This window comes from Mirounga angustirostris, unplaced genomic scaffold (genome assembly GCF_029215605.1).
Source record: "Mirounga angustirostris isolate CCGP_5_RB_7025 unplaced genomic scaffold, mMirAng1.0.hap1 SCAF_10, whole genome shotgun sequence".
NCBI classification, from domain to species: Eukaryota; Metazoa; Chordata; class Mammalia; order Carnivora; family Phocidae; genus Mirounga; species Mirounga angustirostris.
Window position 1 is genome coordinate 72,247,090 of NW_026991718.1, and position 231,066 is coordinate 72,478,155.

The 231,066-nt window shown below is 43.9% G+C and overlaps 1 protein-coding gene, 2 long non-coding RNA genes, 1 other non-coding gene and 1 pseudogene across 15 annotated transcripts; 4 read left to right on the plus strand and 1 right to left on the minus strand.

Annotated features, from left to right (window-relative positions):
* The first annotated feature begins 7,552 nt into the window (after positions 1–7,552).
* LOC123850516 (uncharacterized) lies at positions 7,553–58,106 on the plus strand. 5 transcript variants are annotated; one of them, XR_010405711.1, is made up of 6 exons: positions 33,823–35,829; positions 37,235–37,330; positions 42,787–42,917; positions 43,153–43,231; positions 53,032–53,206; positions 55,664–58,106. It is a non-coding gene; the product is annotated as an uncharacterized LOC123850516 (long non-coding RNA). The 5 variants fall into 5 exon arrangements; XR_010405710.1 differs by lacking the exons at positions 33,823–35,829; positions 53,032–53,206; positions 55,664–58,106 and adding exons at positions 7,553–7,767; positions 48,852–51,112; XR_010405709.1 differs by lacking the exons at positions 33,823–35,829; positions 53,032–53,206; positions 55,664–58,106 and adding exons at positions 29,749–33,810; positions 48,852–51,112.
* Positions 51,911–52,017, plus strand: LOC123852171 (U6 spliceosomal RNA). Its single transcript, XR_006792793.1, has one exon. It is a non-coding gene; the product is annotated as a U6 spliceosomal RNA (small nuclear RNA).
* Positions 58,107–66,879: 8,773 nt separating the features above from the next.
* On the minus strand, positions 66,880–168,147 carry SOCS5 (suppressor of cytokine signaling 5). Of its 8 annotated transcripts, XM_045885058.2 has the most exons (4): positions 167,677–167,910; positions 160,880–160,967; positions 159,705–159,781; positions 102,690–113,748 (listed from the first exon to the last, which is right to left on the minus strand). In XM_045885058.2, exon 4 carries the CDS (start codon positions 113,734–113,736, stop codon positions 112,126–112,128), a length of 1,611 nt encoding a protein of 536 aa, XP_045741014.1. In that variant the 5' UTR covers positions 113,737–113,748; positions 159,705–159,781; positions 160,880–160,967; positions 167,677–167,910; the 3' UTR covers positions 102,690–112,125. The 8 variants fall into 8 exon arrangements, 6 of the variants coding, with proteins under 6 accessions (XP_045741014.1, XP_064428594.1, XP_045741015.1 ...); XR_010405707.1 differs by lacking the exons at positions 102,690–113,748; positions 159,705–159,781; positions 160,880–160,967 and adding exons at positions 66,880–70,469; positions 93,991–94,063 and having other exon boundaries at positions 167,677–167,922; XR_010405706.1 differs by lacking the exons at positions 102,690–113,748; positions 159,705–159,781; positions 160,880–160,967 and adding exons at positions 66,880–70,469; positions 93,987–94,063 and having other exon boundaries at positions 167,677–167,922.
* On the plus strand, positions 73,625–74,213 carry LOC123852028 (guanine nucleotide-binding protein G(I)/G(S)/G(O) subunit gamma-10-like; annotated as a pseudogene).
* LOC123851348 (uncharacterized) lies at positions 168,109–220,978 on the plus strand. Its single transcript, XR_006792551.2, has 4 exons — positions 168,109–168,237; positions 181,026–181,080; positions 197,018–197,064; positions 217,567–220,978. It is a non-coding gene; the product is annotated as an uncharacterized LOC123851348 (long non-coding RNA).
* Positions 220,979–231,066: the final 10,088 nt, after the last annotated feature.

Below are 231,066 nucleotides of genomic sequence, written 5' to 3' on the forward strand. Positions count from 1 at the left end.
GCTTGTGTTCCCTCTCTCACTGTGTCTCTCTCTGTCAAATAAAGAAAATCTTAAAAAAAAAAAAAAAAAAGAACAATCTATGTTACCCAATCTGACCAACCCAGAGAAAACAAAAAAAACTGAGAAAAAAAAAAATTGCATGTACTTCAGGGACCTGTGGGATAACAAAAGACCTTATGTTCTTCCTGTCATCAGCCCCAGAAGAAGAGGAAAGAGGTTGGAGCTGAAGATGTACTCAGAGAAATAATGGCTGAAAACTTTGTAGATTTGACAAAAGACAAGGATCTAGAGATGTATGAGCTAAGCAAAGCCCAAAGAGAACAAGCTCAAAGAAATCTACTGAGACTCATCATTAGTCAAACTTCTGAAAACTAAAGACAAAGAAAAAAAATCTCAAAAGCAACGAGAGAGAAACAACAGCTTACCTATAAGGGAAAACAGCTTGAATGATGGCATATTTCCCATCAGAACCCATGGGAGCCAGAAAGAAGAGGCACAATAATTTTCAAGTACCAAAGGAAAGAACTCTCCATCCAGTATTCTAGATCTTGTGAAAATATCCTATAAGAATGAAGGGGAAATCAAGATAATTCTCAAAGGAGAACAAAGAGCATTGGTCACCAGCAGACCTGCCCTAATAGAATGGTTAAGGAAGTTTTTTAAACAGAAAGGACACAGTAAAAGAAGGAAATTTAGAACATCGGGGAGGAAGAAAGATCATGGAAAACAAAAAATATGGATCCATACAATAGACTTTCCTTGTCTCAAATTTTGTAAATTCTGCTTAATAGTCAAAGCAAAAATTACAACACAGTCTAATGTGGTTCGAAATGTATGTGGAGGAGATATTTAAGACAATTATATTGCAAATGGAGGAGGGTAGAATAATAGAAAAGCAAGTTTTCTTTTTTTTCACTCTACTAGCAAAATTTTCTTTTTTAATTTTATTTTATTATGTTATGTTAGTCACCATACAATACATCATTAGTTTTTGATGTGGTGGTCCACGATCCATTGTTCTATTCTTCACCTGAACTAGTAAACTGTAAAATGGAACAGCCACCCTGGAAAACAGTTTGGCAGCTTCTTAAAAAAAGAAGCATGTAACTACCATGTGACTCAGCAGTTGCATTCCTGGGCATTTATGTTTGCACAAAACCCTGCACACCGAGGTTCATGGCAGCTTTATTTATAATAGCTGAAAATCAGAGACAACCCATATATCCTTCGACAGGTGAACAGTCCCGCCCAGGTAGCCAAAGGAACAAACCATTGATAATGGGCAACCACCCGGAAGACTCTGCAGAGAATTATGCCAAGTGAGGATTCCTGAAGTGACAAAAATCACAGGAACGGATTAAGGAGGGAGTGGGAGCAGGCGAGAAGTGGGCATGGCTATAACAAGGCAACATGAGGAGTCCTTGTGGTGAAATGATCTGTATCTTGACTAAATCAGTGCTGATATCCTGGTTAGGATATTGTGTTATGGTTTGAGAAGATGCTACCATTGGGGGGTGGGAACTGGGTCAAGGGTGCACAGGATCTCTCTTACTTTTTACAACTGCACGTGAATTATCTACAGTTATCTCAAGATAAAGCTTCAAGAAATCGTATTGAAAGACACGGTCTTCCCACCACCACAGTGGCCATTTTGAACTTGGGACCCCTGGGACAGTGTCGGAACAGGCCTGTTTTGCTTAGTGTCTGAGCCCCGAGGCTATGTTGGCAGTGCTCACGATTATATAGTCTTCTTTCGGGAGCTTTCAGAGAATTTGCTCTGCTCGGCCAGAGTTGAAAGGAAACAGTGCACTGGGCATTCTCTGTCCATGACTTTCTAATTGCCTTCCCACTGGGTGGCTGGGGAAGGACAAGCAGGCATGCCTGCCAAGGCTAAAAGGCCCTGCCCCCCAGAGAGGGGAGAGAAAGTGTGAAGAGGTCCTTGTGTCCCGGTAGCTGGCCTTAGTGGAGGCTGGACTAAAGCAGGCTGAGCGCCCTTGTCCCTGGCTGTGGCTACAGCCAAAGGCAGGAGAGTGAGGGGAGGTGTGGCCATAGTTGTGAATCTGAGAGAAGCGATCCAACAGGTGTCCAAATTGAGATTTAGGGGAGTAGCCTTGAACTTCATGGATGTTAGAGAATCAGAATGCAGGAAATAGGGAGGGCTTCTCTATGAGACAGGCTTTGGTGTCTATAGCCAAGTTCTGTGGGCTCTGTGGGGCAGGAGATGGGAATAAGGTGACCATATCTGAAGGGACAAGAGTGCTAAGCAACACCTGGGGAAGGCGGTATAAATGCCCGACTGCAGGCCCCACCCCAGATCAGCTGAGTCAGAACCTGCTCTTTATTATTATTTTTTTATTTTTTAAAAGATTTTATTTATTTGACAGAGACACAGCGAGAGAGGAAACACAAGCAGGGGGGCGTGGGAGAGGGAGAAGCAGGCTTCCTGTGGAGCAGGGAACCTGATGGGCTCGATCCCAGGACCCTGGGATCATGACCTGAGCTGAAGGCAGACGCTTAACGACTGAGCCACCCAGGCGCCCCAGAACCTGCTCTTTAATAGAACCCCGGTGAACTACGTGCTTATTCAAATTGGACAAGCACTGCTCTGGAAAGAAGGTTCCAGACTCCTATTGCCAAGAGGCCTGAGCTGCCCAGTTCCTGCTGCTCTGAGAAGGGTAGCTTTACTCTTTTTGGGATTCCAGTAGCCTCCCGTTGAATTGCCTTTTTCTAAGTCTGGCCAACTTGGTTTCTATGTCGTTTATAACCAAGAAAATCTTACTAATGCATAGGGGCAACCCTGGGAGGACACCCATCCCCTTGCCCACCCCCACCCAAATCATCAGCCAGTTTGCCTCACCAACTGAATTCTGTCAACATAGGGTCAGTCCTCTATGTTTGTAGATGCTTTGAGTCTTGTTAAATGAAAATCCTCCTGAAATGAAAATGTTTTCCGTCACTTATCTTTTAGTATCAAGGGTTTTCTCAGATTCTTTTCAAAGGGACCGTTTGCTGGGTTGAACATAGAAGTCATAGAAACCCTCCCATGTTTACACTTCCGCAAAGCCTGTCTCTGTTTCCCCAGATAGGGTGAGTATTGAAATTTCTCTGTGGGGCCCCTTTTAGTAAAATGCAAAGAAGACATCCATCCCTTCTCCTCTGAGAAGCTCTTTCTGGCTAGTCCAGCTCATGGTCACCTGTCCCTTCTCTAAGCCTCAACTGCAGTGGTCCTTGACCTTTTGTGTGTCATGGGCTCCTTTACAGAATAATGTTTTCATATGCATAAGATAAAAACCAAAACCTTTTCTAAAAAGTTTATATTTTAATCATCTGTCCCTCATCACGACAAGTGACCGCCTTAATCCCCATCACCTATTTCACCCATCCCCTCCCCCACCTCCCTTCTGGTAACCCTCGCTTTGTTCTCTATAGTTAAGAGTCTGTTTCTTGGTTTCTCTTTCTCTCTTTCTCTTTTCCCTTTGCTCGTTTGTTTTGTTTCTTAAATTCCACATGAGTGAAATCATACGGTATTTGTCTTTCTTTGACTTATTTCTTACTCTAGCTCCATCCATGTTGTTGCAAATGGCAAGATTTCATTCTTTTTTATGGCTGAGTAATATTCCATTGCATAATATATACCACATCTTTTTTATCCCTTCCTCTATCAGTGGGCACTTGGGCTGCTTCCAAAATGTGACTATCGTATATAATGCTGCTATAAACATCAGGGTTCATGTATCCCTTTGAATTAGTGTTTTCATGTTCTTTGGGTAAATACCCAATAGTGGGATTGCTGGATCACGGGTAGTTGTATTTTTTAGCTTTTTGAGGAACCTCCATACTGTTTTCCACAGTGGCTGCACCGGTTTGCATTTCCATCAACAGTGCAAGAGGGTCCCTTCTTCTCCACACCCTTGCCAACACTTGTTCCTTGTGTTGTCGATTTTAGCCATTCTAACAGGTGTGAGGTGATATCTCATTGTAGTTTTGACATTTCCCTGTGATGAGTAATGGTGAACAAACATCTTTTCATGTGTCTGTTGGCCATCTGGATGTCTTCTTTGGAAAAATGTCTGTTCGTGTCCTCTGCCCATTTTTAATTGTATTTGTTTTTTGAGTGTTGAGTTTTATAAGTTCTTCATATATTTTGGATACTAACCCTTTATCGGATATAGCATTTGCAAATACCTTATCCCATTCTGTAGGTTGCCTTTTAGTTTTATTGATGGTTTCTTTTGCTGTGTAAAAGCTTTTTAATGTAGTCCCAATAGTTTTTTGTTTTGGGTTTTGTTGTTGTTGTTGTTATTGTTTTGTTGTTTTTTGCTTGACATACCTAGAAAAAAGTTGCTATGGCCAATGTCAGAGAAATTACTGCCTGTGTTCTTTTCTAGGATTTTTATGGTTTCAGGTCTCACATTTAGGTCTTCATCCATTTTGAATTTATGTTTGTGTATGGTGTAAGAAAGTGGTCCCGTTTCATTCTTTTGCATGTAGCTGTCCAGTTTTCCCAACACTAGATGTTGAAGAGACAGGTCTTTTTCTCATTGGATAGTCTTTCCTGCTTTCTCAAAAATGAATTGGCCATGTAATAGGGGGTGTATTTTTGGGTTTTCTCTTCTGTTCCATTGATCTATGTGTCTATTTTTGTGCCAGTACCATACTGTCTTGGTGACTACAGCTTTGTAATATAACTTGAAGCTCAGAGTTGTGATGCCTCCAGCTTTGCTTTTCTTTTTCAAGATTGCTTTGGCTATTTGGGGTCTTTTGTCATTCCATACAAATCTTTAAGATTATTCTAGTTCTGTGAAAAATGCTGGTGGTATTTTGATAGGGATTGCAATAACGTGTAGGTTGCTTTGCATAGTACAAACATTTGAACAGTGTTTGTTCTTCCAATCCATGAACATGGAATGTCTTTCCATTTCTTTGTGTCATCTTCAATTTCTTTCATCAGTGAAAAAGCAAGGCATTTTGAAGAAGCCAGTTATGTTGAAATACAAATACCAAAATATTTTAAAAGGTGAGTGATTTAGTAATTATATGCTTTTTAATTAAGATCCAGCAGCAGATCTAATAATCACCATAATTTCAAAGTAGTGATGAATAAATAATTTGAGATATCTGCAACAATTGTACTGTGATAGGAAAATATTTTATAATTTCTATGAGTAATGAAGTCACAGTTTCTGCTAATAACCCTCACGGTTTGTTGCTTGACTCATAATCAAAGAAAATGCTAAATTTCAGTTCAAGGTTCATGAAAATAAAGCTGTAATTTTTTCCCACTCAAGTTCATGGGTCCCCTGACGTGTATCGAGGAAGGGTCAGTGGACCTGAGGTTAAGAGTCCTTGCCCTAGGGAAACGTGGTCAGTAATATGCAATAAATTCATTATAACCACTGAAGTAAGAAGTGTTTTTTTTTTTTAAAGATTTTATTTATTTATTTGAGAGAGAGAGAATGAGAGACAGAGAGCATGAGAAGGAGGAAGGTCAGAGGGAGAAGCAGACTCCCCGCCGAGCAGGGAGCCCGATGAGGGACTCGATCCCGGGACTCCAGGATCATGACCTGAGCCGAAGGCAATCGCTCAACCAACTGAGCCACCCAGGCACCCGTAAGAAGTGTTTTTAAAAACACAAGCCAAATAGATGTATATGAAGTGAGATTCCAGTCCCCTGTCCTCCACCAGAGTCTGCTCCTCTTCTGTAGGATATTGTTTGGGCGGTGGACCAGACTCTATCTTCTCTTGTCCCCTGGACTACCAGCCCCACACCAGTGCACGGCAGGGGCTGAGCCCAGAAGGAACATCCGATCAGCATTTGTTGACTCTGTCTGTGATGACTCTTTGAATGCCAATTTTTGAAGATTCTGAGATTTTTATTATCCTGTTGAACCCCTCAGGTTTCTTAATACAAAATTTGTCATTTGCACATATACCACTAGATGGCAGCAGCGTTCCACAGACCGTCTTTTCCCTGCTCTTAGTATCCCATCCAGGGGCTGTTTTTTTTTTAAAGACTCAGTGTGGTTTCAGTCCTGGAAAAATTCAAGCTCACTCCCCTTCCTGCTTCCCGCCACCCCCATGGATTTCCCAGACAGGATTTATCACCGTATTATTTTGTTCCCCCAGTAAGGAGGCTGTGGAAGAGTATGGGTAGTTATGCAGACCGTTCAAGGTCACGTACAAAAAGTGATCTGACTGGTCTGCATGGGAAATTTGATCCCTCCCAGCATTTACAGAGCACCTACTATGTGTCAGACCTAATACTACGCTTCATTTACATGGATACACTGTCCCTGTCACAGGTGCGTGACCACATACTAAGAATGGAGGGAAAGAGCAGCTGGGTCTTTGGGGGAATGGAAAGGTTTAGGAACAGAGAAGCATTGCTGGTGTGAGCAGTAATGTTCTCACTGAGCTGTTCACTCCACCTGGAACATTTAAGTTACAACAGACTGATCGCAGTGAAGCTAAAATTTCTATGCGGATGAAACCCAAAGGCAACACACAAACATGAAATCAGAAGTTGGGGTGCAATTGAAGAATGACGGTCTATAGGAAATGTTCTTTACACAAACTGCTCTATCGTATTGCTGTTAAATAATTTTCAAAATGTAAACACTAAGGAACATATAATTAACGATGCTAGTAAGAAGTAGACCTTAAGCTAGCCCTTAAAGTATTGCCCATGCTCTTAGTAGACCAATCAGGTTTGGTGAGACCTTCGAGTAGGTGGTGTTTGGGTTGCTGAAATTGGCGGGGACACACAGGGCTTCTGTGTGGAGTCAACCACTGTGCTCTAAGGTAGAACACAACAGCCTTTTAATCATCAAATTCAAGAGGCAGGCTGGCTGCCAGCAGAGTGGCAGAGCCGAATCACAGGATCTCTTTAATCGGATGGCACCTTCCCTCCCTTCCATGGGATCCTTCACCTGGGCAGAAAGATGGGCTGGTTCCTCTTCAAATCTCCCTGTATCCAATGGCCACCAGAACACCCCCACAGAACGCTCACATACAACAATGACAAAAACACACGTGCGCGCACACTATAAACAAGAGCAAAACCGTTCAAAAGAAGTGAGAGCTTGAAAAGAGTAAAACCGGCGTAGACTGAACTACTTCGGGGAAAGGCATGATTAAGCTGGCCCCAAACCCTGGAAAAGATGCCCGGGAGGAGAAGGGGCCGTGGTGGCGCTGCGGACCCAGTAAACTCTGAACCGGCCGAGGCAGTGGGTGCCTACACCTTGGTGAAGCAGCGAGGCTTTTCCAACCTCTGTCCCCCCGTGCTTTCTTCTCCTAATACAAATGCCTTCCGAAGGATGCCCGCCTGGTTGCAGCTGAGCCAAGGAGCACAGGGATTTCCCCACACTCTCATTAGGATGGCTCTCCAGGGAGGCAAGGCTGCCCAAGGTGGTAGCAGCAGGGGGGTGGGGGTGGAGAGGCATGGGGGCTGATAAGACAACTGGGTTTGGAAAACGGTGGATTGCAAGAACCAAACCCCAAGGGAGGGGTGGGGGGGGAGCTCTGTCAGTGCCTTGCACCCTGGAGTTTACATCCTCACATTAATCCTAAAGGTTTGATTCCAGCAAACCCTCCAGATGTTACCAAAGCTCCGGAAATCCACCTGCCTGTTTCTCTTCAAAAAGTCTGAGAAAGCTGAAACCCCAACAGAAGTTGCTTTTAAAAATGTTACCCATCCTTTTGCAGCATAAGCACCAAAGAGAAATCAAATTGGTTTATTTATTGTCAAGCCTTGAGGAACAGACTAAGGTAGGAGCGCTCTACAGTTCGGTTCAGTGTTTTTTTTTTTTTTTTTTTTTTTTGAGAGAGAGAGAGAGTGCCCAACATGGTGCTTGATCTCATGACTCTGAGATCACGACCTGAGCCGAAATCAAGAGTCGGACACTTAACTGACCGAGTCACCTAGTCGCCCCTCGGTGAACATTTTTTAGCATCTTCGAGGAGCTGGAATTGTGAATGGAGTCAGGTCTGAGTCGCAGACCTGGCGTTTCTGTTGCTGGCGGGATTCTTAGGAGTTATGTGACCTTCTCAGATACTCAGTGACCTCCTCTGTAAAGTGGGAAAAATCTGGTGCCTATTTCATAGTACTGTTGTGAAGATTAAATGTAACATGCTTGGTGCAGAGCCTGGGGCGTTTACTGATAACTGATCAATAAATTGAGGATAATGATATGCTGCTAGGCATGTATTCATTCAACCAAGCCTGATGGATCGCAGAGGACAAAAATAAAGAGTGAGACCTGACCTCACTGTCAAAGAACAAACTATTGAATGAACTGTTGTGAAGTGGAATGTGTGTGTGAATGTACGTATACCGCGTAGATCATATTTCATTGATTCTAAAATGTACTTTTTTGGGGCGCCTGGGTGGCTCAGTTGGTTAAGCGTCTGCCTTTGGCTCAGGTCATGATCCCGGGGTCCTGGTATTGAGCCCTGAGTTGGGCTCCCTGCTCAGTGGGGAGTCTACTTCTCCCTCTCCCTCTGCCTCTTCCCACCGCTTGTGCCCTCTTGCTCTCTCTCTCAAATAAATAAAATCTTTTTAAAATGTACTTTTTCATATTTTAAAATAATTTGGCATCACTTTTTCTTTCTTGGTGGTAAATGAAATAATGGTGTGGCTTGCAATCAGTGGAATCTTAGATTTGGTGAAAACAGATAATCATAAAGACACAGCCATGAGCTCACCACCATGATTCAGCCCCTGCACGGACACCCAGGCCAGAATCCTAGTCCAGGTCACAGGGGATGCTGTTGTCTCTCTCCTCAGATATGTGGGCTCCCACTGCCTTTGGGAGACAGGCGTGGGGGGGCCTTTGGGGTGACTGGACTGATCACCTTGGCAGCTGAGGGCTGGGCAGTCTCCAAACTCCAGGGCACATACAGGTCCGTGTTTAGAATGCAGGTTTCCAGGCCCTGCCCCAGAGGGTCTGGTTGGGTGGGTGTGGGAGTGGAGCCCCAGCTGACTCAGCCAGCCCTCGTTCCTCCCTAGTGCCGGAGAATTCTCTGCTTATGGGCAGCGTGTCCGTCGCGGGTGCAGGAAATGATCCTTACCTGAAACTGGGAAAGTGGAGTTAGCTTCCGGATGCGATTGGTCAAGTAGTGTGCTGAAGCTGGCTAATCCTGGCTCGTGTGAAAGTAATCATGGTGTCATGGTGGCAGAGCCATGGTGGCATGGATGACCTACACCACGGTCATCGGCAAGCCCTACCAGCCAAGGCGTCTTTTTTTTCCTTCAGAGTCAGTTTACCAGCACACCAGTGGGACTTCTCCTTAGCTGGGTGGCCTCAGGGTGACCTTGAGGAAGGACATCACTGAAAATCATTCTGAGCCTCTGTCTTCCCATCTAAAAGGGGACAATAATATTTCTCACCGCGCAGCGCTGCAGTGGAACAATGAGTCTCCATGAGAAAGCATCTAGCCCAGTGCTATGCTCTATCAATTTGCAGTTTATTCTTTTGCTCCGGAAGTGTCCTATAATGTTTTCTTCTGGGGAACTTGCCAGGAAGAGAATGAAACGAATGTTCTTTGTGATACAATTCAAGTCTCCATGTGGATAATTAGCACTGAACAGTAAGGATAATAATAAATAACTATAGAACCCTCTACAGTTTAACAAACTGTATTTAATGTGGCATAACGTCCCAAGGCAGACACTGCTATCCCCATTTTTCAGATGGGGAAACCAAGACTCAGAGAAGCTAAGTGTCATGTGACTTATAAGTGAGGCAGGAACCACAACTTTCTACGTCCTCCCCCTCCCCTCTTGTCATCACAGCGGAGCCTGTGTGAAGAGCTCTGGGTGGGTGGGTAAGATTGAAACAACCCCAAGCTCCACAAGTTTCCTGCCCAAATCTTAAAGTTTAGTTGGAAAACTTAAACACCCTCAAGGGAATCGCTTGGGAGTGATGACCAAGCAAAGTCACAGAAGGTGCCATCGGCAGATGGTGTCGTGAATTCACTTACACAAACACATGGAAGGCAATGCTCGGCTCCAAGCCCTCAAACTAGCAAAACCGCCCAGATGTTCCCCCTGACTGTGTTTCTTGACTGCATTATGATTCCTCTACCATCCTTCCTGTGTGTGCAGGGGAAGCAGAGCTCAGGGCTGAGGTGGCATTTCTTTCTTTCTTTCCCCTGGCTGCAGTGAGGCTTGTGGTTTTCTCCAAGACAAACACTAAATTCTTGAAAGCTGAGACCGTCCACCCTGGGTGTGAATGCGGATGGTGATTTAGTCTTTGGTTTCTCCCAAGTATGAACTTTATTGCTCATGCTGCTTATTGACTTACGAGCTGATTAAAAGGAAGGAAAAAAACCTCTCCCAACTAAAGACATGCACCAGACTTTTCCAAAGTTTAAATAAAGTTGAAATTCAGCAGCAGGTTGGCTGCAGTTGAGAGAAGGGGGTTTGAGCCAAATTCAGCCTTCGAATTAAGAAAGTGTTAAAAAGTCCAGCCTCGCAGCTCCAAGGAGTACAATATCTTCCCTTAAAAAAAGGAAAAAGTTAGCTTCCAAAGTTGATTCCCTCAGTCTTGGGTTTTGCTGAAAAGATAGAAGCAATTATTCAAATAATTCAGGAATCTAGAGGGAGCAGAGGAGACCTGTCTACTGGTTTCTGGAGATGGTGCAGCATGATGGTCATGATCAGCTGTCCTGATCACATCATCCACCGGCCACCTGGGCACACAGCCCTCTGGGTCTCCAACATCTCTCAGTGCGGGGGGGGGGCGGGGGGTCGGCTTTTCACATGGAGAGCTGGGGCTGACTCTTGCACAGATGGTCTAGCCAGCACAGGGTTTTGACTCTCCTTCCCCTCCGCTGCCCCTCTCTTCTCCTTCCCCTCCCACTCCCCTCCCCTCCCCTTCTCTTCCCTTCCCACAATGTGTAAGCCATCAGAAGGGTTGTGCTTCTACCATTCATCATTCCCACCATTTCCTGATTTTTATACCCATTTCACACACCCATAGAATAGAAGCCTGTTAAGGACTCTTGCAGCTTTAAAGATTCTGTGACTAACAAATTTGGGATTCATTCACATTTTGAAATACTAAAATAATTTGGCTGAAAAATATTCACTGATATGTGAAAATATTCACAATGTAATGCTAAGTATATTAATAATATGCTGAGACCAGAAAGTCATGTACTAAAATGGGAACCATGGAAATCTCTGGGCTTTGAGATGGTGGGTGATTTGTGTTTTTTCTTTCTGCATCAAGTGGCATCATAATTATTAGTTTCTCTCTGACACCCTGGTGAGCTGTAAGCTCTCGGAGTGCAGGGTCTGTATCTAATGTGTTTCTTGATGTATCTACAGTGCCAGGTATGCAGAAAGCACCGGATAAATATTCATTGAATGAATTACTGAATGCGTTTCTGGGCTGTATGAGTTGTTGTCCAATGAGCGTATATTACTTTTTTTTTTTTTAAAGATTTTATTTATTTAGAGAGAGAGCATGAGTGGGAGGAGCGGCAGAAGGAGAGGGAGAGAGAGAATCTTAAGCAGGGCTCATTGTCACTACCCTGACTTTTATCATTATTGAAGGGTAGGGAAAGCAACAAATGTTAATGTAAAAAAAATAAGTTGTACTCTGATGAAAATTCATATCCTTAAAACAAACATCAACAACCCACAGAAATTTGAATATTGAGTAAGTAGCCAAATGTTGAATAGGGCTTATGCTGTTTTGTCATTTTAGGAGACATTGTGGGGCACCTGGGTGGCTCAGTCGGTTAAGCGTCTGCCTTCAGCTCAGGTCATGATCTCAGGGTCCTGGGACCGAGCCCCGTGTCTCCCTGCTCAGTGGGAAGCCTGCTTCTCCCTCTCCCTCGGCCTGCTGCTCTGCCTACTTGTGCTCTCTTGCTCTCTGTCAAATAAATAAAATCTTTAGAAGGAGACATTGTCAGTTCCAGGGACACCCAGCCATGGGGAGTCTCTCCGAGCACGGAATCTTCCCTGAGAGTCAGTGTGGAATACCAGACACACCTGAGAACCCTGAGCCACCTCAGGGCTTGAGCTGACCCAGGCAGAGGGGAGGAGAGACATCTAAATTGGGTGAGAGTTTGGGGTTTTGATAGTCAATTGAACTAGACCTTTTTATTACGGAATATGGGATTATTTATTAATACTCAAGAGTAGATAGAAAGCTGTGGAATCTGCCTGTGATTTTGTTGGAAGAACGGGATTTGCTAGAGGCTCTTCTGAGCCTCTGCTCACACCCTCCTGAGGTAGTTCGTCAAATGAATGGATTCCACTTGTTAAGTGGTAAGTACTGCTGTGTCCTTGACGGAGCCTTGTTGACTCCTATGTCCCGGCTTCCTCGTAGCCCCCTGCCCGTGCAGCCCTGGTGCTCGTTCTATGCCTGAGGTGGCCAGCAAATGTTTGTAAGGAGAATGACAGGGGATCTTTGGACAGCTGGGTCTGTGGCACTATCGACATGTGGGGAAGGGCAGAGGAACAAGAAAGCAGACCAAGAGGCTGCCTGCGTGTGTGACAACAGCATAGAAGGGCACTGGTTGTGTGCATCAGTGGGAGCCCCCAAACGGAGCCAGCTGCAAGGTACCCTATCCTGCACACCTCCTCCCAGGGATCTGTTGCCCATGGGGTGGAAGGTCAACACTATGGCTTCGTGTAAATGAGCCTGGGCAGAAACTGTGTTCTATTTCTGGTTCCCCCACCAACTTGCTGTTGCTGAAAGCTTGCCATTGGATTCATTGATTGGCAGGGCAGGGCAAAGTCAATTTGGCTCTCAACCTTGGCTGTACATCAGAATCACCTAGAGGGTTTTTAAAGCTCCCAGCGCCCAGGCTCCACCCAGACCAATTACATCAGAACCTCTGGGGGTGGCCCCGGGCAGCCGGACCTTTTAAAACAGGCCCCCCACCCCCTCCTTTCCTCACCAAAAGCCAAGGCTGGGAGCCAGAGATGTACCTGAACTCTGGCCCTTCCTGCTTCCTGCCCTGGCCTAATCCTGGCTGACCCCTAAGAGCTCCCCCAGAACACTGTCCTGAGGCTTAATGAGCTGGTGAGAGGCTCAGGGTGATCCCCCGCCTCTGCGAGGCTGCCTCTGGATGTAACCATGGTCACCAGCCGCTCAGGCTGAGATTTACGAGGCAACAATTTCTCTTTTCATAAAAATGTCCTATGTTCCTGTCATGAAGGGTAATGGAGGCTTTTAGCTTCTGTGTCACAGTCATGTCCCATCTCCTAGTGCTCCTGGTGGCATCGCCCACGGGGAATTAAGTCATAGTCTCCGGCAGGGAGGAACGGAGGCTGCGAAGTGGCCCCCCAGGCCCAGTGAGTCAGCGGGGAGCCGGGTCCCTGGAGAACTGCTCCTCCCAACCCCTGGCCCTGCTTCCCCAGACTGTACCCAGCGGGCCGGCCTCGAAGCAGAAGTTCGGAACGGCTTCTGCCTCCTCATCTGCAAAACGAGGCGACTGCATTCACTTCTTGGGGGTCACGGAATTTGAAAACCTGGTGACCGCCCTTCCCCCGCGGGCCCCACACGCTCGCACAAACTCAATCTTACCTGCGGCGGGAGCCAAGCAGACCCCGGGAGCTGAATTCCACACGGCTGTGAGCTGGGGCCGAGGCTGACACGCTGGGGGCCCGTGGGCCCATCCCCTTTACCTGCCAGGACGCCCTGTTCTCTCGGAGCGCCCAGTCCCGCCCGAGGGCTGCTGTCGTCTTAGGTCCACGAAGCTGCCCTTGCTCACAGCTACTCCATGCTCCATGAATGTGGATTCTGGATTTCTCGGTCCGGGCCCGGGGGGCGTGGGGTGGGGGTGGGGCTGCTGTAGAGCCCGTGTCTCCAGATGCTCCTCCCACAATTCTACTCTGTCCCTGGCCCAGGTCTGCCTCATCAAGGTGGGCAACAGAGACAGGGTTCAGGTTTCAATCTCATCACGTGCTGAGGGCATTTCGTGAGTACTCTTTGTATATTTGTGTGGTGAAATCTGATCTGGGTGAAATATTGTATTATTTTTGTTTTAATTTACATGTGTTCCAGTTCTAACCCCCCCCACTCTGTTTTGTTTTCCTTCTAATCTCAACCCAGAGCCATACATAATTTTGACTAGCATGTGATGAGCTTTACAGTTTACGAAGCACCCTCACATATAAGAGCTAATGCAGTCCTCCCATCCAGAAGATGGGGTTTGCTTATTGTTCGCACTTCCGGGATATGGGAAGTGGGGCTAACGACATTAAATGACCTGCCTGAGATGCAAGTGGGTTGCAATACAGATCTAATGTCCCAACCTGTGCTGTTCTGGTCACCAAAATACCTTTCCTCCTGACTTTTTTTTTTCAAGATTTATTTATTTATTTGGCGGGAGGGGGCAGAGGGGGAGGAGAGAATCCCTGAGCAGACTCCCTGCTGAGTGCAGAGCCCAACACGGGGCTTGATCCCAGGACCCCGAGATCATGACCTGAGCCGAAATCAAGAGTCGGCCACTTAACCGAGTCACCCAGGTGCCCCCCTCCTGACTTCTTTTTTTTTTATTCTTATGTTAATCCCCATACATTACATCATTAGTTTTAGATGAAGTGTTCCATGATTCACTGTTTGTGCATAACACCCAGTGCTCCATGCAGAATGTGCCCACCTCAATACCCACCACCAGGCTAACCCATCCTCCCACCCCCCTCCCCTCTAGAACCCTCAGTTTGTTTTTCAGAGTCCATCGCCCCCTCCTGACTTCTAGTATGGCTTTGCAAACCTACACATTTTAAATTCTTCTCTCACTTAATATTATTTCAGGAATATGGTTACCTATTTTTACACTGTCATCCTGGTTATCTTTTGAATAGCTGCATAATATAACATTTTACCATTAATTTACTCATCAGCCTCGGGTCATTGCTCACTTAGGCCATTCTGGTTTGCTATATTAGAAGCAATGCTGCTGCAATCTTTTGGGGTTAGAGCTATTTTCTTCCTCTGAATTATTTTCTTAGAGCAAATTCTCAAGAATGGGATTAAGGACTACATGAGTATGAACATCTTTGTGATTTTTTTTTTTAAAAGATTTTATTTATTTGCGAGAGAGAGAATGAGAGACAGAGAGCATGAGAGGGAGGAGGGTCAGAGGGAGAAGCAGACTCCCTGCCGAGCAGGGAGCCCAATGCGGGACTCGATCCCAGGACTCCAGGATCATGACCTGAGCCGAAGGCAGTCGCTTAACCAACTGAGCCACCCAGGCGCCCCATCTTTGTGATCTTGATTCACCTTGGTATTATTGACCTCCAAAGGAACCAAACATATTTACTCATTATCCATCATTATATGCATTCATTGATTTGTTGAGCCATCCATCCATCCATTCATCCCTCCATCCATCCATCCATCCATCTGTCCAACCATCCATCCATCCATCCATCCATCCATCCATCCATCCATCCATCCATCCATCCAGTATGTCCTCTATAAGTCTTAAATACATTGCGTGAGTCCCAGAAAGAGTATGTTCTGGTATATGTGTGTGGATGTGGGTATAGTGGGGAAGGTCCCTATTTCTACCCTTTTCTTAGACCAGCCCTTGCTGCTGCTTTCCTGGCTCCCCCTGAGCAACATGTTCCCAGGCCCTGGCCCCCACTTGCTGCCCTCAACTGACTCCCTCGTTGATGCTGGCACTCTTGGCTCCCTCAGCTTCCCTTTGCTTATTTTGGGAGGCCTGGCCATTTAGCTGCAGTCGCTGGAGTCATTTGGGTCCAGCTGTTTCCCCAGGGCCTGGCTGGTTGAGGGTCTGTGCCAGAGACAGCTGGCCTGAGTTGGTGGAGGTTAGGTCTCTAGGGGAGAGAAAGGCCAGCAGTAGCTCTGGGTTGTCCTCAAAGGCCAGTGTCCTCTTTTGGGAGACTTGACTGTGGGTGAGCGTGGCCCCAGCTTCCCCTTGGAAGGTCACAAGATGCTCCTGAGATGCTGTGCTCCCTCTCACCAACAGCCTGTGGCCCACCAACCCCAGGTTATCACAGCGTGTAAGCGTGTGAGTGTGCATGCATGCATATGTGTGTGTGTGTGTGTTTGGGGACATTGGTGGGGACTCTTCTTCAAGAGAATCTTGACAATGAATTTTGTTTTAATTAAAAAAAATCATCTGTTTCTTTATTAAATGAGTAAAATGTTGCTGTAGTAGAAAGTACAGATAAGCAATAAAAAAACATCCCTGATTCCACCATCTTGCAGTGCTAACATAGGGTGTATCCCCTTTGGAGGGGACTTGACCAGGGCAAGGATGGGATGAGGCTGGAAGGTCTGGGTCAGGGCCACATTGTTCTGTGTCTCCAGGAGCCATAAGGAGGGAGGTCATGGGCCTTGTCCTCAGACCTAGGGTCAGAGCCTGACTCTGGCCACTTCTGGCTATACGATCTTAGCCAAGTCACCCAACTTCTCTGAACTTTCACTTGCTCTTCTGTCAGATGGGAACAGTAGTGTCTACTTTGTGGGATTAAATGAGAATGATCATGTCTCATGCCTGGCATATGGTAGAAGCTGTCGGATAGGTGTCAGGCCCTCTCCAGTGAGTTTGGATTTTCTCCTGTGAAGCTATATTTTAAGCAGGGAAGGGAAGAATTTCTTTCTTTCTTTCTTTCTTTCTTTCTTTCTTTCTTTCTTTCTTTCTTTCTTTCTTTCTTTTCTTTCTTTCTTTTAAAGATTTTATTTATTTTAGAATGAGAGAGAGAGAGTGCATGCACAAGCAGGGGGAGTGGCAGAGGGAGAGAGAGAATCTTAAGCAGACTCCCCACTGAGCAAGGAGGCTGGCATGGGGCTCAATCTCATGACCCTGAGATCATGACCTGAGCTGAAATCAAGAGTCAGACACTCAACTGACTGAGCCACCCAGGAGCCCCAGGAAGAATTTATTTCTTATGACTGATTGCTGTGAAGCCATATTTTAAGCAGGGAAGGGAAAAATTGATTTCTTATGGCTGATTGACTCTTTGAAAACCATTTGCAGAATCATGGGAGTGGTAAGGTGTGAGGGAATATCACTCTTAAAGACTGCTGGAGAGGGGGCGTTTCATTGGTACAACCTTTTCTTGGAGAGCAGTTGGGTGTTATGCAACAGAAAACTTTAAAAACCCTAATGCCTGGGGCGCCTGGGTGGCTCAGTTGGTTAAGCGACTGCCTTCGGCTCAGGTCATGATCCTGGAGTCCCTGGGTGGAGTCCCGCATCGGGCTCCCTGCTCGGCAGGGAGTCTGCTTCTCCCTCTGGCCCTCCCCCGTCTCATGTGCTCTCTCTCATTCTCTCTGTCTCAAATAAATAAATAAAATCTTTTAAAAAATAAAAAAATAAAAACCCTAATGCCTACCCTTTAGTGCAACAATGCTGTTGTAAATAACTTATCTGGTGTAGATTATCAGTCAGGATGCATGTACAAGGGTACTCATTCATAGTGTTATTTCCAATGTAAAAATGGCAGATAAGCTAAATGTCCAACATGCATCTAACCCTGACACATCCTTAGGGTGGGAACACTACCAACAATAAATGAAGTTTTAGATCTAAGCTTATTAGCACGAAAAAATGTTTGCAGTATATTGTTGAATGAAAATAACAGGTTACAAAAGAGTGGATCTACAGTTCAATTTCATATTTGTAAAAGTGTGTAGGTACCCACATGTGTGTAGAAAATGATGCGAGAGATTTCTAAGACCCTCATCCTCGGTTTAAGACACCAATGATTCCTGGGGCACCGGGGGTGGCTCAGTTGGTTAAGCGTCTGACTTGATTTGGCTCAGGTCATGATCTCAGTCGTGAGATCAAGCCCCGTGTTGGGTTCTGCACTGGGTGTAGAGTCTGCTTAAGATTCTCTCTCCCTCTCCCTCTGACCCTCTGTGCTCTCTCTCAAAAAAATAAAAAAAAGACACCATTGATTCCTTAAATGGAGCTCCCTGAAGCCAGCCCCAAGGGACGTTAGTTACTGATGGCCAAACACCCCAGGACCAATTCAGAAACAAGCCCATCAACTTGCAGGGTTCTTGTTCTTCAGAACGCTTCCCGGATCAGAAAACAGACACTTCCCTGCCTCAGTTTCCCCAGGGTAGGGTGGGAGCAGGCATATGAAGGAGACCGGCTGCTCTCAACCCTATAAGCCGAGGAGAATTCAGGCTTCCTAGAGGCAGAAGACACCAAGGTTAAACCCCGCTCTTTTCACTCACTTGTGGGAACTGAGAGAGTCAAGGTCAACCCTGGCCTTGGGACACCCCTGTTATGTGCGACGCAGTAAGCTAGGTGTGCAGAGATAAATGAGCCACTGTTCTTGCCCATAAGGAGTGCAGTTGGGGTGGGGAGAACAAAACCACCCATTGGAAGAGAAGGGGTGTCTCAGAGTAGGAAGGGAGTGCCCTGCTTGGGGGACTCGGGAAAGGCCTCGCTGAGGAGGTGACCCTGAGCTGGCCTTGTAGGGTGAGGACAGGTGCGGGTAGGCGCCAGGCATCGGCCTGGGGAAGTGGCCTGTGTGGGGCAGAGGCACCGAAGGGCTGTGTGTCTCAGAAAGCCACCCCTCCTCTTGGCTGCTCGGGGCACCTGGTTCCTCCTCTCCAGCAGCCGCTTTCTCCGCTTTCCAGCCTATAGGGTGGGGAACACAGCCACTCACTGCCCCAGCTAGGCTTCTGGTAAGGGAGACAACAGGACCGAAGCTGGAATCTCTGTCTGCATTCCCACTTCCCGAGTCCTGGGTCCACTCCTGGCTTTGGGCATTGCGTCGGGGGGCAGGAGCTGGGGGCACCTGTTTGGACAAAGTCGACCCATGCTGGGCAGAGGGCAGTTCCCAGAAGGAGGGTGGGTGCAGTGTTGAGGGGACAGGGCCCACATGCCCCCTGTACCACTAAGGGGTGGTTCCAGAGGCTGATGCCTGTACAGCCCACGGCCCTGCGAGCGTTAAGACACAATCTTGTGATTGAAGGACATTCTTAGCCCAGATGTGTTGGGAAATTGCAATTTTCCAGGTACGTGCTGCCCTGCATGCACTCAGGGGGGTCGAGGCGCACGCGTCCACACAGGCACGCACACACGGAACCTCACAGACCCAGAGCAAGAGGAGAAAAGTCAGCTTCTGCAGTCTGACTGCTTCCTCCCAGGATCATCAGCGCACACAATGCACCGTGACTCATTGCCTGTGACTCACAGCGCTGTGGGGCCTAAGGTCCTGCCGGCAAAGGGCAAACGGCTCATTATTTGTCCTTTATGTTCTCTGAGATGGAGGGTCCCCCAAGCCTGGCCTGCACCCCCGTCCCGAGTGAGCCCGGTGGGGAGCAGCTCATGATTTTAGGAGGCAGAGGAGCACCCTAGGGAAGCTCACCTGGCCTGTGCTGTGGGGGTGACGGTGGGGTGTTACTTTATGAAACGATTTACAGAAGATGTATTTCAACACAGCATTCCCCACTGGGCATTCAGAACAGGGTATGATTTCCCAAAACCCAATTTCCTGGCACCCTTTCAGGAATCCGCTGGTTGTGCAAAGTGAAGTTGGTGTGTTGGGGGTGGGGTGGGGAGGAATATCTCTGTGGGGGGTGGGGGGTGGAGGGACAGAAATTTCCAGTTGAAAGGAAGGGCCAGAGAGGGTCCTGGTCTGTTTGGGGCCACATCCTACCACCATCTTGGGCACAGTAGCATTGCTGGCCCCTGCCAGCCCCCTTTCCCCTCTGCCGCACCCTCACCTTCCTCTTCACCTGGCCCCGGCTCTTGGCCGGAGACTGCGGGAGAAGCTGCCCTGGCCTTGCTGGCAGCCTGAGTCTCTCCAGCTGTGTCCGAGAGCCTGGCTCCAGGCGATCAGACTCCTTCCCCACCATCAGTGTCTATCCCACATTCACTGTGGGCCCTGTGATGTTCAAGGGTGATGGGGACATGCCACAGGCTGGCTGTTTAGCCAGGAGCCAAGAGTCCCAGGTAGAGTGCCTCGGGAAGGAGGGCTTTAAATTCTTATCCTGGGCTGGAGGTGCAGGGGAAGGCGGCCATCAGGGGCCAAGCTTCCCTTTAGGAAAGTCGTTGCTGCATCCTAGAGCAGGCTGGCACGGTTCTGGGCAGCCAGATACCCACGTGTGAGGGCAGTTGTCACGTGTGGTTCTGGGAGAAGGTGTGGCCGGGTATTTTGCTCCATCTGGGCCTGAGTCCAGCCCTGTGGGCACACGGAGCTGAGCTGTGGCCAGAGAGAGAAGGAGCTTGGCAGTTGCTTGATGAAGTGGGGGTGGCTACGGGGGTAGGGCCGCAGTGGCTAATTGTGCAAACTGAGCCTGTGGCCCTTTTAGGAGAGTGAGGATCTGCTCTTGAGCCCTTCTCTCTGAGGGTTTAAGTTACTGAAACAAATCAGGGTATACCAGGTAGTCCTGGGACTGAGACCCAGCGGCATGGAAGGAGTAAGATATCTCTGACATAAGAGTCGTTGTAAGGATAAAAGGAGACAAAAGTAGTGGGCTTGCCAGGTTGATCAAGAGGGACGAGCGTGCTCTCGACTGATGTCTATGTAATGAAAGAACTTCAGAACCAGGAGATCAAGTCCAGCCTGGCATGAACCCCATGGCCTACAGCAACTCTGGAGAAGGTCCCCTATGTACCTTGAGGACCCACGGCCCAGCCAGCAGATTTAAGGATCAAAAGTTTTTATAATTTGAATGAAAACTATAAGGAACCATGCACTTATTCTGTATCTCAAGCTGGTCAAGTGGTTGTTCATCCCACGTACCAACGAAGATGGGCTAGATTATGCTACGGTAGCAAACAGCTCTAAAAGTCTTAGTGGTTTAAAACAACAAATAAACAACAAAGTTTATTTTTTGCTCACAACAACGTCATCATAGGTCTGTAGGGGCTCAGTCTACTATGAGTCAGGGACTCGGGCTGCCATTATTGGGAACTTTGACAGTTGTCATGGAAAAGCACATATCGACTTTAAAACTGTTTTGCTGGAAGTGACACCTGTCATTTCCACTCACATGGCAAGTCACACAACTCCACCTGGATTCAGGTGGCTGGGGATGTATACCCTTTCCAAGTGTCCAGGAGGAGAAAGAGCCAGAGCATTTGAGAACAGCCCCAGTGACTTCCACACACAACCAGAGGGCATGGCTTGCAGCAGGTTTCTGGTACAGATTCCATTTGTCCAGGAATTCTGAGAAGGGGCGGGGGGGCAACACCATGGCAGGAATCAGGGAAGTCTTCCTGAGGAGGTGGGATCTGAGGTTAGCTTTGAAGGACAGCCTATCTTCAGACCTACTGATCTAGACAAGAGGAGGAGGAGATCAGAGGGAGCAGCCCAAAACAGCAGATTTGGAAGGAGACCCCGTCTGCTGGCCAAAGGGGTCCTGTACTCACATCTCCTTCCGACCCTGGTCTCTCCAAGCTTTAGGACCTCATGGGGAGGAGGAACAAAAGAAAAAGCTGGGCTGGGGTCAAGCAGAGATGAAAATTCTGGTAGCTGCTGACCAGAGGAGGAGAGGAGACAGGGCAGAGTCCCCTCTCGTCTTGTGCTTAGCTGCAGGCCCGGCACCTGGCACTGTGTAAGCCCTGCCACGGCCATGCTCATCTCTGGGCATGGAGGAGGTGCCTGTTCAGAGGGAGGGGGTCTGGCCAGATTTGTGGCTGCGCTATCTGTCCCTCCGTGACTCCTCCAGCCGATGGGCCCCAGAGCCCCACAGTCAGGTCATCCCTCGAACCAAATAAAGGGCCTTATTTGAGAGAAGGAGACAGAGGGGGAGATGAGTCCTAGGTTGCCCCGCCCACCAGTCAGCCAGAAAAAGCAGTGGCTGAGGGGCTCTTGTGTAATTCTGTAGGGAGCAGCTGAGGCATCTGGAGAAGGGAAGACAGGGCCTTGCTGGGAGATGTTCCAGCCTGGAGGAAGTGTGGTCCTTACCTTTGATGTAGCCACAGGCAATGCCTTCGGGGCATCTCTTGTCTGAAATGGGGGAAGTTCCATCCTCCTTCCCATCCTTCATAGCAGCTAAGTAACTTTGGCAACGGGAACCCTAGGTGGGCAGAGAAGTCTGGGACTTCATTTGACTCCCAAGTGGGGCCACTCACAAGAGAAGCCTTCAACCTGGCCTATCTCTAACTGCCAGGTTGTTGCAAGGAATAAATGAGCCTTTAATGAAAAAGTGCTAAATCACATGAACAACATTAATTATAGATAATTTAAAAACCAGGGCCTACCTACAGCTTTCTTGGCTTGATGTCAAGACCCCAGGAGTGGTCTAAAGACTGGACTTCACCCTCCCCAAGGCATGGTCAACCAGGGCCAATACCCTGGGAGTAGGTAGTCTCCTGCAGGCCAGCTTCTGGGGAGTGAGGAATAAAGGAAAGGTAGCAGACCCCTGTGCTGAGGAAGGGTGGGCAGGGTGCAGATGGACGGGAGCCCCAGGAATTGGGAAAGAGGTATAGGGCACAGCGCCTCCTGGGGCAAAGCTGATAGAAGAGACTCAGAACTGTGTCCTGGGGTGGGAAGCAAGAGAACACAATTAGGATACTGGTGGTAGAAACGCTATATGTTGACTGCTGAGGACCATGGCAGGAGACTGAACTTGCAGCGGACAGGGACAGCAGAGGGGGAAAAATGGAGAACATGGCAGCCCGAGCAGAAGGCTGGCCTCCTTAGCCTCAGACCAGGGGTGCCCCCGTCCCTGTGCCCAGAGGCAGGCTCGCAATTCTCTGAGGGGCTTCAGGTGTGGTGATGGCAAAGGTAGGGCTGGGGCAGGAGAGGGGTTGGCCTGGGGGACAGAGACCAGGCTCTAGGGATTGGGCAGTGGACCAGCCACAAGGGCGAGGCTTTGGCACTCCCCACCCCCACCCCTGTAACTGCACATTTACAGCAAAGAGCTATTTGACTCTTCCTCAGAGTGGTACCTATGCCCACAAAACTGTCCTCTACCTTATCTCATCCAGTCAGTATCAGACACACACTGGGCCGTGAGTAGGGGAGGCTGGCTTTGCATCTACAGGGAAGGGGGATGGTCTTCACCCCTGCACAGACCCTCTGGTGGGCCAAAGGGCAGGACTGCCTAGACTTCATAAGGAAGCCTAATGCACCCAATGATAATGATAGCTACTCACTATTAGCTAGCACTCGACTCTGCTCCGGGGACTCTGCAGCTGGAAGTCTTCACCACAGCCCTGCCGTTAGTACCCCCATTACCCAGATGGGAAGACAGGCACGGACAAGTGGTGGTATTTCCCGGAGGTCACAGAGCAGGAGGGGGCAGCTGGATTCCCAGCCTGACGGTCCAGCTCTCTCAGGCCTGGCTCCAGCCCCAGCAGGAACTTATCTTCTAGAGCTTTTCCCTTGTAGCAACAAGTCCTTAACTTTGCCTTTGTGCCTTTGCATAGTCTATTCCCCCTCTGCCTACAGGTGTTTGTTTGTTTGTTTGTTTGCGTGTTGGTTTGCCTGTTGAACTCCTATTCATCCTTCAAAACCCAGTGTAGAGCCATCTCCTCTGTGAAACTTTCCCTGATCTCCTTGACCCAGGAAAATGTTTTCTTCCCTGACCTGCTCTCTTACCCTTATCTCAGTGAGGTTTTCTTGTCTGTCTCCCCTATTAGACTAAGAATTCCTGGAGGGAAGTTCCTTGAGCTCAGTGATGCTTAGCACAGAGCCAGGCACATGGCATGGCCCAGAAAATGTTTAGTGAGTTGAATTTAATTCAGAGGCAGAAGGAGACTGAGCTCCCATTAGAAAGGCACAGGCCTTTCCTCAGGAAGGTCTGACTTGCTGAGGGAGAAAGGTTGCCCTTTCTTACTGTGGGAGCTTGTAGGACACCCAAACATAAATCGAGGTAGGAATACACATCAAGTATTAATGTGGCACCAGCTGGTTCCAAAGTGGAATTCTAGAACCTTGAAGTTGAGAGGGGCCCTGAGATCTAATATTCTTGTTTACATGCAGGGAAACTGAGGCCCAAGAAGTACACGCACCTCCCCCTCAACACATCCAGGTAGTGAATGACTCAGGTGGGACAAGAAGACAGGTCCCTGCAATCCCAGTTTGGGGACTGTGCCACTTGAAAAGGAAGCCAGGCCCTCTGAGGAGTGGTCCGGGGCTCGGCCTCTGTCCGTCACCTCCGGGTGCTCATCTGTGCAAGGCGAACACAGCCTCTGCCGCCAGGGGGGTCAAGGTGAGTATCCTGCAGCACTGGGCCCGCAGTAGATCTTCACAGAGGCGAGGCCCCCTCATGCTCTGCACGGGGAAGGTGCCAGCACCTAGACCGTGCAGGTCAGAATAAGGAAGTTTCTCGGAGGCGAGGAGCCAGTTTATATAACAGGAACTGCGGTTTCCTGAGAACACTGTTCCCTGAGGCCTCCCCTCCTCTCTCCAGAGTGCCGTCCACCCCCACGCCCCCTCCACGTAGGCACCCATTACTGCAGGTCTAGTCTCTGCTCCCAATTCTCCGTCCCCAGCCACAACCTCCCTCCTGGGACCCATTCCCACTGGCCAACTGGACCTTGACCTTGGCTATCACATCCTTACCCCAAAGACCAAAGGTCTGAAGTCATGCTGTGCTCTTCTGTGTGTCCCCCAGGTGGTTTGTCAGAGCGGCCTTGTTGTTGGGAGAGCTGGTGTTCTAGGGCAGGAGAAGGTCTGATCTAAGTCCAGGTGCCTGTTAGCTCCACGGGGCCCAAGACACACTCTCCCTCTCCGCCTCTCCACTGCAGCAGCTCCCCCCTCCCCTGCCCCATCCTCTGTCCTCCAGCCTCCAGTTCTCTTGGCCTTGTCTCCCTACGGAGCTAAATGCCATTGGGGTTGGGGGTCACGTGTCAGGACGTGCATGGGCTTTCTAGCTGCAAACTCCCGAGGGCCAAAGACACAGCCTTTTTATCTCCAGAGGTTCAAGGACACAGCGGACCCTCCCTTTTCTTTCTTTTCTTTTTTCTTTTAGCAGTATAGCTCCCACCACCCACTCTAGATGGCATGGCGAGATGGAGATGGCCTTGGTGTTAGATCAGAGGACCTGGAAGTACTCAAATCATTCCCAACCTCCTGGCCACTCACAGAAAAAAGGTGAAGGGAAGTAATAGGATACTTTGTTGCTGGCTGGAGCTTTGGCCCTGGACTCAGGCAGCAAGACCAAATGACCTTTTTCCTTAGGGAGTCAGGCCCCAGAGCCTTGGACCCAAGGGCCCTTTCCCCCTAAAGCCACAGCCGAGTCTCAGATGAGCAGAGGCCAGCCCAGAAGGAGTGGGGGCCCCGGCGGGGGGGCCTTCCAGGAACAAAGGCAGGCTCACCTTATCTGAATGGAGCAGGTGGGGCTGAGGGAAGAAGAGGGTGCGAGAAAGAGCTGTCTGGGGCTACTTGGAACAAGTGGGGTGAGGGCACACACAGAGAAACACTTCTTTGAAGGGGGAGCTATCCATGGGCCTGTCCTCTTTGGTCTGAGCCCCAGGCTCAACACCGCTCTGGCTTGGCCTGCAAGGGGTCTGGCCCTAGGGCACGAGGTCTTTTAAATAGGCACAGTGACCCCAACCCACTAGCACATTGGCCCAAATGACATCCTTGAATTGGCCTAAGAGGGCAGTGGGAAGGGACAGAGAGAACTTTTTCCCTCCCCAGGGCCAAGGGCCACATCTGTACATCCCCTCTGCCCTAACATGCCTGCCAGGCTTTTTTCTTTTTTCTTTTTCTTTCTTTCTTTCATTTTTGTTTTCATTTTTGTTTTTTTTTTTTTGCTTGTTTTTTTGTTGTTGTTGTTTTGTTTGTCTGGCAGACTGCTTCCATGAAGGCCCTGGAGGCTATTTTCTTTTTACCAAGTTGTTTAGGCTCATTCTGGAGAATCAGGTGGCAGATGGGGGAGGTCTAGAGGGTTCTGCTGTGCCTGCCTTCTTAGAGGAGGTCCAGGATGCCCAGTGACCTCTGGAACTGTGGCATTGTATCCTAATTGAGTGATGTTCTTTCCCCACATCTCAGATTTCTCCAATCTCTCCAAATTCACCCTCCCCCCCACCCCTGGAAATATATATGTGTATTACTCAGATAAAATGGAGTTGCGAAGCAGTTGGTGTCATGGAAAAGTGGCGGCTCTGGGCTGCAGTCTCTGTTTTCTCACTTCCTGGCTACGAGAGCTTGGACAAGCTCCTAGCTCCTTAGGCCTGGGTTTGCTCATTTGCAAGACAGGGGCGTTGTCTTCCCTGGTGGTTGTGAGAATCACTGTGATGCCGTGTGGGGACAACCTGGGTTGTGCCCAGCAGCATGAGATGGTCAGTGAGAGGTAACAGTTACTCTAGATTAGAAAAGAAACGCAAATAATAGTAATAATAACAACTGACAGGGAGAGAACACTAACTATATGTCAGACACTAAACCAAGGGTTTACATTTAATCCTACTCAATCCAAGAAGAGCTCTGTAAGGTAGGGACTGTCATTAGCCCCATTTTACAGAAGGAACCCGGGACACAGAGAGGCAAGTCACTTGTTCAAGAAGTAGAGTCAGGATTCAAACCCAGAGACCCTGACTCCAGAGTGGCTATTTTAGGAAGGGGAGGCAAAAAGGGGGCACAAGTGAAGCAGGGGTACGAATCACACATGGCGCAGAGGTTTGTCTGATCTTAGAGATGGGAACCCTCTGAAGCATTTGGTGAAGATCTCATTGGGGAGCTAGTGTCCCCCACCCCACCCCCACCCCCGCTTGGCTGCCTGAGCCATCCCATGTGGACGCTGGGTAGGGAGAGGAGCCTCTCCTATCTTTCAGAGTCTCTGTTGAAAGAGATGATTCAGCTTCTCAGCCAACTCTGATGCGTCCCAGGCAGCCCAGACCCAGCCAGTTGCGGGCGGGGGTGGCAGGCGGGGAGTGGTGGGCAGGGCCTCGTATCTCAGAATGCGGGGGTTCCAGAGGAGCTGGGATGGCAGCATTGCTGACTTGCAAAAGATATCTGTTGGCATGCGGACAGAGTGAAGGAAAGCTTGTAATTGTCGCCATAAATTAAATGCGGACGGAGGAAAAACCATCAGACTTTTTGCAGTTATTTTGTACAGAAGAGGTGGAAAAACACAGCTGTGGTGTGAGAGCTGGGCTGGCGGGATGTTGGCAGAGGTGGGACTTGCGGGTTCGCCACGGAGTAGGGGGGGTCCCCTGCCCCAGAAAGCTATTGCAATGGCCCTCACTTTCAGGATGACAAAATAGCCCGTTCCCAGAGAAGGAGGGCCCTTCCTCTTGGGGGCTGTCCTGGCGGATACCTGAACAAGCCCAGTGTATCTTTAGCACTCTTGCTTGCCTCTTTATGGGTTTTGAGTTCGGGCTCTGCGACTTAGAGCCCTGTGCCCTTTGGCAAGCCACTTAAAAGTAAAGGACTGTAAGCATCTGGTGCCTGCCATATGTCAGCTCCTGGGGTTGGCCTTCTCAGCTGGAGTGTAGCTTCTTCCTCACCAATACACTTGATTTAATTCAAGCATCCACTCCCTGCCCCCCTCCACCCCCACCCCCACCCCCACCCCCCAGCCTCCTGCTTCAGCCCAGGTTGGGCCCATCCTTAGCTTCAGAAGGTGGGTCCTGATTGGCTCCAGCCAGTCATGGTGGTCCCATTCCTTTTGTTTGTGATGGGCTTAGGCATGGCTATGTAACCCCATCCTGGCCAATGAGATATAAGGGGAAGTCCACTGGGGGTGCTCCAGGGGGAGGTTTCTCATCTCTTACTCCTAGGAGGAGATGGTCTCTTACACTTCTGGATACTGTGTCCACGGCCACCGTGAGCATCTAGCTCCCAGAGGCTGGCAACAGTGATGAGGATAACAGAGCAGAGAGGTGGAAGGAACTGGGGCCTCGAGCTGCTATGTTAACCATTGCTGGGGCCAGCCTACCTTGTGTTGTTGTTGTCTAAGCCATTTTGAGTTGGGTTTTCTGTTAATGGCAGTTACGTTTTCCTACCACTTCTTGCTTCACCGAAAAATGGGTAGGTTCTAGAAGTATGTTCTTTTCCCCAAGTCAGAGGGTCCAGAGCTGGGTTGCTTGGTCCCAGTGGTGTCATTCTCTTTTAGCTTTTCGGATAACAAGGCACCCCCTCAGATGCAAACACATCCCTAAGATGGGTTCAAATAACAAACACTTTGACCCTCCAACATTCAGGCCATTTTGCTGGATAGGGCTCATCACGGCAGGTGTGTTCTCTCAGGCAGACAGAAAATGATCTTCGCCTCACTGCTTATATTATGGGTGCCTTGCATCAGTATGTGCTATTAATTGGAATGAGATATTTTTACATGCAATGTGGTGAATTATTAAGCACCCACTGTCTAGTTTTGCCTCCGAATGTCTTGTGCTCCCTGAATGTATGCAAGTCGGGGACTAGAAACTCCATGATGCCTGCTGGAGATCTCTGGCTTTCTAATGAGGGATCCTGGAGGATCTATTCCATCTGGGAGTTTCCCACCTCAGCTCTTTGCCTGGGGGAGGAGCTTATTAATGTGGGACCGTCCGTTCTGTCAAGAGAGAAAGAGTAAAGGCCTACATCCCTCCCTCTCCCTCCACCCCCACCACACACACCTCCAAGCCAGACGGCTGGGACCACTGAGATGCTGGTCCCTTTTTTGAGATGCTAGGGGACCAGGCAGTGGTCAGGGAGGAGTCCATTTCTGCTGGAGCAGACTCCTAACCTGTGTCCCATATTTGACTAATGCACCCTAACCAAGTAGGCCTCCGCTTAATATCCTGGGAGTCAAGTGCTCAAGTCAAACAACCCCAGGGAGGACAAGGGAGATTGGACATGGACTGTCCCTGCTCTTACTCACAGTTAACCCCTGCTTTGGGGCTCTGTAAGGCCCAGGTGGAATCTGTGAGTGGATCCTCGGGGGAGGGCAGGGCGCAGGAGTCCTGAGCCCAGCTAAGTCCCAGTGAGGTCAGGACGATCTGGTCTCTCCAGGGACAACCTCATCAGTCTGGGGACAGAGGTGGACCTCAGCCAAGAGAAGGCAGGGAGCACCTTCAGACTTCATGTGCTCCGTCCTATTGTCCTCACGGGGGCTTCTCTTTGCTCATGGGAATGGAGCTTGTTCTCTTGGAGGCAGGGAGTGCTTTCCCTGCTCCCTTCAGTTAGGGGGAAACTGAGACCAGTGACTCCTAACACAGCCTTAGACTCTCCCTAGGGTCAAATCCCGGCTGTGCCATTACTGTTTGACTGTGCTGGGTTTGTGACCACTGTGTCCTGCTGTCCTCATCCACATGGTGGGGAGAAGCACAGCATCCCTCTCACGGAGTGGTCGGCCATGTTACGAGAGTCGGCGCGTGGAGAGCACTCTGAGCAGGCACGTGGTAGGTGTCTGAAAGATATGAGCCGCTATCCTGACCTTGAGTCATCCGGTAAGTGAGGCATCCAGCTGGGTTCTCTGCCAGAGTTCTTCGTTATCTGATTGCAATCCCCCCGTTTGTCAGACGTGCTCGTATGCCACAGTTCTGAAAATGGTCCCGATTCTCATTCAGCCTGCACGTTGGCCCTGTGAGCGAGGTGGTCCTGGGTTACTGGTTCCATCTGATCAATCACCAGAAGGTAAGGAGCTCCGAGGAGCGGAGCGGACACATGTGTCGGCATGTGTAAGGGGGACAGGTAGGGTTCCAGAGCCCCTCCATCTAGGCCAGCCAGAGGTCTCCACGAGGAGTCACAATGAAGACAATCAGCATCTCCTAATCTAGAAAACCAAGGATTAGAGGACCTGCGGCTGAGACAGAAAAGGGCCAGCTGGGAGGGCCGGCTAGGTGGCGATCCTGGTGCTCTGGCTTGAGCACTCCGGTCGTGGAGGGGGGAAGGGCTGAGGTGGGCAGCTAGTGGCCTGTCCTGTCTCACCCAGTTGGGAGGCCACTCATGGAGCTGACGGACCTCAGGTAGGACCCTGGGCAAAGCCAAGAATGGTAGCTCCCCAGGGCTTTGGGGCAGAAATGAGAGGTTGAGGGGCACTCAGGGCAGCTCCCCTAAATGTTTTTGCTCCTCTCTGAGCTGTGTTCTGAGTGTGTCCCATGTGGAGATGGAGTCCAGGGCTGAGGGAATGATCTGTCATATGCAAGTAGGGGGCTGATGTGCACAAGAGACCTGGATACCTCACTTCTGGTGGCATTTAAAATATTTTAAGGAGGGGAGCACCTGAGTGGCTCAGTTGGTTTAAGTGTCCAATTCTTGATCTCAGCTCAGGTCTTGATCTGAGGGTCATGAGTTCAAGCCCTGTGTTGGGCTTCACACAGAGTGTGGAGCCTACCTAAAATAAAAAATATTTCAAGGGGGCTGCCTTCCCTTATCCACCACACTTCTGCCCCTGTGGCCTCCCTCCCACTCTCCTATAGCTGTTCCCCAAGCTAGATTAAGCTGTTTCTTCTGAGAAGTCTGCCTCTGGATTGTCTCTTTTTAGTCTGAAAACAACCTGACCATATCAATAAAGAAAAGTTAAAAAAAAAGATCAGCCACATAACTGCCAAACATTGTTACTTTTCCTATTTTTTCCAATCTTGGCCCAAGTGCTGGCCTGTTTTCACCGCCCCCCCCCCCCATCCTGTGTCCTACTTGTAAACCTGGCATCAGAAGCCTCAGTTGCCCATTCTTATGATACATTAAATTGGCTCAATGCCCCTTCCAGGTATGTGGGTTCCCTTTGTCTGTCCATCTGCCCCTCCAGGTCTACTCTCCACTGTCCCCAGCCTGCTTTGGCCCTGGGGGAGGGGCACACCCCTGGTATCTCTTAGTGTATTTAAATTTCAGTTCCCTCTTTACTTAATAACCTCTGTAAAGGCCCTGTCCCCCAGTACAGTCACATTCTGAGGTACTGGGCGTTAGGGCTCGAACACGGTTTGGGGGAGTCACAATTCAGCCCATAATGTCATTCCCCCTGCTCCCTCCCTATGGGCTCACTGGGGGCCTGGCTGCGTCCTCCACAGAAGGTCACAGCTCTTGTCAGTCTTGTCAGACAGCCCCCAGCTGGTTCTCTCCGGTCCCCCCTCAGGCCTAGTGCAGCTAACAGTGTGGGGCTGTTCCCAGCCCTTGGGGTGTCTACACACACGCCCTGCCCGCACCTTTGTAAATGGTCCTTTTATTCCACTCTCTCCCATTATCCTTGGTGAGCATGCCATCTGTTCCCTGCTGGGCCTTTGCTGGTTATGCCAGGGATGGTGGCAGACCCAACAGGGCTCCCAGCAGCTCTGAGGATTCCTGGGGGCGCCGCCCAGCTTCAGCTCGCCTGTTCCGTCTTTCCTTGGTGTTGGGATATGCTGCCTTGGTCACGTATTAGAGACAAGAGGGGAGAGAGGGAGATGACCTCATGTGGCAATAGAGCAAATGCCTTACAGAGAATGTTACACCCCCCCGAAGACTCCCTGCCCTGAGGAATCCTCATGGCCCTTCCTTCACACAGATATGCATTGAATGTCTGAATGTTCCACTTGGCAGCTCCTCTCTTTCCTCCAACTGCCAGCCCCAACTCTCAAATTACTGTTATTTCTTTTGCATTATCCAATTCAGTGGGCCCCCCTCCACACTTTCAACCCATCCAGGCCGTTCCCTCGGGGCTCCACATTTCACACCCAAGGACACCGCCTGGTATTGGGCCAACTATAGATGCTCCCTGAAGACTCTGCCACCATTTGTAAACTAACAATGTCCTCTTCTGCATTACAGCCTCTTTCCACTTAATACTATAGCAGGACAATCTTTCCATGTGTTATGCACACTCATGCTGTCCCAAAGAGGCGGCGTGCCTCCATTTACCTGACTGATCCCCTGTGGTTGGATAGTTATGGCATCTATACGTCGTTAAACAAATCCGTAGACCCAGTTCCTTCCTTCTTCGTTCTCCCAGTCGCAGGGATGTGGAAGTGGTCTCTGATCATGTTTTCATCACCTTGCCACACAGAAAGCCTTGACTTCCCCTGAGTTATCTTGAGCTGGTGGTGGTTGGTGGTTCTCAGGACCGCCACCGAGAGGGACTCATGAAGACCAGAAAAGTTGGAGACCTTGGAGCTCATCTGAAAGGGAACATTTGGCAAGCCTGTTGAATGGAGAGCCCATGTTGAAGGAATTATGGCATGAAGAGCTTTGCCACCAAACATTTTAATAGCTGCTACTGGTTCTACAGACCTGTGTAATGAGCCAATGAGAACAGTTGCTTTTTATGATGAGCCTAACAACTGCAGAATTTCCCAAAGTCTAGGCCATGGAACGCTGGTCACACGGCATCCTCTGAGAAGAGAAGAATGTTGAGTGGTTAAGAAGGTTTGGAAAGCACTCTCTCCACTTCTAATGCATTTAGTAAAGTCTCAGAATCAGGCAATAATAAAAAACATTCATCTTTAAAACCCATTATTTCCCAAAGTTATTAGACATCTTTTTTTTTTTTTTTTTTTTTACATAACACCATTTAACATCTCACAAAACTTGAGGTTCATGGAAGAGACTTCAGGAAACATTGCCCAAAGAAACATTACCTGCAAGGCTCTTCTGAATAAAGAGAAAAGGTAGAATGATCAAAGATGGTCAGCTTTATAATCCTGTGAAGATTGCTGATACAGACATGGCAGCTAAAGGGAGTGCGGGATGAGGACATCCTTTGGTCAGGCTAACCAGTGGCAGGCCTGGGGTATGTTGAGTGGCCCTGGAAGAAGGTATGAGTTAGGTCAAGGAAGGTTCGGGGACAGTCTGGAGTCCTAGGGAGCATCATCACAAACATAAGAAGTTAGGGATATTTGGGACATATTGTGAATCTTTTGAAGAAAAATCAACACAGAAAAATCCTACTCTTGTCCTAAACCGTTCTTAACTACTCTTTTGAAGACTGGGTTCTGAGCTGGGGGATGGGGGCTCTGTTCTTAGACTTCCCAGCAACCTGGCGTGGTCCTGTTTGGGCAACATAGGGACAGCTAGAGGGCAGGTACTTGGGCTCAAACCCATCTTCCCATCCTCTTTAGAAGACTGCCTGTGAAGTGGGGTGGGTCCTAACTGCCATTATAGTGCCATTTAGTCTTGCCTGAGGGGTTTTCCTAGGGTCTTGAGAAGCCATCAACTGTGACCTTACCTTCCCCCCACTTCCATGCCCTAAGGCAGTCCAGCCTCCACCCCCCCACCCCAAGATCAGCTTGGAGTCCAGGAGGGAGAGAGACTGCTGGGAGTGCAGGCCCAGGAGCCACTGAGTTCTCCACAAACCCTGGCCTGGAGCTGCAGCAAGAGAGGGGTTGTCTGCTTGCCAAGAGGGACAAAACTGCCCCAGAGAGATGGAGAGAAAAGGGAGAGGAGGAGGTGAGATCTGCAACACAAAGAGAAAGGGTCCAAAAGGTCATTCGTTGTGTGGCTGGTCTGGGCGCCCCCTTCTGTGTTTCCAGCCAGAGGACAGGCTTTTAGGTTACCTGGTGGGCTCCTCATCCGAGAGGCTGACTGTGTGCATTTGGGGTTCCTTGCAAAGCTGTCCACGAGGGTGCTGGGGGTCACGGGGATATGCAGCTGTCTCCGGTTCCTGCTCCCCAGTGAGGGACCAGATAGCAGTGGCCCCAAAGCAGAGGGTTGCCAAGACCACGTGCCTTATGGGGAGGGGCAGGGACAGGAGTGCAGTACCTTCAGAGCTGATGGTGGGACTGAAAGAAACTCATAAGAATAATAATATCGACGGCAAAAATGAGCACAATACCGACAATGAGGGCAATAGCAACAACAGAGATGATAATAGTTCATGCCTTATTCATGTAACTAGTATTCACTGAGTCCCTCCTAGATGCCAGCCCCAGCCAGGCACCCAGAATGGACTTAAGTAGACAAGGTCCCGGCCCTCATGGCATTTCCAGTCCAACGTGGAATCAAGCTGAGCTTCCCAGTACCTCGTCCCACCGAGATCACGGCAGCGTTTGAGAGCTTCCCAGGTACGAAGCATCGCACTCTTTACCTGTCTCACCTCTTGTAGTCCTCGCAACAAATCTACGTGGCTAGTGCTTGTATCAGCCCATTTTACAGATGAAGAAAAGGAGGCTCAGAAAGGTGAGGTGCCATGCCTTTGGACATGCAGTATGAACCTGAACTCGGCCAGGGAGGGACCCAGACTGATCAACCACCTTTCTTGCTCTTGGAGGGGAGGCTGAGTCTGACACAAAGGTGAGGAGGGCACATTATACCTGTGGAGGTGAGGCGGATGATGGTACGGCAGGGCCACGCGTCAAGCGGCCGCATGCAGAATGCCAGGCACTGGGCCTCTGTGGCTGAGGCTGATGGGATAAATGTGACCAGGGTGCTTTCGGTCCCGTTGCCCCAGCTGGGGGCTGAGGACCTGCTCTCTGCACCTGCAAAGGTGCAGGTCAGCGGATACCCACTGAGCGGTGAGATGACAAGGGGATTTCCTGGCAGGAACATATGCATTCCCTGGGAGATATGAAGACTTTGTGTATCTTGTGGGTCAGGGGATGTTTGGGTGTGAGCTTGAGTCTGGATGTAGGCATGGGCGGGGCATGTAGGCGGGTGGGGGCAGGCTGGTGGGGCAGGGTCCGTGTGCATCAGGGAGAGGGAGGAAAAGGCTGGGGGAAGGTCGGGTGTGACTCTTGGTGCCAGCATGAGGCCCGTGAGTTCCCCTGTGGCTGAGGGTGCCATGGGTGGTGGCAGAGGGGCGCCGGGGCAGGCCTGTGTTGGGATGGGAGAGAGGCTTGGTGTGGGGGCATCTGAGCTTCCCCGGGGGCTGCCTGTAGGAGAGTCTTCCGCCCTGTCCTCTGACAGGCCCACCCGTCAGCTCTTCGGAGCTGCCAATCTTCCCTTCAGGGAGTTGCTGTCTTTTGGGCTTTTTGCAACCCGAGTGAGAGGGGGAAATTCTCAGGCTCCCTGGAGAATCATATCTGATTGAACCCGGAATTCAAGGAAATGGCTAACAAGCCTGTGAGAATCAGGAAGGCATCAACGACTGGAATTATCCGCCTGTTGTAAAATGGCACCAGACCCTCCAACCAGCAGGGTCTCCTCCTTGGCTACACGTTGGAATCACGTGGGAAACCTAAAAAAATACTGATCTGTGGGCCCCAGAGGTTCTGATTTAGTCGGTCTGGGGTGTGACCTGGGCGTCAGGATTTTAAAGCTCCCCAGAGGATTCCAGCCTGTGACCAGAGCTGGGGACCACTGCCCTGCAGCATTCGGAGGCTCTTCAGTCAGCAGGGACACTGAAGCCACGGGCCCCCCCAAATCCAAGTCCTGTCTGGACACCCAGGGGCTGGCTCTCCCTAGGGTGATTGTAGCACTAGATTTCTTGAAATGCCCTGAGGTCCTGAGAGGAGACGTCCGATTCTCGGTGGAACCTCCTGAGGCCTGACACCAAGAGGGCTGTCTCCTCAGCGCTTGTCTCTTTCTGTCCCTTGTAACTATTCTTTCCTGCCCTGAGGCAGGATCCCCACCCCAATCTGCCTCAAAAACCAAATTTCCTTTTGACAACCATTAAAGATAAAATTTAAAAAATCATCTAAGAAGACATGTGTAACCCACTGGAAATTTCAGGGCAGTGAGTCATTGTGCTCCTGGGCCCCTCAGATTCTTATGTAAGGTTGAGTCACTTTTTGTGAAGTCCATGCATAGCAGAAAAAAATGGGAAGCCTCTCAAGATATGTGTGTGTGTGTGTGTGTGTGTGTGAGAGAGAGAGAGAGAGAGAGAGAGAGAGAGAGAGAAACAGAGAGAAGCAAGAGAGAGAGAAAGTGAGCCAGAGAGCAAAAGAGTCTTGTCATTTGTAGCTTTCAGACACTGGTGGTAACTCTGAATTAACATCAGAGATTCCTCATCCCCTATACTGGTTTCCATTCCCTATACTTCATTTTCCCTCCAAATTTTACCCCTTCATAGAAGTGAAGGTGTGCAGATCCCATCGTCCAGCCACTCGGGCTCAGGCACGGCTGTCCCTGGATCCCCAGGACAGGTAGAGTGGTGTGGGTGGGATGCCTCTGTTCTGCTCATCCTGGGGGAGGGGGGCGGGGGCTACACCCCTACTATGTGCAGGCCCCAGAGACTGAGAGGTGGATAAGACATGTCTGGGCCCAGTTCTGGGTCTGGGTCCTGTATTTCTGGATTTCTCAGAAAAACACAGAGGGTGTGGAGCAAGATCCAGGAGAAAAAAGAATTGCAGCCATTTTAGGGAACAAAATGAGGGAACCCATTCCCTGCGGAATAAGGTTGCTCTTTGAGAGTTTGACCATAAAACTGATACACAGACACAGAGCAGACAGAAGCAAAGTCAAAAAGAGGGAGAATGGGCCCAGGCTGGCAAAACTGATTTGGGTGTTAAAGGTAAAGATGCCTGTCTGAAGGGGCCAGGTCTGCCATGGGGGTGTCGAAAAGAGCCAGGCCCCAGAACATGGACATACCCAACTCCCACTGCCTCACAGAGGGAGAGGGAGTCTGGCTACATCCTCCCAGGGATGGGCATGCCTGCTGGGGGTGGGGGTGGGGGTGGGGGTGGGGTGCTCACACTGGTGCTGCTGGAGATTTCCAGTCTATGCCCAGTAAGGACTGGCCCTGGTTTTGCATCCAGGCTCCCCAGGACTGGCTCTCCAAGAAGTGTGCCCCGGGAAAGGGGTGGCATTACATCTAGAGGCCAGAGAGTGACCAGGTAGTGATCCTCTTCCTTGTGAATGAACAAATCCCCCTTCGGGGTTGGCAGAACAGTCCTGTGAGCTTGCCCCACGTCACTCCTTCCCTCCATCACCAAGAGACACAGATGAAAGATCACCAGGAGAGCCCCTGGAGGTGGCCAAGTCAACAGCAAACGGAACCCGCTGGCCTCCCCAGGAGGGTCCCCAGTGCCTCACCCCTTTCTCTTCCTCCTGAGCTGCGCTGTTCAGTGAGGTAGTCACTAGCCTCCTGTGGCTGTAATTTTCTAGGGGCGCCCGGCTGGCTCAGTCAGTGGAGCGTGCGACTCTTGGTCTCAGGGTGGTGAGTTCGAGCCCCATGTTGGGTGTAGAGATGACTTGAAAATAAAATCTTTTAAAAAAATAATTTTCTAGGGGCGCCTGGGTGGCTCAGTCGTTAAGCTTCTGCCTTCGGCTCAGGTCATGATCCCAGGATCCTGGGATCGAGCCCCGCATCGGGCTCCCTGCTCGGCAGGAGGCCTGCTTCTCCTTCTCCCACTCCCCCTGCTTGTGTTCCCTCTCTCGCTGTATCTCTCTGTCAAATAAATAAAAAATCTTTAAAAAAAAAATAATAATTTTCTACATTGATTACATGTAGAAATATTTTAGATATATTGGATTAAAGAAAGTGTTATTAAAGAATTAAAGTGTAATTAAAGAATTAAGATTCATCTCTCTGGTTTCTTTTTACCGTAGCTCCTACCTCAAGCACCTCCAAAATGAAAATAAAAGGACAAAGACAACAGAAGAACAGACAACAGCCACAGAATCTTGGAAGCCAAAATCGGATGGGTGAGGGGTCATGGACTTCAGTGATCAGATAAAGTTGAATTCAACATTGGTGTCCTGGGTCAAGTAGTGTCCCCCTAAAATTCACATCCACCTAGAACCTCACAGGGTGACCTTATTTGGAAATAGGGTTTTGCAGATGTAATTAGTTATGTTGAAATAGGGAGGGCCCTCAGTCCAGTCAGGCCACACGAAGATACAGAGACACACAGAAAGAAGCCCCTGCTGGCTGCAGGCAGTACGGGAGGCCGGGGGGGGGGGGGGGGGGGCGGGGGGCGGGGGGCCGGGTCTCAGGGTTACCCAAACTACTCATTGGCTCCCAAGGATGGGGGCAGGGGAACGGAAGGTGGGGGGAGAAGCCACCTGGCTTAGACAGCCCGGACTCATGTTTTCCTTGGCTGGAGCTGGGATTCCTCTTAAGGTTCCTGCCCCCAGAGAGCAGCGTGGCTGGACTGGGTAGTGGCCAGATGCCCTGTTTCATTCTGTTTGTCCAGGCTGAGAGAGGGACCAAAGATCATCCATGGAATGTGTGAGGGATGAAGAGCTAGCGGGGGCTGTGGGATTTGTCTTTAGAGGCGGGAGTTCAAGGGGCTGGGATTCAAAGAGGGTCTGACCCAGAACCCTGAAACAGCCCACACTTTTGGGGGGCTTCTTGAGTCGCAGGGAAGCAGGCTGGACTGTTCTGGTTATTCCTAAGGTTTCCAAGGGATCCCAGAGGTGACCTTGAAACCACTGTCTGGAGCCTCTGTTAGAAGAGACTCCCTCCTCTGCACACTGTAATACCTAGTATTATTAGTATTATTTTTGTTATTGTTGAATGACTTTCCTAGAAACACTCAGACCAGTCAAGAGCTCAGGTCATCCGATTTTTACCGTGCAGGCCACCTGCACCTAACCAAACCCCTCCGTGTATTTTTTTTTTTTTAAAGATTTTATTTATTTGACAGAGAGACAGAGAGAGCAGGAACACAAGCAGGGGGAGTGGGAGAGGGAGAAGCAGGCTTCCCGCCGAGCAGGGAGCCCGATGTGGGGCTCGATCCCAGGACCCTGGGATCATGACCTGAGCTGAAGGCAGACGCTTAACGACTGAGCCACCCAGACGCCGCAGCCCCTCCAAGCCCAACGCCTGGTTGTCCTTTCTGCCTCTGAGATGCCATCCCTGGGGCACTGGTCACAGCTCAAATAGGAGCAGCAATACAGCATATCATTCTTTCTGCAGATATTTACCGAGTGCCCTCAGGCCACATGTCCGACGCTTGCAAGCACTGGGTGACTGGGCCAATCTCTGGGCCACTCTGCAGGAGTTCGCTGGGCGTGCAGGCAGTGCCTAAGCTCAGGCTGCTCAGGGGAGCACGGATTCTGACCAGTGAATCACTGGCCAGGCCAAGGACCCTGACTCGGCACAGTATCAAAGTGAGGGTGAGCTCCGGCGGGGGTCTGGGTGCCTCTGGCTCTCTCAACAGGGAGCCTGCTTCCCTCCCTGGGCCCGACTCCAGCTCTCAGGCCTCTCCTGCCACCTGCTTCTTATCTCTATTGCCAGTGTTTCGAAAACGTCCTCCTGAGTAGCCAGGGCTGTGAGCTGCTGAGAGCAGGGAGAGATTTGCTGCAGGGTGATGGGGGTCCCCTGGGGCCTGGTTTCAGCGCTCAGAGCTTGTCAGAGCTGGTCGGGGGGCGGGGGGTGCCCGCCAGAGGCCGGCCACTCCTGCCAGACACCCGCTCCCTGACCCCAGCAGCCCACCCCTCCCTCACCTTGGGAAGGTTGAGATTTGTGGTTTTGATAGATGGGGGAGGGAATGAGATGGTTTCTCTAGACCCCAACTTCCCCCACCCCCCCACCAGCACTTTTTAAACAGGAAATCCAGGGACACCCACTCTGTTTTTCTTGGTTTGCACAAGACCAGAAGACCGAGCCCGTGTGCTTAGGAAGAAGCCCTTCCAGCAGCCATGTGCAGATGGCAGGCCTGCTGGGACAGGGGGACAGCAAGGCCGGCGGGGCAGCCCACCTCTGGGCCTTGCCCTTTCATGCTGGCGGTGCAGGCTTCCAGGACTCAGTATCCTGGGGTGACAGAGCCCCCAACCTGTCTCCCTTCGGATTATAAGGACTCCAATCACTAGTGCTTCTAGTCTCTTGACCATTTTCCAGTTCCCATGAGGACCGAAAAGAAGAATTGGACATTAGTTCCAGCGATGGGGATGTGGATAAACTGAGGGAGGGGGGCGTCTTGAGATTGGGGGCCCCCAGACTGCTGATAGAGCTGCCCCTGGCAGGTTATTCACAGACCTACCCCTGCCCATGGGCTTTGGTGTACACCTAGTGGATGTACAACCAGGAGACAGATGTTTTCTCCAGATCTTTCCAGCCTTACGGCTTTTATAATTAGACCTGGAAAAACATCTTTTCCTTTCTTCGTTTCTTTGAAAAAGCAAGATTGGCTTAAACACAAAGTGATCATCGGGGCCTTTTGAAAGTAGAAAAACTAAAGAGATGACCTTTTGAGAATAATGCTTCATTTCCTCGTTCTGCCTCCCCATCTCTCCCCCATGGCTCCTACCCCCGCCTCAGTGAAGAAAATGCCCCTGCTGTGGCTTTGACTCTAGAGGAGATGGAAGACCAGATAACAGCCCCGTGTTTCAAAGCCATTTTCCCCAAGGGCCCAACTGTTTGCAAAGCCTCTGAAAAAACCTTGGCCAACCTCCTGGCCCAGCTGCTGGCCTTGAAACTGAGGCTGCTTGGCCTGTCCAGGAAGCCCGTAAATCCCCAAGTCGGCAAGAAACTGCACTCTGGAGCTTGCCTCTTTGCTCAGATGCCTGGCTGCAGGCCCTGGACTATCCTCGGCCAGTCTAGAAGCTGGTGTAAATAAGCACATTTATCTGAGGTAGACCTCATTTTTCTGAGGAATTGTATCCCCTCAGGGGCATCAGCAATCAGAAAGTTCATTGTTCCCTTTGGGAGCCATAGCTCTTTCCCACCTGACAGTTGATATTTAATTGATGGCTGTTGTCCTTCATAGGGTTTTTAGCACATCACATGGTATTAGTAAAATTCCAGCTAAGTAACTCCTTTGCTTCTGAGGCAGAGAGTGGTGGCTCTCTTAATACCTATTTAACCTGTTATAAGCTCCTAAAGGGAGAGTTGCACATATAACATAGGTCAAAGTTCGAAAGCCTTGCATTCCCGGAGGCCTGAACCAAGCACAGCTTGCAGATGGTGGTGCCTGGGAGCTGAGGCAAGCTGTGAGGGGAGCCGTACTCAAGCTAAATAGCTCATGAAGTAAGTCTTCAGGCACTAGGCATGGCAGTGGGCCCCAGCTGAAAGCAGGGGAGTCCTAGATACAGCCCAGGCTGTCCTCGAAGCTCAAGAGCCTCAGGAGGGAGGCTGGCTGCCAGCCAGACTGGCTGCCACAGGCCTATCTTCTACCCATCCTGGCTCCTCAATGGCTACCTGGCCTCAGGCCAGTCCCTGCATCTTCGTGCCTCAGTTTCCCCATCTGTGGTAGGGGATGGTGCTGCTGAAGGAGAGGATGGGGACGCAAAGACTGTGGGAAATGCTTAGTACAAGGAAGGAGCCGAGTGAGGAGGGGTGGCTGCTGTGGGGCCCACCGGCCACATCTTGCCAGCTCAGTTCCATCTTGGGCCCGGGAGCCAGCAGGCTTTATAACCGCAAGCGATCTTGAGATGGCTCTTGAACCATAGTGCTCAACAGGCGGGCAGCCCTGGTCCCCTCATGGGCACACAGCCGAGTCTCTGCTGGCTGGGAGCATTCTGCCTCCTGGGCTCGTCTTGGGAGCTCTTGGTGGGCTGACAGTGCCCCGAGAGATCCTGACCAGCCCTCTCCCCCTCTCCCCAGTCCTTCCTGCTTGGGTGTTTGGGATTAACATGCATCCCTTGAACTTGTTCATTTTTCTACCCAGATGGAAACTTGGCCAGCGACCAGGCCTGGATGTGCTCGCGGTATGGCTGGGCTCAGGCCAAGCCCACAGTAATTATAATCACATGTGAGGCGCCCGCTGGCTCGCTGGGCGCGGGGGGCCGGGGGAGAGTCTGGCTGCCAGTGGGGAGGGCCTGGGCTGAGCGCTGGGCTCCGGGCTCCCGGCTCTGGGCAACTGTGCAGACAGCGGGACCTTGGGCTCCTGCCCTCACCTCTCTGACCCTCAGTTTCCTTGATTAAATGAAGGGATTGGCTTACAGGCTGTGGGAGGGCCCTCTGTATGCTCTGGAAGTCCCAGAGAGCATCAGACGTGGACCGGCTCTCATGTGGACCGACCCCCTGTGGTCTTCCCAGCCCTGGCCTGGCCTTCCACATACACAGAGTGGGACCTGAGCCTGCCCTGCTTCATCCATCTAGATGCTTTCTCGCAAGACACAGCGCCAGGGCGTATCGAGACTGTCGTTATCACAGGGGTAGGGGGAGGTGTAGGATACCAGGGTGGGATTGGGGGTGCTTAGGAAGAGTCTGGAAGGAGGGGCAGAAGAGTGTCCACGACAGCCTTCCCAGCTGCCCTGTGGCACTAGGGCGAACGCGATCCCATGTGCATTAGCCCAGGGGCGGGAGCTGCCCCTCCGCTTGATTCCATCTCTTTTCCAGTGTGACATTATTCTGAGCATGGAGGCAGCAGCCCAAAGAGTTTTTACCCAGTGGATTGTTGTGGCTTTTCCCATTCACTTTGGAATCTCAGAAGGCCGGAGGATGAGGAGCTGTTGAAGAGCTGTGAACAGGGGTTCGCTGGCTAACGGGTGTGGCCGCGGGCAGGGGTCACCTTCTCCAGCACACGGTCTGTGTAGAGGTGACGGAGAGGAGAGTTTCTGCAACTTCGCAGAACCCTTGCGGGTTTTTCTCCCTCTCCCTGCTTTCCACCTGTGCGTGTCTCCCCCCACTTCTTCCTTGGTCTCTCATGTCCTCCTCCACAGCTTTTCTCATTCCTTTTTGTTCTTCCTTCCTCCTTTCTAGTCAGAGGAGCCGAATGCTGTGGTGGAAAGAGAATGGTCTAGGGGTCAGGCAGCTTTGACCTCTGAGCCTCAGGCTTCTAGTCTACAAAATGCGAGGGCAGGCAGGGTTAATGATAACCTAACCACGGCATTGTTGTTAAGATTAAGTAGGATAGAGGCGCCTGGGTGGCTCACTCCATTATGCGTCTGCCTTCTGCTGGAGTCGTGATCCCAGGATCCTGGGATCAAGCCCCATGTCGGGCTCCTTTCTCAGCGGGAAGCTGCGTCTCCCTCTGCCGCTCCCCCCCGCTTGTGTGCTCTCTTTCTCAAATAAATAAATAAAATCAAAAAATTGATTAAGTAGGATAATATATACAAAACTTTAGGCAGGACAGAGAAAAATCGATAAAAGGCAGCATTATTTATCGAAAATATCAACTGAAATTCATCTTAAAAGATTAGTTATACTTAACATCTGTTCCCATCCTTAATAAAAATCAGGTAATTCAAACTTTTTTCTTCCTTGCTCTTAGAAAACAGAATGACCATATTCAGATGGATGGCTCTTTACTGCCTGTGGCTTCTGGTTTTCCTGCCCGAATGAACTTGGAACCAGGCTGCCAGGGGCCCCCCGTGCACCCCCAGAGGCCAAGGCCGTACAGAGGTAGGCGGGGTGCCGCGGTCCGGCCAGGCTGGACGACCAGTGCTCCTCGGGTTATCCTTCCTGTCTGCTCAGCAGAGCGGCCGCCCCATTTCCTCGGCTGCACTTGGTGGGAACAAGGGTTCAGAAGCCACCATGTCCTGGGAAGAAGGGAGGGGGCACGGGAACTGAAAAGTAGAAGAGACGTTTTACCACGTGTTGAGACGTGAATAAAGGCAAAATATTTGTCTCTGCCTAGGGCACCGCGTGGAGTACCGGACACATAGGAAGAGGACAGGGTTGGATTCGGTGAGCAGAGACCCCTGTGGGGGGCGCTGGTAAGTCATTCCTCCCTCTGCCTTCTGCCTCTTTGTCGCAGTGAGGGACTAAACACCAAGGTCCCTTCTGGTCCTAACCTCCCATGACTCTCTGATCTGTGTGAGCTGAAGTCTGGTGTGCTTGGCATGAAGGATGGGACTCTTCAGGCCTCCTCTCCGTCCCTGGATCCTTCCCCCAGCCTGTGAAAGGCCACTCAGGTCTCTGTTCCCTCAGACACGGCTGACCAAGCACGACACTTCCCAGGATCCTATGACCCTCTGGTGAACTACTGTTCCACCTTGCTCCCTCCTTTTACTCCCGAGGCCAATCGGAAGCGTGTGGGTGTTAATGTAGGGGTAGTACGCTGGGGTGCAGGCCTGCTTGCCTTGCACCTCTCAGGCCTTGGAGGGAAAGAGCAGAGGGTCTACACACTGGTAGGGGAAGGAGGTCCGCCCTGTACGATTGCACGGTCTTCTCAGGGAAATGGTCTTACTCCAGGTTCTGCTCCTACGTGGCTGGGTTTTGAGCAATGAGCCTCTTTTCATTCCCTAGAGCTGCTGTAACGACTGACCACAATTTGGTGACCTAAAATAACAGAACTTTATTCTCTCACGGTTTGGGAGGCTAGAATTTAAGGTATTGTCAGGGCCACACTCAGGTGAAATCAAGGTGTTTTCGGGGCCACACGCCCTCCAGAGGCTCCGGGGGGAGAGTCGTTCCTCATGCCCTCTAGCTGCTGGTGGCTCCCAGTGTTCCTTGGCTTGTGGCTGCATAATTCCAATCTCTGCCTCCATCTTCACATGGCTTTCCTCTGTGTCTGTCTTCTCCTCCATATGTTTCTCGTAAGGATGCTTGTTATTGGATTTAGTGCCCACCTGAATAATTCAGGATGATTTCATTTCAAGATCCTCAGTCACATCTGCAGAGTCCCTTCCTCCATAGAAGTTCCCATTCACAGGTTCCAAGATCAGGACATGGACGTATCTTTGCCGGGGAGGGGGGGCATATGCCACCCACTAGAGTGCTCCCTCCCTGCCCCCCTCCCCACCTCTCTAGGTTACTGGATGAGCTGTGGGCATCTGAGCTCCAGACACAGGCCCAGCTCCAGTCCACAGGCTGGCCTGCCACCCACCATGGGGTGGACTGAAGATACAAGCTGGCCAGTGGTAGGGCTACTTTCTGGAATTGGGAAACGGGGAGCGGGACCCAGCTAACAGCAGGGCCAGAAGGGGAAAGGGTGCTGGGGGCGATGCCCAGGGTGAGCAGAGATTGCGAGGGAGCTGCTCCTGGAGGCCGACAGGAGTAAAGCAACCCACAGAGAGGAAAATGGAGCAGGCACAGAGGGGAAAGAGGTGCCACGAGGGAGACCTCGCAGCTCACTAGAGACAGGGAAGGAACTCCTACTTCCGGAGACTGCCTTGGCTCCTGGCAGCTCTTCAGACACAGGGCGAGGTCATATGTACTGTGAGAAAAAAGAAGAACCCGTTCCCCGAGGCTCTGGAGAACCTTTTTTGGGGGGCCCCGAGAGCCTGCATGAGCAAAGAAAGACATTCCTTGTTCTCTGGGTGGAGCCTGAGGTCACCTCTGAAGACTCTTCGTGCAGATGTTATGACTAATCCCTCCCATGTGCCTTAGCAATGTCGCTTTATTGCTCTTCCCATCAAGAGGTGAAGTTGTCTCTCCTCCCGTGAATCCAAGCTTGGCAATGTGACTTATTTTGGCCAATGGGACTTTAGCAAATGTCAGCAGAGGCTTGAAACTCACTTGTGCCTGAGGATTGCCCTCTCTTTGGCCACGGTGGGAAGGCAGAGTCCATGATGTGGGTGGGCCTGAGCTGGCTGCTGAAGAGGCCACATGGAGAGCAGAGGTCTGTCAGCCTTAAGCTTGCCGACTGCTGGACACGTGAGCGAGAACATGCTGGACCACCCAGCCCTAATCAAAGCATCAGGTGACTACGGCGGCATGCATGACCCCAGGCAAGACCAGTGGAAGAACTGGCAACTGAGCCCAGCCAAACTGCTGACCTACAAACCATGAGCCGTGACCGTGCTTCTATTGTGAGCCAGTAGGTTTTGGGGGTGGTTTGCTACTGTACCTGATACAGTCCCCACGTAGGCGGGCCTCCAACCCCCCCAGATTTAGAGTCAGGCCCTGGAAGGAGACTCTGGTGGCTCTCAGGGGTGTGTGGCAGAAACCGTGATTCCCCCAGGAGCCATCCTCCCCCTTTTTCTTTTTAGGAATGGAACTTTTTAGTAACGGCACAAGTCCAACCAACTAGAGACTCTATTTTGCAGCGAAGTACGATGACATTTTTACTGATGGAATGGAATGAAAGGGATGCGTGCAACTTCTGTGTTACTTCTTTAAAAGGAATTTGCTTGCCCTACACTTCCTCCATCCCCCCTTCCTGCAAGCTGGAATGCAGAGCTGGGGCCAGGAGGGTGGACAACTGTGGGAGGGAGGCAGGACCTCGTAAGATGTTGCCTCACACAGCTGAGTGTGACAGGGCTGACCCCCACAAAAGGGGGGCTGCTGTGAAGGCAAGCGCTGGGCAGACAGGAGTGTGTCCACCAGGCTCCCAGCTCTCTCCCAACCCCTTTCTCTTGTTCCTCTGCCTCCTCAGCATGTTCCCTCCAGCTCCTAGAGCAGGAACAGAGAAAAAAGGGGGAGAGCAGAGGAAGCAGCATGTGCAAAGGTCCAGAGGGGAAAGAGGTCCTGCTACATTTGGTGCACAGAGAGCAGCTTGGAATGGTGGGGGGAGGGGAGGAAGGATGTGGGTGGGGGGGCAGGAAGATGTGAGGCTGAGACCATGTCCTGAAAGGGGTTGGTCGGTGGGGAGTCCCCAGCTGGCTGTCACTTAAGTAGAGGACTCTGGCTACTGTGTAGAGCACCGAAACATTGAAAGGGGACCAGTTGGAGGCAGGGAGGCCAGTTAGGAGGCTGTAGAAGCCTTCCAAGCAACAGATGGAGGAGAAAGGTGGTGCAGAGGAACAAGACAAGTACATTCAGAAATATTTAGGAGGAAAAACCGACTGGATTTGTAGATAAGTCTGTTGTGGGGGATATGGAAGAGGGAAGATTCCAGGCTGCCTTGTGGGGGTGCAGATGCTATCCACTAGGACAAGGGACACAGGCAGAGAAGTGGTGTGGGGAAGGTGAAGCCGGCTGGCTTCTGTCTTGGACATGCTGGGTTGGAGGTGCCATTGGGACATTCAGATTATTGATGCTTTTTGCATAGACCACTTCTGGAGTCTCTTAATTGGTTGCTCTCCATTCTCCCCCCCACCCCACCTTTTTAAATGAAATTAAATCCAACCAGATTAATGTCTCAGATGATAACACTGCCCTGATCACAACCTTCAGTGCTTTCCTGCTTTCTCGACGTCAGTTAGAGCTCTTTATCCTGGCATCTGAGGTCCGATGCCCACCCTCCTCCTCCCACATAGGCCACAGCTCCTCTTCCTGGGCCTCTGTTCTGGCCACACGGAACCACTAAATTTCCCCATTTATAGTCTGCTGCCTTCATACCTTGGGTCAGCCTGGAGTGCCCCCTTCTCATGGATACATGTACAAAATTTCACTCATCCATCAGTCAAGCTCATATGTTACTTCCTCCATTAGTTGGTCCTTGATTCCCTCTACAGAAAGATAATCCCCCCTTCTGAATTTCCACAGTATTTTCTCAGTCATATTCTATATGCATTATATATGTAAGATAAGACAGTGATTGATAGGCCTGGTACCAAAGGGTGTAGGGACACGGGTTATTTTGGTTGGTTTATGAGGCATCTGTTCTCCTGCCTCTGCACCAGCACCTCAGTTTTCTTCTAGGAGCCACCCTTTCCCCCGCTCTCGGTCCTTGAGCTCTGGACAGGGCTGACCCCCAACCCAGTCATGAGTCAGGGCTAAGTCAGGACTCATCAACCCAGTAGGAATCCAGGCAGGACTTCTGGGGGAAAAGGGCAGAGGGAACCTTGGAAGGGAGAGTCAGGGCTGGGGAGGAAAAGCCCACTGTCCATGGGGTGTTGAACTGGAAGATGAGATTCTGGGGCCATCAGCAGCCATTTGCCTTCACAAAGGGAGCACTCCCTCAAGAAAGGAGCTAACCAGAGCAAGACTGGTCCGAGACGGAAATTCCTGATGATGCTGTTTGCACACCTGGATTAAGCCACCCTTGTCCATTTTTAGTTACTTTAGCCAACAAATTCCTTTTTATGCTTGAGCCAGTTTAAATTAGGTTCCTATTACTGGCAGACAAAGATGGTTTAACTAATACAGGAGGCTCAAACAACCTGTTGAGTGAATGAATGAATGCATGCATGCATGAACGGGTATGACCAAAAGTGTCTCCCCTCCGCTTCCACCATGTGAGGATTCAGCAAGAATATACCGGCTATGAACCAGGAAGAGGGATCTCAGGAGAAAGCAACCATGTTGGCACCTTGATCTTCAACTTCTAGCCTCCAGAACTGTAAGAACTGATGCTTTTATAAGCACCCGGTCTGTAGTATCTTGTTAGAGCAGTCCCAATGGACAACGACAGAGCAGGAAGCTATATGTACATGTTTGAAGTTCAAAGGGAAAAGTCCATCAGTATTTGCACACTAGATCTTCCTTCTAAATCCAGGATTCTGGGAGACAATTGAGACTCCTAGACAGACGAAAAGGTGTTCCAGGATAAAGAGGACTATGAATGAATCATGGAAAACACAGTGGAAATGAGCAAGGTCCCCAAGGAGGAGATGGTGTACAACAGAATGAGTTGATACATGTGTACAGCATGAAATGATCACCACGTGTTATGAAGCCATGTAAGCAGGAAGAGATATTTATCTTGAACTCACGATACCTACTTAATAAGAGAAAATGGAGCAGAACCCCACACAAGCACAGCTAAGGATTCTGAGAGGAGTCAGGCTGTCTCCTGAAGGAATTCCTATTCTGAAATAACCTGTATGGTTATCTTTACGAAGGACAAAGAGACTCACCAAGGATGTTTTGTATACCAACTCCTCATTGTAGGGATGAGAAAACAATGTGCTGTTCCCTTCTACCTCCCAGCTAACTAAAATTCTTCTGATCTGGTTCTTCCCACCATTTTCAGCCACCTGTGTGGCTGAGTAACTAGACCAGTAGGTGATGGAGTCGGTCCAACCTGGGTTTGAATTCTGACTCTGTCACATGGGTCTACTGGCCATACCACCCTGAACGCGCCCGATCTTGTCTGACTCTGTCACGTGGGAGCCTTCAAGCTTTTGTTTCTCAGTTTCCTCATCTGTGAAATGGTAAAAACAGTTCTACTTTCTTTAGATGGCTGGTATGAGGATACAGTGAGAATTAGTAGGGGAAGGGTCAAGCCCTTGGAAAATGCTCAATAAACGGTGTCCACTAAAAAAAAAAAGTGTCTCCCCTCCTACTGCAGGAATGCTCCTTGTGGAGTCAAATCTCATAGTGTTATTTGGGTGGATTTCTTCAAGGAGTGATCCATTAAAACACAGAGTCTATTCATAATCTATAGGTGCCTCCCTGTATGAGGCAGAGAAAGCTTTAGAAGGAGAAGAAGCCAGGCATATTTCTGGCCTCGAGGAGACAGACATGCATGCTTTCTGAAATGTATTTGTTTGTCCTCTCTCCTCCCAGCTGCTCCAGGAAGGCGGCAACATTGTCCTGTTCATAGCTGTATTGAACATCTTTTCATGTGCTCCTTGGCCATTTGCAGATCTTCTTTGGAGAAATGTCTGTTTTGCTCTTTTGCTCATTTGCTCATTTTTATATTGGGTTATCTTTTTATTGAATTATAAGTGTTCTTTATATACTCTGGATCCAGGTCCCTGAGCAGATAGATGATTTGCAAATATTTTATTCCATTCAGTGGGTCATCTTTTTACCTTCTTGAGAGTATCATTTGCAGTACAAATATTTTAAATTTTAGCATATTAAAGAAACTGCTTTATTGAGGGATAATTTGTGTACCATAAATTTCACCCATTTGAAATGCTGCATTCAATGATTTTTTAATACGTGTACAGAGTTGTGCATCACCATAACCATCATCATACTCTAGTGTTAGGACATTTCCATCACCCCCTCCAAAGAACTGTTGTGGCCATTTGCAGTCCACTCCTGTTACACTGTCCACCCCAGCCGGCCCCTCTGGATGTGCCTGTTTGGGACGCGTCGTATAGATGGAATCCTACAACACGGAGTCTTTCACTCCTGACTTGTTTCACTTAGCGTAATGTATTTGAGGTTTATCTGTGTTCTAGCATGCGTCAGTAGTTTGTTTCTTTTTAATTGCTGGTTAGTATTCCATTGTGTATCTGTTCACTAGTTGATGACATTTGAGTAATTTCTAGTTTGGTGCTATTATGAACAGAGCCGCTCTGATTCAGCGCCATTGTCTCAGTAGCTCGGGCTGCTATAAGGAAACACTATAGTCCGGGTGGCTTAAACAACAGTTATTGCTCACAGTTCTGGAGGCTGGAAGTCCAAGATCCAGGTGGTGGCCCATTCAGTTCCTCTTCCTGGCTGGTAGATAGCTGCCTTTTCTCTCCCTTCTCACCGGGCAGGAAGAGAGATTTGGTTTCCCTCTATTTATGGAGACACTAATCCCATCATGGAGGCCCCACCATCATGACCTCATCTAAACCCGATTGCCTCCAGAAGGCGCCACCTCCAAATACCATCACATTGGGAGGTAGGGTTTCAACATGTGGATTCCGGGGGGACACAAGCATTCAGTCTGTACTAGTAATTACTGATATAATTGGATTTACATTTACCTTTTTGATAGGTCTCATGTCTGTTTTGTTCCTGTTTCTCCTTTCCTGACTCCTTTTGTATTAAGTAGCTACCATTTTAATTTCTTTGTTGGTTTTTCAACTGTGTTTGTTATTTTCGTAGTGGTTGTTCTAGGGATGACAATAGGCCTCTTAACTCATCACAAGGTAAGAGGATATTTGACATTTTATGTGACAGTTTGTTAGCTTGAATTAGTCAATAATTTAATATTTAATAAATATTTCATATTTACATTCAATTTATATTAATGTAAATTATTAGTTATTAACTTCATAACTATTTCATAGATAATTATTTCTTTAGCATTTAGGCATTTGGTATGTGGTCTCTGTCTGTACCCTCACCCCAGGGTCTGACCGTGTTGGGGACAGATGTGCCTTTCTCCTATTTGCATGGGTGTATTTTTTCACATAGCTATATTCATAGTACGAATTATATATTATGAATACTCCAAATATTTATCCTGGTTTTTATTTTATTTATATATTTATTTTTACCAGCTTTTTAAACTTAACATTTTGTTGTAGGCATTTTATTCGCCATAAGTCTCTGTGAACTTCTTTTATAAAAGCTGCGTTGGATTTCCTTGAGTGGGTGGGGCAAAGTTCAGTCAGCCATTTTCAATTTTAAGCTTGTTTCCTAATGTTGCAGTGGGCATCTTTGTGCACGTCACGCTTTCCCCATTTTAGAATCTTCGGCAAAAATCCCCAGTGGTAAGATTACTCTGTTGAAGAGAAGAAATATTTTTGTAGTTCTCGGTACCTATCAACATAGGATTGTCCTCAAGAATGATGGGGTGTAATTGTGATCACACTCATGTGCCAGCTGGGTGTCAACAGAAATGTTTTGTTTTTTCTATTTGATGTTGCCTTTCTCTGGTGATTAGCTAGGCTGGACATTTTTCTGTAAATCTGTTTACTGGTTATAATTTGTTTTATGTAAGTGCCTTCTTCATGCCCCTGCCCATCTATCTATAAGGCTCTTTGTTGGTTTTTAAACTTTCAGTTTTTATGAGCTCTTTATGTAATATACCCTCCTCACACCTGTTTAGGAAGGAGGCAGAGTATAAATACATAAATACATAAAACCAGATAGTTTTATCTCCCTTATTTGCTGCCAATATTTCTCCCCACTTGTCCCTTTTCAGTCATTTTTTTAATGCAGAAAATTTATACTTTTCTGTAGTCAGACCCGCTAATCGCTCCTTTGTGATTTTTATCAGTGATTTCCAAGTTTAATAAAAGACATTCTTCCTCTAGAGATCTGATGAATGTTTAAGTCTCTTCTAGTTTTCCTAGGTTATTAAAAAGTATGGAACTCTTTAATCCCTATAAAATTTCTCTGTGAAGACTCCCTCTGGTCTGAGGAAGGGGATGATTTCAAAGTATAAATTTCTCAAATTCAGCAGTTTCCTTCCCTGGTTTCTTTGCCTGTGACGGTACCTAGGGCTGAGCCTGACCACGTCCTGCAGGCTGTCTGTCCATCTATCTGTCTGGACAGAGGGGATAACAGAATGAGAACTTGCCTCTTGAGCTACACCCACATCCAAGGGGCAGCACAGCGTAGTGGAAGAACGTAACTTGGAACTGAGTTTGGCCCCTGGGTGTGGACTCTCAGCCTCTGATTCTCCCTCTGCGAAATGGGGCCAAGAGTGCCTGACAGACAGGGCTGTTGTGAGGATGATAGGAGACGAAAGACAGAAAGTTGTAGAACACCGCTTGGCCTCTCATGGATCTCTCAGGGCCCTGCCTTTGCACTGACTTGACTCCTGGGACCCACCTCATGACCAAAGGTGTCCCCGAGCCTCCCACCCCACAGAGTGTGGGCAGGCCTACCAGAGCAGTTAAGAGTATTTACTTTTTTAGGTGCGAAAACTGAGGGTTAGAAAGTTTAAATGGCTGCTCGCTTTGGCAGCACGCAGACTATAATTGGACCCATACAGAGAAAGTTAGCATGGCCCCTGTGCAAAGAGGACATGCCAATTCGTGAAGTATTCCATTTTTTTTTTTTTAAAAAAGCAGTTTAAACGTCCGAGCAGCAGATGCTCTTGATTGCTCTGACACATGGCATCCTCCAGCCCCACTTTGCCTCATCGAGCCTCAGCTCCTCAGCTTCCTCAATGGGAAATGGAGCTAATTGTCCTCATCGGTCTCCACCGCTGAGGGGTTATTGAATGATCAAATGAAAGGCTCTAAAAAAGGCCACGGAAAAATCCAGAGGCAAGGTAGCGTCCCCATGGGCGGCTCAAGTCCACTCCTCCCTCAGCCTGGACACAGACGAGGCCTTGTGTTAGGTCTGCGAGGCTCCCTGCCTCCCCGCCCCTGCTCCCCAGGAGAACCACGCAGAGACTCTGTGAAGGCCCCTTGTGCCCGCTGCTCGCTGGGCAAGAGGCCCAGGGCTTGGCGGAAGCCCCAGGAGGCAGAGCCTGGAGGTGAGCCGCACTCAGACCCCGCTGTGTTCAGCTTGGAGTGGCTTGTGAAGTGTCAGAGAGCCAGGGTGAGGAGGAACATGGGGTCACCCAGGCCTCCCCCATTTCACAGATGTGGAAACTCAGGCTCAGAGGGGCAGCCAGTTAGTGGTCATGTCAGAACTTGGGCCGGGGGGGATCTTGGCTCCCGAGTCCAGTGCACGTTCCCCTTGGCCTCTGCTGCTGCAGTGGCCTCCTTGGGAAGGGCTCCTCTGGCCCTTCTGGAAAATTCTTTGCAATTTGATGGCATTTGAACAAAACTGCATGATGCTGGAGGATCAGAGCGCTTTGACAAGCATAGCAAAGCGCTAAGAACAAGATGCATCCACAGTTAGGAGGGAGTTTCCTGGGAATAGAATTTTCCAGAAAGGGAAAGAAGCCTTTTGAGCCGGAGCTTGGATTTATTGAAGCAGTTGGAAGAATGTGGGGGCAGTGGCTGGAGGCAGGCAAAGGTAGTGCGGGCATTTCACTCCACCACCCCACCCTGGCATTTTGGCATTTAAAAATAAAGTTGTTTTCTCTTTTAGCACTTTTTTTTTTTTTTTTAAACAGAAGCCAGACTGCTCCCATTGAAGTTTGAGAGGCTAGCAATGGTCCTGAACCCTGGCTGCACATTAGAATCCCTGGGTGCTTTCAAAATCCCAATGCCCAGATCAAACCCCAAAGCAAGCATGCGGGAGTCTCTTGGGGGAGGACCCAGGCCTCAGTCGTGCTTAAAGCTGCTCAGGTAATTCTAATGAGCCATCAAGGTTGCTCAGAGGACCACCAGTCCCTGCATTACTTTGCCATCTGGTTTGTGACTCTAAATACATAAACACGTGGGGCAAAGGTGTAATTCTGTTCACCACGCATTTTTTTTTTTTTTAAGATTTTATTTATTTGACAGAGAGAGACAGCGAGAGAGGGAACACAAGCAGGGGGAGTGGGAGAGGGAGAAGCAGGCTCCCCGCTGAGCAGGGAGCCCAATGCGGGGCTCGATCTCAGGACACTTGGGATCATAACCTGAGCCGAAGGCAGACGCTTAACTGACTAAGCCACCCAGGCGCCCTCACCATGCACACTTTTTCGGGCCTTCTTAGGAACACCACCAGGAGAAATTTCACTCCTCTTCCCCCATCCCACCCAGCCCCCCAGTTCAATCTTACTGTTGGGGCCCTGCCCCAGGCCCACCTCCTCTAAGAGGCGGTCCCAAATCAGGATTCTTCTTCTACTGAGTTATACTGTGCCTCTGACTTGACTAGGAGCCCATGACCAACATGTGCATCTTCCCTGTGGCTTTACCCGATGTGGGTTGTCGTTTCTGTTTTCAGCCATGTGCATATTCTCTGCCCAACCAGATGGTAAACCCTCTGAGGGCAAGACCCCCATCCTTTCCATTCCCAGAGGCCTGGGGCTGCCCAGGAGCCTTCAGTTAAGACTTGTTGTCCAGGAGCTGAATGAAGTCATTGGATCCACTTGGGTTATACTCCACACATTTAATTCTGACAATGACTCTGGGAAATTGGGACTGTATTATTATTACTTTGTATCTCCATTTTATGATGAAAATAAAGCTCAGCTCAAAAGTTTGTGTAAGGTCACACAGATCAAGGAAGTGGCAATACGCCAGGCCTGTCGGGCTTCCTTCTGCACCACACAACTATCTGCTAACAGTAGACGTGTCCCCAGAGCAGGCAGGACCTTGTTGGGGGCCAAGCCAGGAGGCCTCTTTCTCTTGGAGACCTCTCTCTGACCGGGCAGTCGGGGAGGCTGTCTGGGAAGAGCTGTTTGGTCTCCAGCTCCTCAGGTCTGAGGAGGTGGTGAAACAGGGTGGAAGTTTCTGCTGAGAGCTTAAGATGATAGGTATCAGTTCCCAGAGTCACTGGAAACAAATGGCCAATTTTATAAGGAAACAATTTTAAGCTTGTTTTACAAATCTTACAGCCCTTTTTTGGGGTGGAGGGTCAGTTTGTTGGAGAATCTGGGGAAAGGGTTTATTTATTGAAGGCCAGATTCCTCCTCTGTGAGGAAGAGGTATGGAAGGTACCTGCCTCTCACATCAAGCTCAAGTGGGGGCTTCATCGGAGCTTCTCAGGGAGATGAGGATGGGATCCCGGCACTATGCACTATGGGGTGATGGACTGGTGCTTGACTCCCACTTGAGAAACCCAAAGGGCTAGAGATGGTTGGCCCGCTGCCCAGTGGATGAACCAAAGGAGAGTTTGCCCTGCTGAGATCAGTCTGATGTTCCTGAATCTTCTGCGAGAAAGGACGCATGGATGTATCCCACGGAACAGAGTAGAAAGGGTCTGTTGTGGGTTGAGTCCTGAGCCCAGGACCCAGAAGTGATGGCTGGTGCCCCTGAATCAGGGACAGAGCCACAGGGAAATGCAGCCCCAAGGTGGGCACAGGGGGCAAGGAATGGACTCTGGGGGCTTGCCCTGCCTCTGGGCCTCTGTCCTCTCGCCTAACTGTGGAGCCCGGCAGCAAGGGTGGTTCTGCACCTGGGGAAGCCTTTCTTGATCCCATCAGCCCTCCTGGGGACTCTGTGCACAGCAGTCCCCTCTCTAGCACTGCATCGTCACTGCTTACGGACCATCCCTCTTCCGGGAGAGTGCACGTGTTCTGTCTGCACAGCTCAGCGGGGTACAGTTTTCTGGGTTCACACAACACGGGGCTCAGCAAACTTTTTCTTCAAAGGCCACATAATGCTTTCAACTTTGCCGAGCCACACAGCCCCTGCTGTAGCAATCCAACTCTGCCGTCCCGGTGCGAAAGCAGCCACAGAGCCGACATGGACGAGTGGGTGTCCTTGTGTCCAGTAACCTCTATGTGCAGAAACAGACCGCTGGCCAGGGTGAAATCACACATGAGCAAAAGTGAAGCCTCATGGCTGTCCTATGGGAACACGTGTGTATCTTCAGAACGAGCGTTAAGGCAGAACAGTCTGAACGATGGGGCTGTAAGGAGGGGTGAGCGGACTGGGGCCTGTAAAGTCCTTACTGAGCCGTTGATGGGCCCATGGTCAATAGATGGTAGCGATTGTGTTGAGCTGTGGTAGAGGCTGTTGTTGGGATCGCAATGGATTCGGCAGGTCATGTACTTAGAACAGGGCTTGAAAGTTAGTTTTGAGTAAGATTTGATGAAAATGGTAGCAGCCTAAGGCATACTTTTATTTTAATTTTTACTTTATTATTTTTTTAAGATTTCATTTATTTGTCAGAGAGCGAGCACAAGCAGGGGGAGCGGCAGACAAAGGGAGAAGCAGACTCCTCGCTGAGCAGGGAGCCCGATGCGGGGCTTGATCGCAGGACCCCGGGATCATGACCTGAGCCGAAGGCAGACGCTTAACGACTGAGCCACCCAGGCCCCCCTAAAACATACTTTAAAGAAATTGTGGTAAAATACACATAAAATAAAATTTACCATTTTAATCATTTTCAAGTGTACAATCCAGGAGCATTTAATACATCCACACTGTGCAGCCATCCGCATTGTCTAGTGCTGGAACATTTTCATCACCCCGGAAGGAAGCCGCATGCACACTGAGCAGTCGTTCCCCCATTCCTCTCTCCTCCAGGCTCTGGAAGACATACATTGTTTTTTTTTCTTTTTTCCTTCACGTCTTCACAGCCCTGAGACCCAGCTGTGCTTACAGCCAAGGATCTTAGGATCACTGCTTCTCAGGTGACAGTCCCACATCGGAGTCACCAGGTACATGAGCATAAACTCGGCTGTAGCTCTTTGGTAGGAGTTTTGTGCGTTCTTGGGTATTTTATTTGTGGAGTTTAACTGCCATCCAAAGTGCCTTCAAGGATGCTAGGATTCAACAGAGAGATGAAAACGTTGTTGAGGAGGAAGAAAGATACGAAACAGAGCAGCAGGGCATAAATTTGATATTAATGAAGCAAATATTCATCAGAGGAATAACCACAGTCTGTGCTCCCTCCAAAACAACAACCACGTGCTTTATGGGAGAGGAAAGGAAGCTACCAATGGTTAAAGCTGGGCTATATTTTATTACTGAGATCTGTCTAGAAGATGGACTGTCACATAGGAAGCAAGGCAACTGGAGCCCGGAGAAATTGTGAAATCCCTTAGGGTAGATAATAAACAATTTCAAAGTAATGAGAGGTTGGTGTGACTGGTTCATGTGTCACATGGGACTGTTATTAAGACATCATGTCTCAGTTTCATGGCAGTATTTTTCTTGATGGTACATAAAAAACAGTGTATCTTACAATTGATGGCATCTTAAAATGATCATACAGTATTATTACCATCACGTTGTATGGTTATTTCCATTTGCTTGTTTCCCCCACTAGACTGTCAGTGTTTGGAAGACAAGTTTATCTTGCTCACTGCTGAATCCTCAAGGCCTTGCCCAGTGTCTAGCGTGTAGCAGGAACCAACAAATGTTGTGGAATGAACAAAACTCATTTGGGAGCTGTAGCTAAAATTAATTAGTATTAGCACCCAGCTTTAAGGGTGCTGTGAAAACTAAGTGAAAACCAGCTTAAAAAATCCTGACTTGTCCTGCGCTTGACACAAAGTAAGTGCTCCATAAGCACTTACTTGACGGGGGTTTTGGTACCAGGCAGGACTGTGTTTGGCGAAAGTGTACAACATCCCAAACAATAGTGGCCTAAACAGGATGGAAACTGATTACTGCCTCAGATAAGCCAAGTGTGGAAGTTAAGGGCCCAGGGATGGTGGCGCAGCAACAGGACCATCAGTTTCTCAAGTTACTTTGGTCGTGATGTGGTGCCATCCTGACATGTGGTATCCACCTTTAAGGTCTAAGATGGCTGCTCGAGCTCCAGACATCGTGTTCACATTCCAGCTGGCAGGAAGTAGGAAAGGAGGTCAGAAAAATGAATATGAATACTTCCCCAGAGTAATAAATGCCACTCTGCTTATACTCGGTCGGCTACAACTTGGCTACATCTAACCACATAGAGCCTGGGCAGCCAAGTACCCCACTAAAATCCAGGGGTTCCATTCCTGAGGAAGAAGGGGAGAATGAATGTTGAGGGACAAATAGCAGGCTCTGCCACAGCTGTGAAGCTCCGTGGTGTTGCTTCTGCATGCAACACGGTAAGTAGGCTTGTTCCCTCCTAGTGCTGGAAGGCTTTCCAGTAGCAGAAGGGCACGAGCTGGGCTGTGAACGACCGGCAGGATTTAAAGGAGCAGAAAAGAGGGGTAAGGGCATTTCTAGCAGGAGAATGGCCACACAAGAGCTCAAAGGCAAGAAGGCACAAGGTGTCCCTGTGGGTTAGTAGGGTATCCTTGGCCAAGCAGGGGCCGTGTGTCAGGAGACAGCTAGCTGGTTCACAGCCCCGGAGTAGGGGGCCAGTGCTGTGCTGAGTGTAACAAGCCCCAGAGCCTTGGTGTCCTCTGTAAAACAGACAGAGACCATCCTGTTGTGAGGATTCAATGAAATGCGGTAGGAGGAAGCCCTTTGTAAACTGTAAGCTCCTATACCCTTTAGATGTTCAAAATCAATAGTCATTGGGGCACCTGGGTGGCTCAGTCGTTAAGCATCTGTCTTTGGCTCAGGTCATGATCCCGGGGTCCTGGGATCGAGCCCCGCATCAGGCTCCTTGCACAGCAGAGAGCCTCCTTCTCCCTCTGCCTGCCGCTCCTCCTGCTTGTGCTCTCTCTCTCTCTCTGACAAATAAATAAATAAATCTTAAAACCCAAACCAACAGCCACTGTCATGATGATATAGGTTCAGCCTTGGAATGCAGGAGGAATTTGCACCCACAGCCCCCTCCCCGGGCAGCTCCCCACTCGCAGTGCCCCTGTGCAGGCGTGAGACGTGAGTGGGGAGTGGAGGGCACGCAGGCAGCTGGGTGAACAGGATCCTTTAGTGGGGCAGAGAGGGGCACATAGGGGCTCCTGGAATGTAAGACAGCGAGCGGGAGAATGCAGGGAGAGTCGGCCTGGACTGTCCTCACGCCTGTTGCCCTACTCTCCCCCCTCAAGGAGCCCAATGGATCAGTGTCCTGTGCTAGCCAGGGGTCCAGTCTGGGTCCCCTGGGCCCACGCAGGCTCCTGGGTTGGGGGCCAGCACTCAGGCGGGCCAGCCGTGGGGGCAGGTAGCCTCCTTCCCATCCCTGTGGGACCCCCTGTGGCAGAAGCCAGAGGTGACCAAAGCTGAAGGTGAGGGTGGAGAGTGCCACGTGGGGCCGGCCTTGGTCCAGCTTGGGCCTGGAGGTCTGACCAGGCCGCTGCCTCTCCACAGAGGGGCCACCGGGATGGAAGAGTGGCTTCGTCAGCTAGGGCTGCCATCACAGAATCCCCTAGACTGGGTGGCTTGAACAACAGACACTGATCCCTCAGAGCTCTGGAGGTGGGGAAGTCTAAGATCTAGATGCTGGCTGATTCGTTCTTGGTGAGAGCCTCCTCCTGGCTTGCAGGTGGCCATCTTCTTGCTGTGTCCTCACATGGCAAAGAGAGAGAGAGCTCTCGTCTCTCCCTCTTCTGACAAGAACACTAATCCTATTATGGGGGGCCCACCTTCATGACCTCACCTGAACCCAATAACTTCCCAAAGGCCCCACCTCCAAATCCTGTTGCATGGGGGGTTAGGGCTTCAGTGTAAGAAGGAATACAAACCTATGTGAAGGAACACAAACACTGGATCCATAATAAATACCTAACCGCTGTCGGAAACCTGCCCTGGGCCTTGTGGGGTCCTGCTCTGCCCCCATGCTTGGCCGTGTCTCTGGGGCACGCATCCCAGCTGCCTTGTTTCTGTCTGGCCTGATGGAGGAGTCAGGTGGGAGCTCGGGAGCCGCTTCCTCCTGCTGATGTGCAGGGAGGGCACAGATGTCCTGGACGCAGGGGGGCCATAGCAGGGAGGTGGGCAGGCCTGCAGCCACATTCCGAGGCCACCAGGGTTTCATTACCCTGATGAAAACGAAACTCTGCCTTTTCTTTCTTTCCTTTTTTTTTTCCCTTCATGAGATTTCTGCAAAGTAGGTTACAAAGCCCGTAGTGATGAGTGCAGAGGGCAGGACTGGAGGGGAAGGAGAGTCGGAGAACTGCCAGGGAGAAGCACCAACCAGGTCAGAGACAGAGGGGAGAGAGGAGGAGGGGACGATGCGAAGACACGGAGATGGGGACCTGCAAAGGAAGACACAGGACGAGAGGGAGCCAGAGCGAGAGAGAAGTCAGAGGACTAAGTGGCCAAGGTCCTGAGAGATGCATGGGAGATGGGGTGTGTTAGAAGATACAGAGGAGCCGAGTGACAGGGGGGCTGATTGGATGGGTCCAGTGCAGCCAGGCCTGTAGGCTGGGGGTGGGAATGGTGACCTCCAGGGGCCCCTCTTAGTCCCAGGGCCCACTGGACAGCAGCAGGCTGTGGAGGTGCTAGGAGGGAGAGGAAATCAAACTCCAGCGCTGAAGGGGGAGGTGAAGAGAGAAGAACATCACACATTCAGGTCATTAGCTGCGAGTTGTCTTCCCTTCTGGAGAGTGTGGTCTTCCCGAACCAGATGGTTGTGAATCATGCCCAACCCCAAAGCACAGCAAGACCTTTCCCTGACAGCAAATCCCAGAAAGCTAGGGCCCTGTCTGATCCCGGCAGGAAGTGAGGAGGCAGCTTTCCTAGAAAAGAATTCCATGGACCTCTCCCAGCACCCATGGGGGAGCTCCAGACCCTAGGAGTTTGGTTCAAGACCCAAGACCAGGCTCGGCCCGAGTGGCCAGCAGGGCAGGGGACAGACAGCCTGTGTGTGTGTGTGTGTGTGTGTGTGTGTGTGTGTGTGTTGGGTACGAAGAGCTGGCTGTCAGGGATCTCAGAGACCAGGGCAGGAAAACCCACCTAGGGACAGGGTGTGGCAGGAGAGGAGGCAACAGAGCACGCTCAGGCCTGGGGGGCAGCAGAAGGGCAGGACCTGCCTCATTCCCTCTGCCCAGGGCTCCCCGCAGTGTCCAGACAAAGACCCTTGGCAGGGGCTCTGAGTTGTCATGAGGAACAATGTAGAAGCAATTGGCAGCACCTCCCCCAGAAAGAATCCCTTAGGAAGGGTGAAGACAGCAGTGTCGTTCTTCAAAAACGGCGCTGAGAGAGACTCCAGCTGCAAAAGGCATTCAAGATTGGCTGGTCCCCCGCCTCAGGACATGGAAGGGGGCAGGAGCTTGCCCAAGGCCGCCCAGCCAGACCATCGTGTTTGCGTGTCTGCTTGTTATTAAAGTATAGTTGACGTGCAAGGTTATATTAGCTTCGGGTGTCCAACATCGTGACTACTCACGGTCACCATGCAATATAACATTACTGTTGACTACATTCCCTATGTTGTACTTTTCATCTCATGACTTATTTTATAACTGGAAGTTTGTCTTTTTTTAAAGCCGGCTGCATGCCCAACGTGGGGCTTGAACTCAGGACTCTGAGATCAAGAGTCGCATGCTCTACCAACTGAGCCAGCCAGGCGCCCCTGGAAGTTTGTACTTCTTAATCCCCTTCACCTCCTTCACCTATTCCCTACCCCCATCCTCTTGGGCAACCACCAGTTTGTTCTCTGTATTTAGGAGTCTGTTTCTGGTTCTTTCGTTTGTTTTGTTTTTTGGATTCCACATATAAGTGAGATCATATGGTATCTGTCTTTCTCTCTCCGACTTACTTCACTGAGCATAATACCCTCTAGGTCCATCCATATTGTCATGAATGGCAAAATTTCATTTTTTAATGGCTAGCATTTGATTGTATACATATACCATGTTATTATTATTATTATTATTTGAGAGATTGAGACAGAGAAGGTGGAGAGGGGCAGAGGGAGACAGAGAGAGAGAATCTTAAGCAGACTCCATGCCCAGCATGAAGCCCAACTCGGGGCTCCATCTCACAACCCTGAGATCATGACCTGAGCCGAAACCAAGAGTCAGGTGCTTAATCGACTGAGCCACCCAGGCGCCCCATACCACATTTTCTTTAGCCATCTTTTGATGTTCTGTTCACAACCCCTCCAGTGTCCTACGTCTAACTTGCCTGCATCATTCAGGTCTTATCTCAGTGAAGCTAACAACAGCCCTGCTTTGTAGGTAGGATTATTCCCATTTTACCAGTAGGGAAACTGAGGTCCTGTGGGTGAGTTGCCACAAGGCCTGTCCCAGGCTAGAACTGAGAGGGGCCTGGGCCCCCAGCTCAGGGCTGTCCTCCTCTGCTGTGACAAGGCAGCTCATCTTCCGCAAGGGGGGGGGGGGCGGGGAGGATGGCCTGCGCCACACTGACCATTAGGCCACCCTCCCCACCTTCCCACGCAAGCAAGCGCATCCTGTTTTGGCAGAGAAGGTGGTCCCCTGAGTGGAGCGCTCATTCTGTGGCCCTGACTAGACTGGTCCATCCCAGTCTAAGGGACTGGTTTGTTTGGTGAAGCCTTCTGTTCCTGGGGCTCCTCTTTTAAATCTATGCCCCCTTCCTGGTCCTCAGTTCCTCAGTGTGGGTATGTGTGTCAGCCACTGTGCTAGGTCGGAGGCTTTGGGGCAGCGACAGCACCATGACACATGGTTTGATGTGGGATGGGAATATTTTAAATCTGAGTTATCCTTCGGAGCCGGGAACATGTGGTTTCCAGAAGTCCGAGGGCACTGGTTCCCTGAAGAGGGGGAAGGGAAGTGAGGGGAAAGTGTCCAAAGGGCAGGAGGGCTGTGGGGGGAACCGACTGACCTCGCACAACTCCAACCTGCCAAGTGTGGGCCTGGGAAGGAGGCTGTCTGCGGACAAGCGTGGGTCGGTCCCTCTAGACCCTGGAAGCAGCCCCACCCCCACCCCCTTGGGACCCCTGCTCCCAGCACATTTCCTGCATAATCAGCAGCATGTTTCTGTGTTTTCCCAGTCTCCCTGGTGCCGCTCCTTCCACCCCACCAGCGTGAGCCAGTGTGCCAAATGCTTCCCCTCTGTCTGTCACATTTCCCTGGTCCCCCATGCCCTAGGCAGGGGAGGCCAGGGACACAGGACAGACAGCAGGGCTCTAAACTCATCAACCAATGTGCCTGTCTGGGTTTGGTGCAGCGGATGGGGTCGCCTCCTGCCCGCGACCAGCTGGGTCAGGCCGGGGCCAGGGAGCCACACCCGCCCCCGCTCGAGGGGGAGAGGGCCCCCCAGTGGAGTGGCCTGGCGGGGGGCAGCGAGCCACCAGAGGAGGAGAGAGGCAGCATGGATGGCTGCCCTCTCCTGTGACGCAGCCTCTTTAGTTTGCTCGGAAGAGACGGATGGAGATGCCCTCAGTCCTGAGGTGTGGGAAGGCGGGAGGGCCTCTGCTTCCAGCAGCTCCGGGACTGGGTTGGAGAGCCACTTTCCCGGGAAGCCTCGTGAGACTCAGCAGCCTTCAGGACCCTCTTCCCCCAAAGCTATGTGATTGGCCCGCTAGCCACCATCCTGTATCGAGTCCCGGGATTGGGTCCCCGGATTGGGGGACTCTCTGGGCGAGCCATCAGAGCAGAGGCCAGCCTCCCTCCCACCAGCCTGGGCTGCGGGCCCCATCCCTGGTCCAGTCTGTGCAGCAGGTGGAGGAAAGGGCTTTGCTGAACTTCGTGTGGAAGGAACTATTTGTGGCCATTATCCTCCAGGGGGCTGTGGGAGAGGCAAGTACCTAGAGCTACCTGGAGGGACCCCCCCCAGTCATTAGTTCCTTCATGTACTCCTGAGAGTGCCTACTCGGTGCCAGGCTGGGGATATAGGATCCCCACCCACATGGTGCTTTTTTTTTTTTTTTTAAGATTTTTATTTATTTGAGAGAGAGCATGAGCAGGGAGGAAGGGCAGAGGCAGAAGCAGGCTCCCCGCTGAGCAGGGAGCCGGATTCAGGCGATCCCAGGACCCTGGGATCATGACCTGAGCCGAAGGCAGACGCTCAACGACTGAGCCACCCAGGCGCCCCCACATGGCGCTTTTGGAGGCAGGTGGGGAAGCACAGAAGTAAGCCATGATCACAGTCCAATGTGACGCATACACTGATAGGGGAGGTTAGGGTGTCTGGGAACCTCACTCAGATTTGGGGGTCAAGGAAGTTCTTCATGGAACATGGACACCTAAGCTGATGCCTGAAGATATTAAAGTGAGTGGCGGGGGTGGGAGGTGGGGATAGGGATGAGCTTTCCAGGTTGAGGGCACAGTGGGGGCAAAGGTGAGAGGAATTATAGTATTTTCCAGAAGCGACTCCCAGAGCAGGGGGTGGAGGAGGAGGGGGCTGTAGAGATAAGCAGAGGCCACTCACAAAGGACCTTGCCTGTCTTAAGTTTTTATACCTTTCTTGAATCTTCAGCCAGAATTTTTCTCAGCCTCCAACTCCAGCAGGAAACCCAGTGGGAAATAAGGACTTCCTGCCCTCCCAGAGAAGAAAACCCCGGTAGGGCGCCTGGGTGGCTCAGATGGTTAGGCGTCTGCCTTCGGCTCAGGTCATGATCCCAGGGTCCTGGGATCGAGTCCCGTATCGGGCTCCCTGCTCCTTGGGAGCCTGCTTCTCTCTCTCTCTGTCTCTCATGAATAAATAAATAAAATCTTTAAAAAAAAAAAAAAGAAAAGAAAACCCCGGTAATTTCTGCCTAGCCCCAGAATGGCAAAAGTTGACTCATGCTTAGGGTAGCATAGATGATGGGAGTTTTCACTTAAAAACAGTGCTTATTGCTTTTCTATTTATAAAGGTAATGCGTGCTCGATGTAGAAAAGTATAAAGATCACATATAATCCCTTCATAGGAGATCATCAACATTTTGCATTTTTCCTTCCAGTCTATTTTTTTTTTAAACATGTAGCTTTTTTTGTTACATAGTTGAGGTAAAACTAAATATGAATTTCCTTATCTGCTTCATACCCTTGATAAGACAGAAGTATGTTCCCTTGTTAAAAAATGCTTCATTTGTAAGAGCGCATCAGGTGGTGTCTCTCCCGTTTCTCAGCGGACCCCAGGCCTCAGCATCTTTGAGAAAAGTGGTGCCCGAGCCGGCCGATCATTACTAGCACCTGGGGTCCCTGGGGACCAGCCAGGCTTCGCGCATCAGAATCCAGCGCGTGAGGCTGGAGAATCTGCGCGTTCAGCAAGCCCTCCAGGTGCCCTGCGGCCACTCCGGCGCTGCGCGTAAACCCTCTGCACTACAGAGCTCCTAGGAACTCACCGAGTTGAGAGGTCTCATTTTAAATCAGACACAATTAGGTCTACCTTGTGGAATTGTCAGGAAAAAAACATACCGCTCTTGGAGCTCGGGCTCTGGCAGATGGTACGTGCTCAAAAATATGGTAGCGGCTGTTACGCTGTTCCCCAGTAGACGGACACTGTGTCTACACCCGCCGGAGGTGTGTGGCCACAGGTGACCTGGGAAGGCCTGCGGGTGGCGGAGGTGGGGAGGATTCTAAACACCTGGTGCGGGGCTGTCAGGACGCCGCCTCCCATCCAGGCCAGGAGGAGGTGAGGCTACAGGAAGGAAACGAGGGCAGCTGTCCTTTATGGGGTGTCCGCTCCACGGGCAGTGTGGCTGTCGCCTGTGCAAACAGCCACTGGTCGCTGATGAGAGAAGCCCAGAGCTGGAGAATAAACATGCATTTTTATGGCAATTTGATGTTGCTACAATATCCAAGTGTGCGATCATCTGTTCTAGTAATTCCTTTGTGCTGTATATTACAAAAGCATTGGTCTGTGGCCGATTGAATGTTTACAAAATTGGTCTGGTCTCGAGACCGATATATGGTATCCTCTTTATTCCTCAAACAGCCTCCGCAGGGTCTTGAATTAGGGGGTCCTTTCTCCTCCCTGTGTCCCCTGCAGCGAGCCAAACGCAGCCCAGCGTTTGCCAGCTGAGCTTCAGCTGTTCCCGATCTCCTGTCCCACCCCAGCCACAAGGCAGGGCCAAGACTCCTGAAGAAGACCCCACAGAGAGTCTGGGGGTTCCCCAGTGTCCGCAGGAGATGGGGGCATTCCCTTAGGGTGGGCTGACACAGGGGGTTGCCATGTTCCCAGGGCGTCACAGGAAGGAAATTGCCCAGATAAGCATTTGCCCTTCATTTGCCATCGTGGGAGCTTTCCCTCCAATCCACCCCAGTCCCGCTGCTGTAGCCACTGTCCTGAGCTTGCCTTCAGCTAATTGCCAAGCCCCCGCTGCATGCTGAGATGGGGACTTTGCTCTGGGGATACCAAATGAAGATATTTTTGGTAAGCACTTACTCTGATGAACTCATTTAATTTTCACAACAACCACATGGGAGAGGTCCTATTTTTACCTTCATTACACAGGAGAATCTCAAGTAGGTTAAGGGACAGGCTTAAAATCACACAGCTAATAAGCGGCAGGTTTGGGGGTTGCGTCAAGGCTGCCCTTGTCTTGGCCCTGGGCTCTTCAGTTTGATGCCGTGGACCTGCCCTGGGGAGGGGGGCTTGCCGTCTAGTGGGGTCTGTGAGACCCCTGAAGAATCCTAGCAGTCAGACAGTCCTGACTTATGGCCAAGGGAGGGAGGGATGGTGGGGTGGAGGCCATGGGGGACTTTGGCGAGGGAAACAGCCATTCTTAAGGCCCTGCTCCTCAACTCCCTCGTGCTCCCCTGGGAGCACAATCATATCCTGTGTCCTTGCCCCCTCCCTCCCCAGACATGATCTCACTCCTTCTCACCCCTAGAGGCCCCAGAAAAGAGACTATTGTTTCCTCCCACACACGAGAACTTGGAGACCCACAAGGCCCCTCTCCCCTTTAGGGCAGCCCCAGTTCCCTGCAGTGCAGGGATGGGCGGCTCTCAGTACCCCCGTGCTCCTCAGCCCCTCCCCAATTTCTCCCATAAGCTCTTTGCCTTCAAGCCGTATCTTTTGTACTTTCTTGCTTTTGAGAAGGATATGCAGGAGGAATCCCAGGGGAAGAGCCCCGCCGGGAGGCTTTCTGCCTTCCCTCCCTGGTAACCTCCGCTCTGTGGAGAGGCGAGGGGCAGAGTGGGACCACAGCAGCTGGTGTCAGGAGGTCCAAGCTAGTGTCTGGCTGCCTTAATCTCCCAGCGGCCAGTTACTTCCACTCTCAGCATCCTCACCCTAGAAAATCAGGGTGCTTGGGAGGATTAAATGGGAAAGCGCTGTGGGAGCTCGCTGCCAGCTCTTGGGCTTCCCCTCCAGCTCTCGGCTTACTCCCATCTTGCCCACCCTTCAAATCTCGCCTCAAGCCCCCCACCTCCAGGAAGACCTCCCTAAGTACGCCAGTCTGGCCCGAGTCGTTGGCCTGAAGGGGTCATCATCCATACTTGGTGATCTACTGCGTGTTCCTGCAGCTCTAGAAAGACACGTGAACGGCAGGACCACGTGTTGGAATCCGCCATGCTGCCCGCCCCGACTCCGGCACAGAGCCAGACCCAGCGCAAGCTCGAGCTTGCTCTACTGCAGAACTTCTGTGTCTTAGGACTTCTCATCTTCCGACTGTTTTTACCAGGGTGGCCAGATTTGAGGTTCTCTTAACCCCGTGTGGGCAGTGGGGGGCGGTTCTGGGGAGAGATTTTTGTTATCCTCCCTATCCTGGTAAGGGCAGTGAGGCCAAAAAAGCCCAAGAGCCAGCCGAGGTCACAGGATTGGGTGGTTGATTGCAGAGTCAGGGTTCAAACCCGAGTTCTGATGCTTCCTATACCCCCTAGGCACCAGTTGCTCGGGGCCTGAATCAAGCCAAACCAGGCACCAGAAGTATATTTGCAGCTCATATGACCTCTGGAGTGGGCTTTTGCTTTTTCTTTGCTTCCCCCCGCTCCCTCCTTCTGGCATTCCTCCCAGAAGTCGACCCTCAGCCCCCCCAGAGAGCCAGCCCAGGCCGGGGCAAGGCCTAGAGCGGGAGGAGCCCTAGACCGCCCTGACACTGCACGCGGATCTTCGCTCTCGCAGCACCAACAACCCGGGTTCTGAAGAGCCCCGGAGGCCAGGAGAGGGTTTTAAATAGCCAGTGACAAGCCCATTTGTGAGGCCTGGTTTAAATTAGTTGTCAGTGTCTGATTGAATCAGGTTTAATTGTTGGTTGGTGCTGAAGTGATGAACGAGGTGTGGCTTTAAATAGGAACGTGCGTTTCAGCCTCGCCCTGGGCAGGAACTGTGAGCGCAGATCTGCTCTCCTCTTCAGCTCAGTGCACTGAGCTGGGCTGGCCTGGGCTGCTTCCCCTGTTCGCCAGGGGTTTATTATTCCAGCAGAGAAACCCAAAAAGAGCCTGACGGGGGCTCTGGGAGACAAAGTCTTGATGATTCGATCAAACAACCCATCAGTCACTTTTCTCACGGCCCTTTGACTGGGCCTGCTTATTTCCATCTGTACCTTGCAGCTGTCCCCAGACCTGTCTTCCCAGAGTCGCAGAGGGAGAGGGGGGCTCTGTGCCTGGGAGCCGGGAGCCTGCATTCAGGCCTCCCTCTGCCCTTCTGAGCTCTTGGAGCCTGCTTCCTCATCTATAACCTAAGATGAAGCTTGCCCCAGCCACCTCCTGCTAGGAGTTGTTGTGGGATCAAGGGGCTCCTGTGGAAAAGGAGCCCTGAAAACTGTCATCTGTGCTGGTGCTGCTGGGGAATCCGAGCCCCTGCGCCCCGTCTGGCCCTGGGCTGCCAAGCTTGGGGTGGGGTGGTCAGATGCGGATATGTAGGTGGGGAGAGGGAACCTCAGTTTGCCCCTGTGGCCCAAGGGCTCTTCCCACCCATGGGGCACCACCGACTCAGTGCCTTGGTGACTTTTCTCACGGTTGCTGGGCCTTTCCAGTTCTTTGGACCAACGTAGGAGTCCCCATGCACCCCACCCCCTTGCCTGGGGCCGGCCTGGCATCCTCACCTGGCTGGACCTTTCACCCTAAGCCTCCCCTAATTTCCACCTGAGCCGAGTGTAGCAGTTACAAGAGAGGGCAAGAGAAGCCTCATAGGGCCAGGGTCCCGGCGGCCAGGACCCTTGGGAGGGCACCCATACCAGACCCACAGCCACGCCAGTCCGAGGGCAAGAACAGGGATGATCGAGGGTCATCGGGGCCATCTTCCCATCTCTGAAGAACAGGTATGGCCCAGGGTGGAGATCTGGATTTCCTCCCTCTGCCTGGAGTCAGACTGAGGATTTCTGGGGCCTGTGGGAGAAAGTGACAGGGAAGCAGTTTCTAACTCAACCCGGGAAAGCCTAGAGACGAGGCTTTCACAGGGAACACCAGCGGAGCTCAGACAATGCCTGGACGAAACTTCTATCGAGAGTGCTGCGGAAGGGACGCCTCCCGGGCTGGGACAGGCCCAGCGGCACCAGAGTGGCAAGGCCACAACCTGCTTCCACAGCTTGGCCCAACTGCCTCGTGGCCCCCCTGAGCCTCAGGCCCTGGGTTTGTGAAACAGGGAAGTGAGGCCTTCCTTAGCGAGGGTGGTGTGAGGATTTGGAAGTAGAAGCCCCCTGCTTGGCCCCGGGCTGGCTGGTAGGTACCACAGCACCTGGGCCTTGGACTGACGTCCTTTTCTGGAGGCGGACTCTGGAGGGGGCAGGGAGAAAGCTCGGACCTCGTTTCCTTCCGGAGCCACACGTTACAGCTGTAACTGTGCTGGGGATGTGCTGGGAGGCCAGCAGGCACTGACAGGGCCTGGGCCACATTCCCTAGGTCCTCTTCCCACAGAGGCGCCCAGGGGGGTGGACTCGGGCCCTCTTCGCGGTGCCAAAATAAACTTGCCGTGTTTCCAGCAACACAAGAGGCCTCAGCAAAGCAGCTTTTGCCAAACCCTATAAGGACGCCAGGGAAGGGAGGGGAGCCTGGAATGAGAGATGTCCCCTCCCCCACCCACCTCCCTAGCTTTCTCTTGACTCCCAGAAAACTCCATGCAGGCAAGCCCTAAAGCAAATACTGGTGGGCACTGTGGGAATCTGGGCTTTTAGGGGAAAAAGAAGGGACTGGAACTCCCATTTGTTGAATGTTTGCCATGTGCTACTTACTTTGCTTATAAAGATAGTCATGTTCATGGGCTGGGGGTACAGACAGACCTGGGTTCAAATTCTGACGCTGTCGTTTTGCTAACTGTGTGGTTCAGGCAAGGAAACAGCTTCTCTGGGCTTGTCTCTTCCTAGGTAAAATGGAGCTCATGACGTTACACTTCAGAGCGTCGTGCTGAAGATTCACTTTTTTTTTTTTAAGATTTTATTTATTTATTTGAGAGAGAGAGAATGAGAGAGAGCACATGAGAGGGGGGAGGGTCAGAGGGAGAAGCAGGCTCCCCGCCGAGCAGGGAGCCCGATGCGGGACTCGATCCCGGGACTCCAGGATCATGACCTGAGCCGAAGGCAGTCGCTTAACCAACTGAGCCACCCAGGAGCCCTGAAGATTCACTTTTAGTTAGCACCATGCACGGCACATAAAATGCACTCAATATGTTAGTTGTCATTACTATTAGATAGTTGCTGTTAGTAATTATAATAGCATTATTATTATTAATAGTATTATTTTCAAACTTCATGACAATGCCGAGAGGTAAGTGCTGTATGTAACTATTCCAAGTGTGGAAACTGAGGCTTAAGAGGGATCGAGGCCCTCTTTCAGGGCCTGACAGATAATGAGTGGTGAGCTCAGGAGTCGAGCTCGGGTCTGCCTGGTTCCAAGGCCCACATTTGTCACACCTGCATCGGAGATGGGGGCTGACTGGGTTTCCTGATACAGGTTACTCGGAGGCTTGGACGCTGGAAAGGAATAAGACCAAAGCCTGCCGGGCATCACTGTCATGGGCCAACTGCTCCCTGGACCTCATAGGCTCGGCCACCATTCAGCCGGGCCTGGCTGACCACCAAAGCCCAGGGTTACCCTTGCCGGGCTGCAGGGCTCCTCTGTCCTCGGAGCGTCCATCCAAAGCGAGTGTCTGCACAGTTGGAGTCCAGGCTGCACAGCCGGCTTCCCATTCCTGCACGGACAGCTTGTTGGGGCTGAGCCAAAGCAGCCTAGGATTTTCATTTTGGCTCTGTTGCTCACTAGCTGGGTGACGCTGGGCTTGTTCCTTGCTCCCTCTGAGCTTCGGTTTTCTCATCTGCAATGCTATTGCAACGGTACCAGGCTCTGGGTCCCTATGAGAATTACACGAGCCAATGAACATGACAGGAAGTGTCTGGAAGGTGTTTAACCCCCACCCCCCAACCTCCTGCCTTTCCCTGTGTCTTGAGACAGGTGCTCCCTGGGACTGTAGGGCCCCAGGCCAGGACCTATTTTTCCTCCTTAGATATGGACTCTCTGCATGTCATCCTTAATGAAAAACGAATAACTCATGTGTTCATTTCATTAAATGCTGCCCCCACAAAAGTGTGGGCTTGTGCAATTCTCCAAAGACTGTCAACTGGAAGATATCTCAGAATTCCTCATAAATCAAAAGGTTTCATTTTGCTGCCAAGACAGTCAATTTTCTCTGCCTTGAGTCAGGCCGAGGGGCGGTGCTGGGCTGGGATCCGAGGCAAGAGACCTGCCTGCTGGTCTGGCCTCTGCCGATGATCAATGCAGGATGGGAGCAAATCGCTTCTTGTCTCTGAGGCCTCAGTTTCCTCCTCTGAAAAATGGGTGGTGTGTGTGTTGGAGCAGCCTGCTAGAGGGTCTTCTATCTCCTCCTCCAGTTCTAAAATGCCGGGAACTTGATCTTTTCCTTCTCCCTCTGCTTCCCTCTACCCTCCCAGACTCCACCTCTCCAGCGCCCTTCCTGCCCTCCTCCCCTCACCCTGTCCTGTCTACCTCTCCTGTCAATCAGACCAGATCAGCCCAGAGCAGGCACTGGAGGAAAAACGTCTATGCATTCCTGGCAGACGACAATCTTCTAATGCCCTTATTGCAAAAGCAGCCCTTCTTTGGGGTGAAAAGAAGGGCAGCCAAAATCTGCATTCGTTTCTATTATGGGGTCCAGAAAGGGGGGGCATTCACTCTTGGAGCTAAGGGTGGATACATTTAGAAGTAAGAGATGGCCCCTGCTCTGGTTTTGGGAAGGAGTCCTGGGCCAGCCCCAGGGGGCTTTGTGGTTGCCTGGTGGAGCAGGTTCCAGGCCACCCAGAGGGGTCCGTGGCCTGCAGGGGAGTGGGGCGGAGAGTACACAGGGCAAAGGGCCCCAAGGGAATTCAGCCTCCTAAGAACTGCAGTCTGAGCTGGTCTCTTGGGGAGGAGAGAGGAGAAGAGCGAACGTGTTTGGGTTTCTTCACCACTGGGTCCATCTGACTGACAGAGGGAGATAGAAACAGAGGACTAGAAAGATTGACCGGTGAAGGGGTTGGGAGGGAGAGGAAGAGCCAGAGAGAGGGGGAAGGGACAACAGAGAAGCAAAGAAGGGAAAGAGGAAGAGAGAAAAGAGAGAAGGGAAGGGGGGGAGGAAAGCAGGCAAGAAGGAAGGAAAGAGAACGAGAAAGGAAAATGTTCCCCAAACCGTGTCATCTGAGTGCTCACCTTCTAAGATTGAGGGTGCGGAGCAGGCATGTGGAGGAACCAGCCCCTTTCGGGGGCAACTTTCCCACCATCCCCGTCCTGGGGCCCTGCTGTGCCCATCCCTTCATGACCTCACCTGCAAAGGCCAGTTGTGAGCTTCCTCAGTGCACCTCTCTGGGAGTCCTATTTACCCCAAACACAAAGTGAGCAATTGCCCCCGAGCCCTGCAAGGAAGTAGAAGGCCCTGTGTGGCTGGCAAGTCCTAGCAGCATAATTAGATGGGCACATAAATGAGGATTCAAAATACAGCACGCACTGTCCCACTCACTAAATACACTTTTGTCTGTTTTTACCATGCTAGCACATTTGCACGTAAAAACCCACTCTATTCCCCATGTTTGGCTTTAAAAATCTCTCCACTCGTTCTGAAAATAAAATCCCCTCAAAGACCTGCAAGTATTAGGAGCCCTATCTGCCCTTTCAAGGACTTTTAACTGGGTATCTACAGTGTGCCGGGCACTCTGCTCTTATGGGGTCAACCATAAAAACTCAGGCCTTGCCCTCAAGGGGCACACTTCCTGTTGGGTAAACACACATAAATAATTTATTAGAATATATCATTATTAGTGGAATAATAAGAATGTTGGCAATTGTTAGCTAGGAAAAACAAAACAAGACAAATCAGCTGTGCCAGGCGACTGTTACAGGTCATCTGTAATGTGGGCCCCCGGCTTCCGGCAGGAGGTGTCCTGTTCTCTGGCCCCCACCCGGAGATAGATGACTTGTTTGGCTAGAGCGCACTGATTCAGAACTGGCCTCTACTTTTCAAAAGAAAATATTCTTTTTTAAATGCATAAAACTTATTAAGAGTTTAAAGAGTACCTGTAAAGCAAATATCTACGTAACCACCCATGAGATCAAGAAATAGACTAGAACATCTCCAGTACCTGTGAAGTGCTCCCCCACTCCACACCTCTCCCGATCAAATCTCCCTCCCTTTTCCACAGAGGTGACATGATCCTGACTTTTCTGGTCATCGTTACCTTCTTTCCTTTATGGTTTTACCCTCTGTGTACGCACCCTGAAAATATTAGGGTTAAATGTAGGAGACAAAGTGGTTGGGTGATAGCAATTTCATACAGTTTAAGCTAGTTGTATAGTTGATCTTTAGGCTTGGGAAGTAAGTACTTACTGTATGCATTCTTTTTTTTTAATTGAGATATAATTGACTTTGTGTAGCCCGCTGTGCTGCCCTCTTCTAGGATGCAATCATAATAAATCCTTTCATTTTATTTGCCTCTCCAAGTGCAATGTCCGTGCATGTTGGAGTGATCAGTAAAGACCCCACAAGGGTCTTACTCCTTTTAACACATTTCCCCACCACTCTTTTTTTTTTTTAAATTCATTGGTTTTTTTTTTAATGACTCATTCTTAAACTTTTCATTTTATTTTATTTATTTTCTAAGATTTTATTTATTTATTTGACAAAGAGAGAGCACAAGCAGGGGGAGCGGCAGGCAGAGGGAGAGGGAGAAGCAGGCTCCCTGCTGAGCAAGGAGCCCAACCCAGGGCTCGATCCCAGGACCCTGGGATCATGACCTGAGCTGGAGGCCGACGCTTAACCAACTGAGCCACCCAGGCGCCCCCCACCACTTTTTTTTTCCAGCATCATTTTTTTAAAGTCTGTTTCTTTTTCCCCACTGTAATCCAACTTCTATTATATATCAAGTATCCCTATACACGTGGATCTGTTCATGGGCTCTCTATTCTGTTTCACTGATCTATTTCTCTATGCCTGTGATCATGACACACTGTCTGAATTACTATGACTTTACGGTAAGTCATAATCCCTGGTAGGACAGTTCTGTCACTTTGTTTTTCTTCTTATTGCACTCTCATATGAATTTTACAATAAGCTTAACAAATCCTACATGCAATAATGTGTTGGGATTTTGATTAGAATGCAGTGAATCCACATATAAATTTGTGGAAAAGGACATCTTTACAGTGTGACTCATCCCTTCATGAATATAGTATACCTCTGAGTTTCTTAGAGCATCTTTTAATGTCTCTCAATAAAGTTTAATAATTTTTTATAGAAGTCTAGCAAACAGGCCCTTGGAGCCCCATGCTGCAGCCAAGTCTTCTGGGGCCAACGTGAATGCCCTGCAGCGCCTGATGGAGCCGCTCCAACTGGAGGCCGGAGTGGAGAGATTCAAGGTCTTGCAGGAAGCTGCAGAGCTTCAACAGTACTGTATGCAGAATGCCTGCTGGTAGGTGTTCTGGCTGGAAGCAACACCTTCCAGGGGCCCAGATCCTGTGCTTTATCCTAAAGGCTGGGAAGAAATTCGCTGAGGAATGCTTTTAAGCTTAAAGTGATGAATGACTGCCTCCAAGTCTCAAGAAAACACTTCTCCAGCCAAATGAGTTAGATATTTCCTGTGGCCTGGTCCTATGGCCGAAATTCTACAGAAATTGATGAGTTTCCTATTCAGATAAGGAAACTGGGTGAAGGAGGAGACTTTAAATAATAATGGCCCGATTCTTTTGGTAAAGTGCTTTTATATTTAAGACCAACAAAAATGTTGCCACCAAATACATACACCTCTTTCATAAGCAAATTACTAGTGTTTCTAGACCTGGAATATTATGTCTGTTTTATTAACTGGACACTTGCATTTTGGGAAGAGAAACATTTTTGTTAAAAACTTGAGTATTTCGGGGCACCTGGGTGGTGCAGTCCATTAAGTGTCTGACTTGATTTTGGCTCAGGTCATGATCTCATTGTCCTGGGATCCGGTTCTAAGTCAGGCTCTCTGTTCAGCAGGGAGTCTGCTTATCCCTCTCCCTCTGCTCCTACCCCCACTTGTGCTCTCTCTCTCTCAAATAAATAAATAAATCTTTATTTAAAAAAATTGAGTATTTCATTAATTTGTTGTTCCTAAGATTTTTATCCCATAACAAAACTTGTTCTTTTCTTGTGAATTTAACAGTTTCTAAATGAAAACAAGCAAGTATAAAATTGGGGGAAGAATAGGCTTTATTAATCAAATGATGTTCTGATTTTTCTAAATGAGAAGATTGTTTTATTTGTAACACTAAGCATGGGAGCTGTTTCTTAGTAAACTTGTTTGGAAAGATTCCTGTTGTGTTGTGTATTAGATTGCCCCATCCTGTGTATGAAGATGATTTGGTTTTTGTCTTCTTAAGTTCCTCTACTTTATAGATGTGGTTGTACTTAAAAAAACAAAAAACAAACTACATTATTTCATGTCTTTAAAAAAGATGTTTAAATTTGGTCTTCAGAACACTGTAAATGATTAAAAACAAAATAATGGAAAATACTACAACCTAAATGAATTCTTAATGTCACAAGTATTTTACTTTGATGATGTGCCTTTGATTTAATTTGGGACACTTTTAAAAGGATACTTTATTTGTGTTTGTAATAATCTTTGATGAGTTTGGAAATAAAATTTCTGCTTAATTCATCATTTTCTAAAAAAAAAAGTAACATTTTGTTAGACTCATTCATAAATATCTCATTTTGTTGTGAATGTAAATGATTACTTTTTAAAATTTCATTTTCTCTTGTTTATTGTCCATATGTTGAAAAAAACTCATTTTAGGTATGTTAATTTTATACCCAGCCATCTTGCAAAACTCTCTTACTCGTCTAATAATATTAGTAGACCCTTGGATCATGATCCACATAATTATGATAATAATTTGACAATAAAACATTATTATGATGTTATTAGTACAAATTTAAGTTTTGTTTGTCCTTTTTTCAATCTTAGCTCTTACATTGTTTGTTTGTTTGTTTTCCTTTATTGAAATGGGTAGGACTTTCAGTACAATGTTGATAGAAGTGGTGACAGTGACCATCCTTGTCTTGTTCTCCATCTCAGTGGAGGCAGTGGTTGGACAAGATGATCTCTTTAAAATGTTGTTTTGGTTTTTTTTTAAGATTTTACTTATTTGTTTGATGGAGAGAGAGAGAGAGAGGAGGAACACAAGCAGGGGGAGTGGGAGAGGGAGAAGCAGGCTTCCCGCTGAGCAGGGAGCCCAATATGGGGCTCGATCCCAGGACTCTGGGATCATGATCTGAGCTGAAGGCAGATGCTTAACCAACTGAGCCACCCGGGTGCCCCAAGATGATCTCTTGAGTGCCTTCCAACCCAAAGATCTTGATTTTCCTCATGATCACGTTCTTTCTGGATAAGGCAACTACTCAGCCTTCTGGAGTCTTTCTCCTGGTCCAGAGTAAGAGTCATGATTTGTATCCAGACCTTTAACAGTTGCATATGTCCAGCCTGAATCTAGAAGATCCTAGAGTTTGATCTCTTATTCTTCAACATGTCATACTTATTGAAGTCATTTCCTCCCAAAAGTCAGTTCCTCCCCAAACTCTCAACCATTTCTGGCACATTTTGAATCATGATTACTATTAAAAAAAAAAAAAAAGCTGTTACGGATGAGAGGTTGGCTGTGTGTTCTTCCTTTTTTAAAACTCAACCTGTTCTCCTTCAAGGAGGGAGAGGAGGATAGTGACTTTGCTCCCCAGTCTAAACCCCGCCTGAAAGACCAGTCATGCTGTGCTGTGCTGTCTTCTCTGGGATGTCTGAGCTGCATCCAGTGGTGAGAACACCAGGTACAACACTACTGGACTCACCTGATTAGCCCTCTTTCACCAGAAATGCCTCATATTCTACTTTTACAAAGGTGATAAAACAAATAGCTATTGGAAGAAGGTTTGCAAAATAAACATTGAGGCTCGTGTTCAGTATGTTGTTCTATCTTCCTTGTACAGGAAGGAGGCACAGAATATAGTAGACCTTTAAACAATGTGGGGGTTAGGGGTGCCAATCCCCCATGCAGTCAAAAATTCAAAAACAACTTTTGACGACTCAAAACTTAACTACCAATAGCTTACTATTGACTGTTAGCCTTACTGGTAACACAAACAGTCAATTAACACATATTTTGTATGCTATATGTAATATGCACTGCATTTTTACAATAAAGTAAGCTAGAGAAAAGAAAATGTTATTAAGAAAATCATAAGATGGGGTACCTGGGTGGCTCAGTCAGTTAGGTGCCTGCCTTTGGCTCGGGTCATGATCCCAGGTCCCTGCTCAGTGGGGAGTCTGCTTCTCCCTCTGCCTCTCCCCTCACTCCTGCTCACTCTCTCTCTCAAATAAGTAAATAAAATAAAATAAAATCATAAGAGAAAATACATTTACAGTACCATATTATAAAAAGTCCACATATAAGTGGACCCATGCAGTTCAACCCCTGTTGTTCAAGGGTCAACTGTGCATTTCTTTTGAAATTTAATATCAGGATAGTTGGTTTCTCCTCTTGAACTGTTAGGTTTCTGCAATGGGGTTAACACTTTTAGATGAGTTTTCATATCCTGGAAATCTTGTTGTTCTGCGGTTTCTTGTCCACTGAAGCAATGTTTGGGGCACAAGGTAAGAGGGAGGCATATAAAATACCAGCTCAACTCATTCAGATGAGATTTTTGTCCGCATCTATAGCAAGATTCTTGGATGGAATGTAGTCATCATTAAGAGAAAGGTTTTTCTAAATTCCTTTAACTCTCATCTAAGAGTTGGGTCTGCCTGACTAGTTCTGAGAAAATGAAGCAGGAACACCTGCTCCTTCTATTCTGATAGACTGTGAGAAGGACAAGAGGCTAGAGAGAGAACAGGTAGATCAGGCACCAAGGTTTTTCTCTGCTGCTACCATTCTTGCCCCCACCACCTTCCCCACACACAACCTGGCACTCGGGGAGTTTCTGAAGCATCCAGAAAAGTATGAAGGAGACAGTTAGTGTCAGGGCCAGGGGTGCCCTGATCCATGCATGTGGGGGAAGACCACAAGTCCAGGAGAAGCAGCCCCGTGATGGCATGGAAGTACAGCAGGAAGTACAGGTAGGGAAGCCTGAGACAGCACCAGGTGCCGAGAGAGAGCCAGCAGAGTGGCAGGGGACAGGCCTGGCCACTCGGGCCCTGGACCATGGGTTCCAGTGTTGCATCCTGGCATAGCACCCCAGAGAGCCAGATGGGGTCCATCCCACTGTGGTGGTCGTCAGTGCACGGAGCAGGCTAGTCCAGCTTCTTGTGGAGGAGAGCAGTGAGGAGCCACAGGGACTCAAGGACCCTCTCCCGGCTGCCACGAGGATCTGGTCAGAACCATTGGCCACACTGGGTTCAGGAAGCAGAGAAAGCCATCTCCCAAAGGTTGAGATTCACCCGAGTCATCCAAGTTACTTAAAAAAGATCAGTTTAGTTACTGAGTCAGATTGGAAGTTTACCAATTTAGACAAAATTTAGTTTCTACCTCCCTACCCCCAGCCCTGGGCCAGATCCCTAGTGGAACTGATAAGAAAGTGTGGATTAGTTCTAAAGAAAATAAGAAAACTACATTTTCCCCCTTACGATCACATTGTAAAGTGAGCACGTGTCTCACTACACATCTTTTTTATGAAACTGAGAATTATTTATCTTCTCGTGGTCTCTTTTTGGTTTTAGAGCTGAGTTGCACGTTATGCTCAAAGACGGCAAATATTCTCAATTAGGCTTGGCAAGAGCACAAGTTTGGAGTCAGGCAGTCTGGAGTTTGTGGCCCAGGGCTGCATAACTTTTCAGGGTCCTCGGCACTTTTACATTTGTGGGCCCCTTCCTCCATTAAAAAAGTAAAAACTGATGCTGGTATAAAGAATACATTGATATTACATATTCAAACATTTTCTTCGAGCCAGGCTTTCTTCTTCTTCTTCTTCTGATTCTAAAACATTTTCATGGGCTCCTGAAAGTATCATGGACTCCGGGTGCCATGCCTGTCACACCTGCACTTGCCCTGGGCATGCCTCTTTGTTCTTGTCTTTCTTATCTGTAAAATGGGGTTGCTGGATTACATGATGGAATGCACGCAAGACCTTGGTGCATGGTGGTAACACTGATTTCTTTTCTTCATTTCCCTGGACTTGATGTTCTATTTTAGTGATCTTGCTGCATATGTGGTTTGCATTGTGAGTCACCTTCAAATTCTCTTTGGAAGTAGAGGGGGTATAACTTACAAATAAAAATTCCTTTTTACTTCCTCAGCACTTAGCACAATGCCTTGCTTTATATCCTCAATCCTTGTTTATTGACGATGCCAGTAAATGGCTCTCTCCCTTCCCAGCCTCCACCCACCACCCTGTCCCACTCAGGCCCTGACATAATCCAAAAGCAACCTTCCTCCCTTTCTTTTTCCTCTTCTTTCTCTCTCTCTCAAAATTCTCCTTTCCTCGGTGGCCTGCGCTCAGCGGGCCATGAGAGTGAGGAAGGCTCCACTGAACTGGCTGATCTCCTCACAGCCCTGCTCTGTCAACGAGGAAGCCGTGGCACAGAAAGTAAGGAACTCACTCAACGGATGCTGGGACGAGGGTTTGAACCCTGGCTTCTCTGTCCGTGACATGGCGTGATGGGTGAAGCCTCCACGATTCACAGTTTTTACAGAGGACTACTTGGGGAGGTAACCCGAAAAACGCCTTTCCAGTGGTGGGGGAGGTGTCTGTAGACGCTTTGCGGGGATTTCTTCACGCTGCTCAGATCAAACGTCTAAGTCCCCTCAGGTGTGTGCTGGGCTCTATCACATCACCCGCGCCCTGCCATTCATCAAGCTGAAAGTCTGTGCTGAAACCCCCTTCCTGAATGTTAGAGGCCGGGGATGCCGGAAGTAAGGGGGAACAATAAGGAGCCATGGAGATCAAGCTGGGGACTTGAAACGTGGTGTCCATCAAGAGGACTGAACACATTTCCTTCAGAAGCTAGACATTTGAGTGCTTTTCCTCTCCCGGCATGGAGACTTTAAGATGGTATCAGTGCATCCAGTGAGCGAGCGGGCGGGAGGCCTTAGAACAAGCAGCACCTGGCATGAATGTTGGCCCAACAGAACCCAACGCGCCGCCACACATTGAGCACCTACTGTGCTGCGTGCTGGGGAGAGACACGTGAATAAAACGTCTTCCCGCTGATTCGAGAGAAGACAAGGCAAAATTTGCCCCATGACAGGATAAAATCTGTAATTAAAAAAAAGCGAGGCGTGTGAAAGTTTATTTATGTCTTATTACACAAGCTCCCCCATTCTCTGCCTCCACCCCCACCCCCAATCTGTCACATTCAGGGATCTAGGGCTCCGAGCATTAGAATGAATTAAATAGATTCAGTGGCATGATGGAGCTGGGAGGCGGAGAAAAGAAGGTGGAAGAATGAGATGTGAAGGGACAAGTTAAAAAAAGAGCGGATATTGGAAGTCAATACACAGATCTCCCAGAGAAGAGACTGGGGGTCAGACAGACACCTGGAATGATCCAGTTGGAACATCATGTTCTTAATAATGGTGACAAAGTCTCACATTTCCTGAATGCATCCACACTGCCAGGCACCCTTCTAAGCCTTTTACACATATTAGCACACGTCGTCTTCCCAATTACTTTGGGAGGTAGCTTCTATCGCAAACCCCATATTACTGATGAGAAGCCGGAGAGGGCCAGTGACTTGAGTGAGTCATGCCACCAAGAGGCGGCCTCCCACCTGAGCCTGCACCGCATCCAGGGCCTCTGCACAGGTTCCTGTGGGACTGTGGGACAGGTGAGGTCTGGGAGGGCTGTGTGTTAGTGCCCCGGCCCAGAAGGGTTTAGAGCAGAAAGTGGGGAGTGGGACCGCACCCTGGCTCACCGCTGCTGACCCTGTGGCCTTGGGCGAGCTCCTCGCCCTTTTCGTGTCTCCGGTTCCTGGTACATTAAATGAAGATCAGTGATGATGTGGTGGTGGCACACTTCATAGGGTGGTTGAGATGGTTGAGTGAGATTCCGCACAAAAGGAGTTTAGCACAGTGCCTGGCCCGAGTGCTCGGTGAATAGCAGGCGTCCCCGAGACTACACTTCACTTCCTAGGAGAGCTCCCACCATCCCATTGGGCTTTGTGGACCCGCTGCGGACTCCTGGTCACTCAGCACCAGTATCCAGAGGCCAGCCTTCCTCACTCACACAGCTCTGCCACAACTCACAGTGGGACCACAGAGAGACAAAGGACTGATGATGAGCAGCCCTGCCCGTGGAGCCTGGCCCCAAACCCATGGCCATGTTGGGAAATGGGGATGACTGCACCTCAGACATGGATGGCCTGTGACAGGCCACGGGGATGCTGGAGGACACTGGCTGGTTCCTACCTCTGAGGCTTTCCCACAAGAACCAATTAGTGGACCAGGCAGGATTTCCCCAGTGCCCCACAAGTCCTGAACTCAGAGAGCAGGTGTGAACAGAGCAGAGAGGGAGAAGGCCACGGGGCAGCACAAAGTGACGTGTGTGTGTGTGACATAGAGAGAGAGAGAAAGAGAGAGAGAGAGATACGACTTGGCTACGCTTTGGCCGATGTCCACGCTTTTGACCAGCATGTATAATTTTCTTTCTTCTTTTTGTAAGGGGCAACACTGTGGCCATAGGTGAGGCACAGGCAAGCAGGAGGGCCTCCTTCCCGGGGCTGCTCTGGGTTGGGCTGACACTGCAGTTTGACCGTGCAGGGCTCACGCTGCGGTATGACCAATAAACGGGCCAATAAAAAGAAGCCCTTCAGAGATGTGCTCATGCAGATGATTCTATCCCACCTGTCAATGAGGGAGGCCTGGCAACCATCTGTTAGATTCTTTATCCCCACCCCTCCCCTTTCATTTTTAACCACAGATTTTCACAGTTTGCATTACTTATTTAAATCTGTTATTTAAAAAAACATGTATTGCTAAGTAAGGTGATGGCAGGTTTTGTCCATTGAAGCCTGTTCTTTCCATTCTCTGTGGCCGGCTGTGGCCCCATGGGAGACCCTCATGTGCAAGCCTGCCTGTCCTCTGACCAGGCTGGATTTAAGATTCGGGATTTAGGACACGGTGCTCTGTACTTGAGTTGGGGGAGGGGCACGCAGAGCCAGAATTACAGCCTTGGGGCTTTGTGCTGACTCTCCTGGTCCCTTACTGTGAAATTTAATGGGACACGACCTTAAGACTAACAATGAGCCCTGGGTTTCTTGATCCCTACCATAGGGGTTGTGGATCGCTACTTTAACCCAGGGATGACACTGCATGTTTAAATTCAATGCTCTCCAAGTCATGCGGCACAGCCAGGCCATGATTCAGTTATTCAGCACCGACTGCATACCAGACACTGGGTGCCAGGCATCAGCGCTATCTTGGGGTGAGAGACGAAGTCCCTATTTTCATGGAACTGACACTTCAGTGGGGGAGAGACAGACCAGAAAACCCAGTAAGGACAACTGGGGTCAGTGCTGTAAAAGAAACAAATGGGACCAAATAGAGAAAGAAGAGTGAGAAGGACCTCTGGGCAAGGAGAGCCCCTAGTGATGTGGGAGCTGGGACCCAGAGGATGGGAGGCAGGAACAGTCCTGCTCACAGAGGGAAAGTGGGCCCAGAGTCACCAAGGTACAAAAAGCCTGACATATTTGAAGGGCAGGAGAATAATCTGGCCCTGGGGCTCCTTCCCACGCCCTAAACTCAAGACGTTGGATCTCCTCCCGGCCATCTCTGTCTTCGGAGCTCCTCAGGAGTGGGAAGGACCAGACGCTGTGCTTCTGTCATTCCCGCAGAGCACCTTGGGGGGCCTGGCCTCCCTGCTTACCCTGTGGGTCCAGGCACTGCTGTGCCTGCACCTAGCCAGAGGCCCAGAGGAGATCTGAAACCTCTTCTCCCCAACACGGGCTTGTATCCTGCCCTGCTCCACCCCGCCCCACCGCAGCCACCAGCTGGAGGGCCCTACCCTCTTCTTGAGTCTCCAATCCCTCCCCTACAGCCTCATCACCCTGCTTCGCTTTTGCTGTGGCCACAGAACACCATTCAATGCTCCTGTCCAAACCTTCAGCCTTCTGCGCACTGCCAGGAGGACGCTACTACCCATGGGCCTTTCCTCCTGGAGACATCTGATCGTTTCTTCAAGGTCTCTTCAAATGCCACTCCCTTCCACCCCACCCCCACCCCCAGATGCCTTTCTCCCTCCTCCCCCTATGTTCTTGGTGCTTCACTATAACACTTGCCCATTCCTAATACCTGATGCGGAGGAGATTATCAATAAAGGTCTGTTGAATGAATACCTCATGAGGCCCTTAGAATAATAACCTCCCTCATTTATTCAGCATTTACCAAAGCTCTTTCAAAACTGTCCCATTCTCTGCTCACAACACTCTATAAGAGCAGGTGATGACCCACAGCACAGGTAGGGAAGTGGAGAAAAGTTATCTGACTAACTCTAGATCACACACAAATTGGTGGCAGGGCTGGGACCCAGGCCTGATGTCCTTACCCCTAGTCCAGAGCTCTTCAGCAGCCTCAGAGCACCCAAAGCCTGGAGCCAGAGAAACCGAAAATTTCTCATGACAAACATTGAAATACTGGTTGAATGTACACAGTGCAGCCCAGTTATGATACAAACTTTTTAAAAAGTGCATCTTAAGATATGAGCTAATACAGCCTCTCAAGCATTCATGCAAGAAGCATTTATTGAGCACCTATTGTATACTGGGCTCTGTACTCTGGGAGACACCAAGGAATTACAAGTCTCTCCTTCATAGCATTTACAATTGTTCAGGGGAAAGGACCCAGAGTGACACAACAAATTGAGGATGGGAGTCAGTATAAGGTGATACACAATCAGATAAGTACAGAATCTCTGGATAACATCAGGTTATTCCAGAAAGGCCCTTGGAGAAGGCTCTAGGAGGTCATTCCCATGAGAGGTGAGGAGTGAGAGTGGAGAGGAAGAGTGGAATGAAGAGCAGGGACAGAAAGGCACAGTGGAAATAAGGGCAGCCCAGGGACTGGCTGGAACGAGGAGCTTCATGGGGACACCTGTGGGAGTGTTGCTTCTGGGAACCAGAAGAGAATCTTGAGATGATTTTCCTGGATGTCCTTTCCACGAGCATTTCTCTGCTTCAGTTGCCAGAAGCAGTTTTAAGGAAAACTAACTCAATCTCTACACAGAATAGATGCCTTGTTCCAGGGGATTCTAAGAGGGCAGTATCTATCTTCTAATTCTACTTAGCTCAGCTCAGCTCAACTCTACTCAACTCAGCTCTACTCAATTCAACTCAGCTCAACTCAACTCAGCTCAACTCACCTCAACTCCACTTAACTCAGCTCCACTCAATTCAGCTCAGCTCAACTCAACTCAGCTCAGCTCAGCTCCACTCAACTCAGCTCCACTTAATTCAGCTCAACCCAGCTCAGCTCCACTCAATTCAGCTCAACTCAGCTCAGCTCCACTCAACTCAGCCCAACTCAGCTCCACTCAGCTCAGTTCAGCTCAACTCAGGTCAACTCAGCTCAGCTTAGCTCAGCTCAATTCCACTCAACTCAGCTCCACTCAGTTCAGCTCAGCTTAGCCCAGCTCAGTTTAACCTCTCTCTTCACATTACTTGCCAGTCATAGGTCAGCACTTTCTATCTTCAGCTGCCACAGACAAAACTGGTAATGTAGGTAAGACACACAAATAGAGAAAATTTCTTTCTCTTTTCTGTCCCAACCTCAATCATGACACATCATGCCCTTTTACCCCTCCCTTCTCCCCTCCCAAGCTCTCCTAATAAGAAGCAAGAGCCCAGCTCCTTTGGTAAATGTGGGCCCTGGGGGTGGCTGGCAGTGCCCAGCCATTATGGAAAGCCCCTGGAGGACACAGTCCAGCTAAGAGTGTGACTCCTCTTCTCCCCTTGCAAATGGAGCCCATGGTGAAATGGGCAGGAGGACAGAAAGTCATTGGCTTATAGTGACCCCACCTGACCTGAGGTCCAGCACATTGAGGTTGTGCTGGAACCCTAGTGAGGCTCCAGAGTGTCCCTAGGTTGGCTTTAAATGTTATAAGAAGGTTCCTGCTTTCCCATGCAACATGTGAGTTGCATGGGAAAGCAGTTTTGGTGGGGTACTTCTCTATTCCTTCACTCAGAGCCAGGCATCAGGGCTGGTTGGGCAGTAGGCAGGGCTCTACATCCTTTCATTTTGTTCTTGAGCAGCGCTAATGCATTTTAACAACTCTTTAACCTCAAAGACCTGTGGGTCGCTGTGGAGCAGATCACATGCATCTCTAGCTGAGCCCACTGGCCTTATCAAAATGTCCTTGAGCTGTTGTTGTTCATGCCCTATAGAGGCCATCAAGTGAAAAGTCAGATAGTCCCACATTGCTCCTCATGGGTCAACACAGGAGACAGTCACTGATGAAAACATCTATTGTATTCCAACAGATTTCTTGGGGAAAGTTGCCTTGTTTTTTTCATAACTTCTCTCAAGGTTTGATATCCCTTGATCAGCTCTAACCTGAATTTAATCTCCTTCTACAATATAAGCCAGTTCTTTTGGTCTGATCCTCAGAGACTGCCCATTGAGGAAGAAACTCCAGGCTCTGCACCATTATACTGGGAGCGGGATGGCCAGGAAAAAGAAACAAAAGAAGAGGGGAAATTCCTACAGCCATTTCAAAACAAGAGGAATTGTGGTAGATGCTACAGTAACTGATCACTACTGTTTATTGAGCACTCCCTCTGTGTAGGCACCTTTTATGGACTTTACAACCATCCCATTTGAGCATCACATGGAGGCTTCATTAGCTATCCTACAAATGAGGAAACTAGAGCCTCAGAGATGAAATCACTTGCCTGATGTCATAGTAGTCGAGGGCAAAGCTTGTATCTAAGTAAAGGCTTATGATTTCAACCTTATAATATTCATGAATTAAAGAAAACATTTGTGGAGTATCTACTACATGCCGGGCACTGTTGTAGGCATTGAGAACATGGACAAATACAAATACAGACAAATATCTCTGCCTCACCCATTTCAGAGACATTCACAGAATCACAGCTGCAATGGAGATATAACTAATTGGTACAGATGAGTGAGAGAGGCCCAAAGACACTGAGGGGCATGCTCTTGGTCACTTAGGATGTCTAAAGGAAGAACCAGGTGTCCTGACTCTTGCCCTCTCCTTGCTATTTCCCCCATCTTTGGAAGTGAACTTTTACCAGACACTCATAAGGCCTTTGATTTCTTGGATTCCTTGCCTGGGAAGTCCTCCTCCATGCTTTGGAGGGCTTTCCCTTGCCCAGGACCTCTAGGCTTAAGGCCTGGGGACCCTGGTGGGTCAGCCTCTGGTGTGCAGAGCTGTCCAGGTGCCTGCTGCTTGCAGAGGGCTATGCTCCTTGTCCTAGACCTTCATCTTTTGGAAGTACATAAATGCATGGCATTAATTTTTTTTAATGCATGGTATTTATGAGTTTTTTTCCCCCCGGGGCCATACCATATTCTGAAATGTGAACATGGCAAGCAGGATGGATACATTTTTAGATCAGTAAGTACAACCAGATGTGTGGATGGGGCTGAAGAAACACAGCAAACTTTTGTGAGGTATGCAGGGCCCTTAGATGTGGCCTGTTTCTCTCGTCTCGTCTCTGGGGAAATGAGTTCATGACTGGCAAAAAATGCACAGGTCTGAGTGCTCTCCAAATGAGTACCAGCTTCATGTACATACCCCTGGCCAGGCAGGGGGCCTGGTCCTGCATTCGTCCACCTAGCTCTCCGTTATAGCAGATAATAGCCAGGTGCCTGACACAGTTCTCTCTCATCTCAATCCAACGCACACAACCATGAAACTGATGAGGAAAATGCAGGTCAGTCTGGCTCAGTAACTTGGCCAGAGTCACATAGGTAGGCAGCAGGCAGGGCTGAGATTCACAGCAGGATGACTGGACTCCAAAGTCCATTTTCCTCAGACCACCACATCATCTCTCTAGACCAGTCTCTCGCCCCCAGGAGTGCACTGGCGAGGGGTGGGAGACCTGCAGGGCTCCAGCAAGCTGGGGAGGCTCCATCCCAGGTAACAGACAATGGGAAATCCAACAGTGCCTGGCAGTGTTGGGGCAGGCAGTGATAAGGACACAGGGGTTAAAAAGAAGTCAGCCCTGAGGAATTCAAAACCAACAGTGAGGCAAGACACAGGTGCATCTGTATGTTGTGAATGGCACATTTCAATACACAACCACGCTTCACTCTGCTTTTGGGGGAAGCACTTAAAGTGAGTGCTTTAAGAGTTCCGAACTGTGACCTAGAGTAATGTAGGAAGCATTCCAGGTGGAGGGATTTAAGCCACATCTTGAAGGACAGGAGGAATTTGGGAGAGGGAGAAGGGTGTGAAAAGTGTAAGAGGCTGAGAGTGTGTAAAAAGGCATCAGCACAGAAGGGGATTAAAGCAGTAGGACTGGGGAGATGAGAAATTAGATGTATTAGGCACTGATTGTGTGCCACGAACTGTGCTGGGGGGCTTATATGTATTAGCTCATTTATTTAAGTCAATTATATTTAGTTTTAATTTACGTGTAAGAAAATGCATACATTTTAAGTGTACAGCATAGCCTCAGTGACCTGTGCAATAATATCAAACAGGTTTGTGTCCATGAAATTGGAATTCCAGAAAGAAGAGAGGAGGAAACAGAAAAAAAAAAAATGTTTGAAGAAATTATGGCCATATTTTCCCTCCAAATTTGATGAGAACTATAAATGTACAAATCCAAATGTGTTATACAATATGATTGAATTTCTGAAAAACAGTGACAAAGAGAACATCTTTAAAGCACCCAGAGAAAACAGACACATTTTGTACAAAGGAACAGAGAAAATTAAGCACAGACTTATTATTAGAAACTATGCACTCCAGAAGACAGTGGAATGCATCTTAAAGCGTTGAAAGAAAAAAAAATGTCAACCCAGAATTTTAAATCTAGCAAAAATATAATTCAAAAATGAAGGTGAAATGATGACTTTTTCAGACAGATGAAAAGATGAGGGCATTTGTTGCCAGTAGGCCTGAACTTAAAAAATATTACAGTTCTTCAGGCAGTAGGAAAATGGTGCCAAATGGAAACTTGGATCAACACAAAGGACTGGAGAGACCAGGAAATGGTAAATATGTGGATAAAAATAAAAGATCTTTTTTTCCCCTCATTTAAAATTTTTGCAAAAAAAATAATGATTTAAAGCAAAAGAATGTACTCTGGTGTTAATAACACATGCAGCAGTAAAATGTATGACAACAATAGTACAAAGAACAGAGGGAAAATGCAAGTATGTGAGGTTGGGAGGTTCTGATATTATACGTGAAGTAGTATAATATTATTTGAAGGTAGGTTGTGATACATTTATTTTAAGCCCTAGAGAAACTACTAAAAAAATAAAACAAAGTGATACAGTTAGCAAGTCAATAATGGAGATAAAGTGGAATACTAAAAATTGCACAATAATGCAAAAGAAGAAAAAAGAATAAAAAGGGAACAAAGAACAGATGGGACAAATAGAAAATAAGTAGCAAGATGGCAGATATAAACCTGATTATCAATACTTACATTAAATGTAAATGATCTAAACTTTCTCTTGATGAGCAGATAGGTTTCAGAAACAGACTCCCTCCCCTTGAGGTGGCTCAGGAAAGGGGGTTTAGTGCAAGGATCTATGCAGAAGGGATGGTGACCACTAGAACGGGAGGCTTGACTCAACTGGCTCTTGTGGGAGCTGGGACCTGAGACGGGCAATCTATCCCGAGCTAAGGCCATACTCCATTTTTTCCAGGAACTAGGGCCTCTAGCTGTTGTGGTTGCCTGAGTGTCTGCTCCCCTGGCTCTTTCAGGCCCTCAGCCCACATGTGACCATCATGGTAAGCACGCGCTTCTCTCCCCTTTCTGCACCACAACCTTCTGCTTTGGTTCCCATTTCCAAATGTCAGTGGCCTCTCAGTTTCCCATACTTACAATCCTGAAATCTTAGAATGGCCCGGATCATCTTTTTAATCAGGCCACAGCTCAGGAGAGGTAACCTCAGGTCAGAAGCCCATGCTGGTAGGTAACTGTACCTGAAATGGGAGGAGGGGCAAATTCTCATGGGAGTGGGCTACTGGATAGTGAATAAGATCGGCCTTATATTATAGAATTCACAGAAAAAAGTTTCCATGTGGCAATAGCCAGACTCAGACCTTGAAGGCCTGAACAAGGAGCTAAAAGAACCTCAGTTCCCATTGTCCTCCTTGCCCTCTTGGAGAACTGGGCATAACAGCAAAGCATCCATAACTGACTCTCTTATTCAAGATCCTCCTTCATGTCTGATTCCAGCAGAGGAGTCTTATAATTTGCTTGGTTAAATCCTCACCTTCCTGGGGGGAGGGGACAGAAGTTTAGAGTGAAATGCTGGTCAAGACAGGTTGCAATTCCCTGCAGGTGTTGGACATGACAAACTGGCAGGTGTTCGAGTAGAAAGAACATTGAGCAACCTCCCCACCCCCAATGAGGAGGGCCCAGGCCACCTCCGGGACTCTGAGTTCTCCCATCCATAGGGCAGGCCCTGCTCCCCTGGGGGCTGAGCAGCAGGGCCAGGCCCAGAGGGATCTGGAGTCAGTGGAGTTGGGGCAGGGCCCCTGCTTCCAGCACCACAGACAGCCCTGCCAGGATGGCTTGGAGCTGCTCCCTGGCCTGGGACCACCCCTGGGAAGCAACAGGCTATAAGCTCTGAGGAGGGCGTCAGAACTGCTGGAAAGGTCACAGAATTCTGCCAGAGCCGAAGCTGACATGGCCCCAGAGCAGCCCACCAAACCTGGGGTCGGGAGAGCAGGAAGCCCAGCCCTGCTCAACACAGCCTCCAAGTGACCACACTTTCTTATTCCTGCTTTCATCATATTAACACAGGAATAACAAGTGTTTTCAACATCCTAAATCACATATTTGGAAGCTGTAGCAGGCTAGAAAAACACAAAACCTACAGAGTTGGCCACTTGGTCCGAGCTTTAAGATGTTCAAATTGCCTTGGGACCTGTCGCACTCGATCCTGAACTCTGCCCCACGTCACCAGGTTGTCCTGTCTCAGCAAGGCCAGACACTGTGGTTGTCCTTGCTAAGACACCAGGCAAGTTCCAGTGTTCTATCCAAATGTCGCCATCCCCAGAACCACTTGCAAGAACTTGGACTTGGAAATAAGCTTGGTAAAGAGAGCTTGACAGTAGAAATCTGGCCAGCTGTAGTGGGGGGCCGTGGAATCAGGGTGGGCAGGACTGCCTCGGGCCTCAGATGGCTGCATCTAGGTGCTTGATCGCTGCACCCCGGGGGGACAGCACTGTCCACTGTTGAAATAGTTCAGACTGGCCCCAGCTGAGGGGCCACGCGCATGGGGTCCGGCAGACCTCCCCGATTCCAGCATGCCGTAGGAATGCTGAGCGAAGCCACATGCCAGCCTCTGGGGGAGCTCCCCACCCACTCTGGTAGGGTGCTGCCTCCTACAGTTGGGTCACCTTGGGCACATGAGCCAGCATCTCAGAAATGGGAATACGACCCCCCCCGCCCTTGCCTTGCTCACTGCACCAGACTATTAGATCAATGCAAAACGGAAGAGCTGTGCAAATAGCCAGGCACTGAAAAAATGTAATGGTAGCACCTACTGGAAAGATATTTAACCTGGAGGCCATATTTTATTACCCACAGCATTTGCCTGCAAAAAAGTCTAGCAGGATCTCCTTTCTCCTTTTGTTGTACTAGATACCAAATGAGATGCCTTCCCCCTCACTTTGTGGAAACTGCCTCCCACCAACTCATTTGGTAACAGCAATCAGCCCTGGTAGCTACTCTGTGCAATAACTCACGGTTGTGGTTATGGTTATGGTTAATTGTTTCAGGGGTGGGCTAACCGCCTAGAAATTTAGAGTATGAACTTAGCAAGAGAGCAGTTGGACTGTCTCTAGGTGGCTGGACGGGTAACATAAACTCAAGAGCTGGAGAGTGGCAAGAGGGGCCAACGTTTTCTACCCCGTCCTGGACCCGACCCTGGGGCACAGAGCCCACGCAGGCTCTGCCAAGGGGGTCCTCCAAACTCGCTCCAATGGCCTCGTCCACTCCTTCCTTTTCTTCTCCCTAGCAGTGGTTTCAGTTTTCCTTGAGCAGTTTTGGTTAGATTTATTCCTAGGTACCTGATGCTTTTTAAAATTCTATTGTAAGTGGCATTTAGTTTTAACAGATAGACGTTGGCCGTTTGGGAAGCTAGCAGTCTTGTCTCTGACTTCTGAGGCCAACTTGGGCCCCCAGAGGAAGCGGGCTCTCAGGCCGCCTAGCTACTCTTTCTGCTTCATTCCTTTCTGGTGATTTGAGTTTCATTCTGATATCATTTCCTTCTGTCTGGGAAAAAAAACAAAACACAAACAAAACAAAAAAAACCCAACTGCCTTTAGTATTTCTTTGTGCTGGTGTCAAAATCTCTTAGTTTTCTTTCATCGAAAATGTCCTTAATGTTGCCTACATTCATGAGGGATATTTTGGCCCACTATAAATGTTTGGGCTGATAGATTTCCTTTTAGCTCTTCAGAACTCTTGTTCTCTCTCCTGGCCTTCATAGTTTCTAATGAGAAGTCAGCTCCTTATTGAAGTGTTGTTCCCTGTACGTAAAATGTTGTTCTTTTCTTGCTACCTCTGCAAGGTTTGTCCTTTATGTTTGGCTTCCGATAGTTTGACCCTAATATGCTTTAGCACAGCCTGCTTGATGTTCTCTGAATACTTTGAAGCTATAAATTTATGCTTTCATCAAATTTGGGAAATTTCCAGTCATTAGTTCTTCAAGTATTTTTTTTCTGTCCTATTTTCTCTCTCCTTTCCTTTTGGAATTTCAACGACACGTATTTTAGGCTGATATTATCTGAGAGATCTCTGAGGCTCCATTTATGTTGTCAATCTTTAAAAAAAAACCAAAACTCTGTTTCCTATTGGATAATTTCTATTGATCTATCTTCAGGTTCTCTTACTTTTCTCTCTGTCTCCATTCTGCTGTTAAATTTATCCAGTAGATTTTTCTATCCAGTAGATCGAGGAGTATCTATTTTTGTTTCTATTTACCTGCTGAAATTTCCTGTCTTGATTCATTGTGAGCATATTTTCTTTTACTTCTTTGAGGATAGTTACAATGATAACTGCTTTAAAGTTCTTGTCTGCTAATTCCACATCCAGTTCAGCTCAGGGTTTTTTGTTTTTTGTTTTTTTGCTATTAATATTCTTTTCTCTTGAGAATGTGTTCCATATTCTTAGTTCTTGGTACATTGGGTACTTTTAGATTCCTGGACATTATCAAGGGTAAAGTATAGAGACTCTGGATTCTGGATTATGTTATTTTATCCTGATGAGTCTTTTTTCTTTAAAAATTTTTTTTCCTTCCTTTCTTCTTTTTCTCTTTTAAAGCGGACACGTATCTTTGTTGGACTCCAGCTGCAACCGACTCTTTCCTGGCCAGCACTTCTGAGATCAGTTGAGCTCCTCTGTCCTCTGCAGGGCTGCTTGGCTTTGCTCCACACATGTGTGATGCAGGGGTCGGTAGAGAGGGAGGCAGGCAGAATCTGGGGATCCTCCCCCAGCATGTGTGCTTCCCCAGGCTTCCACATCCCGGAAAGACAGCACTTCGTCTACCAGCACCCCATATGCCATGCTGAGGGACCCCAGCACCCCCAGCGCCCCATGCCAGTCGACGGCCAGGAAGCTGTGGAAATGGACCCTCTTTCCACACAACTCCCCTCCCACAGGCATGGCCTCCTCACCACGATCTGCCTGCTTCTGATCACTCACCAGTGCCTTCAGATAGTTGTCTTTTACTTTAGTTTGGAGTCGTTTGTATTCTGTTCAGAGTTTTCAGTTACCATCTGCAAGGGCGGGGGGTGGTCTGGTAGAGTCTTTCTCAGGCAATACCAGAAGTGCAAATTCTTGAGTTTAAGTTTCAGCTTCACCAATTTCTAGCTCTGTGACCTCAGACTAGCTTCTTTCACTTCCCCAAGCCTCAGTGTGCACATCCGTAAACTGGGGATAATAAGAGCACTCACCCTAGAGGGTTGTGTTGAGGGTAAGAAGAGGTAACATGTATGTCTGGCTCTTGCCGGACTCCCCATGCTGCTGCATGGGGGGGCATCAGCTTCAGTCTTCCCATCCAACTAGACACTCATCTAATGAGCAGCGCCTATGTGCCCAACACAAGAGATGGAGGCGACAGTGAAGACCTTGTTGTCAAGGAGCTCATACCCTAGCTGAAACCCAGCAGGCAGAGCAGAGTGGCACAGGGCCTCGGGAAGCACAGATGCTAAATGCTGAGGAGAGGGGGTGGCGGTGGCTCACACATGAGTACATGGTCTTCCTCAAGAGCTGCGCCAAGCTCGTTTTTCTGCTTCAGCAGGCAATTTCACCAGGATGTTTTCAATAACAGGCGCTTGCGGTATGAATTTAACAATTTCCTAGGCTGGCAGCGAATACATTTGTGCCTGATGAGCTTCTCAGACACATTTTCCCACACCTCTTGTGTTTCCCAGTCCTAGTGGAAGGCTTCCCCTTGGGCCCGCCCTGCAGCCCCCCTGGACAATTCAGACATCAATCATACCTGTGAAACCTGCAGGTGAGGGAAACTCTACCAACTTCAGCTCATACCAGCACTCGACCCCGCCTTCCCAGGGTTTCCTTCTACCTTTTAGTGTCCTATATGGATACCCTTGGACATGCTTTAGCTGGGCAAAGAGCTGAGATCATCCCTTTTTTATCCTCTGGGAGTCATACTTAGCCAGGTCTATAAGCAGGAGGCCCCCTGATTTGGTCCGTTCAGGCTGCTATAACAACATACCACAGACTGGGTGACTGACAAACAGTAGACATTATTGCTCACTATCTGAGCTGGAAGTCAGATCAGGGTGATAGCATGGTTGGGTGAGGGCCATCTTCTGGGTTGCAGACTTCTGGTTGTATCCCCACATGACGGAAGATGCTAGGAGGCTCTCTGGAGGCTCTTTTATAAGGCACTACTCCTGTGTCTGAGGATTCCACTCTCATGACTTGAGCACCTCCTAAAGGCCCCACCTCCGAATACCATCACTTTTGCCTGTTAGATTTCAACATAGGAATTTGGGGGGTGGGGTACCGACATTTAGACTGCCCCCTCCCCACATGCTGTGACTTGCGGGCATTGAGAGACCCATTTTTCCCTCCTCCATGTCTCTTCTCACTCTCTTGAAATTGCTGCTAATGGGTTAGAAAGGAAAGGCAGAGTATTGCCAGTTAGTAGGGCTCTATTCCTTATTTCAGTGAGGTCGTACTACTTACTTACAGATGCTGAGCGTTGTGGTTGGCATGATTTGTCTGGAAAGCACTCTTTGGACTTCTCCCATTTGTTGGGGATGCTTTGACCAGAAGGAAAGACATCAAAGTAAGTAAACAAAATAGGACATAACCAGTTCTTTTAGTAGAGTTGGAGCATGTGCATGGGGGTGGGGCAGGGAATCCATTTATTCAACTTCCTACATGCTGACTATATGTCAGGCACTGAGACAGGGCTGGTGACACAAAGGTGAACTAGATACAGTTCCTACTCTTCAGGAACTCACAATTGGCGGAAGTGTCCAGAATGAAAAATCAATAGGCTCTAATGCGCAAATCTGTTACGATGGAGGAATAGCCAGAAGACAAAGGGAACCCGGAGTGGGTGGTGGGTGTCAGAGAAAACAACAGAGGGGGTAATGGGGCCTGGGGCTGAGCAGTGCTTTGCCAGGCAGATGGGGCTGAGTGGACAGAGGGAAGGGCAGGAAAAGGACAAAGAACAGTAGGCGAGGAGGCAGGGCTGAGGGAGTGAGTGGGTGTTCAGGGTTGTGAGAATCCCAGAGTGGTTGGCGCGCTGAGCACATTGTGGGGGAGAGTGGCCAGAGGGGGGTGGGAAGGTGGTCAGTGGTCAGACCACAGAGGCTGTGGTGGGTCAGCTTAAGGGATCTGGATTGCATTTCGTGGTCCTGGGGAGTCAGTGGAGCAGTGGCCTGTGGAAGTGATACCCAGGAGCTGAGGTGAGAGAGCGGGCTGGGGGAAAGGCAGGCCTGAGTAACCAGGCCAGGGCAAGGACAGGAGAGGCGGGAAGAATGTTGGCCGTGGCCTCTGCCTGCCTCACAGTCAAGCCCAGGGTTGTCCCCCAACCTGAGGCTCCATGAAATGTAATGCTTATTTCTCAGGATGAATTTTAGGGGTGTTACATTTGCTTGTTGTTTTACACAAAAAGCCTTGCCTAAAATAAAACACAAAAATCACCATTTTGATCTACTTATCAGGACCCAAAATAACCTATGTAGCAAAACAGCACAGGCTTAGGGACCCTCTCGTCCAACTCCTGATTTGATGGAGGGTCTTTCAGAAAAGTCTTGACCTGGCCTGAGTTCCCTGCAAACAGATCCAGCACAATCTGACCAGCTCATCTGCCCATCTGTCTGATGAGAAAGTGGCTTTCAACCTTCCACATAGCATAGTTTTGAAGTTTCGAATGGAATACATTCCATTCTTGCCAAGAACTACTCATATTTATGATGAACACTACTGAGGCCAAAACAATGATGCTGGGTGCAGGGATCTGAAGCTGAGTATCTGTCCTGTGGGTCCCGTTTTAAGCAAGCAGCATCCAATCTCCTGATCAGGTTTGGAGAGCCTGGTGTTAACATTCACAGTTGTGACACTGCAAGTGGCCGCTAATGTCCACAGTGATCAGTAAGTTAGCTGATTGCATCTGTTTATGTCTTACCCTGCTATTCTGAACAAATGATGTGTATTGAGGATTTTAATACCCCAAAGTTGGGCAAAAATGACATTGGGATGAATGAGAAAAATAAAACACTTTGCCATTATAAAATTTTTTTTGGCAACAAAGATCTGTATTAGAGGAAAAAATAGCTGTATTTAGAATAAATAAGCCAACAGGTTGAAAACACAATTTGCTGATTATTGGTGGGCAGTGTACTATTGAATGGAGGAAAGTAATTAATAAATATTATATGTATCCATAAGCATATAGCCATATACATAAACACACACACACACACACACACGCACATATAGGTATTCAGCTCCGGATGAGAGAATGTCACAGGTTAGATTTCCCAGAATCAGATACTGAGGCAGGACTTGGGGTGCAAGTTACTCTTAGGAATCCACACTTGTGATGGGAAGAGGGAGAAAGGATGGGACAAAGGGAGAAGCTGCAGGGCAGTGAGGTCTTGGCCAATCAGCAGGGAGCTCTGAAGCAAATACCGTCCCCCAGAGTCGTCTAAAATTGCTCTGCCTCTTTTTTTTTAAAGTAGAGTCGTCTAAAATTGCTCTGCCTTTTTTTTTTTTTTAAAGTAAACTCTACACCCAACGTGGGGCTTGAACTCGCAACCCTGAGATCAAAAGTTGCATGCTCCACCAACTGAGCCAGCCAGATGTCCCAGTTTTTTTTTTTTTTTTTTTGGTTTACTTAAAGAAATAATTTAAAAAAATTAAAATAGCTGCCTGTGCCTTTACATTCCTGCCTTTCTGTTACCGATTGGAAGGGCATGGCCTCGACATGGCGGCTCCTTGCTGCTGAGGCTGACCCTGAAGGAGCTGGCCCCGGGAAGCCGACTACTGCCCACGCTGCCCCTAGATGGGCAGCAGGTTCCTTCTGGGATCTAGCTGGTGCATCTCGTCTACCACAGACCATGGTACCCTTATATTCTTGGTCATTGCATTTCGACTATCTTTTTTGGCTGTTACTCACTCTGGAGTTTCCTTCCCACCTCCCTGTGCTGCCTCCCCCATTTCTCTCAGTTCCCTTTCTATCCTCCTTGCTCAACTAAAGGCAGTTTGAGGGTAGGAAGGTGAAGAAGAAATTCCAGCCCTTTCCCTCCACCTCTCCACTGCTGGATGTGGCTGTGTGCAAATATTTATAGTCCCACTGACCTCCAATCCCTCAGGCTTGGCTTCAGCTTCCAGCTTCAGTGCCTTTGTCCAAATCACGAATCCCCTGAAATAGGCCCTCCACCCAGCCTCTATTTATCACCTTTTTTGCAAAACCCCAAATCCCTATTCTCACTGCTCATAACCTACATTTGGCGCAACACGTATACATTTTTGTAAATCCTTTGTTTTATATACAAGCCTTTGCAAAAATTAATAATTGAGGAATAGGGATATGTACATTTTTTATTCCCTGAAGTGCCTAGATAGTATTGGGTGCTTGGTATGTACTCACATATTTTGTATTGAACCAAAGGAAATTTCCTTTAAAAGGTCGGTTCAATATGTAAAGCGGTTAAATTCCAGCCACATACAGACATTTCTGGCTGCTACTGTTTCCTATCTGAAGGAAAATTAGTCCTTGTGGAGGGATCTAGAGGAGCGAAATGTGGGAATTTAAGTTCATTCACGTTCCAATCAGCAAAGCAGCTATTTCTAGCTACTGAATGGGCTCCTGGAGTCATACTGCAAAGGTGGAAGGAGTCACTGGATCCAAGTTAGAATCCACCACTCTTGAAGTGTTAACCTCGGGAGCCACCAGTCATTTCATTCAAAGCATCAGCAACTCCTGTGATCCAATTTTAGGCTCTACAGGTGCATCAAACAAGGGAAAAGTAGCACACTCCCCACCCCTCTACCCCACTTGGCATATTTAAGATAATTTAAACTCATTCAAAACAGTTGGCTCCCTAGAGTGTAGTGTGGGAGCTCCTGGGGGCTCGAAGACCTTTTCAGGGGGTCTGTGGGGTCTAAACTATTTCATAATAATATTAGGACATTATTTGCTTTTTATTTCTTCTTTCTCTCATGAGTATATAGTGGAGTTTTCCAGAGGACATGTGGTGTATAATGACATTGCTCTGGCAAGTAATGGAATGTGTGTTTTGTGTTTTCTAGAACTTTCTAAGGTGGTAGGTTGAGGGTATAAATATGCGTATTTTCAGACATTAACCCAGCTTGTTTGCAGTACTTGGACTATGTTCTCACTATCTTTCCTTATACCTGCTATAATTTCGACAACCTCATTATTGTCCAATGCATTGTTTTGAAATCCCAAAGTTTTCCTTGCATCTCTTTGGAAACTCAGCAAGAAATGAGTATACTTTATTGTTATTTTTTGCAGTAATTTTAATTTTTTTTCAGAAAATTTTCAAATTTAAAAAATGGTATCTAAAATGTTTCTTTAGATTTCCTTATTCGAAAATAAAAAAAATCAGAGGTTATTTTTATTATCTGTACGGGTGGATCAGTGGCTTGAGAACAAAGAGACAAGAAGACTCACTCTTTCAATCCAGCCCTGCGGCATCTATGTCCAAAGTAAGAAAATGAAGAAAATAGAACTGAAGAATATCCATAATTATTTGAAAAGGCTATTAAATTCCTCCTCTCCTTTTCCAACTACATATCTACATGGGGCCAGATTTTCTTCATATGTTTTAACCAAAGCAACATATTGCAACAGATTGAATGCAGAGGCAGATAAGAGTAGCTGGCTGTCTTCTATTAAGCCAGATATTGAAGAGGCTTTAAAAAAATTACAACAATGCAGCTCATTTCACTAAATTTTTACAAAACATTTATATTTCAAAAAAAATGTTACTTATGTTGATGTATGATGGGTTTATTATTTTCAAAATAACAAATATATGGGCGCCTGGGTGGCTCAGTCTTTAAGTGTCTGTCTTTGGTTTGGGTCACGATCCTCGGGTCCTGGGATCTAGCCCCGCATCAGGCTCCCTGCTCGGCGGGAAGCCTGCTTCTCCCTCTCCCACTCCTCCTGCTTGTGTTCCTGCTCTCGCTGTCTCCCTGTCAAATAAATAAATAAAATCTTAAAAAAAAATACATTTTAATTTGTCTTAATTTCTAAAATAGTAAGTATTGATAAATCAACAAATAAAAGATTTGGGGGGGTCATCAATACTTTTATAGAGTATGATAGAGTCTTGAGACCAAAACGTTTAGGAGCTATTGCCCTAAACTGACAGGAACCTAGGATTTTAGGGAAATGGGCTCAAGTGACCTGAGGCATGCATCAGTTAGAGGAGGGAGGTGGTTCTTCTAATTAATTCCAGAAAGAGAAAAGAGAACATAGCATAGATAAAAGCCACAGAATTGCTATACCTGAATGTCTGACGGTGCCTAGAGCAGAGCTTTTATAAGGGCTGGGATATGTCTTTTCTTGAAGAAGTCATTTTTTGGACAAAGAGACCTCCTAAGTAGAGAGATATTCTTTTTCCAAGGTTTTTGTTTTTAGTCACTTAATATATTTAACCAAAAAATTCAAGTTAAGTGTATCTTGGGTCACTCAATGTTATCCTTTTTCCTTCAATCACAGAATAAAATTATCAGGACTAAACACTATATAAAGTTTTTTACCTGAAAGAACTGGAATCACCCAAGAGATGGGGACTATTCTCTCTTCAGAATTTTTCTGGTTTGATTGTATAAAAAAATGTGGTATTAGCTTTCTTGTACTCAAAGAAGAATCCAATGATTTAAGGTGGAATTGAGCTTCAATTCTTAGAATTCCAGTCCAAGTAGCTTGTTTTGGAATACCTCCATTCACCTTGACCTTCCTTCCCGTGCTGACAGGCTTGGGAGAAGTATGTCCCCCTGCTCTGAAGAGCATACACACTGCTTCCCAGGCCAGGATGCAAGCACAAGATGGACACTGGAAGTCAAAATACCACTTTCCTTGGCTTGATCTGAATTATGGTGTTCAGAGACATTCCTCAAAAGTGTAATATAGTTTCCAGAACATTCCATTAGAAACTGCTCCAGTGTGGGTCCCAAGGACAAGATTCTAAACATCTTGCCTTAAGAGAATGAAAGTACTACTCTGGATGGCCACACCCAGGAACATGCAGGAGTGACAGCTATGCAGTCCTTCACTTATGTCCCACTGTCTCTGGTCTCTTTTTTTAGGAAAAACTTTGGTAATGAGGTAGAAGCACTTCCCTCTTTTCATGGCTACACTACAGGTCATATGAGCCCCACTTCTCAACAAATGGCGGGCACTTCAACTTCAAAACAAAACTAGCGTCTTCTAAACCTCTAGCATTTCTAGAATCAGAAGATGTGAATGCAGTCTTTTTATGGTTTTTTGTTTAAGATTTACTTGTTCATTTGAGAGGGGGGCGGTGGGGGGAGGGGCAAGGGGAGAGAGTCTCAAGCAGATTCCGTGCTAAATGCAGAGTCCAACACGGGGCTCCATCTCAAGACCCTGAAATCACGACTTGAGCCAAAACCAAGAGTCAGATGCTTAACGAACTGAGCCACCCAAGTGCCCTAGTCTCTTTATCGTTTAAAGGGGGCATATAATCAGCAGAATGATGCAATAAGGCCTAAAAAGTTTGAGTCTCAATTTCAAAGTTAACAAAATCAGAGACTTTTTACTATAAGGCAGTCAGCTAATTAAGTCTTAAGGTTAGAATAAAGCACAATGACTTTTTATTAATGTTTTTGACATAAGGCAAGGTAAAACTAGAAGTTACACAATGCCATCTTGTTTTTCAATTCTTTCAAATTGAAGAGAACAAAATTTTAGGGCAAAAGACCATGTTTTATACTTTTAAAATATATGCACAATAGATACTTAAATTATTTTTGAAAATTAATTCATTCTTTCAACAAATATTTACTGAGTGTCTACCATGAGCCAAGTAGTGAGCTGGGCACTAGGCATACAGCTGGGAAACATAATGGTAAGGTGTTTGCCCTCAAGAAGGCCATAGTAACAGCTAGCAATGATTCCATGTGTAAAATGTGGAGGTGCCAAACTAATTAGACAAAAGGAGACACTAGGGAATTTTTCCAGAAATCTCAATCATGAAAGGAGCCACATTCATTTTCAAAGTCCCAGGCAGCAAGGGATAACAATGTGGATTTCCCACAGGATGACACAGTTGTGATCATTTGTGTTGGTGGTACAAGATGGCTGCAATACGTCTTAGGGCACACTGGAGTCATTCCCCATGCCGTGTGTGTGTGTGTGTGTGTGTCCCCGGGTCCTATAGTCACAGCCAAGATTATAACATGGAATGGTGCATTTGGAGAAAAAGAATTAATGAAACTTTTCTATGTGTACTGCCACATTTCTACCAGGATGTAAAAACATGAACTAAATTTATAATAACTATACTTCTATTAAATCCAAGGATAATTCTTTTGCTTTGTGGAAGACTGGAACATCTTATGAGCACTGAAATAAAATCTGAACAGAATTATTGTTGGCTTTATTCTATCTGCTTCCCAGTAATTTTCCATGCAAGAAGTTTTATAGATTTTCTTCCCTGTGAAGATTTAGAGATCACGTTTCAACATTTTGACTGTGTCCTTCAATAAAACCCCACATTAAACCAACAGTATATAGGAGAACTACGGGCTGAATTTACATTTTATCCAGCCTTCAGCAGAAAAAAGACCAATTTGGTAAGGTGCTCTAGGTTTCAGCTCTGTATTTCTACTAATGGAATAATAATGATGGATGTAAGGATAAAGAGAACAATCACAACATTTATTGAGCACTTACTCCATGGCAGGCACTATGCTGTGACTTCTCAAGGACCATTCAACATAGTATTTCTACACCACGAGAAGGTAGGTGGATAAGGTAGATGAAGAAGCCAAGCCTGAGAAGTCAAGAAGCTTACCTATTTAGTAGTAGGTAGTTGAGCTGAAGCACAACCCAAAAAATCTGACAACAGCTACACAGCTCTGAAATAAATGTGAATTCTTTAGAAGAAAAATGCTATCTAAAGAACTTCTTTCAAGAAGGCCACAGTGTTTTGTTCATGACAAGAAGCAGCAAAGGCCAAGAGAAACTGACTTGACCAAGATGACACACTCCTGAACCTGAACGCTGGTCTTTCCAATCCCACCAACTGCCAACTCCCTAAAATCTCATCAAATCTCATACAAGGTTTCAAGGGCACTGTTTTCCTTCTTCTTTATTTGAGAGAGAGCGAGCGAGAGCATGCACAAGCAGGAGGAGGGGCAGAGGGAGAAGCAGACTCCCGGCTGAGCAGGGAGCCCGATGCGGGGCTCGATTCCAGGACCCCAGGATCATGACCTGAGCCGAAGGCAGATGCTTAACCAACTGAGCCACCCAGGCGCCCTCTACCTTTTTTTTTTTTTTTAATGACTTTTAGCACCATGTAACCAGGGTCTGTATTTTCACATAGTTACCTCCGACTCCATGATTGTTGCCTTCGTATTTCCAGCGTTCATCTGTCCTGGGTCTTACTCATGGGTTTCCCCATTCATCACAGCAAGGCCATCGGATTATTTTCTTGTCTCTTTTTTAAAGCTACCTGGATGGACAGCTTTGTGCCCAAACCATGAGAGAACACAGTCTCTGCATTTCTTCCATTCAAACATGAACTTCTGAGTCCCCTTGAATCTCTTCACTCAGTTCATAAGGACTGAAGGACTAGTGATCCTGCATCAGTCCACTAGAGGTTTGGTTCAGTGAACTGAGACTATAACCACAATCCACTTGAAAACACCACACCATACTTGGAATGTTTCTCCATTTCCAAAGCAGCATTCTTTTGTGGCTTCACTGGAGTTCTAAATAGCTTTAAGGTGTTAGTATAAAAGCACTTCTTTTTTGTACTTATTTTATGTATACACCTTTTTTGTATTGGAACTCACTAGAAGCTACCCAAAAAACTGAAAGAAAAAAAAACATGCATGCTTAAAAAAATCTCAGCATATGCAGGAGGAAGATGATTTGGACACTAAGTATGAAAACAAAATTAGGGAAACAAATGAAGGGGGGGACTAGAGATGTGTCTATTTGATTTTATCACTCACAGGGCCCTGTATTCTGAATATTCAGGCACAAAACACAATCTACATTTTTTGTATCTATACTATTTGTATTATACTCAGAAACAACTTTTTAAAGTTTCAGATTTGGTGTATTTCCAATTTTCTCCTTTAATGAAAGATCTTCCTCCGCCTTCCTTTAAATATTTAGTTGTACTTTTAGCATGACTACAGTGGTGCACTGCGTTTTTTTTTTTTTTTTTAGATTTTATTTATTTGACAGAGAGAGACACAGCGAGAGAGGGAACACAAGCAGGGGGATAGGGAGAGGGAGAAGCAGATTCCCTGCTGAGCGGGGAGCCCGATGCGGGACTCGATCCCAGGACCCTGGGATCATGACCTGAGCCGAAGGCAGACGCTTAACGACTGAGCCACCCAGGTGCCCCTGCACTGCATCTTAAAGGGCAAGCTTTTCAAGAGGAACTATCTTAGAGTCACCTGTTTTTGCTACACAACTATGGCATACTTAAAAAGACGATCCAAGTGCATTGGGAAAGACACCCAACCTACTACTAGGAAAGTATTTTGATTTAAACACATACACACAGTTTTAGTTACACATGAGATAAGGAGATGATAAATGAAGGAACAGTCAGTGGTATAATATTAATGGATGATGGGAAAGCTCAGTTATCCGATTCCTATTACACTTTGCCTTTTCTGAAAAAGGCAGAATAAATGCTGGCAAGAAGGCATTCATGGTCCAAATGGGTGAAGAGATTCTAGAAAAAACACAGCTGCTATAAATATGTTCAAATAGCCTGGCCTAGGTTAATTTTTTTCCCAGAGAACTAAGAGTCTCCAAATAAGGTCTCTGAAGGCTGAGGCATCAGAGGTGCTGAGGAAAACGGAAGGTGCGCTGGAAGACCAGAGAAAGGAGATTCCCGTCTTTAAAAAAGGGGAAACAGGTGGTTCCACAAACTGCAGACCAATGAACTTGACATAATCCTGGGCAACATTCTGGGATGGATTACTAAATGTAGGGCCCATGAGAACTTAGAAAGGAAAGTGGTAATCTCCAGGAACCTGCACGGGCTCACCAAGAACAATTCATGTCAGATTAACCTTACCTTCTCTCATATTACAAAATAACTTAAAAGATTATATAAACTGGTTGAGCAGTCTAGACTTTAGAAGGACATGTAATAAGGTTTTCGTGATATTTCGGTCAGTAAAGTGGAGAAATAAATACAAGTGGACTGTTAATTCATTCACTCATTTAACAAATATTTTCTACTCTGTGTTAAGCACTCTGCTAGGCACTGAGGATGGAACAGCAAACAAAACAGACATGGTCTCTCTTCTCAGAATTTCTCAAGAGGGAGAGTCAAAACCCCAAAACTCAAAATATATTCAAGTTTTTGTAATAAAGACTATGAAGGAAACAAAGGCAGGGCAGAGATAGAGAACAATATGAGGGAAGTCTTTAAATGGCATGATCAGGTCTCTCTGAGGAGGTGACATTTAAGGTTAGGTGTAAAGAATAAAAAGAATCTATCTTGCTATGTGGAAGAATGGGGAGATGAGAATTTCAGGAGGGAGCAACATGCGCAAAGGCCCTGAGGTAGGAAAGAGACTGGAGTGTTTGAGCCATCGAAAGGCCAGTGTGACAGGAAAGCAGTGAGTAAGGGCAAAGTAGTGCTAGAAAAAGTTGGAGAAACAGGCAGGGGTAACGAACTGGAGATAGGAATAAGGAGACTCTCGTGGCCTCTTCTTTCAACACTTTCACCAATGGTTTAGAATCTATTTTTATCAGTTGTTGGAAATCTACTGTCCTCTTGAGATGTCAATAAAAAAATGAGTGTTGGAAGAAACATCAATTTGACTGACCAGATTAGTATCCAAAAAGTATAGCAGCTAAGGGCTTCAGTTCTGGCCTCAGACCTGTGTTTCAATCTAGCTCTGACATTCACTCTCTCTGTGACCTTGGACAAGCTACTTAACCCCTCTAGGTCAGGTATCAAAGACACGTAGAGGATTAGACACAGGCAGCTCAGGTAAATCTATGTCCTACAGAATAATCGATCTGCTGCACCAGGTTATATATGGTTTGCTGGGCCTGGAAGCTATTCTGGCAGCTTGCCCTCCAGTATTCAGCACATCACCCAGCCTCTGACATAAGTGTTTATAGATCAAACGTGGACCCTTATATTTGTTTTGCTCATGTCACCAATTAACGATACTGCCTCTCAGACTCTCTGACTGTTGGAAGGATGAGAATTTAGCATAGCCAAATTTTAGAAATCAACTGGCCTTCTAATCTTATCATCATCCAGGAAGAGACTGCTATTAAGTTAAGACAATATTTGAAAGATAGGATTTGCAAATTTATATCATCCACAATGTTGGAATTACTATACCAAAATATTTCTCTATTCCTGCAATGTCGTTAGAATTCAATACTGTCTCATATGACCTCACTGATATGAGGAATTCTTAATCTCAGGAAACAAACTGAGGGTTGCTGGAGTTGGGGGGGTGGTGGGAGGGATGGGGTGGCTGGGTGATAGACATTGGGGAGGGTATGTGCTATGGTGAGCGCTGTGAATTGTGCAAGACTGTTGAATATACAGATCTGTACCTCTGAAACAAATAATGCAATGTATGTTAAGAAAAGAAAAAAAGAAGAAGATAGCAGGAGGGGAAGAATGAAGGGGGGGAAATCGGAAGGGGAGACGAACCATGAGAGACGATGGACTCTGAAAAACAAACTGAGGTTCTAGAGGGGAGGGGGGTGGGAGGATGGGTTAGCCTGGTGATGGGTATTAAAGAGGGCATGTTCTGCATGGAGCACTGGGTGTTATGCACAAACAATGAATCATGGAACACTTCATCTAAAACTAATGATGTAATGTATGGGGATTAACATAACAATAAAAAAATTAAAAAAAAATTCAATACTGTCTCAATTGCACCCAAGGGCACCTACAAAATATTTACAGAATTAGATAACAAAGTTTTAAATAATTATTACTGTTCAATTTGAAAAGTATCTTAAGGGGTTTAAGAAAAGCCCTATAAATTTCAAATAATTCATCCTAAAAATAGGAGCAATGAAAGGTAGGATTAAGTGCCTAATTGTATGTATTTTAAAACAGATGAGAAAAGATTAAACCATTTAGAGTAATGATAAATTTACCTGAAGTTAAAAAAATTCCCTAAAATCTTGGGTTTACAGTTAGAAAGGGATGCTTAGTAAACACCTAGAGAAAGAAATGTCGGGTGGTAATATTATACATTCCTACGAAATAAACATCCAGTGCAGCTTTCACTTACTAAAATTAACGAAAAAACCTACATCAGTCACGATAGCGTGTGGGGGGTTAAATTCACTAACTCCCTCTTCAATCTCACCTTGCCATCCTTTTAGCATTTTTGTCAGATAATTTTTTTGATGTTCCTTTAGATTTTAATTTCCCCATTTTCTCTATGAAAGTGCATCTAGGAGTGATGAAGTTTTCCTTATTTGATCAAATATTTATTCATCTTTTGCATTAAAAATGTGCCTTTCAAAAATATACTCTCCATATTTTGCTTAATTTAAAAACAGATAGGATGCAGATTATATTAAATGGGAGATACTAGCTTGGCTTCCATATGATTCGCTTGAATTTGGAGAAACTATGACAAATTTAACTCAAAATCTCCTAGGCAAGCAAATTGCTTGCCTTTCTTTACCCCAAAATATGCTTTTTTTTTTTTCCTCTTGCAACTGCTCTCAGATGCACTCCTCAGTTTAATTCCAGTGCTAGCAATCTGATCGAGGCAAATTTCACAGGGCTTCCTGCCTCCAATCTCTCCCGGTTATAATCCATTTTACAGCTGCTGGCATAATTTCTAATACTGTCTTGCTTAAGAACCTAGATAGATTCAGACATTCAAATGTCACAAACAACAGATCCTTCTACCTCAGTACTGCCCCTCATCAGTTGCTAGTGACCACTACAATTTCCACACCTGGCCTCTCCATCCCCCCGCCCTGGGGTTAAGTCCAATTACCAGACATTCTTGTGATCAAACAGACCTGACACCAAATCACCCTGCCTCCACTTGGGTCATTTCTCTGTTTTTCCTTATCAAGTATGTAAGCAGGTTTTGTCTAATTTTTTGCTTGGTCTATTTCCAATATATTCTCATCATTACACATTTCTGTGTCTGTTTGTGTACCCTCCTAGTTTAGAAGTTCCATGAGGCAAGGGATCTCCTACTGAAATTTTATTTTAAGAAACCACCAGTGACTGGGCCTTTGCGCTGTCGGTTACTCTAACCACTGAATGATCTGCCTCAAGAGTTGAAGGCACGTAAGAAGCCTAGGTCCCTGCTGAATCAGGTAAGGAGTAGAATCTGGAGCACATCTGTATACCCTCTCAAAGTAATTTGAGGCCTACAACTCTCTTCCTTTTTCTTTATGTTAGCATCTATCTGTATCTATATCTTATAAACTTTCGACCTTCCGCTGTAAAAACTCATGAAAAAATAATGGAAGGGAACATAATAAATGTTAACAGCAGTCACCTCTTGGAAGATTACAAAAATGGAAGTTAGGAGCGGCAGGGTTGGGGTTGGTGATGGGAAATGATAAAGAAAATGATAATATGGACTGTTTCTTAAATTTTGGGGGGCACTGATTTCTTTATAATCTTCAGTACTTCCTCAACATTCCATAACGAACTTGCACTTCTCACATAAAAATCTACACTAAGAAAGATACACAAGCTAATTTGACATGGGAAGCATGACAATCAAATTTGGCATGGATAAAATTTTAAAATTGAGTGCAAGATTTATGATTTCAGTATTTAAAAACTTTTTGAAAGGCAAAATCCTCTACCTCTACCAAATCCTTTAGATTTTCAAAAATATCTAATGATACAGAATCATGAATTGACAAACTAAGATAAATGTTGCCATAACTCTCTCCCCCAAAAGAAATACTTAATCCCATGTAAAATTCCTAGCTGTTGCCATCCTGTCTCTGGTTTGAAATACTATCCATATAGTGACTCCCTCCGCCCCCGCCCCGCCCACACCAATTCTACATTCATATATCCAACCGCCTGCTCAATGTCTCTGTTGGGGTAATTAACAGGAATCTCAAAACTCAACATATCCAAGGCAGAATTCAATTTACACCCTCCAATTCGCTCCTCTACTGGTTTTCTGAAATCTCAACTAATGGCATCACCACCTTTGCTCAAAAATCGGTCATTGTTTCTTTCGTCCCATCTAATCCATCACCAAATTATCAGCTTCACCACCAATAAAGGTCTCCTGAATCTGACTTCTCCCTACAACTACCACCCCAGTCCAGGCTCTCACCATCTCTCACCTAGATGACTGCAATAGTCTCCCTTATTTTATCCCACTATAGCCTGTTTTCTATCTACTAGGCAAATAGAAAGCAGACCATGTCACTCCCTTGCTTAAAACTGTCCAAGGGCTTACCGTCACATTCAGAATAAAATCTAAATTCCTTTCTATGGGCTCACAGTCCTTGCCACTCTACCTTATCACCTGCCATTCCCCACCACTCACGGGACTCCAGTCTTACTGTGTTCTCTCTCGTCTTATAAGCTCATTCCTACTTTGAGACTTTTAGTTTTCTTGTTCGTCAAAATGCTCTTTTCTTTGATCTTGGTGATCTTCTTCTCATCCTTTAAGGTCATTGTTCCCCAATGCCCTATAACTTTGTCTTGTACCCCAATGTATAACCTAAGATGGTGACCGGCACATGGGTCTTCAATAAATCTTTGTGAATGAGTGGTTGAATCTAAATATTCATTCAAGCTTCCTGGGCATGAAAACAGCTGTTCTGAATGATCGATACTTTTTACAATGGCAACTCCTCCACTCCACCCTCCTCAAAAAAACCCCAACAACCAAGTACCTCCCACAAAAACTCCAACCCCAAATCTTCTTAGAACATACCACATTTTAAAAGTCTGTGTTCTGTATCAACTGTTGCAAAATTATGAAAAAAAGCCTGAGCCTGAGCCTCATAGCTACGTGGTGTTTATGTATACACACACTAAACATTACTGTCCCCTTTGGAGGCTTTTCACCTTGAAGTCAGCCCTTTGTGTGCCTGTGCTGGGCTACAGAGTAAGTGGAGGAACTGGTGTGAGTTTCCCTGTGTTAACACACTCCCAGAGATGGCCCTAGAGTGCTGACTCACTCTCAGCCTTTGTGCCTCTACCAAAAAGCAGCTTTATAGCTTTCTTTGCTACAAAAATAAAGGATTAGTCCACTAAGACCAATCTCAGCAAACCTGACCAAACTAGTGTTTAGTGCCAGCTAGCAATGGAAACTTGAGATAAAAATGAATAGCAACCAGATCAAAACGTCAAGTAAAAAGGCTTATAAACTCTGAATTTTGTCAAAGTGAAGCACAGAATTCAAGTTTTTCAATTTTTATGGCTCAAGCCATTATAAATCTTACATAAACCTTCCAATGGACCATAAGAACAGAGAGCAGTTTGTGGAGTATGATTATTTGGGCTCAATTTTTGTTGAGAAGAAATATACATTTAACAATGTCTCTTAATAACTATATTTAAACCAAGCTGTTTCTTCCTCAAAAATTTTTTACTGTGTTTTAGCCAGAAAATACTGATGCATGCCTTCTTGTTGTAAGGTGACTGTATTACAAATAAGACTGTATTGGCAAAACTAAACTTTAGGTGTGGATAACCAAATTTGAATGGTACAAGGATAGTATATATATATAGAATAAGGCCTCTAAATGATTTTAAATCAGATGGCAATATTGTTTAAAGTAATATGAACATCATAAATGTATAAATATATGTGTATATATATGTGTGTGCATGTGTGTATGTAGATATACACAGATAGAGAAAGAGAGAGAATGAATGAATGAATGAATGAATGCAAGAAAGAATGAGAATGGATAGGAATCAGACCAACCTTTCCTTGGGTTAATTACTTTACTATGAAGATGTGTCCAAACTTCTAAAGAATTTCCTGGTTTGTATTAAAATGCACTTCAAAAAGACCATGAAAACAAATATTTAGTTGACAGGCTACAATGGGATTCAGAAAAAGACACAGTGAATATAGACTAAGGTGCAATTTCATGCTGGTGATTTTTTCTTTTTTAAAACATAAGCCACTAATTTTTTAAGAAAAAAATTTTAAACCAAAGGTTGCATATTAATATTACACACAAACTGAAACATGTGACTTTTAGCACAGTGTATACATGCTTACATAAAACTCAAATATTTACACATTTAAAACAATTTCCATTTAACATATGAAAGTTCTGAAATACATAAAAGCATTAATATTTTCTATAAAACTACAATTAGAACATCAATTTGCTACAAGCATATAAAACATCAAGTGCTTTCTTGGAGTTTCAAGTTTCCTCTTTAAAACAAGATCTTGCTTGCATATATAATCTTTCTCCAATAATCAGTAAGAACTTTTTTTTCCCAAGAGATTATTTTCCAGATACATTATCAAGAAAACGGACCCAACAATTACGCAATATAATTACGTCATAACAACTTAATTGCACATAATGCTTTAAAGTAGGTTTGGATGACGTTCTCGAACACTTTGGTATATGTTCTTCAGGGACTTCTATTAGAAATAACAGGAATTATAAGTCCCCTCAATCCCCATTTTGCTTTAAAAATGGACAAGTCTTTGGTTAAAGTTCTACATTTTGGGCATTTATGATTAATAAAAATGGTCCCCAAACCAATAAATGGTGCTGATGTATTATCAGTTCACAAGACTTCATTTAACTTGTTTCTGATGAAGTGGAAGGCTAAAGATATTCATTTATTATAACATGTCATTGATAGTTTCAATTTTCCATTTACAAGCAGAGAAATCAATAGGTTAGTCAATATTTCTCTGTTCGTTTCGTGTTATAATCCAAACTGTACAGTAATTTGCAGTAACTAGAGATACTGTTCCACGGTATATGTGATTACAATTGGAAAGATGAGTAGCATTAAATTTAGAGTTAGCTTACCGAGAGTAAGTCAATATTAGACTGTACAGTAATTCTGCATTAACTATAGTAGGTTGTCAGGTAATGCTCACTGAAAAACCCCATACCGTTCCATTTACAAGAGAAATTGTTGCAAATGTATAAAACAGCAGATATACAAGGAGAACACCAAACATACTTTATTAGCACAAAAAAGCAGCCATAACAAGGCACAGCAAGCAGAAACGTACATTAGCAGTCAAAGGGTTAGTGTTGCATACAAATATAGCTTTTCTTTTTTGTAGCCTTGGCAACAGCCATCAGGATGTAAAAGAACTTTCTGTAGCAGCAGGTAAGGAGACCAAGGAGCACTCACCAGTGGTACAGAGCACATTAACAAAAAGACACAAGAATGGATTTGACTAGTGCAAAATGTCTAGGACAGAACTGTAAATTCAGCTCAATACTAAGAAGCAAACACTAGGACTTGGTATTACTTCCAAAATAGCTCACTCAAGTAGTATTGCATACTATTCTAAGTGACAAAAAGGTGCTAAGTAAAGTTATTTACAGATACAACGGTTGTACAGTACCTTTTAAATCTGCAATTAGGGTTTCAGATTTTCCATTAGAAATTAACTGCACTGAAATTCTATAAATTGTATTTAAGCGATTCAGCTATGAGCGTTTACAACAAAGAGCTAAACAGTGCCATCCAAATTGTTCACTGCAGTTTAACAATCATCTCAACATCAGCATACCACTGCTGTTATCACTGGACTTGTCTGGGCATCTTCTAGTCTCACTTTCTTCATGGTTCACAAACGCATCATGGGCACAGGAAAAGATCCAACTTTAACTAATCAACGAGTAGACCGCACGTACTAACTTAAGAAGTCACACACAGGACTACATTGCAGCTCTTCCCAATGTGTTTTAAGTTAAAGCACTCATTCAAAAAAATTAATACCTAAGGCCTTGAAATAAAATTCTACCACCAACTTTGTAAGCCTGAACTTTTAAGAGCAACTATTTAGAAAACCTGGTTGGCTTAACAGTACCTTCTGCAGAAGAGACAAGAGACTGACTATAAACTATATCAACACTTAAGTGAACTGCACTCTGCCCTTGTGGCCAGAAAATTGCATTTTTCTTTTTTCTCCAAGGAAGGCAGTCTTTATTTTTTGGACTTCCAAAGCTTGATTTTTAGTAACTACAAACAGCGCTACTTTTGGAAGGTTATAGAAAAATTCTTAGAAAAAATAACAATTTCAAACATTAGTCACACTGTTGAAATACTCATCTAATATTAATAATTTGTTCTTCAGTAAGAAATAGAATTCTTCATAGCAAATGCCCCCGAGTTGCTTCACTCAGTTACAATAGTCATTACAAACCAAACCGTTCGCTCAATTGACAAAATGCCTTTGTAGCCTTTGTAGCCTTACCGAACACCTGTAGCTCTGTCCTCTGTTGTCTCAATAGGCACCATGTTTATCTGAGGAAGTAACAGCAGATCGCATCTGACAGATACTGACACTAAGCCTACATACTGCACTGAAAAACACCTAACACTGATACGTGTGCTTGCTATAGGTGTACTGTCTGATGCACATAAAAGCAGATCTAGTTAATGCCCGTTGGGGGCGGGAGAGTTTACTTTGCCTTGACTGGTTCTCGTTCTAACCAGCGAACTCTAACTTTTTGCTTATAATGATACTCTTTCAAAAAATCCTGCAACATTGATGGTAAAGGGAGCCCATCAATTCCGTCATATGTAGTGCATCTACAGATTACTGCACGGCAGATATACTGCAGGCTAAAAGGGAAAGTCCTGTTTAGTGATATAGTAAGCAATGGTTCAAAAAACATGCAAGAACTGGGATCTTTATAATGTTCCAAAAGTCCTGTTACAGTGGAGGAGTGAAATACACATGGGTCGTGGGCGTCAAAACTAAAGTTGTGATTCCACTGTTCAATTCGGGCATGCAGGGATCTGTTGTAGCGACGGAAGCTCACGGAGAAGAGGTAGTCCTCTTGTGCAGAGTCCCTGAGCAAGAATGTGCCTTCGGGTTTCCCTTCGAGGAGGGCTTCTGCTTCGTAACGGTCCATCACTCCCCAGTAACAGGGATTCCCCGTAATCTGAAGCAAGTCGGGCACAAGGCAGTGTATGTAATCAATCTGCGTATGGACCTTCCAAGCTCCCTGTCTGCTAACGTGGGCGTGGCTGTCTCCAGACACCTGACGTTGCTTCTGCCTACGTGACTGCAGACACAAGGTGGTAGTGTCCTCTTCTGAGTCACAATTAGCTTGCGGAACTGCAGCACTGTCCCCACTCACTTCAGTCATTCCAGGAGCTAACTTTGGTCCCAGTTTGTATAACGGATTAACCTGTGCGGTGGCTTCAAATGTATGTATTTGTGCATTGGGAGGAGGGTCAACCCCCTCTTCAATGCTGAGCCGCCTTCTCTCGCGAAGCCTGTCTTCCTCATCTTCCGTAGAAACCAAGGATGGATCACACGTATCGAAAAACGTTGAGTGTGGGCTCACCGGGGCCGTATGCTGTTTAATCAAATGCCATTTTTGGGCTAAATCTGAGCCAGCAGGAAAAGGGCATTTCTCAAGCATTAATTCAGAAAGGTGTATTTTCCTTTTATTAGAAAAGAGGGGTTTTGACTGCTTGCTGTAAGTTCTCGTGGGAAAACACAAGCCCACAGTGTCCCGCAACCTCTGCCTCAGAGAGCGGCTTCCCACCGCCCTGCTGGACACACTGTCCGTGTCGTGCGCGGAGCTTACACCACACCGCCTCTCTCTCCTCTGAAGTCCGCTTCGAGTTCTACCAAACTTTTTATCAGTATCCAATGAACTCTGTGTCTTGGTAGAACAGGAATGTTTTTTCTTCCCACCCCACGGTGCGTGCCGAGAGTAGGAATCTCTTCTTGCAAGTCTCGCTCCTGGGGTGACACATGAATCATTATCCTTGTCAATGCTTATTTCAACAATCGGAGGAATTTCAGCGGCGCAGTTTTGGTTTCTCCTTGAAGGATTCTTGGAAGGGCTTAATCCCAGTTGTAAGGCAACATTTTCTCTTAAGGGACTGCTTTGTTGCTGAGGAGCCAAGTCTCCTATACTGATGTTTCTCTCTTTCACAGACAAACATCTGCTGGAGTTCATGTCCACATTTTCACTACGGCTCCCTCCCTCGTGACCGAAGAGATTCTGACACCTGTATTTGAAGTTATTCCACATCTTCCCCACTTTATCCATTGATCATAAGATCTAAAGACAAAATAGGAAGAGGAGAAACTGAAGTTAAGGTGGTGTGTGTAAACAAAACAGGCAGTACCCCCCGCATTGGAAATTTCGGTGACGCTGGTCACAGTCTTAAGGTCCCCGGCCCTCTGGCCTCTCGCAGCACTCAGGGCATCATTAGTCAGGCCAGTCCTCACTCCCCATTTCCTTTCAGATGGAATACTCAGATCTCATGGGAAGGGAAACAAACCCTCTCAATTAAACTCTGGGTTCTTTTCCCCACGCATCAACCTACTTTCATTATGACACTGATTTCTGTCTCCTTACGACAAATAATTCAGGCACCGCCTCAAGTGTTACCAAGGGAAAATACGTTCTGTATTGCTGAAACGTATCTGTATTCTACTGCTCCAAAGTTGAAATCAGGACATTTGTGTGAAACATTAAAATTAGTTCAAAAATCTTTGAGTAGTGATCTTCCCGATTTCACTTACTAACTGCTATATTCCACTCATCTGGAAATCTAAAGCTTACAGATCAATCACTTGGGAAAACGCAGTATCTTTCCTCCCTACTCTTCAATGTACTGAATTTTTTTCTGTGATTTTAAAGAAGCAGTTTGAGTAGAAAGGCAAATAGGAGGAAAGAAAGAAAATATTTAGATTTAAATGGGTGAGTATTGAAATAAAGCAAGTCAAATGCATTTTCTGGTTTCCCAGTGCACAGAAAAGTTATGTTTACACCACACTGCAGTCTACTCAGTGTGCAACAATGTACATACCTTATTAAAAAATGCTTTATTGCTAAAAAATGCTAACCAGTTTTCAGTTAAGTTGTAATCACCGATCACAGATCACCATAACAAATATAATAATAATAATAATAATGAAAAAGCTTGAAATATTGCAAGAATTACCAAAATGGGGCACAGAGACATGAAGTGGGCAAACGCTGTGGGAAAAACAGCACCAACAGACATGCTCAACAGAGGGCTGCCTTAGACCTTCAAACTAAAATACACAGTATCTGCGAGGCGCAATGAAGGAACGTGAGATAAAACGACGTAAGCCTGTCGTCTCAAAGTACAAGGCTCGTAACAAACAGTAGCACTGCTGGCCACTCCTTTCCATCTTTGATTCTAATCCCAGGGAATCAAGGAAAGTAAGTCCATTATCCCAGCAATTCCCAGTCTCCTGTCATGTGACCTATTTTTATTTTGTAGGAAGTTGTAGCTGCTTCTCTTTATCCTTAGCCTGAGCCTTTTTTACATTCACTGTGTCCTTTCCATGTCCTTCTCACTGCCCCTGGCCCTCCCTCCTGAAAGTCCTTTTGTTAACAGTAGACCTCTATTCATCTTCTGATTGTATAGATTTTTTCTTTTTCTTTCTTTTTTTCTTTTCTTTTTAAAAAGATTTTACTTATTTATTCGTCAGAGAGAGAGAGAGCACAAGCAGGGGGAGCACCAGGCAGAGGGAGAAACAGACTCCCCACAAAGTGCAGAGGCCGACTCGGGACTCGATCCCAGGACCCTGGGATCATGACCTGAGCTGAAGGCAGATGCTTAACCAACTGAGCCACCCAGGTGTCCCATGATTGTATAGATTTTCTTTTCAATATCGCATTTCTTTTCCTTTTCTACTGTCTGGAAGATTTTTTTGGTATCACTTCACAACACTTCTACTGCAGTTAGAATGTTTCCTATCACAGCTTTAATTTCTAAGACTGTTTTCTTATTCTCTGAATGTTCTTTTTAATAACATCCTATTCTAGTTTCTTGGATGAATATCACATTTCTCAGAGGATACAAATTTTTCAAATGTTTTCTTCTGTTTTTTTTTTTTTTAACATTTTAAATATTTTTATCTGTTTCTTCCTCTTTTCTCCTTAAATCTTTAGGGTTTGTTTTTTTTTTTTAATTTTATAGGCTTTCCACAAGGGTCTGATGAGCCCCAGCTGTCCATTACAGTTGATGTGGCCACTACCATGCTGATCAGAAGCTCTGTGTGCATGGTGGTGCAGGAAAGTCAAGATCTGTTAAGTCTCGTGCCTGGTGGTGGTTGTTGTTGTTTTAAGATTTTATTTATTCATCTCTTTCTCTCTCTCTCAAATAAATAAATCTTAAAAAAAAAAAGGGGGGGGGTGCCTGGGTGGCTCCGTTGGTTAAGTGGCTCGGGTCATGATCCCAGGATCCTGGGATCAAGCCCCACGTCAGGCTCTCTGCTCAGTGGGGAGTCTGCTTCTCCCTCTCACTCGCCCTCTATCTTTCTCCTTCTCTCTCTCTCTCAAATAAATACGTCTTTTAAAAAAAAGATTTTGTTATTTATTCATGAGAGACGGAGAGAGACAGAGAGAGAGGCAGAGGGAGAAGCAGGCTCCCCGCTGAGCAAGGAGCCTGATGTGGGACTCGATCCCAGGATCCTGGGATTATGACCGGAGCCGAAGGCAGATGCTTAACGACTGAGCCAATCAGGCACCCCTCTCCTGGCTGTTTATCCCAGAGAGAAATGTTCCAATTTCCTCTCTGGGGCAGACAGCTGACTGCCATGTTCTGAGAACAGGGCAAGGGGAATGGTAGGGTTTTAACCACAACATTTCAGGCTTTTGCTTAGTCTCTATTTTTTAAAAGGTGTCCTTATTTTCAAAAGATACCCCACCTCAAGCTCTGACTGACCGTCTTAGAAAATTTCTCCAAACTCTAACCTATAGTTTTATCCAAGGTAAAAGAGCAACAGTTTCATGAGCATACAGACTTTCAACCATTCCAGTGTTCAGCTTTATATTTCACCCTTACCTTCTGAACTAACTGGTTGCTCTAATTTCTGAGCCGGCAGTATAAACTGCTTTGCTTCTTTTTAACATCCTCATTTGCAGGCATTTAGATAATTTTCTCCATTCTGTTAATTTCTAGCTACTGCTTCTACCAAAAACTTGTTAACCAATCAGGCTTACTTCTTGTGGGTTTATGCCTTATACTTTTTATATTCCTTTAATTTGAGTGGGGTTCCGGGAATGAGTAGTTAAAATGCCAATGTTCAATCTGACATACTTAACTGGAAAGTCCCCTTTTCAGTGTTAAAGAGAGTGAATAGTACACCACACAGAAAACCCCCTGCCCAGATGAGTGATTCTTTCCAAATGGAAAAATAGCAATTTTCTGCCCCCCCCCCTAGGGTGAGGGATCCACACAATAAACACTGGCTACATAATATAATCACCTGGAGAGCTTTTGAAACTACATGATACACAGGCCCCCTCCCTCCCAAGAGATTGTGATTTCATTGGTCTGGAGATGGGCCTGGACACTGCTGTTTTTTTTGTTTTTGTTTTTTTTAATAAGCTCTCTCTGGGTGATTCTTCAGTAGAGAAGAAAAACCACTGAGGAGGATACTCCAGCCACGGGCTCCAATGGTAGCTCTGAAAGAGATAAGTAAAAAGGACACTGCTCTGGGGCAGTTGGCAGGGTGTGAGAGGTTCTAAATAAAACTACCTACCACAATCTCCTCACTGTTTCTCTTGGTTTTATTTTTGCCATGTAGACAAGAGGCCTGCAGAGTCTTAGGAAAGACTGTTTACAGCAGTGCCTCTTCAACCATCCAGAATGAAGAGGCAGGTTCTTTTTTTAATTTTGCAGACCGATTCTTTTGTAAGATAAGAATAAATTATTAGGAAAAATGAAATGTAAAAAAAGACCTATGAAATACAAGTGCCAATTTTCTTATTAGGCAGAATAGACATAAAAGAACTATCAAATAGCTATAAAATATTTTAAATGCTTACTTTTAATTCCTATACCTAATTTGTCAGAGACCGGTAACAAACTACAAGTTCATGGCCCTTATTCTGACTAGCTCTCATCTGGAGCATGCTCTCGAATACATGTGGTCGCTGAGCCCCTGAAATGTGGCCTGTGCCACAGACTGAAATGACTAATAGTTTGTATATAATTAGCTAAATATATTATTAAAATTAATTTCATCTGCTTTTTGCTTTATAGCTTATCCTGTTTTTTGTTGAAAAACAATGGTTCAAATTGTATTTCTATTGGACAGTACTGATTTAGAGCAGGGGTCAGCAAACCACAGCCCAAGTGGACAAACCTGGCTTATGGCCTGTTTCGGTAGGGACCCTAGCTAAGAATGGTTTTTACATTTTTAAAGCGATAAAAAAACCAAAAACAAGCAACCCACAAAGAACATTCGACAGAGACCACATATAGCATGCAAAGCCTAAAATATTTTCTATCTGGCCTCTTACAGAGCAAGTTTGCTGACGCTGGTCTAGAGTATGTAAGTTTATAAACCATACCGCTGTAGACACCAGAAGGGCAATATTCAAGAAGTCCAAAAATCTCTCTTCTTCACGTTTATAAGATAAATTCTATAGCAATCTACAGATGTTTCTTTGACAAGCAAATTATACCTGAAAGATGACTGTCCATTTGAGAGAGCAACCCAACTTAAAACCACTTATCTTCCTTAGACAGTTCTGCGGAAGTTGTATGAACAAGTGGGACCTGCAGAAAACACGCGTATGTGCCAGGTTACAGAAGGCAGTTTCTAACTCTGAGCCTGTGGTTCAGTTTCATAGAGCATGAAATTTCATATATTCTCCATTCCTCATCTGGAGACTGTTGTGAGATTGCATCGTGATAAAATATTCTAATTTAAAGAAAGACTATTATGCTTCCACATCCCTTGGGGATAGAAAGTGGACTTTTCTTGACATGGGGAATGCTGTGCGGGCAGCTATAATACTGCAAAGAAGAAAACGCTGATAGTTATTCACAGAAGAGTCCACGTAAGAAGAATCAGGAAGGCCCTTCAACTATCTTAATATTTACAATGTTAGTTTTGAGGTTCTTTGGTTTGTTATTAAATTTTTGGAAATGTATTTAGCTGTAACTTTTAGAGACCTAACTTATAAGTCTATTACTTTAGGGTTTTATATGAAGTCACACAGGACTAAAAAAGTGTTAAATTTCAAATGTAGATTCTAGAATACCAATGTATCATCCATTACAAGCTTTCACATTCTACACCTGCATAGCCATCCTTAAAACTATCCAAAACAAATTTCTAAAAAGTCATTCCTTCCTCCAAGGACTATCATAATTTATAACTGGTTTTATAACTGTTATAAGTTGAAGAGTTTTTGTTGAAAAATGATACCTAACAGGATAAGCTATAAATCAAAATTATGGAAAATTAGAGGTCAAATTCCATTACTACAAAAATTTACATATATAAAAAAAAGGACTATAGGCAATGGCCCTCTTCATGCCAAGTAGTATCTGTTACAAAATTTCCACAAAACGAAATAATTTAAACAGTTCCTGGGGTTCATTTCAATGGAACTTAATCCATACTTTATTAGAAATAAATTAAATTCAACAAGTTTGAAGACTACATGGCCTGCCACAGTGGTAAAGAGGAGGACTATAACCCAACCCACACCGCTCCTCTCCTGCTGAGTCCATCTAGACTACTTAGTCATGGTAATACCTGCCCAGTGAAAAGTCTTTCAGTCACAGAGACACATGAACTGATTAAAGTATTTCTGTGCCAACTTCAGGTATGAGAGGCAGTTTAGGAGATACAAGTTTTGATTGATATTTTGGTGGCACTTTCAATAATTTTTAGAAAGAGATAATACAATGTTTTAATATTAAAAGTGAACCAGAAATCCAGGAATGCATGGCTGTCATAGCTATAGTCCCTTAAAGAATCTGAGAACTGTTTGGGCTTTTTAAAATGTTACTTTATTTTATTTTACTTATTTTATTTTTTAAAAAATTTTTTATTGTTATGTTAATCACCATACATTACATCATTAGTTTTTGATGTAGTGTTCCATGATTCATTGTTTGTGCATAACACCCAGTGCTCCATGCAGAACGTGCCCTCCCCAATACCCATCACCAGGCTAACCCATCCTCCCACCCCCCTCCCCTCTAGAACCCTCAGTTTGTGTTTCAGAGTCCAACGTCTCTCATGGTTCGTCTCCCCCTCCGATTTATTTATTTCATTTGTTTGTTTGTTTGGGAGGGGGAAGAGAGGGAGAGAGAAAGGAGGGGAGGGGCAGAGGGAGAGAGAGAATCTCAAGAAGGCTCCACACGCAGCACAGAGCCCGACACGGAGCTTGATCTTACGATCCTGAGATCATGACCTGAGCTGAATCAAGAATCGGACACTTAATTGACTGAGCCACCCAAGTGTCCCCAAAATGTTATTTTATAACTGTTATTTATACACTCTATTGTGACATGGTCTATATTATCTAACTGGATGCCTATTTATCTTTTACACTGCTATTTAATATTATGTTCAACTGTATAAAATTACTGTCTTGTGGGTAATGGTCATATAATTCAAACTCATATAGTTTATACCTATAATAATAAAAATAAAAAATAAAATAAGAGAGAAAAAAAGGGAAGGTACCACTGTTGAATTAGGTATAAGAAAATAGTAAAAAAAAAAAAAATTAGAAAAAATATTGCAAGGAATAATATAAGGAATTGTAAAGTCAGAATGCATCATGAGTCTGAATTTTTGTTCTACTTAAAAAACCCAAACTGGAAATCTTAGAGGATATATTGTGGGTATGGTTTCTACAAGGAAATCAATATGGAACTGCAACTAGTGAACCTACTCTCAAAGAAAAGATCTTGGCTCCTTAATAAAAAATCTGACAAATGAACATGTAGTCTTATTCTTAGAGTAAAATATTTAAGGTATATATACCTTTTTATATATCCCTTCTTGCTTTATTAGACTTTGTAGCCTACTGGTCTTAATTTTAATCAGATAAGAGGTCTTCCTCAATAACCATTTAATTAAAATTTATAATAGTGCCAGCAGGGTGTAGTACAAAGTCCTAAAAGTACAGAGATATGACCTAGTTTAAGGGATGGTGAGCAAAGATGACCTCTCTCTGAGGAGGTGATAATTTCAAAATTCTGTCCTGAAGGATGAATTAGGACTGTGTTCTACAGGCAGAGGGAACAGCATTTGCAAATGTCCCAAAGCAGGAGTGAGCATGGCCTGAATAATGGCTAAATGCGCAGAGACTAGCAAGTGAATGGAAGAGTACACAGGTGAGGCTGAAGAGGTAAGCTCTGGAATCCGTGATCAGAGAACAAGACAGAATGTTAATGCTGCACTGAAAACTACTGCAGCGTATACATAAGAGCTCGACTGGATAGTGAAAGTAAAGATGGATATGGAATGTTAAGAAGTCAAATCTATAGGATTAATGATTGACTGGAAATTGGGGAATGAAGAAGAGACAGTCAAAAAAAACCCTGCAGGGGCGCCTGAGTGGCTCAGTTGGTTAAGCAACTGCCTTCGGCTCAGGTCATGATCCTGGAGTCCCGGGATCGAGCCCCGCGTCGGGCTCCCTGCTCGGCGGGGAGTCTGCTTCTCCCTCTCCCTCTGCCTGGCTCTCTGCCTACTTGTGCTCTCTATCTGTCAAATAAATAAATAAAATCTTTAAAAACAAAACAAAAACAAAAACCCTGCCAAGTCTCTGGCTTGGGGAAATGGGAGGATGAAGATGCTATTTCAGAGACAGGAAACACAACAGACAGAGCAGTTTGGCAAGTGAGGGGTTGGACAGAGTAATTATTTCAAGTTAGGAAATGTTGCAGTTGAGACTGTCATTGAGATATCTAAGTGAAGCCTCACTGGTCCATTAATGTAGATTCATATAATGTATTACTGTATAGCAGGCATGATCAACTACAGCTGTTTGCATCTACATGTGAATCTCAAAAACAAAATGCTTAGAGAAAGAAACAATAGAGATGATACCTACATTATGAATCAATTTACCTTTTTTTAAAAAAAGGATTTTATTTATTTGAGAGAAAGAGCATGAGCGGGGGAGAGGCAGAGGAGGAGAGAGAGAGAGAGAAAGAGAGAGAGGGAGAGAGACAAGCAGACCCTCTCACTGAGCAGGAAGCCCCATGCGGGGCTCGATCCCATGACCCAGAGATCATGACCTACGCTGAAGTCAGATGCTTAACTGACTGAGCCACACCCAGGCGCCCCTGAATCAAGTTACCTTTTAATCAGGCAAACCACTGTATTTAGGCATATATGGATATATAATAAAAATGTAAAAACCGAGGAAATGGCTCCCTATTGAAGGGAAGGATACAGAATTAGGAAGAGGAACTCAGGAAGCTTCTAAAACACTGAGCGGGGCGGTGCACCTGGCTGGCTCAGTAGGTAGAGCATATAACCTTGATCTCAGGGTCATGAGTTTAAAACCCTGTGTTGGGCATGGAGCCTACTTAAAAAAATAAAAGAATAAATAAAAATAAAAAAATAAAACACTGGTAATTTTCTGTTTCTTAGCCTGGGTGATGAGTACATGGTTTTACTTATTAACTATTCTTCAGAATGCATTTACATTTTATTCATTCTTTCCTGTGCATGATACATTGCATAATAAGAAAAATTTAAATTATGCAGGCCACATTTTGACCACAGTGGGAATTAATAACCAAATATTAAACAAAACAACCACTAGGAAAATATAAAGTTCGTAACTCTTAAGTAAAAGAGGGATCCAAAACTGAAAAGTATAGGCCATTTAGAAAACAGCATATTCATTTTTGGGGATTTTTTTTCTTCATGTCAATTTGATGATATCAAAATGCTCTTATTTTTAATTTAGCAATTGCGTATTCTAGACTAGATGGTTACCTGAAAGCAGGCAAAGTTAAAACAACAACAACAACACAAAAACCCAACAGCAGAACAAAATTTTAAACAGATTTCTCCAATGTAGTACAGGGGTCAGCAATCTTTTTCTGAAAAGGGCCATATAACAAGTAAGTGTTTTAGGCTTTCCAGGCCATTCGTTCTCTATGGCAACTACTGAACTCTGCCATTTATAGCCTGAACACAGCCACAGAAAATAAGTACATGAGTAAGTATGACTGCATGTCAATAAAACCTTGTGGTTCGTGAAATTCAAATTTCACGTAATTTTCACTTGTTACAAAATTCCTTTTCTTCTGATTTTTTTTTCAACCATTTAAAAATGTAAAATTTATCCTTATCTCACAGGCTGTACAAAAACAAGTGGCAAGCCAGATCTGGCCTCTAGGTCATTGTTTGCCAACTTCTGATAGAACACATTATAACAGCTTTGATATGACATTTACTAAAACTAATGGTCATTCATTCTATGGAACAATTTAGGGAAACAACAGTCTACAAAGATCATCTTAAGTATGTAATGATAAAGGTATATGAATGGTTCCTAGAGCATAACAGTGAAAAAAGTACAAACTATTTCTTGTAAAAATGAAACACATACATATTACGGAAGAATTAAAACACTATATAAACTATTGAAAAAAGTCTAACCTCACCTGAAGCTCCACCCCCTCAGAGATACCCACTGTTATCTCTGTTAGTATGTGTTCTCTCTCTTTTTTTGGTTAAGATTTTATTTATTTGAGAGAGAAAGTGAGAGAGCGAGCGAGCACGGGCAGGGGGAAAGGCAGAGGGAAAGGGAGAAGCAGCCTTCCTGGTGAGCAGGGAGCCTGATGCAGGCTCCATCCCAGAACCCTGGGATCATGACCTGATCCCAAGGCAGATGCTTAACCAACTGAGCCACTCAGGCATCCTAGTATGTGTTCTCTTTTATGCAAGAAGCTGTACATAAGATTCTTTTACAATTAAAAAAACTTTGTGTTTGTGGCTATATCCCTTCTCATTTCCTGAAAAATGTATTTTTTTAAAATTAGTTATGCCAGAGATAGGCTCCAGACAAATAAAAGAGAAAAATGTCTGGCAGCTACGTTTTTTAAACTGACAAATCCAAGAGTCTTTGAAGTGAGCAATAAAACATTAAAAAACATTTTTAAAAAAACCCCAAAACCAACAGGCAAACATCTAGAAACCTGAAAACAATAATAATAATGATGATGACACTGATGGCTGAGGATATGATTTCCATTATTGAATGCTAACCATGTGCCAGGCACTGATATAAAAATTTTACTTCTCCTTACAACCCCGTGAGTAAAAATGCTCTCAGTTTTACAGATGTAGACATTAATACACCCGAGAGATTAGTAACATCCTAGAGGTGAGTTTCTTCCATTATTATCAGACTGTTCAGGTTTTCTATCTTGAATACAGCTTAGAACTAACTGTACACTAACAGCTCTAAGTCCGAGAAGTGTCATCACAAAGCCTTTTTAAAACCTCAAGGAATACATCATTTCCATATTTTTATAACTATTATAGAGCAAGAAAAGTATGGAACTGATATTAAAAGTTGACAGAGCTAGCAATACATAATCAAAAGAAAATTACTAGCTGTTCCATTTTAGCTGTAATGAGTGAAACAATACTGACCCAAAGAATGTAGAGTAAAAGGCATATTCACAGGCTTGCTGTGAATGTTTTGCTGTCTACTCTATGCCTGTCAACTACGAGAGCCCCACCCCTTTGTGTAGGTTTGTATGCTACTCAGAAATGTTTTGACATTATTAAAACTAATGGGTCTAGGTAAATAAGTTCTGCTTCTTAACGAGAATACTAGTAATGGTCAGTTAAGAATGTTTGAAACCACATGCCTCATTTCAAGGGATGAAGCTTAAGAAGTTCCTATACTTTTTTTCCTGCATATTAACAGAAATACAAGTCCACTTAAAAAAAGAAGAAGAAAGGGGACATCAAAATAAGAATCAAGTCACAGTGTTAGGCTGCATTAATACCTTCCCCCAAAAGATAATTTAAGGGCTATTTCTAATAAAAAACGAGTAAATAAAATTTGCATCTCCGTTTCTCAAATTTGACTCACACAACTCTAACTTCCAGTGTAGGAGGGTACGCCAGGCCATCAAAATCCAATTCTTAAACCAAATCACTTGCAGAGACATTGCCTGCCTTTCGCTTCCAGTGGCAAGGGACAGGCATGAGACAGTCTAAGTGGGAATGGGGGAGGAGAGGAGGTTCATTTCCAGCTTTACCACTTCAGAATGCTGTGAACTTGGGATGTATTCATACTTGGATGTCCAATTTCTGAACCAAATTTCCCTCTTGGTAAAATGAGGATAACGACACCTACCTTTTGGGTTGGGTATGAGGATTCGAAACCACATCTATTAAAGCCTTTGGCACAGGACACACTCAAAAGACAGGAGCCTTCAAAAATGTTACCAGTGGTATCTAGCATAAAGCTTTAGCTTTTCTTTCTTTTAAAAAATAATTACCCCACTCAGTTCTGGGTTATGACAAAATGTCTGTATCTTCCGATATACAATAGTTGTCAGACTGCAAATTCTATTAACCATTTAAACTTCTATATGATTTCCTAGGAAACACTACGGGGATTTCAGTGTTCCACAGCAGCTGAAGCTGTAGTTCATCTACAGCCTAGTTAATCTGCATAGTGCTAGGCAAGGCCCAGGAATACAGTCCTCATTCTTTTTTTTTTTGCTCCAAAATTCCTTTTTAGTCTATAAAAAGAGTGCCACAATTTAAATTTTACCATATAGATACTGCACACTAGAGAAGCATAAAATCCTAGTAAGTTATACTTCATTTTCTATGGAGAAAGTATCTTATGTAATAAACTAACAAATACACCATTCACTGAAACGTTCTTAGCTGGCCAGCATTATTGGCAGAGTGTGGTGGAACACAAGGAACATATGCTGTAGCTTCAGAGAGCCCGAAAATCAAATTCAAGCACTCTGCTAGTTGTGTGAAATCTAAGTCTCAGTGTTTCAATCTAAAAATAGGAACAATTGCCTTCTTTTACAAGGGTTTCTAAGAGGAAAACATGATATAAGGTAAGTACAGCTGAGTATATCATAGGGGCTCAAAAATGGTAGCTTCTGTTTTACAACCAATCCCAGGCAGGAGAAGATACATGTTGGTGATAGTAGTAAAAAGCAAAGTGTTTCATGTCTAGCGAGAGGTGATTGGTGAGTGAGTCTTGCCTTTCTCTCTCTCCTTTCAAGGGAGGCCGCCTCAGTTAGGCAAACCAGGCACCTTCCCTAAGCACTGTTAACAGTGTGTGTTAGTACCGCAGACGCCCCTCTACAGACGGGCGTCGACACCCCCCGCTCCGCATCTCCCATAATGCCAAAAGGCAGCTACAAACAAACAAATAAAAACCAACAAAGCACAACTCTCAGCTGAGGGACTGAGTGGAGCAAGGGACTACACCTGCTAGCCTTAATCCAGAAAAGAATCTCAATGAGCTCATTGTGATCCTGCTAATAATTTACAAAGAATATTCAGTTACTAATGGTGAGCAATTGTAATCTGGGCCATTTCCTTCTCTAATAAGGGCAACCATTTTTACAAACCCTGCAGTTTAGTCTCATCAGAAATACAAAGACTCTAAGGACTAAAACAAGATGATTTTTTGGATAACAACACTTTACTTTTATCCTTTTATTTTCTATCTAAAACCACTCAGAATACATTTATCCTCCTTGTTTAAATCTAAAGGGCACTATTCTATAAATTCTAGGCCTGTAGAAAACTAAGGGTCTTCAAATAATTCGATAGCTCGTAATGAATCCAAGAAAGAAAATAAACATAATTAGGACAGCTTCAATGTTTTTGATCTAGATTCTCGACCAGCTAAAAAAAAAAAAAGAAAATTTAAACATTTTGAAATTAGTCTATTCTTTAGAAAGGTATCTGGGAGGGGTTGGGAGAAGTAAAGGCAAATAAGGATACCTTTTAACCACTTAAGAAAATTAACGTCAAAAGAAACATTTTGACCAAAATTATAGACTAGGAACTCCAAGTAATACACCCCAGTTTTGTGTTATGTATTACCACGCGACATACAATTTTATTTTTTAAAAAACAGGACAATTAAAAACCTTTAGCTCATTAACAGAACTGAAATAAAACCTCACCTATCAAAAGCTGAGAAATGAGTAAGCTGAAAAATGATGAAAAAAATACTCATTTTAACATTTACTGATACCACACGTGGAAGACATCATAATAAAATTCAAGTTCTCAGATGAGAATACTTAAAGCCCTTGCTCTACCCATATTTACTCTAAGCCGACCCACAGTTTAAACAAACAATATATTTTCTGGACACCAAGTGCATGGCAGCATAGAAACTGCAAGTTAAAAATGGGGCGGGGGTTCGAGAGAAGAGAGGCGCTGTATGCCTGCACACTGACCAGACCAAGAGAAGACCAAAACCCTGAAAAAGCACAATAGTCTAGGGTCACAAACTGCAGGGATACCTATTGTAAGACATAAGAAAGGGCACAATTAGAGATATAAAATAAAGATTTAAAAGATAAAAGGCCATTATGAACAACTTTAAGCCAATACATTTAAAATCTTAGAAGACATGGCTAGATTTTTTGAAAAATATAAATTTCCTAAACTGACTCAAGGAGAAATTAAAAAATCAACAGCCCATACCTCTTAAAAACTTGGAATCTGTAATTAAAAATCTTTGCCCAGGAAAGCGTCAACCCAGGCAGGCATTCCAGGCAGAAGTCGGCCTGTCTAGCAACTGTGATTTCTAATCACTATTGGCCAGAGCGAGAGCTCAGGGTCAAAGGAGAAGCGACAGCCAGCATAATAAAGCAAGAAGAAGAAATAAATGCATACTAATTGGAAAAGAAGAAGTAAAACTGTCCATTCTCAGAGGACCATGACTGTCCGCACAGAAAATGCTAAGGAATCTTAAAAGAGGAAGGAAGGAAGGAAGGAAGGAAGGAAGGAAGGAAGGAAGGAAGGCAGGCAGGCAGGCAGGCAGGCAGGAAGGGAGGGAGGGAGGAAGGAGAAAAAATGGAACACCCTAGAACTAACACAAGTAAGTTCTCAGCAGGGTCACAGGATACAAGATCAACACACAAATCAAATCACTTATCTATATACTAACCACAAACAGTGGAAACTGAAATTAAATGTCTTGCAACAAAGAAAATGACCTTAAAGGGCAAGAAAACAGACTGATATTTCTGTGAAATAATTCCTTTAGCCAAAGTCCTAACTTCCATATGCTTCAGAAGGGTAAGATTAAAATGGAAGGGGGAAAATATGCTAGATGTCCTAAAGTTGCCACTGCCTTTGTACTTCCCCTACGGAGCGGTGAGGAAGAATGTGGTCTACAGTCCAGCCCATAGCCGTGCCAGGTCCATGCCTTCTATCTCTACTGCCCTCTCCCAGGCTCAGGCTTCAGCATCATTTGCATGTCTGAGTTGTAACAGCTGCCCAGCAGAGCCTACCTTCCTCCACTCACTGCCCTCTGGAACATCTTCCATTACATTGATCCCATGATTTCAAGCAGCTAAGAAAAAAGTCAAGGGACTCGGTGTTTGGCTACTTCCTCCACACTTTAAGAACCATGCACAAAAGGAGCAACAAAACAATCGTTCTCAGTATCATAACTTAGGAATACAAAGGTAACTAACATACCTGAAATTATATCACTTCGAGAAAAAATGTGACCAAATGGTTGTTTTTATGTGTATAAAGAATCTTTCTCTAAAAAGAATTCCTTAGAAACTCTTAGAAAAAAAATGAATATTGCAAATAGTTAAAAATATAAATAAACAACCAAAAGAGATTTGTGAGGAGTCTTTCATGGGAGATGTTAAAGAGGATAAGCAACCCTCTGTCTCTAGCCAGCCCAGGTAGTCTCTCCTCTACAAGCAACTGAACTGACTAACCTCAAGGCGCTGTGATATTTTTTTAATGTTAGAATTAAAAAAAAAATAAGCATAGCCTTCCACAAATAGTCACATTATTTAAGATCTAACAGTAGTACAGCAGTAGGACAGTAGTGTGACTCCTGATCACACTACTGTCTGATTAAACTAAAGTATAATCCTAACATCCAACATACTAAGTTATCTAAAGTCTCATACTCTACAGCTAGTCAGGTGTTGATTTAATACTCAACTTAAGTAAGACAAGTCAGTGCCAGCTGTACAAATACCTAATAAAAGTCATACTGTTCTGTCAATACAACCCACCTCCCCCACCCCGAGAAGCCTGGTCTCCCCCTATAAAAGCCTTCATACACAATTTAAGGAATAGTTACTTCCCATAAACATAACTTAAAATGGTTGTGTTTTTTTGTTTTTTACAAAGAGAAAAATAAGCTTAAATAGTTTCAAAGATGAACTGAGCACTTTAAAAGTACAATTAATTCTCATATTCTTTGATAACTAAGGAAAAACTACTTCATGAAAACTCAAAAATTTCTTAGGCATTGTCAGATTTGAAATGGATTAAGATCTACTATTTATTTAAATAGTTCACATTAAAATTGTTTGAAGTACAGCAGGTAAAAATAGTCTCTTATTGCTTGCAAGTAATCCAGGAAACCCACTTATATGAGAGAATTCTCCACTTTGTCAACTAATTATAATAGACTCTAATTTTCCCAGTAAAATGTCAAACTTGCCAGTTAAATACTTGGATCTAATGTAGATGAACCACTCCACAATTGCTATTTCTCACTGCTAATCATAAATAAACATAAATCAAAATCTGATTTTTAGAAATCTTTATTATTATGTTAAAAGAGCTAGTTTAAGGAACAGCTAACCATCCACAAAGATTTTCTATGCTCTGTACCTGATCAAATTACTTCAAATACGTGGTTTGCATTACTTTGACTCCCTACAGATATACTTTACTGGAATTACAGCTTAATATTATGCCCTCAACTTTTATTAAGAATTTATAAAATGGAGCGCCTGACTGGCTCAGTCAGAAGAGCATGTGACTCTTGAGGGGCGCCTGGGTGGCTCAGTCGTTAAGCGTCTGCCTTCGGCTCGGGTCATGATCCCAGGGTCCTGGGATCGAGCCCCACATCGGGCTCCCTGCTCAGCAGGAAGCCTGCTTCTCCCTCTCCCACTCCCCCTGCTTGTGTTCCCTTTCTAGCTGTCTCTCTCTCTGTCAAATAAATAAAAAAAAAAAATCTAAAAAAAAAAAAAAAAAGAAGAGCATGTGACTTGATCTGGGAGTTGTGAGTTTGAGCCCCACATTGTGTAGAGATTACTAAAAAATAAATAAACTTAAAAAAAAGAATTTCTAAAATAAATGGCTGGTATTATTTCATGTTCTAAAAAATGGTATCAAAAATACCAACCCTCATATAAAGACCCACACATAAAACTCCTTTTTGGCTTTACCGCCAAGATTTCTCTCTTTAAAAAAAATCAATATGCTTCCTTTAAGCAGACAATGAAAAACATAAGTCAAGTGTTCCTCCTCTTTTCTGCTATTACCAACAGGAAAACCAAATGGAAGACCTTAAGGTTATAAATTTGTGATAGATTTGGAAATCCCCCTCCCACTCCCTTATGTAAGTCTAGATCAAGTATCATTATACTAAATGTCCAAGTATAGGTTTATTTTTTTTAAAGATTTTATTTATTTATTTGACAGAGAAAGAGACACCGAGAGAGGGAACACAAGCAGGGGGAGTGGGAGAGGGAGAAGCAGGCTTCCAGCCGAGCAGGGAGCCTGATGCGGGGGCTCGATCCCAGGACTCTGGGACCATGACCTGAGCCGAAGGCAGATGCTTAACGACTGAACCACCCAGGCGCCCCCCCCCCCAAGTATAGGTTTATTGCTAATCATCTTTTTAAAACAGATTTTATTTATTTATTTGACAGAGAGAGAGCACAAGCAGGGGGAGTGGCAGAGGGAGAGGGAGAGGGAGAAGCAGACTCCCTACTAAGCAGGGAGCCCAACGTGGGGCTTGATCCCAGGACTCCAGGACCCTGACCCAAGCTGAAGGCAGACACTTAACAGACTGAGCCACCCTGGCACCATTCCTAATCATCTTTTTTTCTTATGTTTGGAAGTAGATGGGAATAAAAACACAGTTAACAGTCAAATTTTCTGAAACTTGGAAACTATACTTCTGCGTCTAAAATTTAGTAATCTCAAATGTTCCTGGAAGAGGAATGGGTAAGAATTTCAATGGATTGTAAAAACAGATAAACCCACCATAAAAAAAAGTAGTAAGTAAAAGAAACCATATGACCTCTCAAAGAGGAGATGGGAAAGCCTACTTAAAACGCTGAAGAAAGAAACCAAAAGGAAATCAAAATACTTAATGACATAAAACTTTAAACTTTGGATGTCAAAAAATATGCCATGAACAAAATTCAAGGACAAATGATATACTGTACCTTTAGACCGAAGTTTTCACAATTAGAAATTTATTTCAAGAAAATAGGTAAGGACAGAGATTTACATACGAGATAGTCCTCATAGTATTATCTTAGCAAAAAAACTGGCAATAACTGTATTTTTTAGTTAACAGAGAATGTGGTACTTTCATATGCTGAAATAATAGACATTAAAAATGATGTCTCTGGAGTATTTAATATTCTGGAAATATTCATGATATTAAATGAATATGAATATAGAACAGTACATCTAAATTGACCTCAACACAAACATATACATATAAACATATTTAATAAAAAGATTATGGATAGGAGGTACTACTGTGGTTATCTTGGGTGGTTTGTGATTATTGTAATTTCATTTTTTCCCCCTTTCTGCATTTTCTAAAACATTACATTTAAATGTATTAATTTCCTAGTTGGAAAAAAATGCTATTAAAAAAAAAGGTATTCAAAAAGGAAACAGATCTTGAAAAAGACCACTCTGATTTCATATTATAAGCCCAAAATTATTTGAAAAATGTGTAAGAAATAAATAATGAAGTATTAAAAACTCACTTTTAAAGAAAAGGTGGGGTAACTGTGAGGAAGGAAAAAGACACATAAAAACATAGTGGGGTGAGAGGGGTGGGTGAACCAAATCAATGAAAAAAGGAATAACGTAATACAGAGCTCTCCACAAAGACAGCCTGATTTTCTCAAACAGTACTAGGGATCAGTAGTAAGTAACACTGGATTGGGAAATATAAAATACCCTTTCCGAAGGAATACCGATAACAAGTAATGTGCATTGTTTTTTGTATATGGAGATACTATTTATAGGATAACCAACAGAAATAGATTATGTGATGACATATAACAGTACCACTTTCAGCACAACTGAGCTTAGAAGCCGAGTTTCCAAAATGTAATAAAAAAAAGGGAATAAGCAGTGTTAGGAAGGGTGCATATTCTGGTGTCATAAAAACAATTTCTAGTTGTTAATCAAAAAAGTAGCATTCTGATATGAATTCAACTCTTTCCTTATGTATCAGTCTCTTCTGGTTGCAGAGTACTGACATTGACTCAGGCTGGCAAACATAGTTGGGCAAGGCGGGGGACAATGACTGGTTCTAAGCATCAATTTGAGGACAAGGGAAATAAGACTTCTCACAGAAATCCAAGAACAAAACCAGTAACACAAGTCGAGTAGACCTCAAGGACACTGGAACGGAAAATGTGGTCTAGTCCCAAGGTTGCCTGAGGGGACCGTGCCGCGGGAGTTTGTGGATCCTCGTTCCAGCATTCCGGCCACTGCTATGACTCGGAACTCCCTGGGTACTAGGCTTTTGGTATCTGATTTGCCTCCGGCCACCAGCTGCTCTCTCTGCTCCTATACTCTAATTTTTTTTTAACCCCAAAGCTGTCACTTGGTCATACCTTGGCTAATTCTTGGTGCATCACAGGTCCCTCCTATCTCCTTCTCTTGACTTTTCAAATTCTGCTCCCTTCCACTGCTTAGCTGCAAAATCTGTGACTTTTTGTAAGTTCTGTGATCCACATCACCATGTGTATCCCTACAGTAACCGGCACTCGCTAATACCTGTCTATCCTGAGTATATCCAGACAGAAAATTAAAAGCAGCAAGAACTAGATTTCTTTAACCAGCTGAGATCTGTGGGAACTTGACTGGTCTGGCTTGTTCCTATCTGGACAAAACTCTCTATGCTAGTGCACCTGGCTGGCCAGGGGCTGACCTATGACTGGCGCCTTTGATTTGACACCTGCACCAGTCCAAGCACCTACAGCCAAGTAAGAGAAGGTCGTTTATAATGTAAAGTATAGCTGCCTCGGTTTACTCCCTCAGCAAATGTTCCCCTTAGACATGATTGGGGGAATAGCAGGAGCCGAAATTGCTCTGTGACAACACACAATAATATGGAGATGTTTAAAACTACTCCAGATACTCCAGGGTTTCATAAATCATGTTCCCTGGAATATTAGTATGCTATAAAATATTAAGAGGTATTCTACAGGTAAAGTTTGCAGTTTAAATAAGGTAATGCCTAAGCCCTCTGAGAGAAGAAACCCTCCTACGCATTACTACAGACTTACTTGACAAAGGCAACCTTATTAAGGTTTCACAGGACACTAATACTCTGTGGATCAGTTTGGAAAATGCTGTCCTATAGCGCTGCAACTTTGCCCACAATCCAAAATCCACTACAACGTTAGTTTCAAGAAAGCAGGGACTTTGTTTTGTGTCATGCTTGGTATGTATTAGATACTCAATATATGAATGTTTGTGAAAGTCATTAACATGGAGGCTGAAGGAAAAACAGGAAATAAGAGGCTAAGTGGGAAAAAAAATCAAGAGGATACCATATCTGGTAATGACAGACTAAGATTTTTCTGACCAACAACCCTCCTGCTGAAAACAATTAAAAATTCCTAGATACAAAAAAAACAAAAACAAAAACAAAAACACAAAAACCAAAAACATCTTAAAACAAAAAGTTGACAACATGGTAGGAAACTGCCAGATAAATTCTAGGGTCAACTGGGACCCCAGAGAGGTAGTAGGACCCCCTGAAGACACTGGCCCTGAGGGCACTTGCAGATAGAACACAGCAAATTAGGGCACTTCGATGGCTCAGTTAAGTGTCTGCCTTCGGGTCAGGTTGTGATCCTGAGGTCCTGGGATGGAGTCCCTCATCGGGCTCCCTGATCATCGGGGAGTCTACTTTTCCCTCTGCCCCTCCCCCCTGCTTGTGTGCGCCCTCTCTCTCTCTCTCAAATAAATAAATAAAATCTTAAAGAAAAAAGAAGAACACAGCAAATTAGGTCTTTGGTTTCAATGGCCTCACTGAGGGGAACAAATATCAATGCAAAAATTCCTCAAAAGATGGGAGAGTACAGGGAACTCTTCCCCACATTGAACTGGGGCCACAAAGGGCTATAACCTCAGGTAAAGGTAAACTGTAACAAAACCTAAACTCTAATCCCACCCCCAGGGGACTGCAGGGAAGTAGTTTTAGCCCAGAGAGAAGCAAGAGAAAAAAAGCCTGGTGGGTAGGATATCCAGGATATAGGTTCCTAAGAAGTTTGTTCGCCCCAGACAGGGGTTTGCAGTCTGGGTTTGCATGGCATGTTCATGTGGTGGAACAGAATGGGTACAACAGATTAGAGAAATAAAAATGTCATATATATAACACATGGACGAATGGCACAAAAATAAGTCCGACAAAAAAAAGATTACATATTGACATATATACGTATGTCTGCATATATGTGTAGAAAAGGGCAAAAGTAAACTACATCATTTAGGGATGTACATATAGGCGGTCAACTTTAAAGAGGAAGAAAAAATTATTATCACCAAAGTAAGAATCTGGTAACTTGTCGGGGGGGGGGGGGGATGGGGCAGAGACAGCTGGGGAGGGGCACATAGCAGGCTTCTGGTATACTGGCAGTGTTCTGTTTCTTAATCTGGGTGGTGTGCTTTATAATTACTCATTGAACTGTACCTTTATATTTTATTCATTGTCCTATATATATATATGTATGTTATATTTCACCATAAAAAGTGAAAATAAAGAGCAAAAAGGAAGCACACACGAGAGAGAACAAAGAAAGCAGAAAGCAGTATTTGTTGTAGGCAACTAGCAAAGGGCTACCAACAACCACCTCAGGAATCTGTAGTGAAACCCAAATAGTCCTCCTCTATACTAATCCCTTCCCTGATTGGATTACCTTTATCAGTACTGTAACGTGTATCTTAAGACAATTTCTAATCTAATTACAAGAGAAACACTCCTTTGCCAAGTTTTTTTTCCGACTTGACTCCATATGGTTATATATGTTTTGCTATATACACAAAGAGCCATTCCGAGAGAGAAAGCCATAAACATTTGGCACAGCAGACCCAACAAAATGTTCCACTAAAGAAAAACATGAAACATTCAATTACATACTGGCAGATTACTTCCAATGTTATGAAATTAAGCTACATGTTAAATGTTGAAAATTCAATAACTTAACTTACAATATTTAAGAACATTAACTCTCCTTGGTATGACAGAATTCTGCCGTAATATCTATTTATTCTAAGATGTTGTTCTTTATGAAAGAATCTAAGTTCTTGCCCCTGTTCTGCATCTCACTAGCCATGTACAAGCAATGTGGATTCCGCTTTCTTTTTTAACAGTGTGGGGGAACTTCAGTTTCCTGGATGTAGTTTATGAATGTCATCTACTGAACTAACTTAACTTAGTCCCTTCGGTTGAAATGAAGCTAACGGGAAACAATTGTATTTGATTTTAAGAGTTTTTAGATCTATGCAGAAGCTATGAGAACATACGTTCTTGCCTTTACAGTGATAGTCAGGTATTTCTAGGCCCGAGTCCCACCTCCTCAAGCACAGCTGGTGGTGTGGGTAAACTGTACCTTTTTACACACTCCACCCACTTTTCAATCCTAATAGCTTAAGAAGTCTCTCAATTTGGCTATTCCCAGTCATAGCTCAGATTTCCTGTACCTAAAATGATCTTAAAATTTCTCCCCAGATTGGGATATCAGTACCTGTTTTCTATAGAAAACACCCTTATATTTAATGGGTTTATATTTACCCTTATATTTAACATTACCTAACTGAACAGTTCCTTTTTCCAGAATGGCTCTCAGATTTACCTTTTCTCTGTCACTGCCAGTAACCCTGTCCAGATTTCTACTGCCCTTTCCTAGAGTTCAACAACACTACAGTCTCTCCTCTCTTCCTAGAATCAGAACACGGCCAGACTCATTTCCTTTCAGGAACAATCCGCAGTCACATGCAGCACCTCGTACCTGACTTTCACTCACTGCCATCTGTCATTAGGCCCCGTTTTACCTGCACTGAATTCTCCTTCCTCTGAAACCCCTTCACTACTCTGTCCTTCACAATTCAATTCCATGTTTGTCTAAACCAAGCTCTAATTTCTCAAAAAGGGTTTACTGCTAACATCACAATGTGTTCTTTCCTGCTCAGATGATTGCAGGCAGGTTCATCTTATCTCTCCAATGGTACTATGAGATTCAAAAACAAGGAAATCTTACGCTTCTTGTAACCCAAAACACCTAGGGGAGGCATGGGAATTTACAGCCAGATGTTTTTGGAAAAGACAGAAAGGTATCAGAACCAAGGTGCTCTATTCTATTTTGGTGCTTCGGTCTTGGCTCAAGTAATTGAGTAAAATCAACTGCTGGCTTGTGAGTTGGCTAGTCAAGTCTGACTCACCGTTTTGCCAAAATGACCCAACAATCAGCAGCAACAGGAAAGTGTTTGAGATTCTGTTTAAACTACTGGACATGTACTCTACTTACATTATCTGAAAGCTTGATCTGAGAATTTTAGTAAAAGAACCAGATTGCTAATTTGGACTATGTGCCCAGTGGGATAGAGGCCAAAACCCAGAATTTTCTAGGCATCAGTCATATTATTGGCAATCAAATATCCAATCATTATTGTCACTAATTTCCACCTAATAACAAAGGGGGTCAGGTGACAGGAATGGAGCTAATTTTCCTTACGTTACCCACTCATAACCCTTTCCTCTTCAATGCCAGAGAATTTCATAAAGCAAAACCACCAAGCTACGGCCATAATTTATAATTTCTTTCTCATTGTCCAGTGACAGTAAAATCTCCATATTTTATTTTATTTTATTTTATTTTATTTTATTTTATTTTATTTTATTTTAGGGGGCAAAGGGAAAGGGAAAGAGAGAGAATCTTAGGTGGGCTTCATGCCCAACGCAGAACCCAATGCGGGGCTCGATCTCACAACCCTGAGATCATGACCAGAGCTGAAATCAGAGTCGGACACTTAACTGACTGAGCCACCCAGGCGCCCCTCCATATTTTATTTTTTAAAAAATTTTCTTTATTTTTATTATTATTTTTTTAAGATTTTATTTATTTATTTGACAGAGAGAGAGCACAAGCAGAGGGAGCAGGAGAGGGAGAGGGAGAAGCAGGCTCCCCACTGAGCAGGCAGGGAGCCTGATGCAGGGCTCAATCCCAGGACCCTGGAATCACGAACTGAGCCAAAGGCAGCTGCTTAACCGACTGAGCCACCCAGGCATTTAAATAATCTCTACACTCAATGTAGATCCTGAGATCAAGACTTGCATGCTTCTCCAACTAAGCCAGCCAGGTGCCCCTAAAATCTCCATATTTAAAAATGATAGGAACTCACAAGTTGTACTCTCCTGTGGCTTTACCATGTAATCAAGAGACTCTTAATTAAAATAAAATCTAATCTTTTCTTGGGAAAAGCCCCTTATATTTCTTTCTAATTCTACTCTTGTACCCATTTTCCAGACTTCCCACCAGGTTAATGTTTTTCAATTTTATTTTTTAGTTTATACTTGAGAAACTGGGATTGGGAGAGGAGATTACTTCCTATAAAACTATGTTTCTAATATAGATGATTGTTTTCCTCTTCTCTTAAATTTCCCTTTAAGAAGGTATATAATTATGTGCTTTGGGTTTGGGGGCAGTGGTGGTGAAATTACAATAGAACAAGGCTCTCTCTTGAGGATATTTGTAAAAAACAACAATCTCACAGAAAAGTGTAAGACAGCAACCCAAGCATCCATTGCCAAATGAAAGGATAAATAAAAGGTGGTACATATAGATGAAATATAATCAGCCTTATAAAGGAAAGAAATTCTGACATAGGCTGCAACATGGATGAACCCTGAAGACATTCTGCTAAGTGAAAGAAGACAGTCACAACGGATGAATGTTAAATGATCCCACGTATCTGACGTTCCCAGAGTAGTCAACTTCACAGAGACAGCATGCAGAACGGTGGCTGCCAGGGCTGGACAGAGAGGAGAACACGGAGTCAGGGTTTCATGGGGGCAGAGTTCTAGTTGGGGAAGACAGAAAAGTTCGGGTGATGGATGGTGATGGCTGCACGACAATGTGGATGTACTTAGTGCTACAGAATTATATATCTAAAAATGGTTAAAACAGTTAACTTTCATGTATTTTACTACAGTCTAAAAAAACCTGTATAACCCAGAGAAGAATATACACCCTTGTAAGTCACTTTGTGTTCTGTGTGGTCAGTCAGTTCAGAGGCACTACTGAAAAAGAGAAGCCAGGCCCTCTACTATTGGCAGTATCCTTCTCTCCGTGTTATGGAGAAAATGGAAAAAAAAAGAACAAGCAACCTGAAAAGCTGGGAAAAACAGACTTTAAAGGGACTTTAAAGGGTATTGCATGCCATGCTAAAAAAAGTACTTTTATTCCTGTACTTGGCCACATTAAATGACTATGACTTCATAGATGATTCTCTGCACATTCTAGAAGAGCCAAACGGCTCAGTCAGAAAACAATCACAACTGTATGGATTATAGTATGGTGAGGACAGGGGTTAGGCAGGAAAAGAAAATCTTATTTCTGTAAGAGAAAGGCACACTAGTATTTTTGTAAATGTTGAGGACTAGAAGAAATAAATACCTGGCACAAGGAAAAGATTAGGACTCCTGAGAGAGTTAAGGAAGAAGAATATGGACAATATAGAAAAGAGGGAACATATATATATAATTTGCCAATGTGTGGACCACGTAAAGATCAGAATACCTGCCCCCACGTCAGTGAACTGAGGTCAGTGAATTACACTGTAACTATGCGCATCTGATTATAATATTTTATTTTTATTATATGCATATACCCACAGTTTCTTTTCACAAGTAGCTATCATAAGTTAGTAAGTAAGAGCCAAAGAGCACTAGTCTATAGAAGGAATCTGGTTATTTGATGATCACATACCTTTTCCTATCAAAGAAGAGTTACAAATACGACTGAAGGAGAAAAAAAAAAAATCAGTGTTCCTTAAGGTTATTAAGAATTTGAATTTTTATTCAAGCAAGTAGTATATTCTTCTGCATTTCTGCAAAAATCATGTATCATTGTTCCAAATTTTTAGTTTTGTAATTTAAAAACAAACACCAATGCCTCATGAAAAAAATTTAAATACGGTGACTATTACCTCATAGAAGTATCAGGGACAAATTATTGAGAGTATATGGCTTCCGTGAATCCATAGTCCATTAATTATATTCTCCAATTTCAAAGATCAGAAAATTCTAAAAAAAAAAGGTCTTACGATGTTTCCATTATTTTTGTCTTTAGCTCTTCCTAAATTTATGTACTACATTTTAGCCTTTTAACAAATATTTACCATATGCTGATCATAAAAAAGACTGTGTGGGATACCAGAGTTTATTAACTAGAAAATTGTAGGACATTTTTTTTATGTTTTACCTTGATGTTCTTGTTTTCAATTCGTTATAGAAAGGGTCTTTGCTACCTTCAATCAGATTATGAGTTTTATCAATATCCTACTCTGATAATAGGCATCAAAACACTTGCTAAGGAACACTAAGAAAAAGGAATTAATTTTTTAAAGGTGGGGGAGATCGCTTTCTCAATTTAGACTTGTAATTCGTATCATTTATGTCTAACTTCTGCTTGAAAGAATGCAGTTATAGCACTTATTAACCCCTGAATTTCTCCTGATATTTATTCATCCCTTATAATGGCTATTCTATATGATAAAATAATTGAGGCAAAAATAGGAATCCAGTGGGCAAAGAGAGATCTTTCACCCAAGTATTTATTTCTCAATGAATGCACATTACAATAAAAAAACGTCTCCAATCATGAGTCACCACACCATTTTTTAAACACTGGAAAGATAAGGCTCACAACTAGCTGTTGTGAAAGCTGGTTATAAAGTCACCTGATTCATTACCATAGAGAAGACTCTATGGCCCTCGTCCTTAAACTCAAGAAACGGGAGTATAGTAATAGTGACTTCTAGGAACACACAAAGGGCACAGTTGCTAGTAAGCATATACAGCTTTTGAAGTATTCTCAAAGGAGTCAAGGCTGTAAAAGATCCACCCTGGCTCCTACTCACCTCACTGGAAGTCCCAGATTCTAGCTGGGTGTCCTTCAATCTGCCCTCCACACTGTCACCAGGGAATGTCATATAAAGAAGTCTCAAAATATAATTCTCTGTCCAAAATGTTTCAGCGTTCTCTACCCCACTGATGGCTAAATGCAAATTCTTTCAAGGGAAGTACAGGCCACTGAGAATCTGGCCCCTACCATTTAGATATTATGTTTCATAATAGTGTTTCCTTTTCTTCTCCCTTCCAAGTTCTAACCCTCTCTCTTTTTTTTTTTTTTTAAGATTTTTATTTATTTATTTATTTGAGAGAGAGAATGAGAGAGAGAGCAGGAGAGGGGGGAGGGTCAGAGGGAGAAGCAGACTCCCTGCCGAGCAGGGAGCCCGATGCGGGACTTGATCCCGGGACTCCAGGATCATGACCTGAGCCGAAAGCAGTCGCTTAACCAACTAAGCCACCCAGGCGCCCCTAACCCTCTCTTTTAATACTGAACTATGTATGAGTTTCCTAAACACATTAGGCTTCCACTTGCATGCTTTTTCATGTTGCTGTTCCCCTTGCCTGGAATGCCCTCCCCCCTACTTTTACTACACCTGGTAAAACACTACACTCATTCCTCACGTCTCAGTTCAATTGCCATCTTCTCATCAAGTCCTCCAAGACTCCTCCAGGCGACCCCAAGAGCTCCTTCTCCCTGGTGTGTTGGTAAACTAGCTCTCAGAAGGGGAAAAAAGCCCTGATACAGTCACTTCGGCTATTAACATTTGTTTTGAAAACTCAAATTTGTGTCAGTGTGCTTGTTACATTAGGGAACAACACAAGCACAACATGAATCCCATTTGCCTGTGTGCCTTGAAATGTTAGATGAATGCAGAGCACTGCCCCCGGCTGCCCCCACTCCTGTGCACCCACCTCCAACATCTCCCAGCTACCTCAGGCAGCCTGCTGTGTCAGGGCCATCCCTGTCCACATCTGGTGGCAACTTTCCCTCAGACTTCAGACACCTATTTCTACCACTTCACAATGACTCACAAGAGGCAACCTTTCCTATGCCCACCTCCAAAGGCCGACTTCAAGTCTTTTTTACGGTAAAGCACAATATTTATTATTATATTTATGTTTTTCTTAATCATTTTAACATGTACAATTCTGCTGTCCTTTTTATTCAGTTCCTACCTTTTAAAAAAAAATGTGTTACGGAGGAAATTTTTGAGTGTTATGTCCCATTTTTCCCTAAGCTTGGTGATTTTTAGGAATGCACATGTCCCGTGACAGCAGAACTGTCTGTCTGTCTGTAGGATTTGCTGATTTCTGTGGTGTACACACTACCACAGATGATTTCAAATACTAACAGCTGGGCTCCCGTGTCCATTTTGGCTCCAACACAACCTATCCATAGTCTGTACAAGTCTTTATCACAGCAATCATTGTTTTGCATAACAAATGTTTTCCTGTTTAAAGACAGTAAGCTTTAAACAGGGTCTTCTTCACCTTAATACCAACATTCCCTAAATAGTACCCAGCTGTTAGTAGGTGTCCTGCTAATGTAGACGCCAGAGGGCAACAAGACTTAAGATCTAATGTAAATAATGCTAACTATAAAATCTATTTCTACAATGGAAAATTAATATCTGCTCTGCTCCAAACCCCAGTGACCCTGTTAGTAACTGGAGAGACAGGATTCAAACAGTGTTTCTAACTCAAAAGTTTATCACAAAGACAATGCTTCATAACCAACCTACTAATCTACATGTGGATTACAGACTAATTTAAAAAACAGATTCTGGAGATGTGGTCTGATGGATTTTTTTTGGTGATTGATTATTTATATAAGATGTCTTACAAGAGGGGCACCTGGGTGGCTCAGTCGGTTAAGTGTCTGCCTTCAGCTCAGATCATGATCCCAGGGTCCTGGGATTGAGCCCTGGAGGGCTCCCTGCTCAGCGGGGAGCCTGTTTCTCTCTCTCTCTGTACCTGCCGCTCCCCTTGCTTGTGTGCTATCTCTCTCTGTCAGATAAATACATAAAACCTTAAAAAAAAAAAAAAAAGATGTCTTATCTTTGTGAAAATGATAAAATTACACAAAATAGGACCGACCCTCCAACTATGGGCCATTTTATCTAATCCAATCTTAATCTAAACCAATATCAAAAGTTACCCTGAAATCTAAGACAAACAGCATTAATATATACTAAAATTGAAAATACAGAGCATTATATAGCATAGCAATTACCAGTGATTTATTGGCCAAAAACCACATCTAAGTTGATTTCTTTACATACATATGCACACACACGTACACACATGTTTAAAATCTTAAAATTCATAGTATTTACTTCTCAACTACTGCTTCCTTGATAATATAGAAAAGTATAATCTCAAAGCTATATATTAATGATTTTAGTAAAAAAAAAAATTAGTTCTTCCTCAGCATACTACTGTATGTCTCAAACAATGGTGAAAAGTTACTTCAGCTTCTTATATTCAAGTTTTGCTAAGAAACTAAAACATACTTAGTGCCTGTGAATCCAACAGCACAGAGAACTGCTGCTCACATTTAGCACACATGAGGACAAACCAGGCTTATCAAAACAAGTTACTGGGCCCCACTCTTAGAATTCTGATTCAGTAGGTCTGAATTTGGGGCTAGAGATTTTGCACTTCTCACAATTCTCAAGTGATTCTGATACTGTTGGTACTGGAACCACAACTTGGGGTCAGAAATACCTGTGTTCAAAGCCCAGCCTGTCACTTAATATCTTTGTTCTCTGGACATAAGTTTAAAAGTTCTACCCCTCAATTTTCCCATGCCTAAAAGACAGAGAGTTACCAGAAAATTAAGCAAATAATATATTTAAAGTACCCAGCACATGGTGAGGACTCAAATGATAACTACCTATGTTGGCAGAATTAATGAATGCCATACTTAAAAGTACACACTGCAAGTGCTGGCTTGGATGGAGTAAAAACACTCCACACCCTGTCTCTCCAACTGAATACAGCTATAAAATCTAAATACAATGAACAGAGCAGCTATTTAAAGAATCTGAAAACTAAATGGTAGCAGCCAGATTGAGGAAGAAGACCAGAATTCGAAGTATCATAGAAGCAGTGTGGGTTTACTGCCCTCCCCAAACCCATCCTGTTGCCTAGACTGGGGAAAACCTGGAGTGGCATCAACATAAGCAGTGTTCCAGGAGAAGCCCTCTAGTTCTGGCTGAGGAAGGAAAGGGATCTCCTGGCAGTAACAGCAGGGGGCCCATAGGTACCCTAAAAGTCTGAGGAAGGTCTCCAATCCCAGGCTGTGGTTTCAAGAGGGTGTTGCAAACCTCTCTCCCAACCCCCTCCACCCATGCTCCCACCACTTGTCCCTGATGTGTGTGCAAATGCAAGAAGTCAGCAGAGTAGACAAAGCTTTCTGGCTAGAGGACCAAAAAGGCGAGCCCCCAGGGAGGTAGGAAGTATAAGGGAAATTGCTGAATGGGTGGAACTCAAAAAAGCAACTCCATGACGTTGATTAACCTCCTGGGCTCACTCCAGAGCAGAACATGGCATGGATCTCATCCTAAACAACAAACCAGAACCTCTGAGAATTGAACAGAGATAGAAAGTCACCTATCTCCAACTGGCCAATGGGCAGTACGCACAGGACAGATCCAAATAGCAAAGCGTTATAGGCTTTGAAAATGGAACTGACAGAAAGCTGGCTGCAACTTGCATGCTGAACCCAACAGGAGTGACTGCATACTAAAATATAAAATGAACATTCCCCATAGAATTTAAACAAGACCCATGGCCTTATAATACTGAAGAATGCAATTCAAAATTGCATAGGAACATCTCATTTTGCGTGGGACAATAAAAAGACACTGATATTGAGATGACATCAAATGTTGGAATTATCTGACAAAGATTTTAAAGCATTATTATAAAAATGCTCCAAGAAGGGTGAACACTCTTGAAATGAACAGAAGATCTCAGCAAAGAAACAGAATCAAATGGAAATTTTAGAACTGAAAAATACAGTAACAAATAATTCACTGGATGGGCTTAATAAGTAAAATGGAGATGACAAAAGAAAGCCAGTGAACTTGAAGACAGACTGATAAAAAATACCTAGTCTACACAACAAAACAAAACAAAAAAATGAACAGAGCACAAAGGACATTTAGTATTCCAAAAGGACTAACATTAGCATCACTGGCATCCTTAAAGGAGAGTGAGAGTGTAGTGCAGAAAAGTATCTGAGAAAACAAAGGCTGAAAACTTTACAAACTTGGTGAAAGACACAATGTATATACACATTTGAGAAGCTCAGAGAATCTAAAGAGAATAAACCCCTGAGAAATCCATGCTTAGACACATTGTAGTCAAACTGATAAAAACTAAAAACAGTGAAAAAATTTGAAAGTAGCCAGAAAAAGAAAGTGATGCATTGCTTATAGGGGAAAAGCAACTTGAATGTGAATTTCTCACCAGAAGCCATGAAGTCCAGAAGAAAATGGCATATTTTTTAAGGGGCTGAAACAAAAGAACTGCCAACACAGAATTTCTATATCCAGAGATAATATCCTTCAGGAATAAAGGCAAAATAAAGACATTCTCAAGTGAAGGTAAGACTAAGAGAATTCATTGCCAGCAGATTTCTTCTAGAAGAATCACTAAATGGCAGAAGGGAAAAGATGCCAAGGGAAAAATAGAACATTAGTAATGAAGAAATAACAAAGAAATGATAACCATCTGGGTAAATATAATAAACTCTTTTTCTCTTCTTGAAATCCTTAAAATACATTTGGTAGTTGAAATCAAAAACATTAACACTGTCTGCATTTTCTATGTATGTAAATATATAGGACATTACAACAAAAAAGAGGAGGATAAAGAGACACATAGAGTGTTAAGATTTCTACATCCCACTTAAATGGAAAAATAGTCTAAGTAGACTATAAAAATTTAAGTACAGGCATACCTTAGAGATACTGCAGGTTCAGTTCCAGACCACTGCAATAAAGCAAATATCACAATAAAGTCATTTAAATGAGTTTTTGGCTTCCCAGAGCATATAAAAGTTATGTTTATACTATCTTTAGTCTCTTAAGTGTGCAATAGCAGTATGTCTGAAAAAACAATGTACATACCTTAATTTTAAAAAAAAACTTTATTGCTAAAAAATGCTATCATCTGAGCTTTCAGTGAGTCATGGTCACTGAACACAGATTATCAAATATAATAATATTAAATCAAATTACATTGAAATATTGTGAGAACTACCAAAATGTGACACAGAGACATGATGTGAGCAATTCATGTTGGAAAAATGGCACCAATAGAATTGCTTGATACAGGGCTGCTTCCCAAAGCTTCAATCAGTAAAAAAAAAAGGCAGTATCTATAAAGTGAGATAAAGCGAGGTATGCCTGAATGTATATTATAATCCCTAGACCAACCACACACACACACACATACACACAGTAGAATGAGATATAGGAAAAAAACAAACAAACAAAAAAAACCCACAATAGGTAAGTTAAAATGGAATACCAAAAACTGTTCAAATAACCCAAAAGAAGACAGGAAAGGGAAAAAGATAAACAAAAAACCAAAAGAATGGAAAGCAAATAATAAAATAGTAGCACTAAATCCAAACACATAAGTAATTATAATAAATGTAAAACATCTAAACATACCAATTAAAGACAGAGATTGTCAGAATGGATTTTTTAAAAAGATGATCCAATTATATGGCACCTACAAGAAAATTTATTTCAAATACGATGATATGGGTAGGTTAGACGTAAAAGGATGGAAAACGGTATATCATGGAAATATTAATCAAAAGACAGCTGGAGGGGCTATATTAACATCAAATATAGCAAACTTCAAAGCAAAGAAAATTAACAGACATAAAAGGGTCACTATATAACCATATAACCATAAAAGTGTCAATTACCAAGAAGAAGAAATTATATTATATATCTTCTAAGTTAGGTGTATGCACCTAACAAGAGAACTTCAAAATACATGAAGCAAAAACTGACCAAACTGGAAGGAGAAATCGACAAACCTCCAATTATAGTTGGAGACTTCAACACTCTTACCTCAGTAATCTATATAACTAATAGACAAAAAAATCCACAGGGATATAGAACTGAACAATCCCATCAACCAACTGGATCTGACATTTATAGAACATTCCACCCAACAGGAGTAGAGTATATTTTCTTTTCAAGTGCACAGAGAATGTTTCCTGAGACCATAACTCAGGTCATAAAACAAATCTGACAAATTTAAAAGAACCGAAGTAACACAAAATATGTTCTATGGCCATAATGAATTACACCAGAAATCATTAACAGCAAGAAAACAGAAAAATCTCTAAAAACTTGGAAATTTAGTGATGCACTTATAAATAATCCACAGGTCAGAGAAGAAGTCTCAAGGGAAATTAGAAAATATTTTTAACTGAAACAAGATAAAAATACATCAGAATTTGTACAATGTAGTTAGGCAATGTGAGATGAAAATAGTTCTTAAAAAAAAGGAAATACTGAGGTACATATCTAACAAAACATGCACAAAAGATGTATGCTGAAAATTACAACACTATTTAAAAAAAAAAAAACAAAGAAAACCTAAATAAATGGGAAGACTTACCACTTTCATGGACTGAGGTTCAACATAGTCAAGGTGTCAATTCTCCCCATTTGATCTACAGCTTAATACACTTCTAATCAAACCACTGCCCCACAAAATATAGACCAACTTATCTTAAAATCAAAAGCAAAGGAACTAAAATAGCCAAACAATTTTGAAGAATAAAATTAAGCAAGTCATACCAACTGGTTATAAAACTTACTCTAAAGCTACAGTAACTAAGACAGTATGATACTGCAGAATAAACCAGTTTCAAAAGGTTATATACTGAATAATTTCATTTATATAACATCAGTGGTTGTCAGGGATTAAGGGTGTGATACAGAGGGATAGCACGAGGAAATTTTGGGGGTGATGGCACTATGTTGTATTCTGATTGTGGTGGTGGTTACATGGATCTATATAGGAGTTAAAATTTAGAGAACTGTGCATCCCCCCCAAAATCAATTTTACCGTATATTAGTTTAAGAATTTTTTAAGCTTTAAAAAATACAATACTGTAAGTTACCTTAGGACTAATTTTTTACGAATTAAGGTTCTAAAGTAAATGTTTTGAGTATGTGTACATCAGTACAATGGGAACATGCAGAGGCAGGAGAATTCAATTTTTAAAAATTACAAAGATATGGCATAGGTATAAATTCTAGACTCAGGTATAAATTCAACTATATCTCTCAACCAACCACAGAGGCTATTCATACCTAATATCAACTAAACACATATTTAATATTGCCTTGTAAAAAAGATAATTTGAGACAAAACAAACACAGCATATATCAAATCCAAAGGAAGTCTGACTGAACATTCCACATTCATACTATTACTTTGGTCCTTGGAATGGAAATGACATTATTATCCATTATCAATACGGTATGTACCTTGTTTTTTCTAATAGCAGTTAAAGATTTACAATGGTTTATCCATATTTTTCTCATCTGATTCCACTTGACACAAAAAACACGCACTTTCAAGAATGTTGACTGAAGAAAATGACATATATAATGAAGTCTTATTCAGCTACAAAAAAGGGAGGAAGTCCTACCATTTGCAACAACATGATGAACCTAAAGGACATTAAGCTAAGTGACATAAGCCAGACACAGAAAGACAAGTACTGTTATGATTTCACTAGTATGCAGAATCAATAAAAGTTGAATTCACAGAAGCAGAATAGAATGGTGGTTGCCAGGGGCTCGGGGGTGGGGGAAATGGGAGAGATGTTGGTCAAAGGGTATGAACTTTCAGTTATAAGATGAATAATTTCTGGGGATAAAGTATATACCATGGTGACTATGGTCAATATTACTGTACTGCATACTTCAAATCTGCTGAGAGTAAATCCTGAATGTTCTCACCAAAAAAAGGGTGTGTGTGTAACTACTGGAGGCAATAATGTGTAAATTACCTTGATTGTGGTAATCATTTCACAATGTATATATTTATCAAATCATCACACTGTACACCTTAAATATATACAATTTCTATTTCTCAATTATATCTCAATAAAGCTGGTGAGGGTTGGGGGGGGGCAAGAATGCTGACTGGAACCAAGCATAATTGCACCAATCTATAACGCATCCTAAGAAGACATGAAACTTTCTTTTTTTTCCCCTAAGAAATAAAGTCATAGCAAATGAGCCCACCAAAACACACAGAGGATTATAATTCAAGATAGCTATTCTCTATAATCTTACATATTTTTGAATGACTACCATAAAAGTTAGTAGGTTTTCTCAGATTGTGATTTTAAAAAACAAAAAGACAACTACATGACCAAAATCATTTATTTAAATAAGTGAGCAACCTCACTGTCACTAACTTTTCCTAGTTCTTAAATCATTCAGTGTAAATTATTTGTGGAAGAATTCGATTTCTTTCAAATGACAAGAGCACTTTTATAACTTTTTAATTTAAAATCTTCTCAGGATATGAGCTTTAAATAGCTCTTACAAGAGCTGAAAGGATGTTAAAATGTAGTTTGGTGCAATTAAAAATTGACAACAAATATCTACCTATTGATTGACAAGTTGATTACAGAATGCTTAAAATATTTCAATTCCTGGGAGTAATACAAAAAGAGATCACAATGGTATCAGTCCTCAAGTACTTAGCTAAGTAGACGATACAGACCCATGAGATAATGAAGCACTACAACTGTAAATAAGAAAGTACTATATAGAACAATTAGAGATAACATCTAAATAGATGTCAAAATATTCTTTAGTAAATCTCCCATACAAGTCAAGTAGTAATTCAGAAGAGAAAATAAATTTGGCTGATGAAGGGAGGCCCTGGAGTCCAGTGAAGAGAAGCGTGTACTGGGGCCAGAGGCTTGCCTCAGCTCTGCCATGAAAAACTCCTGGCTAAGTCCCAACTGCTCTATGGTGTCTAGTGAGCAAACATGGTACTTGACACACACACAAAAGGACATTTGCTCATTCACCTCTGATTTGGATATGGCTAAGCATGGAAGGAAGGGCAGGCCAGGGGCTTCTTCTAGAAGTAACTCAGGACTACGGCAAGCTCACTGCTTGAATTCAATACTCCCTTCTCACAAACATGTGCAAGAAAGGGTGCTGATACCAAAAGAAGGAGCTGGTTGCTCTCCTGGCCTCCTCCAGAGCAAAACCTCTTATACCAAGGGTCTCACTGTCCTGGGCCTGGCCGCACTGGCACCTCACAGTCCCAGGAACCCCCTGTGATGCATCATCTGTCTGGCTTAGTTTCAGTCTGGTTCCCTGGGTCTCAGTAAGTTCATCTCAAAGAGAAGGAATTGGATCAGGTCCTTTACAACATCACAATCTATGAATATAATAAATTAGAAATATGAATCATAGAACATATAAACCTTACTAAGTTGTCAGCTATGAGTAAGAACAGCTTATTAAATTTGTTATCTGGACTTTGTTTTACAAGAAATATCAAGCTGTTTGAGAAATGCCAAATCAGAAAAGCAAACACTACGGAAGTCCTATGATTCTTACCTTAGTCTCAAGGTATCAAAATGGTTAGATCTAACAGTAGAATATAACCTATGTTACGTGCAAAGACTCATTATAGTTCTTCACTAGATTGAATAATTTCAGAGCAATATTCTTATGAATCAAGGAGTGTTAGTATCTCTACAACTCCAAGCACATCAGAGTTCCCAGCAATGTCTGCAGGGAACAAGAAAAGATTACCTTTCTTAACTGCCAGAACTCAAATTCAGAAGTAGAAGAAAGCAAGTCATCTTAACAATTACCAAATGGCAACTAGTAGCTAGGCATCGTGCTGGTCACTTTACATAGATTACCTTATTTACTTCCTGCAATAATCCTATGAGGTAGCTAGTTATTACCATTTTAATGATGAGAAAATTGAGATTCAGGAGGTTGAGAAATTTGCCTAGAGCTACAGAGCCCTTGACAAAGCTTAAAAATGAGGTGATCAAAGAAGAATGTACCACTGTCTCAAGTGTGTTCAGGGAAACTCTGATCAGCAGACCCAATTGTTCACATCCCTTTGGTAGACATAGCCTTTGTATGATGATGTTGGTGATGTGGGCCATCAAACAATCATGGCTTCATATTATTTCTTAATGTAAATTAAGAAATTAATGTTGTTTTCCAAATGAGTCTTCAGTAGATTTGCTTAGCATGAAATCACTTCCCCTGACCAAATTGACTTTCTGGATCTACAACTGCTGAGGAACAGACATCAGACTACTCAAGTTAAGGTCATTCTCTGAGGTCTGGTATGAATGGCACCTCCCTGGGGGAAGTGTCTATTTCTTTTTTTCATTAACCACAACATTCCTTTGTCTCTTCTTCTGAATATTAACTTTCTCTGTTGGATTTCTAACATGTTCTATATATAGCAAAAAATGTGAAGCTGAGTCACTACAGTGAGTTCCTGAAGAGCACTAGGTCCATATGCTCAAGATGCCAGGGAGAGAAACGGCAAATATAATATTTTATTGAGAAAACTAAAGACTATAACTTCTCTTTTAACATAAGGACATCTACATTTGCAAGGAGGTAGGCAGTAACAATAAGACAAAATGTCTTTAAAAAACAAAAAGCTCTGGAAAACAGAAAAAAGGAAAGAAAGCAAGCAATATTCAATCTCTTCAAGTGTACAAAGAAGTGGCTTGATAGAAACCCATAATTTTAAACTATAAAACATGTGAGATTGCCTTAGTTTAGAAAAAAAGTTTGGGGGGCGCCTGGGTGGCTCAGTTGGTTAAGCGACTGCCTTCAGCTCAGGTCATGATCCTGGAGTCCCGGGGTTGAGTCCCACATCAGGCTCCCTGCTTAGCAGGGAGTCTGCTTCTTCCTCTGACCCTCCCCCCTCTTGTGTTCTCTCTTTCTCAAATAAATAAATAAAATCTTAGAAAAAAAAAAAAGAAAAAAATTTGGAATATATACTACACTAGATTTATACTGATAAAGCTCAAGCTACAGAATCTGCAAAAAATGGAAAAGAGGCATGATCAAGAGAAGAACTAAAAATCATTCTTCCTTCATCCTCCCAATCATTAATTTTAACACAATTTTAAAAACGAAAGCAAGCTGTTTTTCAGATGATTATTAACATCGTAGTACATGCTTATTGTAGAAAATGTGAAAAACATTAGTGTATGAGATGATTGAAAAATAACCTGTAATCTAACTACTCACAGAATATTTTATATTCTATCTTTTAAATAAAGATTTCCTTTTTAAAAAACTCAAAAGTATCACTCTACTTTTTTTGTTTACTGCATTGTGAACATTTTTTTATACCTTACGCCCTCAAACATCCTAAAGCTCATGATTTTTATCACTTGTCAATCATTTTTAGTATACTAAACAAAAATTTTAAAGAACATGATTTATAATGGTTTTATAGTATTTGGTCATACAGTAGCATAATCTAACCATTTCAGAGGCTTCCCATTTTTTAATATTATAAATAGCACTGTAATGAATAAGTAATACATACCCATGCATACATTTATATGCATCTCTTATTTCCTTATAATAAATTCCTAAAGATAGAATTTTGGGGGAAAGAGTATGAACAATTTTAAGGATTCTGAATATTACCAAATTACCACTGTAATGGACTGTTTGCATACCCTCCAACCCACCGTGTTGAAATCTAATTAATCCCTGATGTGATGGTATTTGAAAATGGGACCTTTGGGAGGTAATTAGATCATGAGGGTGGAGTCCTCATGAATGGGATTAGTGCCCTTGTAAGAGGCCAGAGAGCTAGCTAGCTCTCTTTCTACCACTTGAGGAAACAGAGAGTCTGCAGTCTACAATCCTAAAAAAAGGTTCACTAGAACCCAACCATGCTGACACCCTACCTAGGACTTCTAGCCTCCAGAACCGTGAGAAATAAATTCTACTGTTTATAAGCCCCCTGTTATTTATAATACCCTAAGTTTATGGTATTTTGTTCTAGCAGCGTGAGCTAGGGTAGCCATTTAGAAAGTTGTATCAATTTGTGCTCCTACCAAAAGAAGGAATTTGCCAACACCTGATTCTTTTAATATGCCAGACCTATTAAAACATGTAACCTATGACATAATGATTCTAACCTCTTAAGCTTTTTCCATAAGTTTATTTCATAAGCTTAGAGGAAAATATTTTGTAGTAAAATTTTTTTACCTGTGATTAAGCAGTTTTTCCAGTGTTGTTTTTTAAACAAATTTATCTCTATTAAATTAGTTAACTGAAATAGTATGAATTGCATAAATTCATTTAAAAACTAAGGTTATTAAATGGGCAGTGCAGGTCTGTGATTCCTGAGCGAAGGGAAACAAAGATTCTTGAATGCCTTGACTTTCTGCTTATGCCACAGGGAAGGGAAACCTAAAAAGAGCACAGAGATCTCACTAGGTTGAGGAAACAGAACTTGAAGTTTGAAGCTAATGAAGTCACTGGAATTTAAGGTGCAGAATACAAGAAAGAAGGGAGTTGTGGAGAGAAAAAGTTTCAGAAATCTGTAGAGAGATCTCCTAATTCTTTGCCTGGAGACTAACCTGCACATGCACAAGGCAAGACTCCATGAGACCAAAGAATAAAATCTGGGGGAAAAACAACTAGAGAGTGTGAGGTGAACAACTATTTGAGCTTGCAAAGGTCTGGGAGACATTCAAATTCCTGGCGGAGTAGAGACATCTCATTGAATATCACATGCATTTGATAGACACCCCAGAAAGGCCATACCTCTGTATCAGGGCTAAGTTAGTCCTGGAATAAATAAAATGCTGAAAGCCAAAGATAAGAAGAGAGAATCTTTAAAGCAGCCAGAAGAGCAAAAAAGACATATTACACCAAAAGAACAATGGTAAAAATAATCACTAACTTCTTGTCAGAAAAATTTAAGCTAGAAGATATTTAAATGATGACTTTAAAGTGCTGCAAGGGGGAAAAAATGCTATCAACTTAAATTCTATATCCAGCATAAATATAAATAAAACAAGCTCCAGAATTGTCCTCCTGTCATAAACAAGTAGAAAACTAGTCAAAATATGAAACAACTGTTTCCAGATAGTAGACAACAGGGCATATGAAAACATGATCCTTGAAAGAAGGGAAACAAACGAGGTGAGCCCAAAGACTGTCCCTGCTTTCTTTGTGGACTACAGCACATGCAAGGGGAACCCAAGAAGGCATATTACCACAAAGGAAGAAACTAAATATAAATGCTCCAAAAACCCGCAAAAAGGGTATCCTTGAATTTCTGGCTAAATATCAATCTGCATATGTGTTGTATGAAAATCTATGAGGCTAGACAGAGAACAACTTCCAAAAAAATAACAAATGCTGGGGAGCTCTAACCCAAACAACTCCCAAAGTTCACATAGGGCCAGGATCATTCAGCTTCCGCCAACCCAAGGTGAATAAACCTTGATAAAGACATGATGCAATCAAGGAGACAAAAGAAGGGGCATGCCTCAGTAATGGGCCCAAACTAGACCTACACTGAAAGCTATTCTAGAACTGCCAAAACCCAAACCCAAAAAACCCTGAAAACAAAACTCAAAAGATCAAGCTGATCCACAAATAAATTAACTGCCTGCCAGAACAAAACTCAATACTCAAGAAAGAAAAAAAAAAAATCAAGACACTCAACATAACTCCATAAAAAATTACCAGACATAGGAAAAAATAAGAAATAGTAACTTATAATCAGGATCTAGAAGTGGTAGGAATTAGGAGAACTTTTAATATAAAGGCTTTACTTTTTATTTTTTTAAAGATTTATTTGAGGGGTTGGGGGGAGAATGTGTGTGCGTGAGTGGGGGGAGGGACAGAGAGAGACAGAATCTCAAGCAGACCCTTTATTGAGTGCGGAGCCCAATGAGGGGCTCGATCCCATGACCCAGAGACCATGACCTGAGCCAAAATCAAGAGTCGGATGCCTAACCTAACCGACTGAGCCACCCAGGTGCCCTGAGAACTTTTAATATAAGGACTTTAAAACAGTATTTAGAAAAAAATTTACAGGCTTAATGAAAAACATGAACATAAGAAAAGATAAAAATTTCAACAGAGAAATGGAAATTATTTTTTAGAAAAACAGTGGTAATTCTAGAACAATAAAAAAGTATATCTGATATAAATAATTAACTGGATAGAAATAATAGCATATCAGATAAAGGATACTTAAAAAGAAAATCAGTGTACTTGAAGACAGGGCAACAGAAACTTTTCAAACTGAAGGAAAAGAAAAAAGGACCGGAAGAAAAATGGACAGAGCTTCAGTGACCTGCCAAAAAACCCATGTAGGACTAAAGTCTGAGGAGAAAAGAAACACTTGGGAATTTAAAATTTTGAAGAGAGATGGCTAAAAATTTTACAAATATGATGAAAACAATACACCCACAGATCTAAGAAGCTCAATAAGCCCTAAGAATAAACACAAATGAAACCACACCAAGGAGTATTATATCAAAGTTGTTGAAATCCAGTCAGAGAGAGAAAAATCTCAGGAGCAACCAAAGGGTAAAGGCATATTACATATAGGAAAACAAATATAAAAATCACCGCAGAATTCCTGTCAGAAGTTATGCAACTAAAATAGTAAAAAAAAAAAAAAAGAAAAAAGAAAAAGAAATACTTTAAAAGTGCTAAAAGGAGGGGAAAAACCCTGAAAACCTAGAATTCTACATCCACTAACAATAGCTTTCAAAATTGAAAGCAAAATAAGGGGGTGGGGGAGGCTGCATTATATGAAATGTAAAAGGAAGTTTTCAAACAAAAGGAATAGGATACCTGACACAAAGTTGGATCTACACAAAGAAATAAATATCTAAAGAAATGGTTAAAATGAAGGTAAATATTAAAGACATTTTTCTCATTTTTTAAAAGATTTTATTTATTTGAGAGAGAGAGAGAGAGGGCGCACAAGCCGGGCGGGGGGGGGGGGGGCGGTGGGCAGAGGGAGAGGGAGAAGCAGACTCCCCGCTGAGCAGGGAGTCCAACTTGCGGCTCTATCCCAGGACCCTAGGATTATGACCTGAGCCAAAGGCAGGAGCTTAACTGACTGAGCCACCCAGGTGTCCCCATTTTTCTCATTTTTAATTGCTCTAAAAAGTAAGTGCCTAACAAAAGCAAAAACTAGCAATGGGGTTTAAAGCCCACATAAAATCAAAATATATGACAAAAAAAAAAAATGCCCAAAAGATTAGAGGAATTGGGAGTATATCATTATGTAAGATTTTTGCATTACACATGAAGTGGCATATTATTTGAGGGCAGACTGTTATTAAAAATAACCCATCCAAAAGCAGATAGAAAACCAATGAAAAAAGAAAAAACAGTAAACAAATGATAAGACAGTACATTTTAATCCAACCATATCAATAACTGTATTAAATGTAAATGGTCTAAACTAGTGGTTGGCAAACTTTTTCTGTAAAGAACCGGAAAATGTTTTGGGCTTTAAGGAGTATATGGTCTCTATCCCAACTACTAAACCTTGACATCATAGCATAAAAGCAGCCATAGATAGTATGTAAATGAATGGGCATGACTGTGTCCCAATAAAACATTCACATAAACAGGTGGCAGGCCAGATTTGGTCTGCCAGCCATAGTTTTGCCAACTCAAGTCTAAACATACCAAATTTATAAAGATGTAGACTGGATAAAAAAGCAAGACCCAACTACATGCTGTATACCAAAAAAAAAAAAAAAAAAAATTAAATATAAATGACATAAAGAGGTTAAAAGTAAGTGGATGGAAAAAGATACAGCATGCAAATATTAATCAAAAGAAATTTTAGTATCAGACACAGAGACTTCGGAATAAGAGAAATTACCAGCAATAAAAAAGGTATTTCATGATGACAGAGTGGTCAATTCATCAACAAGACTTAATCCTAAATGTGCTGTAACACATGTAACAATGCTTAGAACATGAAACAAATCTGAAGGAACTGAAAGGAGAAACAGATAAATCTAAACTTGTAGGTGAAAACTTCAACTCTTTTCACAATAGAACAAGTAAATAGCAAATTGGTAAAAATATAAGAAGATATACAAAGGCCAAGCTAACTGACATTTACGGAACACAGCACCCAGTAAGAGAAAATACAGTCTTCTCAAGTACACACTGAACATTAACCAAGATATACCATATGTTGGGACATAAGCCAATCAAAAGGTTTAAATGAACTGAAATTATTAAGAATATGTTCTCTGACCAAAATGGCATTAAATGAAAACACAGTAACAAAATACCTGGAAAATTCCAAATATTTGGGAATTATTTTTTTTAATAAATTTTTTTAAAAGATTTTATTTATTCATTTGAGACACAGAGATACAGAGAGAGAGAAAGAGCATGAGCAGGGGGAGAGGCAGAGGGAGAGGGAGAAGCAGGCTTCCCACTGAACCCGATGTGGGGCTCGATTCCAGGACCCTGGGATCATGATCTGAGCCGAAGGCAGACACTCAACCATCTGAGCCACCCAGGCACCCCCTGGAAATTATTTGACAACACTTCAGAACAATCCATAGGTCAAAGAAAAAAATTACAAGTGAAAAAAGAAAATATTTTGAATAAAATAATGAAAATTTATGACTTTAAAAGTTGATAACTTTTTAAATAAAGTATTAATTCAATGATCTAAACTTTCACCTTAAAAGCTAGAAAAAGTATAACAAAGTAAGGCGAAGGTAAGGAATTAATGAAAGCTCAACTCATGAACTAGAAAACAGATAAACCACAGAGAAAATCAACAAAACCAAAAGTTGATTTTTGAAAGGACTGATAAAATTGATAAGCCCTAACTGGACTAATCATGAAAGGAAAGGTGAAATGGACAAATGCCTCAAGACACAAATTACCAAAACAGGAATAAAAAGAAGTAGAATAGTCTTACATCTATTCATTTAAAAACTGAATCCTTAATTAAGAACCTTTCCACAAAAAACAAGACACACAACTCTTCAGGCTCAGATAGCTTCATTGGTGAATTCTATCAAACATTTAAGGAAGACCATCAATTGTACCCAAACTCTTTTATAAAAGAAATGAAGAGGGGACATTGTTAGTGGGAGTATAAAATGGTAAACCCACCTTGGAAACTGTTCTGTCAGTTTCTCATAATGTTAAACATACACCCATCCTATAACCCAGCAATTCGACTTCTAGGTAGTCACCCACAAGTAAGGAATATTCATGTCACAAAAGCCTTGTACATAGGAGCATTAGTCCTAGCAGCTGAAGACCAGAAACAACCCTTTCCTACAGTAATAATAGTTAAATTATAGTATATCCATACAACGGAATGCTACTCAGCAACTAAAAGGAACTAACTACTGTTACATGTAACATGGATGCATCTATATTTTAAACAAGAGCTTCATATAAATTTTATGCCCCAGCAAGTCTGAGAACCACTGTTACTACAAGAAGCACACACATAATAACAAAAAGGGAAAATATAAGAGATTTAGGTAGTTCATAAATTAATCAGTGCCACATACATCATAAACTGTATATAACAGTTGTCATTTTTCATAGATGCTTAATTGCTATTTCAATTATGGTTACTATAGTCCTCTGTTTGTGTTCAAATTTCTACTTATGTCCTTCATGGACTTCCAGTTCCAAATTTTAGTCTTTGATCCTCTAACTACTCTATTTTCTCATTAATTCTAACTTAAACTATGCATTTGAGATAAGGAATCCTGTTGACCAGTTCCTTTTCTTTTTTTCTTACTGTTCTACTTCCTTAGTAGTTTTCTCGACCTCTTAATAGTGGTATTCTTACTGTTTGCTGCACAGCCTTGACTTTCTACCTCCTTTAAAACTGAACCAAAAACTCATCTTTTCCACTAAGTGCTAAACCACCTCAGATTTTTTCCAAATTCCCTCAGCACTTGAAGATCCTCCTAATAGACAGGCTATTTATTTTACTGAGTTTGGACACCTCCTCCTCATGACTCACCAACTCCATCCCCTGGCTTAGAGAGTAGAACCTTTGGAAGCGAACTGAAAAGATTACAGTTCTCTTCAAGGTTCTTTCTCTTGAGATATTCCGTCTTGGAATGCATTCTATTTGTCAGAGCCTTAAGCTCTATAATGCTAAAGGGTAGGAGAGAAAGAGAGGCAGAGATGGTTGATTGGACTGCTCTGGACTAGATTTTCAAGAAGGTGAAAAAACCCTTCAGGCTTCAGTATCTGTTCAGACTACCTCACCAGCCCAAGGAAACAAACAAGATTCCAAAGAGAGTTTCAGTGAGGAATAAGAAAGTACATTTGTTATGAATGTACTATGGTACACTGTTCCAAGGACACTAAAATATTTCTGGCAGCAAATGTTTCTACATACTCTTTGTAAGGTTAGGTGGTGGTGGGGGGGGGGGGAGGTTGAGTTGAGGGGGGCAAAAGGCAAATATTAAAAAAATGTCTATACTCTTGAACTAAGTGCCAGTATTGGCAGTTACTTTTTGTTCTGCATACATTATTATTTAGGAATTATGGTCATTACCCACTTAATTTCACAAGTTTCAACTCTATAAACTTTTTGCCTTTCAAATCCTATCTATAAACCTGTCCACACTTCTGAGCTAGACCCATATTTACAGCTGATGTTTTGGTCATGTTATTACTTACCTAAAAAGTGTTAACTACTTACCTAGAAACAAATCCAGTATTCCCCCTCTCTCAAACTTGCACATATTATTCAACTGCCAAGTCAGGAACCTTAGACATCCTCAGCCTCTATCACCTCAAACACTAACCAAGTCCGGAGGGTTTAAACTCCTATATATCTGTGATATCAGTGCTCTTGTTTCTATCCCCACTACAAATTCCTTAATTCAGACCACCAAAATCTCTTTCCTGAACTAGGGCAAACCTTAAATGGCATCCCTGCCTGTGATCTATCCTATCGGAGGCCAGAGAGAATGCCTCATTCACTTACTCTGCCATACGTATTACTTGGTGAATAAGTATCTCCAATCTCTATTCCTCCAGACTATTCTCTTTATTACTGCTATAACCAGTTTTCTACAACAACAAACTGTGTCACTTCCCCACCTACAAAACAAAATAAAAACCTAAACTCCTTGTATGGCATATGAGACCATTAACAACTTGTTCCCATTCTACCTTGATTCTAGTCTGATTTCCTAATTTTCTTTTGTACTCATTTTGACAGATCAAACTTCACCTTTCTCCTTAAACACAATATACCCTTTCATTTTTAATAATCTAGGACAAATAGAAACTCAGTCCAGCTTGCTTTATTTTTATGATCACCCTTATACTATTTAAAGCCATTAGCTAAACCTGTACAGAAGTGATGAGTGAACCATCAGAAGATATAGCCAACTCTGTTAGCTTATTGTCATATTCTTATTAACATGGTCAGCATAGACTAAATGGAAAAGTGAGTAAAATATTTCAACTGCTTGCTGAGCTTCTTCCTTACCGTAAATTAATGTTAGAAGTCTTCAGTTACAGACTTACTACCCTCCTTTTGATTGACAGGCACAAAGAGAACTATAATTCGAATTTCTTCACATCTATCCTTTTCCTTCATCTTTAACACCTCCCTTTCCCATTTCTGCTGTTTCTCCTCTTGTACTTTCCTTCCCCTGCTACTACCTAAGTCTTCTAACACCCTCTTTGTCCACCCTTTACAAGAACATCAGTATTCCTCTATCACTTCCTGGTAGAGCACCTAAAATCTTATGAAGTACTTTCACATATACTTACGTGATTCTTGCAACCTCATTTTTTGGGATTCCAAAATCAGCAAATATCAAGGGTGTGTGGGGGGGTGGCAGTTTATACTGTGAAAATTAAAAGGAAACAAGGAAACCTCATTTAGAATGGAGCCAGGAGGCCAGCAGGGGGAGCTCTCACGCCCTATCACTTCTATCACTTTTGTCAATTGCAGACCCAACAGGAAGGGAGGTACCTTGCAAGTTAGCACTCCTTTAGCTACTACTTTACTATCCCAGCAGGAGGGGCAACAGCCCAGCCAATGAGAGACTGTCACAACTCAGCCAATGTAGTTTTTTTGTTGTTGTTTTGTTTTTTTAAGATTTTATTTATTTGACAGAGAGAGACACAGCAAGAGAGGGAACACAAGCAGGGGGAGTGGGAGAGGGAGAAGCAGGCTTCCCGCTGAGCAGCAAGCCCGATGCGGGCTCGATCCCAGAACCCTGGGATGATGACCTGAGCCAAAGGCAGATGCTTAATGACTGAGCCACCCAGGCACCCCTCAACTGCTAGTTTAATCCAATGAACTTTTTGTTTCTAACAGCCCTCCCACTTTCTCCCTTTCCTCTATGAAAGACAGGTCCTCTCCTTTGTTCTCTAGACTTGCTTGTGGTTTTGCCATAGCTTGCTTATTCGGGATTGCAATTCTCTGCTATTTCCAGGTAAACCCATTTTTGCTGGTAAAATAGCTGACAGTTTTATTTCTAAGGTTAACAATATACAGCAGAGGCTGCTCACCCAAGTAAAATTTAAGATACTTTCTTATATTTTAACTCGTCTGAGGAAACTGCATTTTTTAAAAATTATTCATCTAACATACTGCTATTCCCTCTGCCTAGAACTCCACAATCCCTCTTCACCTGCTCATCTCTCAAGACACATCTCAAGCCTTCCCCTATTCCCAGAGCAAGCATATTACACCTATTTCAATGCTATCCTAATGTTTTTCATACCACTTACTTCATACCACTGGAAGAATCCAGGTATCTGGACTCTTAATTCTGGTGTCTTTTCTACCAAATAAGGTTTTCCTTATTAACTAATGTTACCTTATTAATGCGCATTAATGATTCAACATTTCATAGTGAAGAGGAGAAACATTTTATGGATGGCCTGTGTTATTTTCCAATCTCTAGGGTAAAACTGTACACCAAAAAATCCCTTACCTTTCTTTAAAAATCAGGAATTTAAGGAATGTCTCCAAATCCTCTCAAAATATATAGATATGATCTCTCCTGGTAATGGCATCCAAAGCTGCCACAGCAAAGGAGAAAAACAGCATTTCATAAACCCTAAATTAAACTATTGTAAGTTTTAAAAGATGTCTGTTAATATCTTGGGAAACATTTAGGATTAACAATCAAAAGATGAGGGCCTTGGTCCTGACTCCATCACATATTGGGTAACTTGGGAAAGTCACTTAACCTCCCTGAGCCAAATTTCCTTTTTTGAGAAAATTGGACAATGCCACTTACCTTTCAGAATTGTTCAGAGAATTCAATGAAAAAAAATTACTGCAAATCACTTAGCCTGGAACATAATAAACAGTCAAAAAAAGGGTAATCTCTTTAATAATTATTTTCATATACATCATTTTTGTCTTCAGAACTATGCCCAACAACTCTCAACACATTCCAGGACTTTGTGGCCCAGCAACAACCACAATAAATGCCCTCAAAGAAGCTATCTCCATGACTTCTGGATCCCCTTCCTGGGTCACAACTCAGGTCCTGTAAATATAATTTGGAGTATCTGCACAGAAACTCATCAAAGGATGTTCCTGTAGCTTCTCCTTGTTGGCTTGGCTGTCAACTACCTGGAACAGCATACAGAATCAGCTGCAAATCTGGCAACTTTCACTGCCTGTCTGTCTTTTAAATCATTTATAAAGGGGCGCCTGGGTGGCTCAGTCGTTAAGTGTCTGCCTTCAGCTCAGGTCATGATCCCAGAGTCCTGGGATCGAGCCCCACATCGGGCTCCCTGCTCAGCGGGAAGCCTTCTTCTCCCTCTCCCATTCCCCCTGCTTGTGTTCCTGCTCTTGCTATCTCTCTCTCTCTGTCAAATAAATAAATAAAATCTTTTAAAAAATAAATCATTTATAAAAAAGAAAAAAAATGTTAAATAAAATTGGTCCCAGCACTGATCACCTGAAGGGTAATGAGGCTGGACTATTGTCTCATGTTAATAACCAAAGTCAGGGGCGCCTGGGTGGCTCAGTTGGTTAAGCAACTGCCTTCGGCTCAGGTCATGATCCTAGAGTCCTGGGATCAAGTCCCACATCGGGCTCCCTGCTCAGCGGGGAGTCTGCTTCTCCCTCTGATCCTCCCCCTCTCATGCTGTCTCCCATTCTCTCTCTCAGATAAATAAATAAAATCTTTAAAAAAAAAAAATAATAACCAAAGTCAAAGACTAAATAATTAGATAAATAAGCTCTCCTTTGGGGGCGCCTGGGTGGCTCAGTCGTTAAGCATCTGCCTTTGGTTCAGGTCATGATCCCAGGGTCTTGGGATCGAGCCCCGCATCGGGCTCCCTGCTCAGCGGGGAAGCCTGCTTCTCCCTCTCCCACTCCCCCTGCTTGTGTTCCCACTCTCGCTGTCTCTCTCTCTCTGTCAAATAAATAAATACACAAATACAGAAATAAATAAATAAACTCTTAAAAAAAATAAATAAGCTCCCCTTTAGCTATGTGCATATTTTAACCCCTAAAAAAAATACCTGGACTTCTTCCAATATATTTTATTTAATGTTAAGTTTATTTTTCAGCTTTGGAATATTTCACCTATTTTCCTTATACAAAGAAACTAATCTGCAGAACCCAGGGTCTACGTTAGGGCTAAACTCTTATAAAATCCTGGTTTTCCTCCACATTTCTCTTTTTTCCAACTTCCAATTCTTCACTCCCCTTTATCTGACTACCCACTATATATGAAGGCTTGTAGTTCAGTTCCCAAATCATTCCTGTTTCATCATTCTACCTTTCATGTTCCATTTTAAGTACATATACATTATTTAAGTAAGCTTCTGTCCTTTTTAATTACTTGAAATACAGTGTATCAATACTTGATTACCACCTCTAACTGAAGAATCTTGCCCAGAATAGAAAGACTGGATATTATTCCTATTACAGAAGTCTTCAAATAAAATAAGGAAGTCGTAATTTGAAGATAATCCCAGAGCAATAAGCCTATTTCAAAATCTTTTTTTTCAAAATTACCTTCCTCACTGCTTATTACTAGCTTTGATAAAAGATTATTGTATGAAATCTCATCAAAGCAAAGGTAAATTTAATTTTGGTGTTTAACATCACATGAGCAAAAGGCTTATGGACTTTTTAGAGAAAAACCTACTCTACTGTACTTGGCAATAAGTGTCATTATGATTATGGTCTCTCTCAAATCATTCCTTAGGATTTTTCACCTATATGTACAATAAAGACAGGTAACTAATTCTCAGTTAAACTACTCAGATGTAAATTTACCCAACATTAACATGAATCAACAGTCCAGCCAGTTACCAGTCAAGATTACCAGATTCAAAAGCCCTCTCTCCATTACCCACTAAAAAGTAAGACAGTTGGCTAACTCAGAAAAATAATTTATTAAGTAAGGAAAATGATTCATATTTTCCTTCAGTCATTCTCTAACATCTACATTGAAGCTAAGAAAGTAGTTTGCATGGTCCATACCTACTCAGTCCTTGTATCCATGAATTTTAAATATGAATAACTGGCAATTCACAACACCATAATTATTTTTAAACATATAAAAAATTGCAACTTAATGAATAATTGAGTAATAACTGGTTATATTTTATTATAACATGGTATTTCTAATGCCTCTTGAAACCATACTTAAATATTTTATTCACATAATTAGATTATGTAATTGATTGAAAGAAAAGATCTGCATGTCTAAGTTCTACAAAATTCCTAAAGGCATTTCATGATTCCAAAAATGTCCAATAAATTGTAATAATTTCATAATCCTTATAATATAGTTAATCAAAAGAAGATTAGGAGTTGGTCACTCTCAAACACTAAAATTCTGTGTCAGTGGAAGAAAAATATGATCCTGAAAGCTTCTGATAGCTCCATGTAATGCTTACTTCAGATTAAAGGGATGACCCATGTATTTATCACCTGAAGTACCTACCAAAAGAATGCCTGCCTGAGATCTGAAACAAAATAGCACGAATCTACTACTAACATAATAAAAATGCTTTTGAGCTACTCTTGTTTCTGATTTTAATCTCTAACCTGTAAAATGGACTCAATTCAATGAAACTCTAAAAATAAGGGCAATTAAAAATATGTGATATACATTTTTTAAATAATTGAAATTAATGTTTAAAAAGAGGCATAAAAAAGTATGCTCATGTATGACAGAAGTTACATGTTGTGACAGTAGGTAAATGTTTGTGACAGTAGGTAAAGGTGCATGAGAACCAAAGTTAAGGGGACTACAAGCCAAAGAGCTGTTATAAAAGCAATAGAAGAACCTGATAAGGCAGAACCAAAGAATATGCAGGAAAAGTCCACCACGGTCATTTAAAAAACATTTGCTAAACCACATGTGCGTAACACTAATTAGACCTGGGTTACAGCAAAGTAAAAAGAACAGAATGTTACAAAATTGGAATTACACAAATTTTATCACTAAAACCTAACAGTATAATGAATGAAGTCATCAAAACATTCACTTAATAGAAAACAAGGTTCAAGGATTTTCTCATGGCTTCATTGACAGAAAGGGACTGTAATGAAAAATAGATCTTATAAATTCCTGATTTCCTCACCTAAGCTTACCCAGTAAGCCTTTGGAACTCACTGCATTTTCACTAGGATACCTGCAAATCAATTACTGGCATTTTGATTCTAGAATAATGTCATTGCAACAAGGGTCTCCAGATGACATTGAGAAAAATAGACTCACTTGCTCTAACTTGATATGCATACCTAATTAAAAGTCCAAGATGAGCCGAGGAAGGAGAAACCAAAAAACAAACAAACATGAAGGCATCATCTGCACTAAGAGCCTGGTAAGACAGGCTATTATGTGATCATGTATTTATCTAGGAATTTTTTGTAGCCTCAAAGTGACTTCATTAATAGCAGAGAAACAAATGGGCACACAAGTGTCTGTATACACCTAACAAGCCATAAAGAATAGTGTCCAATATCTGTTGCACCCTTACTGTGTGCTAAGGAAAGAAACACTTTGAATCCTCACCACTCTCCTATGAGGTAGGTACTTTTATTACCCTCACTCTACAGATGAGGAAACCTAAAGTACACAGTGGTTAAATCACTTGCCAGACATCATAATCTTATTAAGTGTCTGAGATATAAAGTCAGTTGGTCTCTATTACAACTATGATAGAAATTATGTTTTCATAATTATCATGTAATTCTATCGCTCTTATTTTTAAAGGTACTATAACCCATGTTAACATAACAAAACTCCCACACTTACTGAGAATAATAATTTTCATATAATTTACTTTGAAAGTACAGGAGCCTTTGGATTCTGAAGATCTTGTAAGCAATTAATTTTTAGCATAAAAATGACAGAACAGTAGCCTGCCCTAAGCTCATCTAATATTTTAATCTAGATGACATGACAGTTTGTCTCTTCCCAATGAGAGAGAAATATCAGCACTTCCACTAACAATGAAGCATATTGTTTAAAACTTCTCAATAAAAGCTCATCCAGTTTTACATCATTTCATGTATAAATGTAGTCAACTCAAACTTCCCCATCCTTAGAAGTGAACAACATCACAAAAAATCCAAAAACCATTTATAGTTGGCACTGCAACTCTTTGGTAATAAACAATGTGAATGTGATAATGTAGAAAAACCCTGGACTAGAGTCCAGAGACCTGCCCACCGATCCTGGCTCTGTCACTAACTAGCAATTTAGTCCCTTCCACTGCGCTGGGCATTGGTTTCCTGATCTGCAAAATAATCATCTCCATGGCCTACTCTCCCAGCTCTAAAACAAATGTGACTCTTGTACATACATCTTTTTTCCAAGCTTCTCATTCTCATTCTATTTAGTTATTATCATCAATTTGCAGGCATTAAACATTATTTTTCCATGGTTCTACAAAAGGAGGAAACTGCCCATTCTTAACTAAGGTGATAAGGGAAAGCCTTCAGGACCACTAGTTTACCATAGATGAGTCTCAAGGTGAATAATGTAGAAGTTATAATGCTAAAAGGTGTTAGGTTTCAATATTTAGGTTACCATTTTGTGTGTCAGTACATTCTCCCTAAGGACAAATAGTAAAATTCAAGGACAATAGGGAGAAAAAAATGTAATTATCCATCAGTTATTGAAAAACTAAAAAGGTGCCAAATTAAAATATTAGTACTTTTTTGCAGAACATTTTTCTCTGATGAATTACATTACAATGCAACATATCATCTACAAATTTTCTCAAGTATGTTTTAAGTACTCCCTAAAAAAAAGAGGCCTTCCTTTTTTAAATTGTAAGGAATTAGTAAGATAATATACATATGATTAAGAAAATATTTAAAAGAGGAAAAGATCTAGCTGTGTAATTCTTAGCTTCCTCTTCTCAGTGCCATGAAGAACCTCAAAGGGGTGCTAGAGGTAGAATCTGTGGACTGCCACCGCCTGACCCTGGTATGCATTTTCTGTGTTCCTAACCCAGTCTCAAGAGTGTTATGCAAATACAAATTATTGAAATTAAACTAAGCATCTGACATTAATAATTCAACTGTTAGAAAGCTCAACCTGATTTTAGTCTTGCTTTCTAGATAGAGCTGCTACCTTACCAGCATCTTCCCAGTACAATACTTAAAGTTGACCTTGTAAAGAAACAATTAAAAGCAAGGGAAAGAAAGCATGCGAATTACTTAATAATCTTGTAGACTAAAAGTAAGTAGCAAATTCTAATAGCACAGTCAGTCCACTCTAAATGTTAAGTCAGGAAGAAGTAAGCCACAGCTATAGACTGAAAGACCTGAAGAAAGGATATTCAGCAGATGTAGAGGCGGCTACAAGAATTTAAAGGTACAGTTATGAGCACTTCCAGCAAAACTAGTAACTGGTAAAACACCATCAAACATGTACATACATTTTAAAATAAAGGAGAACTGACAAGTTCCAGCAGCAAGCCTCCTCTTGGTTGGAATGCCAAAATAAAATGTCAAAAATCACCTCGTGAATCCAATCCCCCAGCCTTTCAAAGTTCGGAACCAAACCGACATGTGTACTTAAACTGCTTCTTAGCATCCTTCTTTAAATGCAACTCCCTCTCCCAGAAAGTCAGTTCGCTTCGGCTACTTGAATGCCCAAAGCCCAGCACCAAAGAATCGTAGGAGTCCGAGTAGTTGCAGAAGGGTCTTCCAGCGGCCGCCTGCGCATCCCTTTCCACCTCGGGTTAAACCCCCGGAGGTGCTCCGGTCACTTCCCCATCCAAGCTCCCCAGTTCTCTCATCTCCCAGTGGACCGCTTCTCGTCGACCTTGAAGACCCCCGGAACGGAGCCTTAGATCCCAAGTGACTTGGCCGGTTGGCCCCTTCCCCGCAGCGCGCGTTAACTGCCCCCCACAGTCTCCGGTGGCCTCCCTCCGACCCCTATCACGAACGCCCTCCTACCGGCTCCGGACGACCCCCTTCCCCTTAGGCGCTCCACCTCCCTCCAATCAGAAAAATAATTCCTCCGAAATGCATCGAGAGCCTACTAAGCGCAAGCCCCCACTACGCGCAGCGCGGTCTGCCCTGGGCTCGCGGCCCGGACTCGCCGTCCCCCGCCCGCCGTCTCCTCCCGGCCCAAGGGCCGGCGCTGCCCCTGCCCCGGGTGTGGAGGCGCCGGCTGGAGGCGGACTGCGCCGGGCGCGGACACTGGAGGCCCGGCAGGCGGCCACTAACGGCGGCGCGGGGGCCCGGGAACGGGCGCTGGCCGGGCCGGGCGCGGGCCGCGAGGACACTCACCGGTCGGGGCGCGCGGGGCGGCCTCATCCACGGGCACCTGCGGCCAGGCGGACGGGCCCGGACGTCGCAGTCACCGAGAGGGCGAGTCCTCCCGCTCGCCCGCCAGTCCCGTCCCGTCCCCTCCGACTGCCCGATCGAGAGCAGTCCCGTTTCCTCTGGACGGAGCCCGGGGACCCCAGCTCTGCCGGATGCCCCCGCCAGGCCCCCACCCCCTTCCCCGGCCGCCTCCCCCCTTCACCCTTTCCCCTCCCCCCTCCCCCCAGCCCCCACCGGAATGGAAAATACCTCCCGGGGCGGGGGGCGGCGGGGGCACGCCTCTCTGAAGGGCAGCCTACCGTGACCAATAGCAGGCGGGGCTCTGGAGGGGCGGGATTCCTAGCGGCCAATCCGGAGGCGTGTAGGTGAAGGCCGAAGGAGGGAGACAGGGAGCGACAGGGGGCTGGCCCGGGAGTCAGGGAGGTCCGGCCGCTCGGGTGCGCGCTGTGCGCGGCTGCCATTTTGGAGTCGGGCAGCTGAGACGGCGGCCGGGTCCGGCCCGGGGGAAAGGGAGGAGCCAGTCAGGTAGGAAAGAGGCTGTCACGTGGGATGGAGGGGCGGGGCAAAGCGGGCTGTAGCCGGAGGGGAGGGGTCGGAGGCGGCGAGTCACGGGGGCTGAGGGGGGGTCACGTGGTCGGAGAAGGGCCGGCGGTGGGCTTGGGGGCGGAAGGTCAACCTGAGGTGGGAGAAGGAAGAAAGCTTTGTCCCTGGTTTCAACTCTGTTAGGGAAAAGGAAAGGAAAAATGATGAATGGAGGGTGTGAGTGCCGGGTCGGAAAATGTGAATGAGTCTCCCTAGCTCCCTCCAGCATGGAACCACCCAGTCACTAAATTCCAAGATGCACGGGAAACTGGGCACTTCATTTAATTCAAGTAGTCCCATCGCTACTCCCTGCTGTCACAAACGTGACTCACAGATCTGATGGAGGGGTGATTGTCCTCCACTTTTTGCCTGCACTTTATGTGGAAGGGCCCCCGCCCTAGAAATGGCTGAAAGGGTAAAAGCATAGTTGAGGCATTGTGACGCCAGCAGGACTCTTTACATCTGGCGTTTTAGAAACTGTGTCGTCATTCACTGGCCACTTCTCTGTTGGACATACCATGATCATGTTCCAATTCCAACGCTTCCAAACCTAAACAAAAACAAAACAAAACAAAACAAAAAACAACTTGCCCGTGAACCCCTGCCTAGCGCTCATCTGTATTTCAATTCATACTTCAAGTACAGGCTAAATTAAACTCCCTACTAGTACACTGAAAGTGCTCCTCTTAAGGCTACAGGTGACAGCCATGTGACCAAGTTCAAGGGTCACTTTTTAGTTCTTATTTGATCTCTATTGCAGTAAACTTGATGGACTACATCCCTCTTTAAGCTTTTTCTCCTGTCCGGTGCACCCCTCACCCAGTTTCCCTGAGACTATAAATCCTCAGATTGTTAATCTTACTAAATCTGTTATCTGTTGGCTCGTTAAGAGAGTCCCAAGAGCTGATCCCCAGTCCTCTCTTCAGTAGGTACATAGTCATTCTACCGCACACTACGGGATCTAACCACTTTAGTGGCTGAGTGTACCTTTAATGAGGTCCAGATCTGCATATGTAAGTGTTTTTGGACATCTGCACTTGAACCTCATTATCACCTATCCAAATCAGAACTCAAATACGCTCAGAAGTCCACAAAACTTATTCTTTCTCCTCTGTTCCTTATCTTCTTTGATAATGTCACCATCCAATCACCCAAATCCAGAACCAGGAACCTGGGTGTAAACCTCCATGCTTCTCCCTCACTGCTGTAAATTCCTCCCTTACCCTTTCTAACTTTGTCTTGTTGGTTATATTTACTAGATGCCCTTTCTTCTCCATTTCTACATCCACTGCCTCACCTGGGTCACTTATTCATTAAGCCACTGAGCACTGTACTATGTTCCGGGCATTATTTGAGAGCTCAGGATACAGTGGTGAACCAAAGTGACAATGTTCCAGAATGGGGTGAGAGAAACAGTATATGAGTAAACTAATAAATGAACAACATAACTCAGGGGGTCATAAGTGATATGAAGCTAAAAAAAAACCACCACCACCACCACCAGCAACAACAACCAGGGAAACCTGTAAAAACCTAAATTGTTGCCTATCTTCACCTCAAATCCTCCCCACCCTCACCCCATATCTTCTCATCCTTTCTTTTTATTCTCGAAGAGGGAGTGGCCCTGAGCCTTTCACCTGGAGTCTTAATTTCATTCCCGTTCATCTGCCATGACTTCCCTCTATATTACAGCTGCCTGAATATGAATCCCTCAACTAGAAGATAAGCTACTTTGAGGGCAGGGATCGTACCTTATACATCTTTGTGCCTCCACAGTGCCTTGGCTCAGAATAGGTGTGCACAAAATGAGTGTTAAATGGTGAATTCCCTGACACCTGAATCAGGCTGCCACAAAAGCATCTCCAGCCCAAATCAGAATGGGAAGGTCAGTGAACTTAGCTACTAGAGTGTAGTAGCAGGGGTGGGGTTATGAATGAGGTCACCTCCTTTGGTATCCTCCAGGCCTGGGCTTCCATGATGATGTGCCTGTGAGTGGCAGTAGTTGCTTCATAAACACTGTTTTACTTGACAGTGCCAAGTGCATGTGGGCAATTTAAAAGTACTCTTTGTTTCTGATGATGAGCTTTAAACCCAGAGCATTCTGGGTAAATTGCCAGGATAGGCCCTGCAGGAGAAGGTTGCAGTTGCCACTTCACTTTGTATTTCCAGGCCCTTGGGTATTGCACCCCAACAGGGAGCAAGATGTTGCCAGTTCTGTCATAGTCATTATAATTAAATCCAAGTTCTGGCAAAGGGCAGTGCATAATTATGAAGTATTATTATGGTTTTTATCATTATTAGGCACCCAGCTGCCCAGCCCAGGAAACCACAGTAGTAAAACACTGAGAAGCCAAGCTCCTCTCCCAGCTGGCATGAATCAAGACCAGGTGTATTGGCACATAGTCTCGCAGCTCCGCTCATCAAGATGAGACCTTCTGTCCCCTCTTTTTGGCAAGATACAAATTTAAATGAATGGGAAGAGGAAATGTGAAGAAGGACCTTTGCCACCACCTCGGAATCAAGTTCCTTTCTTCCCATCTCACAGAATGGTCTCATCTATGATTTATTGTGTAAATCTTTTTCAGCTTTATCCTTGACCTGCCAGCTTCCTAAACATCATTCCCCAAGGTCTACTGAGGATGTATTAGTTAGGGTGGGTTATAGAGTGCTTTCAAGAAATTTATGATAATTGAGAAAGTATAGTCAGGCTTGACAAGACATCTGCCTTTTATTGAGCATCTACTCAACACCATACTCAGCACTTTCACATATGCTATCTGACCTAATTCCTACCACCCTGCAAAGTGGATTTCATTTTCCTCATTTTCTTCAAGGTCTCAAAGACTTAGCATATAACAAAACTGAGATTCCAACATAAATATACAGATTTGGTGATTGTATACTCATGGTGGATGTGTCCACACTGGTAGATGAATATAGGTGTCAGACTTCCCCTCGTTCTACTGAATTAAAAATGGGTATTTTGTACAAAGTAAATTTTAAGCTGAGCACTGAAAGGACAATTCAGAAGTGATGCTGAGAGAATGGTGCCAAATGAGGAAGCCAAATTGGCCATAAGCCTAAAATCAATCAATAAGGACAGATTTCTTGTTCAGCAATGTCATATTATATTCTTCAAGTACCTTTATTGTCTCAGCTACTCCAAATGGGGAAGTCACCCCAGGTGGTAGTAGGGTGGGTTGGCGATGGAGGAGGGTGGTTTAGGGAGGGAATATGGTTTTGAATGGAGAACTCCCCAATGGCCCATAAACTGGCACATCAAGCACTGGTTTCTGGAACAGCCAAAGCTATGGCAGCTTTCTCTGCTGCCAATCACTTGTTTTTAACTAATATGTGTAGAACAATTTTCCATTCTCTTTTTTTTCCTAAAACAATTGATTAATAACTTTTTAAAGATTTTATTTATTTATTTATTTGAGAGAGAGCATGAGTGGGGGGGAGAGGCAGAGGGAGAGGGAGAAGCAGGGAGCCGGACTCGGGGCTCAATACCAGGACCCCGAGATCATGACCTGAGCCAAAGGCAGACACTTAACCAATGGAGCCACCCAGGGGCCCCTGATTAACAATTTTTAAAGACAATTTGTTTAGAACTTACTGTGTCATACAAGGCAGTTCACTTTTATTTTTAGTGCTTTTTAAGGGATTTAAGATAAAAAAAAAAAGCACTCATTTTAAGTGTATAGTCTGATCTGTTTGGAGACATGTATGCCCTTGTAACCTATCATAATTGTGAAATAGAAATTTCCATCACCTCAAAAAAGTTCCTTTGTGCCTCTTTTGCATAAGAATTTTAATATAATTTGTATTTTATTTTTTTCTTTTCTTTTTTTTTTAAGATTTTATTTATTAGAGAGAGAGAGAGAGATCACAAGCAGGGGAGAAGGGTAGAGGGAGAAGCAGACTCTCCGCTGAGCAGGGAGCCTGATGCAGGGCTTGATCCCAGGACCCTGGGATCATGACCTGAGCCAAAGGCAGACGCTTAACCAACTGAGCCACCCAGGTGGCTAAATACAATTTGTATTTTAATGTATTTTAATGACTCCAAAATTTAGATCTCCAGTCAACCTTGCTTTCAAAGTCTAGGCCCATATTTTCAGCTACCTGCTTGACATATCCCCCTGGATGTTGCAAACATGCACCTCAAACCAAGCATTTCTGAAAGATGAAGCAGAAGGTGCTTTATCTTTGCTACAAGAAAACCCCTACTTCCAATTCCCTTCTGAAATCATGTTTCTGTATTCTTCAGTTTGGTTGAGATAATCATCTACCAAGTCATATAAGCTAGAAATTTTTAAAAATAATCTTTACTTCTCCCTCATACACCTCCCCAGAAGTGAGTCTTACTCACACAAACATTTTTAAATCAGCCCTTTGCATTTCCAGTATCCTCATGCAGACACTTATCTTGCTTGCACGATCACCAAAAAAACAAACAAAAAAAACCCTCCTAACTTGTTTCTTCATGCTCCAGTTCATCCACCAATCTGCCACTTTAATTTTCTTTTGAAAACCCAGATTTGACTGTTTCAATCCTTTGCTTTCAGGGACTGCCCAACTGCCTAAAAATGGCACTGAAAATCTTTCATGGTATGACCCAACCTCCCCATCTGGACTCCTCTGCTCCCTGCCACGTAGAGCAGGCTATCCATTTTCATCCCTCTCTGCTTTTCATCAGATATTGATCTGAAATGTCCCTCATACTCCACCTGAAAACTCTTGCTTCCCTTTCACAGCCCCATTTATAAGATTTTTCTTCATGAAGCCTTCCCAGACCTCTCCAGATACAGAGTCTCTCTCTGCTACACTTGACCCCCATACCATGTTGCACATACATTCATCACACTGAATAGACATAATGGTGAAATGGAACAGGAGAGCTGAGTCAGAAGATCTGAGTCTAACTTAAAAATCTCATTCATTGCTTGCTGTGTTAGCCAAAGCAAATGACATAAGTTCTCTGAGCCTCAGTTATTTAATCTGTGAGATGGTACTAACAATAGCTATAATAATACCCTACCTCATAGGACTCTTGTGATCAAACCAGTAATTATAAACATGAACACAGTTTGCAGTATATGGATATTAGATGTTATAATTGCAAAGCTGTATCTTCTGATAGATTTTGAACTTCTTGAGTGCAAAACCAACATCTGGCCATCCACTGGACATGGTGTCTGGACCTACTCCTTGCCTAGACTGGTTTATGACAGAAGTTATCATTTTTGGTAGGATCCTATTCTCTCAATTAACTCTCTTAATACTATTTTCTACTATGTTTCTTCAAAAGCCAATCATGACATCCTCACTTCTTTTTATAATTGTTTATTGCCTTTTCAATTAAAAAGCTACATTAAAAGGTCTCTAAGGAAAGAAATAAATATTCTATCCATGATTAATTTTAAGCACCTTCATTTATTTGACAAAAACTTTTTAGAGCCATTATGTGCCCAGCCCTGTTCTAAGCCCAGGTCATACAGTGGCAAACAAGAGACTTCACAGAACTTACGTTATCGTGGGGACAATAAGCACAGAGCAGCAAGTAAAGATGTTCATCTATACGGTTAAAGGTGCTACAAATAGAGCAATATGGAGGGCGGGGCGGATGTAACTGGAGTGGTCAGAGAAAGCCTCTCTGAGAAAGCACTGTAGAGCATCAGTGATGACACAAGGAGGCAAGCATACAAAAAGAAGGCGGGATAGCCTTGCAGGTCAAAGGAAGAGCACAGAGGCCCTGAGACAGGAGCAGACGGAGTCAATATAAGGAACTGAAAGGCGGTCTGTGTGGAGTAGAGGAAGTGAAGGGCAGCGGTATGAGGCTAAGTCAAAGAAGCAGACAGGGGCCAGATCCCATAGGGCTTGGAAGTTCAGGTAAAGAGTTAAATGTTTATTCTAATTGTAATAGGAAACCACCGAAGGGTTTTAAGCAGGAGTGTGATATAATTTAATTTTTTTTTTTTAAGATTTTTTTTTATTTGTTTGTCAGAGAGAGAGAGCACAAGCAGGGGGAGTGACAGGCAGAGGGAGAAGCAGGCTCCCCGCCAAGCAAGGAGCCCAATGCGGGACTCAATCCCAGGACCTGGAATCATGACTTGAGCCGAAGGCAGACGCTTAACCGACTGAGCCTCCCAGGCTTCCCTGATTTGGTTTTTAAAAGATCACTCTAACTGCATATGGAGAATATATTCTGGGGGCAGTAGGAGAGTGGATTAGAAGGTAGACTGGTTGTTTTGGGCCAGACCAGAGATGTTGGTAGTCTGAATTAGGGTGGTGCTAAGGATGATAAAGAGTAGTAGGTTTGGGGTATGTTTGGCAGTAGGACTGACATGACTTACTGACGGATTTAATGACAGTGAGGGAAAGACATTAAAAAGGGCTCAGGATTATGGTCTAAGCCATTAGGCGGATAAAAGTTCAGTTTACTGAGTTCACACAGTACCTGTGGAGGCTTTGTGCTAGGCTCTGAGAATACAAAGACCAGTGAATAAGACAGAGTCCTTGGCCTCAAAAGCTCACAGTCTAGTGGGGAGGACTGCCTCCTACCCTGGTGGCTTCTGTAGGAGTTTTTTTTTAAGATTTTATTTATTTACTTATTTAGAGAGTGAGAGGGTGGGGAGGAAGAGGGAGAGGGAAAATCTCAAGCAGACTCCGCGCTGAGCGCCAAGCCCAACGCGGGGCTCCATCTCAGGACCCTGAGAATATGACCTGAGCAGAAATCAAGAGTCGAACACTTAACCGACTGAGCCACCCAGGCGCCCTGCTGTAGGAGGTTTTAAGCACAATTACAGAGCTACGTATAGGTTATGAGAGGATCAAGAAGGATTTCCTAGCCCAGCCTAGCCAAGTGAGCCAGGAGTCCTGCCTTCTTGGGAAGATAACTAGACTTTCTCAACACCTGTGAAATGTGTGCAGTAATCCACACTCTAGTTTAACTTAACTCTTTATAAATAAAGTATAATAGCTGTCAGCAGCATCTTCCAGGGTCTCTGATTTGTTACTTCTTTTAAGAGGAGAGGAAAGGGGTGCCTGGGTGGCTCAGTCAGTTAAGTGCCTGCCTTCAGCTCAGGTCATGATCCCAGGGTCCTGGGATCGAGCCCTGCATCCCTTTCCCTCTGCCTGCCGCTCCCCTTGCTTGTGCTCTCTCTCTGTCAAATAAATAAATAAAATCTTTAAAAAAAAAATAAGAGGAGAGGAAAGAATGCTACTGAGAAAGAGTCAGGATGCTTAAAAGAGTCAGGATGGATAGGCAAGGTACTCAGCTAATAAGAATGGAAGTCAGTAGGGTCTGGGCTTCTGCTGCAGCCCTCTGCTCAAAACCTACCAACAGTATGCCCTTGGTTGAGGATGGATTCAGGGTATTTTGTTTTGTTTCACTTTAATTGCAGCTGCAACTTCTTTGAAATTACCATATGACTCCTGAATAACTTCTCTCAAGCTTTTTTTCTTTTTGGTATTTATTTAATAACTTCTATTTGACCAGCTGATACATTCACATTTCAAAAATCCAAATAAGAAAGGATATGATGAAAAGTCTTATCTTTTCCTGCTCCTTCACCCAGTTCTCTACCCCACCCACCTGGATGGGTAGCAATAACTATACCGATTTTTTCTATGTATCCTTCTAGTGTTTCTTCACACAGATACGAGCAGTTCTTTTATTTCTTCTCTTCCAGCTTCTTACACAAGAGGTAGCCTACTTTATCCCCTGATCTGGATCTTGTTTTTCCCTCTAATAATGTATCTTGGAGATCTTTCCTATCAGTACTAGGTTTAAACAGCTGCATAGTATTACACTGCAGGATCTGCCATAGTTCATTTAACTACTTCCCTATTGATGAATCCTTGGGCTTTGTCCAGTCTTTGCTACTTATTACAAACAATCCTATAGTGTATAACCCGGCACATATGTCTACAGGTATATATAGCCTTAGGATAAATCCTCAGGAGTCTTACAAATCCTTTAATAAAATCTTTGAAAGGAATGTTCTGAGATAGTGTGACTAGGTTTCCAAATTAGAACCTCAGCTTTCCAGGCATTAACTCTCACATTCCATCAAGAGTAGTTCCTCATTTTCAGCCTGTCAATTATGCCTTTATATTTTTTCCAATAAGGAATTTAAAAAATATTTAATCTGCATCTCCTGCAACCAACCATAGTTGGCATGCTGTTTCAAAAAAAGAAGAAGAAAGAAGACTAAAATGCAGCTGAATTGTGCTCCAGTTAATGAATTGCAGGCTGTAGAAAATTTCTGATTTTTCTTCATTCAACATATAGAAGCATCTCTAGAGTGAAGTCTCAGGTGGGGATGATGGGTTAGAAGGTGAGGACTATAGGCTGTACCCTGCGCCAGCCAGCTCATAGTGCTACCCCAGCCTCAGGGCCAAATACTCCTTGGCCATTTTCATTAGCATCACTTTTCATTTCTCTTAGTAATTCTTCATTTTCCCATAGTTGCTTCTGGAAAATAGGTTTATAGTTTTGGTGAAACAGGCTTTGGTAAGTGTGCTTTATAACCAGGCCATGTATAGTAAGTATGCTATTTTTATATGATCCCCCCCAAAGACTTTTTCTTATTTATTATATTCCAGGTATATGAGACCAGGATGGAAAAATCCTAGGGCACTTAATTTACATGAGATGTTGGGAGAACATTTACCAATGCAGAAATATGCACAAGTGATGTGGCAGTGAGAAGTGCCATTTAAAAAAACCAAATATATATATATATCTGAAGAAGGTACCCCAGCCATAAAATTATCTTTCCACATAGTACTTCTCTTTAGTTTGGCTCCATGTAGGTGGAGGTGTTTTGTTTTTGTTTTGTTTCATTTTGTGTTATTTTTTTTTATAATTATAGCATGAGAGAAAGTATTAAAAATAAACCATGAAGTTGACAAGGTACAGCAAATAGCCATCCAGAAAGCTTTTTTTTAGCTCTAAAGCTCTCTTCCTTGGGAATGACAAAAACTACAAATTGTAGAACTGTCTAATCTCTGTGAAGAGTGTCTAGTCCCAGCTCTAGTTGAAATTATCTTATATTTTTAATTTAATTTTATTAAAAAAAATTTTTTTTAACGTTTTTATTTATTTATTTGACAGGGAGAGGGAGAGCACAAGTAGGGGGAGCAGCAGAGGGAGAGGGAGAAGCAGGCTCCTTGCTGAGCAGGGAGCCTGATGTGGAGCTCGATCCTAGGACCCTGGGATTATGACCAGAGCCGAAGGCAGACACTTAACTGACTGAACCACCCAGGCGCCCCTATCTTACATTTCTAAAATGTCTCACATAAAGATTCTACAGTCTCCCTTTGGCCATTACTTTTTTTCCCCCTTAGCTGGCAAGACTTGGACTCTCTCTTTAGGATATAGTCAAAATTATTCCTCCCTCCCCTTCTTTCCCCTCCCTCTCCTTCCCCTCCCCCTTCCCCTCCTCCTCCTCCTTTATTTTTTTATTTATTCTAAGAGAGTTAGAACAATTGTCAATTTTTAAAAACTTCTCTTTGGATTTTGGGTGGCACTGGGCTTTCCAGGTAGACAATTGTATCATCTGTAAATAATAGTAAATCTTATTCATATTTTTGTTCTTTTTATATCAGCAGAATTCCTTATTGAGTGAAAAATAATACTTGCTGAAATTATTTGTTCATCCGATTTGCGTATCTGTAGAGAACATCCATTCTGCTGACTACACTCTCCTTTTGTTCTGGGGACTATGTCCTCCCTTACTCTCAGTCCCTGGGCTTGGGGAAAAGACTGATGTCTACACCCCCCTCCTTCAGGGGTGAAACATATGACCTTAGTCTAGGTCATCTAGTATATCCTATTCCTCTGGCCACAGTAATCCATTCTAGACCTACTAGAAAGTTGGTTCTGAATTTGAACCTAGAGGCAAGTACTCCATGGAGTGGCTTGCATCCATACTGGGTACGTGAAGACATTGCCTAAGAATGGAGCCAATAGCCGGGTGACGGACATTGGGGAGAGTATGTGCTATGGTGAGCACTGTGAATTGTGTAAGACTGATGAATCACAGACCTGTACCTCTGAAACAAATAATACATTATATGTAAAAAAAAAAAAAAAAGATAGTAGGAAGGGAAAGATGAAAGGGGGGAAATCAGAGAAGGAGACGAACCATGAGAGACTATGGACTCTGAGAAACAAACTGAGGGTTTTAGAGGGGGTGGGGGTGGGGGGATGGGTTAGCCTGGTGATGAGAAGTAAGGAGGGCACGTATTGCATGGAGCACTGGGTGTTATACGCAAACAATGCATCATGGAACACTACATCAAAAACTAATGGTGTAATGTATGATGACGAACAAAATAAAATTAATAAAAAAAATTAAAAAAAAAAGAATGGAGCCAATATTGAAGATGCTGAATTTAGAAAAGAAGAGAGAGAAATCAAGTCCTAGGTCACCCTGTTTGAGCCCTAGATCAAACTTCACCTGAGCCAGATCCTCTAAATTTTTCAGTTACATGAACCAATAAATTTACCTTTTTAATTAAGTTAGTTTGGATTACATTTTTCATCTTTGGCATGCAAAGGACTTTTAGTTGATGCAATATCTTCTGACAAAATTAGGCAAATTCAACTCATGTTGTTCCCATGGTTTGACAAATTACATGATTTCCCTAGCTAATCCCCAGACTCCTTTCTTCTTGCACTTGGAGTGACTCTACCATTGCAGCATACCCATCTAAATACCAAGCCAGAGTCCTCCTCCCTTTCCTCCAAGGACTCCTCCAGTTCTTTGCTTAAACCCAGCCCACTGGTGAAGTTAAAGAAGGAAGGGAACAGATGGCAACCTGATTCATATTGCTCTTACAGGGAATTAAGCCAATTTATTTTGGGGGTCAGTCCCAGTTCAGTTTCAGCAGTGAATGAAAGTTATTTGAATCCATTTCTGGTTCAGGTCTGTAATCATCTGCAGTAATCCAAAGTTCTTCACAAGGGAAAAATATTTTGGAAGGGGGGTTAATATTTGTTCCAGTTTGAGAAAACTATGTAACATGGAATCAAGTTGCACCTGTCTTATTAGGACTTCTGTGCTAAAAGAGGTAGCATATGGGCAGGACAGGGAGGCGATTAATAGTATAGTTAATACTAAAATAATCAGCCTAGACAGCCTCCATAATAAGCAGTGTTATAAAATCTACTCCTTGGATTTGCTTTTAATATTTCCAGTCCACATCAGAACACACTTTGAAATATCATATCGCATAGTATTGACCAAATTATTAAAATATAAGTTGAAACATTTTTTGAAAATTTTGCCTCCTTTAGAGGAACACATATTTTATAGGTGAAGCATTTATGGTCTCTGAAAATTATTTCTAATTAGTGTGACATTGTGTCAGTATCTTAAGGTGCTAAAACTTAACAGTTTTCTGGAAAAATGTATTGAAGATCTAGGCTCAGCTTAGGGAATGTTGTCAATGGTATTGTAATAGCATTGTATGGTGACAGATGGTAGCTACACTTGTGGGGAGCGTAACGTAATGTATAGACTTGTTAAATCACTGTGTTGCACCCCTGAAACTAATGTAACATTGTGTGTCAACTATGCTTCAATTTTTTAAAAAAATCTAGGCTTAGAATATTCACAGGACCATTTTTAAATTGCTTCAGGTCATCTAATGGATATGATCTGATAGGAAGCATTTTTTGTTTCATTGCTTCCATTATAAATATATATATATTTATAGGTAATAAATATAAATTAAATAAGTAAGTACAATTTCAAGACACAAAATGCTCAGCTTGTTCCAAAATATTTTTTGTTAGTGGGTTGTGTGCAAACAAAAAGAATGACAGATACCATCCATATACTTTACAAAGTATACCTCCTGCTTTACACCTCCTGCTTATGCATGTGTAAGGAGGACATTGGATTTGACAAGGTGCAAAGAGATGTCTTACAGATGGTACACATGAGGCCCATCAGGACAGGTCTTCCCAAACTAATGGAGCTGTAAAAGCAGTTGTCATGTACACGTCTGTCACACCTGTTCTACAGAGAAATCCCTACTTGTAAATATGGTTTTCAAAATCAGAGCACAAGGCTGGCTGAGCTTAGTTTAGTTTTCTGTTAGTTTGAGAGAGACTATGACCACCAACATGGATTTCATACCTTTTTGTGACTCTTCTAAGACTTTTACATTTTCCCTGGCATTGTGTTATTTAAAGTTAAAGATTAAAATTCTTTTACTTAGTCCTTGAAGAAATAAACATAATTTATCTTATAACATTAAATTCATTGGCAATGTTCTTTAGAGGGAATAAATTTGTGTTCTGCAAAAGGGCTTGGATATACAGAATTTCAATGCCTCAAATGATGTAATTTTCTATAATATTTAGCCTGCCATTTTTAGTTTGGTGTTTGTATAATAGGAGATTTCGAAGAAAAAGCTAAAGAGAGGCTAATTTGCTTGGTAGTGCTTCTGTTCTTTTGTTCTTTTAGAATCTAAAATTAACCAACATCTGCAGTGTCAACAAGGACTCCATATGGCATTCAAGTTTGTACTTTTCCTAAATAATGCATTTGAGGCAATATAATCTGAGAGGAATTCTGAGGTGATAACGAATGGAATACCTCAGATTATATAGCACTTTATAGTTTCAAAATGATTTAACAACTAGGACCTTGTTTGATCCTCACAACAGTGTTAAGAGATAGGGGGTTCAGGTATTTCTTATTCTTGTTGAACAGATGAGAAGATGGAGGTTCAAAGTATTGAAGAGAAATGGCCATTGTCACAAACCTGGTGAGTAGCAGCATGAGAGGGAAACCCAAGCCATCTGGTATCTAATCACCCTTTCTACCATTTTATTCTACCATTTTACTAGGATCAAGTTGTTGACAACCCATTGTTAAAATAGCATGTTTTCAAAATAATAAATCCCACAACAACTCTGTAGGAAAAATTTTAAAAATTACTAGAAACTAACAAATGTGTGTTTGGTTTTCTAGAGTTTAATGGAGTTCATTTGTTCAATTAAGTTAACAGATGATTTCCACAGAAGTTCATCTATTTATTTAACTCTTGTGATTTCCTATTTTACTTACAAAAAAGAATTCCCACCAAAATGCTTTTTCTCCTTGTGAAATCATACCTCATAAATCTTTGTCATATCTAGAAAGTCTAAAAACTTTTCCTGTAAGAGATGTTACAACTGAGAGTGTTTTCTTCACAGCAATACATTGTCATTTAAGTCTACCTGAGTTTTGAAACATTTCATTTCAGTTCAAACTTCTGTGAATTCTGCAGCAGAGCAATCATTCAGAGTTTCTGGGATAAGAAAAAAAGTAGGTTGAAGTTAAAGAATGTATTGGAAACATAGCTTGTGACTGAGATACAGGCATAAATTTAGTAGGAACCCATTTTTGAAAGCATAAATAATGTTATTGCCAATCCATACTTTATAGAAATTTCTAGCTATGTAATATTACCATTTCTACTTTAAAATGCAGAGAAATTCAATTGCTTCCATTTCTTGAAAGTTTGAGGCTTAAAAATTATGAATGCTGGCATTCTTGAAGAGGAACACTGTGAGTTTGTAATATCGAAAAGGCACTGGCATTCTCTTACATTGACAGGCAGATATATTTCCAACAAGTGGAGACACAGGATTCTGCTGGCATAAGGAGCAGCCAGCAAAAATTTTAATCAGGATTTGGCTCAGTCTACGCTGGTTCTGACTTCACAAAAGTGCATCTTCAGGAAGCACCTTCTACCAAGTGGATGGCAAGATGCAGCGTTAGAGGTTGCTGACACCAAAGCAACCAGAGCTCACGCAAAACTTAAAATTTTTCTCCCCATTAGTTTCCTGGATATGTCTCAAAGAACTACACACAGAAAAGCAAGATTTAAACTTCATATTATCCAAAACATTCTTGTGACTCTAATCTCCTATGTACTCTATGTCCAGGATTAGTGGAAATACACCAAACATTTTTGAAAAGGTCATCTAACCTAAGTAGAAGAATGTTATCTTTCCATGCATGAGCATACTTGGGCATGCAAGCCATGAAAAAGAGATACAGGGAGAAAAGGACAAGAGGAACACTATGGAATGTACTTTGCCAGAAACAAGTAATGGGGAGGAATTAGGGGGAGTTGGGGAATTTGGGCAGGAAAGCCTTAGATAGGGGAGGGTTAAGTCATTGGAGTTGGTAGTAACTCCATCTGGCTGGTTGTGGGAATCTGGAAGGAGGGGCCCAAGTGTGCTAGAGGACCAGACTCATGATGGTAGCATTCAGAGTTAATCTGACAGTGGAGAACTGCAGTGTAGAGGCTGGGAGAAGGCCACAGTACGAGGAAGGGAAGTGCCCAAGGGACCATGAGAACCCCAGCTGCAGTTCTTTTTGCTTATTCAAAGAGATCCAGTTTTCTTCCCCCTTCCCGTCTCCACACTTCTGCCCCACTCCACCCTCGACACCCCACCCCCACCACAAGAAAAATCTGTGTTGACTGGCCCAAGTTTGTTTAACTGAGTCCTCCTTCACCCAGTGAATGATTTGTGGAGACTGGGGCTGGTAATCATTATTTAGCAGTGACTTCAGCATTAATCAATCAGAACTGGAATGATACAACTTTGTTCCCACTCAGCCCACTCACAACCACAACCTTTTTGTGCTACAGCGAAGTAACGTGGTCCCTTGGCTATCTTGCTGCTGATTAATGGACTGTTGGAAGGGCCAGTACAACTCCCACAATACATCTAGTGCTTTTCTGCCAGATTGACTTAAAAAAAAAAAAAAAGGCAGCCGATCATGTCAAACCATGTTAGCCAATACCTGTATTGTCTATCTGAATTATAAAGCACAACAGTACATTTCGTTCTCTGCAATTCATTATTAGAAGAAAGAATATGAGGAAGTATTAGACCATGCTTGTATCATACGAGATAGCTGAACAATCCTGCACACTCCTGCACCGCCCATTGGAACATGTCATTTGTGCACTGATACAGTCATGATTACTCTCAAAATTAGATGCAATACAGCTCTCTCTTCCCCTCCTTGCCTAGATGCAGGTGAACAGTGACTCTCAGGGGAGGTGGGAGGACATGGCCTTGCCTGCTGATGCTAAGGACCCAAGACTTAACTACATGCAAATAACTCATTAACCTGTCCCTCCCAAATCACCCGCTCCACATACATCATCGCCATGAGAGGAATCAGGTTCCCCAAGGTCACCCTAGATGTCTGTGGACTTTGACTTCCTCCCTCCACAGACACCGTTAGGATGGCCTTTTGAGGCCTTTGTGCTCCCGGGAAGCTGATTTCTCCTGTGTGAAAACATCGAGAGCCAGGAAGAATGGAACACTACATGATTTATCCCTGAATCCTTCATCCTGCTGGATATGCCCCAAGGTGGAGTTATTCTTGCTGTCACAGATAATTTAGCCCTGAGTGGATCAACATATTTAAAAGAAGTTTCCAAATATGTCTAAAACTCTAGGTGCAGAAACACAAGTGCCAACTAACAAGAGCAATTTCGAATAGAACAGAGGTTGGAAATTAGAAAAACAAAGAGACACAGGATATAGCAGAAGGCCAGCTCTGTCAGTAACTGGTTGTATGCCCTCAGTCATTGTGCCCCTGTCCCAGTTTCCTCAACTCCAAAATAGACACTAAGATGAAAGGAATTTGGTGAGAGACACTTTTGAGAAATGTCGACTTATGTTCTCTCTCTGTATTTTTCCCTTTCCCTTTCCCTTTCCCATTTTGTCTGGCTTACATGTCTTTACCTCAGGAAAGACTTGGGGATTGGACTTCCAAGCTTTAGTTCCAAATAAACCCATGAGGAGAGGAGAGTTTGAGGTAACTTGTATTTTCCAGACTAAAGAGATCTGTTCTCCCAGAAGCAGCAAGGATGTCATCCTGCAGTACCCTCGCTATGTATGGCTCGGGAAGGCTGCATCTTTGCTGAAGAGCCCCTCTTTTCTAGAAATGCCGTTTGGGACTTACTCATGTGGAGTAATGATGGCAAGGGCCTCCAGTGATCCTAGTGCTTCTTAAGATGCCTGGTCCCCGCCAGATCCCTCAGCGAGTGTGGAAAAGATACTTCACACCTACCCAAGGTGGATTTCCTGTCCGCCCTACAGCACAGGGCCTCCAAGTTTAAATTGAATTACATACTCTAAAGACTCTTAAGAAATCATCAATGGTAAGATGGCCACTAGTTTGTGTCTCTTTATCATTTATTAAACTAAGCCTAAACAAGTCTTTCCTTACACTGTAGGAAATCCACTTTCTTGGGGCTGAATTCACTGAGGGTTTACTTTTGCCAGCCCTCCTTATCATTGCCTTTCCTGCACCTGCCCTTGCTGGCCTCCATGTTTTCTCATTTGGGATGTTTGACTGAGAAAGGCTGGTGGCACCTTGAAAAGCCTCATGTGCCTTCTCCCAAATCCCTGTATATTTTCTTTAAAGTCAGAAAGGAGTGTCTTTCATCCCTAAGTATACATATTTAAGTTGTCTGTGTTGCCCTGAGAAGCAACTTCAAGTAACACCACATAGCTAGAGGACCAAGTCTTTGGTCAGCTTCTCTGGGGGCCATGTGCCTTCTTGAAGTTGTTAATAAAACAAACAAAACAAAACAAATAAAAATTTTAAAGATCTTTTATGCAATTGTCTTTGTTGTTACTGCCGTTGTTGGGTGAAGAGTACGTTTATTGCTTCAGGGCTGTGCCATATTTAGAAAGGGGCAGAATGTCAGTGCAAGGCAAAACCTTTCAGGAAAGGGGGCCAGCTTTTGGGATCTCTGAAAGCACTTACTGGACATAATTTCATGTGTGTTTTTCTTGGTAGCAGATGTAAATTGCCATGTTCTTCTAAGGCCATTTTTCTGCTATGGCTGCTTTTCTCTTTAAATATTTTAGGAGGAAAAGTAATGTATTTTCTGTTTTGTGGTGGTGATGATGATGATGATAATGATTTGTAATTTAGAGAGTCTATATTCTTGATTCAGTCAAAATAATCTTTGAGTCATTTCATACTTCACTCCAAATAGTCTTTCTCAGAACTTGACAAACAAAGTAAAATGGTATCCCAAATGTTCCCTTCCCTCTTATCTTTATAAATCCTTCCATATAGCCAAAAATCGCCATTCTGGGGGCTGGGGGAGGAAGCCTCCTAAATCTGGATTACCTATGCTATTCAAAGAACTAAGTATTTTGAAAGTTCTAGAAACAATAAGGCAAACATTCTTCTCAGTAGAAACTACTAAAAGTAGTCATATGGTCTATCTCTTAAAGTGGAATTTTTCCTTCCATCTTAATTAAATGACAAATAAAAGGAAGTCATGCACAAGCTTTTGGAACAAAGACTATAATATAAGAAATGTAGTTCCAGTCAAAAAAGAAAAGAAAAGGATGTTGAAATATGGGAGCAAAATGAGGTCTTACTCAAGTAGATTCTTATGCTTCAACCAAAAGCTGAAAGAATTAACAAAAGCTCTAAAGAAAGGTAAAGGAATGCAGACAGTGGAGAAAAGCAGAGGAGTGCAGAAAATAATAAGTGTATAAGGGAATAAATCGAAGTCTGGGATGATTCTTAACTAAAGTACTTGCAAATTACAGTTTTCAAATAAAATATGAGATTGAAAAAATTCATTTCCAGAAAAGGTGACAAAATCAATGTGTAAAAAAAGGCCTTAGTGAACTAAGAGCCTTCAGAGACAAGGTCAGCTCACTGGAGAGGAGTTGAAACAAAGCAAAGCAGGACAGAGGAGTGCTTTCACTAAAAACCATCATGGCTTTATTCTGTCCACCCTGTGTGACATGGGGGTATAGTTCAGTGGTAGAGCATTTGACTGCACCCTGTGTGATAGATAATGTTCTCAAAGGCAAATGTCTTGACCTTATGTGGTCTACTTCCAAAGGAAGATGAGGTTTAGTCAACTGTATTAGTTACTTATTGCTGTGTAACAAATATCTCAAAACTTAGAGCTCAGAATGACAACATTGTTATCTCGAAGTTTCTTTCTGTCAGGAATCCAGGTGCAGCTTAGCTGGGTTCTCCTGCTAAGGGCCTCTGTCTTTTACAAGACTCCAATCAAGGTCTCTGCTAGAGGATCCATCTCCCAGCTTACTCAGTGCCATTGGATCAAGGACCTCAGTTCCTCATTGTGTGTTGGACGGAGATTCTCAGTTTGGTGCTGTGTGTGTGTGCTGTGTGATCCTCTCTATAGCTCCCAAGGCATTGCAACTGACTTCCTTCAGAGCCAGTATGGGAGAGAATGCCAAGAGAATATGCAAGAAAGATGGTAGTCAGTCTTTTGTAATCTAGTCTCGGAACTGACTTTTGCAGTATTTTATTTATTAGAATCAAGTCACTAAGACCAGGTCACACTCAAGGGGAGGGGAATACCAGGAAGCAGTATCATTGGGAGCCATCTTAAGAGCTGTCAACCACTTTAACTTAGTTTATTCTTCCCTTAATTTTATAGCATAGAAATAAGAGGCTGTCATCTTCAAGACCAAAAATACATTCTTTGGAGAAAAGTACTCCAGAAATCTGTGTGTCCGTGGTCTCTTTTATTTCTCAGCAAATGGCTTTATTTGTTTACATCATTTATATGGCAATAAATAGCCCAGATCAACTTAGCCAATAGGCAAACTATTTGAATAAATGAAGGAAATATTCATTTACATGTTTCATTGGGATGTAAGCTCTATGAGGGCAGGGGTTTTATCTGTCTTGTTCTCTATTTTATCCCCAGTGCGTATCATAGGGGCTTAACATATAGTTTTCAACAAATAATTGTTGAATGAATGGCTTCAACTATATTTACCATGGATCTGTTATATGTCAGGCACTTGACTTCACTTGTTTAGAAACTGAGCATCAGAAATACTTGCATTTGTACCCAAGAGTAGAAAGAAGAGATTTTTATCACTTGGGTTTCCAAAAGCAGCCCCAGTCAGTGACCATCTTTGTTCACAATTCAGAGAGTCAACTGAAAGAAAGGCCCACTCCATTTTCTCATAAAGGGAGAATGTGGCCTTTTCTTGTTAACAGGTCTTACTTGTGGCCTATCACTCATTGTTTGAGATGACAATAAAGGACCAGTGTTTAAAAAAACTTAAACTAGGTTTAAAAAAAAATCATGAAACTAAAATATGCACATACTTTAAAAACATATAAAAGCATATAAAATGACAAATTCTCACCCTTTGATTCCATCCCTCATCCCACTCAACCTCAAAAGTAAGGAGTTTAACTATTTCTTAAATATTATTACAAGTATTTTCAACACAAATACAGTGTGTGTGTGTGTGTGTGTGCATATAAATATGGGATCATCATAATATTGTTCTACACCTTGCCTTTTTTTTTTCACTTAGTGATATGTCTGGGAACCTATATAGACCTATCTTAATTTTTTTCTTGGCTGCATAATATTCCACTGTAGGGATGTGCCATAATTTATTCAATGAGTCCCTACCTAATAGATATTCATTTCCACCACCACCCCAAATGTTTTACCTACTAGAAACAGTACTACAATGGACACATCTATACATACGTCTTTGCATATTTCGGTGAGTTTATCTTAAAGACAAATTCCTAGCAGTGGAATTGCTAGGCCAAAAGATACGTGCACTTAAAATCTTTAAAGCCTCTTTTTATTATGAAATAAATCACAAATACAGGAAACCAAACCAGTTACAGAGCTTAATGGATTGTTATAAGACAAGTACCCTTTTAACTATCACCCAGATCAAGAAACAGACTGTCACCCACATCAGGAGCCCTCCAAATGGTCTGTGATCACAACTGCCTCCCTCTCTGAAACTAATTGTGGTACTGACATCTGTAGAAATCACTTTCTTCTATTTTTTTTATGGCTTTACTACCCAAGTGGCATCCATAAACATGATACTTTAATTTTGCCTATTTAAAAAAAAATCCTGATATGTCTTCTATACCTCTTTAAATTTACAGTTTTCCCCTCCAAACTTTTCTTTTCCATACAATTTCTCTATTGAATAACTCAGCATTTGATCAGTGGAGTTTCCTACAGTCTGGATGTTGCCAACTATGTACTCTTGATGTAGTTCAGCATGTTCCCCTGTCCTCCAATTTCCTGCAAACCGATGGCTGGATTTGGAGGCTTGATGAGACTCAGGTTTGATTCCCTTGGCAAGATAATGAGTGGCACATCAGGAGCTATATAATGGCTGGTTGTCTCTCTGTGACTTTAGCAATTACTGATGTTCAGTGCTTAGATCCATTCATTTATTGTGGGCTGTAGAATATTCTAATTATGTTATTTCTTTTTCACTTATTACTTAGAATATTTATGGAAGACATTTCCTCTCTTCTATTATTTGCTTGAACCCAGTGGTATAATTCAGATAGGAAAAGCAAAGTAAATGCTTAGCTCTTTCCCTTTACTTACCAGTTTCCAAGATAATGAATGTTCTCTACCATTATCCTACAAAGGTGACTTTTTATTTTAGTTATCATGAATTCATGTGTTCATACATGTATTCAGTTTGTCTTATGGGTTTCAAGTCATTGCAATCATTATCTTTACTGCAGCTCAATTTGTTCCATCTTTGGCCAGTGAGAGCCTCTTCCATCTGTACTTGAATCCTTTTAACATGGCCCTAGTGGTCTTTGATAGCTTCCTCGCTGTCTGATATGACAAGATACTCTAGCCTCATTCTGTATGGCTATTGCCCCAGACTTGGAATCTGCCATTTCTCCAACAAGCCCTAGTTTTTTGTTTTTGTTTTTTAAAGCATGAAATGGTATTTCAAAACCACAGTCTAGGCACAAATTGTATTCGTCATTACTGTATTGGTCCCAGTTTCTAAGATTTTTCAGTGGACAGAGCTAGGAAATAGCTGTATGGGTTTTTGTTTAAGATTTATTTATTTATTTCAGAGTGGGGAGAAGGGCAGAGGGAGAGAGAATCTCCAGCAGAGTTCCCGGTGAGTGCAGAGCCCAACGAGGGGCTTGATCCCACAACCCTGAGATCATGACCCGAGCGGAAATTGTCAGACACTCAACCTACTAAGCCACCTACGTGCCCCAACAGCTGTATGTTTTTAAAGATAAAATACTTCATGAGCTTATTTAGGTACTTCCAATTTGAATTTAGTACCATAGGTTTTTACAAACATAAGAGGCTTAGAACAATAGTACTAGTCCTACCACCACCAATATGATCACCAGAAGTTACATTAAAAAAAAAAGTCAGTCTTCTTTTTATTTATTTATTTTAAGTAAGCTCTACTCACAATGTGGAGCTTGAACTCAGGACCCTAAGATCAAGAGCTGCATGCTCCATGGACTGAGCCAGTCGGGAGCCCCCAAATTACATTTTTTCATTTGCTCTTTGCTTTTGCCTCTATTGTATATCTACATGGTCAGAGTATATAGCCATTGCATACAATACTCACTCCCATTTACCCCTCACTTAATCTTGATTCTTCAAGTAGCTATGTATTTAACACTTACCACTACTCTTGGTACTGCTATGTCTCCAGTCAGTCTGGGGCTTGTTTACTAGTAGATACACAGGAAGTGTTCACAGGAACAATATCTCCTGAGTTCTTACATGGCCATAACACTTTGTGTCCTTTGTACCTGAAAGTCAGTTTTTCTAGATATAAAATCATCGTTTCACATTTAATTATGAATCTTAAAATACATTACTCCATTTCTTTGGACATAAGTATTGCCGAACCAGCTGATGTTAACCTAATTTTCTTTCCTTTGTAAGTCATTGTCTTTGAAAAGCTATATGCCCAAAGAGCTTTTTCTCTTTAAAATTCAGTAACTGTTAGAATATGTCTTGGTTCATCATTCTGAATTAATATGCTCAGGTACATGGTATACTTTTTTTATATGTAGTTCTATATATTTTTTTCTTTTTTAATTTCAAGAAAGTTTCTTGAATATTTCAAAAGAAATATTTGTTCTTTGGGTCTCTTCTCCAGGGACTCCCATTATTGTATGTTGGGTCTTTTTTGTCTACTGTCAATATTGGTCACTTTCTCTTGAACCTTTTTCTTTTTTTCTTCATTTCATATAGATTTTAGAGATTTTTCCCCTCATTTTTACCTTATATTCATTTTAAGGTATTATTTGTTATACTTATTGGCTATTGTGTTTCTTGTAATTTCATTTTTACTTCTTTTTTTTAATTTCAAGTTTTTATTTAAATTTTAGTTAGCATATAGTGTAATATTAGTTTCCAGAGTAGAATTTAGTGATTCATCCCTTACATATAATACCCAGTGCTCATCATAAGTGCCCTCCTTAATGCCCACCACCCATCTAGCCCATCCCCCACCCACCTCCCCTCTAGCAACCCTCAGTTTGTTCTTTGTAGTTAAGAGTCTCTTATGGTTTGCCTCCCTCTTTTTTTCCCCTTTCCCCTATGTTCATCTGTTTTGTTTCTTAAATTCCACATATAAATGACATCATGTGGTATTTGCCTTTTTCTGACTGACTTATTTTGCTAAGCATTATATATTCTAGCTCCATCCATGTCATTGCAAATGGCAAGATTTCATTCTTTTTGATGGCTGAGTAATATTCCATTGTATATATATACACCAGTTCTTTATCTATTCATCAGTCGATGGACATTTGGGTTCTTTCCATATTTGGTTATTGTTGATAATGCTGCTATAAACATTGGGGTACATGTGCCCCTTCCAGTCACTATCGTTGTATCCTTTGGATAAATACCTAGTAGTGCAATTGCTGTGTTGTAAGGTAGTTCTATTTTTAACTTTTTGAGGAGCCTCCATACTGTTTTCCACAGTGGCTGCACCAGTTTGCATTCCCACCAACAGTGTAAGAGAGTTCCCTTTCTCTGCATCCTTACCAACATCTCTTGTTTCTTGTGTTGTTAATTTTAGCCATTCTGACAGGTGTGAGGTGGTATCTCATTGTAGTTTTGATTTGTATTTCCCTGATGATGAGTGATGTTGAACATCTTTTCAGGTATGTTAGCCATCTATATGTCTTCTTTGGAAAAATATCTATTCATGTCTTCTGCCCATTTCTTAACTGGATTATTTGTTTTTTGGGGTGTTGAGTTTGGTAAGTTCTTTATAGATTCTGGATACTACCCCTTTATCAGATATGTCATTTGCAAATATCTTCTCCCATTTCGTAGGTTGCCTTTTCATTTTGTTGACTGTGTCCTTCACTGTGCTTTTTATCTTGATTAAGTCCCAATAGTTCATTTTTGCTTTTGTTTCCCTTGCCTCCGGAGATGTGTCTAGTAAAAAGTTGCTCTGGCCACTGTCAAAGAAGTTACTGCCTGTGCTCTCTTCTAGGATTTTTATGGTTTCCCGTCTCACATTTAGGTCTTTCATCCATTTTGAATTTATTTTTGTGTATGGTGTAAGAAAGTCATCCAGTTTCATTCTTCTGCATGTTGCTGTCCATTTTTCCCAACACCATTTGTTAAAGAGACTGTCTTTTTTTCATTGGATATTCTTTCCTGCTTTGTCAAAGATTAGTTGACCATATAGTTGTGGATCCATTTCTGGATTTTCTTTTCTGTTCTATTCATCTATTTGTCTGTTTTTGTGCCAGTACCATCCTCTCTTGATGACTACGGCTTTGTAATAATACTTGAAGTCCAGAATTGTGATACTACCAGCTTTGCTTTTCTTTTTCAAGACTGCTTTTGGCTATTTGGGGTCTTTTGTGGTTCCACACAAATTTTAGGATTGTTTGTTTTAGTTCTGTGAAAAATGCTGGTGCTATTTGATAGGGGTTGAATTAAATGTGTGGATTGCTTTGGGTAGTATAGACATTTTAACAATATTTTTCTTCCAATCCATGAGCATGGAATGTTTTTCCATTTCTTTGTGTCCTCTTCAATTTCTTTCATCAGTGTTTTATAATTTTCAGAGTATAGATCTTTTACCTCTTCGGTTAAGTTTATTCCTAGGTATCTTATGGCTTTTGGTGCAATTGTAAATGGGATTGAGGAATTGATCTCATTTTTACTTCTGAAATAAATTTTTCTTTTATTTCTAATTCTCTTCTGAGTTCTGTATTCTCCTTTCTGATTTTTTCCTAATTTTGATTTGTTATCCTTTCATGTATAACTTTCCTAATCTCTTTCACTTCATTTTGAAATAGTAGGTTACTGTTCTGATCCTGTTTAAAGACTTGCCTTTCTGAAGTGATTTCATTGTCTGTAGGAATATCATTCTGCCCCTTCATTTCTTTTTTCTAACAATGTTTGTATGAAATTTGAAGTTCATCCTTTTATGTTATTCATTTCTATGTAAAATCAGATTTCCTGAACTTTTAGAAAGAGGCATGGTTTTGTTAAAGGCATGACTGAGAAGTTAGGAAAACTGACTTCATGGACGTCCCTGTTGTTTTTGTGAAGTGTTCAAAAACAAGGTGGCTGGCTGTGTTCTTCTCCCCATTTTTATCTGAAATTTCTCTTCCTTTGTCTCTCTTGTCCTAGTACAACTCAATTTTGGTTCTACTCCCCCAATTTCCTCCTCAGTGCGGGCCCTCTTGGAAAAATGCCCTGGCTGGTCAGTCTAAAGAGCTCATAGGGTTGACACAACTTCAACCCCTTCAGTCCTTCTTACTGCGGGCTCCATGCAATCAACCATTATGAACCACAAAATTCTAGATTTAGCTGTTTTTATCATGTTAACCCACTGTACTTTCCAGGGAATACCTATTGGCTATTCTTGAGCTTCCCTGCTCTCAGAGCTTCTTGATACACTGTGCCTTCCCTTTGCTTCTTCTTACATAGGTGCTGATAATTTGTAGGTCTTGTGGCTATCCCCGTCTGCTTATGTTTTGAAGTTTATGGGGATACTTTGTCACCTAGCTTTCCTATAAATATTTTCAAGGGGTTTTGGTTTTGCTGTCTAGTTATTCTGTTTGTGAAGGGACCTGGGGAGATTCAAAGCTATGCTGCTACCTCTTTCATCTTCCCCCAATTCTCTCCCCACTTTAAAATTTGGTAGGTATTACCAAACTATTTGAAGGATGATGCATGTTCTGTGGACATTTGCTTTAAATTAATAAGATTCCGGGGCTCCTGGGTGGCTCAGTCAGTTGAGCATCTTCCTTTTGCTCAGATCATGATCCCAGGATCCTGGGATCGAGCCCCATGTCGGGCTCCCTGCTCAGTGGGGAGCCTGCTTCTCCCTCTCCTTCCCTCCCTCCCCCTGCTTGTGCTCTCTCATTCTCTCTCTCTCAAATAAATAAATAAATAAATAAATAAATATTTTTAAAAATTAATAAGTTTCCTATTTCTAAACAACAAAAGGAAAACAGTGAACATTCTGGGAGGCTGTATATCCTAAGCATTTTCATTCTGAACCATAGATCTGTGAATAGGTGTCAAAGAGCTTTGTAAATAAGAGCTGGTGGGATCTGAAATTCTGTACAAGATTTACAGAACTGTATGGACTGCTCTGAGATGATCAGTGCCCCTGCAGGACCTGCTGCCTTTCAGAGGCCCAGTCGGGAAGACGGTGCATATGCCATAGCATCCTTGGAGCAGAAAATGAAGATCTTTGCAGGGTCAAGCTTGAATGTAAATGTGTTGGAGGAATTCATTTGGGCTTCTCTCAAGCCACAGGTCACATGTCCGTGTTTTTTCAGTCTCTTCAAAAATTAAGTCAGCTGGGAAGGACAGTTGGTTTTTATTATATTCTTCTATTCCAACAGTCTTCTCATTAACAACAGGCAGCTTCTGACAGGGACTTTTAGTTATGTTTTAAAAAAACTAGCTTTTTTGGACCTCATACTTAGTTTATGTCTATACTGTAGAAATAAGTCCAAACCCTCTAAAATTAGCAACTGGCATGGTACTGTCTAGTCAGCTAGTGCAGATATTTAAGGTAGAAAAAGAAAACATTCTGTATTTGACTTATCTTTCCAGACTGATGTGTGGATGAGTTCCTAGCCATTGACTAATTCCATATTTTAGGATATGAGACTTGGCAATCCTCATCCTTGTGCTTGAATCAACATTTGTCCCTGTGAATTTTGTGTTCACTCCCAATTCAGTGAAATATGAGACCACCTGCTTAGTGGCCTGATCATGTAAGCGCAAAGATCCCGCCTACATCTTCATGCAGCCCAACTGGCACTGAACGTGTCTTTAGAAAACTCAAGATGAAAACCCAGTAGAGGCTTTCTCTGGGGAGTCTCAAGGCCAGTGATGGTTCTCTAAACTGGACCAAAAGTATTTAGAGTTGACAACAGTTGAGTGAAAGATTGAAGGAACAGTGGAGCCCCTGTGCTACAGATTTTCATCTGCTTTTTTATTAAAGCTTTTCCTGAGTGCATGGGTACAATGCTGCCTTTTTTGAAGATCCACTGAAGAAACACTTAAAAGCATCAGTTTCTAGAACTAATTAATTTTTTTAAGTATGCTGCTGTCATATTCATATTCATTCTACAGAATTCTAGACCACAGGCTATCTAGGTGGTCCCAAAGGGAATATTACCTCCTAAAAACTTGAAACCTATATACTCTATCCATTTCTCATCAGTCCACCACATGATTTCCATTCATCCATCAAAAACATTCACAGAGTTAACTAAACTTCCACCAGACATCTGCATTAAGAAGTATAACCTGCAAGATAGTGCAATATTTCTCATGTAGTTATTAGAGTAAAGCCTCATCAATTATTTATCATCCATTTCCTACATGCACGGCGCCAAGCTAAATCATATCCAATGTTGTAGAGTCTAGTTTTAAAGCAGTTATTTACCTAAATGCAACTTTCACAATTGACATTTTTGAAGTATGAAATGTCCAAAGCTATATTTTTAAGTTCCATGCACAGAAGACACTGTTAATTGCTAAAATTTATTTGGCTTGTGAGACCCATTTTCTCCTCACTGTACTGGCTACACATTAGCCAGAGAATGAGAAGACTTTTCTTTTTGTTGTGTTTTTAACATGTATGCTGTGAAAAAAAGATGAGAAAGAACCACTACAGCACAGAAGGGAAAATGGAGTTTAGTGAGGGAGTAGAAATATGTTAAAGAAAATATGGAAATGCATGGGGAATAAGGAGAGGGTTTGTTGTTTGGTATTTTGCAGGAGGACAGGAGGGATATATTGGTTTTTGTTTTGTCTTGTTTGTTTGCTTTGAGCACATAGATGAGTGCTTAAGTGTAGATAGAAAACCAAAATCAGAGAAGAGAATGCAGCAGCAAGACAATGAGTTTTAAAGGAATGTTCTATACAGGTGTTTGCTACAGTAGGGCTGTTTTGTTTATTTGTTTTTGCAGTAAGGAAGTTCAGACAGTGAGGCAATGTCTGGATAGGAAACATGGATTGATGACAAATGGTTGTATGAGATACTGGCTTGTTTATTATTAATTATGTAGGCATCAACCTGGATATATATAGAATCACAGTAGCCTACACCTCACCCGCTTATTGCCCACTCTTGGAAACCATACACATCAATAGAAACATGAAGAACCAGGAAAGTTCCAGAAGGGCCTCAGAAATGACTTGAGGACTAGCGACCTACTGCTGGGGTAAAGCGCTTTGAAAAGAAGACTGAACGGGAACATGATTAAATTTTATGAAAATATGAAGTTCATATACTGTGTAATCAGGAATGACTCATCAGATTATCCAACACTAAAACTAAAGGGGGAGAAGGAGCCCTTGAACTTTGAAAGATGTAATTTTAGAACATGTAAGAGGAAATTGTACTTTACTCTTTGAGTTATAAATTGGTCATACCAATAAGTGATACAGACATGAACAAAATAAATGCAATAGGAATTTAGGTAACTGCATGGAGAAAGAACTCATTGTGAGTTCTTTAAAGGGAGCTAGAGCTATTTAAGATATGTCTATAATTTTATAAAGATGATGTCCTGAAGATCAGGGTTTTTTTTAAAGATTTTATTTATTTATTTGACAGAGAGAGAGAGAGAGAACAAGTAGGCAGAGAGGCAGGCAGAGGGAGAGGGAGAAGCAGACTCTCTGCTGAGCAGGGAGCCCGATGAGGGGCTCGATCCCAGGGCCCTGGGATCATGACCTGAGCCGAAGGCAGCTGCTTAACCAACTGAGCCACCCAGGCAACCCCTGAAGATCAGTTTTATCTTTTCACAAAAACATCTCTTGGCTTGTCTATCAGAGTAGTCTTCTGAATGAATGATACAAGGCCTTACCAACAGGGACATCCAGTACCTAGCACAGTGCCTGGTAGGAAGTAGGCTGTTGGTCTTTGCTTGATTTGTTGAATCTCTTTTGTACTTCAAAGATGTATGGCCTTCAGAAAACTGATGTTGTTTATCTAATATCCTAATATTTAATTTGGATGTGGAAGTCATTTGAGCAATGCAGATAATTGTCACTAATAAATAAACAAGTGGTATGAATTGCTATTAACAATGGGATGTTAATGCATAGGATGAAAGACTGGGTTCCATTGTGGTTTCTGCTACTACCCAAGGAGTGGTCCATTCATTCCCCCCAGATAAGTAAAATGACACAGATAAACAAGACTAGACTGAGGCAGACAGCTGCCTTAATGGGCCAATCTGGTATTGCTTCAAACCCAGCTTCTTTAAATATGTGTTTCATATTTACTGAAAGACAGCCTGACAACCACAGGTGAAAGAGGATAGGATCAGTCTCTTTTCTATTGGCTTGAATAATTTAGTTCTGACCCAAACCTGTACCCTGTGCTCCACAGAAGAAGAGCTTCGCTGTTAACTCCACCCCAATCCTCTTTGATGGCAGGTGAGTGAACTTCTGTTGTTCCTTGAGCAGCCCCCTAGGGAGCCTCAGCAGTGTCTTGGAAATCTCCCACCCCAAGCAGCTTCCTGAGATGTTCTGAGTAAGCATAATTGTTTCTATTTTATTACATTTTGGCATTCAGATTGAGTTTACATGTCATTTACAGAATGATGCCCAGAGTTCTACTCTTAATTCAACTCTTCAGATAAAATAAGAGTGAGAAACATTGTCTAGTAAATTTAAGATTTTGCTTAAATTATTTACAGTAGTCATAGATGGTTACTAGATTGGCATCCCATGAGGATAGAGATTTTGTGTTATTTCTGTACCCACATCATCCAGCGCAGCATGGGCAAACAGAGGGTGCTTAGTCAATGCTGATGGAGAAGCACGCAGATGACAGAAAGATGACAATGCTGGGTCACCCTCTCACCCTCTGCTTCGTGTGGTCCATGGAGGCACCTTAATGACCACCATACTTCATTCTCACATTGACTCAAGGTGAGAATCAGTTCAAGTTTATGAAAGGAGGGGGCATCTTTGGGAGAGAGCTACTCATTTCATGCTAGAAATAGCACAGGAAGTTCAGTTTTTCAAGCCCAACCACTTAAACTATTCTGTTCTTTCTGAGCAGCACAGTATGCTTTGTGTTAGATTGAGTTGTATGAATAGCTGGTTTTCAACCATTTTTGACCTGCAGAAAAGCTCATCACAGTGGAAACCATGTTGCTTTCAGCATGACATGGTAGAAAGAACATGAGGACCAGATTCTGGAGTTCTGAATTCAAGTCCCAATACTGTGAAACCTTGAAGAAACCATTTAATGTCCCCATGTCTCACTTACTCATTCAGTAAATACTGAGCTATTATACGCAAGACACTGTGGGGAACATAGTTTCTGCCACCTCTGGGCCCACAGTTTACTTGGGGAGATAAAATTCACTTGCAAAAAATTATAATCCAAAGCAGTATATGACAGCCTCAAAGTTGCTTTTTTTAAATTAACGGCATCGCCAGCAAGAGCAATTATTTCCTGCTGTAATAATCAGAAGGACAATATAGAACAGAGGACAGCTGAGCTTGGACTGAAAGGATCATTAAGTTTCACTGAACACAGAATTGGAGGAGAGCCGTTCAAGCAAGTGACACGGCAGGAGCAAAGGTGCCGAGGCAGAAAGCGCGACGCTGTTTTGGGGTGGCTGGACAGATGGTTTGTGTGGGTGGGCTGTGGGAGAGAAGACTAAAAACCTGTTTCTTCCATGGCATGTGCTAGGAACTTTTTCATTTTAGTTGCTACACTGAATAAATAAATTAAGGAAGGTTGGTAGAAAGAACCCCAGAAGGAAAGGCAGGAAACCAGACATCAGCTTTGTCACCAATTTTCTGGAGTCCTTCAAACGAATCACTATGGGGCTGTGTTGTCCTCAGGTGTCTAATGGAGGTAATTGGGCTTGTCCCTACATGGTCCTAAGCGTTACCAGGGTGAAATGAACAATCAGAAAGAAAATTTCCCCTAACATGAATTGTTACGGATTAAAGTAAATTTAGATATTCCTGGTTACAGCAAATGTGTATACTTTCTTCCTAGAGTACTTTTCAGGGTAATCTCATGTCTTATTTACAAGTGAAAGAAACTGTATGAGTGGGGGAGGGGAAGCTCAGACTGTGATCATTTGGGTCAGCTAGCAATACATTCAACAAAGTCTCCTGGACAGAGGCAGTGTGGAGATAGCTGCTTGGTGTCACACGAAGAGACCCATTGTGGCACCTGAAGAGAAGCCAGGGGAGCAAACCTCCTGGAAGTAGGAGACTGGATGGAAGAATTCATTGAGCCCAGGAATATCATCAGATTGCAAAAGCCTCCTGGTGTCCTTCAAATTCTACACCATGACCTTGCTCCAGCAGCTCATGACCCGTGCACAGGTTGCTGATGCAGAACAGGAAGAAGTGCTCTTTGCCAGTGACTCACCTGGAGCCAATCTGCTTTGGCAGCCAGCCACCAGGCCAGGATGGGTGTGCCTCCACCACAGCTTCTTGGATGAGTCTTGCTGCTTTCAGCCAGCTTTCCTCAGCTCTGAGGTTCCAGGATGGACTCTCTACCAGGTCGGAGTCTAAGAACAGCCACCCATTTCTCAAATGGGATTTGGTTTAACAGATTCTTTACTGACTCAAATCAGGTCAAGATGACCATGGAGACATCCCCTATGCAGATCCCAGGGAGTGTGGCTTCTCTTGATGTTTACACTCTGGGGATATGAGAAGGTTACTGGCGGACAGACCCATCCATGTGGCCCTGCCACCAAAGCCACAGAGGAGCGGCTGTCTTCTGGGAGTTTTCCTTGGCGCCCTTGACCAGAGTCACTGCCATCTGTCAGGTCAGTGACCAGATGAGCTCATTTCCCCCAGTGCGGTGAGTTATCCTAGAAAATCTAGGCCAAGCCCCTATGAAGCAGAGCCTCAAGGCCTCCAGTTTTCATCACAGGCATCTTCTTCCTAAGCAAACACTGGAGCGGACACCTCAGGTAGCACCCACGGGCAGTTCCAGGAAAGGAAGTGAGGACTGGGTGGCCATGAGTTTGGGGCTGGGCTGAGATGCACTGCACCTATATATTCTGTTCCCTAGGCAAGCTAATTTGGGGCCAGTATCAGGTGTCTCTAATTGGGAGAATCCTGGGCTCCCTCATTCAACTTGGGCCATGCCACATAGGAGTCCCAGAGGAGAGGTACAAACATAGTGGGAAAGGACCTAAGTGTGCAGAAGAGCAGTGTCACCAATCACCATGTATGGACAAGATGAGGACAACTAACATCGCTCCATGTAGAGAATTAGAGCAACATTTGTCTGAATCCTTTTTTTTTTTAAGATTTTATTTGTTTATTTGAGAGAGTGAGAGAGAGAGAGAAAACATGAGCAGGGGGAGGGGCAGAGGGAGCAGCAAGGACCCTGATGAGGGGCTCGATCCTGGGACTCCAGGATCATGACCTGAGCCAGAAGCAGGCACTCAGCCAACTGAGCCACCCAGGTGCCCCTTGCCTGCATCCTTTGAGAAAGTCTCTCTTCAAATTCAAGTGAGCAAGAAACATTCATTCTGGGGAAGTTCTCCACCATGTAAGTCTCCTGGTCTGGGAAATGATACCAAAAACACCTCCATTTAAATCTGGACGTAAAAATGCCTGTCATTTTTTGTGTGCCTACTACTTATATCAATATTATTTTGGAAGGATTGGCTGGTACATGTGACATGTCTGCACTACCATGAGGTGGATAAGTGTCAGAAAAGTATTGTTTATGGCATTTAAGAGTCTGTCAGTGTCCTAGTGCTGTAAATGAAGACAAAAGTTAGACCTGAGTTACAACTCCAAGAAGACAAGCACAGAGCCCGATGGCGAGCTATGAACAGGACTGGCATTTCACAGCAGAGCTGCCATGAGCGAGATCAACCTTAACTAATTACACCTTGGCATACAGCAGGGAGTTGCTTGGCAGCCCAGAAAAGCCCTGTCAAGACAGGAGAGGGTCTGAGCCTCAAGGTTTTCGATTTGCATGCTGAGCCATCCAGGCGGACCAGGGTCAAATGAGGTCTCTGAATCATGGGGTTAACCATACTCTCGCCTGAGTCTTGAGGACCTGGTACGAGTGAGCCATTAGGAACATGTGGAGGTGTGTTGCTACAAGTCTGCAGCATATAGATTTATGTTTCTGATTATTCATGGCTTATTTTTATATAATGACATATATTTACAATAGACATTTATGTACCAAATGTCATTATTTTCTCCCAACTTGGACTAGGCTAAAAATTTTAGGAAACCTGTCTTTACCATCACATGTAGTTCGCAGAGTTGGGACATATATGTAGAAGATGTTTCCACTCCTCAAACAAGGTGGCTTTGGGAGATTCATTGGATGTGTAAGATTTTCATTCTCTGATACCTACCTTCTGGAAATGTGTCCAAAATAGTTTCACGAGAGCACAGTTCCAAAAGCAGCAGGACGGACATTGGAGTGGTTGGGGATCTGTACCTGGGCTTCCTCTGTGTGTGACTATTGCACTGGAAAGGGTTTGATTTCTTTTCTCTTTAAATTTTTTTTTATTTGAGTACAGTTGAAGGGTATTCTCTTTGAGCAACTTTTCTCAAGAAGTAGAATAACCCCAACCTGTTCTGCTCACTCCTTCACTGTGTCCCCTCAATATTTATGGACTCCTTTCCCTTGGAATTGTTTGCTGCATGTTGCTTTGTGATCATTCTTGTCTAGTAAGCCAGAAGCTCCCCAGCCCTGGGACCTGCTACCTCATTAGCCAGGATTTCTCCAGAGCAGGGCCTGGTTCTCTCCCATCCAGTCTTGTGTACTCATGGGGCAGAAGCATGCGCCTCATCTTCTGTCTCCTCCCCAGGGCCGTTGCATTGGCCCTTGACCTTAGGTTGCTGTCCAACCACATGGCTGCAACAGGACCATGGGCAAATAGGCCTCCTCTTCACAGTAAAACATGCAATCATGGCTGCAGCTGATTCAGAGACCACGGAGTTTGGGAATTACTGGGAATTCTCAGGTGGCTGGTGGAGGTCTGCTCCTTCTCTCCATTCTCATGTGCTCTCTCTTTTCCTTTCCTTCCTTTCTCTTTGTCTCATGCTAATTTTCTGTACCCTAGTCTGAAAGCCTTGTACGTGCAAGAAAATTTTCTGCATCTGCCTGTACGTTTTGCACAAGCTAAAATAAAAAACAAACCCAAAAGGTGAAATATACTGCAAAGCCCTGGCATTGCCCTTGAGTCTTTGCAGTTGGTGGTGTCATTGCTCATGAGCTGGTGAAGCTGCGAAGTGGAGTGGGGGTGGTGGTTAGATGCCATTAGAGAGTTTTGGAACCCCTTCTCTGAGCTTCACCATATCATCCAAATTATTTGGGTCCATTTTGGGGCAACTGCTTGGCCTGAAATTGTCTTCCAAGTTTGTTCTTTCTTTCTTTCTTTCTTTCTTTCTTTCTTTCTTTCTTTCTTTCTTTCTTTCTTTCTTTCTTTCTTTCTTTTTTTCGTGAATTGGCTGCATTTAGCAGAGTAGAGTTAGTGTTTTTAATGGCCTGAAAAATGATATCCAGATGCTCCACACAAAGCAGGGGCCCTTCCCTCTAATTGTGAGCCTGCCACAGTGATCCTGAGCCTGGTCCCTCCCAGCTGGACAGTTGCCCTGAGCTCCCAGGGGGTCTACCTTGGGAGACTGCTCGGGAGCTCCAACTGGCCCCAAACCCAAGGAAGGAAGGCAAACCATCTGGAATGCATCGTCCAGATCGGCTCCACACTGCCCAGGCACTCTGACAGCTTTTTGGGACTGCTCGAGGCTTGGATTTAATCCATCAGGCTCTCCAGTCTGAGGCCTCCAGACCTCTCTGTCTCCTTCCAGAATTTGGATCCCACAGAGGCACCATTAGGCCTGCTAGCCACTTCCAAGTTTGGCTTACTCAGGAAAAGGACCAAGGCGTGCTCTGAGAGACACTTTGCAGCAGCTCTTGGACTGGTTTCAGCAAGAGCCTTTCCCTTTCCACCCCTTCTATTCCCACTGCCATATCCTGACCATCCACTCCAGCCCTGATGATTGACGCTTATTTGGAGAGGAGAAAGAAAATTTGTCCATTCCAGGATGCTTTGGGGAGCCTTTAAAAAGGACAACCTGGCTTTCCATAGCATCTCTTCCCCATGCAAAGGCTGCTTGAGAGAAATAAAGGGATAAACTCTATAGGGGAGGGAGTGGTTAGAAAGAGGTTTAGAACTATTCTCAAACCAAATTGTAGGAAAAGGACTGAGGGTTTAAAATATTTTTTCTCTGAAACCATAAACCCCTACAAGCTATCAATGCATTTATTGCCAATTATTTTTTTCCTAGAGCAATAAATATTTTGTTAGAATACAAGACTAAACTGTTCCTTTAAAAGGCTAAACATCCTTCTTACCATTTTTTCCTCTACTTCTGATTTATTTCTTCATAGACAAGAAGAAGATAATTCCCCCCAAATCCCTGACCATGGAGGCACAGATTCCAAGTTAATTGGATCCAAATTTAGCAGAATCTAGTATGTCTCGAATCAGGCTAGTTCGCCCAAGTGGTTAGAGTGTAGCAGCAGTGAATCCCAGAGTAACCCAGAACCCCCACCCAAGAGTAGCCTCTGAAGCCTCCAGTATGTTTGGCAACGGGCTATGTTTCATGTTCCTGCCTGAGTCGTCCACCTGGCAGTTGTTTCTGTGTCGAGTACTCATCCCTGCTTCTTCCAGCCCCACTTTTAGTCTCTGCTCACCCCTCTGGTGTTGGCCACCTGGAACCCCACAGATTACACCCTGGAATCAAGATGGAGTGCTGCCAGCGACACAGGAGTCTCAGCAGAAGTGAGTGGAGAAGGCCACGCTTCTGGATATCGTCCCACTCTCTCCCCAGGGTCACCTTCACAAAGGCTGCGTAGGTGTATCAACATTTGGAGCAAGGAGGAGTTCTTACTGACCCACAGCAGACAAATTAGAGTCGAGTAGCAGAAGTCCTCTGGCTATTCCACATAAGGAACCTCTAACTGGCTACTCTCCCCTAGGTTCCAGCGTTCTGCAGTGTCACTCAATCTACGCCAGCCTTCTCCAGCATCTTCTCTTGTATTCGCTCCCTCTCCTCAAGTATCTACCAATTCTTTATGCAGAATAATTTAGCCAACTCTTGTCTTCTTCCAGGCAATGCCTTTGGAGCATCACTTCTGAATGAAAAGAGGCCTCAAGGTACCACGGTGGATGGGTCACTATATCCCTTCCCCATGCTGAGGGTAAACCATGAAGCACTTGCCCTCTTTAGGCCGCCTTGGTGCTGGGTCTCACAGGGCAGATGAAGAAATGTGGCTTGGGCGAGATAGGGCTGGGGAACTAATTCAGTGCTGAAGCTGGCCCTGGCAATGCCAGTGATAGGTAGATAAGCATCCCAAGGCCATTAAAATCTCAGCTTTGATTTCATACCAACTCAAGCCTAGGATTTCCAATCTGGCAGACGGGCATAGCCTCAGGGAACTGAAGAGGCAGTCAGTGCTCAGAAAACCTCTGGAGGGGCAGATACGATGTAGGAGTTTTGAAGAATCTCCAGAGACCAGGTTTGGGTATAGGCCAACACTCCAGCCCAGGAAGGGGATCAATGGAAGCATAGTTCTCCACCCTTGGATGGTTAGTCAGAGTGGAGCTCCAGCCTCAGAAGGGGACTTAGGTGCTAGGCAAGATATAGGGGGTTACATATTGGATACCACAGTCAAAGCTCTGGTGAACATGGAGGATATAGGCAGAGCTATAACTCAGAGCCAATATGCATGACCAGTGGTTGCCACAGAGGCCTCAGATCTGTGGCATATTGACCAGCAAAGATACAAGGGGAGTAAAATAAGCACTAGGGTTATAGGAGTGGGCACCTGGCCTTGGGAACAGAACCTAATCCTAAATCCCACTGGATGGTAGGGTGAGTGGGCTGGGCTGGGCTATTTATGTACTGAGCCAGCAGGGCCAGTGAGGTTGGGCTGGGGGAAGGTAGAGGAAGAGGGAAGCAACGAGGAGACTGGTCATCTTCAGCCTTAATAAAGGAGAACATGTTTATTATTAGAACAGCACCTCCCTGACACTCTGGCCATGTACCAGCCTGAAGAGGTGGGGAAAGCACCGGATTAGGAGTCAGGAGTCTGTTCTAGTCTGGTTCTAGTCAATAGCCAGTTGTGGGCCCTTGGACATTTATTTTCTTTATCTGTTGGGCTTCAACTTCCTCATCTGTGACATTAGGAGATGGGGTTAAATCAGCGATTCTCAGAGTCTAGTCCTCTGACTAGCAGCATCAGCATCACTTTGTAGCTTATAAGAAATGCAAATTCTCAGGCCCCACCCCAGAACTAATGAGTCAGAAACTCTGCCAAGGGAACCTAGCAATCTGAGCTTTTAGCAAGCCTCCAGATGATTCTGATGTATAACAAAGTTTGAGACGCACTAGGCTAAAAAATTTCTAAGTCCCTGCATGCTCATATGCCTTTGGAACTGTTAGGACAGATGAAATAAATGTCTCTGTCTCTGTCTCTCTCTCTCTCCTCTCCCCCGCCTCTCTCTCTCACACACACACTACAAGCCACATATAACTTGGCCAGTGAAATACCAGTCTTCTGATGTGGTAGTTAAAAGCTCTGTGAGCAGGTCTGCACTCCATGTTCCAGAAACCCAGCCCACATCCTCTTTCTCATTAGCCTGTCACTAAAATCAGAGCCTGCCTCTACAATGGATACATTATAGTTCTAGTCAGCAGGTGGCAAATTGTACAATAAATTCTTGTCTCCTCTACCTCCTGCCCAATTAGCTGGAGATAAGATAGGAAGATTTACTCTTTTCCACAAGCAAGGTCACAACCTGAAGTCGAAATAGAAGCCAGTTTACATCCTGGCCCTCCTGAGGCTGCTACAGCGGATTGGCTAGGAGGCAGGTGGATCTGCCTGGTAGCAGGGATTTAATAGGCAAAACTGTGCAGGGAGGAGAACCAAAAGGGAAGAATAGCTGTGCTAAGCCTGTTGCCTTCTAGTTTAAAAAAAAAAATTATAGATCTATTTATAACCTGTCTTGCTCCACAAAGGATTTGCGGCACTGCCTTCTTGTTGGAAAACCCTTGATGCCAATACTTGGCATTTGATACCATGGAGTTTTCTGAGCTGACGCAAAGGGCGAAGTCTTGTTCACACAGCCTCTGTGGAGGGTATAATGGCTACTCTAAGCAGTGTGTTCTAGAATACCCTCTTCCTGCTCATCCCCTTCCTTCCATCTGCTTCCACAGAGAAAATGGTGGTCACCATGGTCCTATTCCTTTTTGTTTTTATACTGCATAACCTGACTCCTGGCTTTACATTTTCCCAGTTCACTCCAGTAAACAAGATCCACTAGGAAATGTTCAAAAGATCAGTTTGAGGAGTGGTTGTCAAAGGTCTGTACACACAGGGAACTCTTCAGCTTCCCTTAGGGGTCTGTTCCTTGTGGGTTTGTGCCGACTGAGGAATCATTGGTTAGCTACTGACCTGGAATTGATTTGGGCCAGGGGAGGGGGCAGGATTTAAATCAACTAATACCCAGTAAATGCCTAGAAGAGAGCCAGGCCCATGGTAAATACTCGATAAGTGTTACTTAAAAAACCAACCAACCAACCAACCGACCAACCAACCCAGTAATGGACTCAGATTTGTACTGGAACCATCTAGATTCTCTTTGGGAGAAAATGGGCCAGGGCCATGGTTTCAACTAGGTTTATTTCTTTGTGGCACTAATTGATCCCTGTGATTCTGAGTCCCCAGTTCTGGCCTCTTTTTCCACTTTTCCTTATCTCCTTAGCCTGGAACAGTACTCAACACCTGAGTCACTCCTAGTTTTTCATAATAAATAATTCCAGTTCCTTAATAAACCCCTTCAAAGGAGATTTACAAGAGAGATTTAGTACCTATACAATGTCCCTGGCCACTGGACTGATAAAAACAAGTAGGGACAGGGGTGCCTGGGTGACTCAGTCAGTTAAGCGTCTGCCTTCAGCTCAGGTCATGATCTCAGGGTCCTGGGATCCAACCCCACGTCAGTCTACCAACTCAGCGGGGAGCCTGCTTCTCCCTATCCCTCTGTCCCTTCCCCCTGCTCATGCTCTCTCTCTTGAATAAAAAAATCTTAAAAAAAAAACAAACACTAAGTAGGGACTGCCTCACATCATTTTTTGACATTGGCGAGCTTCCCCATACCAGGTAGTCTTACTTGGGGCACTGGAGGCCTTGGCCCCTGGACTTCAGGTATGGTCAGGTCACTGGTACCACCTTGCATTGTTTAGATCCTGCTCTACCTCCAGTGGCCCTCAGTATTCTGCATGTAGATGGTTCTCCCCGCTTCTTCCATTTATCTATGACACTGCCTACTAGGGTTCTTTCTGGAACTTGACAAACCATTTATAAATTTTTATAGGGAAGAGACAAGAGCAAAGAATAAAGACATTTCTTTTCTTTTTTTTTTTTAAGGATTTTATTTATTTGACACAGAGAGAGTGAGCACAAGTAGGCAGAGTGGTAGACAGAGGGAGAGGGAGAAGCAGGCTCCCCACTGAGCAGAGAGCCGACGTGGGGCTCGATCCTAGGACCCTGCGATCATGACCTGAGCTGAAGGCAGATGCCCAACTGACTAAGCCACCCAGGTGCCCCAGATAAAACATTTCTAAAAAAGAAAAGATACCCTACCAGATATCAAGACTTATTATTAAGCAATAGAAATTAGAACTGTTATTGGTGCAAGGATATAAAAATATACCAGTAGGATAGAAGAAAGAAGCTAGAAACAGACCCACATGCATATACAAATATGAAAGAGAAGATACGACAGATAGGCAAGGGTGATGGTGGTCCATTCCATAAATGGTACTGAAAAATTGGTGTCCATTAATATGGAAAAAAAAAGAAAGAAAATAGACCCTTACTACAAACAAAGATGAATTTTGTAAGATTATTTATTTATTTGAGAGAAAGAGAGAGCGAGCATGGGGGGGAGGGGCAGAAGGAGAGGAAGAAGCAGACTCCCCGCTGAGCAGGGAGCCTGATGCCACCTTTCCCAGGACCCGGGGATCATGACTGGAGCCAAAGGTGGACGCTTAACCGACTGAGTCACCAAGGTGCCCCAAAGGTGAATTTCTGATATAATAAAAATTTAAATGTAAAAGGCACAATTTTAAAAATCTTTTAGAAGAAACTATGGAGTAAGTTTATGAACTCAGAGTAAGAAAGAGTATCTCCAATAAGCCACAATAGGCAGAAACCATAAAGGAAATTTTAATGCAAATTTCTACATTAAAAATTTTAAACTTCTGCTCATTAGAATTCACCTTAACAAGAGTGAAAAGGCAAGCCACCGTCTGGGGAAAAATATTTGCAACATATGTTAACTGGCAGAGGATTACGGTCTAGAATATATGAAGGACACAAATGGATCAAGAAGAAAGAGAAACACCCTAATAGTATAAGAGACAAAAGACATAAACAGGCATTCACAAATGGACAATGAACAAGTGAAAAATGCTCAACCTTTGATTTACAAAATGCAAATCAAATCTACCTGATTCATATCCGCCAGGTAGGCAAAAGTTAAAAAGTCCAACAATAACAAATACTGGGAAGAATGTGGAATAACCTGAACTCCTATCTTATCAGTGTGAGTATAAATTGGTCCTAGTATAGGAAAACAATTTGGCATCTCGTTGTAAGGGGCAAGGTAAGCACACCTGAAAACCCAGCAATTCTACACCCGAGTATATACTCTAGAGTCAGTCAGTTTCCCTCTCTCTTTCTTCTCTCTCTCTCCCTTTCTCTCTCCTCTCTCTCTCTATATCTGTATCATATCCACATTTATGTCTCTATACCTGGAGACATTATACAAGAGTGTTTCATGCCACATATTCAGAATAACCCACCCAAATATCCACCAACACTAAATGAACATGTAAGTTTCATTATGTTCATTCAGCGAACGACTATACAGCAGTGAAAATGAACAATAGCTACACACATGAGAATGGATGGATCAGTCAGTGCCTGGCAGAAGCCCCACCCGCCCCTCCAGGACGTCCTCCCTTTGGCCCCAGCACAGTGTCTCCCTAGTCCTTTACACACAGAAGCTTTCATCAATTTCAGTTGGGACTATTATTGATCAATTCCTTGAAAAAAATTAGAACAGATAAGACAATGAAATACTCCAGCCTTAAACATCTTATTTTAACTTAAAACATACAAATATGGGTTCATTTGCCAGTCTTTTGATGAGAAAGTTAGACTTTTCATTTGGGCATGAGTTCCTCATCATCTTTCTTGCATTGTTCCAGTTTTCCAAGCTGGAGCAAGAACGCAGTCCCTTGAGTAGCCCAAGGTCACAAGGCTTGCAACAGACCTGGTACCAGAATGACTTTGTGTTTCTCAGCACAGTGCTGAGCGGAAGAGTGGCCTATAAATTCAGTTGAATTGCACGGAGCTACTTGGAAGGGTGCCCGACAAGGGTTGGGATGGGGACAAAGAGGATAAGCCGTAAGATGCAGGCAGGTGCCAAAGAAAACTTGACTTAAATTATCACACTGCCTCTCGTGGTCATCCCCAGATCAAGTACTGGGCACAGCTACGTGCACATACACAAAGCTTCACACAGCGTCTGTCTCTTTTACCTGACGGCTCACTCTGGGACTTAATGCTCCTTTGGTGTGTGTGTTGGGGGAGTGGATTGGGGAGGCTGGGGAGGGGAGGAGGATACGGATGGTGAGGAGCAAACTTTGGCTTCCCTCCTGAGCTCAGCTTCCCCGGCATCCCTGGGCCCTTCTCTGTCCAGTCTGTGCTCTGAGGTCAGAATCAAGTTTACAGATATTTAAAAGTCTGCACTTGACCCTGGAATACTGGCAAGCTCCAGAGAAATTAGAGTTCACAAGTACAGTTTCCTAGGGCTGTTAATGCTTTGTGTGAGAGCTTAGCAAGTGCCAAGGAGACAGTCAATATACATGTGTATGTGTGTGTACATGCATGCGTATGTGTGTGTTTGTGTGTGCCCTTGCACGTGATCTTTCCCCAACCTAGGCCAGGCAAGTACAGATTGCACGGGGAGTCAGGAAGTACCCTTCCAGTTCATGGCTCCTAGAATTTCAAGGTGCACATGCTGCTGTAGATTTTATTGTTTCTCATAAATATTATCTTGTTTCCCCGCACATAGGCTATGCTCTCCCAGGCTTTGCAGGGGAGGCCATGCAAGTCCGGCCTGTTTGTTTTGGCTGGGTCTGCTGAGGGATAAAGCAGGGCCAGTAGTGACCCTTCCCTGGCCCTTCCCAGGGTGCTGGCAGCCAGCTGTGGGGGAACACGCAGCTGCATGGGGGGGGGGGGGGAGATGGCCGGGTCCAGGCACAGCGGCTACAGCGGCTGGAGCAGGATGTGGGGGGAGTGGTGAAGTAGAAACCCTTTAGCACTGGGTTTTCTCATCCTCCTGCCCACTCAGAGATCCTGGTTTTGGAGAGCTGGAGCATGGCTGTGCAACTGCTGCCTGGCAGGAAAAAGGAGGGAAATTCCTGAAGTACTCCTGATTAGTACTCCATGAGTATTAATCATTTATTTCCTGTTAGTATAATTTAGGTTCTTGAGAGATTTGGGCTGGGCAGGAGGAAGATGTTCTTTGAGAACAAGGGTATTTAAAGTCTGGGTCAGAAGCTCAGATCCCTCTAGAACAGCCTCCCGATTTTATAGATGTTCAAACTATAGCCCAGAGAGGTTTGCCGACTTGCCACAGGTCACACAGCTCATTTGATGGTACATATCACGAAGACTTTTTTTTTTAAGTTTTTATTTTAATTCCAGTTAATTAACTTACAGTGTTATATTAGTTTCAGGTGTACAATACAGTAATTCAACACTTCCATAATCACCCTGTGCTCATTACGACAAGTGCCCTGCTTAATCCCTATCACCTACTTAACCCCTCCCCCCCAACTCCCATCCCCTCTGAGAACCATTAGTTTGTTCTCTATGATTAAGAGTCTGTTTCTTGCTTTCTCTCTCTCTCTTATTTTTTTCCCTTTGTTTTGTTTCTTAAATTCCACATATGAGTGCAAGCTTATAGTATTTGTCTTTCTCTGACTGACTTATTTCTCTAAACATTAAACTCTCTAGCTCCATCCATGTTATTTCAAATGGCAGAATTTCATTCTTTTTTATGGCTGAATAATATTCCATTATATATATCTCACATCTTCTTTATCCATTCATCAATCGATGGGCACTTGGGCTGCTTCCAGGTATTCGATATTGTAGATAATGCTGCTGTAGACATCAGGGTGCATGTATCCCTTTGAATTAGTGTTTTTGTATTCTTTGGGTAAATACCTAGTAGTGCAATTGCTGGATCATAAGGTAGTTCTATTTTTAACTTTTTGAGGAGCCTCCATACTGTTCTCCACAGTGGCTGCACCAGTTTGCATTCCCATCAACAAGGCAAGAGGGTCCCTTTTTCTCCGCATCCTCTCCAACACTTATTGTTTCTTGTGTTAGCCATTCTCACAGGTGTGAGGTTATCTTATTGTGGTTTTGATTTGCATTTCCCTGATGATAAGTGATGTTGAGCATCTTTTCATGTTCTTTTGGCCATCTGAATGTCTTCTTTGGAAAAATGTCTATTCATGGCTTCTGCCCTTTTCTTAACTGGATCATTTGTTTTTTGGGTGTTGAGTTTGATAAGTTCTTTGTAGATTTTGGATAACCCTTTATCAGATATGTCATTTGCGGATATTTTCTCCCAATCTGTAGGTTGCCTTTTCATTTTGTTGAGTGTTTCCTTCACTGTGCAAAAGCTTTTTATTTTGATGAAGTCCCAGTAGTTCATTTTTGCTTTTGTTTCCCTTGCCTCAGGAGACACATCTAGAAAGAAGTTGCTACAGTTTATGTCAAAGAAGTTACTGCCTGTGCTCTCTTCTAGGATTTTTATGGTTTCCTGTCTCACATTTAGGTCTTTATTCCATTTTGAATTTATTTTGGTGTAAGAAAGTCATCCAGTTTCATTCTTCTGCATGTAGCTGTCCAGTTTTCCCAACACCATTTGTTGAAGAGACTGTCTTTTTCCCACTGGATATTTTTTCCTGCCTTGTTGAAGATTAACTGACCATATAATTGTGGGTTTATTTATGGATTTTCTATTCTGTTCTATTGATCTATGTGTTTATTTTTATGCCAGTACATACTGTCTTGATGACTACAGCTTTGTAATACCACTTGAAGCCTAGAATTGTGATGCCTCCAGCTTTGCTTTTCTTTTTCAAGATTGCTTTAGCTTTTTAGGGTCTTTTGTGGTTCCATACAAGTTTTAAGATTGTTCGTTCTAGTTCTGTGAAAAATGCTGGTGGTATTTTGATAGGGGTTGAATTAAATGTGTGGATTGCTTTGGGTAGTATAGACATTTTAACAATATTTTTCTTCCAATCCATGAGCATGGAATGCCTTTTTATTTCTTTGTGTTGTCTTCAATTTCTTTAATCAGTGTTGGATAGTTTTGGTTAGGTTTTTTCCTCGGTATCCTTTTATTTTTGGTGCAATGGTAAATGGGATTATTTTCTTAATTTCTCTTTCTGCTGCTTCATTATTGGTATATAGAAACAACAGATTTCTGTATATTAATTTTGTATCCTGTGACTTCTTTTTTTTTTAAGATTTGTTTATTTGAGAGAGAGAGTGTGTGTGTGTGTGTGTGTGTATGGGGAGGGGCAGAGGGAGAGAATCTTCAAGCAGATTCCCCGCTGAGTGAGGAGCTGGACGCAGGGCCTGATTTCAAGAGCATGCAATCATGACCTGAGCCAAAACCAAGAGTTGGCCACTTAACCAACTGAGCCACGCAGGTGCCCCTATATCCTGTGACTTTACTGAATTCATTTATCAGTTTTAGTTTTTTGGTGGTCTTTCGGGTTTTCTACATAGAGTAGAATTTTGTCTGCAAATACTGAAAGTCTTACTTCTTCCTTACTGATATAGATTCCTTTTATTTCTTTTTTTTTTTTTAAAGATTTTATTTATGGGGCGCCTGGGTGGCTCAGTCATTAAGCGTCTGCCTTCGGCTCAGGTCATGATCCCAGGGTCCTGGGATCGAGTCCCACATCGGGCTCCCCGCTCTGCGGGAAGCCTGCTTCTCCCTCTCCCGCTCCCCCTGCTTGTGTTCCCGCTCTCGCTATGTCTCTCTCTGTTAAATAAATAAATAAAATCTTAAAAAAAAAAAAGATTTTACTATTGGCCTGTAGTTCTCATTTTTAGTGGAGTCTTTATCTGGCTTTGGTATCAGGGTAATGCTGGCCTCAGAGAATGAATTTGGAAATTTTCCTTTTCTCTTTTTTGGAATAGTTTAAGAAGAGTAAGTATTAATTTTTCTTTAAATATTTGATAGAATTTACCTGTAAATCCTTCTGGTCCTGGACTTTTGTTTGTTGGGAGTTTTTTGATTACTGACTCAATTTCTTTGCTGGTTATTGGTCTGTAAAAATATTCTACTTCTCCCTGTTTAAGTTTTGGGTAGTTTATATGTCTCTGGGAATTAATCCATTTCTTCCAGGTTGTCCAATTTGTTGGCATATAGATTTTCATAATATTCTCTTATGATTGTTTGTAGAAGTCTTTTTTTTTTAAAGGACTGAATCATTCAGAAAATTTTCACACTAAATGAAAAGCAAATTAGCAACTGACTTCTCTGTTTACTAGCTCTGGTACTTTATGCAAGTTATTTTCCTTCCATGTCCTCCTCTATAAAATGGGATAAATAACACCTTTCAAGACCATTGAAAGGATGAATAAGTTGACATGTGTTTGGAATCGATATCAAGCTCTCTCAGGGCTCAGTAAATGCTAGTTCCCTTTTCCTTCCTTCAGTATTCATTTTTTTTTCCTTCCTGCCATTTAAAATCTTTGTAAGCAAAAATAAAATAAATCCACACCTTATTTCATGGACAGGCTTAGCTCAAATCCATATGGTAAGGCAATGTCAACAAAAATGTCCCAGGCAGCCCAGATACGTCAGTGGCATTGTGAATGGCATCCTGGGAAGGACCTGAGAGCAGAGGCTGAGGTGGGGCCGGGAAGTGGGGAGGGGAGTGAATTTACTGAGGGGAAAGGCCTCCAGATGGAAGGTCAGAAGAGACTCTCTTCCCAGTTAAAAGAAGAAATGTGCTAAAGGAGGGGAGGCGTCTGGGAGATGACAGTGACCACAAGAGAAGAGTAAGATGCTCTTCTCTCGAGAGGACTGGAATGCCATCTGTGGGCGTTGGATTAAGTAAGAAGGCCAGTGACGACTGAACAGCCCACAGATCCCAGGAGGGCAGCAAGCAGGGCCAGTCAGTGCTCCAGGGCAGGAATGGGAGTGTCAGAAAGGTGGGGGCTGCCTAGGGATGAAGTCCAAGGAGAGACACCTCCCCCCACCCCCTGCAGCACCGTAAGCTGAGGAAGGACATGTCCAGCCCAGGCAGTGTTTGGAGGCAATGGCAGAGAGGGGCTTGCCAGCTTCATATACCAGCCACCAAATTAGGGATTCTAAAAACTGTTTTATGTTCATTACACTTCTTCTTACAGCTCCTGTGCCAGAGATGCTTGGCAATGGGGAGCAGACTACTTGATTTGCGTAATAGATATTTTCACATACAGCATACATAAAAAACAAAAACAAAAGTGTCATAAAATTTTAATCTGGTCTTTTTGTAGCAGCAGTGGGAAGCACAGAGTTTTCATCATCATGCTATCTCCTGTAGGATCTATGGAACAAAACAGAACATTCGCGGAAAAAGAACGTGTTACTGTTAAGCAAAATTGGACCGGGGGACCAATGAATGCAGACTCGAATGCACCTAGTGGGTGGCCCACCCCTCAAGCCCCACTGGAGCCCAATTCCAGTCTTGGAAGCTTTCCTAGCAGAAAGCTAGGTGGTGACTTTAGCGAAGTCTCCCCAGGCCACATCAGTTTGTGGAAGAGGATGCCATCGCCTTCGACCAGCAGGATCGCTAGATGCTCCTTTCCTCCCACAGATCAGCCCTGGGTAGTCTCCCTATTGTTGTGCGCCTCTCCGCCATGGGGTGGCTCCACTCTGCAGCTTCCTACCCACGACCCAAGACCCCAGAAGCCAGAGTTGAAATGCTAGGCACCAAGGTTGCACAGCCATCACCCAAATCCCCCCCCACACTGACAAGGGGCCCCGAGGTACCAGCCCAGGGCAGGGGTTAGCTTCCACCCAAAGGCGAGAGACGGATCTGCCAATTCTGGTTGCCAAGGATTTGAGGAGGGCAGCATGCAGGGGACAGATGGAAATGCAAACCAGGTACCATCCAACCCAGCCGTCTATGTGAAAGGGCACAGGAGAGACAGAGGATCCATCTGGGGGCAAAGCAGCACAGCTGGGAAGAATTCCCCGAGCCCAAGAGCACCACTCCAACCACTTTTTAAGAGGTGGGAGAAGGAGAGATGAATGTGATTTGGCTGGACAGCCCGTGTCCACTCAATGTTTACTGCCCTTGGCACTCACCCTAGATGAGAGTTCTTGTTCTCTCACTGATGCTACATACAACTCTTACTAGGTTTCCAAAACGAAGTTTAACACACTCTCTGATGAAGAACTTGGGTGAGTTCCTAGGACTTTACCAGGAGTCTAGGGCTATTTGTATGTAACATCACCATATCTCTTATCAGAGAAACTTATCCTCACCTTGCCCATCCCTGGCCCGTCCTCTTTGTCCTCAGGGTCCCCCTGCTTGGGGCAGATGGGTATGTGTCCTCCCTGCAATCAGGGGAGCAAATCAAAAACAGAGCAGGTGAAGGGAGAGGGCTGTGTTCTGTGAGCCAAAGATGACGGTTGAGAAGGAGGAAGCCAGGGAGATAATTCTAGGACAATGATGGTTTCAGGCTGGCAAGCAGGGGTGTGGTCATGAGAGAAATCTAGAACATGGGCTGGAGCCATGACCCTACCCAGACTTTCCACAGTGGGAGGCAAGAAAAGTCAGCATGTATGGGCCTCCCTGGCCAGCCAAGCCCCAGGCCCAGGTGTGGGCCTCTCCAGATACCTCAGCTTTCCTATCTGGGGCTTCTGGGACTTCTTTCCAGAGGCGAGAACTTGTTTAGTGTCCTTCTTAGTTCAGGAAAGTAAAGCCTGGAGTTTGGGGACCAGTCATCAATCCTTAAAGTCCTTTTTGCCACTTCTCCCCAGAGGCCTATGAGGTCTGTCATGCAAATAGGATCTTTAGGCTTCCCTCCTATTCCTAAATTCAGGATATTGGATGTACCTTGCCCCACCCAGACTTTTACTATTTGACCATTTGGCCACTTCCTTAAACTGCCAGCTAAATTTTTGATAACTATGGCATGTAATATAGGTATTGTCACTCCAATTAAGTAGTAAGGTACTTTGTGTTTAAGTATTGAGTGCTTACTATGTTCTCGACCCTTTGCTAACTGCTTTATATAGCTGATGGCATCACATCTACATAACAGCTCTATGAAGTAGGTACCATCATTTATTATCCCCACTTTTCTGGGGCGGCGAGGTGAACAGAAATGTCAATAAAGCTAGCCCAAGTTTCTGGCTCCTTGTGTGAGTTGAGCAAATCAGAACCTCTCTGTGCCTTAGTCCCCTCATCTGTAAAATGGGACGAATACCAGTTCCTACCTGATAAGACTGCTATGAGAATTAATGGCACTGTTATATTTAAAGTGCCCAGAACAGTGCCTGGCCCACACGTGTTTGTTAAATAACAAATGAACATCTAAATAGCAGAGCTGGATGTAACCCTGGTGATATGATTTCAGAGCACATATTCCTAACCACTATCCATGTTCTTGTTCATTGTGTCCTGTTCTGTTTCTTCTTAAAAGTTTGGCAGGGCTTTTGGTTTCCACTTTACAAAGACAGGGAAACTGAGCTATGGAAGTTCAGGGCTACATGTGAACTTCTCTTCTGGAGAATTCCCTGGTTACAGGTCATGTATTCTCATAGGCCAGGCACTGTTCTGAGCACTTTATACATATTAGGTCTTGTACTTCATGTACAGTCTTAGGAGGTAGGTACTGTTATCCATCCCATTTTATAGTTGAGGAAACTAAGGCACAGACCAACCTGCTGTCATATCTATCCTCTACCTGAGACCAACCAGTTCTGCTCCCAGGTCCTGGAGCAGGAGTTCTGGGCTGGAAACCCAGGGACTCAGCACAAAGATATCCTGCTGAGGGACCTACACCACCCCTGTCTCCCTTTTTCTGCCTTGGACTATGACCAAACCTTCCACTGGACCCCAGGTTTCAGCAACTGCCCTGGCCTACCATCCATGGGTACATCAGACCCTCCCAGTCTGGTCCATTTCTCAGGTGACCAGCAGTCATAGTTTGCCCAGGAATGCCCCAGTTTTCAAGCTGAAAGTCCTGTGTTATGGGAAACTTTTCAGTCCTGGGCAAACCAGGATGGTTGGTTACCCTGCACGCTGCATAAGCCGGTAGCCACTCTCTGACCCAGTGAAGCTTTGCTCTTAGTGCTTGGTAACCCATGCAGCTTCCTGTAGATCTCCAGAGAATAACCTCTCCTCTCCAAATGATCCCTCAAATTGTCTTAATTTAGCAACAGCTGTGTCACATTTTAAATCAAAAGGGTGTAAGGTATAATAGGAGATCTTATTTTCCAGATGGAGGAGCTCCCTCAGGTTTACTTTTCTAAAACACACTGATGGACCATAAGCCAGCAGTTTCCTCTCCACCCTTCACACTTGACCTACCAAGCTATTATTTTATTTTCCCTCCATGTTTTCATTCTCCCCAAACACTTCTTCTAATGATTTCCTTTCAGCCCAAAGCAAGCAGCAGAATAAAGAGACCTGGGCTTGGCATTAGGGAGACCGCATGAGTAAAAGAAAGGACGTGGGCTTTGGAGGCAGAAAGACTGGGTGTGGATCCTGTCTCTGACATGTCATTTTATGTCTTTGTGCAAGTTACTTGATCCCCCTGAATATCGTCTGTAAAAGGATCACATGAGAAGATCAGTGATGACGTCTGCAGAGTGACTCGCAAGGAGTGGGATGATGGACGCTGAATGGCTGATGGAAGATGCCACAGCTCAAGACTGGAGCCCCCCATGGACTGGCAGAATCCTGGTCCTAAATCCGAGTTGAGGCACCCAGAGATGCTGCTGGACGACTGATACGTGCCTGATGTGGTCTCTTCGCCAGCTTCTTTTTACCTTCAATGGCAATTCCCTAGGGAAGCCATATTACAAAGTCTCAGGATCCTGTACTCCTTCTTCATACTGCTTTTCACAATCTGAATTCAAAATTTAATTTCTGTCTTCCTCACCTGACCACAAAGTCCCTAAAGGCAGGGACCATGTCCGTCTTGTTCACTGTTGTATATTCAGCAGCCAAATCAGTGCCCGGCACACAGTGGGCGTTCAACAAATGCGTGTTGCATGAAATGAAGGAATGAATCAAATGACCATCAAAGGTACTGGGGGAAGACCGAATTCTGTAAGGAGGGTTAGGCAGCAACGCGCCACTAGATGGCGCTGTTACCCTGCTGTGAACTATCCGGCAGGCTTTCTCACACCAAGTATGGGTGGCAGCCTCAATTTCCATTTTGAATTGAAGCGATTATGCTGGATTATAACATCTGTCTTTTTTTTTTTCAAAGATTTTATTTTAATTATTTGACAGAGAGAGACAGACACAGCGAGAGAGGGAACACAAGCAGGAGGAGCGGGGGAGGGAGAAGAAGACCTTAAGCAGGGAGCCTGACGCAGGGCTCGATCCCAGGACTCTGGGATCATGACCTGAGCCGAAGGCAGACGCTCAATGACTGAGCTACCCAGGCGCCCCTATAACATCTGTCTTTTATTGAGCATCACAGCAGGCAATTTTACAATACATTTTCTACAATTCTGACAATAACCACAAGATAGAGTATCTCATTTTACCGATGAAGAAATAAATCCCCAGTAATTTTAAGTAACTTTTCTAAAGATGCACAGCTGAAGGCCCTGATGTGTTTGGCCTCCAAGCCTGTGTTCTTTTCAGTTTACCCCACGGCTTCCCCTCCAGCAGTCTGATGTAACCAATGAACAGCCTTCCCACTGTGATAGGTACCCACCCTTCCCCCCTTTTGTCCTCACAGCGGGTGGTTTTGTCACATGTCCAATCACTATCCACACAGCCTTTGCTTTCTAAAAGGTCAGCTTACTGGGCGGGGAGATGACAGGCAGAACAGACTCAATGTTTCTGAGACCAGAGGTTTAAGTCTTGAGCTCATGGATGGGTTAGGTGTAGTGTTCTGAGGAAGGAGGAAATAACCTTCAATTTATCAATCAGTCATCAATAGTTCTTCATTCAGCATCTGTGTTGCACACACAGGGTTACGATCTGGTTGGGCATCTAAGACATGCATGTATGGGACGTAATACACTGCCTTACGCAGGTGCCTTGTGGAGATACATGCAGTAAGAACGCTAGGCATTCAGAGGCCAGAAGGATTCCTGTGACTGGGGCGGTCACAGATCTCAAAGTCACGCTTGACCTTCACAGGAAATGCATTTTGGGAGATAGGGGGCAAGTAAACTGGTCTCTCGCTACAAAAGGTGTAGACCAAGGACCAGCGGGTTTGACACCACCTGAGAGCTTGTTAGAAACGCAGAATCTCTGGTCTGGCTTCAGATCTCATGAACCAGAATCTGCATTTTAACAGGCTCCCCAGATGATTCGCACACATTAAAGACTTTGGGGGACCAAGTATTTGTATTTATATGTCCCTTTAAAATGAAGTAATACTCTAAAACACTCTTTAATTTCACTGTTTAGTTTTAATTTTGAACTTTGCTTTTCTCCTACAAGAATGGTACTAAATATTCTTAAACTTCTGCCATTCCTCTCTACAAGAACCTATGGAGATTCCTACTAGCTAAATTTTCTGGGCCCTGGCGATTTACTAACTGGAAGGAAAGTTCTTATCCAAAGCACTTTTCCAAGTATTTGTGCAATGAGAATTGCTCAAGAAACTAGGCTTTGAAAAATCCTAAAGGGTATTTTTTGAATCAAATCACTAAAGGAAGTTTACTTTATGTTCAATGCAATTTTGGTACATTCTAGTTCTTTGCAGATGGTTAACCTGTGTATGGCATATGATGAAACCATAATACTGGATCAAGTCTCATCAGGTCACTCCCTACCCCCTTCCACCTATCATTCTGGGTAAATGAAAGTTGTCAGAACGTAGAATCCGTGATAACTGTGATGAAGTCAGACACTCAGACACTAGCATATTGACAATACTTGATTTACCATCTCAATAAGAAGTGATGATGCCCCGTGTCTAATTGTGGCCCTATTTCTCTTCTTCACTTGTGGAAGTTGGGTGAGTCCATTCAGAAAGGCAGCCTGGTATATAGAAAAGAGCACGAGACAACCAGGTGAGACCACATGGGCTCTGGTCTGACATACATGAGCTGTGTAGTGTCACCTCTCTAGGTCTCTCTTCCCCATCTATCCCCTGGGAGGTGGAACAAGGTAATTGCTAAGATTCCTTCCTGGTTTAGCATTATATGAGCCTACTTAACTAGGATTTCGGGCATGGGTAGTTAGTTATTCATTAGACTCAGATTATATACCCCCAAATAGAAATGGCCCATGCTGTCCTTACTTACAGATATAAAAGTTGAGAAGGCTGGTTACCATAGCAATTCACCTTCACGGAGTCATTTCATAAGTTCGATTCTGTAAAGTGACAATATTATGTACTGGCACCTGCAAACTCCCTAATGTTTCCCTTGCTTCCATTCTTGCTCCGGGCTTCGGTGCCAAGAGTTGTCCTTATCTGGAGAAGCAATCAGAGTTCTCAAGCTGCCTTTCGGTCTGCTAGAACAGAAGGTGCTGACAGGGTGGGAGGAAAGGCAGGCCTCCTTTCAGTTTACTAATTCTGCAGCCGCCCTTCACAAACGCCAGCAAATATTTTGCGATGTTGCAAGGTGTTACGAGAAGTGAAAAGCAAGCTGTGATTCAGCTGGTATGAAGACTTCGCAAATAAAAAAGAGTGATCTGTTTTGCAGCAAACTATTATTTCTGCCAGAGCCCACAGACTGGAATACTAAAAGAGGTATTTCTGCAAGACACTGCCATCATACATAGTGGGTTTTCCAAATAAGACCAATTTCAAATTCATTGGCTCAGCAGGCCCCCACCTGTGGCCCTCAGACCCCTGGGAGCTGTGGGATTACCTCAAGGGGTGTGCATGTTCTTTCTGTAGACTGAATGAAAATATGCTCATCCACATGGATTGTGTCTCAAATATGCGTCAATGTTGTAATGAATAAAAGAAATTAACTTACAATGTTACTAAATATATATTAGCCTTTTGTTATGTAGTTTCTTAATCAACTGATGCTAAAATTAGCGTTAGTTTCATGTTTAAGAAAAAATTTTTTCTTGGTGTTGAAATACAGCCTCATACTTGTCAGATCACTTGACTTGATCCTGGTTCAGAGAATATGGACACCTTACCGGTAGGAGAGACCCTTTCCTCCGGTTATTGGCTTCAGTCTCAGGACATATGTGGATAATATATTCACAATTTGGTTTCTAAAACCTGAGAACCTGTTAGGAAGCCATTTAAATGGTTAGTTGAGCACTGCTCCTCTCTGAGAAATGTCATCTGAGAATATAAGCTATAAGCAGTGGGTACATTTCTTAGACCACAAATTTATAATAAGAAATATAAGCTAATTTTTATTTCTAGCTGCCATCTCTCTGCATTATCAGAAACTTAATCTGAGTGAGCGTGTAGATTTTCATCTCTTCTTTTCCTGGGATTGTGTCTAGTTTCTGGGAGGGCCTTATGAGGTGCCATGGTATGCAGTGGTGTTGGTGGGGAGGCAGTGGAGGGAGTAAGGAACCTGGTCCCCATGTCATCCTTCCACACCAGTATCTATTGAACCATACTGTTTCGGGACCTCTTCAGGTCCGAGAGCACCGTCCGTTTCTCCAGCATCCTCTTGGGCACAAGGAGACGTGCTTCCACGTGGCCTTGAAGTCTCTGCAAGCTTGCGAAGGGGCCCTTCAGTGGGGACCCACCATGTACCTTTTCTTTTCTGGTCTTTTTTTTTTTTTTTTAAAGATTTTATTTATTTGCCAGAGAAAGAAAGAGAGCACAAGCAAGGGGAGCATCAGACAGAGGGAGAAGCAAGCTCCCCACTGAGCAAGGAGCCCGATGCAGGACTCGATCCCAGGACCCTGGGATCATGACCTGAGCCAAAGGCAGAGGCTTAACTGACTGAACCACCCAGGAGTCCCATCTTTTCTGAAGTCTTGCAACCTTCCTGAGGCTCTGCTGAGGATACAAGGAACATGTCTTCTCTATTCCCAGACCCCATAAAAAATTCTGGGATTGCACCACCTTCCCTAGGTGAGCCTGTGGAGTAACACACAGGACCCAGCGTTGACGTCTTTGCTCTTGGTATTTGCCCAGGAATTTACTTCATCCCCCTCCAGGCACAGGGAACTCTTTTCTATCCTCGTTAGCTTTTCCTCCAAATATTTTGTCTATGCTGCTAGGTTTTTTCTTCTTCTTTCTCCTAAGGGCAGTTTCTGGAACCAAAACCCAGGAAGACACTCTTCTTTCTCTGCCTCTTGCTGTCACATCCCTCCTCTGAGATAAGAACCTTGAACTAGGCCAGCGGCCTGAATGAGGGGAAGGGAGGAGGAGAGTAAATACAGGGGAAAGGGATCCACTGATACTATGCTGCCACATAAATAAATTAATATAGCTTTCATGGGTCCAGGGCCTGCAAGAGAGGAAGTCAGCCCTAAATGAAATCAGATACTGAGCAAAAAGTGAACTTTGATAGAATAATTAAAATAAGACCTCCAGCACCAGAGCAGTTTTTCTATAGGCTCTTCACATCTTCTGCAGTGTGGCATCCAGAGCTAAGTGACTTTTAGACATGATACTGAAATATAAAGGGATCTTCTTTAAGGATGGGGTGAACGATGAGCGCCACAGTGGCACCAGTCCAACCGGGGTGTTGGGAGAGGAAGGGTAGGCTGGGAAGAAAGGGGCAGCAACATCACACCTTGAGGCTCTCTCACTCATGCCCTTTCTAGAACTTTCCTGCCTCTGGAGCTGTTGGTAAGGCAGTTGTCTCTAACTCCGGTGCTCCTGCTCCAAGCAGATCTGAAGTCCCTTCGTTCACTCAAAACCATTGACTTCCTACGCTGAGCTGCATGCTGGGGAAAAAGTAATCCTATTTTAGTCTTGGTGAATTTATCTAAGTCTCTTATTGAACAGAAAAGACATGGCCTCTGGACTTAAGGATCTCATGGTTTAGTTGGGGGAGGGAGTTGCCCAGGGAAAGACAAGCAAAGGGGCGGTCTCTTGCTGAGGTGTCAGAGAAGGCATCTGAGTAGGGCAGGAAGGTAGAACTTGAGAGGAACCCCAGGGCTCTGGGGGCAGGTGCCGCTTACACGGGAGGAGGCCTGGGGAGCCCTGCTAGTCTGGCTCAGACACAGCCCCAAATTTCCAGGAGCAGTGATGGCTATACATTTCAAATTTGGTAATTATGAACACACATTTTTTCTCATTCAAAAGAGCTAACTGCTGCCTGACTAGGTAGGAAGATTCTATTTCCCTGTTTCTCAACTCGCACTGTTTGAATCAGGAGTCTAGGGGAGGAACACGGGGGTGGAGGTTCCTTCACAAAGCAAAAGCCACAAACGCTCTCCCCCTCTCCTCTCGGAGAGAGAGTGGCAGCTGACTCTAAAGATCCTATATTGCAGGCAAAAAAGAGTTTGTTGGCAAACCATGTAGGAGGCACCAGAGTGATAAATCAGAGCTTTTGCAGCAATGTATTTTTATCACTGCTTGGCTAAAGCTCACTTGTTCCAAGTGGGCTGATTAGCTAAGTATGCTCCTCTGAGTATGGAGTGAGCTCCTTGAAAATACAGGCTTGTTGCAAATGATTCATAAAGATACCAGGTTAATATTCATTTTATAAAAGAAGGATAGTGTAAGAAGGTAGGAGGCTCTTTGGCCCACTAACTCATGAAATAGGATTCTGTTTCTCCAGCTGTGAAGAGTGAAAATTAATATCCCATTTGAGGAAACTCAACCACATCATCTAAAGGCTAACTCCATGTTATGGTAACAAATGAAAAGGCTGCATTTGGAGAAAGGCCCTGACATTCCAGATCACACAGGAAATAATTATATAGTATTATTTTTGAGTGCATGTAGCAAGAAAATATAATCCTTGAGTAAATAACCAGAACAGGTTGAAGATGTGTGTGTGTGTGTGTGTGTGTTAAACTATAAACAACGATCTAGATCAAATTACTTAATTGTTTAGTTCATAAATGTATAGTAATGTGTGCTTTTGCTTATGCCAATAAGATAATCTTTAGAGATGTCTGAGTGACTTCTGGCCTGAAATTTAGTCCACAAAGTGATTATGGAATTAAGGAACAATAGAAATGGCTTGGGAAAGCATGGTCTGATTACTGTGTGGCCACTAATCTTTTACATCAACCTGAAGTTTTTTTTTTTATTTTTTTTAATTTTATTTATTTATTTGACAGAGAGACACAGCGAGAGAGGGAACACAAGCAGGGGGAGTGAGAGAGGGAGAAGCAGGCTTCCTTCCGAGCAGGGAGCCCGATGCGGGTCTCGATCCCAGGACCCTGGGACCATGACCTGAGCCAAAGGCAGACGCTTAACGACTGAGCCACCCAGGCGACCCCAACCTGAGGTTTTTAAGAAAAACGCAGATCATTTCTAGAGCTATCTAGAACAGGGGTCAGCAGACTCTTTCTAAAAGGGACAGACAGTAAATATTTTAGGCTTGCCACTCTGCCATTGTGCACAGAAGCGACCACAGACAACGTGTTAATGAACGGCTCTGGCTGGGTTCCAATAAAACTTTCTATATAAAAATAGGTGACCGGCCGGAGGGCCAGGTTTGCTGACCTTTCAGCTCGAACAACCGCAGAGATGTCGAAAAACTGAGTTCATTTGGGAAAGCTAGGAGTTCCGTGGAGCCCCACAGCAGACCGATTCCTGTGGGGATATGGGGTGAGGCCGGCCAGCTGTGCCCCTTACCGATAAACACTACGTAAGGAGGCCCGGAGGAGGACTGCCTGGTGCTGTCAGAAAGGCCGGCTGACTGGTAGGCAGCCGCCGGGTGCTGGATTCAGGAAGAGCTGCTCGTCTGTGCACCCACTACGTACACAGATGGGGCACGCGCACTTGGCCAATCCCACAGTCTTCACACTTTACCCCCCACGGCGGCTCTGTGAGGTAGCAAGGGGGTTCTGGAGCTGACCACACCTTCAGAAGGTAAGGTTAGACCCCAAAGAGTTCCAGCTTCCCTTCCAATTCGGAGTCATTAAGACAATTGTTTCATTTGGGCAGGTCAGTTCTCCTGCCATACTCCTCGTTGCTGCTGAACGAATATCACCGTGTAACCACTCTGTCCCCGACCCGGCCTCTGTCACAGCTGGTGGCTCGGGTATGGGCAATTTGTGCCCTGGCTTGAAAGGTGGAGCTGGCTCCTGACTCTCTTCCATACCTTCGAATGGAGACCAGAGGGAAGATGCCCTTGGTGGCAGGGATGTAGCCAGAAAGATTATATGGGGCTCAGGGGCTGGAAGGGCCCCATGTGGGCCTTGCACAGGAAAGAGAAAGGGTTTCAGCTTCTTTCAAGGTCCGTGACCCACAAGGCCTGTCTGTTCATCAGGAATCCTATCCCAGTGAGGCCACTCTGTGGATTTATAATCGCCTCTCTTTCCCTTTTCTTGAGTTGCATTCATTGGATCTATTCTCAGTAACTAAATCACACGGTGCTCTAGGAGGCACGTTTCCTGCCACAACTAAAGCTGTATGTAACACATTTTAGTTCTGCCATCCATGAATGTAAGAGTCTGTGGGTTCCACTGTGATCTATTTAACCTCTATACCAGCTGCCAGTAACAGATACAATCAAATTCTCCTTATCAACGACTTTTTAATCTGTCCTTTCCATTCCCATCCCTCCACTGTGGCCTTGTACTTATCACTCTTATCTGGATTTCAGCCCCAGTCTCCTAGAAAGCTCCTTTGCCTCTACTCATTCCATATTCTTGTCTATCTGTTGTCAGAGCTGTTAGATTAATTTTTACAAACCTACTTTCATCAATCACGTCTCAGATGAAAAGTTTAAAGGTGAAAAGTTCCTTACTGCCTTCTGGATTCGGTCTAATCGCTTCAAACCAGTATTTTAGGCTTCCTAATCTGGCCCCACTTTATTTATTATATTCATATCTCTCATACCCTTCAATATAAACTTCAATTTCAGCCAGGTCAATCTCCCACATCCTCCGTCAATCTCACTCTTCATTCCCACTTCTATGACTTTGCTTATTTTTGTCCCCACCACTTCTCCTATTCATTAGAATATCTCCTCCCTGTATCAAAATCTAATTATATTATCTCTAACAAATAGAAATCTAATATTATCTGTAAGAGAAGGGAAGGGGTGGGAAGGAAATGAGGCTGCATCTGTCCCCTTCTACCTGATAGCCATATTCCAAAGTAATAGTTAACGTCTGGTGACCATTAGAAACATGACAAAACTATCAGAAGTATGTGAAATTGAAGCTTCCAGATAAGGACGACAGAATGAAATACTCATCTAGTTTTTATCATTTTCAACCTCCCTATGTAAAACTACATTAACAGTATTTGGGGGGGGTGGCATAAACCCCAAGGATAAAGAGTGAAAGATGATACCAAAGGAACTAAATTTTAGAGGGTAGAAAGCAGACAGATGGTAATGGACTTGGCAGACTTGAAAGACCAAACTGTCAACTGACATTAAATAAAGATAAAAACAAATTCAATATGCACTCCAGAATCCTCAAAAGACTCAAGGATCAATGGCACCTGTGAAAGGGCGTGAATTGGGATGTTAAATTAAGGAAGACTGGTTGAATGGAGGCTGAGGATCAGGACGAGTCTCAGACCTCCCCTTCCCCCATTCCATATCACTAGCTGATTGCTCCTCCCACGTGCTGGCCAAAGTCTGGAGGTTTAGGTTCCAGAGATGGGAAAACAGATGGTTTCTAAATGAAGGAACACCAGTCACAGCTGAGGGTGGGTGTGAAGTGTTTCAAACAGGAGAGTATTGAAGGCTCCCTGCTCTCTTCCTCCACTTTATCCTTCAGGCCAAAGAAATTGAATGAAAAGGACAATTCTGTGGAGAATATGACCATCTCAAGAAGACTGACTTTAAGAGCCCCCTCTCGAACAACCTAGATAGGTCATCCTACGTTAGTGATTCTCAACTAGAGACATATGGCAATGTCTGAAAATAGTTCTGAGTGTCACAAACCTGGTGGCAGGGGTGCTATCGGCATCTCGTGGGTAGAGGCCAGGGATGCTGCTTAGTACCCTACAATGCACAATAAAGCCTCCCACAACAGAGAATTAGCCAGTGCAAAATGTCAGTGGTGTCACTGTTGATAAGCTCTGCCCTACATGAAATTCATGGGCAACTTGCCCATCAACACAAGCAACGTTTCCAAAGTCTCCTACTCTATTACAAGAGCAGAAAACAAAAACAATGCCCAGACAACTGAGGAAGACTTCTAACAAGGAAGACGGGGATGTAAACAAACAGATAAAAGCAACTGGAAAAAGGGGCGCCTGGGTGGCTCAGCGGGTTGTGTCTGACTCTTGATCTCAGCTCAGCCCTTGATGTCAGGGTTGTGAGTTCAAGCCCCTCCTCACTGGGTCCCGGCGTGGAGCCTACTTAAAACAAAGAGAAAAAGCAACTGGAAAAAGGGACTCTGTAGGAACAAGAAAACTCTAAAAAACTGTATTTGATTTCCATTATGACCATGATTAGTCGGGACCAGATTTGCCTTCCTGCTCTAAACAACTAGAAAACTGGACAAGATTTAGAAAGCTGTTTTCCAATACTGGATAACAGGCAACTCAGGACTTCCTTTCACATCTAAGTTCTGGATTTGACTTTTTTTTTAATTAAGTTTTTTATTTTAATTCGAGTATAGTTAACAGTGTTCTATTAGTTTCAGATGTGCAATAAATATAGTGATTCAACAATTCTATACATTATTCAGTGCTCATCATGATAAGTGTCCTCTTTCTGGATTTGACTTTTGTGTATAGGGATCCAGTTTGAATTTACTGAAGAATTTCCCCACTGATATACAATGCCACCTTTCCATACAGGGATTCATCTACTCCTGGTCTGTTTCTGTCTTTGCGCTGGTATCATACTGCATTAATTCTTCACAATGTTGTTGGAAACTCAAATCCATCTGTTTGATCTTTAAGTTGCTAAAACTACAAATCTATCAGCTTGACGGAAAATTAAAAACCAAGAACACTACTGCCATCTGGTGGAGAGACCTACTATTACCACATCTAAATGAGACCCGCTGTGACTCACCTCCTCACTCCCCCATTTGGCCGACGAGTCTGAAAAATCTTCCTTTATCAGTTCTTTCTAATCTGTCCCTTCACTTCCATTCTCCTGGTACCTACACCTTAGTCTACTTCCTACTTTGCTAGGATTATTGTCTTTGAACCAGCCCCTCTCTTTAGTCACTATTCTTTCAATACTTTTCTTGTTCCTGTTATCACACCTTATAATTTCACATTAATTCGATGGGTCACTTATCAAGTTCTTGCTTACGAGAAAACATTTTGGAACCAGTAACAGCAGTCTGACTAGGGACAAACAGAGAAAACAAAGTAGAGGCTCGATAAATGTTAGCTGAATTGAAAAAAGTTATTTAGTACCATTTGCTCATTCGCCAAATTTATCTGGGAGGTGGCATAGGCACATTTCCAACCTTTTTTTTTCCCTTTTAGAATACCAGACTGATGAAAAATTCACATGTGTAATTTTTCTGTGGGCTTACCTAAAAAAAATAGTTCTAATTGCAAAATACATGACCAATATAAAAAAAAAAATTCAGAGTTCTGCAAATGAGTGACTCTGTGGATGATGTTGGGAGCCAGGGTTCTGAGGAAGAAGATACAAGTATGGAATGGGGGAAGACAAGGAAGAACCCAGTGGGGCTGAATTGGAGTTGGAAGTATTAGTAAAACTTGTGGTTTCTAGTATCTGTGTTTCTTAGCTCCTTCTGTTGAAGGGGCCTAGAGTCAATGGCAACCCAGCAGGGCCCAGACCTTAGCATCCAAACACCATTCTCCACTAAGAGAAACTAGGGATTGTTGGAGAAATGGCTGCTTCCAGTGCTGGGTAGGAAAAAATATAGGACAAACTTGAAACATCTTGTGCTAGAAAGTAAGAAATTCTTCAAGAAAGGATGAGAACATGTCTAAAAGACCCAGAAGCCACCTTGAAAGGTCTCCCACTGGCCAAATCTGGGACAACCTGACATCAAAACACGTGAGAGTAACAGACCTGAATAAAATAGCAATCCATGAATTCATGCTAAGTTGGAAAATGAAAGCTTTTCCTTACAGCAGAATGCCAACTAATAAATGTAAAAGGAATGGTAGAATTGGAAAGCCATTTGGCAACTCTCAGGGGTAACAATTCATCCAAAAAACATCACTGGATGCTAAAATTAGTATGTGAAAGTTTGCTGAGAAACAGAATATTTAGTCTCAAAGTATCTCCTTACAAAATGCTTAACTTAATGGAAAAAAATATTAACTTTACAGTGAAGAAATCTAGCAGACACCCCCTAAAACCAGCGATCCAAATCAACTCCTGGTAATGGAACAACCGACACCATGATAAGATGCGCTGAAAAAGACATAGCATCACTTCTATGATATTCCTGCCAACAATGTGTGAACTCAATCTAACTGTGAAGGAATATCAGAAATACTCAGATGAAGGGAGAATTTATAAAATAATTGACCTTTGTGTTTCATGACCTTGACACTTGTGAAACAGATTGAAGAATTGTTCTAGATTAAAGGGAGACTACAGACATGGCAACTAAATGTACTGTGTTATTCTGATTTGGACCCTGGACTTGTTTTTTGTTTTAACAAAGGCCATTACTGGGACAACTAGCGAAATATGGAAAAGATTAGGTAATAGTACTGTATTAATGTTAATTTTCTGGTTTTGATAATTGTGCTATGGTTATGTAAAAAAATATCCTGGTTCTTAGGAAATACACAAGTATTTGTGGTAAAAGGGCATCGTATCTGTAACTAACACTCCAATGGTCAGAAAAAAAGCATTTATTCTATACAGATATCTGTGCTGATAAAGGGAAATCTCTCCGTTATTGTTGGATGACAATTAGTTAATACAGAAAGAATGATGTAGTTAGAAAATCACAGTTTTGTAAACATCACAGTAAAAAATGTTTTCAGATAAGAATCATCAAAGGATGCTAAATGTATAAGGGGCAGGTTTATGAGGAATAGAGTATCAACATGGTCTCAAAAGTTTCTCCTCACAAATTATCTACTAATTGCAAAAGGAAAATTACTAACTATACAGTGGAGAAATTGGATGACGTCTTACTCAATTGATCAAAATGGACATCAATATGGGGCAAAGGGATATTGCTGAGTCTGGATGTGACACTGGGAGGCCAACATCACTCATAGCATTCTAGCTCATACTGCATAACCCAAATCCAACCACAAGGAAACATCACAAATACCCAAACTGAAGGAAAATCTATATTTTACCTGTCCTGTATTCTTCAATAGATCAATACTACAAAAGACAAAGGCTGAAGAACCGTTCTAAATGACAGAATCATGAGAATTTAACATATGATCCTGGACTAGATTCTGTAGGTAAAAAAAAAAATTACCAATGGAACAACTGAAATTGGAATAGGGGCTGTAGATGAAAATTCTATCATTGTTAAATGCCTGAATTTGAGAACTGTTACTTAGTGTGCTTGTTTTTATGAAGTACATCTGTAACATTAAAAGTGAAAAAAGGTAGGTCTGCAATGTACTCTCAGATGAGTCAAGAAAAAATACATAACAAGAGATAGAAGATGGTAAACCAAACAGAGAAACAATTAAAAAAGAAGTCTAAATGCAAAACAATGTAGGTTTCTTCTACTTAAAATTCTCAAAACATATACATATATGTGCATTAAATACATATATTTCTAGGACACTATAATTAGTAGTCTCTTGCTCCCCCATGTAAGGGAAATAGGAGCTAAAATATATTAGGTGGTTGGCATGAGGGCAAACGGTTAAGTCTCTTTTTTCTCAACCTTCAGTTCCACTCCACAAAGTTTTTTCTTATATGTGCACACAAGCTTCTGCACATGTGTAATTCTTCCATCATTTTGATGGCTGCATAGTCTTTGAATGAATCTACTTAAAGGTGTTCTATTGGTATTTGTTTCTAATATGTATATTTTAAATACGATCAGATTTAAAAAAATAAGTTATTTCATTTTTATATTTACTTTGATAAAAGCTATTAGGTCTTA

What these genes read in the sequence shown, in the direction of transcription:
- SOCS5 (XM_064572526.1), bottom strand. Translation starts at nt 113,736, where the DNA reads ATGGATAAAGTGGGGAAGATGTGGAATAACTTCAAATACAGGTGTCAG.